Raw genomic sequence first — 288358 nt, forward strand, 5'->3', positions numbered from 1 at the left:
GGGGCTGGCTGCAGCAGTTAGTTCAAACACCTGGAAAAGCAGCTGTAGCTTTCTCATTACACTGTGGCTACACAAACGTGAGTACACTCACCATGGCACTGCACTTCAGGACTTCACCACCAGAGCCACTACCGTCTGCCAGATAACTAATACCAAATTATTCACAGTATCTAGGCCTTATATCCTTTCATTTTATCACAGCCCCAAAGCTCATTTTTAGAAAATGACTCATTTCTTTGTTTTCACCCTGTAAGTAACGATTTTAGGAAAGAGAACATGATGGTGTGTCTCTCCTTAGACATTACACATAGCTGACATGGATTAGGCATCTGGCATTCTCTGGTTTCTCAAATCATCTCATTTTTGTGTGTTGTCACAAAGAAATAGTGTGATTGTGGTACAGGAGAGAGGAGGGCCTCTTTGGGGATACATGAGGGAAAAGAAAGATCCTATAAATACGGAAGGTGTACACCAGAGTAAAGATTAATACTACCTCACTAGATGTCCTAGCCATGCCCTAGTGCTGGGGATTATCACTGGAGTTCTCCAAATTCTAAAGTTCTTCCTATGCTGGATCTTTACTTTTGATTTTACTTTGTGCAACAAAACCATGTTAAGTATTCAATACTAATTGAGGACATTTTCGCCTCACACCCTCTCTCTGGGTTCAGGCGTATAGACATCATATATCTCTATGATCCTCCAAAGGCAGCAGGAAGGTCACGCGACCTACCACAAAGTAGCCACCTCAGAGCAGCCCTGCTAGTAGAGGCTGCCAACATGACTGGAATCCTAGGTGTACTTATTAGGAGTCTCAGAGGAGAAACCAAAAGCTAAGTAGACCGTGCAGACTGGCCCGCCAGGTGCTCTGAGGCACTTTGCTAGGACAGCAGAAAGGAGAGAAGAAAGCAAGAAATCTGTCTTGTTCTAAGCAATGAATGGAGATGTCTTATAAGCTGCCAGCTGAAATTATTTTGGAAACACTAACACTGCAATGTACTTTTTTCTAAAGTCACAAGGGTTTCCTTATTGACAACACTTGAAATGTTTTACTGATTTATCTTTGTGTTTTATAGCTCTGTGAGAACGGTTTATGGCAGCTGGCAAGATACTCAGTCACAGCCTTGCCACTTTTATTAACCTAGTGACCAGATGGACCAAGCAATCCACATTTCTAGGCTCTGCAGGGTTCTGTTGTTGCACTGATACCTGTTGTTCACAACGCCTGTTCACGTCGCCGTTTCAGGCCCACAACTCTTGCTGCCAGGAGAAACACAGCCCCGGTGAGCACTTCTGTGACAAAGGAGATCCAGACTAGTGCCAGCGACCAGCCAAACCTGATGTCGATTTCTACCAGGAGATCCTTACTCCTCAGGAGGCAGACAGCTTCTTCGAAGGCAGCAGCTGAATATGCAATATAGACACTGATCCCAGTAAGTGTAACAAGAGCTGGGAAAGAAAAACATATTCAGCTAGTTAGCATCCACTGCAGAAATTAAAAATAATTAATTTGATATCTCTTGGGGCTTCTTTGCCACTCCTTCCTATCTACCCTGATGGCCAGTCAGCTTCTGTTTACCTTTGAAATCTAGTTGAGGCTGTTTTTTGGGGAAGGGTGAGAGGGAACTAAGGGAGGGTTATTTCTGTCCATTGAGTTTCATGTGTTCTCACGGTTAAATACTGAATCGAAAAGTATGACAGCAAGCCTCCCACAATAAAAACATAGTCATGTCTTTTACAGATATCTAATGCATGTACATCTCTGTTTTCAATACTGTATTATAATGCATCCCGATTTCTCACTGCTGTGCACCACGTACAGTTGTCTACCTCTATGCAAGAAAGCCCATGGAGACAGAGATTCTTGCATTTCATGTCAGTGACCTGAATTTAGGCTGGTTTCTAATTTTGAGTATTGTAAGTTTTGAGTGTTCAATGTAAATGTGTTGGTCTTTACTGTCACCTTCCACCAAGTGTTGTGGAGTCACGGCTATTCATCACTTCCAAATAATTGAGCCAAAGACATCCTTGGAGCAGACTAAAAATAAATTAATAAAGGCACTCAAACAAGAAACCAGATGTTTTCAGAATGAAAGGACAGTACAGAAGCTAGCAAACTTAGGGAAAGGCACATCTAGCACAAGTACATGCTACATCCTGGGCCTGGCATCTATGTGACTCAAAGGATATATACTAACTTATGACTTTCCTGGATCAGTGGCAGGAAAGACACTATAGAAAGGCCCTGGATTAAAGGACTGTAGCCCAGGGAAAGTAGATACTGGAACGCTTGGAGGACAAGATAGTGTCTTATCTGATTCTGAGGGAGAAAAATTTTGGTCTGGCTTTCTGTTAAATCACAGTATGTCTAGATGAGTCTGCATTTTTGCCAGAAAGACAAGTTTGAGTAAGGACAAACCAAGACAGAAGTGTATTGGGTTATGCAAGTCAAAATTCATACTCATATTCCTGATTTTAATCATGCTATGATGCCTGTACCTTATTCTAGTCCTCCGCAAGGGGGGAAAAAAATCACTTTATACCTTTCGTCAGCAGAAATACAAATGACTGTTTTGTTGACATTTTCAACAAGGTATGCTGAGTTCTGTGATCCCCCTTAAATGTGGCCACATTTCAGAAAAAATGGGGAAGCATGTAGGATGTCTGGGATGTGGAACATATCAGTTCTGGTATTTTCAAAAAAACTCAGGTTTCTGGAATTGCATCATAAAATATTTCTTTCTGCTGAGACAGAACTATCAATATCGAACTTTGTGAACTGGAATATCCTATAAAACTGTGCATGCCCATTCCATGTATCAAGCCTCAGTGCAGCTGAAACAGCTGAACGATACTGCCTGAGCGGGAGGAGGGTCTGGTCTCACACCAAAGGCCACCCTGCAGTCTGTTCACACTGTCTGGGAAATAGCACTTGTTGCACCTTCAGAACATACTCAAGGACCCCTCTCCTAATACTGTCTTTGTGTTTCCTTTCCCTCTTTGCAACCCCAAGTGTCTTAGAAAGGCACAGGACTCCACTCCTCAGCAGGATAATCATGCTTTGCACTTCGCAGCCTTTCATCCTTCACTTATTATTTGGAGTAGTTTTCAAATAGCCTAAGCCTTTTTAGTGAATACAGCTTTCTGATGTTCTAAGGAAATAGAAGCTACTTTTTTTTTTTTGCAGAAGAAAAGCGTAATGGGGGATGGTTAGTCTTTGTAAGAGCATTTCAGACTAAAAAGGTCAGTCAAGACTTTGAAACAGCAGCATTTGCTTCCAGCAATCTCTTATCATTCTCTTCTTAGAAACAGGACTGTATGATCAGGTGATGAGGGCCAATACTGAAGATCCCCTTTTCTGTTGGGGAAAATTTCTGTTTCAAGTTACATTGTGAAACAGTACTGAAAATCTATTTGGAGAAGAAAATGGAGATGGATTTAAACCCAGTTTTCCTACTTTGACAGAATGTTTTTAGTTTTAATTCATAAATGACTTTCTAAAACACAGAGGTTTTGGTTACAGCAAAAATAATAAAAAATAAAATGTAAAAGAATGTTACTAGCTTCAAATTGAAATGTTACACTTCAACTAAAATAACTCTTCGGGGTTTCCTTTTGTGATCTGCAGTTTGGGGACACCACTTAGTTCAAAACTAGCAGTGAAGCTAACCCAGGAATGCCTAGCAAGACCTTTTCGGGAACATGCAAATGCCTTTGAAACAAAGTCAGTTTTCTTAATAGTTGTAAGATCTGTGCAAAGTTATCAAACCCTATGCTTTACTAATTCCAAAGTCACTTCTCCGTTACTCCATTACCCTGTCTGTAAAGAATTTGGGCACTGTGCTGAGAAGGTATTAAATCTTTTGTGTTAATGGGCACAGCAAACACATTGTGTTCAAAGTGTGACTCACTCTACAAGGATGTATGGTTGTGTGTGATTATTTGCCTTTCCTGACTCTAAGTGGCAGCTTTCTACTCCAGAATCCTGTCAGGAGCTGAGCAGACACCAAGTGAATCAACACCAGCATTATTCTGAAAGCAAACTCTTGCTTAGTTTTTTTTCCCCTGGAAGACAAAGTGATGTTTCCCAGATAGAATCTCTTATTATTTATAACAGTTAAGCTGGCAGTCTGATACAGTACCTCCAAAAAGAAAAAGCAGTCCCGTCATTAGAAGCAGTAGGTAGGCCCTGGCAACAATACTGATGAATCCAGTCATTCCTCCAAAAATCATCAATATCAGGCTGAGGGGCATCAGTATGACAAATGTTCCATGCATGTCTGAAGAAAAATGAAGAAAGTTAATATTTTAATATTTTATTATGTGCTAATAATTATTGAGTGCAGAGGCCCCGATCAGGATCAAAGCCTTATTCTGTGCTGCACAAACAAGGGTTGGGCAATCTCTTGGTTCTTCAGTTTAAGTCGGCAGGACAAATATATGGTACGGAGAAAAAGGTAACATACAGAGCAAGCCCTTCACAGAATCACAGCCTGTGTTTCAAACAGAGACCACAAATACAAAGGATACGTCTACATGGATATATTTAAGCAATTAAACTGTTCTCAGATATTAAGCCTAGCTGGATAACAAGTGATGCATTGCATATCAGGTAGTCACTGACAACCTTAATGAAAAGTAGTCCTGGTTATCTGAATCGTACAGATCACAGTGAGTGGCATTGTTCTGTTTGGGTGGTGAGATCCAGCAGATGCTTTGGTTAAATATTTTCTTTTCTGTTACATGTCCTCTGCTGAGCTGATTTAGCAAATTGTTGACCTTTTCCTTTGTTGCAACTGACCATCAATTAGAGGTAAATTTTCCCATCCAGCTCTGATTCTGTGTCTGTCATTGTTTTCTACAGCAGCTTCACTAAGGATATTAACCTATCCTGGTTGCTTCCTCCCGTGCAAAATGTTTTATATTAGTCTTTATTGATCCCTGTAATGTTTTAATAGCTGTGTAAACAGAGGGTTGCTATGTATTTTTTCATATCACACTGTTTTTTCCATCATAAACCATCTTTGTGTCATTGTTCCCTCCCATGCAATCTATCCACAACATTCAACGCAAGCTTTTCTAGAATAATAACAAAAAAAAGTAATTCCAGCTTCTAGTATCCATTTATTTCATACCAGAGTGAAGTGCAGAGTTACTGAGATAGGAAAACTTAAAATCCATTTTCTGAAGGGCTCTGGGCTTCAGTGTCTCATTAATTTCACAGAGGAACAACAATACAACATTAGCTGGTTCCCAAGGAAAAGGAGTCAGTTAAGAGATCACAGTTTGTGTGTGATCAGACGATCAATTTTTTTAAGTCACTGTAACTGCCTACTGAAGTGGAGGTACTCCACCTGCCACTGGTTAAAGGATCCAGCTTATCCTCTTCAATGTCATTATAAAGACAAGACACAATTCTGTACGTATCTCTGTTCAGTTCTAGAACCGTGGAAGGTTAGAACAGCCTGCATGGGATCAAGGCAGACACTGTTGCCTTCTTTACTTGAGTGGAATGTGGTTTCAAGGCATAATTATTTGTTTTGTGTAGCACAGAACATGCTCACAAGGAAAAATGCGGCATATGACAAAGTTTTGGGAAGTGACCCTATTGTTCTTCCACTTCGTTTTACTTACGCTGGTTTTATATTCTCATAGTCTCACATATGCCCACATCAGGATCAGGTGATGCTCTGAAAGCACGAATTCAGCATTCTGCATTGAAGGGAGCACTTTCTCTCCTTGCTACTAAATCTGAGGATACTCCATGGGCTCTCCTTCAGCAAAACTGGCCATGGCTGCTGTTGCTGGCTAAGAAACCCAACCTATAGCAATTCTCAGACACTAACGGTCAAATAAATCTTCAGCTTACTGTGTATAAACCAGTATGTCAAAACGGTTTGCAAATCTTAGTTGAACACCAAGAGGAGAAATAACCATGGAACTTCGTGCAGGAGTTTTTTATGGTTAGAAGTGGTTGTCAGGGATGCGACATGATGTGACAGAAGAGAGATTTGGCACACAATTCAGTTCTCGTATTCTCGAGAGGCAGACGGAACAGGCTAGTCTTCCGCCCCGTTTGTGCTTCCTGAGGGTATTAGGTCTCATTTTGATTCCCCACTGGTTTGACATCTATGTGTCCTCTTAGATTTGGTCTTGCATGTAAGAGGTGAAGAGGCCTTGGGGGGGGGATAAAATCTGATCCAATTAACACTTTAAAAGTAAGAATGTAAGAATGGTGCAACTCTGTCCTCAGACCTGGCTTTGCTGGGAGGGAAGAAACACAAACAAGATCATCACTGGGCCTGTGCTTTGTGATTTTCCAGGTGTCCCTCACCAGTCAAAGTTGCTGCTAACAAACTATACGGTAGCACTAACAGTTGCTGTTTCTTTGACTTTCCTTTACATGGTGTGATTTCAGTTACTGCAGCTAGGACTGTAACCTTAGCCAGGACAAGTGCGGGTGAAGAAGATAAGGCTCTGAATGTAACCTTTTCTTCTGAAGCAAAGGGAAAACAAATCCATACCAGAGTATTCTCCTGGGGAGTGTCATAGATTACATTAACGATCCCTGACAGTTGCATGTAACATCAGAATAACTCTGATTTTTATGCCCTCTTCAGTGAAAAGATAGGTTTTAGGGATACCTCAGCTGAAACCCACAAATCCCACTGTGACAGAGCCTTACTTTTCCTACACACAGCTGGGACTGCATTTCTTGTGAATCACCTGCAGCTTTTTTAAAATCAAATATTTAATGGATTGTATTTGGTTGAACAGCACTTTTATGACCTCTAGTGTTCTAGTTCAATACCTAATACCCATTTGTCCTTCTTCTATGAAACTTGCAACTGCCTGGGAAACTTATTTTAAAATGCTGCCATGGAAACCACTCAGGAATCTGAATTCATGCCATCTGGCATAGGATATTATGCCATTATATTCCTTGATTAGAGGGACAGAATTAGTTTATAGAAGGACATGACTCAAAATATCTTTACTATGTTTCTGTCTTCAATAATCATCTGTGAAAGAAGATATAACATTTATTTTGCAGTCATTTGAGTGTTTTTTAGATTGTGTTGAAATACATATTTGTGCATTTTGTATTATACATATAACTGTCTTCATTTTGATGAAATTAATCTAGTATTGAAAAATGAAAAAGTATTTTGCACAAGAAGACGTATGTGCACTTTCCTGTAAAACAGAATTCAGTTTCTCACATCTGTTTCTCAACGCCTGAGTTCCCTGCCAATCCAACACGAAAGATCCAATAGCTTAATCTTGAAAATACTGAAACAAACTGATGAACTTTTAAAAAACACTCCATTTTTTTGTAGCAAAAGATACTTTAATTGCTTGATCTGAATTAATGAAGTTTTACATCAGGTAGCCAAAGCTGTTTTAGTAGAGGTCTGACCAAACACCTGCAAGAATGCCATCTTCAGTGTGTGTCCAGATCTGTGAATTTGGCAGACATTTCTAAACTACCACCCAACACAGTTGTTGATGAGTTGTTTGTAACAGAAATTTGTGGAATGAAAAATTGAACGGGGTCAAACGTAACCAACTGCAGATCTAGCAGTTTGGTTAATCATCTCTTGTTAACATGCTGGATCTTAATTGTTTCAAACTAAACTTTGGATTTCTTTGCACAGCTTATAATACCAAATAGTCTCTAGAAATCTGTAATAGTCACCTCATCAGAAATACTCCAAATGGCAGCAGCTCAGAAGAGCTTAATTAAGGACCTGTTTATCTCCTCCAGCAGTAACTAAATAGCCAGTTAGAAAGAAAAAAGCCTCTAGCTGAAACAGAATGCTGGCAGTAGCTAAAACCAGTGGGGCTGCTCTGGGAAGACTTGGCAAAGCCAGGAAGAAACAGTGCACTGAGAAAGCCTGACTTGCTTGTAAGGAAGGAAGGAAGGAAACAACAAGCAACAGAAAAGAACTGCTGTCTATGGCTAAATGTGAGACTTCTGGGCTTGAACCCCAGGGACATGAAGGCCTGGATTCCGTCCTGTTCAGTAGAGAAAAGATGATGGTGGATGAGAGGTCACAGGGTCAGGATACCCCAGGATAATTCGCTAAGCTCTGGACTCTGTCTTAAAAGTTTTGGCTTTGTGTTCTTCTCATGCAACAAGTCTCTGAGCTAAACTGGAAGACAAATTGCAGACAGTAGAAATAAAATTATGCTAAACTTGGTACAGGTGAGCACTGATGAAAACCTTCAATAATAGGAATAGGTAGAATGATAAACGTAAGCGATGCACAAGTGGTTCACATTCTATTGCTACGATACCAATGAGTTTGTAAATGAGAACGTTCATCAGAAGCTGTCACTCATTAGGTCTCGGCTGCAGCAATGCTAACGTTATCTCAGATATTTGTATATATTTATTGTAATATTTTCTGTAAGTATCTAAGCAAATGTTCACTGGAACCTCTTTGAAGGACCACTGCACTGTTGCTCAGAAACAAAGCAGATCCTACCATATCAATTAAGTTAGAATTTTTATGTACATCATTTGGGTCTTATTTCACTTGGTCTCTGAACTGGCTCTTGCCAGGTATTCCAGCCCTAGTTGTTTCCTTCTGACATCTTAAAACCAAAAGGAAAAATTGTGAAGAACTGTAAATCCCCCAGGAAAAATGTAATGGCAGCCAAAGAATAAGGCATTCTGGGACTAGGAGCAGGAGTATAAACATGTAACACAGTGAAAATGAAGCAGGCCTATAAAGAGTGGGGAGACATGTGAAAGCAGCTGGTTAGTGACTGTTACAGGGTCCACATGCTGTAAGGAAATCTAGTCTAGTTTAACTGTACTATTACTGTTGAGGAAGAAACCAAGGCAACTGTTGCATTAAACAACTGAGGTATTGGTAACTGCCCCTGCTGCAAAGATTGTTTCCCTACAGGAAGCACTAACCTCCCTGCAGGAAGCACTAACTTGTCTGCAGCCTCATGGTTCCAGCTACATTGATGTCTAAAAAAGAAAAAATAAAAATACTCTGGGGAGAATAATTTAAGCATTTGTGCATGGGCAGCTGCACACTCCAGTCTTGGTTTTATAAAAAGAAAAACATTTTCTTCCAGCCATACATAAGTGGAAACCACATCCATTAACTGATCATCTCTGGATAGCTCAGGAATAGAGCAGAGCACTAAAAAGTGACTTGTAACAGGATATCAATCACTGGCCATGATGTTCATGTCACTAACAAAAAATCAGGATTGTCAGAAGCTTAGTCATACCTTGTAGGTACCTAATGCAGCTGGTTTGTGTGTCAGGGGCAAACCAGGCAGCCGTTAAGAAATAACAGTAGTTCCTCCCACGTGATTTTTCAGAACACTAGCCCCAGCTCTGCAGTGTAGATGGGTTTGGGGTGCACCAGTTAATATTCAAGAGAAATGATCTGTTTTGTAATTTTGCAACTGTTTGCATCTTTGGACCAAAATGGCCTTTTACATTTTGGCCAAATAACATGTTATAGATGTTGCTTTGATGTGCCAAAAGAAAAAAAAAAAAAAAAAACTTTGTGGCCATTTGGTTTTAAACTATAAGAGGAGGGGGGGAAGTCACACAAAAAAAATCTCCACATTTTAACAAATTTCACCATGCTTTGAAAAAAACCTTAGCTACAGCTTTCTAGTATAAGCAAATCATATAACATTTAGTTCAGAAGAATGTAGATGGAAGTAATTTTTATGTTACCAAGCAGGGGTCACTATCCAGCCATAACTGAGACACATAGGAACAGGTTACTTGAGTTTCCAAAAAGTCAAGCTCATAGAAGAGTTTTGACAGGATACATGAGTATCCAGCAAACACATTACTTTCTTCTTTTGACAGCTCGTCTGTCCTACAAGAAGTACTTGAACCAAGTCCAGAGTACAAATTGATTTTGATTAGAAATATTTACAAAATTTTTCATTTTGCAGGGATTACACTGGTGCTGTCTTTAGCTAAATCTATAGTAATATTTACTAGTTATTAACAATACAGACATTGGTAAATGACAAATATTTATATCACAAAAACGCCCAAGAGTAACCTTTCCCCAATGTAACTTGTTGGGTTTGGGTTTTTTGTTTGTTTGTTTGTTTGTTTGTTTTTAAAGAAATTATTTTACAAAGCTGCAACTCTTGGGGAAAATTTTTCAGTAGATTAAATACTGTCATTCCTTCTACACACCAACTTCCCTCTCTCTGTATGTGATCACATTAGATATGATTTTGAATGTTATGTTTCCTCTACTGCAAAATGGCAAAGTTGCTCAGAACTCCTGATGCAGCTTCCTTTGAAGTCAGAGTGACATCCTTCTTTTACAATTTAGTGAGAGATGGATTCAGCTCATCATGAAAAAAAGGTGCTCTTTCTGCTTGTCTCCCATAGCTGGCACAGGAGAATGCATGGCAAAACAAGATATCTGGGGTGCCTTTGCTGAGAGATTTCAGTTTTAAAGGTGACTTTCAGAGGAGTATCTTTAATCTTAGTGGTCACCAAGAGACCCTAATAACTGTCTAAATTGTGAAAAGTGACACTTAATGCTATATGGGACAGAGGAAAATGTACATCTCCGGTAAAATGATTTTTTTTTTAAATGCAGAAATTTTAGAAAAGCTAGTGGTAGGTAGTCTAGTCGTATCTTTCTTTAGACAGCGGCTGATTTTTTAAGCAAATATATAACCATGCCATAATGTAATCTGTAGTAGGAAAATATTTTATACATTGTGGGTTTGAGGGGGAGAGAGAGTATATGCCAGATGTTCAGCTGGAGGGAGTGGTAAGAAAAGAAATGGAAGCTTAATGTACAGGAGAAGGCATGGTTATGTCTAATCCATTAGAGAAATTGATAAAGAGTACTCCCGTGATGTGAAAATACATCATACTCTCAGGCTTAACAAGACCTAGGTTGATTGCCTGAGTAATATTGCTGGTAGCACAGAACTTTAGCTTGTATGTCCAATTTTTTTAATGTGCCAGGAGCTCTACTTAAAGCCTAAAAGGAATCTGCTGGGAATGAATAGGAGAGAGATTGGAAATGTGGAGAGAGGGAATGTGAAGGCTTTTCATTCTCTAATGAAGGGTTTGTCTTCTGGCAGTGACCAGCACTTCTGTTTCCACTTAGACCCAGCTCTTTGCACTCAAGTATAGACTTTCTCCCATCTTTTGGGCACTTGTGTCTAGTTAAGTCATGCCAGGAAGAGTATGGGAACTCTGAAGAATGGGGGACAGGATTCCTGACGTGGTACTTAAGTGCCTGCATTAGGAGACAGCCTTTCTAAATTTTTTTAGGAATAATGGGCAAGAAACACATTTGGTGTTGCCAGAGCTACTGAAATTCAGTCTGTCAATCGAACAGTGAGAAATATGGGTGTACAGCTAGATAGAATGAGATTAATTCCATGTGAATGTGCCTCAGATACCTGAACAGGCACACACACAGAAAAAAATAATTTTTTGAAGTAACTGATTAAAGCTATGCAGTTAGCCTGTTTACCCCATATAGCAACACATGAAGAAATTACTGCAACTACACTGGAATCCATGATCCCAGAATTGTCCTCTAAAATTCTAGTTAAAATGTGTTGTAGATGAAGATGAAGATTTGCCCTGATCTGCCTAAATATGATTCAGTGACCACAGTCAGAAAACGTTTAAGAAGTGTAAGGATGAAGTAGAAGGTTGTATCTCAGTACCAAACCTAGATGTCACTTAGAAATATCTATATTTCTTAGAAGTAAGAAGTACTGACATGGTACTTCCTATGTTCAGCTGCTATTGCTGTGGGTCTGTAGCCTCACCACACTGAAACTGCATTGAAGTTGAACATCTAAAATATCAAAAAGTTCACTCTGTAGGGCATTCTAATCAAACCTAGTAGGTTCTTTCAATGAAAGTATCTCTGATTTCTTATCTCATCACTTTTAGGCATTTTAGGCATTTATAAGCATTTAGGCCTGCTTTTAATAAAAAATCTGCAAGTGTCTTTGCAGACCTGAACTCTTGTCCAGGAACCTAAAAGTAGTACTTGATATGGCAGCAAGAGATAAAAAATTTCTCTGAGGCTTGGAAGAGTCTGTAAACATAGTTATGAATCCAATTTTTACTCATATTCACTATTTTCTTACATGACTTCATGACTACCAAAGAGCTGTCCTTTGTTTCCAAGCCAACATCATTTTTGTAACAAAAAGAGCTCTGTATAGTCTCTGCTTTTGTTTTTGCAGAATTCAGCTCTCATTGAAGAGCTGTAATCTAAAATCTCCTCACCTGAGAAAAATGACAGATGTATCTTTTGCAAATATGAACGCAACTTTTTAAACAATAATAATTTTATCCTGAAATTTTAGACTATCCCCAACACAATAGTTGAGGTGCTCACACTTAAAATGTGATCACCAGACAATTAACTTCGAACCCTCAAAGGCGTAAGTGATCCAGCAGATAATCATTTTCACTGATCCTCAGAGTTTTCAGCAACATCAAGCAGCTAAGGCCCTCTGTCTTAAGCAAGGAAGATTAAAGAAATGGCACCTTTCAATTTGAAAGCACAGAGAGACAGTCTGTGCTGTTAGTCTTGAACCTGTCAATATGTTTGTACGGCTGTTTCAGTAGCCTGCTGGGATCTTATTCCTACTTTAACTTTCTAGTTACTGTTGCAACACAGCTGCATTAGCATCTGTACCTCATAGGCTTACTTTGCCGCGTTTGCTGCACGTTTAGCTATATCACGAGATGCTGCTCCAAGAGACTAAGGACACTCTAAGCCTCTGTGAAGGATTGCTCAGGGAAATGGCTGGTTTTGAGGGAACGAATACCATTTTAAGACACAGGACAAATGCATATATTCTGCTTGCAAGGGAAAACAGCCAGAGTCAGAGAGGAGAGGTGATAAAAAATAAAAAAAAAATCAAGTCCATATACAAGCATGTATGAGCAAAGCATTGTGCAGAATGTGATGCAAAGAAGCTAAATCATCTTTTAGGAGAAGCCTGAAAGTATTTAAAAATGTTTAGTTTGGACTTTCTGAAAACATTCCGACATTGACAAATGAATTTAAGAAAAAGAAGTAAATACCAACCAACGCAGTTAGAAATTTAAAGTAACCTTTTTGAACACAATGTTTGCACTCGGGCAAACTCGGGCGAAAAGTCGTGAGAATTTTTAAACTGCTTTTAGTCATTGATTTATTTTCTTAAATTCCCACATACTTAAGATTTTTTTTAGTACAAGGAATCCCACTGAAAGGGTAGATAAGTAGCTGTCTTAAAGATTAGTTTAAATGTGTGCTTAAGCATTTTCAGTGATTAAACTCTTTTGAGGGGATTTTGAACATTTTTGCCTTTTATTTTTAACAATGTGTACCTTCCTGAGCCATTCCAGGCAGAAACATCTTGTTCCCGTGGAAGAAATTTGCTGAACTTGACATCAAATAGATGGTTATTTCAACAGTAATCCCAATTAAAGACCACATGCAGTGACAGATATTGTACTCATAACACTATCTCAAAGAGCTCCCCCTCTGAATCAAAAATGGGACCTTGTAAGTGGACAAGGAGGGAGGGTAGGGTGGATGGAAGTATAGAAATAATACAAAAGTTACTCACACAAAAGCTGTCTGTGTGAATCAGTGATGTTTGCATTCTCATGCCAGAAGGGGTTTATCAAAGGGTAACATTCGCTCCTCACTGATAGAGAAGGGAAAAAACAATGAGAAAAAATTACGCTATAATATCTTATTGCAATATATCTATCCTCTTTTTTTTTGCATGTTCATATAATTCATATAATATTATCTGCTTTAAAAACAGTCATTCCTAGGTAGGGGAGGAAAGGAGAGGATTTTCAGTACCCAGCATTGGCCATGGGGCTCCCATGGGGCCTGACCACTGAACTCAAGAGGGAAACATCTGCTCATTTCAGTGGGGCTCAGGGTGCAGCAAAGGGGAGAATCCCTTTAACCTGCTCCCTGCTCCCCTGCTCCACTGGAAGTAACATCCTTTCTTGCCTATCATGAACATTACTTACTCCTTGTTTTTAGTGGTGGAATCAAGACCAAAAGTAATGTGCCTGGCATACAAATTGAACTAAATGGGGAAAATCCTATAATATCCACACAGGGTTTATGGATCTTTCATTAAAATCCAACACTGTGAAATACCAAGCAAGACCGAACGCTGTACAATTACTTGGTGAACTTGGTGAGTCTTTAGTCACTTGCCTTTAGTTAGTATAGGATTAAGTTAATTTTATTCATATATATATTATAGACACACATTTCAAACGAATAATATTTATATTTATATCATTTATATTAATATTACTACATTACTATATTACTTATGTATATGAATATATTGTTCAGTAGTATTTATATTTATATTCTTTATATTACTACTTATCATTTTAATGGCTTTAACCCAGAACTTTTGCCCCTTAATTCCCCGAGTCAAATGAAAAGACATCTCTCTCCTTCTAAATGGTTAACGTTTATTAAATTAGGTTGAATTAAAAGTTAATGTAAAATTAGGTTACAGCAGCAGAAGATTCGCTATCCCCATGCCTCCTTTGGCAAGTCACGCAAGAGACGTTCGACAAAGAACCGCCGCTGGGTAAGGGCGCCGGCAGGGGAGCGGGCGGCTCTCCTGGACAAGTGAAGCCAAACCCAGAAGCTACCGCAACCGCCTGCCGCGGCCCCCCGCGCAGCAGTTACTGCAACGCGCCGGAGCTGCCCCCCGGCAGCCGGCAGGGCTCAAAGCCCGCTCCCACCCGCCGCTGGCCGACACGCGTGGGACGCGGCGCCCCGCGGCAGGAGGAGCGCTGCCCGCCCCGCGCCACTCACCGCGGCAGGTCCGCCACAGGCCCGAGTGCGAGCTGAGGGCGACCGTGCCGTTGCGGGACGTCTCCAGCTTGGAGGCATCGATGATGTACCAGAAGTCCGTCGCGATGGCCACCACGAGGAAGACGAAGCTTGAAACTCCCACCAGGGCCAGGAAGAGGGAGAGGACGCCCAGGTGAACCCTCATGCTGCTGCCTCGGCGAGACCGCCTGCACAGCGGCCTCGCGGGGCCAGCGGCGCCCGCCGCAGGTAGCCCGCCTCGAGCCCCGCCCCGGCCGCGCGGCGGGAAGGGCTTCTCCCTCCGCTCCTCGCCCGCCGCCGGCCGGAGCGGGCAGCCCCGCGTCCCGCCGCAACACCCCCGCCTCGGCCCCGGCCCCGCAGCGCTCCCCGGGGCGCGACCGGACCCTGCTGCTGGCCCGGCCCGGCCCCGCTCGGTTCGCTTTCCCGCCCTGCCTGTCAGCCGCGACCGCTGGCCTGGCTCTCCCCGCGGAGGTCTGTGGGCGAGTGTCTGTGGGGAGAGGGGCGCTGAGCCCGGGCAGCCCCTGAGGATAAGGCCGCCCTCCTGGAAAGGGATCCCTGTCAGAAACTGCGGGGAGGGGGGTAAACTGATAGCTTAGGCAGCTTTGAACCTCTCGCATGGTCTCACCTCAGGACAAAAGCTTCCTCATTCCAGACACCACTGTCCTTCAGGAGAGGAGGGAGCAGAAGCCAAGGTCTGGGGAGCAGTGCTGGTGTTCTTACAGTCTTTCTGTTGTTGTCTGTTTACAAGAGATTTCCTCTTGTTCTTTGCCTTCCAGGTGCCGACCTCAAAAGGATAGATCTAACCTAATTTGAAAGGTGGTGTGAGAGAAGGCGGTAGCGTGGCAATTGCTCCCTGATGCACTGATGTCTGTACCCTGCTCCGGATCGTTTTCCTGTGAAAGTATCACTGATGGAGGGAAGGACACAAGCAGTATACCCTCCTCCAAAAACTTTGGAAGTATAGTTCTGTAGTTTTCAAGGGCACATGTGTTCATGTGTGAGCCCCTAAGCCACACTTCACCTAGCCTCCTGCTAGCCTAGCCTCCTGCTAGCCTAGCCTCCACCTAGCCTCCTTCAAGCCGCTGAAATCTGTTGGATAACAAGGTAAATTACAGTAACACAACCTTGTTTTTAAATCTGCAGAGCATTTACTATGGAGTTGTACTGCGTCACTTCACTGGCATACAGATGCAGTGCAGGTAGGGTCAACAGGGCATCTTGTTTTCTTACTCGTAATTCACTTCCAGGGAATTGCTAAGTATCTCCTAGTCATTAAAAAAATCATTCTCGTTTATTTTCTGGCATGGACACAGGGCAGAATGTGTGACATCATTACCCATCCATGGCAACAAGCTATTGTGAATCAGTAGGGTTTCAGCAGTAGGATCAGTCAAAAGGAAAATATTCCTTGCGAGAGAGTGTTTATTTAAACACAGTAACCACCAGCACTACAGACCACATTTTGCTCTGCAAAAGTACTGAAAGGTGTATATTGCTGGGATTATAATAGTCTTTCCATTCAGGAATACACTTAAGCAGCTATAGCATTATTTTGAGCTTTTGCCATCTCTTTCTTAACATCTCCAAGTTGTATTTGTAATAGATGAAAGTGCCTGTGTAGTTCTACAAACTAAGCAGCTGTTACCTCGTTGTGATTGTGATGGTTGGCTGATAGAAGCCGTACAAGGTTTATGAAGCAAGGTGAAATGTTTTGTTAGACTAACTGATGCAGTAAGAAAAAATGAACGAGCTTTGGGGCACATGAGTCTTAACTGGGACCCCAAGCTTGTCTGTTTTTTCCAACTATATTTGCAAAGTTACTTGAAAGTTTTACTTAGCCCCACAAACACCATGTATTGAGCAGATGGTTTCTCAGCTCTCTTCTCATAAGTCTAAACCAGAGGCATTCATACAACTAAACCATCATGCCACTGCAATGATCAGCCATTGTCATCTTCCAATTAAAATCAAGGGAAAGCAAAGGGTGTAAAACTGCAGGAACATTTAACCCAGTTGGGTCCAAGCTGTTAATCAGGTATTGTATGTTTAATGATTGAGAGCTAAGTCCAAATGAGATCCTTGAGGTAAAGTTGCTGTGGAAGTACTATACTAATTGTGTTAATACTGCAAAGTGAGTGAAAGCCAGAGAAAGTGATTTGGCACTTTGTGGTCAATCATTCTAAATGGTTTACTGAATATCAGGGCTCAAAGTAGGAAACAGCATGTCATTAATCCTATTACAAATTACAAACACGCTTGCTATCAGCAAAACATCCACTTTCTGTCTGGACTTAACTTCCATCTGGATTTAAAAAAGCGATTCCTCTCATAGGTCCATTGTTTGTCTTTTCAAACTACGTAAACTATCCATGTAAGTTCGGTAAGCACGTATACCTTTTAAGACATTCATCAAAACCTTATTTTTTGAAAAAGACTCTTCTTACAAGATTAATTCCTCCATTTTCCCCAGTGTTTATTTTATTTCATTTCCCCTGCTCTGTTTGTATTTGTGAAAGAGGTGATTAAGTTACTAAAAGTAAACTATATGTAAACTGAGGAAGGGAGGGATTCCTACAATGTTTACCCATACAACTGCAGGGAAGTAAAAGCCACTCAGCATAAATGTACACCAATGACTGTAATTAATTGCTGCCACAGAAACAAGTACTATCAACACACCTGATGTCATTCACAATCTTTTCTGAGGAAATATCACATTTTTTCTCCTGTTCTTTTTTTTCATTGACTGGAGAATTAAATAGAAAACCAGGTTACCATTCAGCATTCCAGTAAAGCTATTTGGATTCTGAAATTTATTGTTATTTTAAGCTATTAAAAGATTACCACAATTACTTCCCCTGTGGTTCAAAAGAGACAAGCAGAAAGGCAACGTACAGTATTACAATTTTCAGATTCGCTACCCTTTGAAATTACTAGCTTTTGGCTGGTTGATTTGAGGTTTGCCCATTACTTCTCAGATTTAATCTTTTCATCATGCAATTGTACACGTCCATTTTTTGAACAGCCACAACCTGCAGTCAGTTTAAAGCAGGACTGACCAGTCACAATTTATCTCTGATGAGAGAATACAAGGCATATATCACAATGTCCTGACTCTTACTCAGTGTTACTTGGTCGGCCAAAGAAACACATGGAGTGTAGATATGTCATATTGAATTAAAAGAGGAATTATAGGAGGGACATGCCTGAAGTACCCAGCACAGATTATCACAGCCAACTATTTTTTTTCAAGTCTTGTTGTAAATTGTTTTGATGGCGAACTAGTTGTTGAGGTTATAGTAGGAGGGATAAGATGGCTAGATTGTATTCTATGACCTTACTGCAACAAATCCTAGCCATTTTATTCTAGCAAACTACAGCAACAAAAAATCTGTAGTAGCATCTATCATTTCGCTTACCATTTACCAGGGAAGAATCTACACAGCACCATCCATTTCTAGATGTAGGTAGAACAATAATATCTCTACAGTGATGCTTGCACGGATAGTAAAGAATCCATGGTTAGTGTTTTCATTTGGATAGTCTATAATCTTTTTCATGATGTTAAGTGTAAATATTTTAATCTCAGGTTTAGTTCCACTGTGATACAGGAGTGGCTTTTCTCCAAGGTCACTCAGGAAGTAAGGACACCTAGGAAGGCTTATTTTAATAAAGTCATCGCTTTTAGATAAAGATTGCTAGAACATGCTGTGGAAAAATGAAGAAATATAATTATTGGGCTTTCTGATACAGAAAAGGAGATGACTATTTGTGGAGTATTAAAAGTAGTATTTTTGAATGGCACAAATCAGGTTTGTGCTTTTATTTACAAAGTTCAGGTTCTAATGCTTAACCATGTGCAGAGAGGGAAAGTGTTGGAAAGTTACATGCCTTGTGCAGTGGCTGCTTGTCCTGTTAGAAATAGACCCCACTACAAGAGGCTTTTCTGCAAGCTGTGTAACCATCAGCCAGTGCTAGCATTTGATACGTATAGGAGCACTGGCGAATTCCTTGGGCAAGTGTTCAACTGAAATATTTAACAAACTAGAATTTAAGTTTGTCTTGTACGTATCTGCTGGACCTATAGCTCCTGTAATCCTCTATACAAGGTCATGCCAGTAAAAGAGGTTGCAGTTCTATTGAAAAATATTAATCTTTAGGCAAAATCTAATATACTGTCAGAAACTAACTTTCCTACTCAATTATATCAAACCTTCCTACTGGAGTCACAAAAACAATAAAAAAGACTACTGTAGGCCATCTGCAGTCATGATCAACTGCTGCCTCAGAATGCAGCTCAAAACCTTCTTCTTTAGTATTATGCCATGTTAGTTTATATCACAGTGGTTTCCCAAAGAAAAAATCCTATTGATGTTACTATGGCATGTACATTGGATATAGACAAACTTCTGGCAGAGCCATTCTGGGCTTTAGGATTATCTGGCAAAACTATGGTGTGTAATAAGTTGCTACTGCTGCATACAATATAGGATTGTATTTTGGTGCAAAAAAGGAAAAATATGCCAGTGAATCCTGTAAACTCCATACTGGATCAGCTAAGAACATTACCAATTTGTGGAGTGCCCCATAGGGTCTCAGGCAGTTGCTTTGACTATGTGTACCAAAACTTAGTATTTTGTTGTCTTGAGAGGGTTTAGTTTTCATACAAGCTAAGCAAAGCATATATGTAAGCAAAGCATATAAGGAAGGTTCAAAACATGCTGAATATGCTCCCTTGGCATTCTTTCTTAACGTATTTTTGTGTTTCTGTATTTTGGCACGATACCTAGGCTTCCTCCTTTGGACTGAGGTGAACTGTAAGTCATAGAATCATAGAATCATAGAATCATTAAGGTTGGAAAAGACCTCTAAGATCATCGAGTCCAACCATCAACCCAATACCACCATGCCCACTAAACCATGTCCCTAAGCGCCTCATCCTCACGTCTTTTAAATACTTCCAGCATTGGTGACTCAACCGCTTCCCTGGGCAGCCTGTTCCAAGGCCTGACCACTCCTTCAGTAAAGAAATTTCTCCTAATGTCCAATCTAAACCTCCCTTGGCGCAACTTAAGGCCACTTCCTCTCGTCCTATTGCTAGTTACTTGGGAGAAGAGACCAACCCCCACCTCGCTACAACCTCATTCCAGGTAGTTGTAGAGCGCGATGAGGTCTCCCCTCAGCCTCCTCTTCTCCAGACTAAACAACCCAGTTCCCTCAGCCGCTCCTTGTCAGACTTGTGCTCCAGGCCCTTCACCAGCTTCGTTGCCCTTCTCTGGACACGCTCCAGCACCTCAATGTCCTTCTTGTAGTGAGGGGCCCAAACCCACAGTATTCGAGGTGCGGCCTCACCAGTGCCGAGTACAGGGGCACGATCACCTCCCTACCCAAGTTTTCCTATTTTCACTATGTGAGAATATAAAGTGTGGGAAAGCTTTGGTTATCCATGCTTATGCTTGGTGATACCATGAACAAAAACTGGACTGAAGAAGGATCTCAAGAGGCTGGTTCACATAAGTTTTGTAGTTAAGATTTTCCAAATACTTTTCTGCTTGAAAGGCAGTACAAAACACTCAATAAAGAGATTAGTCACATCTCATCCTTTGGAAAGTTCTTGTCTAGAGCCCAAAAAAAAAATTATATTTTTTAATCTAGCTTTTCTTTGAATAGGAAGCCGGTAGCTGTAAAGTATGCAAGACAGTTAATCCAGTGCTCTGAACATACAAAGTGTTAGCTCAAGTATGTGAAAGAGAAGCTCCTGGTTTAGGCACTCTACTTCTAATCCTACCTAATGACAGGTGAAAATGGTCTTCTTGTTGTATTGAATATAAGATTTCCTAACATTTTCCTCTGGGCTTGATCTCCTTCACTGTAAAACACCCAAAGATCAATGCTGTTCTTATGTGTCACTTTTCTCAGTTAATAATAAGGCCTCCAAGTCATCCGCTTGGCAATCCCCAGTGATAATGGCGCTGAGTTTCACCGTGGGGCATCCCATCTTAAATATTGTATTTAAACATACCCCCCAAAAAGTGGCCTTAGCCTCACATTCCTCAAATACACAAGAAAGATGCCAGAAAAAAAGAAATGAGTATTGAAAATAAAAAGCAACAGCTGGTCTCATTTCAGTTCTCTTGAAAGTCTGCACTCTGGAAATTGATTTACGAAGCACTGGTTTGAATTCTGACATGGCTACGTACAAAGAACTGCATAAAACTCTGAGAAGCATAATTTGATTTACTGGAAATTGCTGTAGGAAACACAAAGTGAAAAAGGAAGTTTGTGTTACTTAATCTTAGTCAAGCAAGTATTTATGTAGCCTGTCAAGCAAAGGAAGATGTATAGCTAATAAGAGTGTATTGAGCAGGTAAAACAGATGCTGATAAGCTCAAACACTGAAAGTGACAGGCGTGACAGGGACAAATACTGTTCAGGAAGGCTAGGGAAAAAAGGGCACAACACAAAGGCAGTGCAGGAAAAACAGGGAGGAACCAATCCACCCAGAACAGAAAGATTTTTGACTGCTCAAGAAGTATGTGGAAAAAAGAGCTTGAGAGAAATTCCCTCTTAGTCTCTCAGCACTCTGACTTGCAGGATGCATTAACTTTGGTCTCTAAGACCTATCAATAAAAAAAAAAGGAGCAAAGCAGCTTTTAAAATAAAGAAATAATTTTCAAATATGGTACTTCATTTTCCATCTTGCCCACTGAGACTTTCACAGGGTGGGCCTTCTCCTTTTGCCTTGCTATGCAGTCTTGAAGTGGTCTCCTCAATTGAAACACTTTGCACAGCCTTTTCTAAGTCCCCAAGTGTGTCTTCCGACCAGCTCTGACACCCAGTCAGGCTCTGCTCTCCATCCATACCCAGGCAGGAAGTTCCTTATGTGTGTCTTTCAGTTGCCGTTTGTCCAACCTATGTGATTCCCAGCTGAGCACATCCATTTGATCTCTGAAAGGCTGCAGTCTCTTGCTTCTTCCACAGGATCTTGTGGTGCGTATGTAGCAGGGAAAAACAGACAGACACGTAGCAGCACTGAAACTTCCTCCTTGGGTGTTATCCAGACATTAATTATCCAGGCATTTTAAGATAGTAAGGGCCCAAGTGCTTAGTATATGGATGAGAATTATAGGAGTCTTAGAGAATAGCCTGATCTGAATCCTCAAACTGTGAACAAAAGTTGTATTAACGGCCTGCCTCTAAAACAGATCAGGGAAGAAATGAATGAGGTGCATGTGATACAAAACTTTTCATAGTATCAAGGTCAATGGTGATGCTGAAGTGCTCAGTTTAATAAGTGTGTCTCATTTCTATTGCGCAGTTACGATTTGTTACAGAGTAAGTGAAACACTGCCCACTTGAAGCAGATGATAAAGGAGACCTCGTCTGTATGACTTTGCTTCAAAGGGATTACGGGACACTTACAGTCTTAATACCAGTATACAAGATGGTGGATTTTATTAAGCAACAGGAACAGTAGCATTTTTTGGCTAGCCCAGCTAGCTCAAAAGAGGATGTCTGCCACGGTATGTGCAAGCAAATACAGAGGAGACGCAATTAGAGGGAGGTGAGAAGTACAGGATGGCGGGGAGGAGCAGGTCTAATGAGAATCTAAACTGAGATTAAATGACCCCTGGTGATGATGTGAACAGCCTGTAATAAACTGCTGTATTATCTAATTATTACTCTGTCTTGAATAGGCCCAGTTTATCTCTAGCATAGACTTCTTGGGACTCAGTCAATGGATGAAATTGGCTCAATTCATCATTTAAAACAGGCCGTTAAACCTCTGTAAAGCTGTCTGGTATGTGAGGTAAATTACAGTCTTTACCTCCCTCTTTTTCATACACTACAGGTCTAAGGCTGAGAAATGCTTGAGGCTGATTCACTTGTTACCTTGTTAGGCTGACATGCTTGAAAAAGTAATGAAAAGTAGTGCTGAGCAGAATGGATGGATGGAACTTTCTCTTTCTGGAGCATTGATCAATGTAAAAGTCTTTGCTAAAATTTTAAGAGAGCATTTGATATAGAGCACGTAAATATAAAATATTTTTCTGCAGTTCTTCACTGTAATCTAGTGTAGAGATACTGATTTAAAAGACAATTGATGATCCCTGATTGCTGCTGAAGAGTCAGAGTGGCTTTTGTATTTTGTGGATTTGATGTGCTTGGGAGTGAAGGAGGGCTTTTCATTTACCTTAATTTTGCTCCTTTTCCCCTGACTAAAGAGAGATTTTTTGGTGTTTGCAATCATAGTCAGTGGGTTGACATTGTTCTAAGAATCACCTGAGACATTACATACATGCCTCTCAGAAAAATTTCTGTGCAAATCAGCTTGTGTTGGTCGTGAGAAGTCATGATGGGGTGATGTCAAAGGCATGCAAATTACTGTTCTGAAAAAGCCCATGGAGAAAAATGCTATAGTGAATGAGTGTAAATGCAGCTGATAAACAACCACAAAATAGTTAATGAAAAATAAATCACCATGGCTTTTAGCTCTGTGCTGCTAATGTTAGTGCTTTGTAATTCAGTTTTCCTGCTGGTAAGGCAGTATGATTCTTAGCTTCCCCTGGGAAGGACCAATGGATATTCAGGAGATGTGGAGACAAAAAAGCCGATAGCTGCAGCTGCCCTTTTAAATTATTTTTTCAGTTATTCCTCTCATGCACTTTTCAACTTCAGGCAGTTATTTAGAAATTTTCAACCTGGTGACCAACACTGAGGTGCCATGCTTGGAGAGCAGAGCAAAATTCTTCACTGATTTATCATCTAGACCAACAGTCCTTTTATTTGCTGTGTTGCCTGACATTTCTCCGTGCTGCTTGATGGCTTAAGGAACTTGTCTCAAGTACTTTGCATACCAGCAAACAAGGTGAAGTGAAAAGTAGTTCAGCATATGTCCTTTCAGCAGCCCCAGTACAGTAGGGTTAAAATGATGAGGGCTGATACATTTTTTCTTCCTGACATCCTTCAGTTTGCTTTTTGTTTTATTTTTTGTTTTTACTGACCTAATGAAAGCACAGAACGTGCTTCTGTCTGGTAGACATACAATGAAAGACGACAAGCAAAGAGACAGTCCAGTACGTACTGGAAAGATGTCGTGAGCTGTCAGGGACATACTACTGCACGGTACAAGATCAAATATGTGGTGGTATATTAATTCACCTGGTTATTCCTGTCGTCTTAGAATCAGCTCTGTTGTCTTATCTGTTCCTAAGGAGTCAGATTTTCCCTGAGGCACACATTTCTCAGGGTTCGTTTGTTCGGTTTTCTTCTTCCCTGAGCCTCCTGCAGCAGTGCTGGCGCTTTAGAAGCCGCTCCGTGAGGAACCGCCGCGCCCGCGGGCAGCGCCGGCCGCCCGTCCCTCAGCGCGGGCACCGCGGGGGCTGCCGGGGCGCAGGGCGCGGGCGCGGCGTCAGCCGCGCGCCGGAAGGGGCCGTCGCCTCCGAAATGGCGGCGGGAGGCGCTGCGCGGCGGCAGGTGGGGGCACGGGAGAGGCGGGGCCGCTCCGCCGGGGGGACGCGCTCGCCTTGGCGCCTTCGTGCCCGCGCGCTCCGCTCCCGCAGCCCCCCCTTCCTGCGGAGCCGCTCCGCCCGCCCCGCGGCGCGGCCTTCCCGGCCTGGGGGCTGAGGGACTGCGGCCGGCCGGCCCCGGGGAGGAGGAGGGGGCGGCTTCGTTTGGAAGCCCGTCGGCGTTGGCACGGCGGGGGCCTGCCTGCGGCTGCGCTGGCGCTAACCCGAGCGGGAGGCGGTGGCTCCTCGGGAGCAGTGGGCTCTGGCTGCGGGCGCTGCGCCGGGCAGGCCGAAACTCGAGGCTTCGGGCTGTGCCCTGACCGCGAAACGGCGCCCGGCGTTTCCCTCATAGCGCTGCGTTGGCTTGTCTCCTGTCTCCGCAGGTGGTGGAGAAACTGCGTTTTGTTGCTTTGCACCAAGTTTGGAGGTAGCTTGTGCACGGATTTCTGCTGCAAAGGGCAGGTTTGGAGGCTGGATTAGGTTTTGCAAAAGTTAATAGAACTTGGTAACTAAAGTTATGAAGGCTACCTGTATAACTTGAAGCATTTTAAGCCTATATTTTTATGATCTTGCTCAAGCACAAGCAGATAATAGAAGATTCAGCTTAATCTTTCAAGATGTTAATGGCAATGTAGGAGATGGCATCAACAGTTTTTATGTAAGATGTATCAGGGGTGCTCGTAGCTGGTGAGACCTGGGTGTCTTTGTTAACTAAATCATTCACACAATGCTTGGTGGTTTGTGTGTGTGTGTGATCTAAGCTTCTCATCTCAGTTTTTAAAGACATAAATTTTGTTTTCTGTGGTTCATCAGTGTTTCACATACCCTTCACAAGATGTCAAGTCTTGTAGAGCATAGGGAAATAAATGTCCTCTTTATTTTTCTGTTCATAAGAGGTAATTCATTTGTTTGTGCCTTAGGACAGAGAGACAACTCAGCCTTGGACATTAGGTAATGAGGATGATTTCAGGTGTTTATATTTTTTTTTCTGAGGAAGAATAAAGGGCACCAAAGACAGGAGACGTTAACTGCCCAGTTAGTGCAGACGTATAAAAGGAGCTGAATTTTCTCCAGGAAGGGCAGATACTCCTTTTACAAAATTTGGGGGACTAACCTATGATAATACATTCGGTAATTATGTCCATTTCTGAGAAAATTCAGAGATTCCTATGGAGAACAAGATCCCTTAAAATGGTGAAGTTGTGCACACAAGGCCGTATGTTCCTTTGAAGACCTTGATTTAGCATTGTAAGTCTGTGCGTTCACAATAACATCTGTCTTTTTTCGGGGGGGAGGGGGAGGGGATGTGTGTGTTTTTAACACAAGCTAATTAGTAGCTCTTCCTAAAATGTGCGATGTCTCCCAGTGAGCTACTAGCAGTTATGTATTTGATGATTCTCTGGAGCATTGTAAAAGAGAGCATTGGAGCATTGCAGTTTTATTGGACAGTGTAATCTGATTTTTATCTTCTAAAATATTGCTGGAGCAATGTTCAAACAGTATCAGGATGTCACTCAAAGCTGTCTGTGTTTGGTTTTAGGTTGAATATCCCGATGCGCAACTTTCTGGCTTATTGGAGCATGATGGAGCTTGCATGGTCACATCTTGCCTGAGGTCTTCTCAGAAACTATGTCATGAGGTTATTTTGCTGAGCAAAACTGTTACTTGATGCCTGTTAATAGAAGAGTATCGTATCACTTTGTGACAGCACTTCATAGTGGACTATTTGGGTACTGTAATGTTCCTCTCACCAGCACATCATGGTAGATGTAACAGAGAAGGAGATGGATAACCCCACATTTAAAAGTGACACTGTACTTTCTGATGTTCACTTACACTGTCCAAACAAAAGGCACCTTATGGTACGATTGAATGCAGTTGGACAACCAGGTAATGTATGTTTAGATTGACGGAGCTATATTTTAAGTGTATTTGTATCTTTGTAATGTCTGAATCCTTCTTTGAATGGTTGATATTAATTATTACATATTTAATTCCAGTTAGAAGCAGAATCACTTCCTACTCAGTCTTTAGGAAGAAGTCTAGCTGGATTCTCCTTATGAAATTAACTACAGAAATTAAAACTCTTAATGTAGAATTTGTAGGCAGCCTATCTTAAAAAAGAAATCTTAAATGACTTTCTGAGAAGTAACCAAATTAACTTGCTTGCCGGTTTAACTTTATTTATTTATTTGTTCATTTGTCTATAATCTCAATAGAGCACTTTGGGGATCATGTTAAAAAGTTGGGATGTTTCTGGCATGCAGACAAAAGTTGAGAAGCTGGGGGGTTTAAATAGTATAACTTAAGTTTAAAATAAAAATTATCAGTAATTAATTTATGAATTTTTATAAAATCTTTTTGTGATGATTTACGATCTATTCCAGAGGAGCCTAACAGCTTTGTTTGTGTTTTTTTTGTTTTAAAAGAATTGGCAACAATTCAGAATAGCATTGCTCAGAATAGCAATGGTTTTGACTGACTTAGATAATTTGAAGAGTCAAGGCGGTAGTGGAAATGAATTGGCAGATGCCTCTGACTGATTGCCACCTTGTAGGTTTCTGTAAAGTTGTCAAGGAAACTGACCTTGAAGCTGCTGATAAAATGTTCTGTAGAAAAGTACAGTTCCTGCTGTGACAGGAGTGTTAATTGTTTTTTCAAACCCAGTTGTGACATAAAAAGAATAACTTTTGCAGCTGTTCTAGCATATGACAATGTAAAAATGATAGAAGTAGCTTGACAAAGAAGTGGAAAATAATTTTGACCCTGATCAGGTCAAAAACAGGTGATTAATGCTGTGGTGTGTCTTCATGCTGTTCAACATTTGTTTGCTGTGATTTCTTTCTTTGCAAAGAACCTTTCAACAGAATGAAATGACAGCATGTGCCACCTACTCTGAATGTACTTGGTCTGGGAAATTCCTTTATTTATTAAGACAAGAATTGGATTGTAGTATAATAGCTTTTACTCTAATAAATACAACGACAATCTGCCACTGTCACTTTGCTGTTTTTTAGGGAACCTCATGGGGATTTAGTCTCTGCTGCTTTGGGTCAGTTTTACCTTACACCTTTTGAAATGCTATAGAACATGCAGAGGATCAGAATGGACTTGGAGAACAAAAACATTTCATTAATTGATACCATCCTCTAATTTGTTAAATATTCAAATCACTTTAATCTGGTTGTCAGGCAAACAGTAGATGACTTAAAAAATTTCTCATGCTGGGATAGGCAATGAAGATTTTATTAGATCTAGCTGAAAATGGTCTCTCTGGAGAAGGACTTCTCTCAGGTTACAGACCAACTTTGAATATCTTGCTTTCTAAAGAAACTGGGATAGAACTCCATAAACTGAAATTGTTGAAACCAGTGGTGGCAAGCTTTTTATCTCTTCCCCTTTGGTGAGAATGAACATAATTCTAAGACATTCTTCTTAGAATCTTGCTGGTATTGACCTTCTTCACTAGTCGTATTCTTGGCTATCTTTTTCTCAAGTCTCAACACATACTGTGTGATTTTGGAATAATAGTACCCAGCCTAAGATGTCTACAAACACTGATTTCCTACCAGAGTAGGTGAATCGAATTCCATGATTCTGTGTTCCCAGACTGACCCGTTCAGTCAGGCACAGTGCATAAGCACTGCTGTACAGCTGAGATCGACTGTAGATGGAAGGACAAATGTTTGTTCTTCCTCTTGTGTTGTACTCAGACAATACAGATTCCTATAATTAAAATTGCAAGGTCCATGTTTGGATAACTTAAAATTTTTAATAGGTGCTGATGTCACTGGATGGTAGTTGCAAAAGGTTTTTAATTAATTGGTTTATTGAGAACAATGGCCTTACTCATTTAATCTTGTCAAAGATTCAGTTTGAAGACTTTAAAAAAAAAAAAGTGTCAGCATGTCCAACTTTGGCAAGCTGTCTCCTGTGAGCTTATTTCTGCTCTCTCATACTAAGCTGATTTCAAGGCTTGAAGTGCTTGAATTCCTAAAGACTTCTAAAACAATAAAAAAAATTCTACTTGCTTTTTGCTAGAACATGTTTGTTTCTTATAAAGTAGGAATTAAATCTTAACCAAAAGAAACAAATTCCAACTTGTATTAATTCTTTCAGCTTGGTTTGAGCTTGTCTCAACGGAAGATCTTTTGGGTGTAAGAAACCATCCCTTCTGCCAATTGTTAAAATAAGTGTTACTAAGTCAGATGAAGGTGTGCGTTGTGACTGAGTAGATACTGAGTCAGCCAGTAGACTCTTAAAGTGCTTCATTTATTTCCACTGACAGAACTTAATAACAGAAATATTTCTTCGTAGCAAATTTAACTATATTTCAAATTTTCAAGTATGATTTTTTTATCCTCTAGATTTTTAATATGTGAAACGCATACCAAAATTTCATGCATGTGGAAGTTGCACATAATTTCTGTTCTTACCTGGTGTTTAGCTTTTCCCGCTCCTCTGTGTTTTTACAGTATTCTTGTCATGCTTCAAACTTCTTCGGAACACAGAAGATTTGGCATCTGAGAAACATGTGAGAGAAGCTACAACAGAAGGAGAACACCAGTACAGAAGTGGAGATGAACTGTGTGACAAGGACAGGAATACTCTAAAAAATGAAAGAGCATTGAATAGTGAAGGAGTAGAAGCTCTGCTAGATGATGACGGAGATTTGGAAGTGGTCAGAAGACCTCGAAGTGCCTCCGATTTAGAAGCGGAGGATCTTTTGAGGGACAGAGTGTATCCTGTAATTCTGATGAAAGGGAAAGAAGATGCTTTTGAAGATGAAGAACAAGAATGCACTTGCAGTGATGTTGTTAAAATAGGTAAACAGTCAAGGATGTTAAAATAGGCTTACAGTCAAGGAGAAATGGAGTAAATATGTTTGTGTAAAACGAAAAACAGGTTTTCTTTAGAAATGGAACAGCAGTTGTTAAGTGAAAGGAGATAATAACACAAACATAATACTGTGATATTGTAAATATTTTAAAAATTTACCATTTTTCTCCAGAAGTGATTTGGGCAATGGGAAACTCGGTGCTCCTTAGTTAAGAGTGGGGGTCTCGGCATTATCTATTATTATTATATAGAATGAAGAGTGTTTAGTTCTATATTTGAATAGGAAGCATGACTTGATTTTCAAATTTGCCACTATGGAACTTGATTTGAACAACATTTTGAGATAATTATTTCTACTCTACTTTCATTTTCACAGAACATACTATGGCAACCCCCTTAGAAGATGTCGGTAAACAAGTATGTATTCTGCCTTGTAGTATCTTGCTGTTCATGGGTTGTGCTTCAGAATTTACTTACTTTTAACTGCTGCTTTTACACACAGGTCTGGCGTGCAGCCTTTCTTCTTGCTGATTACATTCTGTTTGAACGGGATACATTCAGGTGTTGCTCGGTGCTAGAGCTTGGAGGTGGCACGGGAATGACAAGCATTATCATGGGAACAGTTGCCAAGAGAGTTTATTGCACAGGTAAAGCAGTTATTTTCAGTTAAGTATTTTCATGAAACTTCACGAAGCAGTGCTTTTATCCTGGCATTTTTATACTCATCTCTTCAGTTTTAGTTAATAATTTTTATTAATATGTATAAAGTTGTGTTGTTTATTGAAAAATAACAAGAACTTTCTCAACAGATTGAAAAAGCAGTACTACTTTTAAGCACAGGAGTTTAAAAGCAAGATACATTGCTGTGAACTCAAGATAGTGTGCCTAGATTAAAATGGGAGTATAGGGATCTAACTTCTTTCTTCAAGGGTAGCTCAGAGCTTAGTACTGAAAAACAAAAGCAAGAAGGATATTAGGGAAGCAATCATCAGTGGATAAAGTTGCTCTGGACTTTCCTTAATCTCGTCAGTTTGAGAGAAATTTAAGAGTATTAGTCTGAGAGGTCAGGGGCATGCACAGCCCATGCAAAATATTCTTGTTTTGAATATCATTATCACTTTTTTCCAGATGTTGGTGAAGATCTTCTGGCCATGTGTGAGCAAAATGTTGCATTAAACAAACACCTGATGGAGCCGGGAAGTAAGTGCTATACAGTCAGTGTTTGTGCAACTGTCTATATATGAACTACTTGGGGATTAAACAGCACAGTCATTGACTACCTAGCATATTCACAAGTAAAATTAAATTTTTGTCTTGGTTGAAAGTGACTCATTTAAAGAGAAAGATGTAAGATACCTATATGTGGTCCATAATGGCACAGCTTCCTTTTGAGAAGAACAAAATACTTATTCTTTCTCTGGTCATCATTTAAGACCAGCTGTAGTTCCTAAACAGTCATTGTGCGAGTTTCACTGAGGTAGTTGGGAGGATCACAGATATCCAAGTGCCAAGGGTCACATAAACAGAGTGTAAATGACAGAGGTAGAACTCTGGAAATGAGAAGTATTTTGCAGGTGAGACATGTAAGAGAGAACATAGGTTGTCTTTCTGACCCTTAAGTTCATCCTGTTCTTTTGTGAGTGGGTAGCTGGTTTTGTACAGTAAATGATTTGATGTTCGACTTCACTTGTTTCCTGTGTCCTCATAATAGATCTTCATCACTTGTTTCAGTACAGATTTTGACTCCTTACTTTTGTTTAGGTACTGTCTGAAATGCCATTTGTGATTGATGTGATCTTTCTTCACCCACAGGAGGGGAAATTAAAGTAAAAGAACTGGACTGGCTGAAAGATGAATTCTGCACTGGTAGGTGGTGATAACCTGGGTCCTTTCAGACAGGGTTTGGTGTTTTGTTTTTTTTTCCCTTCAGAGCCATAAAGAAAAGGTTATTCCGTTGTTTATGACGTAAGTCCTCCAGCACATCTGCCTTTGGAAAAATAGTTGAAAGTACACGATTGTCTTTGGGTGAATCATTGCCACGTGAATGAGTAAGGAGGGGTTTACTGATAGGTTGAGAATAGACAAGTGATGGCTGTCCTTTACTTAGGTCAAAATCCAGAGGTGCAAACAAGATGTCTGTTATGTGGTGATAATGGAATCCAGGCACAATGACATGGATTTGAGTTACTGTAATCCAGATTTTGATGTGATGGTATTGTGTTGCTTATGACTGCATAAATATAAAACTATAAAAGGTGGTGGGGAGGGTAGGTGGTGATTGAAGATGCATAAATACTTGTTCCAAATGTAGCGGTGAACGTGTTATATTTTAAATATTTGCCAAGGGAATGTGTTCTGCTGCTTTTAGCACGATAAAGGCAACTACCTTGAGTAACATTTCAAGTGCAATTAATGGTAGTAAAGCAGATCACTAAAACTTTCTAGTGATTGCAAGGTCAACACAAAACTGTAGCACTAGGTTATATGAAGCCTACTTTATAGATTTTTTTTTTTTATATCATCAGTTGGATTTGATGTAATGCTTCTAAAAAATAGAACAACTATTTAAGCAAGTGGAAACAGCCTTTACACATTCAAAAGCCTCTCTTGGACCTCAAAAAATTCTGGTTAATGAAAATATTTGATACTGCCAGTTGAAAAGGCTTTATGTTTTTCAGACTTTCAGAGAAAGTTTCTATATTTTAACAAAGTCTAAATTTAAAAAGCATGATGAAGTAGGAAGCTTAATCAAAACTTATACGAAGATTCATTTGTTTTTTCATTTAAAGGATTATTTATTTTAATATAGTTAAATCTGTGATCTCGCTACAGGGTAGTTAATTGGTTGTAAATTCTAAAGTCAAAGAAAACTTATTCTTGCCAGTCAGCCTTGGAAAGATTGGACGTAACGCAGAGAAAGCAAAGGACTGCAGGGAACTTCAGAGAATGAATAGAGGGAGGTTTTGATTTACCTTCAGTGCGATGCTCCATTTATGGAGTAGCTGATGACCACAGGAGTTAAGAAGTTTCTTTTTTCCAGCTGTCAATCATTTGAGACATTTAATCATATACACCAAAGCCATATTCTTTGTTACAGATCCTGAAGCTCCTTATAGCTGGTCTGAAGGAGAGATTGCTGATTTGCATGACCACTGTACTGTGATAATGGCAGCTGATGGTAGGAAAATATAAACAGTAAGCTTTTAAATCAAACACTTGAGCATTATGAGTAATAATTTAAATATACCTAGTTTGCTTTTAAAACCTAATAGGTCAGATCCTTACCTAATTTGTCAAAGATCTGCCTTAAGTGTTCCTGCCTGTATTTTTTTAAAAACAATTGTATTTACATTCTGAATTAGCAATAGGAGAACAGATGTTGAAAACTATTAGCTTTTTCTTTCCTTTGGTGTGCTAATTATTTGTGACTAAATAAATTACTCAAAGAACATAATCACAAGTAAGTGATGAATTTGACTTTCAGAAGAATTTTGTTGTCCTACCTTTGTCTTGCATCAGATAACCTCTATGCAAATAATGATATATAGGTGGTTAGACTAATATATTCTATAATGTGAAAAACAATTTCAGATGCTGCACTTGCCCATAGAGTCTATGCCTTTGGATATCTCTGTCTTTTTTTTCTGCTCTTTTTCTTGCTAGCAAGTGAAAAACTGAAAAATGACAGGCTAGCTTATCTGTATAGGAAAACCATTGTTTTGATCTATAAATAAAGGAGGATTGTTTTTCGTTATGATATTGAAAGGTGTTGCAAGACTGCTTTCCAAGGGGATATGGTTAAAATGGTTTATTAATTACTGCCTTTTTTGTATTTTTGTAAGAAATTAGGCCCTATATGTTGTAATATTCTGTCTTTTTTAGTTTTGCAGTAAGGTATTTCCAGGCTGAGAGAAATCTTGTTAAAGTTTTGTAAGTTGTCTGACAGAAGTGATTCCCATTGGTACGAGAGAAATCTTAAAGAAAGCCTAACATAAATAGCAGCAGTGGATGCTGTTAAAGGGTCAGTTGTTGCCATTAAAAATATACTTTGGGATTTAGTTAAAATAGTGACTTGTTTGATTAGAATAATCAAACTAAGGCCTGTTGTTGTTTCATACCTGAGACTTAAGTAAATAATACACTTAAACATACGTATTTTATGCTCTTAATCTTTTTTTTGTAGTGTTCTATGATGATGACCTGACAAATGCCTTGTTCAGAACGCTGTATAGAATCACACAAAACTTGAGAAATTCTTGCACGGTTTACCTAGCATTAGAAAAGAGGTGAGTATTACCAAGAACTTAAAATAAAAAGCACTAAAAACTTTACGTGCTTTCTTTATTTGGAAGAGACATCTGATTTGATTGAAGGTTGCCTTCTGATTTTCATTGTATTAGTTGATCACAGGCTGCAGTATATGCTCAGGACAAGCATTTGTTTTTTTGTATGTGCTTAATTTTTATCAGTTCAGAATTTGACTTCCCACAAGTGTTCGGCTTTTCTTGTCCTGCCTTTGTCTCGCATGAGATAACCTCTGTGCAGAAAAGGATAAATAGGTGGCTAGACTGATGTATTCTATAATGGCTGACAACATTTGCTATATATATTTTTGAGGTCATAGAGTGGAATGAAGGGACTTAGAATTAGTATATATGTTTCCCAGCTTGAGTACCTCTATAACAATTTCTCTTGTGTTTTCTTTCAAGGAAGCATTCAATGTTTTTAAGTAGTCATGTGTTGCAGTCCATTCACAAACTAATATATAAATAGGCTTTGCTTAAATCTCTGGAGATATGTAAGCAATAGCTATTCACATTATTTGTTGCCAAGTGTTTGTCCAGGAAGCCAAGCCAGTGATTCTGTTGTGGCAAATGCTTTAAAATCAATGGAAGGATTCATCCAAGAGTTATTGTGTACTGATGCTAACATAGGTCTTGTCCGCTTTTCAGGAATAGCGGGACGGTTACTTTTTTTTGGCTTTCGAAGTTAGTTAATTACACTGAGAAGACAAACATTTTCCATTAGCTGAGGAAAGTTACGTAGTTATTTAAGATGCCAGTATAGGACAGACATTTTAAATGAAATATTCTCTTGCTAGGCTGAACTTCACTTTAAGACATATGGATGTTACATGTGAAGCCTACAGTCATTTTAGAAATACTCTAAATGATTTGGAGAACCTCCAAGATGGAAAAATGAAATATACTGTGGAGCCCATTAAGCTTGATTTCTGCCAGTTTCTCGTTTATGAACGAATTGAGCAGTTGGTAAGTGGCGTTTATTAAAATAAATGTAATGTGTTGGGCTAATCATCTCAAATTTGTTTTCAACTGTTCACTTAACATGAAGTAAGTATAGCAGAATAAACATTACCTTTTCATTTATTTCCATTTAGCTTTTTGTTGTTTTAAAATTATTCTTGCTTGTGCTTACATAATCTATACCAGATTGACATAACATACCCTCTTCTATCACCAGCAGTACAGTGGCTTAGATTGCACTCATTTCCTCAAAGGTTAAGAAACAACCTCCATTACAAAAATACAATTTTTGCGATTGACTAGAAAATGGGACCAATATCTCTTCTCATTAATTTGCTTCTAGAAGAGCTTTCATTTCATAGTTTTAGTAACGCCTTTCCTAGTTCAGGGTTCAGGAAATAATGTTCTAATATCTATGAAGAAGTTGATTAGCTGTGAACTTCTGTATTTCAGAAACATGTCAGATATAATATTTGTAGTTATCTAATTACCTCCCAAGTACTTACGGATCTCTTTCTCTATTTTTTTTTCCAATTGTCTGTTCTTACGAATATTATGCAGGGTAGCTAATAGCTTGCTAGCTTCTAGAATAACACAATTTAACAGATCTTTTTAGAGAACTTGAAAATATTGTACTGGATTGCAAATCCAAGAAATTATGTTCCTATAGTCAACATACTATTGCTGTGTCTTCTGCAGTATGTATGTGTAGTAAGATTACAGGGGCCACAGTTACTTCATGAGATTGAATTATTTTACTTAATGCTGATACCTTCAGGCATAAATCATGCATGCAAAACTTCAAAACAAGTTTTAGAAGTATATAAATGTAACGTGGATTATACCTAAATGTGTGAACTCATTCCTTAGCCTTTTTGCAAAAGGCTACTGGTCTTTGAAATATATGCATTTTTAAAACGCCTAAGTTTTCTATTTATCATGAAGTATACTGCCACAATTCAAGATGTCATGGTGAAGAGTATGTGATAGTCTGCTTAATAATCTTTTGTGTAGCAGACTGATTTATTCTACAGAAATAGTCGTCTGTTTTTCATCTTCAGTGTCCAACAGATTGAGAAGGGGGGGGGTGTTTGTAGAAGACATGCGTTTGTGAGACCTTGATTCCTCAGTAAACTGAGTATTTTTTTCAGTTGTATTTTTACTAGCATTATTGGAAGCGTTTGTCAACACAGGCTAAGAAGAAAAGCAAGATTATCAGTCAAAATACTGCAGAAGGTCATGTAGACCAATGAAATTATTTTAAAACAGATTATTTGAATGATACTAATATTTTATTTTTAAAAATCATGCTACAAGAATGAAGAAATGAATTCTATTGCTCTGTCTCAAAGATAATTTGGTGGTTGTTCTAGGAGATTACATAGATGGATTTAGTATCTCCTCCTCAGATGGAGGTATAGGGTATGTCTTAAAACTTGTCTTCAAGTGGGCATGTTGAACTTTTTCATAATTGCAGCCTCTTGATCTGAGAAAATACTTGTATCTATTTTTTCCACTCCTACAGGAATTGTGGAAGATCATTGCTGAACAGCTAACGTGACAGGGACATGAGAAAATAGAAGATCTTTATCTAAGGATAAAGGCTTTTTTGATGTTTTATTAAGAAAGGATTTTCATCCCAAGAAAAGCACTTTCCTGGTGGAACTGTGTTCTCAGAAAGTATTGCTACGCAGATTTGCTTTACTTCAGTAAGTTTTGGTTTTGGCACTTAGGACATGGTTTCTTTGATGTTTCTTTTACAAAACTGTTTAATGTTGATCTTCAGAGCACGTGCTGGATGCCGAACAGTGGCAGTGACACAGTGACTTGCTGTTTGGGATTGATGACTTAGGGTTTTGAGTCTGTCAAAGAGGTATTTAACCTTTTCCTTGTGGCTGATTTGCATATGTCATGCATTTTCCTTTTTAGTTTTCTAAACATGGACACTGTTCTTGGTCTCGTGCCAATTCCAGATTATTTGTATCTATGGACATTTGTGAAACAGTGTTCTGGGCAGACCTGCTTGTCTTTCATGGACTTTTTTTTAAGCAGTCTGTTTATGAAACTTAGGACAAACTGAAAATTAAGGACTATCTAAATCATTCTAGTTTAGGGCTACTGTCTGAACTGAAAGGAGGCAAGATGAATTTTGTTTGAGTCTCTAAAAATACCCTGCAGAGGTCTTGGAGCTATATTGTCCTGCTGGAATTTTAAGCTATTCTGTCTTTGCCAGGTTGAGGGTGGAAAGGTACCACATGAAGTGATATGCTACCGCTCTTTAAATGTTTGGAATTCTACCTTCAATGTATATGTGTGAGACTGGGGAGAAGGAGGTGGCCAAGAATGTCTTGCCCATTCAAATGGGGCCTTCAGTATCTTAACTTTTGGATTAAAGTACAACATATTGATCAAATCTCTCCTGTGTTATTAATGAAACCAAAAACCTGTTTGTACGTTTTATAAATTTTATGTGTACTATTATGTTTATGTCACTCGCCATATGTACACTGTCATGGAAGTTCTTGCGCCTGCTGGACTCTTAGCGTTATGAGAGTATCGATGATGAAAGCTGTTCCGGCCTGTGACTCGTGGGAGTGTGCATACATTACATTAGAAGCATCTGGCTGACTTCTTGAAAGTCTGTCTTACATTTGGTTTAGTTCAGTAGTTTTAGGTCAGTTACTTCATAACCTGCGTATGTATATGAAGACAATTTTTTTTTGTGTTCTTTAATGAGGTGAAAGGTTATTAGATGATGATGGCCTTTTCCTGTGAGTATAGTCAAAGTAAAAATTACATTATGTTAGCATGTATCTGCCTAGATTAATACAGAACTTCTCTCTCGGAACTCTCATTTGAATTTCAAAGTTACAAAACTGTATTTTAATCCAAAGATTCCCAAACTAGTATTCTTTTTTTTGTTTGTTTGTTTTGTAATGTTATTAACTTTGGTAGAGTAACTGAAAACAACTGGTTTTGAATGCAGCTGCTTATTTAAGTAGTAATTTTTTGAAGGCTGTAGCAAGAAATTAATTTGAACTGATGTGAAATAGTGTGTGCAGTTAGAGAAGATTTTTACTTGCACGGGACTTCTGAAAGTCTTTGGAATGATAAACAGAAACTCGTCCGGGTAGAGTGATACTGTAGATCATTTAAATGTAGAATTCAGCCATTTTACACCAGCTGGTTTAAATTAACATCTGAAAAAGATTTTTATACTTGTATCTTTGGTTGAGTAAATACAAACATCATGGCTGCTTGGGAAGCAAGCTGAAGTAGAATTTCCTCCGAAAGAAACAAAGTTAATCTTCCTGTTGAAGGGAAACAACAGTTTTGGGGGTTCAGTGACTGAGTTCTAAAGGCCAAATTGCAAATTTGGATATGATCCTTATCACTGATGATAAGGAATAGTCAAAAATAGGCAACAATTTTAAGAACACAAGAATCACAAGAGTCTCACAATGCCTTAGCTTTGCAGTGTTAATGAGAGATAATATAGCCCGTATTGCCAGAGAATTGTCCGCTGCTGCTTAAGGATATTAAGTACGGATGCCATTTCTCAGTTTTGACTTTAATCATATTTTAATGTCATACATGGTAGTTCTCAGAACTCATCATGCAAATCTACACCTTCAGCACTTCATTGTTTATTAAGATGATTAAAAGTGGGGAATCGTTTAGTCTTGAGCATACAGCCTATGATTGGGAATCAAGTTAGTGCCTAAAATGATAATGCCTTGAGCACATTATCTGTATTTATGTAACCAAGAAGGATTTTTTCCTAATAAAGCATGAGTTAAAAAATAGTATGCTCCTGTGGTGATGTATAAATTTTGAAAAATTGTAACAGGTAATGTTCTTAGATTTTTTTGGCAGTCCTGTCTTATACCTGGTTTTTTGCTGTGTGTTAGGCACAATATGCCATGATTTTCAGCCAGATGGAAAGGAGAGAAAATATGATTGTGAGGGGGAGAAAATATTAGTATGTGTACAACCGTCCAGTCTAAATTGCACGAGGCTTTCAATTCATACAGCTTACGGAAAAGTCAAGTGATTCAACATCAGGTTAGATGGTCTTGGACTTGTGAGCTACTGGGAAAGAGTTTGCATATTTCATTGTAAAACCCTTAAGAACTCTGCTGGCCTATTCATATACTTCTTTTTGATCACCTCATAGCTAGCAGGGGAAAAAAGGGAGTTAGTGAATGTTTCTAGTCAGTATCGCCCATTCCTGCAAGTCCATTATTTCCGTGAAAGGGGAAGGAAGGGAAGGTAGATGCTTCATCTAAAATTTATTAATGTTTCTACTCTGCTCTGGAGCTGAGGCTGGAAAGATTTCATTTGGAAAACTGACTTTCTCCTCTGCTAAATAAAAGCATTCTGCACTTGGAACACTTCCGAATCTGGTTGGCATAGTCCGCTTGGTCAGCCGGGTGGATCGTTTTGGGGAGAGAGGAACGCAGAGGAGGTGGAGGGGAACCTGTGGAACTCTTGTAGTGCACTTATTTCTGATAAAGGAGAGGAGCGTCACAGTTTTGTTGGGAAGTGTGGTAATGAATGGACACATGATCTTCCAGGAGGAATCTTGTTTGAAACAAATTGATCTTTACTTTTGTCACTGGTGAAATAACACATGTCCTTTCTCAGTCCCCACACTTCAGATGAAGATGGCAGGCATCCCTGTCCTGCTTTTATCTTCTTTTAACAGGAACACAGATAACATAATAGTAGATATTGGTCAAAAGAAGAACTTGAACTTTTATGTGACATTTGAATGAGCACTGCAAGCTGATTACATTATTTCTTTTCAGTCTTTGTTGATGTGAAACTTGGAGAGATGCTTTGTAGTGAACTTCTGTGTGTCATTTTGCAGTAGAAAGAAAAGTTAAGATAATCACTTGATGGGATGCATTATGTATATTTATTATCTGTGTGTGTTCTTATGTGTAGGTGGCTATTCATATACCATACTTGTAGCTCCATCTGCTGTACAACACTTTGAGTCAAAACATTTTACAGTTTGTTAAACACCCTGTTCCTTTCTGTTTTAACAACATTGTATTTTAGAGTAACAGTTTAGGTTGAATACGTAGTTCTGCATTTCTCACCTAGACTTGTAGACGTGTGTATTAGAGATGAAGTTACTGTGGAAATAATCTTGGAAAAAAGTGATGTTTAATTACCTACTTTTTAACAGTAGCTTTAGGAGGCTGCCTCCAGCAGTTCTGGTTTTTCAGGAAACATTCTAGGAAGAAGTGGACGTAACTTTTTGTGTGTGGTAGGGATTTCTCATTCATTAGAAGATCAGGACTTAAATTGGATCTCAAACTTTTATAGCAGATAAATTTCATGAGATTGTCTGTTCATTGACTCAGCTGTTCTCGTGAACTTCTACATATACCACTAGCTCCAGTCCTTTTTCGTTTTCACCAGAGAATTTTAAGGGCTTTGTCCCTGGCGGTTGCATTTCTGGTTTGTTTGTTTTTTTCGTTTTTTCATTCTGGTTGACATCTTCATGAAACTTGAAGAAATTTGTGTATTTGAGATTTCTACTGTCTTTCATGTCAAGATCAATAAGCCAATGGACTTCAGCATCTTTCCTTAAGGAACCAATATAATACTTGCCTATCTCTAGTGGGGTAGCACAATGTGTTTAAAGTAAATTATGAAATTGATTATTTCACAGCAATGAAAGTTACTAGAGTCCATTTTGGAAAGACTTAAATGCACATTAACAATGACCTTGCAGTATTATATGATTTGATGAACGTTCATTACACTTGTTTCTGAAGCACAGACCCACGTCTTGCTAGAGTCTTAAATAGCATAAGGGGAAAAAATAGCAAAGCGGATGATTGTACTTTTCCTGGTGCTATACAAGCAAATCATATTAATTACAAAATAGAAAAGGGAGAGATCCTGGAGAGAAAATAAGATTCCCTGAAACTGGGGGGGAGCGATCCATAGTGGTCCTAGAAAGCAGCACAAGGAATTCCTGGAAACCCAAAGGGATTTGGAGGGGCACGGGGATTCCTACAAAACTTGAGGGAAATCTTAGAAAGTAGTGTTAGGGTTTTCCTGGAAAGCCAGGAACTGTGGGGAGGTGCAGCCCTACGCAGCAGTGTGGGGATTGCCAGGAAGCAGCACAGGAAACTCTTAGAAAGTAATGGGGGGTGGGGGTTAATTCTTAGGAAGTAATTGGGGGCCTCCTGGGAAGCAATAGGGGAAATTCAGGAACTCAAATGTCTAGATGATGCATACAAGTAAGCTTGATCATGAAGTATTTATCATTATTTTTTTTCTTTAATGTCCTTTTATGTAGAGGTACTGGCCTGTCAAAAGATGAAGGTGCAAGTTATAATGCTCATGGAGAAATAAAATTACAGATTCTTGCAGACAGAATGAGGAAGCAAGTCCCCAGTTTTATTCCATCTGTGCAGATGCCCTGTTTCTTCTATTGAGCAAAGTGTTTTCAGAAGCAGCCTTTTATGTGGGCTGAGTTTTGGCTGCCCATCTTTGAAGAGCCCTAAGAGTCTGAGTCAAGTTCATGGGTTACTATGCTGTAGCTGAATCACAGTCTGACCATTTGAACCATGATCACTGAAGCAGATATATGTTTTTCTCCATGTGGGCTACAGGTGAATGGTATCATTTTGTATTATGCTTTATTTTGATACAAGAATAGGTAGCTGCTGTAGAAGCAGTCCTGCTTTCAACCCCCAGTGCTTAGTTAATATTCTAGTTGTGTATTTTGTGTTTTCCCCTTCCGTAGTGTTGGTTATAGCAATTTTGCAATCTGAGTCAGATTTTTTGATTCCAAGAAAATCTAATTGCAAGTGTGTTTCTCCATTGGATCAATGAGATCTAATCCAACAGACTCCCGTGATCCACTATAAGGCCATCAGTAGAGTTTTGTTGCTGGGGTATGAGGAGGGAGCAGACCAACTATTTTGATGGCAATGGATAGTTGGGTCCACTTTGGAGTTATATGAGACTGTACTCGTAACACATGTGGCAGTGTGTGGCATTTTAGCAAGCTGATTTATCCCAGGCACGTGCCTGAGACCACGATTACCTGTAGTCAGATTGCCAGAAGTGTTACGTCCAAATGCTGCTGTTGATTTTAAAAGAGTTGGTGCTGAGTGTTGGGTACGGGAAGCTAAAGGCTGCTTCTACAAAGTGGATGCTGAATTCCTGTGTATCTGCTTGTTGTGAAATGTCAAGAATAGCTGCCTGCCTTGTAAACTTGTAGAGATTTTTAATCTGAAAGTAAATTGAGAATTATTCACTTAATGCTTAGCAATATGTCTTTAAAATGCAATTCATCTCCTGAGTGTGATTATGGTGTTCATAACCTGAAAAATACAATTGGCAGAAAAGAACTTTCCTATAGATTAATCCTAAAGGTTAGGGACTGAAAATTTTGTTAAGATCCATGTGACAAGAAATAGAAAATGTGGAAGGAACAGAGTTAGGGAGTAAGTAATAATTCTCCATTTCTTCCTGCATTCTGAAACTTGTTTTCATTTATTTGAAGACATTGTAAAGAGAGAAACTAATTATCATTAACCAAAAATAATCAGGCTCCAGTCCTGAATGGGATCTGCCACAGCTGCTGGGTAGAAGCTCTTTCTTTTCAGATTCTTCTGTGTCTGTTACAAATCCTGCCCCTTCTTCACTTTCCCCTACCCTCTAAAGAGAAGATTATGCAGTGGTTTTCATAGGACAAAGTATAAATTATTGATTAATGAGCTGACTGTTACTTAGAGAGTTACACCAGACTGAGCGGTAAGCACGGTGTATGTGTGTAGCTAAAACAAAACAATGGAAGGAGACAAAAGAAGTCTTTGGAGGTTCAAGTCAAGTAGTAGGATTTGAAAATGAGCTACTTCTTGCTGCTAGGCTGTCATATGCTTTGGCATGTGACATAGGTCCAAAGGCTTGTGTTTTCTTACAGACTTGATCCTGCTTTTGTTTTGCTCATCCTGACCCTGACTTTCTGTGTGTCCTGCGCGTCTGTGCTGAAGGTTGGTGCATTAACAGGGTAAAGGTTCATCTTGAAAAATGCTGCCTCTTGAGGCTGCCAACAGAGTGCAGTCAGATGTGTTGGTACGGCATGTTGCCTCGGAGTAGGATTTCTTCCAGCAGATGGCATAGGGAGTTTCTTTTAGCAATGCCAGCACCCAAATGAAGTAACATCGTATCTACATACGTGTGTGTGTGTGTTTACAGATTGCTCGCCTAAGCCAGTCCCAGTGGTGTCGGGAAGAGGAGATGCGAAGAAACATCCCTAGCTTCTACAGCAAGGTGAGTGTATTCTCTAAGCTCCTGCTTCCTTTGTATGAGGGATTTTCTTTTGTCATAGGGATAGTGGCAGCAAATTGCACTCTATAAAAATTCTCTTTATTCGATGGATTTTGTTCTCTCCAGTTTATTATAACTAATAATGATTCTGAAAGAACAAGAGTCTTGTTTTATGTTTATACGCCTAGGACTTGAGCTGATCAGGCAATGAAAATAATACTAACACCAATTATAAAGAAAATAAGTTATCTGGAAAATGAAAGAGAAGACAGAGTTTATCATAGGAATATATGATCCAAAAATGTCTTTCCAGTCTTTGAGTGCGGTTTGGTGCTAGTACAAGTGACTGTACCATGCAATCCCTTGGGAACTTGTCAAGTGCACCATCTCTCCATTCCTCAAGAAATGCTATTTTTCCCTTTGAATGCTGGGTATATTTGATAGTGAATGAGATAGTGACAAGTAAGGTGTTAATAATAATTAAAAAGTAACATTAACTCCTGCCTCAAAGATGGAGAAAAACATATACAATGAGTTAGGCAAGAAAGTTAACAGTGAGTTGGACAGAAGATACCATGAGAAAAGTAGAGTTTGCTGCTTTGTAACGGCCCAACTCGATTCCTACTATGGGATATCAGTAGTAGGTTTACATTGCTGATTGATCAGAAGGGACACCAAGAAATTATCTGCTCTATTTTCCTCTCAAAGCAGAATAATGCGCATCTGAGAATCTTGTTGAATGTTTGTCTTCCTTCTTATTAAAGCCTCTCATGATAGAGATCCTGTATTTCTCCCAGTAATCTGTTCTAGTGCTTCATTATTCTTTGCACCACAAAGGTTTTCTTAATGGCTAAACTGCCACTTTTCTTGCAATTTTGGACTATTAAATCTTAGTGTAATAAACTGTGACAGATGTAAGAGTTCTACCCAGGATGAGTGGAAATGAAGAGGCGTAGATGGCCCAGCCTCGAGTGATGCATGCAGGGACAGAAGGTGCTGTGACACCGTCTGCAAATCGGTGGTGTTTGCAGCAAAAAAGAACAGCTTCGGCAGCTCAGAGCCTGCAGGGTTCCTGCCTTGCTTGTGTCGTGTTCAGCTCTCCTGTCTAGTGGCCTCCAGCTGCTTTGCCAGGATATCTGCTCCAGGATACTCCTTGGAGCCTTTGATGGAGGTACCTCAGGGCTGAGCAGGGTCAGACAGTTCCTCTCTCGTGACTAAGTGTGCATCTGTTACGAATCCCAATGCAAGAGTTCTGTAAAGTCATCTGAAAGGGGAGAGGATGCCTGCACGTTGGTCACAGGAGAGGGGAGGGAGGTGTACGTTTCAGAAGCTTCTGTTGGCCTTTTGCTAGCCAGGTCTTAGGTTTTGAAGAAAAACCAAGACCTTGAATGAGACCTAGAATTCTGTGAGATGGGAGTCAAGGCAGGATTCAACATGCTTGCAATAGCTTCTGTGGCGGAGGAGATCCACCCAATAATAAATATTACGATGTGAGTTTCAAGGGTAGTTTTGTGTCTGCAAATACCACGTTGCTGTAGATGAACTAAGGGGTCATTATTGCTTACGGAGAAACTATTGTGAAAGCTTAATGTTGGTGAGCACTCCCACACGATATAGTGGGTTGATTGATTGCTGATGTCTTCAGAGAGGATTGAATCCTGGCTATAAACTTACTGATGCATCAGCGCTGCTACTGACTTAATCTCATCTGAATTCTGGACTGTTTCAGTGGTAGGGACATGCGTGGTGTTGGGTAGGAGGATTCATGTGCTGCCTGCATGTCGCTGCCACGTGCATCGCATCTAGCTGCTTCGATCCACTACTGTCTACAAGAAAAAGGTGTTTGTTCTAGGTCAGACTTAAATATTAGTGAAGACTGGGATTTTAAATTTGGAGTTTGACATCAATACTAGCTTTAATTTGAGTTTCTAATCTGAGTTAAAAGCCCAAATGACTTTCTCTGTTGCTGATGTCCCAAGTGGCTGCAGGTAAATACTAGGAATTAATGAAAGGACAGTAGGTCTTCGTGAAGCTGTAATAGTGCAGACCCAGATTCCCATCACGGTGAGCAAACAGGCTCCCCTGCCCGTCCCTCAGGTGCATCATGGCCTACAGAGCTGAGTGGAGCACAGCAGTCCAAGAGAAGGGCTGGCAGCTCCTTTTTCAAGAGGAAACTAGCTGCTAGTGCCAGCAACAGCATTTCAGTTTCTCTTGTTTTCCCTGCCAGACATGACAGGTAGCCAACGTGGGCAACCTCTGCTCTAACGGCCTGCGCTGCGGCAGCGGTTGCAAGTCGGGTCCGCCTGCAGCGGTGTGTTCCATCCGTCAGCGAGGTTTCGGAAGGGTCTGTCCTTAACAAACCGTCCTCGGCAGACGACAGCCCTTCCTGTCGGCGAGGCCGGTCCCCTTCACAGAGCCTCTTCCTCCTGCCCCCGGCCCCGGGGGGCGGACCGGCGCTGCTGCCCCGCCGCGTCCCCACCTCGAACGGCCGCGGCACCGGCCCGGCCCCGCCCCGCGCCGCCGGGGGCGAGCCCGAGCCGCGCGCCCCCATTGGCCGCGCTGGGCGCGGGGCTGCCGGCGGCGGCGCGGATTGGCTGCGGCGCGCCGAGACGGGCGGAGAGCGGCGGCGGGGTCGCGCAGGCAGCGGGCAGCGAGCGCGGGGCCCTGCGGTGGCGGCTGCCCAGCCCGGCCCGGCCCCACGGAGCGCGGCGGCCGGAGGAGACGCAGCCCCGCACCTCCCGGTGAGCGGCGGAACCGCGCGGCGCCGGCGGTCGGGACGCCGGCCGCTCGGGGTGTGGGGGGCCTGCGTGAGCCCGCTGGCGCTCCTCTCGCGGGGACCCGCTCCTGCCCGGCCAGCGGGACTTGCCATGGGCCCCGCTGGGCTAGGAGCCCGCAGGCTGCCGGAGCGCCCCAGCGGGGCGGCACCCCTCTCTCGCTGCCTCCGTCCCCGCAGGTGGCGGTGCCCCTCCTCGCCGGGGGTGCGGGGCAGCCCCGCGTCGCCCTGCCGGGGCGTGCGGTGGGGAAGGAGCGTAGGCTGCCCTCGCCCGGCCCCTCTCTGATGCCCTTCCCGCGGCGAGAGGTTGCTAGGCGTCCTTCCGTCGCCGTCCCCGCCCCGAGGGCACCCCTACAGTGAGTGGGGCGACGCTGGGGCTTCCTGGGGGATGCGGCCGTGGCCCCTCTCCCCGCGGCTCCGCCGGGCGAGCGCGTACGTGTGGGCTGAGCGGCAGAGGTGGCGTGTGCCGCTGGGGGGGGGGTGTCCGTGCTCCTGTCTGATTTCGGGGGTGTTGGCATCCTTGAGGAGCCCTTTTTTTTTTTTTTTTTTTTTTTTTTTTTTTTTTCTGTCAGAGCGTGGTCCTGGACCCCACAAGTCCAGGCAGCCGTTCCCGATGGATTCGGGGGAGCATCCTGAGCAGGAGGATTTGTTGTTATCCGTGAGTTTCGCTGCATGAGGAGGCGGCGTCTGTAATGCTCTGTGCCCCTCGCAGCTGCGCTGTCTCCGTAGGGCTCATGTCCGACAAGCAGGTGGACCCGACACAGACCTGCACAAAGGAAGGGGGGAAAGAAGGGAATGCGAGGGCACAAAACCCATGAGAAAATATGTGCATACCGTGGGGAAAACACGATTGGCTTTGCATATAGCTCTCCTCTTCTTTATACGTTGCAGCCAGCTGAGTAGAAACCTTCAGTAATGGTGTTTATGGAGGCCTGCTGCTGCAATTCCAGCTGAGATTCACATATTCTTTTCAGTTTCCTGTTCTCCAGCTAAGGCTTGTGATGCAAAACCCAAGCCGCTGCCTCAGGCTTTGCCTTGAGACCTCCCTGGCTTCACTTCCCTTACCTTAATTTGTGCTTTAAAGTAGTGTGTGGCTGTTTAGCCAGAGCTTTGCCTTTGCCTAGCTTGGCTTTTGCCTCTGTGATTCTCCTCTGTTTATAAAATATAGTGAAGGGAATGACATGCAAAGAAACTGAACTATTGTGGGAGATTTCCAAGTAATTTTGTAATCAGTAATGAATGTTCAGGCGTACAAAAATTGGATTTTGCCCTACAGTTCAAAGGCATGGCTCAAGGGTGTGGGCTCTTAAAAGAGTCTTTGCTCCTATAATTTGAGGCAAGGAATTCAGTAAAGGATGAACGCCAACTGGTATAAAAGGAGGATACTAGTAGGGTTACCTTCTGGAAGCTCTACAGTAAGGAAATTACCTATTGAATCCTATTATAGTCTCATTATTGTATTATAAATTGACTTGAGAGCATTTTTTGCAGCTCTTGTTGCATTGTGGGTTTTTTTATTGTAATTGGTCTTTCTTTGTACTTGAGTAGTGCGAGTGTTGGGCAAATTATGCCTGGAGTCAGTTTGTCTTCTGTGATTGGAGTTACATATGCAGACTTGGAGGTCAGTGATTCAAATGCTGGATCATAGCTCACAGTACTAAAGCACAGCATATGCAAAAAAGGATAATATCTGGATGTCATAGTGTTTCTCATCCTTAGTGTTTAAAGCACTTTACAAATGAGATAATCATCACTGGACTGACTGTACAGATGGGGAGATAGATACAGGGAAAGAAAGCTGTTGCTGCAAGTAACCTGCGGGGTAGCCTTTTGGACTCAGGATGGGTGTTCGGGTCTTCTGTGTCTGCAGTCAGCCAGTGTTCTGCCATTACACTGTGTGGTACCTCTTGGGCAATCGGGAGTGCAAAAGACTGTGATGCAGACATGCCCAGATCATGGAGACCTGAGTCTGTAAGTGTACGGTGTTATGAGACAAGCTGACCACTTGTAAAATGCAAGGGAATTGGGGGAAAAAATGCAATAGAATTGCTTTCTCCAAAGCCCAGCCCTTTAGTCTTCTGCGGAATAACAAACTTAGAGGCATGCTGTACAGTGAGGTGCCTTGTGCATTCAGATGCAAAGTAAACTGAAATAAGTGGATAAAATTGGATATTTATGCCCAGGAGGCAGTAAGCAAGCACAGCATGCAAATAAACACCAAGCAAATCAGTAGGTGTCCTGCTGGCAGCTGTGCTGTCTTTGGAAAAGGAAAATGTCCTGATCTGGATTCTTTCAGAAGCAGAGAGGAATTAAGGTGCTCATTAAGATGCCATGTGTATATACATCCAAACCAGTTCTTTCTGCACCTGCCAGCAGCTTAGAGGTCTCTAGGTGGTTGCCCTTGCCCTGTCTGGTTTGTATGGTGCTTAACAGTGACGCTTTAGAACAGTTTGTACAATGCCTTGCATACCCGACAGCTGTATTCGTCAGCGGTCTAGCAATAGCTGCCTGTGTGTTTAGGTACAGCTGCACGGATCTTGGCCCTGCCGGGTGTGCTGACAGGTATGACTCCTGCCCTAGGAGGTGTAACTTCGACTGCAACGTTCCTCCTGCTTTGTGCTCCGATCACTGGGCCTGAATTAAAGCAGCTCAAGTTATCTCGTGACATATACCTCTGCTACTGCTTAACTTCATACTTTCAGTGATTATAACATCAGGGTTCACAGAATTAGGAGGATGTTACAGATGGCCTAAAACAAATTGGATCTGGTTCTTGGCTTCTCAGCTCTGTTTTGTGACTTCTAGGATTGAGAGTCCATTCCAGAAACACTTTTAAAAATTTTTAGCTGTTTCAAGTACAAATTAAGATTCCTTTCCTTTCTTATCCAAATGGAAACAGCTTGTGGAAATGTCTCAGAAAAAAGGGCTGTTTGGCAGCGGTACATGTATGTACTGTATGAACAGTATAGCATTTATTGTTGTATACCAGTTGTATCTTAAAACCTTACTGTATTGGCTGTATACCAGAAACTTTTAATCAAATGGTGACTCTTTCTACTTGGATGAATCTCCTTTGCTCTTGGCTTTGCCTTTGCGAGAGGGAGCAGGGAGAAGAAAGGAATATGTCTTGATGGGGTAATTCTCAGATTTCGTGTAAGACATTTCTCCTTTTTATTGCTTTCAAAGACCATTTGATTCCTTGTTGCAAAAGATGTTGTACATTGCAAATTGTCAATCTGTGTGTACCATTTTTGTTCTAGCAGGCTTTTCCAGTAGTGCTTACTCTTCTTTTACAGTTCTTTATAAAGTATCTTTAGAGTTTTTCAGGCATAATGGTAAGTCTGAATCAAATAGTGAGGTATCTTATCCCATTTGAAAGAGTAATTAATAGAAAAGAGCTGGATTCCATCAGGAGAGCAGCTAGTACTGACGGCTAGGTAAGTAATACAAAATGACACGTCAGGAGCACTGCAGCTTAAAGACCATGAATGATTATCATACACAGATGATTGTCAATGTGGGCCTATTGCCTATGGAAGGATGGATATGCTTTAAAACTTATGTAACAGATTGATCTTTCAGGAGGCTGAAAACACCCTATTCTTGTTCCAAACTGATCTGTTTTCGAATTCCTTTTCTTTACGAACAGAAGAGGTTGCCTTAGGGGTTGGTTAAAGTAGATAACTCTGCCAGCCGCTGCTCTGTGGCTTGAAAGCCATACATCTCTGTCCTCTCTTTGTTTCTGAATTTTGTGATCTGTTTTATCAGATCACAGTCCTGTTTCCTGAAATGATGGCTAAGGGCCAGGAAAAGAGAGAAAATGGTATTTTCTTAGCCATATGTTGTTTGTGCAAAAATAACAGTATTCTGGGGGTTTTCCAAAGCATGCAAAGTGTATAAAAAGAGAATATTGTCCTAAACTGTTTCTGTGGCTTTCAGACTCGTTTCTGATCTGTGAGAGTAGGGTTTTGTACTGTGTCCTTCTATTAGATTGTTTGTCTGTTGCAAAATATTTTACTGTTCATTTCCCATCTCTTAATTAGGCAGATACTAGAAATTCAGCAGAAGAATCAGGTAGGAACCTTGGTTATGTGTTGCAGTTTTTGATTATGTGGAAGAAGAAGGTTGTCTCTCTTTCTGTCCAGTGGAGGTCTATTTGCAGCAGAGAAAACATTTTCAGAGAGTATGATTTTCTTTTGAAAAGAAATCCCACTCTTTGCAGCATGAAGTTTATGTTCTTCTGTCCTAGTTTGTGGATTTGGAGTATTTTTGCATTTTGTGTGTGGCAGCTTCTACGCTTGTAAATTCTGTTGAGGAAATGAATACGTGTTCTAGCTGGGACTGGATAGTCATTTAATTGTTTTACTGCACCAGCTAGCAGCTGATCTCACTAGCTTCCTTTATGAAGGTATATTGCAGCCGCTTCTGAAGCTGTACTTCTGAAAGCTTGACACCTGCGGTGTCAAGGACACAGGTCTGCCCTAGTGATGAACTGACTTTTTAAAAAATGATAAAGCTGCACTGTGCTGATTGATGAGAGAAAGCACTAAAACCACTCAACTAAAAGTACTGCCTTTAGTAAGCAAATGCTGCCAGCTTGAAGAAAAGGGCCAGGAATGTGAACTTAGTTATTCAAACTTAAGTGATTCCCCTTTGTATTTTCTACTGCAATTATTTTAGTGAATTTCTCTCAGTTTTAATGCAGGAAAAAACTGTTTGTGTAGATGAGTGCTTATATTGTACTGTACCGTATTCTTGTTTTGGCGTCTGGCTGAAAGGCAGACGTACTATGTAACTCTTTCTGTGGCAAGGTAAAGGCACTTTAAAGGCAATAAAGCTTAAGATTTGGTGAGTTTCCCATTTAGATTTTATGATTTCACTGAAGTACAACTCGGCATTGGCAGGCAGCAGAGCTCTCTAAGAAGTGTCTATCTTCTTGTGAGTCTTGTGAAACTCAGTTTAAAAATTAAAATCTAATTCTGATGGTGTTTCTGGGGACAGTTTAGAGTAATGCAGCTTGCTAAAGATTTCATGTAGAAAGTCAGTATGTCTCAAGTACACTCCGGGTGACAGGATGAAGTGCCAAACTACTGGTTTAGCTGTACAGCTGTAATTCTGAGAATAAAACAACTTCTAAACGTGTCTCCAGCTTTCCTTATCTGGAACACTTAAAAATATTTCTTATTCCAGATGGAATTTTCCTTGCCATCCCCAAGCAAAGTTTGGTTTTAAATTTACAAGTGAAAATACATTGCTTTGCCACTGTTGTACCCATATATAATTGTATTTTTCATAGCAATTTTTTAGCAATGTCCTCCAAGTGCCTGGAGTTTGAAACCTGGCACAGTTAAAGTACTTCCCCCCCACACCTTTTGGAATACATTTCTAGCTAGATCTGGGGCAGAAAATTGGCTGGATAACAGCGAAGAGACCGAGTAATTACTCTTTGAGCAATTCTTACCTGGCACCTGCTAAAATACACTAGTAGAATCCAATGTAGTCTTGGCCTGTTTGGGGTACGACAACGTACCCTTTCCCAGCCCAGCTTGGCAGGCGCGGGCGGCTGCTGGGAGCCTCTGCAGAAGGGCGGCGGTGCTGGGAGTGCATCACTGCGATGTGGTCTCTGAGCAGAAAGCTGTTCCTTAGCCACAGAGGAGACGGCTGTTGTGGAAGAAACCCGCACATGCTTCCTTTGGTTTATAGTGCATTCGTATTTTCTGCTGACTCCCTTATGATACTTTTTGCTGAGTCAGCTGAGAGATTTGGGTTCAGGTTCCCGTGTCAAAGTCTGCTCTCCATTCCCCACTGACAGGGCCGCTTTCACAGCTGTATCGGCCGTGTTTGTGAGCATGGATCCTGGCATCAGGATCAGTGCGTCTTTCTCGCGTTTCCTTTCATCTCTTCTGCCGTCTGCACGTCACGAGCACCAGATTTTCTTTCCTGAAGCCTTTTAGCCTGCCCGCAGTGTCGGCGTATCGTACTCTCTGTTTCTACTGGTCTTCCCACATAGCTTTCCAGCCCGTGTGTTTACTGTGTCTCAGATCTGTTTTAAGGACTCTTAGCCCTACCTGTCAGCTCTAAAAACAAATGCTTTTGACTAGAAGACCATTATAGCTCTGTAGGAGGTATAGCAGAACATACGCTAGCCTGTTGGATAACAGACCTGCTCGTGGGGAAAGGGAAGCTGGAGGGGTGGACAGGGCAACTGAAAGAAAAAGTGTGGAGAGGTGCTGTCCTCCAGCAGTGTTAGCGGTCGTCTCAGCCTGGAGTACACAGGTTACCTGTGGGTCGGTTGGATGGCTAGAAAGCACTGTGATACATTTATGGGTGTGGAAGAGTGTTACTAAAGCGTGGATTTCCAGCACAAGGTTTAGTTGTTGTTGGGGTTTTTTTTTTGAGGGCTTTTATTTTTCTCCTCCCCTTGTAACCTTGGTTTCATCACTGGTTTCTCACAGAACAAAACAGTGGGTGTTGGGAGAACACATAAATTGGTGATGATGTTTTTATGATGTCCTATTTTTGATGTTTGGCTCAATTTTAAAGTATCCAGCTTCCATCTGTAAGCCTCGTACCAGGCAAAGCACAAGGCAGCAAGCTCTTCATGGAAATCTGTACCCTAGCACTGGATGATTTCATATTAGCTTTCTTGCCTGTAAACTTGGTAATAAATCACCTCTTCCTTTTCCTCCTTCCTACCCAGCAAATGAACAACCCTACAGATTTTTTCACAAGAGATGTCACATCTTGCCCTTCCAGCACTTTTCCTTTCTGAATGAAGTAATGTAAGAATATAGGCTTGCAGAAGCCACTGAAGAAAACAGGAAAAAAATAGTTTGCAGGGAAAGGAGAGAATAATATCCCTCATTTGTATTTGTATAGCATCAGGCTCGGTCTTGATTAAAGACTTTGAACATCACAACAGCATGCCAATTTTGCCTTCCTCTTTTAGCGAAGGATGGAGTGTGCAGAGGTTCTTGGCAGCATCCCTTGACAGTAAACACAACTGAAATCAACTCGTATGTTTTAAATTGGTCTGGCAATAATACAAAAATGTGAATAAGTAACGTAAATGATATAAAAATTAAGTATTTTAAATAAGCTTGGTGTAACTTATTATCAGTCATATTTTTTGTTTGTATTATGTTTCCTCCAAATCTGTCTGTCAGGCTTTCTTCATGTTAGATGCCAAGTAATGGGAACCAGCCATCTTGTTCTTCTCTGTCACCTCTCTTTCCGCATCTGGCATGAATGACACATTTTTTGCCAGGTGCTTGCTTGATACTAGTGTTGCAATGTACACCAAAAAAAATTACGACACTGGGAGTAGGATGGAGGGAGTAAGTTTGTATTGAAGCATTTTTAATAGCTCACTGTATAAATCTGATGATACAAATGATTGCCTCAGTGGGAATCAGAGAATATGGCAGGTTAAAGAGGTGTTTAGAAACCAAAACAAACTGCTCTGGCACGACAGGACAGATTTCAGGCATAATATGCTTCCTGGCACAGTCCACACCGTGCTGTGGACAGGCTAGAGGCCATGGCTTCTGAATCCTTACCAATTTCATCATTCAGGCGAAGCACGCTGCCGAGCATGCTGACAGCGATGGTCCCCAGATGGCAGCCATGAGGGATGTGTTTTACCTCTCTGGACCATACTGCCTCCACCTCAATGTTCTCTCGTCCCGGCTCCAGTATAAAGCAAACCTTGTTTCTGGCTCCACAGCTGTTGCTGCAATGCAGCTTCCTGGAGGGGGAAGTAGGATTACACAATCAGTGTGCTGGAGGTTGGAAGGCAGAGGATGAGCTTGGCTCAGATGCACTCCACGCTCCTTGTTTGCAGTGCAGTTTTAACAGGTAATGGAGTTACGGGGGTGAAAGCCTTCAGTTTGTTCCATGGTTTGGGCAGAGGGTATTGTAAGGGGCTGGCCTAACTGCTGTTACGTGATGCTTCTGCCTTGGCTCCTGTAAAAAGCAGCTGAAGAAAAACATAAAAAGGGCTAGCTTGCGTTATTAAGAGAGGGAGCAGAGGCAAATGGAGACAATGACAAGCAGTGCTAGGGGCTGGATTCGTAAGTTGTGGGGCCTTTGACTGGGAAGAACTTTCATGATCCCAGCAACCATCTGTGCGTTGCAGTAGCTATAGCTAACAAATCTTGTGCTTTTTTTCTTCCAATCATGAAATCCGAAACGCCAGTTCTTTTAGAAGTGCTTTTTAGCAGTAGCAGGAGATCAGTGACTACTTGCTTAATTCTCATCAGTATTTTTCCTTGGCCAAGAAGGTGATTGGAAAATGCCTCTTCTGATGCAACCTGTAAGATTCCTGGTGTTAATTTATTCATAAAAATTGGACCATTACATGATCGTGAATGAGTTCAGAGTTTGTTCTTTTGCTTCTCTCTAGATTTTGGTGTAGTGGGACTTTGTTCGGACAAAATGATAGGACTCATGATGAACGTGGGTTCATGGGTAGGTGATGTTTCAACAGTGAGTCAAGTGTGGTGGCTACTCTGATTAGGCCTCTTGTTCCTCACACTGGTCAGTTGTTTCCTTTCACTGGTGTACCTCGTTTTCTCTGAGCTGAACTTGTGACTACGCTGTGAAGGGTTTGGTGATGTCTCTTCTCCAAACTGGGAATCTCTTTGGTGTGGATGGGAGACTGAGCCATGCAGGTGACAGGAGAGCTAGGTGAAAGTGGAGTTCTTCAGAAAAGAGGCTAAGAAGATGCTACTACCCTTGCAAACCCAAGGTTGGTTGGGTAACACCATACATCATTTCTGGATGCAATACCTGCATAAAATGTATTTTTTTGCAGAAAATACGCAGGGAAAATCATGTTCCAGAGTGATCTGATAAACGATGGAAACAGCTCACGGCTCCAGTTTTATTGTTTTGAACGGAAAAGGCAGGAGAAAGGGACTGTTTGTTACATCTGGTCAAATTCCATATGCAGCCTTGCATAACTGATCCTCTGCTCCGGCTGGTAAGCAAGCTTTGCAGGCTTGCAGCCGCATTCCTCTCATCTGTTGCAAAACTTCAACCTCTGATTACCTCTTTCAGCTATTGTCACTAGTTATCAGCAAAAAGGGAAAAGGGGCAGCTTGAGATAATACTGACATGGTGCTTCTAAAGGGCAACAAAGCACGTGATTTAGTAACTTCTGTGAAGAATTATCTGATTAGTGATAAATCCTGCAGTTGCACCCATTCAGTGAAACACTGATTTTATGAAGAAGAAAAATTTGCCCCTTTTTTTTTTCTTTCCTTTTTCTGAGCTGCTATGACAGTGCTCTCTTGGGGCCTCTTGAGAGGGAGAGGTTAAGTAGCACTGATGGAGGATGGTGGACAGCGCTCTGAAGGGAAAGTGCTCTGCTGTCCAGTTGTGCTAGTGCTGCTTACTTTCATGAGCTATCCTTAGGAAAATAAATATTTCCCTTAACAGATTTTTGTTAAATAAATAAACAAGCTGTTTAACCTAACTACTAGCTCCTTATTGCATACTGACTGTATTCATCCTGGAGTAACTTGGGGAAGCTGCTTAAAATTACGCCGGCAATAGACTTACCTTGGTCTCTTTTTGATACGGCAGACATTCCTAGTGTTTATTAGTGCCTTTGTGGGAATATTGTAGTTACAGAGGCAGGTTTGTCTGACAGTGCAAAAAGGGAGGATAGCTGCTGCCCCAGCATTCATGCAACCTCTGCTTTTTTTAAGCTGAGCATCTGCCCACCAAAAGAAATCCCTGGATGTTAGTGGTATTGATTGCAGTGAATTCCACTCTGTTCATGAGGCTTTTTACTTCTTTCAGTGAAAGATTGTGTAACGAGTCTTTCTTGGAAAACTGCATGTCAGTGCAGATCGTATACTTTTTGAGGGTGGTTGGCAATGTCCTTTCCAATGACAGACTATTCAACTAGGTCTCGTTACCAGCGTTCTCTTGATTAAATCAAATGGAAGTCCATGGCTTTCTTCTTACAATCCACAGTTTTGTGAACTGCACATTTAAATACATCTTAAATAAGTGTTTAGCAGTTACAGTTGCTTCAAATCACTGACATAAACATGATTGGGACTTCTGCCACCTTTGCTCTGCAACAGGATTTACACGAAGCATTGTTATCCTCTTTGTGCATCCAGCCTGCCAGGCAGGGTAATTATGGATATTGAGGGGCTGCGCTGTGAGTGAAGGGACTGAAAGCAGCCATACGAAACAGCAAGAACTTACGTCCTGCCTAGGAAGTGACAGTTCAGTGTCGAGCCATTTGATGCAAGGGTTAAAACAAAAAAAAAATCCATACAAATAAAAGTCCACTACTGAATTACTCTCTTTCTGGAGGATGAGTCTCCAAGCAGTTGGACACAACATGGCTTAGCATGATGGGGTACAATGCTGGCTGGAGTCTCTAGATGATGTTGTCCTACAAATTGTTAGCACCACTTAGTAGCACTTCACAATAAGAAGTACTTTTCATCCAAGAGAATTATGTTTAATGAGTTTAGCCTCACATCATGTAAAGTAGCACTCACAAGAATTTCTTTTTCATACCTCAGTCTCCCCGGAGTGCACCCTGAGGAGCTGTAATCCTGATTATTCACTAAATAAGTGTAGTAATAAATCGCTGATACAAAGCATTGCCTTTGAATCCAAGGTTTTATATGTGGTGAGTGTAAATACCTACAACTTTTCTCAGTCCTTCCTTTTCTACTTTGTGATGTGTCCGTGAGCTAACCATCCGTCTGAATAGGATTATTTCACTTTCTGTGGTAGATCAGCTAGTTAACAAGTTCAGTTTAGAGTCAGCAGTTTGTTTTACTGTCTGGCAACCAGTACAGGCCAGTTTAAATATGTCATTTACAGTCTGTGTATGTAATTAGTAACAGATTTTAAATTATGAAGAAGGTGAGGGATCAGCTTCAGTCTTTAATTTGGATCAAATCAACAGCTTGTTACTTAGGAGTAGTATGGTATCTGTCTTATAAACAATTGCAGCCCGGCCTCCTTTCTTGGCAGCTGCTAGTACTCACAGGGGATCCCAGGCCACAGCCTTATGGCGAAGGAGAAGGGAACTGAAACAGCCATGTCTGATTCCCTTCCTTATTGGTGTTAACGGCGTTTTTATTAGCAGTTTGTCTGGATGGTGATCAATTGTCCATTTTGTGTGGAAGAGCTCTGGAGAGCAACATGGTGACTTTAAAGCATGTACTCCTGCAATGGATATAAATCAGTTGTGTGGATGTTGGCATGGCATCTGTTGGTGTGTAAATTATCTGCGTCAGGGTAATGTTACAATGGAGAGAGACTGCAGAGTGTGTTTGGTCTACCTGAACGACTTTCTGTCCCTTGTTGTCCCTTCGTTAGCACGATAATCATCCCAACATCCCCCCCAACCAAATAAATACTGCTGCTGTCACTGCTCTGAGAGAAGGTGGAAGAAGAAACGTGGTGCTGTAATAGCAGCACAAACTGGAGTCACTAAATTGCCAGGGACCTTATCCGCTTCCTGTAAGCATTGCATCTTCCATCTTTGTTGCTTGCTTCCGATATCTGTCCTTCCCTCTGTCTGTCTTAGACCCTTCCTTGTGCCGCGCTGCGCTTGTGCTGAGCCGAGGCAGCACGAGTCTCGGGTTCGCTCTGCTTCCCCGAGGACCCGGCTGCTCCCTTGTCTCCCTCCTCGCAGCACGTGGGTGCAGGCGCTTCAGTCGCAGCCCCTCAGGCAGGCTTCAAACCCTGCACTTAGGAAAGCATCCTGCCGAAACGTCGCATCCCGGAGCTGGAGCCTACGGGAGATAGGGCGTAAAGCAGGTCCCACAGCTAGGACCTGGCCCCTGGCTCCCTGCTGCAGTGCAGCCCCGCCTGCTGGGGGGTGCGGAGCACCCCCTCCTCTGCTCGAGTCGCTTTAATGCCCTGATTACTGAAGTGGGTAAGTCACCATCTCGCTTGTAATAATTACAGATTTCCGCTGTGATTTTTCACTCGTCGGTTGCCACAGCAACCATGCAGTGGCTCGGCCGAAATGCTGTCACGGGGATTTAAATCTGAAGCAGCTCAGCCTTTTCCTGCACTCTGGCGCATCTTCCCCCTTGCCCCCCGGCACCATGGCAACCTGGCGATGGCACCCGGTGCTGGCTTTCCCTGTGTCCACTGGCCTGAAGGGATGCTGCTGTTACTCTCTGTGCACATCCGCGTCTCTCCCATTCCCCGACTCGAGCAGTGCATGGCGGGAGGCGGTGTTGGGGTGCGTGCTGGCTGTTGTGCTGCATGAAGCACCTGTGACCTGAAGGAACTGAACCAAACCAAGGTTATTTTATGACAGTTGTGTGCCCGGGTGTCACCCTCAGGATGTTTGCAAACCAGAGTAAAATGAAGGGTTTTAAGGACAAAACCTGTTCTTCGGCTTCCACAATTCTTGAGAACTAATGGGCCATTTCAAACGTTAATACAGCCTGGCTCTGCATCTCAGGAATTTGTTTTCAGAAACCTGCCGAGAAGGCATTCAGGTGAACTCGGGGTCCGAGCTGATGGGCTACACCCACACGACAGAGATACTGGCGTAGCAATGGGCAGAGCCAGATCGTCTCAGTTTGAGGCGAGCTGGGTATTACTCTCCACTGGGTTTGGCTGAGCACGGGTATAGCTTGCAGGAGCTGGTTTCATTAACCTTCATTACCTGGGGCATTCCCTCCAGCCGAGCTGCAGGGTCACAGCTCGGGGTTTCCTCTGGGTGATGCCTGTCCTTGCTGCCGGCAGTCGCGAGCGGCTGCTGGAGGGAGCTGACGGCAATGGCGTTTCTCACGCATGCAGCCGGCAGCAGCCTACTCTAAAGTGAAGGAGAGAGCGGCATTTTCAACGGGCAAGCTGGCTGAGGGGAGTTTCCATCCAAGTCGTGTAAGTGCCTTTGCCTTGTGCCTGCGTGCGGTAGGGGTTAGCGCAGACTCCGGCCGAGCCTGCAAGGGCTGCGCTCCCGTGCTTTCTGTTCAGAGGTGAATGCGTGTCTCTGTGTATGTGCAGGCATGTGTGATGTTAAAATGTCCCTGTCATGGATGCGCATGGTTAGCTGTTCCCCAGTTTGTTTGCTGGACACCTTGTAAAAGAAATCTCCCGCATGGGTCTGCTTTTCTGTGTTTTCAGCTGAAATGGGGGTCACCTTGAGAAACCCGAGCACTCGCTCCCATTTAAGACATTTCCCTTGGTTTGGTGCAGACTGCCTCCAAGTGAGCTATTTTATGACTTCAGGAAGGAGAAGAATAAATTGTGCTTTTACAGTACATTTCATTTGATGCTATTTATCTATCTATTTTCATGACCTCTGAGGAGGCAGTGGTAGGATGCTGAGGAATAAAATCTTACAAGGAATATAACTGAATTTCGTTGGAGGAAGCTCCACGTTGAGGGTATTTTGCAATACTTTAATTTTTCCAAAACTACAGAATGCTTGTGGAGCAACTAATCTGAAAAGCGTGGCTGTGTCATAATTTAAGCTGTTTAACCCATTGAAAGCTGGACTGTTTTGATGTGGGAAACGTGGGAAACGTGTGGTTTAGATATGGTGTTGCCATCTGCATTTAAAATAATGGATTCAAAATATGCAGGCTTGAAGAGAGGTTCTTATGGGTAGCTCACTCGTAAAGTTCACTGAAGTATCAAAGTGCAATTTTTTTCAGTGGGAACTATTAAGGAATGACAAACTAAAAAAAATTTAAAATTTTTCAGCTAACATTAGTTGTGCTTGGTTTTTACCAACATTTATGTACAGTTATGCCATTTATTTAGGTATTTTTAGCTGTGGATCTGGAACTTGCCCAATTTCTAACAGGTGCTTTTTAGACCCCATTTTTTCTTTTCCTGAGACAACGTATTTCTTGAGACAACAGGGGAGGTGTAGGCACATCTCATCCCAACTTAGCTGTTCCAATAGTTCTTGAATCAAAAATGAGCTGCTCAGAAGTTTGGTGGGTCACCTGAATCCTACTGTGCCATAATCGCAACATTCTTACCTGTTCTTATTCATTGGATTACAGACCAGGAGTCTTTTCTTCATCCAATATTTGTTGGAGAGAGGGAAAACAAAAAGAGACAAGGGCAAAAAGGTTTAAAAAAAAAAAAAAAAAAAAGAAAAAAAGAAAAAAATATGTATTCATATCCAGCCACCAAACCCTGCTTAGAAGACATCTAAAGAGAAGAACCTGCATATGTGAGTGTAATGACACTTCTGACTGTAGATGAGTTTTAAAACTTGATGGAAGGTCTGAAGGTTTCTGTTCTAGCTTCGCTGCTGGTTCAGCTCTGACCTAATTGTTGGTCTCATTAGGCAGGTCGGCATTGCCATGTCATGATGGATACTGTACAGTACTTTCAAGCTATAGACAGGAAGTTTTTCCTCATGCGTTGCATCTTGCTTTGGTCTTTTGCTGCAGTTTTCAGAACAGACTGACTTGAATGCCAACTGAATGTGGAGTGAGATAAGGTAGCTGTGCAAAAAGCCCGTTTATTAGGGAAGACATACTGTCATGTGCAATATTTACTGTTTTGTCAAGACTTGAAAAACAAAACCAGTCTCCCCATTTCTATTCTTCTGAACAGTAGTGGAAGTGTTTGATCCTGTTGGTGTCAATAAATAAATAAGCAACCATGAATAACAGATACTTGAGCTTTCCTTGTAACTATGACAACTGTGTCCTTGACAACTTAAGTACAATCATAGAGTTTCCAATTACATCCTGTTCTAGACAAAGCCGTTAAGGTTATTAGAGGAATAAACAGCAAAAGCAACTGTCAGCTTGTGAAGCCTTTTCTGGCAAAATCCATTTTGGTGGTAGATACACATTTCCATTTGCAGATAGCTGTCGCGTGTTTTGTTGTCAGTGTTGCTCAGTGGGAAGTGCCTTGATGAGCTGCGCTCCCCAAGGACAAACTCGCCGTTCGTTGGCGAGAGTCACTCTTTGCGCTGACTTTTTTGGCTGCTGCCTGTGAAATTGCGCCAGGTAAGTGTTGATCTTCAGAGTGCTCAGAGGTCTCTTTTCTGATGTGTGGGTTGTCCCGTAGACCCAGCAGACCAGACCTCTTCCGCAGAGTGTCTCAGTCGCTGTAGTGATCCTGATACGTGGCCTTGGTGTTGTGGGGTGCTTGTAACCATCTTTGCTTCTGAAGTACAAGGCTGTGGCCTTTGATTGACCAAGTTGGGTGAGGAGCAGCTTGTTTCTCTTTTCTGTGCTGTCTCATGAAGATGGTGCTAGGTACTATTCTTCCTGAAGTTGAGGATTTCAGGTCTGTTTTGTGGTGGGTTTATATAGATGCTGGATGGAAAATCTAATGCTGGTCTTATATAAACACTAGATGTAAATTTTCTTGCAACTATACCTCTTAACAGGACTTTCCTATTGCCGTGGTGATTTAAGATAGCCTTAGTCTAGCTATCACTAGAATTTCTTGGTGTTACTCTAACAAACTTCTCTTGCAAATGCTGTTGTAGGCTAATTCAAATTTTTTTCAGAACTATACCTTTGAAAAAAAACTTGCTGAAGTAAAAGGACCTGTTGTATTTCATTGTGTGCACTCAGGCTTTCATAACTGCATAGTCTATATTGAACTCTTAACTCTGCTTCAGGGACCAAGTGAATTGCAGTTAAATATATCAACATGCTGGCAGGCTGCTTTATTTATTTACTTGGTTGTTTACTACATTTAAGTGGCTAAAGCAATAAGTCAGGATTTCTAATGTCACCCTGTGCTCTGTCAATAACAACTGGTTAAGTCATTCAGTTTTTTCCTGCTTTGATCTATTGGATGTGGACATTCCCCGTCTCCCCAAGGGAGCGTGGGGCAGTGCTTAATGATTGCAGTGCATTTTCAAACAGCAAGTGCTGTATACATTGTATGTTTTTATGTAGATACCACAATGCCATTAGGTTGCCCCATTCTTCCTCAAATGCAGACTAAGGAAGGACATGATTATGTTTAATGGGTGACAGACTCGACTGTTTTCCACCTCACCCATACTTACATTTCTTTGTGAAATTGCAGGGATATTCCAGGCTCTGGGATCTCCTTGAGCTGTTTTTAGAAGTAAACCACTTGAGCTGCATCACCTAAGTCATGAAAGATGCCTGTTTATGCAAAACAGGAGACTTGCCCACCTTTAAAAATCCAAGGCTGTTTGATATTATTTTTTTAAGACAGGGCCCTTCAACTCTGTTTTGTGGGCCCCAGACACAGAACACTATCTGCCAGAAGTTGGTGAAAACAATAAAAAGTTAGTAACAAGGGATTTTCAGGAGTTTATGGGGTGCAGAATGTAGGACTAGTTAAGATTTTTTTCTTCTAACTTGTCACGCCGTTGCAGACTAAGAGATGACAGGGCTTGGGCAGCATGAATGGGGCTGGAAAGGTTGTCCCTGTTCAGCTCAGAAGCTGCAGTCCCATCCAGCTCTGGTTTTGGCAGCCTTTCTATCTTTTCCCTCTTTCAGAACTGCTTATCTCATCCCTGACTGACCATACGGTAGTCACTGCTTATGTGACGGGGTCTGTGACTCCCTCTTCTTAGTGCCCATGTTCTGGCCCCATTATCCAGACTCTTTCCAGCTTACCTCTGATATATTCCAGTCTGATTCTCTTCCAAAAAAGCTGTGTGAAGAGCCCTGATGTGCAGGTGTGGGAGCATTGTGGAGGTTAGAAAAGGAGAAGAAAGAGCTCATGGAAGATAAACAACACAAAAAACTGGACTAGTAATGCTTTATCACGTTGTGGGTCTTTGTAACAGTAGTTGGACTCACTATCGTGTGAAGCCAAGGAAATTAACTTCTAATTCCAAAGGAAAATCAGCTTTGCAGTGTTTTTCCGCTTTTAGCACAGCTACGTGAGTACTGCCAGGCTTTTCAACGTTGTTCTTTTGTTTTAGTCACAGGAACCATGGCTGACTTGGCCTCTCAATTTGCAGTTTCTCCCACTGTTAAAAAACAGATGCAGAAAATGCAGTGTCAAAGCATGCTGAGCTGTGAACTGAAGAGCCTTCTCACTGCTTTGAGAAACACCCTTCTTACAAACCATCGACACCAGCTCACCTCCAGGATGCCAGGGCAGGCTGGGGTGTGGAAAGGGTGGCTTTGCTTTCGGGCGTGATGCTGGTGCTGCCTGTGGGCTCCCGACGGAGAGGGAAAGCGTCCACCACAGGCGGGGTGGCAGAGCTTCAGGACCTTGGGCTGCTGCCCCTGTGCCCGCCAGCAGACCCTGCGCAGCGCACAAAACAAATAAGCCTTGCGCTGTTTTCACATTGAGATGGATCCAAGCGGACAGGAGTAAAAGATAGTTTGAGATATTTTAAATTTCACAACAATTAGCACGTAGCACGACGATACCCTTGCTGCTGTGTGTCATAGAAAAGTCAAGCGAATAAAAACAGCGAAGGAGGAATTAATTTGCCTTTATCTCCCTGCTCCCCTGCCCCCCAAATACATATGGTGAAGACTTGTGGAGTAATTGCAGTGTGCAGCTTGTGCTGCTGTTTCTAAACCACTTAATTGTTCTGGTTAAATGGGTTTGGAGCCGCTGAGGGACAGATTAATGTGCCCCCATGAATTTAAAACAGGCTTCTGTGTCTTTGGCATGAGTTGCAAGAAAGAGATGCAAATCTGCAGTGCTGACTTCTCATCCATGTCTTGCAGTGTCTCTGTTTCACCTCTTACATTTGCATCTATCCCGAGGATGCTTTCAGAGGCAGGTTTTTGCAAGCTCCAGTCTGAAACGCGGACGTCATGCTGCATTATCTTCTCTGCTAGCAAGCGAGAATGTTATACGCACTCCTAGTTTGTATATTTTCGCTCTTGTATCTGGATCAAGCCCCCCTGAATTTTGAGGTCCCTCTCTAATTTTTTTTATTTTTCCAGGGGTTCCCCCTAAGAAACATAGTCTTGTTAGCTCCCAGAAACAATGCGTCTTTATATGTTCGTAATAGGCTGCTGCTACTGCTGCTGGATGACTGTTGTCGTTCCTAGTAACTAATTTTGCCTGTCAGAAATAATCACTCAGTACAGAATTTTAAGAGCTGCTGTTGAAAAAAATACATCCAATTTCACATTTAAAAAATCCACGTACCCTTGTGTTTCATGTGCTCAATAAACTGTACTGAGCTTCCTGCTTGAAAATAATTTTTCTTACTAAAAGAATGTGACTGTGATTTAAACTGTATTGGTCAATGTACGTGTTTACATAATGCAAAATTACATGCAAAAATATATGCAAATATAGCTGTTTTGTACAGTTATCTGTAACGATGGCTTTTGCCAGCTCAGACAGTTGCCATTAGAGGAAAAATATTTAGAGAAGACTTTTATGAATCTTTTCCTGGAAGAGCCTCACTTCTTTGAGGTCTAAGGTAGCTAGCATTTAATCACAAATCTAATCCAAACATTGTCCTTCACAACCCCTTAACAGTCTGATATCTGAAATTGGTGGATGTATTTTGCCTAGATTTTAAAGAATCTGAAACTACACAGTTGCTCCGAAGCAGCAGTGGTGATGGAGCGTGGCTTTGCTGCGGTTTCGACATGTGCACGAGAACCGCTTTCTGCTGGCTTGCAAACTGCGCTGCGGCTGCTTGCAGTGCTAGAACAAGCTAGGCCTGTGAGAATTGATCAAGAGATGGATTATGGAGGCAAAATTCAATTGGTTATGATGATAACCAAATAACATGTGCTTAGACAAATATACAATCACATCAGCTGATCTCCTGTGAGAATTTGTGTGCGTAATGGGGAAGGAAAAGAAGTTGATTTTTGTTATACTCAAATGTGATATTACATGATTTATTCTGACTCTGGACTAGAAAATGGTAAAACTTTTTATATAACAACTGTCAAGGAAAATTAGGGCTAAGCTGCTTTATTTTTAAACCTCTTGCAATAATTTTTTGCAGTATTTCAGAAAGCCAATACCATTTCCAAATATATTTTTGAGCCTTTTATGAATATTCTATTTTAACCATTGAAGGACTTAAGATAAACAGTAAATACAAGTAAAAGATAAAATAACGTTCTGGAAGCAAAGATGTAGGAGTGGTTCACCTAGGGAAGGAAGAGTAGGTACCACTGCAGGAGAACCTGGACACTGGTGGGTACGACCATGTAGCGTGACTTGAAGGTATGTTTGATTTGTATGTGAAGAGGCATCTCATCATTGTGGGGAAGGTAGATTAGTCAGTTTATAGCAAAACGCCCACGGGAGATGACTGAAGGGGACTAGAACGACGAAGCGAGCCTCGGTGCGTTGTTTTAGCCTTCTGTCATAGGTACGCTTGCACTGCTCCATTTGTTAGTTCCTGCAAAGCTATGTTCACGGTAGCTTTTAACAGGCTACTGCAGACTTTTAAAAAGAAATACTTTGCAGAGCAAACTTAAGGAGGGAATTGTAGATTGCAGAAGTGCAGACCAGGTAAATAGCAGAGGACATCAGTCAAGGTGGTTAATCATTGTGAGAGGTGCTGGGCTGATTCACCCTTTAACAGCTTTTTTTTCCACAGTGGTAGTCTCACTGACTTGGACTTGCATTTGTTTTTTCCTAGAGGATGGTCATGAGGTATGGAATTGATGGTATTGGGATATTTCTTTACGTGTTGATTTTGCAGAAGTTAGCACAACTGAAGAAAGAAGCTGAGAGTGAAAAATTTATGAATTAATTAAATTAATCTTTTCTTACAAGTGAAGTTACTCTTCTGAAAAAAATTAACTAGTTCCCTCTACACTTCTGACCCAAAACCTTACGAAGCTAATCTAGCTTTTTCCAGTGTGCGCACGGATGTTATGCAAGTGTTTGCTCACCTTGGCAGATTTCAAAATACCTTGAATTTTAAATTGAACTCAGAGCAAACTAAGTGAAACCAAGTGCTATGTCGATTATCTGGGAAGGCACAGGGAATTTTCTTTGTATCTGAGTATTAATAGGTTCGTGAATTAATAAATCTCTGTAGGCAACGAGTTTTTTGTTTTCTTTTGCCAATTGTGAAAAAGCTCAAGCATGAAGGAAAGCAAATGGTATCATGGCTACAGACAATACAGAAATTAAATTTCTGATATATTAGTGTTGGGTAAGAGATACTTCTTATCATGGTAGCAATAGATCAACTGCTTCCCTGCATCTAGTCATCAACATCTGTTTGCATATTTTATTGATGGCACAGAAGTGGTGTAAGCAGTAAGTTATGATCTTTTTCTGCTGGAAGATCAGCTTCATTCTCAGAGTGTGTTTGTTAAATAGAGTTCTTCCCAGGAGGTTTACGGGTAATGGTGACATTTCATTTGGACTGCCAGCCTCAGTCCGTTGCTACTAGATGGTCTACAGCCACTGGGCGTGGAGGGACGTCCAGTGAGGTGAAAAATGCCAGCTTGGTCTCTGTACAGGCAAAAAAGGCCTCTAGTGTCCTACATAGAACACAGGGTACCACACTTCTAAGTGTAAAGTTTGAATTTAACCTGTATCTTGGATAATAATTCAATGACTTGTTTTATCTATTTATGACTTCCAGCCAGGCTTTCTGCACAGGTGATCCAGAGTGAAAAAGGAGTCATATTATCATTCGTGCTACTTGACTTTATAAGGTCATTTATATTTAACTAGCTGAGGTAGAATCACAGAACGGTTGAGGTTGGAAGGGACCTCTGGAGGTCATCTGGTCCAACCCCCTACTTAAGCAGCGTCACCTAAAGCGGGCTGCTCAGGACCATGTCCAGTTGGGTTTTGAATATCTCTAAGCATGGTGACTCCACACCCTCTCTGGGTGACCTGTCCAGGGTTTTTCTATGTTTAGATGGAGCTTACTATATTTCAGTTTGTGCCCGTTGCCTCTTACTCAGTCACTGGGCACCACTGGCTCCTTCTTTACTCCCTCCCATCAGGTATTTATTACACATTGATGGGACGCAACCTGAGCCTTCTTCAGGCTCAACAATCCCAGCTCTCACAGTCTCTCTTCACAGAGGTGTGATTAATTGGTAGAAACTTTTTTTGCAGGAGATTGATTTTCTTTTATTTCCTTGTCAGCTTGTCCTGCTGGTTTTTTGTATTAGATGAGATTTTTCTCATAAACTCAGGTCGAATCAAAATAACAGATTGGGTGGAGAGACTGACTGGAAGCAATTTTTTAAAAGTTCAATGTAGTCCACATACATAGAGAAAGTAGAGAAAAAGAGCAAGGGAAAATAGATAATAATCTTTACCCCCTGGCCCTGCTAAAGCTGGGAGATACAGATTTAGCCTAGAATTCATTTGCCTCAACAAGACCTAACATCAGGCCTGGGTCTCAATCCTGAGACTGCTCTGGACATCAGCAGTAATCCATCAAAGCGTGCTTTCAGTTTCTTTGGATTGGAATTAGTGAAAGGGGAAATGGAAATGAATGGCACAGTAATAGGGGCTGCATCCATAGGGACATGAAAAAAGTGTTTGCTTTTCTTTTTTTCAGAACGTCAGCCAGAAAGAAATCTCTCAAGATTGAGTCTTTTTGAGTAAAGAAAAGATAAAATGGCGTCAATGTTGCTTAGTCGACAGCTGACCTGTGGCCTGCAGCAAAACTCCAGGCTGCTTGTATTTGGTAAGTGGTTTTTTTATGTTTTCCTGGTTTGTATTTGATAAGTGTTCACTTTATGCTGGTGGAGAAAATTCCAGTGTGAACATTGCTGGGGGTTTGTCTGGTGGTGTTGAATCTTTCAAAACTTGAAGAATACGATGTTCTGCATCTTAGATAATGATGCAGTTGTAGTCCCAAAGTGGTCCACAAAGGTGCTGTGGCTTTTTTGTTGTGGTGTTGTTTTTTTTTTTTTTATTCTGCAAACAAAAACTCATTCAGCTAATAATTTGCACTGTGAACACGCTAGCTGAAACGAAGCTCTTCAGCCCTTGGAACTCCGCTCTTACAGAGCTACTTTCTGATGCTACGTGGTGCAGAGATGAAACTACCATCCATCCAAATTAGCCTTGTTTTGTCTTTGTGCTATGTGGCGTGACCCTGCCCATCTTCCCTTGTGGGGAGGTTTTGTGTGACTGACGTGAAGAGGTGGCCCTCACTGGGGTTGTGTGTTTCTGCCTGTAGTTAGCTCTAGTGAAATAAAAACGTACCACAGAGCATCAAGCTACTTTCTCCTAAGTGCATAATGACAAGTTCTTGCTTGGCCCCGGCTTGTAATTTAGCATGTGTATGTGTATATTAAGTCTGCAATCTCTGTGAAATAGATATAAAAACTAAATTTCTGTTGGCTTTGTTGGAAAAAGCAGTGTAGAATGTAAGATCTAGCATCCATTTCATGTGCTCTTATACTGAATACAGTATGGCTGAATGGCTGTTTCTGTGACTGAGTAAATATTAATGTTTCTTCTCTCCTCCAGCCCTTCTTCTGCGGTGCCACTGTGCTCCTTCTGCCACTGCCAGGCAAACACAGAACCCTTCCATTTGCTCAGAAACTTAAACACGATTGATTTCCTTTTAAATAATACACTTTGGGGAGCAACTGACCTTCGGTTAAAGAACACAAAGTCTGGTCTTGTAACTATTGGAAAAGTATTAGGTCAGTGTTTCAATACAGGATGCGCTTCTATTTATGGGAGTGACGCACTGATTATCTGCGCTGTGCAAGAGCAGTGATCGTTCGTCGATAGCGGACAATGGAAAGTGCTTGCAGCAACTAGGCCTTCGTTAGTTGTCCGTCCTTTGAGCTAATCTGTCATCTCCGTATCACTTAACGCTCCCTGTCCCTCCCAGTGTCTTGCACACTTCTATGCTGCTTCCCAACCGCACAGACAAATATATTGCAGTTGTGCAAGGTACTTGAGGTCACTGGAGGGCAGATGGGCTAACTCGCTCTTCCTTCCTCACCATTGCAATGAGGGGGTGTAGATCTTCAATAAGAAAGGAGGGCAACTCCAGGCTCCGTTAATCCATCCTTGCTTTCAGGAAACTTTTAAGTGTGAAAGCCTGCTAAAATATTGAAAAAATAGAGGGCCTTGGCTGCAGGTTGTATAACAGACCTGTGGCCTTTGGGACTGAATGCTTTGTGTGTGTGTCCAGAGATTAGAATAGATGGAGCAAGAGGAGAACCCCTCACCAGAAGGAACTGTATCCTGGCAGTTTTTTAGCCTGCAACATTCCCGGCTGACAGAATAGTCAGGAGGCTCTGACGCTTATAGCAAAAACCGGAGCTTCAGGCCATTTTCCAAAGTCTCTGCTGGCTTTTAGGGAAATGCTGAGGGCCACGTCCAGGAGCTCTCTGCTCCGGAGTGCTCTCCTCTACGTTCTTTTTGAGCACTCAAGTTCAGAGCTTTACAAACTAAATAAGAGACTTGTACATTACTCCCACAAAAATCCTGCAGTGCAATTTGGTCTGCTAATTTTTTTTCTGTGGATACTGAAATGACAGGGTTTGCAAAGGGGGGATGGAGGTGGAGAGGAGGAGAGAATAGATTGCCTCTTGGTAGAAGTCTCTACGTCTGTGGGCTGTCATGTTTCAGTTGTGTGTGTGCATTAAGCGCAATAATCCTGTTCAGCTTGAATCTATGATAAATTTATTTACAGAAAGAGATTTTTTCATCCTTGGTTACCTCTGATTTTTAAAGCAAACGTGGGAGTCAGCATTGTTCTGACCCTGGGCATGAAATAAACTGGTTACTGACAAAAAAGGGGCATGTGAAAAGGAAGGGTGTTTGAAAGTTTGCATTCACTGCAGCAAAGAATTACATGCACATTCGCTGTTGTAAAATATGTGGGAACAAAGATAACTAAGCTTTATATTAATCAAAATATTTTTAGAAACCTTTTCTCTAGTTGTTTAATTCTAATTAAGATGGATTTCAAGCCCTCAATCTTTTAAGGAACATGGGACAAGAGGTAAGCATCTGGTTGGAGAATCTTTTTTATTTAACCATTGCTTGTAGTGTTTCTCATTACTAACACAGTGCTAGCCCATGGCAAGCTAACTAGACAGGGAAAATGAAGATGATCAAAATTTAAGTTGATCAAAATGCAAAAGCTAAGCAAAACATGTGAAAGTAATATGTAACTTAAATCTTTTCAAAAAATGTGAAGCCTGTAAGGATTTGGAGTCCTTACGCCTTCCTTAAAAATAAGCCTTAATCAGGTATGTTTTTATTTTCCTTATGTATTCAATCTACTTGATAGTTTAGCCTCGAAGATAAAGTTCACTAGAATTTGAAGGATGGCAGAAGAACAACAATAGACTGAGTAGCTAGCCTAATCTTTTTTTACAGAGACTTCTGCATAGTGCTGTCAGTACGGTAACAGCCAGGCGAATCCAGGAGAGGCGGATGATGTTGGAGAAATGACGACATACCTCCACGTTACGTCTTAACCTGAATTGAGTTCTATTGCTACTGTCAGCCCATGTGCTGCGAGGTGATCACAACTGATAGTCTGAATGTAAATACTTATTCCACTTTGTGCCAGCTCTGGTTTTATCGGCTGTGCCACTGTAGTAGGAAAGCTGTTCCTTTTCCATGCTTTGGAGACAGATGAAGATGCAGTCCGTTGTTAGCTGGTAGGGTAGTACCATAATTACAAGGACAGTCTGGGACTCCAGAGATCTAGGTTCGGTTTCCTACTGATTTACCCCAAGGGGTTGCATTCATCTTTGAATCTTGAACTGGGAAGCATGCCAAAAGGTCAGTCTTCTGCCTTAAAGTTAACATCAGTTTGCATTAATGCATGCCTGTGCCCTTCTAGGATGCTGACCTGTTCTTAAAGGTCCCCAGCAGTGCAGCTGCTGCAGCCTCGGCAGGCAATCTGCTGTATTGCTGAACTGACTTTACCTTTAAAACTTTTTTCTCATATTTAACCTAAGTTTCAAAACAGGAAGAAAATCAAATCCTTACTATTTGTTCTGCCCTCAAAGGACCTGGAAGCTGGAACGTTTATTTTTTCTTTGCAGCAGCCTTTTACGTATTTGAAATCTATTACCTCCCTGAAGACCCATACTTTTTTCTCAACTGGGCTAAATACTGTTTCAGTCTCTCCTTGTAGGTCCAGTTTTATTCCTTCAGATTCTCTGCACTTTTATTGCAGTGCCCTAAATGGACTAACTCTGGTGGAGGCTGTACCTCACCTATCTCAGTCTGTTTCCTATCTCTCTGCAGAGGATAGTAATGTTTTATCTCACAGGTGTGCTGCAGTAAAGTCTGAGAGATGTTCATAACTTGTTCCCATCACAGTTACCGGAAAGAGGTTGGAAAGCCATGAGAAAGATTTACTCTCAGTCCTACTTTTCTCTCCAGTATTAATCCTTGCTGAGACTTTTTACTTTTTTGTTCAGTTTGTACATTAGGAGCTTCCCTAGGAAATCAGAGAGAACAACCTGGATATGTGGGATGTGTGGGAGAAGCAAGGATCAGTTCCCTTCACTGGATTGTAGAGAACACAGACTTGAGGTCAGCTTCAGCTGGCCATTGATGACTCTGGAGGGCAACCTCTCCCACTGGACTGAAGAAGCTTTACTTTTCTGTCTGATCAAAAGTTCTCACAAAAAGCTGAGATATAAAAATGTTCATATGAAAATCTGTTGGTGGAAGGAGGCTCTGCTGCAAGGCTAAGTTTGGACTTCACTTCTCAGTTCCTTGAGTTAATGTAAGGCCTTTGATGTTCCTATCTAATTTTCTTGTTCTTCCTGTGCCACAAAGCGTGGCTGTGGCAGTGCTGGCTGTGTTTTCCCACCTGGGCGTTCCTTGTGGCTGTCCATCTGTAGAGGTGTCCTGAAGAGCTCTCATAGCTGTTACTCTCGCCTGTGCTGCAAACGAGGAAGGATGTTATGACTGATTCAGATCACAAGATCTACAAGAAGACAGCAGTTGGATGCTCCTGTAACTGCTGAAGAGTTGATTTGGGACTATGCTGTGATGGGGAGGGGGAACTGTTCTTACTCTTTCTTATGGGAGCTTCCACTTCTGTACGGCCTGTTTGGTATTGGATTTTTTCTTCGTCTTTGGAGAATCCTGTTCCAATAAGATCTCCAGTGTGTATGTGGGTGTACTGAAACACAGACAATCTCATGTGGAACAGCGTCTGATCTTACAGCGTAAGCACTCTGTGAATAGCAATCTCAGTTTTCACAATATTATGCAATAGCGATGTTCGTTTTCCAAACATCTCTAGCTAGCCTGGCCTTTTGCCATTCCGTTTCAAGCAGATTAGTAACAGATTCTACTTGCAACACCTAAAACAGGACTTGGAGGAAATCACAGTCCTCCTACTTTTGGCTGTCAGGGCCTCCACGCTCTAAAAATTCCGCCTGGAAGGTGGTTTGATAGACACCGGGGAGTGGAAGTTAGAGGCGTGCATGGGAGATTGCCTTTCTGCACTTGCACAGGGCAGCAGTGCAGTGACACATGTAACGTGCCTCCTTGGGGACTGGGGAGCTTTCCCTTTACACTCTTCCACAGCAAAACACTTGCATTTGAGAGATCTGGTATGCCAGCATTTATTTTCACCTATCTGTTTTTTCCTTGGGGTAGTTCTCCTGTTAATTACACTGATGTAATTTCAGTGCCTCCACTGGAGTTTCTCCCAGATACTATCCAGTTGTTGTACACTCAGGAACTGTGATTATGTGAGTGTTACTTGTGGTCGAACATATCAGAGGTTTAAGCGCTTTCTTTCTAGGCCTGTGTTGAACCTAGCTCTTGTTAGCAGAGATCACTACTTAGCACAGAGACCTGCTAACAGTAGTGCTCTTTGTGACTACATCACAAAATGTTAGAAGGATGTACTTATATTAATTATGTTGCTATAGCAATGTGGTACTTTGTTAAAAATTGCTGAGTGAGGTACCTGGTGAGTGATGAGGGCAGCATAGAAAAGAGAAGTTTGAAAATGAGCTTTTCTGTCTGCTAGCAAATGATGACATCCTGTTAGATGACAAGGAAGGATGTGATAATTTGCTGATGTTACTCAAGTGTTTAGAAAGACAATGTGTTGCACAGAGCTTTGAGAACTCTGCAAAAAGCAAGAAAAGTAGAATTTAACTTATTGTACCCACTCTCTTTAAATGGGTTGGGTAGAAAATTCTCTGCAAATTGTTCAGCGAATGTGCTCTCTGATAATTAGGTTCATTAATAGTACATACGTTTGTTTTTTGACTTTTGCCATCATGTGAAGAGGGAAAAGAGGGTGCTGTTCTCAGTCCTATTAGCTAAATGTAATTTAAGAGCTTTCCTAATGCTTTTTCAGAGATGGACACTCTGCTGTAGCCCATTACATCTACACACTTTTAAGATGAGAGCCGAGATCATGTTATTTGGTCCTGTTCTTAAGTTAAGCTAACATAACACAAGAAACCCTTTTTCTATGGCAGTTTGATCATAGACCTCAACAGAAAGTCAGTGGAGTGACTTGGTCCGTTGGCTCAAGAGCGTAACTTTAATTAAACATCTAGGTACTGATTTACATACAAGTTATAGTGTAATATGAATTTAAGAATATTAACGTAAAATTTTTTTTTTTTTTTTTAAATCTGTGAGGATGTTTAGGCCAATAATATATTTTTGTGAAGCTTTCACCTTTTATTTTGAAGAAATTTTAAAATAAAAAAGCCATACAGCCATCAGGCTGTCTGTGAGGAGGAATTAGAGCAGTACAGGTACATCAGTATCAACAGTGACAGGTTATCATGTGCATATGCTGTCGGTCCCATCAGTGACAAAATCATAATAAACACACACTGTGGAGATTTGTTGGAGAGTTTCAGCTCTCCCATTTGGGGAAATAGGGGTCTCACTTGACCTTTGTGGCATTTTCTGTATTCTAGATCTTTTATTACAAAGGTAATGCTGTTAGTTCACTGAAGGACCAGCCACCAGGGATTCTTAATACTTGAAAATACCTTACTTGGACGTAGTAAGAATCTCAGTTTTTATCTGCCCCATCTCTGCTGTCTTTTGGAGAGGCAAGTGCAGTGTTCAAAACCAAGACCTGACGTGCAAACGTCTAAACTCATCAGCATCAAATTGGAGTAACCTGAGTTACAGGGTGACTTGATATTAAAAAGTTGAACAGGAATAATTTGTGCGAAGTTGTAAAGTACATTCAGTACCTTCAAGACAGAAATGCCAGCTGAGCAGAGCACGCTGAGTTTGCTAGGGGATGAAACACTACAGTGAGTGATCTGATTTACTTGCATTTACTTGCATCGTTAGGAGAATGCAATACTGATACTTGGTGTGGGGGGAAGCAAGAGAGAGAGAGCATGACCTCTGGGCTGAAATCCTCCTCATGGCAAAACAAAGCGGGTATTGATGCGGCTGTCCGTCACACAGTATCCAAGTGCTTGGAAAAGCCTTTGCAGGAGAGCGAGCCGCCTCCCGGAGCCGTGCTCTGTGTGCAGGGCCTCAGGCGCCTGGAAGCAAGAGGCAGAACCCGTGCCCTGCGGTTATTCGGGACCCGGAGGGCAGAGTCTTGCGCAGTATCCAGAGCGAGGGGTGCCAAAAAGCTGGTGAGTCTTCATGCAGGGGGTGGCCAGACCGTCTTTCACCACGGATCTGATGTCCGTGCCTTTTGAGAGTGGCCTGAGCTCCAAGTTTTGCCTGTGCAATAAGGGCAGCCTGTGAGACTGCAATGAAACGGCCGTCTGAAGGGGAGCAGTGCTGTGGCAATACCTCTCTGTCCGTTAAACTGCAGCGTTAAGCTGAGTAAAAACTGCTGTGCTTCCTTTCATTTCATTTTCACGAGCATTTGGACAGGTCCCTGAGCGCTGATGTCGCATTAGTCTTCGCAGTCTTCAGCCGTGTGGCAGTAAGACTTTGTTTTCTTGCTGTTAAGATGCTCTTAGATGAGGAGAGCTCTTTACGTGTGAGTGCAGTGACTTGCACAACCTGCGTGTGCCAGTACAAGTCACGCAGAGACTGAGCTCTTTGCAGGAGCCGGCTATTTAGATTATCATTAAAATTTCTCATCAGAGTCCCAATTTACTTGAATAAGAATAGGGGAAGAAAAAAAAGAGTTAAAAGAGGGAAAGCAGGGGAACCATGTTTTTGTGTTCTTAAAATTTGTGTTGTTTTGTTTATTTTTAAGTAACCCTGTGAACAAGTATGTATATCTGATGAGTAGTGAGTGAAGTGGGCTATTTGCAATAAATCTGTTGACCTTGCTAGAAATTGTGTGAGTTTGTGCCAATCATTTATGTTATACTCTCAAAGGGAGAAGAGCCTCATTAAAAAATAAAAAGTTTAAGGATTAACTCCACTTTGGTTTTAGCTTTTGCTATCAAAGGCTTTGTTAGTATGTTGAGGTTTTCGGTTTTTGAGGGTTTTGTTCTAGCCTGTATTCTTCACCCTCTACCTAAGGGGAAGAAAAAAAAAGTACTTTTCAAAATCCATTGATCTGGTAACACAGGCCATTTTCATTTTATTCATGGCAAGCTGTTCCTTCAAATTCAAACCATAGCGTTTGCCTGAGCCAGGAGGTGAAACGACTCTTTGGCAAGTATAAGGACCAATGAATCAGTGTAGCTGCCATTATACTGGTGTTAATAAAATGAGATACTCTGTGGGCTCCTGAAAACAAAGATATGAAATTAAATTTGTATCAGTGAATCAGCCTAGAAATCACTTGCTTGTAGAGCCTGATGACGTGTAGCATGCTTTAGGAGATAACAAGCAAATGAAGGGAAACCTGTCAACTTGTGTTGCTCATTTTTTAGATGGCTCTGGTTCGCTGACTTACTGATAATGATTGTGGTTTGGATAAACTGCTCCTGAAGCTTGTTTAAAAATGTTTAAAAATGTTTAAAAAAATAATGTCTCACAAGTTGACCAACATTACTAATGTGATAAAAATGATCTTTAAAGCAACTCTTCTTCTGGGAAGACCTGTATGTTTTAGTTTCACTTGACCAATCTTTGCTGTATATGAAAATATGTCTATTGATAGACACGAGCTGTGCCAGCGTGAATTAGTGCAGCACTGCATGGCTAAGTACTGTTTGTTTTTAATCGCTCATATGTGCCCTTAGCAAATATCTGGTTCAACATACCTATGCAAAAGAGGCTGTGGCATAAACAGTAGCAAAAAGACGATGATGATCTACGAAGCAGGCTGACCAGTTTTGGTCTTTCTTCGTTACACAGCCTGGCTGATGGAAGCAACCTCCTCTTGACTAGGTGTTTACCACCTAACACCTGACTTGATGTTAAACAAGTTAGGACAACAGTAAAATATTCTCCAAATGAATTCCCTGTTGTACAGCTCTGTAAATATGTGTGTTTTCGTAGGGGAGACTGTGCCCTTTGCAATATCCACAACAGAACTTTCTTAGAGAAGTAATTAAATTTGTGTTTGATTTAGAATCCTCATCTGTTACAATATTTCAGAGATTGTCCTTTAGGGAAGTGGAAGAGGGAAACGTTATCCACACCTCACAGGTGATGGCCAGGAAATCTTTGACTGTTGGTCTCTGTTTCAGAGCCTGGTGGTCAGGCATCTTGCATGTTTGCAGGAGTGGCTTAGTTGTCAACAGAAGAGGAACTCTTTAGTCACTGTCCAACAAGTGCATTTTGATGAGAACTCAGTTAAAAAGGCTACGGAAGGCAGTGTGCCTGCATGAGCTGCTGCTCGGGATGGGAGGACCCTGGGAGCTGGACGGAGGGGACGCGGCAGCGCAGGGTCTCTGGCGGCAGAGCTCCAGGCAGGGCTGGGGGGGAGGAGGACCCTGCGTGCGGGTTGCAGTTCACCTGTCTTAAATTCGCAGCTGTATCAAACGATTCCAAGTATGCTGCTGGGTTTCCATCTCTTTCCTGTTACTGTCCTGTGTATTCTGTGCCTCTCTTGGTGCTTTCCCCCTTTTCATACCAAGTAGCACCCAGAGCCTGGGGGGAGGGAGGGAAGAGGACACAGGAGAAGGAGAAATGTTTGTCACTGGTTTGCTGCGATCTCCACTGGGGAAAGAGCAGGGTGCACAAAAGGGTTAGTTTCGTCTCTTTTCCCCTTTTAGACCTCATAGCATGTCTACTAAATCTGCAGCTTTATTGGCTATGAATTGTGTAGCTTTTGATCTTTTATATGCAGTAGCTTTTTTTTTTCCAGTGGAGCAGTTGTCATGCAGTCCCCAATTTACATGAACGCTAAACAGAATGACACAAAGATGAAGTGGCGTTGCTGTAACGAAACCTATTAATAGCTTTGCGGAGAGGCACTGACGCATCTCAGATGTAACACTTGGAATTAAAGCTGAAGAGAATAATTGGCTTTGCAGACTAAGGTTTCTCAAAATGAATAGTGAATTTAAGTGCTCAGTTAGAGGTGGTTTCAAAGGGCTGTGATTTTTCAGATGAAGTTTCTCAAAATCAGGCTTGCCCAAGACATCTCAACTTGGGCTGACGCAAACTGAGGCAAACGTCTCTAACCAATGTTGGAAATGTTGGCCAAATGGCTGTATTCAAAACACTACCGAGCAGTATCGTAGTATACCTTCTATTTTCCTTGATAAATATGTGTTTTATTTGACAACTCTCGTTTCCAAACAAAAGCCGTTTGTAGCACGTTTCTGAAGCGAAGCTCTGGCAGTGAGGGGTGGCTGTGGGTGGAAGCGCAGGGGGGTGGGTGCTGCCTGGGGTGCCCGGTGGCACTGCTGCACCCCCGTGCTTTCTGCGTGCGTGGGTGCTGGCCTGCCTCCCGCGCGTCTCCCTTTCCGGAGCTCGGGCGGGCTGGGGTGCGTTGTGTCGAGTAACGCGGGGCAGTGCTGCCCTGGCGCGATGCTGGGGAGGGGTAGTTTCGAACTTGCTGCTGCGCTGCTCCGAACCCAGGCGGGAGCTGGGATCCTGGCTTCCAGTGGTGAGCGAGGCACTATGAACTGCACCTCGGCTTTCCACTGATGAGAAGGGGAGCTAAGGATATTCATTTTGGGTTTTCCAAATTGCACCAACTTAAAATGCCTATCACAGACTGAAACAAGTTATGCGCTCACCTTTTGGATGTTGATCTGGTACAAGTGTGATACCCCTAAGTTAAGCTTATTAAGATTAATTTGTTGATGATAGCATGCTGGTTAAAGGCTTGCAGGTGCTTCATGATAAAAACATAATTGTTAAGAACATTAGTTTAGTTCAAGCCTTAGCCACAGTGTACAGAGCAAGCTCGTGTTGGTCACCTTGGTAGAGCTCTTGAGTCTGTACTTCCTTTGTTGCAAATGGACAATTCCCATTTTATCCTGTAATCCCCTTAATGGAATATATACATATTTGGAACTCTCTGTCGTATCAACTATGCCTAAACCCTGTATTTTGAAACAGTTACCTCAGAAATGGGAGCAGAGCCTGTTACTGGTGAAGCACAGAAGATTTTTGCCTTTTGGTTTCATTAAGATGTCAAGTTTATTATGATTCCTCAATTACACACACGGATAAAGAGCAACAAGGTCAGAGGCAGGATCAGAGGAAAGACTGTCACTATTTTTGACCCAGATTTCAGAGTTGCAGTGCAAGATGCTAGATTCCTGTGAAATTTTGAATTTATTTTAAACACAGCCTCTTACCTTTGAGACACAAATCTTTCCCAAACAGTGTTCTTTGAGCTATTGCAGAAAACAGCACAATGTTTTTTACCTGTGGACTTCATCAGGCTTTTCAGTTATTACTGATAGCGAACGCAACCAGCTCTGCATAGGAGTGGGGAATTCACAGCAAAGGACAGACTCAACTACAGAGATGGACACAGATGTGCCCTTAGTCCTCCTGTCCTTTACAGTAGAATTTGCCTCTGTTTCTCTAGGGTTGCCTTGTCATTTCATTTTAATTTTTTTTTAAAGCCACCTCCCTAGTATTAGTTTTATTTTAACACTGGTCAAAGATGAGATACTTAGTTCACTTCAGACAGTACAATGTAATTGGTCTCATCTGTCAGGTAAGGTATGGATATTTATTCTGAGAGGAGAGCACAGAAAATATGGTCTGTACTCAGGTTTTCATTATTTCTTGCAGGACACAGATATATCAGTCAAGCTGCGGCTAAAATTGACGTGGATTTTGATTATGATGGACCTCTAATGAAGACAGAAGTTCCTGGACCACGCTCTAGAGTAAGTTCCCTAAGTATAATGGCTTGTATTTTTTTTTTCTTTAGCTGTGTTTAACTTGCTAGAAAACAAATTCCATTCCAAACTTTAAATCTGATATGAATAAACATCATTTCACAACAGTCTAGGCCCACTTTTATCAAGATGCTGAGAATGAAAAGCTCATAAATTAAATGCCCCTCTCTGAGAAAGAGATCTGAATCTCAACTGCCAGCTTCCCGTATGAAGTAATTGAAAGCAAAAGAGCATCAGTTTGATGAAACATCTCATCAGGCTTGGTTACTTGTGCTCCTGCTGAAACAGAAACTTAGTTGGCTTTTTATGATGTGAAATAACGCTTTGGTTTTGGAATGAAACACGAGTTTCAATTTGCCGGACATTATTTTAGTCTGGCAGAGTCAGTATTTGTGTGTGTGGTGATTTTTTTTTTTTTTTTTAAAAAAAAAAAGGAGCGGTCTTTCTAGAACCAACGTGCCAGTATCCCTTCTGTGTGTCTCTGGCCTCTCTTATTTTCTGATTTCTCTCTTGTTTTCTCAGCTCAGTTGATCAATATAGAAGAGTATATAGAAGAGGTAGCTTTCCCTTTTTGGAGATTTACAATTAAACTGTGTAGGCAGCCCATGTAACTGTGCATGCCACAATTAGTAGTTTTGACTGTCATATTTGCAAGATGCACTATGAAAGTTCATGTGGCAAGTAGAGTTGCCCTGTAAGCACATAGGACTGAAAGTTTTGCATCTGATTTATGTAATCATAAAAAAGAAACATACATTCTTCTTCAGTATTTGGTAATTACATACCTGAGACTCTTTGATGATTGTTTTTCTACAGGAATTAATGAAGCAGCTGAATGGAATTCAGGTAATTTGTCAAGTTTTCTGAGTTTGGGGAGTGTTAATACTGTGATTTCAGAACTTGTTTTAAAATCTGGTTCTGTGTGTTTAATTCCATACCAAAAAAAAGATGAAACGCTGACTCTGGGTTTGCGTGCTGAGTATATTATGTATGGTATATATGTGCATTTGAATAAAATCTTTTTTACTATATTTTGAATACTGCGGAATTGTTTTGCTAGGATCAGTGATTTTTTTTTTTAAACACCATATGTACTTTTTGAATTGTTATGAAGTGGCCGGTGAAAACATAGGTATATTTGAGCTTACAAGCATGTCAACCTACGTACACATTGCCTACCCAAGAAGAGCAGTTCCTCAAAGTCTGTGCTTCATTTCTATAGAAAAAGTGCATACTTGCCCTTTTAACAGTCCCTCTTTATAAAAATAGCTCTACTGTTAATTCCCATGAATGAATATAATCATAGAATCATAGAATAGTCTGGGTTGGAAGGGACCTTTAGAGCTCATCTAGTCCAACCCCCCTGCCATGGACAGGGATGTCTTCAACCAGATCAGGTTGCTCAGAGCCCCGTCCAACCTGACCTGGAATGTTCCCAGGGATGGGGCATCGACCACCTCTCTGGGCAATGTGTCTTTGTATCTTATCATTAGATACTTTTATCAGCTTTTGCTGTATAACCATTAGTTGCACCTTCCTACACACTGCTACTTTTTAATGTATTAATTACTTGTTTTTTTCCTTAAGAATGCAGAAGCTGTACACTTTTTTTGCAATTACGAAGAGAGCCGAGGGAACTATCTAGTAGATGTAGATGGCAATCGCATGCTGGATCTCTACTCTCAGATTTCATCTATCCCAATAGGTAGGAGACAGTTGTACCAAAACTTTTTGCTTTGTCCTCAAGCTGTCGTTTTATATCTCAGCCACTACCAGAGAAGTTGGTTGATTAACTAAAAAAACCAAAGCTGACATAATGTATGCCTTGTATGCGATCAGGGTACATCTCACTGCTGTGTATTATGTAGTGGTGTTTTTGAATAGCTGAAAAAACTACAAATTCAATATTTACTTGAAGCACATAGTGGTACCTGGAAGAAGCTCTAGTATTAATCTTAATTTGAATATACAAGTTCCACAATTTGTTTGCTTGGATTTGTGTACTTTGTGATTCTGTGACAGTATATTACTGTTTTAAACATTAACAAACATAACTTAAACATATTAACATTAAATTATGTGCTTTAGTTAACATTTCTATCTCAAAAGAACTGAAAAAAGGAGTTGGCCATGTGGACTTCAGTGGGATGAAACAAGACCAAACACTGAACTGTGGTGCTGAGCGAAAGCAAAGGTGGCAGGTCAATTGGGCTGAAGGACCAAACGATGGACTGTCAAGGGCTTGGGAAAGTCAGTTGATTTTTTTTGTGAAGCATTTCAAGAAGGAAAAGAAGCAAGGCAGGGATGTAGGCCCCAACTGTAAGGAATATAGGTTTCAGTAGGTGTTCAGTTAGTTTGTTCCTCGTCCATGGTTCCTCTCAGTTGCTTAAAAATACATTTCTGCAGAAGCAAAAAGAGCAGAAGTGCTGGGGTAATTAAAAAGGTAGATGTTGTGCTATGTACAGAAACAGTGAAGACTCAAAATCATCCCTACAGGCCTCTTTTATTGGGAAACAGAATTTAGTGATGTTCAGGTTGTTACCAAATTTTTGGCATCTAAGACTTTGTGAATGCAATGGGTTTTCAGTTATCCCAATCTTCTTTGCAGACAGTTGATATTTCTACTCTCGTGTAGCACCTCAATAAATGTGTAATTATTGCAGAACTCTTCAATGTTTGTAGCTTATTTTCATCAACACAAGTTCTAGATATTTTTTATCTTTTAGAGGCTGCACTGAGATGACTTTGTCACCGCTAATGTGGAAATAGGGGTGAGACAAAGAAGAACAATGCTTGTATGCCAATGCCCATCTAACTTAAATGGGATTGGATTTTATGTTTCTGGGAAAGGAAGTGCATTTAGCGTTCAAGACTTCCCATTCTTCACAGAAGAAATGCTGATTTGGAGAAACTAGTGTGTGATCACGTATTCGAAAGTCAGTGCATACTCCAAAAGAATGAAATTAAGGTTGTACAGACAGTGCAGACTTTCTGACCTTCTTGTGCTTGATGGTGCAAGAATATCTCTTTTAATACAGTTTTTGTGTATAAAATATTTAAGTATTAGAGGGGAAATATTTTCTTAATGGGCAGAAATTCTTAAAAAATATGCTCAGCTATTTAACAGCTGAACGACTTCAGTGTTTATGCATCCAAAATGCCATATAGCTTTTTCTGACCTTTTTTAGCATAATGATAAGCTAAAGGAGCTGATGGCTAAGCTTGTGGGGTTTTTTCCCCATTTTTCTCCTGTTGTCTAAATGACAGTTAACATATACTGCAGTTGTTTGTTAACAGGATCTGTGTTATGGCCAGAATCAGAGTAAGACACCGACTCTTGGACAGCCACCTCTGTTTCATTTGGCCTTTCTCATTTCTTCTCTAGCTCCTGTTGACTGCCACCCTTGTGCCAAAGGTTTGCTATTCTTTCATAGGTTCTGTGACAGCATCTCCTGTTGGGGTTTGGACATATTTGTGTCACCTTTCTGGGAACTCCTCCACCATTATTTTGGCTCTGGTAGCAACCATGAAATGATTTATTTCTGTTGTATCTTTCTAATGATGGAAAACACGTGTAAAAGGAGGTTGACTGAATGGATGCCAGCCACAAATATGAACTGTAGCCAACTCTTCCTAACAGTCTTGTTTGGCAAAAGGAATAAGATTTCATGATCTATTCATTCAAACCAAGAGGTGAAGCTGCTTGATACATTTGCTCTAACATCCTATCACATATTAAGGCATGGGGCAGTGGTGAGTTTCAGGGTTTGAAAGGAGTGGAAAAGGAAGTAAACAAAGTTCATGTCTTTGGAATAATTTTCCAGGCTATTTAGCTAGTTGAGTGAATTTATTTTTCTTAAACCCTGTGATTTAAAATAGGATTTTGACAGTTCTCTTTTAGCTCAATTCCTTCTCTCCCAATGATAGCTAAACTTCTATCAAAGCAAATATTCAAGAAATAAAATGCAATCTGGAGTGGGAAAGCTACTTGAAACACATTCTGGATGCTGACAGGTAGAAAGGGAAATTCTCAGGAATGCAATATGCAGTCGTCTTGTCAGCTGCTGCTGATAATATAATGTAACTTAAAAGTGAATTAAGCATTGGAGAAAAGATGCTTTATGCTAGATGTTGAGAGACTTGCAACCTCTGCTTACAGCATAAGTGCAGCATAGGCAGCAAAATTGCAATTCCTGCTAACATTTGCTTCAGCTGTGAATCAGAGAGGGGCTGAATTTCTACTGTCTGCATACATTCATTCCCAGACAGCTCTTCCCAAGCCATGGAAATGAGTGTGCAGCTCTTAGCTTATAATGCTGAATTCGGTGGGAGTGAATTTCAAAAGCATATGAATATATTGCCTGCAAGATAGTTAACATAACCCTAAACATTTAAGTTGAACCTGCAATCAATTCCAGTTGGTCTAAGAGATCACTTAGTTTCTTGGAACCATCTGTAATAATGTCTGATTTGGTTAAAATTGTCTAAAAAACCTGATTGTTCATATCTGTGGCACTATTAGATGTGCTCATAATGTCATATGTGACCATAACTGAACTGAGATCTATTAACTCTCTTGAGATACCTATATACTAGTTATGGGATATAATAGCAGGGGCTTCTGCAGTTTACTTTCTCCGGTTGATTGAAACTCTGGTGGCATAAATATAAGACTCCAGTACCTATAACTGATCCTCAGCTAAGCCATGTGTTCCTCCTTCATGAGTGGCAATACATTCTTGAGGATAAGCTGGATTTTTTTTGTCCTAGAGGACATGTTCCTCAGTCACAAAGGAGCTGTAGTACAGTGCTTCATACAGCTTCTCAGATAAATCGAAATCTAACTGAACACAGAGCATTAATTTATTTTTTTTAAGTTGTACTGAATGACAAGACTGACTATCTGAAGCTGCAGAGGTTGCTAATAATGTCCCTCTTGGTGGGAGAGTTAGGTTCTAGACTGGGATGCCAAAACAAGATCTCAAGGTGCTTGCTAGTCATCTGTGCTTATCTCTCTGCAAGTAAATCCAATAAAACCTTTTATGAATCTGTCAGGACTCCCCAAGATTTAATAATGATCTGCTACACTAGAATATATTTATCAGCAGTGGTTGAGAGGTAATAAGTGCCTGTGTGGAGAGATAAGAATTAAAGTATAAAAAACCTCTAGGTGAAGATGTTCTGGGCTGCTTCTTGCTGAAAAACAAAAATTAAACCAGTTTTTTACCACATGGTTTTTGGGAAGGTGTAGCACAACATACTCCTTTAAACCTGTATCTAATCTGTCTAATAGACTTAGAAACCCCATGGAGCCAAATGCAAGAGGGGATTCTATCGATGTGTTTGCTAGCAAACATCCTGGAATAGCAGGAGGAACAATCTGTTTTTCAGTGCTGGGAAGGTCTGTTTTTGTTTGGGGAGATGCAGAGAGGTGTAATTTGGTATTATTGGCAGCAGCCTGCTGCTCAGTTCGAATGGATTCTTTCGGCTTTCTCCATCTCATTATTTTAGCAGCCTCCAGTTTTTCTCCTTTTGCAGACAGGCACATTCATAAGCCTGGAGGACATGTACTCTCCTGTCGCATTGATCCAGACACACAGCAAGAGTGATGAAGCCCGTGCCCTTCTCTGAAGAGCCAGCTCTGTCACTTCGACGGGGGTGTGTTTGAGGGTGGATTCGTAAAGCTACAAACCCTTGCATCGGTCATGGCAATGAAACGAGTTACTGTCCGTTTGCCGTCTCAGCCTAGAGCTTTTTGATTTTGTCTACCACAGTTATTTAACCATTTAGTTCTTCCTGGTGTTCGTTTTATGACTGTGAACCCACGTACCAGTTCAGCCTCTTTCTACACGCAGACCTACTCTTTCAGAAAGAGTCGGGCTTTAAGGATTCTTTCTTATTTCACTGGGGCCTGTTTGAGGATGCACCAGCGGAATAGGGAGTGTTGGGAGGAAGACCGGGCCACTCGGCCCGAAGAGAAGAGAGTGGGAGAGACATCTTGTGTGGGTGGGAAGGGATAAGTTATGGGTAACAGAAGCCTTGAATTTGTGATACATAGGAGAAGATGCAAAGATCTGTGTGTTCTTCATGCATCTTAACACCAGCAACAGAATTACACGTTTTTACAACCAATACCATAGTTAATGGTTAAACTTCCTAAGCGATGGTAGCTATTTACAAAAAACTTCTGTAAGGTTTAGTTTGGAGACGTCCAAAACATTATATATACTCTCAAAGGTGCTCTCAGCAGTAGCCACAGCTACAGCTCTCAGTGACACAGTTGAAAGCTGTGTCATTCCCTCTAGCCTAACAACAATTCTTCCCATGACAGCAGATGCAATGCAGATTTAGTTGTCTGTCTCCCAAATAACCTCTTGTATTATCGTCATAATAATTTTAACAGATTCTTTGCAGCATGACATGCAGTTAAAACAATCTGGATATTTCCTTGTTTTGAACTAAAATATTCAAAATGGAATTTATAACTGATTTGTTAACACAGTAGCCTAATGCTCCATTGCTCAGACAGGATAATCAGGGCTATTGTCATTCAACTAGAATGAGGATTTCAGAGGCATGATAAGCTTTTGTAATAAAATTAGAGCGGTCTAACTTCTTGAGCAGTAGGGAAGATGAGGTTTCCAACTGTTTCTACAAGGGAATATAAAAGATGATATTAAACTTTGGCTTCGGCGTTTCATACATCAGAAATCAGGCTTAAAATGAAATTTTCTGGACTCCTTTGGTGAAGATTTTTTTTTTTTACATCAGATACGGTGGTTTACCTGTAAGCAAGGAAGTTATCCCATAGAACATCAGTGGATATAAATTAAGCACCTTTATTATGTTAAACCTGAAGCATCCTTAGTATCTTGATATTTCTGGGTAAAAAAGACAAATTGTTGCATCTTTTTCCAACTAAAAGTTTGTCAAAGTAAGGAAAATGGGAAGGAAAAAAAAAACTGGTCATGAGAGAAAGTAAAAAGTGCAGAATCTCCTTCTTTAATACGAGATAGCAATTTATCAAACGGGTTTTTTATGGTGATGCACAGCTGAGGTATGTAAATCTATGACTGAGAAGGAAAGATTTCCAGACAGATGTCTTGGAATAACTAATGGGTTGTGGCGGGTTTGAGATTTGGGTGCTTCTTAGTCCACGAGTTTGAAGTGTATGGCTGTCTGCGTAGAGAGCCCCTTCCTTCTGGTAGGATCGTTAATGATCACGCATGAACATCTGCAGTATGTAGGGGTAGAATATGCATCTTCATGCGTGCAAATGAATGTGAGTGCGTATGTATAAGCGAAAGCCTAGATCATGTGGAGGCCAGTACCTGCACGTCTCGAAACAAGTTTGGCAGCGTCTTGCAGAGAGAGAGAGTTTAGATAGCACTGTAGAGGATAGCGGCAATGAATGCCATCCAACTGTGACAGATGTCAAGGATCGCTGTCAAGCCATTGGCAAAATTCTGCTGGAGTCCCAGGGCTCATCCCTGCTGGGTCTGCCATACCATGTGCTCATCGCATGCGTCAGCGATGAAAAACCACTCTGAGAACAGCACTGCTGTGCTAGTCAGGTTACCCTGCACCATCCGGCTGTATCTGCTGAGGTACAAAAAGCCCTTGCTGATATTTTGTTAGTACATTATAATGCACTGAAATTACAATTGATAAATGAGCTTTCTTTGGGAAATCTTTGGGAAATCGGTAAATACGTGGATTTTTGCTTGTCTATTTCTTATGGTCAGCTGCCAAAGACTGGGCAACTGCATGGAAGAAAAGCATAAAGGGGGGAATATATGTTTCTAAGTTGATTTTACAATGAGGAAAAATCCAATCAGTTAAAAAGCACGGGGGAAAAAAGCTGTTACTGTGCTAGGAATAATCAGTCTGATACTCAAGGAGGGTAAAAATTGCTATGAGACTGGAAGTGTAGCCCCAGCTACTGAAAATGGACACAGCTGCATGGGGAGCTTCCCTCTGTGGTCCAGACTGCCAGAAGCCGTTTCTCAAATGCGTGTTGGGTGGTGCGTGCCCAGCGAGAGCCACGCAAGTCAAGCAGCTCAGGGTTACGGTGGGGGAGGACGGTAAGCAGCCTGCTTCATGCAGGAGAAACTGGAGATGCGTCTATACCACAGCTAAATGGTGACTAACAGAAACAACGGCTTGTGGGCTGCATCGGCAGTGATTTCTGCTCTTAATTGAGGGAGAGGTTCACACCTTGTACTGCAGAGAAACCGAATATACGTGGGAAACCTAGAAAGGAGAGCGAGCAAGCATTTAATAATGTTGGTCCTGCCGTACTTGGTAGAAACTATGATGTTTCAATCAGGCCTTATCATCAAAAGATCCATGTCGTGTTCATTTATTTTTGTGTTCAATTTTTAACTTTCAGTACTAAAATATGTTTTGCTATTCCCTGACACAAAATTTGTACCAAAGTTCCAGATAATATATTTTGTAAAAGAAGAGAGGTTTGTCCTACTCTGAAGGAAGTTCTGTTATTAATAGTTAAAACATACACAAGTTACACAGAAACAGTTAAGCATTAAGTTAAGGTAATTCTCTAGGTTATGCTTTGCATTGGTTTATTGAAACCAGATAGAAATAACTGTTTTCTTTCTTTGTTCTTTTTAATTAGGTTATAGCCATCCCTCTCTGATAAAGCTTTTACAGCAGCCACAGAACTTGGTAAGTGAATTAAAACATTAAGTAGTTGAAATTAAAACATTAAGTAGACCTCCTTGTGGCGGTCTTTCTTATTTTTTATTAAACTAATAATGAATGCTTAATGACTCAATTTAAAGTATGGTAGGATCTGCTTTCTTTATTTCTCACTAGATGAAAAGAGCTTGGTAGTGTTTAAGACGACACCAAAACCTCTCTGAAGCTTTACAAGAAGTAAACATTTGAGTGATGCAAGCACTTGATATGTTTGCAGCCAGTTTTAAATCATAGTTCAAGCATAGTGTTTCCAATTAATCATTTTAGCAATGTTCTTGAGTAAAGATTTTTGAGCCTGAAAGCAAGCACAAGTCCTTGAGAGAGAATACCGTATTTTGAATATGAAAATGGTGCCCTAAATCTGGAATGCTGTGGGTGGTTGTTTGGGGTTTTTTTTGGGGGGGTGGGGGGTAGTGGCTGGTTCCCATCTCCTAAGCACGAAGTTGCCTAAACCACTGACATGTCCTTGAAAAATTAAAATCATTAGACTAGAGCAACAGGATTATTTCAAAACAAAGTTACTGCTTCTTAAATAAAGTATCTTCCTGTTTTCCCTAAGAGTATACTGATAGTGATTGGAAATAACCTGGATTAGATTACAGAAGCTGTTGAAATGAATTTACATTCTATTTCAAGCTTCATTTTTTCACTGCTTGTACAGAAGTTTGGGATTCTATAATTTTGTGCAGTTTTTTAAATTGTAACTTTTTTTGGCACAGTAGCTTATGTATATAGTACGTGGATAAACTGAGCTCACTGGCTTTTGACTGCACATCGGTAGATCCTTGTTGCTTGTACTGACTTTAGTGATTGAGCCCCTGGTTCTGCAAACCACCAACGAGTGTCCACGCTGCCTGCAAGGGCATAGCTCAAGTGTGGGCCAGTTCCCTCTCATACCTGCATTTCCCTTCCTAAAAAGCCTGCTGGCTCACTCCAGCAGAGTGTAAATCCTGAGCCAGCATGTCAAAGAAGTGCAGACATTTGAGTTCCCTAGGCTGATTGGCTTTATGGAGTTCTCGTTTCTTCAGGATGAGAAGTTCTGCCTTCCCCAGAACTAAAATACGTCGAGTTTTTAAAAAAAACACTGGAGCTAGAAATGCTGGAGTTATCAAAGGTAGATCCAGATATCACAGAAGCACGAGTATTTCTAAATACTTATATTAACTTGTAAAAATTATTTCTGAGGAGATAACAATACCTTCATTATAATGCAGCAGTAGGCAAAGTCAGATTTTAAAAACAAACCAAAAAACAAAACCCCCAAGAAACCCCAAAGCCAACAAAAAACCAAAACCAAAAAAACCTATTGTCTGGTGGCAGTTGCTAATTCGTCCACTGGAAAAGGGAGGTTGAGAGGCTGCCAGCTAGAAGCCTGCAGTAAAAGGAACTGCCTCCGAAGTCCAAAACGAATGGTGCAGCCAGGCCCCCCCTCTCCCACATATGAGCATCAAAGATGTTATTGGTACCCTGTTCCGATTTCTGAAACCTGCACTAATTCAGCGGAGAGGTGGCACTAAAGCCGTTAGTCTGCGCCTGACGGCACTTGGGATTTCTGGCAGGCTTAGCCTGGGCACGGTGCAGGCGGATGTCAGTTCTGCAGTGCCAAGGCCAGAGAGCTGTGAAGAGCCAGAACTTGTGCGAGCCTCGCTGCAGGCAGGAGCGTGTGCTGGGTCTGACGGCGGACAAAGTGCCAGCTTTAGAGTGAAAGTAGTTTTTCGAGTAACGCACACTGAGGTAGGGCCCTTGTTTAATGTCAGTGATGGGATCGGCGTTTTCCTGTAGGGATTTTTGGTTTGGTTTGTTTGTAATGCTCCATGTACCCTCTTTATAGCCAGCTATAAGGAACAGAATATGTATCCGTTCATTTGAGACCGTAGCAGCTTGATGTCGATGTTCTGTTTTTCTCAGTGCTGAGTATCTCATTAACAACAAAAGAAAAATACACTTTTCTGCTTAATGGCAAATGTTGTCAATAGACTGTGACAGCCCATTATCAAATCCACAACAAATTTATGGTCTCGTGTCTCCAACTTCATACGAAAATGTACGTCTAAACTGAGATAAAAAGTCAAGTAAGATTTCTCATATGTACTAAACAAAAACTTTGTGTTAATCTGTCAGTAACACCCTTGCTTAGTGGTTTTTTTTTTTTAAGCTTGAGTCTATTGAAACAAACTTTGTTTTGGAAGTACCACACTTGTACAAGTTACAAAGTCCTAGCTTATACTCTGTTACAGCTTGTGTGATACTTGGTTTTTCCTAAGAATTCTGATGAAGTGTTCTCACACGTACAGTGTGACCACTCACACCTCTTGCTGTGGTCCACGCGTCTGAATAAATGAGTACTTGTATCGAGGGAAAAGATTGAAGGATGCTGATAAATGTGCAAGCTTGGGTTGCACTGAAAATACAAACGTTTTGAGGGAGGCAGTCTGTCCTCTCTGGAGACCCATAAAAACTTAAGTCATCGAAGCTCAGCCTTTAATTTCTACAATGACTTGTTACAACAACAAAAAAAACAACAAACAAACAAAAAAAAAGGGCAAATAATGCTGCTTTGCAGTTGGCAGATTTATTGAGCTTGTCCTTTTCTCAGCAAATTTAATTTAAAATAAAAAGTAGCACATTGTGAATCAAATAAGATTACCTACAAAGACTAAGAGCAATGATGACTCAATTTTAATCCGTGACACTTAATTTAAATTGATTGCATAAACATGACAAATTCATCTCCATTAGTGGACTGGGGAGACTGAGGGGGTTTTTCCAGAGCCGCTCTTCAGAAACGCCTGCGTGGGCAGCAGGCTCGGCTTTCCCAGCTGCTGTTCCCTGACACGAAATTACCTTTCTCAAAGGTGCGAGTCCCGGTGTGGCCAGCTCGTAGGACCAAAGGGACAATTCAAGCTGGAAGGGACCTCAGGCGGTCTTTTGCCCGACCTCCTGCTCAGAGGGTCGGCTGTGAGATCAGACCGATCTCAGGGCTTTATTTGGGGTCTTGAAAGCCTCCAAGGAGGGAGACTGCACAGCCTCTTTGGGCAGTCTTTTCCACTGCTTCACTCTTCTCTTGGTGAAAAACCTTTTCCTGATACCCACATCCGTACCTCTCGTGTTTTGATTTATGCCCATTGCTTCTCATCTTCCCATTGAAGAGCCTGGAGCCTGGCTCCATCTTCTCAGTAACCTCCACATAGGCAGGGGAAGGCTGCGTTCCTGTCGTCACTCCTGTGATTACCGCGGCTCTTGCAGCAGCACAGATTCAGTTCTGCTGGCAGACAGGGAGAGGGAATGGTTAAGAGAAAAGGATTCTGGGAAGCAGACGTGAGTTCAACCAGGTGGTTTCCCGGTAGGCTATGGAATACCACTGTTAGGAGAGATTGCATCCATGAAGGCTATTTCAGCATAAGTGTCTCCTGGTCCATGTCAGACCTCCATCAGGAAATGGAAAGGAGAAAACTGGGAAGCTGGAAATCTGCTGTTGTAATGCACAATAAAGAACGTACCTGTAATTCAGGCTGAGGCACTGAGGAGGGTGACTGTGCAAACTGAAGGCTCTAGAACAGGGAATATTTACCTGCAAATCAGGAACATTCATGAAAACAGTACACGGTTGGAAAGGAATTTCACCAACATGCCTGGATATACCAGGTCAGTGTTCTTGAGCTTGATAAAACGCGTGTTGCTGCGTAGTGAGGTAATAACATGCAGGGTAGCTTCTCACCGATCCCCTCACTGCCCTGCGCGTTACTGGACAGGTCAGAGGAGTCTAGAAGGGAGACAGCATGCCTGTGTGCACAAGTTTTTTGTCAGGAATCTATTTTACTGGAGCGTTGCGTTGCTGATCCTTGCATGTGTGTTACCGTTCTCAGATGTAGCCCCTCTCCTTTAAGTTTACCTTTGTCTTGTTCCCCCAAATCCCATTGTAATAGCATCTGGAGGATGTGTATAACCACAGTGTTGTGAAATGGTCTGTCTTGAAGCTCAGTAAGGAAGAAGGTGCTGCTATCCTAATTGAATTTAGATTTAGCTACTCAAACTGAAGGCAAGTAATTAAGATTTTAAAGTGTATTTCCTGTGTATAAGGAAAATTGAGATGGAGCAACTAAAACGGCAATATTGAAGAGGAAATGTCAGTATCGGTTAGCATGCACCTTTTCTAAGGTGTCCTGCAAGAATAAAGTATTAAGGATTAGACAGAAAAACGTATCCTAAGACATGAATATCATTCCCTGGTTTTAAAACTCCTTGTGCCATGGCTACAAATTTCTGGCTGGTATTTGTAATTAGAATAAAATGTAACTGCCTTGATACCAACACGGTATTTTTCATGTGATAGTGAAACCTAACAATTTATCTTCCTTTGTCTTTGTAGAGCACTTTTATCAACAGACCTGCCCTAGGGATTTTACCTCCAGAGAACTTTGCAGAAAGACTGAAGGAATCTTTGTTATCAGTAAGTTTGAGATAGCAGTGATGAGTTACCATGTTCTGTGTTTAGGGACACGGGCATACCAAGGGATGTTATGGATTTTAATAAGGAACATGACAGGTTAGCTGTTTGTACCTGCCTTCCCACTGCAAGTAATGAGATCGAACCTTTTTCCCTGACTCGACAGCTGAATGTGAGAGGGTGACATGTCTGCTCTGCACAGATACTGCCTCTTTCATTCTGGATTCAAGAACTGATGAGGAAACACATTTTCACTAACTTCTGTTCACTGTGCTTTCGTAAGAGACAGTGGAATAAGTGGCTTCTGTTTGTCTTGATTTAAATTTTACGATCCTTGGGACTGAAACTGAGTTGAGCCCTCTCAGCTGCAGTTGAAATTGGCTTTCCTCATCCTAGGCACGGTTGGTCTCCCATTATACTGAAGCTCATGATGTTAAGGACTGATCATTATTATCATCACTTTGCACTATACTCGTGCTTAATATTTTGGAGTAATTTTCTGTCTTCATTGACAGGTGGCTCCTAAGGGCCTGCCACAGGTGATCACCATGTCTTGCGGATCCTGCTCTAATGAAAATGCCTTTAAAGCAATATTTATGTGGTACAGAGTGAGTAAAATATTAAGATGGTTTTTGTAGGTTTAGATGTAGAAATGAGTATTTACTGATCAGAACTGTTACTGTAAAACAAAGTAAGGCTTGGAGGTTGTCTTGATGATGATCATCTTGTTCATGATGATACTTATATTCAACCTAGTATAAAATCTTTATTAAAAAGTCTTCATCTAAGCTTTCACTTTATATTGACACAACTTTAGAAATTGTAAAGAAAAGGAAATACAGAAAATGCGGATTGCAGTCAGTATGTAAGAGCCACAGTCAGTGTCTTCATTGGCTCTAATTTGGAATACCAGCATTACTAATTTGTGGTTCAGCCATAAATGCATTGGTTACAACTATGGGAAAACTATCTGTTGGGTTGATTTGTTTGGGTTTTTTTTTTTTTCAGAACAAGGAGAGGGGCCATAATAATGTCACAAAAGAGGAACTGGAATCTTGCATGATTAACCAGGTAACATTCGTTCTTTACCACCCCTACAGATGTACCATTGGCTTGGGTTTATACGGGAAGATTGGGAGGAAAAATTGGGTTTACTATCTCTGAAGTGGAATCCTGGTTTTGTAAATTTACGAAGTGGTGAAATACAAACTGCTCCCAACAAATATGACGACCTCCTGCTTGTATTCTTTTGCATCCTTCCCAGTTGTGAATCTTGGGAAGATCTCCCTTTTTTCATGACACATCATTTGCTAGAGGGGGGCCCACGTGATGGATGGGTCCACAGAGATCATTAATACATGGAAAAGTTTACAAATAATAACAACTGACCTTCTAATTTTTTTCAGAAGTTGTGATTTTATAGCTTAAAACCCATGAAGGGGTTGGTTAAAATTTGACTGACTAAATGTTAACAACAGGCAGGATGAGGAAATTGAGATGCAGCTGATAAACCTCTGAAGCCCTATTCACCTTCAACCGAGGTGGTCTTGCTCTTGCCAGTCACAAATCTTGACATGCAACGATAGCAAAAAACAGAGTATTTAATCTCTTCTTCGAGATAAACATGTTAGAAATGAATAACCTGCTGGTCCCAACCTGATCTTTAGCACTTCTGTAGTGACAAGCATTCAGTTAATTCACAGGGGATTAGGGAACTCATTTGGCTTTAAAATGAGGAGGGTTCTTATAGGAGGTTTTTGTTCTGTTTTGTTTGTCTTCAGAATTATTTTTTAAGTTCTCTGATGTTGCTTACAGCACGGTCAGAGAGATGGCTGTGCCGATACAAGTAAGAGGATGGCACATCATGACCTGAAGGAGCAGGAATTTTATAAGATGACCAAAGACTTGTAAAACTAATGATCGCTTTTTGTCCAAGTTCAGCTATCAAAACATTAGGATTCCTCTTTGAGCTAATTGTCTGAGTTCTCTTTACAGTTGGGGGAGGGGATAGATTTGAGAGGGCAACTCCACCCTCCCTTTTGGGGGTGATCCTCCAGAATCCAGTTACAAATATTGGAGCCCTGACCCTGTAACTGAGCGTGGGGTACAAGACTAAAGATGTAAACGGAGTGTGTAAGTGGCGACAGTCCTCTCGCTTGCAGGGTAAGAGAGAGGCACAAAGAAAGATAATTTGTATTTTTAGAAGGGGTGGGGGGGTTAGCCCAAGTATATCCTTTTATTAAATTCCAGATAGTATACAGTTTGCATGTCTTTTGTCATGGCTCCTTCTCATTCTTGGTACAGCGAGTCACCAGGAAGGCACGGGGCGGCCGGCCCGGGGCAGCCCTGGCCTCTCCTCGCGGAGCCCCCACAGCCCCTGAGGCCACACCTGGGCTTGGCCCCCCCAGACACACATGCTCGTAGTTTGTACAAAAAGGGGCTTTTTTGTTCAGCCTTTGCGTGAGGTCGTGTGTGAAGTGATATTATGATAACAGTATAAATTGCCAAGTATTCGTTAGTATTAATGATGTATTTTTGGAGGTCAGTACAGGTCCCCGTACATTTTAGGGGACGACAAACGTGTTTGTTTAAATGGGTAAATATCACAATTTGCGGTGCCTGGTGGTTGAAGAGGAAACGGCGCAGCATGCTGTGAGAGGCAGCAGCTTGGACCCAGCCATCCCACCGTGCTCTGGCCGTGGGCTCCTGTCTGGGTTGCGTCAGGCGCCCGCAGCTGCGCGGCGGCAGGGCCCCCTGCCCGCAGCACCGCACGCTGACCGCCCGCCTGTCTGCTCTGCTTGCAGCCCCCCGGCTGCCCCGACTACGCCATGCTCTCCTTCATGGGCGGCTTCCACGGAAGGACCCTGGGTAAGCAGAGCCCTGCTGGCAACACCTCCCTTTCCCTTCCTCCTCCCAGCCGCTGCAGTAAGCTGTCATCTCACCGTAGTTTCTGAAAAGTGTTTTCCTCCTTAGACAAAGAGTACCAGTGGAGAAGCTGTACGTTTATTGAAGGTTTGCCTTGGAAGCCCCACCAGTACTGAAACAGAATATTTGAGTGAGAGTGGGAGTTAATTTTATATTTTTTGAAAATTTATTTTCAGAAGCTCTCTTACTTTCATTCTGAATCCAAGGTTTCCTGTCTATACTAGTAAAAGTCTAACTCCTGGGGTAAAATCAGCAAACATACAAACAAGATGTCACTCATTTTTACCATTTTATATCGGCTCAATCCCTGTTCTAAACATGTTACCCAAGAGTGCTGTAATTCTGAGCTTTGCGAGCAGTTGTCTTTGGACGGGTGAAACCCATCTCGTCTGAGCAACCTGTTCAGATTGACAGAGGTTCTCCTGTTCTTCTGGAACAGTGCCTGTGGAAACTGATGCTTAAAAGCTAGAGCAATCCACTTAAGCTTGACTAAATCCAATTACCCAGTATTTCAGAAAATAAAGCAGAAAGATAGAGCAGTTAAAGAGAATTCTACAGTCCTGGTGTCAGGCAATTTTTCACCTCTTGGTAACTTTTTTCCTGTATTGTTCCTAGACAGGTGTTATTTTAATTTTTGCTTTTCTGAATTTAGGTTGCTTAGCTACAACTCACTCTAAAGCAATTCACAAATTGGACATTCCATCCCTGGACTGGCCTATTGCTCCATTTCCAAGGCTAAAGTATCCTCTGGAAGACTTTGTGAAAGAGAATCAACAGGAAGAAGCCCGTTGTTTAGAGGAGGTAAAAAATTCAATTTGTTTTGAAATAATGAATAGTGTTAGTAGGATTAGCTGCTTTTCACGAAAAGAATGTTTTCAGGGATTGGAACAGCATGTGGTTAAAACAGCATTCACTGTTGTTTACGGTCAGAAGTTTGTCCCTGCCTTTCCGAAGAACAGCCAGCTTACTGTGAATTAGAGGTCTACATGAACCACAGTGAAATTTCACATGCAGGAGAAATTTGTTATATCACAGTGAACTTGTCTGCCAGATCTTGCAAAGGGACATGGACTAAGAGAGCACAGCTGTATAATCCTCTGCAAAGAGGTTTTTCAGCTTTTCTGCGCTAGCCTTCTGGCATAAAGCTCTGATCCTACCTGTGGCTGCAGGGAGCGAGGGGGCAGGGACTCTGTGCCTTCCCTAGCCCAGGAGAAAGAAAAGGTGGCCAGAACAGAGTCTAAGGGAGGCAAACCGTCTCCAGGCACCAGAACCATGGGGTTCCCTGTTGGGCTGACTGGGATCTGTCACTTGCCAGGCTCAGTCCCGAGAGCCGGGGGGGGGAGCAAGGCGTAGCGTGCCCTGCGACTGGAACCGAAATAGTGCGCGATCTGGAGCATCGTAACCACCCACAGAGGAGGGGGCCCCGGGGTGCTGAAGGGGCACAGCAGCCTCTGGATGGCTCTGCAGAGCTGGATCGAAGAGGCTTTATTCAAACCTGCCTAACTTCAGAGAAAGCAGAAAGCATAGCAAATTGCTTCCCTGTGTTTGCTCCACAACAGCTTAGGGGGGTGGTGCAAAAAATCAATCCACAGACTTGAATCTGTTATTTTAAAAAAACAAAATAAAAAGCCAAACACTTTCAAAGAAAGTCTGCGATTTGGCTTACTGGCACCCTTTGGAAACCATTGCTTTATACACCCTACAGAGGTTGTGGGCCCTGAAAGCCATAAGTGGTATTTCAAGTACAAATGACTCTACTAATTGCAGCAACTAGCACTACAAGGTTAATTAAAACTTCTTTGTAAGCCCCTTATCAGCAACAGGATTTCTGCACTATTTCATCTGATTAATTTTAAAGTATCTGAAGTGGGTGACTAGAAGAAGCAAAATTACCATATTACCTTCTTTAATACATTAGTCGAGTTTTGTTTTCTGATGCAAAATCTCTTTTCTTCTATATTGCTTAGGTGGAATGACAGCAATGGCATAGCAAGCTGCAGTGGTTTCCACCATGCTTTCAGCTGAAATTTGCTAGAGCTTTCACACCATTGTAGATGAACGTGTGACCAGTTACAATGTGTTTAGGATATGATTTAAACTTAAGCATTATTCACGAACAAGAGGGCAGTGTTAAATCCTGCAGGAATTACTTGTTAATTCCTTGCACCTCCTGACATCTTTATAGCCAGGAATGTCTATGAAAAGTTGAAGTTCTGTTGCTGAGATTTAATCTTTCTGGGAGGAAATGTGTGAATGTCCTGAAAGGAGAATGTACTATAAATATTTGATTTACAGGTGGAAGACCTGATTGTAAAGTACAGGAAAAAGAAGAAGATTGTGGCTGGGATCATTATAGAACCAATACAGTCAGAGGGTGGGGACAATCATGCTTCAGATGACTTCTTCAGAAAGCTACGAGATATTGCCAGAAAGGTAATCAAATATTTTGCTGTTCACTCGGCGGTAGCTAAACATGCAAATCCTTGTTGGTGTCTCCAGAGGCCTTCCCCCCGCCCCAGGCACTCTGAGAGCTCCACAGGCTCAGCAGCAGCTGGGGTAGTTACGTACCTGTGTTCAGACACCAGCAACCCCTTGTCAGCACGGTATTTTCTCTTCCATAATGCACATCTGGTGGTTCCCTCAGTCCAATAAATTTTCTTCTAATGTCTAAGTGAGAGAGAAATTACTCTGATTCATTAACTATGGATTTCGCAGTGGTGTTCTTTAAATGATAATGCCCATTTGTTGAGGGGGTTCAAGCAATTTCAGAAGAGGCAGGTTTGGAAAAGGGTAACTTTTTGTTGACATACTTGTTTTTAATTGCAAAAAAAGGTGAAACAAATTGAGTCCAACCATAAGTGCTGATGTTCCAATAAAACAATGAAAAGGACGTGTCTTGATACTTGGAATGTGAAGTTACCTGTTTGGAAGTGATGACTCCCAGTAAGACCTACTCCATGCTTTTTTCACCCTCAAAACATTTGTGTGCTTACAGAGAGGAGCATAGGTGACATTTGGAAAATTCTGTTCTGCCACGAGAAAAAGCAGCTTTTCCCACTGTTAACAGCTGCTCATGCCGGGGTGATATAGTAAATAATGAAATGAAAAGGTTTGCCTTGTCTAAACGAGATGCTGCCAAAAGTACTTACCAATTGTTTTTAACTACAGTATCAGGATACAGCTGTCCCAAAGTTTCAACAAAATAGTCCTTTGCATAAAAAAAACATGTTGCCAGCTAAAATGAGTAGCTCTTTCAACAGACTCATCTGAAAAGGCAGCTCGTCCAGGATCATTTTAGGCCCTTAGACTGCACAGATCATGCTGCTGGTATTGCCTTTGTGCCACAAATGCCTGACTCACATTGGAGGCAGAGACTTTTTATTTAAAACAAACAAAACTCCTAGAAATGACGTTCTGCTTCCCTCAGAGGCTTTGAAAATGCCACCCAGACTCCTCCCAGATGTTTTCAGGTATCCTCTAGAAATGTTCAAGACCATATAAAATTTACATGTGCTTTGTTTGTGAATTTAGGTAGAATATATGTTTCTAGTGCCTTTCTGAAAAAAATAGCTGAATTTTTAACTGTGAAATCTACTGCACAGTGAGTGGCATTGGTATGGGGGGGATGTTGCATGTAATCGGCTGTTCACTAAGGGAGGTATTTTTGTTTTGCAAATGCGGACTCACATTCCCTGCTCTTTCCATCTGTCTCTGCAGCACGGCTGTGCGTTCTTGGTGGACGAGGTGCAGACGGGAGGTGGCTGCACAGGAAAATTTTGGGCACATGAACATTGGGGCCTGGATGACCCAGCCGATGTGGTAACATTCAGTAAGAAGATGATGACAGGAGGATTTTTCCACAAAGAGGAGTTCAGGCCAAATGCTGTAAGATTTTCAATGGTGGCCCATTCATGAGTAACTGTCCGTGGAAGAGACAAGCTTTCCTTCAGTAACGCAGGTTCAGCTAGATGGAGCTGCTATTTCATAGATACTTGCTTTGTGCTTACACTAAAGTTGTTGTCACTTCACTTTTATTCCAGTTGCTGTCAGTCATGGTGGGAAGGAGGTGGGGAACTGGGTTTAGCCTAATGAACTAACCTTCAGTACAAAATCCAACCACAAACCAACACCTTTTTCCATAGGGCAACTTGGTGTCTTCAGAGCTTGTAGGTCAGCATTACGAATTCTGTCAGCAAGATTTCTTCTTTGAATTAATGACGTTAGATGTAATAAATGAAAAAAAAACAATTAAGAGGGAGAACATGAATGTAAAACCCGAATAGATGATGCTGATTTCTGTGTCATCTATAGCCATGTTTCAATGAGATGTCAGAGCAGCAAGACAATGCACTAAATTTGTAGCATGAAGTAGTTGCCCTTTGTTTCTGTTCAGCAGGGCAGCTGTATTTTGCTCTTAAAACAAAAAAAAGGGGGTTGGTGAGATTACTGCATGCTTTTTCATACTCCAGATGTTTGCATTACCAGTTTGATGGCTTGCTTTTCTTTATTATAGTGATTTGCCTGTTAACATGTTCCACAACTCTCTTTCCACCCTTCCCCAAGCCCTATCGGATTTTTAATACCTGGCTTGGAGATCCATCCAAGAACCTTATGCTTGCTGAAGTCATTAAGGTTATTAAAAGAGAAGACCTTCTAAACAATGCAACCCACGCCGGGAAAGCACTACTGACTGGGCTGCTGGATTTACAGGTAAACATCTGGAAGGATTATAGATAAGAAGGAGAAATTTGCTGATCAGGTGGATCAGACCTAATCCAGTTTAAACACTTGGACTGAGGAACTCCAGCTGAGGACTAGACCATAATCGTAACTTGCTGGTTTAGGTACTTCAATGCAATGAATAACTGTGTCCCATTTTGAACGGAAGTAAACTTTCTTTTACTGACTTAAGGATGCTGGTTTTATATAGCTTAATCCAAAATAGAGGGTGACCCCCAAAATATCTGAAGGTATGAATTGCAGCTAGTTAAATTATTTTGCTAGAAGTCTCTGTTATCACAAGCAGCTAGTATTTCATTGTCCCAAAAGTTCTTTTTAAAGGAAAGTGCTTTTTGTTACAATTCTGTTGGGCTGTTGAAACAAGGAAATTGTAGCTTTCCCTCACTTGACTAAGAGAAATTCATTCACAGCTTCAACTATGGAGCCCCACATGAGAAGGAAAATCAGCCAGGCATTCAAGGGCAGGCTTGCAGATGCTCACCTCTCAAAAGGCACTTTGTGCACCGGTAGTGCAGGGTAAGCCTAAACAGAGCCTCTGCTCTCTCCACAACTTCAAGGCATAGCAGGCAGGAGAACACAAACAATTATAATCTTCCTACTTTGGAGGGCCAGAATACAACTAGTACTATCCAAAAAAGGTTACTCTTATAAAAGATGAGGATTGTAACTGATAGTACGTGAAGCAGATAATACTAGCAAGTGCAGCATAAGAATGAGCTGGTTTCTAGCCCCATTCCAGATTCTTTATGCTCAGGTTTTCCTGTAGTGTGTTTTAGATGCAAGGTGCTTTACACTCGCTTCAGGAGGCTCCAAGTAAGATTTTGCTTGGCCCAGCTCAGGGGTGCAAACTCATTCTCACTTCCTGCTCAGATGTTTCTCTGCTTTGTGAGGAGGGAGCCTGCCTGCTGTTGGGCTCTGCGCGCAACGGCTATTCAGGCCATCGTCAGAAAGGGGTGAACAGGACACGCGGTCATGTCAGAAATCCAGACTGTGCAATGGACACGAGGTTATCGGAGAAATCCAGCCCGTGCACTGGCTCCGCTCCACCAGAACGGAGGCAGGCAGCAGGGTTTCCCTGTGGCAGAATGCGTGGCAGAGCAGAGCTTGCCACCAGGTGCCCTCTGTTGCAGCAGCTCATGCATACTTCCTCACCTCTCCTTGCAGGCTCGTTACCCACATCTTATCAGCAGAGTGAGAGGAAGAGGAACGTTCTGTTCATTTGACACTCCAAATGATGCAACTAGAAACAAGTTAATTACAATAGCCAGAAACAAAGGTAAGAAAGTTTGTGTGTGGATTAGCTCCAAATGACAAACAGTAGCATACGTAATGTTTTAAATTTTCCTTATTCATATGGTCTATGTGTACTACAAAATCAGAGGACAGAAGTGAAATTATGAACAAAGCCGTATTTAGACCTTTCTGGAAATACTTGTATTTTCAGAAATGTCAGACCAGTCCATTGCATAGTGTGTACATTTACCTTCCTCTATAGGTTCGATGTTAGAAATCTTACTGGAAGAGAGCTATGTAGGGCATGAGGTTTTGTGACATCACACTCATATTCCTCTGTGGTGACCTTAGGTGCACCTAGGCACGGCTTACTTCTAGAAACAGATCAGGAAAATTAGAAGAAAGTTTATGCAACTGTCACTCGGGAAAACACAGGGAGAAAAACTATTAATTTTATGGAATACCTAATAATGAAATATGATGAGTTGCCTAAAATAGGCACAGATCTACAACTACGTCCCTCTTTTACTACAGAACTGTTACCCAGCTGTAGACAAGCCCAGGTATCGGGAGGGGAACCTCGTGATCTGAAGCCTGACGTTCTCTTTGAATTTAACTGTGTGGGGGCCCTGCGTTTGCTGCTGTCAGTTTTTGCTGTTACTCATCTCTCTTGAAAGCAGCAGGCATGATGCATCTAAACTATTGTGAAACCAAAATTTTAGAGCGTAAAAGACACTGATTTTTTTTGTTCTTGGAAACTAAGCCAGCAGGGAGAGAAGGCAAGCGGTTTGTTTCATGGTAAACCAAGGCTATGCTTAGAGGCAAGGTAAGCTCAGCTCAATGGTAGAGATTTTCATTGCCCACAAACATTTCAAATAATTAATTGATTTGGGGGTAAAAAAAACCCCATGCATTTAAAGTACTGCAGGAAGAAGTTTGCCAGCACTGAGATATTTTAACTTTTTGTAATTAAAAACGAAGTAATTGCAAAGAAACCTACTGTGTCTTGTTCTGGCGTTGAGGTACTTAACCAGTAGAGTATTGCAGCTTTGAAGTCTCAGATGCTGTCCGAGCTCTGCACTGGATGGAGTCTTTCCACTGATGTTGGGATTAGTCCCAACAGTCCGAGTGTTTTACAGAACAGCTGCAGGACCCACAGTGTTCTTCTGAGTTGCTGTGACGCTTGAGGCCCCTTGCACCACTCTACCTGCTGTATCATTGTGTGGTTAGCAGTGATTTGGGGAGCTTCTGTTGACCCTCCACAGTGAGGTGAACCTCGTTCGGAGACCTGCATTTTCTGGGTGTTTGGCAAAGATGGAAGTGACTAGAGGACCTCTTCTATTCTCGTTTTAGGCGTTGTGCTGGGAGGCTGTGGCGACAGATCGATTCGTTTTCGTCCGACGCTGATCTTCAAGGATCATCATGCGCACCTCTTTCTGAACATTTTTAGTGACATCTTAGCAAACTTCAAGTAAAAAGCAGTTCCCTCGTGCTGAACAGCTGATTATGAAATTAGTTGGCATTAATTCATCTCTTCTGTACTTACAAGATAAGTGTGAAGTCATAAACTAAGGTTTGTGTTCTGTCTGTAATCCCGCCCAAGGCAAGCTGGTCCATGCAAACTCGACCCAGGCAGAGCATTGGTACTGGTCACCAGCAGGTACGTGCAGCTGCCCCACACTGTGCATTTGTAGAGGCTGTGGCCCTCCATCTTCTGGCTTGGGTCATAGTAATTGCAGAGTCCTCTCTACATTCATGGCCCTGACTATTTGACAGTCTGAGTACGACCTGGTACAGTCCGTTTTCACGGGTAATCCCAGAAGCAGCAACAAGTGTGGCGTAACACTTAAAGCCACATGCCTGCCATACAGAAAGTGCCATTCTCTAATGGTAGCTGGAATAAAATAGGTGTTTTAAGGAAAGCTCTGCTTTCCACCACTGCCAAGTACAGTATTTTACAGAATGATTTCCAGCTGTATTCCCCTGAATACAGACATTTGCCACACCAACTGGATCAGGATGCCATCAGCTACTCTATGCCCAGCCTGCACGTGCTGCTTCCGAGGCACCAATGCACTCAGCCACGTGTGCAGCGCTGTAAGGGGAACCGAAGTACTTGTACTTCTTTTTTCCTCATCCTGGATTTTAAAACTTTTGACTTCTCTTCCAATCAGACTTGTACAGAGAAAACTATACCTTGAAGTATGTAATTTGACAATGCTTAGGGAATCATGTGAAGCACATTATTTCCACCTCTGTCAGCAATCTAGAATCACTGAGATTATTTTACCATTTGCCCAGAACACACAATAGCCATTAATTTCTCTGTTACAAGTTCTACAAGAATACTTGAGGTATTTTGTAATACTACAGCAGAACTGCTTGACCTTAGCCATTACCTGACATCAGAGCCACTTCAGTGAAGGCCTAGTCCTAACTGCACACTTACAATGCAAAGTAACTCTATTTTTGTTCTAATAGTTAATTCTAAGTCATTGATACTTCAGAGATCTTCTAGAAAGCCACAGCATCAAAAAGTGTCAACAGTTCATTAATTTCTTTCTCTTTTGGACGTCTCTTTACTATGTACTCTTTGCTGTTTGCTTAAGGCTGACTTGAACTAGGTCTGGTGCCTTTTTTTTTTCTTTTTCTTGGCTAGCATTTGGATTTTGCTTACTAAGTTTAACTTTCTGTTGTGCACCAAAACCCAGGGACCACAGTGGACTTTACAGTTGCCCTATCAGGATCTGACCACAATTTTTAAGTACGTAATAAGCGACAGAGCAGTTAAAAAACTTACAGGTTTAATACAGCTACCAAAATGTGAAAGGTTTCTTACCTGCTTTGAGAAGTGTTAATCATGGTTTTCCCATTTTATTTTTTGAGTGCTGATATTGGGAAACTCAAGTACGCTCATTTCTGCTAGCTTAAAAATAATGGGATTTCTGTAAACCTCTCTGCAGAAACCAGAATTCTGGTACCAGCTGGTCAGAACCTGAGCAGGTTTTTGAACAGAGGTTGTAGAAATCTGGAGGAAGGACTGGTGAATTGGTGTTCAACAAAACCTCATCATCATCGCTGTCCTCGTAAGCGTATTATCAGCAAGAGGGAAGTCTAAACCAAGAACTGTATTTGACAGCATTTGGGGAATTCGTTTGTTCAACATATCAGTGCAGTAGTTTTAGTAGATGTGTCTAGCAAGTCTTGTACTTTTACAGAAGCAAAGGTCCAGTAATTTGAAGTCTTACCACATCTTCACTTTTATTATGAATACTCTAGGTGTTTTTATAATTTTTACTGACACTCAGTAACTGTATAATTGTGTACAACATGTTGATGACATCATGTTAGAGAATACATAGAAAGCACTGCAGCTGAAGCATATAAAGTTAATATTGTTTACAGCATACTGTGGACAGTGCCAAATAAATGTTTAAACAAATACTTAATTACACTTCATGGTGTAACTAGTAACTGAACACAGATTCATAAAAAATGGCATCTCATGTGTAATCAATATTCTTAAATAAAATATTTATAATTGAACTTCTCCAGGACTTTTTATTTTACACCTAGTACATACCTAAACTGAATCATTAGTGCATATTAAGTATATTCTTATGAAGATAAGCCTCCAGAAAACATGCTGTATGCATATAGTCCACTGTATTTTGCTACCATGGTGTTTAAGCCAAGGAACACTTTTCTTTTCCTTTTGATACTGCTGTACCACACAGTATCAGCCAAAATTTAAAATAATGGAGCCCCCATTAGGAAAAGTTCAACATGAATAAATAGTAAATCAGGGTTACCCCATGCACTTAAATGGCAATTTTACTCACCTGCATCTGCCGATCCACCAAGAGACAGAGGTTTCAATGTGCACTGAGGAAGAAACGGGGAAAAGAACACTCCAACTGTCTCTATTGGTGAGGGTCCGTTTATCTGCCAGTATTTCAAATGAAACAACAGCCAGAAGAGCAGTGTAAGGAGTTAACTTGCTTCTGACAATTCAAAAAAAGTTTTACATGTTGCAGGTGATCAGGTTTGATTCTTTCTCAGGTTTAAATCCTGCTCCTCATTCCTAATGAGGTTTTGGGTTTGGAAAAGGAGGAACTAAAAGGAGGAACATACTAACACCACGGAGTAAGACCACTGTCCTTCACAGACACAGGTGCTGAGGTGATCAACCCTGCAAGTTCAACAGAATACAAAATACACATATTTTTCAGCCTTAATTCAACGTAGCTTTTAGGTGTCTTACCTTTTTTCTTTTCATTTTAGGTAAACCCACACTGGGGGAGTAGGGAGTGGAAAGGGTATTTGGCACCAGAACTGATGGTAAAATATGCCCAAATCAGTAAGCACATTAAGGGATACAGATGACTTGTTTCCCAGGCTATATGGTAATCTTCACAGAAGACTGCTTAATTCATATAGTCTAAGATAATTTTGGTAACATTTACTGAAGGTTTTGTAACTCAAGTGTTACACAAACATGAATATATGCAAAGAAGGACAAGTAGTTCCAAATTTTCACATGATCATTAGGATCCAAACTGAACAAGGGATCGCAGACTGTCCCTGTAATTCACAGCATCATAGCTTAGGTTGTTCTTCCTTTATTCCAATGGGAAAGCAATTTCTACCAGAGAAACACTGAAACACTGTCTCAGTCTTTACCTTACCCTTACAGCTGAACTGTCACTGTGTCTTGGAACATGCACCCCTGTTTTGCCCCGTTATGTTCACATCCTGGAAGACCTTGCTGAGAGACCCCTCACACCTTACACAGCGTTATATACCGCTGCTTCCAGTTACCTCCATTTCAGTAATGCATGGCCGTGTATCTCTGACATCCAGCATTATTTATCACGGGTGAGACACGTTTTAATTCCAAGAGGCTTCCCAGTCAACCTAAAATTTGCTAAAAGAAACAATGAATTTAAAGTGAGGGTGCTCTGGCAGAGGTACTGCATTTCACTTCAGGAGTTTTTCCTGTTTAAAAGCAATCTAAGAGGCCAGCTGAAACAGTCAGGGTCAGCATCAGTAATTTGGCTCCCACTGCATGTTCCAGGTAGGACAGTTTAGACTTAGAACTGCTGGTGACAGCGCACCATGCACATCGCTGTATCCAACACAGAAGAGACGCTGCTCACACCTTAAACAAGCTGCAAAGACATTTAATCCCGAGGATTGTTCTTTACCATTTCTACTTTTTACACTGAGTGCACTTACTAGCAGGCTTTGCACAGGAAAATCACAGAAGTATGTCAGCTCAGTAAACTAATTAAACTTCACAGAAGAATAAGCACAATGAACATGCAACAAGGAAAAATCGCAGGAAATTAGCTGCTGTATCACTCAAGTTCTCCAAATATTTGAATAAACTTCTGTCTGTCTACAATCTGGCCAAACTTAATCGTAAAATATAAAACATCTGTAGTATTATACCGTTTGAACTGGAGAAGTAGCTCCCCCTTGCTATCTCCAGCTTCATCCAAAGTTACCACTGTCTCTATGGGACAGTAAATGTCATTCCGTCTTCCCCAAAACGTCAAGTGGGCCACTCTGACAGTACAGCCAGTTTCATTTAAGTAGATTAATCCAATAATTCGTCTGAAAAAGTAACTCATACCATACAACATTGCACCAGCAAAGAACGCAATGCCAGTTGTATACAAGAGGATATTCTGAGAAACCTGGTCTTGCAGATAGAGGTAGCAGACGGGAGGCAGCACGACCATGGTGGTGGCAGTCTGTAACAGCTTCAGTCTGGACAGTACCCTGCAGTACTTAATCCCCGGAAACCTGTAGACCAGTTTGAACTCTTCTGTTTTCTCATCCACAGCCTTTTCTCGGACCATAGCAGCAGGGGCCGAACGGCACAGACACACAGATGGCACTTGCTGTCTCCCAAGATAATTATTAACACCATTAACGCGCCAGTTTTGTGATTGCAAACACCCCCACGTACCAAAAAAACAGGGTGGGCGAGCATCTTCCTTTTTCCATGACCTTGTCCAGAGCTCATCTTGTAGACACTTGCCAGAAGATGGTGCCATGCAGACTTTAGTCCTAATTCTGCAGAGCCTAGCCTACAAGGAAATATTCCCACAGGTCATCATTTGAGTCTTCTTTATAACCAAATGACATTTAGCTCAGCACCTGTTCCTCAGGCACATGAAGACAGTAAGCGTAAGCCTCCCTGCCCCAGCTCACTATAACCTTATACTTAAAACTAGTGTTGTGTTAGGAAACTGGTATTAGTGCTTGCACCCCTCCCTGCAGATGAAGAGGGAAAATACTTTTGATTATTAGCTTATGAAGTTAGCTTATGAACGTAACCTTACGGCATTCCCTGCCTCTCTTTTTTCGAGCAATATCAAAGTGAAAACACCAGCACTACGGGTTGCTTCTAAGCAAAGAGGGTAAGAGAAGCTGGGGCTGCTAGCCAGTGAAATCAGTGAAACGTTAAACAACCACTTAAATAACAATGTTAGGGAAACAGGAAAGGTGGACTAAGCAGCATAAAGGGGAGGAGCGCATGAGCAACACTGAAAGGGGGACTAGACATTGGGAACGCGCAGACAACAGAAGACAAAAGGAAGAAAGGGAACTTCTCTGCTGCCCTCACGCTGCAACACTTGCTGGCGTTCGTGCCTGGACAAGGACGCGTAATTAGGCGGGCAGCAACGGTCAGCCTCGGGCCAAGGGACGCCATCACCGGAGCACCTGCCTCCGGGGGTGGCCAACGGCAGTGGCCGCGGGCAGATTAACGCGGCGAGCGAAGACGCTGCTTCCCCCGGCGTCCTCCCAGCCCCCGGCCCTCGCAGCGGCGCCTCCTCCGCGCCCGGCCCTCCTCCGCCAGCGCTGGCCTCGGCGCCAGCACGGCGCTCCCGCGGGGGCGGCCTGCCCCGCCGCCGGGCCGCCGCCCGGCCCTCAGGCGCCGCGTGGGGCCCTTCCCCCGGGGCCGCCGCCCGGCCCTCAGGCGCCGCGTGGGGCCCTTCCCCCGGGGCCGCCGCCCGGCCCTCAGGCGCCGCGTGGGGCCCTTCCCCCGGGGCCGCCGCCCGGCCCTCAGGCGCCGCGTGGGGCCCTTCCCCCGGGGCCGCCGCCCGGCCCTCAGGCGCCGCGTGGGGCCCTTCCCCCGGGGCCGCCGCCCGGCCCTCAGGCGCCGCGCGCGGACGCCTCCCGCTCCCCACTGAGGCGGCCGCAGCCGCTCGCGGCCCAGACGTGCTGCCGGCGCCTCACGCGCGGCACCGCTCACCCCGCGCCCGGCCCGGAGAAGGGGAGGAAGGGGAGGAAGGGGGGCCCAACCCCCGGCGGCAGGCCCCCGCGGAGCCGCGGCCCGCCCCGCTCACCATCGCCATGCCGCCGCCGTCCGCCAGCGCGGCTGCGCCGCAACGCCCAACCGCCGCGTGGCACGGCGGGAGGGGGCGGCCCCCGCCGCTTCCCGGCGTCCCCCGCGGCGGGAGCGCGCGGCTCCGGTGCCGCTGCCCGGGCGGGCGCCATGGCGCCGCCGCAGCCCGCCGCGCTCTGCCTCTTCGACGTGGACGGCACCCTCACCGCCCCGCGCCAGGCGAGTCCCGGGGCCGGGGCCGCCCGCCCGGCTTTGCCCTTCCTGGGCGCCGTGCCCTGGCCGGGGGCTGTGGAGGCGCCGAGGCACGGCTCGCCGCGGGCTGGGCTCCCAGCCCGGAGGGGCTTGTTCGTGCGGTCAGGCCGGGCTTTGGCGCGGAGCGCGTTTGGGCTCCGAACGGACACGGGCTTTTATTTAAGGGCCGTTAGCCCTTAGGGGACAGAATGCAGAGGCACATCGGGGTCTGCGCCCGTTTCCCTGGTGCTTGATGTGCGGACTTGCTTTGCCCTTTAAGGCAAAAAAAAAATCCTTCCTTTTTCTTAAAGCCCTGCACAGTATTGCTGGTTTTTAATAATTGTTGCGAAATAGAGATGCTGGTCTCGTAAGAATACTGACAAATCTAATTCTTTTATTTTGGAACCTAGAAAATCACAGCAGAGATGGCCGCGTTTCTGCAGAAGCTGCGGCAGAAGGTGAAAGTGGGAGTCGTGGGCGGTTCCGATTTTGAAAAGATTAAGGAGCAGCTTGGCGATGACGGTAAGGATGGCGGCTGATGCAATCCCTTGCACTGAACTGCTTACAAGGAAGTTGTGGAGGTTAAATGTAGGTTAAACCTTTTCATTCTCCTCCTTCCTTGCTCTAAACTTTTTTCTGTTGTGTTGCACTCAATCTATGAAAAGCTATTTACAGGCATTTAGAAACTGCAACCTGTGTTTGCGTTTTACAGATATCTCGGTGCCTTATTAAGGGATAGTTACTAACAGTGGAATCCTGACTTTGTGACAGTACCTTATGAACGTAGGGCATTTTAGGAGGAGGGCATTTTAACGTTGTCGTTTTAAAATGGAATTACGTACCCAGCGTATACGTGTGCAGGCTGCTCAGATGTCCCGCTCATCCCTGAAGGATCTGATTTTGTTAACTGTGGGGTTAGGATGCAGAGATGGACTCCTGCTTTAGTCCTTTGAGAGGCATTTCCTTCTCTGTACCGAAGACCGTCTTTAATGGTCTTTACTTAATTGATGCCACTGATAGCCTTCTGTAGTGCCCAAATAACTCGGAATTTGTTTGGCTTACAGGTGGTCTCCAGTAAGTCATATCATCTCGCATTGTAGTAAGATTCTCACAACTCTTGGACATCTACTGTAGAATAGTAACGTTGAGAAAACAAACCTAAAATAGAAGTATTCAATTTGCTCTCTAGCCAGGCTGTGTGCCAGGTTTTGTAATATTTGAGGTGTTCAGTCACTTCCTTACATTTAATGGAAAGAGACATATTTGCAGGAGAGGAAGAGCCTTTAAGCAAAAATACAGGTAACTGAAAGACTTCATGTGATTGGAGGTGTGTGTTAACCTTGGAGAGAAATGAGAGTGGTTTTGATCTTGTGCTCGATGTTATGCTGCTGAATCTTTCACGCTTTGTGATCTAATGTTTGCTGTATTTTAACCTCTTTAATGTGTAAGACAATTCTGCATTAAACATACAGGGGGAATTATACGTTACTGTCCTTTTGTTTGGTTGTAGTGGTTGAAAAATTTGACTACGTTTTTCCGGAAAACGGTCTTGTAGCATACAAAGATGGGAAATTCCTGAGCAAGCAGGTAAGTGTGAAATTTCCAGTAACGTGACAGAGAAATTTTCTAAACATAATTTTGCTTTGTTGCTACAGTGCAGTCCTCGTTATTCACCCTTCTAACTGAGGCCAAATTGCTGCTATTTTCTTGTGTTACTTCTATAACAGATCATTCATTTGGCGCTCTGATTCATGTAATGACAATCTGCACCTTAAACTTTGTTCTTTGGGGATTCCCAAAACCAAAAGCTATTGGAGTCTGGAGTGTCTGATCGAGTAGAACAGTGAAAATCCTGGAACAGCCTTTCCCTTAGCTTATCCATAGGAAATGTGGCCAAGCCGTCTGCTCCTGGAGGTCCTATGGAATATGGCATTTCATAGCTGATACCTGTTGGGCCTTAGGGTTCAGAAAGTTTCTTGTAGATCTCTTGTAGCTGCTTTGTAGTATTCATTCTGAGTGCACATTCTGATATGTTGCATAAGCTAGAAGGCAAATACTCTAAATTAATATAAATGTACATCTGATTCTAGATACCCTAATCACCTTCATCGGTTCAACCTAAGTAATGCTGATTAAAAATTTAAGAGATCCCGGCTGAAATTGCTGACTTGAGCAATGGTTTCTGGTTTACTGCAGTAACGATCTCCATTTCTTCACGCTTGGCTACAGTAGATGTTAACTGCAACTTTTTGTTTAGGTCTGCCGTCTTTGGCCCACACTGTATCCTTCCAAAGCAAGTACTGGTAGGGAGCATATTAAATAAGCATTTGGTGCTACGGTTTAAAAAAACCAAAGCAAACAAGAAGAAAAATGAGAGCCTTTAGTTGGTACCGTGTGTGCCTCAACTGAGAGTTAGTTATTGAAGGCATGTTTCTTTGTGGTATTAACCATGCCTGATTATCCAATGTCTGTGTTTTCCATGTGACCTGTTTTTAGAATCTCAAATTCTGGACCCTTGCTTGAATGGTATTTATTTTGTTAGAACATTCAGGGTCACCTGGGCGAGGACATACTTCAAGACCTAATCAACTACTGCCTGAGTTATATTGCGAAGATTAAACTGCCAAAGAAAAGGTATGCATACGCACATCTCAGTGTCACCATATTCTCCATGTTACAGTGTTGAGCATCGATATGTAAAGCAGGCTGCTCAGCAAAAAATGAATAATTTGTGTTTTAGGAACACTGAATACATAAAACAGAGCTCAATCCATGCATACTAAGACAAGCTCCCAACTGGAGCACAGGATTTGAAATACTGATTGAGCATTTCTATTTGAGAGAGAAGGAAGTTCAATTTGGAAGTGGGAGTATTTCCTTGACATGTTTGGAATTCAGCAGCAGAATGTTTTCCAGAGATTAGAAGCGTGCAGTAAGATCAGCTCTATGTGACGTGAGGGTGCAGCTGCTCAAGACATTAATACATACCATATGTGAGGCTAGCTAGAAACACTGCCAAGATTGCTCTAAATTCTGCCGCTTCACCCAAAGCTGACAATTCTCAGGCCTGCAGGGTCTGAGAATTGGGTTGACAGGATGCTCCAGTCATACTTTTAAAACCAAATCATACTTTCAAAGTCAAGTAAGGATGATGTTGAGGTGGACAGATTCAAATAAAAGGCCAAAAGACTCCTTGATGCCAGAGGTATCGGTCCCTACACATTGTTTTTTATGCATACAATGAGAGGCTGAAGGAGATACCCGATTCCCATTGTCTTCAGAATTAAACGAAAGTTCTTGTGATACTCAGTATTTTGAGCAGTTTTTCATCTATTTTCTGTATCATCAATCAATTCTTTTTCAGGGGCACTTTTATTGAGTTCCGAAACGGCATGTTAAATGTGTCCCCCATTGGAAGAAGCTGCAGCCAGGAAGAACGAGTTGAGTTCTATGAACTTGATAAAGTGAGTTACAACTCTTGAAAAATAGCCAGTTCTTCTGGAAGAGGCACTTATGGCCAGGTTATGATTTTTAAAAAGCTTTTAAACTTTGTGCAATTTTTTTTATTTTAATCCGTTCCATGTGGTTTAACTAACTTCTTAGTTCAGACTTCAGGAAACATACAATAGTTTTTTTGTTGCAATAGTTAAGAACGATTACTTGCAGAAGGGGTGGGTTTGGCTCATGTTTCTTTTAACCCTATATCCAGAGTACCGAACATCCTGAAAAATGCTGTTGTAGATAAAACCATACTTATCTGGGGTGCTCCTTAATATACCAGCCTATATCCATTCAAATTAATAAAACTCTTACTTTTCTTGTCAACTCTTTAAAGCTTTTCAAAGCAGAATTTAAAAGTTGAGGTCAAACTATTCACCATTTATTTTCCTTTGTACACAGCTAAATGTGCGAGGCTGAAATGAATCTGAGCATGATAGCAGAGTTCTGTTCCCTGCTACAGCATAACAACTGTTTCTGACCTGATACAAAACCTGAAATCTATTTCCTCAAAAGCAATCTTTGCCTGTGACTCAGTTAATGGATGTTGAAAGATATCTAAGCCCAAGGCATTCTGAAAATACCCTTTTTGGATTATATGGCATCAGAAGATTAGTACCAGTTTTGAGACTCTTCCTATGCCTCGGTCTCCCCATTTGTAAAACTGAATTTTACCGGGAGTTGAAGCATACTTCCTTAGTATTCTAAGACCATCAGATAGAAGAGCAAATATCACAGCATGTATGTGAGGTTTTGCTCTCATTTTTTACAAGTTGGTACAGATTAAAGCGGAAATACTCTCAGCATGCTTTCAGTAATAATAAAATATAGCTATATCACAGTCCTGGTATACTCAGAGCTTTAGACATTTTTGAAGTGTTTTTTTGAGTTATCTTTTTATTGATGAATTAACACAGCATGTAACTGATGTTTGGTTTTGGTTTGGTTTTTTTAAACAGAAGGAACATATAAGAGAGAAATTTGTAGCTGATTTACGAAGAGAATTTGCAGGAAAAGGCCTCACATTTTCTATAGGTATCACATTTAAAAGAATTTCATTTAAAACATCATTTAATTTAAATTTCACTTAAATCATATCCTCTTAGGATATGACATATCCTATCTCATTTGTGTGACAGTTATCTCTCTGGGGGTGGTTGCAGGCATTGCATGCAAGACTAAGCCTCTTTTTCCGCTTAGGCTTTCATTTGGTACATTTTAATTGAAATCCATCAACAAAGAGAACTTCGTTGCTTGTCATCAGTTCGTTGTCTTTTAATGTCAGTTGTGTAACTGATTCTGCTCATTTTGAAACATATTACATGCTTCTGAAGAGTCAGAGTTGTTTCTGCGAATCAATTTTCATCAGAAATACTACATCAGTACTGTTCCAGTAGCCCGTGGTTCTTCAGTTCTGTAGCTGCATTGTGTGGGAGGAAGGAGAGGAAAGAGAATCCAAAAGCAAGTGCAAGCTTAAAGAGAAAAGTGATAATAAGGGGGAATTAATTTTCCATGCATTTTTTCCTTTTTTCCCTCTCCGCCAATATATTACCAATATATTATTTTTCAGAATTTTAAAAAAGTATGGTTGCCATTAGAGCTGTGGTATTGAAACACTAAGGCAGAGACGAACTGCCAATACAGCTCTCCTAAAGCATGTTGTAAATACCTTTTTGACGCCCACTTTGACTGGGAATCATGCTTTTATGTATTGGTAAAGACCAAGGATTTGGAACTGGAACAGCTGTTGTCCTGTTAGGCTGTGTTAAAAAGGCTGATTTCCTCCTTTTTCTATTCTCAAAGCTTTAGAAAGTCTTTTGCATAAGACTTTATGGCTGTACATACACCATTAGCTGTATTCGTTCATGTAGTTTCTTTCTAGAAGTAAAAAGATTAAATGTAATTTTTTAAAAAAGGTTGGTTGTTTGAGAGCAGTCAGTGTTTGGGAAGACTTTCATATTTGTTTAATGGGCAAGTAATAATCTGTAAATCACAACTGTAATAACTGATACTCTATAAAACACTTTCTGTACTGGTAAGACTTAACTCCAGGGTCTCGTAACATTTCTGTGGCTTCTGTAAAGCTCCCTCTACCAAAAATCTTACCCAGTTTAGGTTTTCCTCACTTACTCTCCCCTCAGAAATGTGTTCTTATAATAAAACGAAGTTTGCTTGATTCACGTCTATCCTAGGAGGCCAGATAAGCTTCGATGTGTTCCCAGATGGCTGGGATAAGAGGTACTGCTTAGGAATCATTGCCGATGATGGATACAAGACTATTTATTTCTTTGGAGATAAGACTATGCCAGTGAGTATATTGTTTTGTATATACATTTCAGAGCTTCTAATTTAAACCACAAGCACTGTAGTTTCTAACCAGTTGCCTTATGCCTGACAAGAATTGAAGTCAGGATATAAATGTGAACACGAGTCCATGTTGAACTGGCTGTGCATTACTGGTCAGCGTAACGCTGGGAGATAGCCGTGAGCACGGGTTTTTCTTCTGTTTCCTGGAGTGAACGCAGTGTTCTTGACAGATTTGATACTGCAGTATGTTTTTACATTGAACTTCTGTAATTATGTTAAAAACTTAGATGACATGGCTATATAGAACTCATTATCCTGTTTGGTTATTGTAGATAGCTGCTTCTTGTTGGCTAGTGATTATCAAACATATTTCTTTTCCATTGAATTTAATACTGTTCCTTTGCTAACCACTCTGTCTGCACATTGAGGAACTGAAATGATACGTAATCCCTGTCCCTGGTCATTGGAGAGAGCTAAACAACTCTGCAGGGTGATTCAGAGGTTCTGAAAATGCTGAGCAGAGACCTGACTGGAGCGAGCGAGGGCAACGGCAAGCACAAGGACTTGGATGAAGTTAAGGCCGTCTGAACATGGCCAAGGGACAGTGTCAGGCTAAGCTTTGTAAGAAAAGACTTAGGTTTAGAAGAACTTACAGTTTCATAAGTTACAAAGAACTTTATAGTTTTATAAACTTGAAAAGGCCAAGTTTTATAAGAAAAAGACAAGCTTTAAATGAAAGGGGTTTCTTTCCCCCTTGACACCAGCTGCAAAAGTAATCACCTGTCCCTCTGGCATAGAGTTTATGGCCAGATTTTAAACCCTGTAATTGGCAGTGCAGCATTTTCAGAGTTTTGAAGTAGCAGGAGTTGCTGCTGGCTTACTGGCAAGCAGCGTGGCAAACAACATACAAAAATGAGGTACTGCTTCCCGGAGTGCACGAAGCTGCGGCTTTCAGGGATCTCTGCTCATGCAGGTGGCAGTGCCTTTGCTCCCTGAGCCAGCTGTGAAAGGATCTTTTCATTGCTCTCCTGTGATTAGAAACGAGTTACAAATGTCACATCAGACCAGTAGCTAGCAAGGCCGAAACACTACTGCAATAGCAAAGGATCAACAGTCTTAATGATTTAACTATAAAGAAAGAAAACAGAGTTGGAAGGAAGAGGATAAGGCAAATAAGTTACAAATACCATGTGCTGGTATAGTGTTCTGTAACAAGCTTCACACCGTAATATTAACAAGTAAACAATTTTAAAAAGTCAATACTGGCTTGCTATACCACACTAAAAACATGGCTAAACTCACACTGAGAGTTCTACTCTTCCATTACCAATGCTCACGTGCAGGTCAGGAAGCTCTCACACAAGTGTTTGTGGTGTTCAGCAGCAGTTTCAGCACAGGTGTGCTATAAACATATCATGCAAAATCTCAAAACGGTGGTTTGCAGTTTTTAAGCTTTCTGGAAGACATCTCAGACATGAATGTCCCTTCTTTCCATAATTTCCTTTATGTGTCCCTTTTCCACCCCAAGGCTGTGGCTATATGTTAAGTTAAATAAAATTAAATCCTCTTCTGCTTTTTTCCTCGTCTGTTTTCAGGGTGGGAATGACTATGAAATTTTCACAGACTCCAGAACAGAAGGCCACAGTGTCACATCCCCACAGGATACAAGAAGAATCTGTGAAGAGCTATTTTTTAAATAAAAGACTTTTAGAATTCACACTTACAAAACGGTTAAGACAGCTTAATAACTCAAAATATCTTCCTTCATTCTGTATTGTTTTTTGTAATTGGTCATGAATAGCAAGTGCTTTGCGGGTCAGTCATTACTGAAGGGAAATGTTTTAATTGAAGAGAACCTTGCTGACTGGTGGAATACAGCAGAGCTCATCTAGCACCATCCTTTCACTGCCTCCATTCACACAAGTACTTTGTTTTCTTTTCGGTTGGTTGTGGGGTTTGGGTTGGGGTTTTTTTGTTGTTTTTGCTGTTGTTTTTTAAGTCATCAATAAACTTCCTTAGCTAATTAATTACATGGGGGGGCAGGGGGGAAGGAAATAATCTGCCTATAGTTGATTTATGATCTCAAAAGGCTTTATCCCTAGTTTTTATTTTGAAACTGCTATTTAAAAGATGGAACGTTTTAGAGGTTTTTTTTTTTTAAATACTACCTTGTGGTATAAAGACATGAATTGTAAGACAGTTGGGATTTTGCTGTTTAAAACTGGAAGATAAGTAAAAGAGACAGGTTTTATTTCTTTCTGGGGGTGGGAAGGTAGAACTGAGCCAGAAGTCCCTGATCCCATGGTCAGAGGGAGCATCGACTCTACCACCACTGGAAGGGCTGTTCAGCTGGTGCTAAAGTTACCTCCTCGGTACAGTCGCGGTGCCAACGCACAGTACAGTTCATGGTACCTATGCTTTCTGCAGACTGTTTTTAAATCTAAAAAATAAAAAAATATATCAAACTTAATTAAAACAACTTGAGCATAGTAGCAAAATATATTTCTGTCACTTATTACATTTCTGATTTTCCTGGTAAGACATTAAGCGTAGATGAGATTTTCATACTAAGAAAAATGACTTAAACTATGTTTCTATTAAAATTCAAGTTGAAGCATGACAATCAGTGTAACTTAATATTACTTTTCTCATCGGGCATTAGAAAAGTAATCTTGTGTATTAGTTTAATTTAGTAAAGCAGAATAAAATCTTATTTTATCATGAAAAATTACTATTTCAATTTGTCATTTTGGCAAATAAAGTATGTAAAGCAGACCTGTTGTATGCTGCTTGTCTATACAAAGGAACAGTTGACTTGAATCTCCAATTCCAAGTTTATGTGATACTTACACAGTAAAAAAGGGGAGAATACAATCTTCGTGTACAAACCAAAATCCCCAAAAGGGCTTACAAAAGAAGGAGGGGGAGCTGCGATGCCCCCATGCATCAGAACTATCCAGTCTTCGAACACCCTTCTCCTGTGCCTACTCCACAGGGTAATTCAGCCTCCACCATTTTAATGGGTGCAGACTTTGGACCAGAACCATCTGTAGTGCAGAAGGCTCTTTAAAGACGGCCAGATTTTAATAGCTGCTGCTTCGTGCGTACACATATGCGATGTATCTGATTATTTGGTTACTTAATGCATGGTTGTTTCCTACCTTGGCAGAAAGTTACCTATGCAAAACACCCTGTGCAGGACCAAAACCAGGTTTGTTTTCAGCCTCAAATACAATCATCTGTGTGCACATACCTGCACATGTTCAAATCTGAAAAGTGAGCCTGCTAGTCAGCCTTGCGCAGCCGCTGCCAACAGCTAAGGCAACAGATGAGAAGCAGTCAGTGTGTCTCTGGGGGGAGAAGAAACAGAAAACAAAACAAAGCAACCCACAGTGCCGAGTGCCTTGTTCCCACCTTACTTCCTCTAGTGCGAGTTTAAACAAGCAGGGCAGGCACAACCCTTCCTGCCTTGGGCACCTCCCGCTGGGGTCCCAGCCCCTGAAGCCTGACTAAAGCTTTGCTCCAACATTTTGGAATACCGGCTGCTCTGTCTTGGGAGCCCCTTCTGAAATGTTCTGGTTGATGACTGTTTCAGATGAAATCACCAGGCTATGCTATCCCTCCCTGTTACCCCTACTATACGTTAATATAAATAATAGCCAATATTAAATATTATATAAGGAAAATAGATGTATTTACAGAAGTAGCAGTATGTATTATACACGAACCTATTAAGCAGCTAGAAAACTTGCTAAATTACCCCTTAATTGTTCTAGTAGTGACAGTCAGTTGATATTACAACGCTTTTTAAAAAAGTTTTAAATATCATCATACAGGTGTGTATATGCAGGCACCTGCATCCTCCTCTGTCTTTAATGCTAATCATCTTCAACACCACCTACACAGAAAGCAACGAAGACATATTAAAGCATTACAATGGTCGCATTTATTGTAAAGGAAGCAGTGTGTGATATTCCAACAAGCTGGATAGTGTTAAAACCAGAACTACTAAGACTCACGGTTAATAAAAGTCCCAAACAAAACCCCGCTACAGGCTGGTCGTTATCGTACACTACAGTGTAATACAGGTACAGCTGAGGTAAAACAAGCCGTCACAGCAGCTACTAACCTCCACACGTCTGTGCTCTCCCCAGGTCAGACCTCGGAACAGATCATCTGCTGTGAAAGTCTTAAGACATTTCATGACAGCAAGTTCCTACTGTTAAAACTGTAAATAGGCAACTGACGTTATACTCTTTCACACAACTAACAGAAGAGTATCATGCCATCTTTTTTATTTTTTTTTATTTGCAAAGTCAATAAAAATCCACTGTTAGGAACATAATAGAGAAAAATGCTTCATTTGAAAAAAAGATGTGCAAGCCAAGTAGGAACAGAACTAATTTAGTTGCACTACAACTACATGAAATCTCGCAGGCAGAGAAGAGTCAGGGCAAGGGTGACCATACCACATCCTACCAAGCACGTTTTCCAGGGAAACAGCTGCAGAATCTACTTCTCCGAGACAGCCAGGCCTATTAAGTAACTTGCACAGTGTTTTATACGCAGTCATCTGAACAGCATATAACTTGCTTTTCAGAAGTACAGTTATTCCGCCTGCCCAGTGAAATACCATGGCAGACATTCAACTATATGCAATCAAGAAGGTAATCTTCAGCTTTGTCTAAATTCAGACACAGTCAGAGGCTACGAAGTATCCACTACTCTACGGCATTCTACCACTTACCTTGAAGCAAATTTTTTAAATTTTGGTTTGGTTTTTTTGTGTGTCTTTTTTTTTTTTTTTAATACTGGCCTATAAAATCTGTTGCTAATCAACCATCAAGGCACCTAAGTAAATTCACAAACAACCCGGGCTTTAAAACCACAATATTCCACACACATGCAGACATGCCGTTTGCAAACGGTGCACCTGAAGGGCACCCAGCCATGGCCATCAGAGCGTAACCACCAGATGGAGATTTTCCACCTGCGGCAGCTGTTCTGTTTGCGAGCTTCCTTCCATGAGGAAAACAAATCGCAGCAATGAACACCTCTCTCCCCCTCTCAAGCCAAGGCATTCAGGCACTGTTACCAGCAATAAGTACTCCAGCCCTTACAGAAGAGCAGCACAGGGAACACAGTGCTCACGCACCTCCGGGGCCTCGGAGTCGTGCCTCTGCTACGGCCGCCTGCCCTGGAAGAGCTCTCCTGCAAACCTCTCCCCGCTTCCCCTGAGCATTTACTGGAATCAGTTCACAAGATAAAAGAAAAACCAACCCTCCCCCCTCCACCAAGCACACAAACTAGGTCTCTCTAAAATATGTTTTCTGTAAACACATTACGATAGATTTTTTTTATTAGCATCTGAATTGCCTTTTTTTTTTTTTTTTGAGGCCGGCTATAAAAATGGTAATTTTGGCCTACTTCTGCTTTATTGACAATGCAGTATTTCCTCCCACACAATACGTAGAATATTCTTAGGACAGGTCCCCTGCAGCCAGTTGTTGAGCAGTGACCACGCAGGCAGCGGCCGCGTTCTGTCCGGGACACCTCAGGAGCTGATGACGTGCCCCGACCAGGTCTCGTGCTTGGTTCCAGGAGCTAGATGGGTAATCACCACCTCCACCGCCTGAAGCTTCTCGTTCTTCGGTGGGATGGTGCACATCTTGTAGGTGACCTCGTCGCCTGCCACGGGAACATACTCGCCTTCAATACTGTGGAGGGGAAGCTTCAGTTAATCATGAATCACATAAACACTCTTACTCTTTTGCAGCCTGTTTAAATTTTTATCATAATGATTATCTTAGGTGCTCAAGATACTTCAGGTTTTTTTATAGAGCCCATCATCCACTAAAGCTTGAGGTTTATTTTGGTTGTCTTGCAGCAAAGTCCTATGAAAACACTATAAACACCACCAACCCCCCTAAAAAAAACAACCAACAACAAACACAAAAAACCCACACTCTAATATGCCTTAAAAAATAATGAGCTGAGCGTGGCCGGGACAACATTGCTATGAACCATGCAACAACCTCTTACTCGCTGGCAGCACTAGAGGGCAGGGCTGACACTGTTTGGCACTTCATTTGGGGTTTGGTTTTTTAAACTATAGGAAGCTGATCTTTTTTTTTTTTTCTCCTCTCATGCTTCTGAAACTTCCCCCCCTCTTTTTCCTTTTTATAAGAAGGGTTGTACCACCTCAGTCATTGATTTTACCTTTAGGTTACTCCACCATAACATAGTTCATCTGAGGTATGGGGGGAAAAAAAAAAAAAGAGCCTAAGTAAGACACACTGTGGCATACTTCAAAATTGCTTGCTGTGAAAAAAGAGAGTTCTGTGACCCTGAGATGTTACACCTCAGAAACTCTCCTCCAGCATCCAGCGCGGAGGAAGATTTCCAAGAGTCACGCACCCCTACCTGGCCTCTACCAGGGATGATGTGGGGTGCTGGAGGACTCGCACTGTGCATCTGTTACTGCATGCGAGTCCTGGCCTGGAAACAGTGGGAATGGCAAAAGGGCTGTCACCTTCTGTCCACAACTACGTACCAATGAAACAGAGAACTGCACAGCGTAACAGCCTTCCTCGCTTCTACCGCTGCGTTCGAGATGAGAGCTTTTTAATAAAAATCCCAGCATGCGCCAATGAAGACAGGCAGAGATGCCTTCCAACCTGCATCGCCATGATTCTCTGACAGCAGAAAGGATGCTACTTTGCCATTCTTTAAATATACCTACACGATCCCATGCTCAGGTTCCCCTCCTCTGACAACCTAGGCTCTAGATTTCTTGTTGTTTGAGGGTTTTTTCAGTGTTTCTCAGCAGCATTTGTATTTGTGAACAGATAAACGCCGCTGAGTTTGTTATTTGCCTTCACTGAGAGCATACTGGGAGCATACTCGCACCACCCAGGAATTTCACCCCACAAATGTTTCTGTTATTGCAGGGACCTAAGATTTTAGCAGTGCCCTTCGTATCCACTCTCATCTTGTGACCCATTATTGTTATGGCTTTTCTATCGCAGGAAAGACTGGCAGGACTGATAGGAGGTCAATATGCTGTCACTTACTGCCAGTTGTAACTTCACATCAGATTTCGCCTCTCCTCCCAATTCTGCAAAACTGCTTCAGCTTCGTCTCCTGCACTGCCTCTCCCCTGCCCTTCCCCTTTAAGGGCTGCCTCAGCTTCTGCTCCCCTCTGACTTGTGCATGGCGACTGCTGCTCAGGGAGCTGGGGCACCGGGCTGTGGCTGAGCAGAAGCAGCCTGTACTCAGGGATGAGACGGGGTAAGCAGGCATGTTCAGGGGAAGCTAAAACTAACCCATAAATTATAACTTCTCCCATGGGAAATTCAGCACAAGTCATTGGTTGCTCACTGATTGTATCAACATGATATTGAAAATGCTCCTGTATCTAAATATGGATCTAAAACCTGCTATGAGGAGTCAAAGGCATTCCCAAGGCCTGTGGCTCAAAACACATGTCCTTCAGACTTTATTTCCCTGGGCTAAACCCCTACTCCAGAGCTGCCTGTGACTGCGGGAATCAGACCCAAGAGGGCATGTCCTAAGCTGAACTCTCCAGAGCAGTGCCTGGGAAAATGGCAGTATACTGAAGGCAGAAACAATATTTACAGAAAAGTCAAGAGAAAGCCTCCTTCATCAGACCTGACAGCCCTTTCCTCCCCACGCAGGCTGATCCGACTGACCTTCATTTACTTCCAAAGTCTCGCGGCCAACCTGTCAGCCCAGCCCCGTATCACCCTGGACACGTTCAAGCTCCCACATCTAGACCCTTGTTGTGGCTGTCCTCTTCAGTTACTGCCTTCATTTATACCCCACCTCCCCCATTTCTAACAGGTTTAAGACTTCTTCAGGTGTGAAGGGGTTGCATACCCAACACTTAATGTCCTTTCAGGAGCAGAGTTTAGTTTACCTGTTCTACCACCAAATTTGCCACCACATTCTCTGCAGCTTACCCTGTTTTTGAAGCAGAGGATTTCAAGCAAGGACGAGAAGATGCTACTTGTACTGTCTCAGAGCCTGACAAGTGGACACGAAGTCCCAAGAAGAGACACAAGAGAGGGTCAAACCACAAATGAAAATAGAAATGCCATGTAAAAAAATGACATCATCTTTCCCACTTGAATCTCTTGAATGATCCCTTGTTGCCAAAAAAATTGTTGCTATTGAGCTAAAACCACATTGCCACGAGCAGTAACTCACAACACATCCCATGCAGGATGTCAGTCCCACCTGAGGAAGGTGGCATCTCTCAGTGGAAGGCAATACAGCACAGACATTTTACCCGTACAGAGGAACACGGGACTAGCAAAACACAGTGAGCAGAAACATTTCCCAGCTCAGATGTAATGAACATAGACAATACGAGCCGAAGCGGAAAGTCTACACTGGCTCAAGTACAGCTGAGCCACTGGAACAAGTCGTAATGAAACACGTTTCTTCATGTGGCCTCGAGCACCGGGACCAGCTGCAGACAGTGTTTCAGGGAGCGCAGGCAGAGCGGTTACGTGGGGCTGCAACTAAAGCAGCATCTCCTCCTGACAGTACGGCCGCCCACTCCACAGCCCCAGGCATTGCCTTTGATTCCTGCACAGAGGATGAACACGCACAGCGAGCGGGGAGCTCAGAGTCACCACTTCGCAGGCATCAAATGAAACGGATGCCCTGCCCAGGAAGGGATCTCATGTTTGGCTGAAAGGTTTTTTTAACAAACAGGAACCTTACATGTTCTTTAAAAGCTCCTGTAAAACAGGATGAGATGCAGTTAGTGAAATAAACATTTGAAATCTGCAAAAGATACCAGTAGGTATGGTTAATGTAGGAGGAAAGTGGATTCACACCATCTCCTGAAGCACTGTATTAAAATCATTAGTGCCAAAACACAAAGGCAGTGTTTTAAGCTCCTGAAAAACAGAGATACATTAGTTATCACTTGAATCTTCAAATTCAAGTGAGGAAGAAGTACAGCTTGAGTGTTAAAAAAGATGGGGGTTTTGCTGGCGTGAGTTTGGTTTAAAATTGAAATATGAATATATACCAGGATGGGTTCTGACACCCTTTGGGGTGTACTGGTAACCAAAGTGGTCCTGTTTTTTCAAGAAACTAAGAACAAGTGCATCAGTACACACAGAGAAACAGTATGCCTAACGTACGTCGGGCTGCAGTCAGGGAGAGGAGAAGCAAAGGGGCTGACCAGACTGGGGGAGACGCTCTCAGCTGTGACTGAGAGCCACTGCATCCCTCAGCACTTGTTAGCACTTTCGAGTACTGTCCAAAACCAAAACAAACAAAACCATTTGCTGACCCAAATTTCTTACGCTTGAATCATGAGGTTAATTACTGCTGTTCCTTCTTCTAAACAGATCACATTAGCCCCAAAATCTGCACAGCCCTAAGCATTACCCAGAAAAATATACTTTTCTCCACTAGAAAGCACTTCTTACAGGACCGAATGCTATGCTGACAGCACCAGATCCTTTCTTGGTTTCTTTCCTTATCCAAACTGACACTACAAGAGACTGAAGCTTGTGATAAAACCTCATTCAACCCCAGCATGGCTTCTTCTCGCCCCCTAGTTTGTCTCATTTCTTTCCTTGCTTGTTGAGGTGACCTCACCTCAAGGCCAGGCCTGTCCTTTGCACAGCTGTCTAGAAAGGTTGTGGCCACACAAACAGCTCAAATTTCATTTTCTGCTTCTGGCCTTTAAACTTGTCTCCCACAGATCAGATACTCTTTTCTTTCCTGCAGCTTTCTGATTACCAGTTACTCTTGGTGCCTACCGAATATGAGATTATTAACTCGTTGCCCCCAGTGCACGTGAAAAGCGAGAGAACAAAGGTCTTCGTTTGCAGCCTGAGCAAACCTGTTTGTGAACAGTGTTCCCAGCACAGCATTTGCCCACCAAATGCTGCTTCTGGGACAGATGCAGACTTACTCCAGCATTGTTATCTCTACGTGATGTTTAGAAGCAGGAACAAACAACATCCAGATTGTGCAGTGCTTCTGGTGGTGTCAAGAAAGAACAATACGATGGCACTTGAAAGGTGATGAGATGGTATGGCACGGGAGGCATAGCCCTACACAAAGCTGCGGGAAGATCCTCCATCAGGAAGTAATTGCCTTAAGCGCTGGGAGGGAAATTAACTGGAAAAGATCAGAGAACGTAAACAGAGATCTTGGAACAGATTCAGTCTACAACAGCCACTCTATACTGTCTAAGTTACCTGGGTAAATTGGTAGAGGAAGTTAAACATGGACTTTTTTGATGTTATATATTGATTGAATATTTTTAGATCTGTATTTTTTACTTTTACCCTAACTATATATTAAATGTTGATCTAGAGGAAGGTGGAGATTTTCACTGCTATTTAAGAGATTGGTATGCATGTTCTATTCAAAATAATGGATATCTATGTATCCAGGAACTTTAAGACACTTCAACAAATTAAGCTAAAAATAGGAAATGCTTTCCTGCTGTTAGTGGCAGAGTGAGACACAATAGAGTGAGCTTTAGATTATCCAGCAACGCCCATTTCCCAACACTGGTACGGTGGAGCATTTTATCCTGCACTATTTTTAGAGAACTGGGAGGGTATTAGGAAATTACCTAAATAAGGAATGTTCTAGTTCTTCCTTCTCACAGCTGCTATTCATATTCCAGGGCTCTAGTTAAACCTCTTGGGACAAAGACTAAGTCACATGGAAACATTTTTGAACAAGAGTTTTCAGTGAATTCAGAGCCTCGCTGGTCAACCAGCCTGCCATGGATCACACCACGTAGCTGCGTCCCGTGGATCAATGGGCTGTATTATCTTGTGGGCTTCTTAAGGCTCATGGAACACCTCAACACACCTCCCAGGAAACCCGTATTTTTATTAAACAGCAGGACATGGCAGAACAATGAACTACTATGAGTTACTAATCCCGAGTGCCCTCCCATGCGGTCCTGGGGTAAGCCGACAGCTCCAGCATTCATCAGCAAAGCCAGCAATGACCTTATCTAGCCGGCTGGCAGGCAACGCAGAAGCAGGGCTGCCTCTCACCCACCAGCCACACTCGTAACTGGGACCGGCAAGTGTGAAAGAGGTCCAAACACTGAAGAATCCCAGCTGTTAATATCCTAGGTCTCTGCTACAGGATTGCCCTGGTCTCTGTGCCATAGCAGAGAGATCTTCCCAGGAGCTGCCTTGTCCAGGAGAGAAGCTCCACTTCCCTGCCAGTACAGCGGATGCATCATCCTCTTGCCCAGTTCTCCACTGAGATCTCTAGTCGCGGTTTTTGAATCCACGTTCAGGGATAGTTATGGCTCTGTATCTACTTTCAGCAGCTAGTTCAACAGCAGGCAGCACACCACGCACCATGAGGAAGAAACTGGTGATCGCAAGAGGCAGGGCTTTCCAAGGATGCCCACGTGGACTCAGTCACAGGGACCAAAGATGCCTGTTCCTGCAAGCATCCAGCTTGGATCCTGTCACAATAATACCTACCGTCTGCATCTGGAAACCAAAGCCCAGGGCAGTTATGTTCTGTGCTCACTAACCACAAAGAACCTCCATCCTCTGGTGGCCACAGTTGTCTTCAATGCCCACTGCCTGGCTTGCAGGTAGAGTATAAGTCTTCGCTTTGACCTATTACAGTTTGTATCATTTAGGTGGAGATTCTGGGAAGGTTTTGCTACAATCACGACCACAGCAAGCTGGCTCTCCTGCATGCCCCTGTGCAAGAAGTGAGTTTTCTGAATCAGCTGGGGGTGTGTGGGGAACCCTTAGGAAAAGACTAGCCATGTTCTACTCATTTCTAAATCCCTCTTCAAGTAAGATCCAGTATTCTGCTGCCTCTCCTCCCTGCCCCAGGTAATCTACTTATTTCAGACGCTTCAACAGATGCAGCAAGGCACCAGAAAGGGAGCACGTCAGGAAGGAAGTGTGCAGCCCAAAGCAGGTATGTCATCAAGTGCTTTAAGTATTTCGAAGGAAATCAGAAAGCTCAGATTTGCCTTCCCGGCAGCCCCAGAGCAGTCGGTGGCAGCCAACAGAAACTGTTTTGCTGCTAGTTCACAGAAAAGCAGAGAGGCCGGAAAGGTTCATTCACTCAGCTCAGATCCAGCTCTCAGCTTGTTTACAATTATCAGTTAATTTCCAAGCCATATTGTTACACTCCACCAGAAGAACAGCATCACAGAAGAGCCAGAAGAAGAGATGTGGCATTAATGCTTTGCATTAAACATAGTGATCTGGCAGAAAATCAGAGGAAAGAAAGGAGTGTAAAGATGATCTCTCCACGGACATGAAAAGCTCAAAGCCAGCTCCCCAACGCAGCAGAATAGCAGCAAGGACACAGCTGGGTTCCTCCCTGCAGGAAGATGCGGCTGATAGCACATCTCCAGCATAGCCAGAAACTGAGCTGCAACAGCAGGATGGGACGTATCCCCACCTGGGAGCCCACTGAGAGACCACTCCTCGTCTGTTCAGTACTCCTGAGCAACAGGCACTATAGGCATGATCTCCTGAGATCGCACTGCACGCACAAGCAAAGCACAGCAAACTCAGGATCTCTCCAGGGACTCAAGGGTGCTGTGTGTCGACGTCCCAGGGGAAGTATAGCATCAATTCTCCAAAGCCGTCATCAAGTATGGGGTCAGGAATCCAGCCTGAAAGACAGCTTGAAGGCCTTCTGCAATGCAGCATCTTCCCCTTCAGAGCCAAGTACTAGCAAACTGCAGAAAACCCACAAGCACTGCAAGTGTTTTTTCTGTTCCGTTAAATCAGCTGCTTTTGCAAAATAAAATCTTTAAAAAAACCAAGAGTGCGGTCATTCGTTCGTCACTGCTCTCAGGTGAACTACCTCCTTGCCTTGCCCTTGCAGCTACACAGGCTTCAGGCCAAATCCCAATCAAATGCAAAAGCCCGGAGAGTAAACGAGTATCCATCACGTGCCCGCTCCCAAACACACTGGGAAAGCAGAAGAGTGGGACTCTTACGCAGCGCTCTAAAGCACACGATTCGACCTGCCGCTGCAGGCACCCACACCCCACCTCCCCCCAGGACCCCCTTTGGAAGGCGAGCTGATAGGAACCTGCCTGTACAGGCAGCCGCACCTCAACAGCCAGCACCGCAGGATTCCCGTCTGCGCCCCGGAAACACGCCACGTCTGCAGGAGTGGCACGAGAGCGAAACTGAAGCCACCAGAGCTGTTATACTTCAGTAACAACCAAACCAGCTCCTTTTGTGAGAGCTGACTTACTCCCGCTGTGAAACAACAGCAGAGGAGGTAAGATGTCGAGGAGGATGCAGTTCTCAGCACCGATGCTACAACAGCACCATCAATTTGGTGACCGTGGATCATCATAAAGGCTGGTGGAAATGAAAGCATTAACAGAACACGTCGCTATTAAAAATGTAATTAAGGGCTTTTTTAAAAATTTCACTCCAGGCAAATGAATTTGCCTTTGCTTCCAGCTGTCCAGAGACATTATCTGGAATTACCACCTCAGCACCTCCTCCATCCCCATGCTTGCCAGCTAGGGTTTTACACTCACTACTCGCAAGCACATTTTGTCTTTTGTTCCGGAGAAGGGCGAAGTATTAAACGGAGAAAAACAAAATCTCACCACATTCAACGAGCCATAACATTTTCCTAGTGCAACTGTTTATACCAACTTGAGAAGCGTTTCCAACAAACGCAAGGAAGCGGGACTCGCTGTGCGTGCAGCGCAGAAGGCGGCAGTGAGCCTGTGGCTGGCACCTTTGGCTGGCTGGCAGGCAGGCACGGCCGCTCAGGTCGGCGTGCATGAGCTGGCTCTATCTGTCCATCTCAAGCATCATCGGTGTTGCAGTTGTGGAACAGGGCTTCAGCCGCAGATGCTTTACCCGCAGACGGGCCCAAGAAGGTGCCGTGAGTGCTGCCAGGAAGCTGCCACCACCTGCGGTGACCGTCACCAGAGCTGCCACCATGCCTCTACCTGCCACACGAGGAAGCTCAAAAGGAAACGCTACCACCTACCAGTGTCAGCATTTCCAGAGAACTCCAGGCTGCCCTGGTTAATTGTACAGTTTTGCACATTTGTACCTAATCAGTTAAAAAGGAGAACTGGCTCCAAGTGTTATCAAAACCCAAATCACATCTTCTCTGCAGTCTTCAGAGCCACTTGTTAAAACAGACAAAGCCACACAGACAAAAAACACCTTTAAAACCTGCATTTCAAGCTGGCATTTCTTATACTGTAGATCTACCCACACCTGACAAGTCCAACTTCACAGTAACGCAGCTTTGCTGCAAGTTCCACTCATAAAACATGTCCACATGCCCACATTCACCTTAAACTCTCACACAGATACTGAAATTTAAAATTTTGCAGATGCCAAGTGAAGAAGCTTTTGAATGCCACATATAGTTGACCTTATTTTTAGGCTAACGCTCACATGGAAATGGAAATGCCATGCTAAGTGTTATTATCTTACAAAAATAAATGGAAAGCTATGGGAAACAGACATCCCATTTCACGGAAGACATTTTCATTGAAGTGTAACCTTACAGCTCCCCAAAGCTTAGGGAAGAAAAAAAAAATAATTCCTCAAATTAAATTTTTATGTTTAAAATCATATTAATCTGCAAGATAGGCAGCTGGTCCCAGTGCTCAAAACCTTCACTAATCATCACAGCTTAGTGATAAACACAGAGGAACACTCTATCTTGCAGAATCCAAACTGGCATACAATTTTATCCACATTCCTGAAATCCTAGCTTTCAGGCAGAACTGATTCAGGAGAAACAATCCTCTTTCATTTCACAAGTAGATGCCTATACCGCACTGAGGCAGTGAACAGATTGATGTCTCTCTCACATGCAGCTCTAGCTGAGTAAAATAGGTAGAAAAGAATCGCATGATAAACACAAGCAGCATCTCAAAACTCACGCTACACAAACCAGAGTCATTGGAGTCCCCTGAGCCACAGTGATGGTTACAGAATGCTGCTGCGATAAGCAACTCCCATTAATAAAGAGCAATGTTTCTAATTCACTGTGAAATAAACAGAAATGAAAGGCATTATTAATTCATCTCGCCAGTGCTGCGTTGCATCAGAATTAAGACAGTGATACCATCACCCTCTAGCACTAAAAGCTGTTTCCAACCATTCAAATACACTCAGAGTAATTAAAGAACACAATGTGCTGAAACCTTCAGTACTTCAATAATAGCACTTTTTACTAACAGGTCGAGGCAGAAACATCAGCTACTTTTGAATTTAAGGTCTGAGACAGTACCTACATAAGAAACATTTAAAACAGCGGCCCAGTCCTGGTTCAATAGACAAAAAATCCCGTTGGCTTCAAAGGAACAGAATTGACCCTAGAAAAGCTGCACAAAGCACATCCTTCAGTTCTACAAAATTCACGTGAACTAACCTTGCTAAAACGTGTCTGAAGGAGCAAGGAAAACAGTCTTTGAACACATAAATGATGGGCTTAAAGAGCAAAGGCATCATTTATCTGCTGTGGAGATGGAAGGAGGAGTGAAGGGCCATATCGAAAGCAAGGGAGATGTCAGTTAAATATCAGAAACAATTAAGAGCCAGGTCTGTTAATTACCGGAGGAGATCACCCAGGGAGGCAGTGGATCCCCAGCACTCGGATTGTTGAGTGCGTTGGGTAAAGCATCTGCCAGAAAGGCACGGGCGCCTTCCGGCAGCAGACAGGAGAGGAGGTCCCCTCCAGCTCCTCACCTACAGTAACCTTCAGAGAGCTGCCGCACTGGGGAAGGACGGCAGCGTTCTGCAGCATGGCACACGCAGACAGCTCCCCACCCGCATGAGCATTAGGTGGAAATGAAGTAACCAAAAATGAAGAGAAGCAGCCTGGCCCAGCAGGTAGGGCACTAAGTGGAGACCTGGGAAGCCGGAGCTCAGGCTGAAGGCTGTACCCGAGCGGGCCAGAGCCCCTCACCCCCTGCCCACACAGCAGCTCTCCCCCCCCCATCCTTTATCTGCTCCAGCCTTCCCGTGCAGGGCGGCCCGAGGGCACGGCTGGGCGAGGGCGAGAGCACGCAGAGAAGTGGACATGTGTCAGCAAAATAAACATGCTGAAAATACATCAAGAAGCGTGGTTGCCCATGAGCTTTCACAACCTTGGTGTCTCGTTCAATAGTGTTTTTAGGACAGATCGAGTGGGTGGAAGAAAGGGGAGGGTGGCACGCCACATTCAGGGCACAATTACTCAAATACAGCTTATTGATGGCTCGCAGTCAAAGCATTTTGAAAGCATACGGGGTCGATACGCCAACTAGCACAGCCCACGAGAGGGGACTCCTGTGAGAGGGGGCCTCTCGCACAGGCCACCAAAATCACAGCAGACAAAAAGTGTTTTTCATAATGTCATGAAGGATTTCAGTATAGGAGACATACGGGAGTCTTGAATAGCCAAGCAGAAAAACATCACTGAAGTTTCTAAGAGTTATAGCTGATTGGAGGGAGATTGAGGGTAGGAGCAGTTAGTGTACCCAGAATCAAGAACTGGGGTTTGGACCCAGAGAGAAAGATGTGTTGGGCTGTAGGATAGGAATTGGGGAACACCTGAAAGATCAGTTCACGTTTTGTGTAGACAAACAAAGGGCAGCCCCAATCAAGGGGGTTTTAAAAGGGTTAATTTCACATAACTGAAGAAAATTTTCCCGAACTAATTGGAAGAGAAAATGTAGAGGAAAAAAGACAGTTCTTTAAAAAGAATTCATTAGAGGGCTGAGAATTCAGTTTGTGTGAGAGGGCTGTTTTAACTAACACCTTGCTGATCAGTAACTGTATAGGTCAGACTAGATGTTCACAGTAAAATTTTTAAACTGTGATATAAAAAATGTTATTTTTAAGTTATTCAGAAAATAAGGAGAAATCGTGCATTTGTATTAGACGAAAGAAAAAGAAGGTATTAAATAACATTTCCTTGGGTTGAACATGTAAGTCAGACCACTCAGCCCATTTGCACCCACGAGTCCTAAAAATCCTTGGCTTGCCAACACCCATCATGCAGTAACGTTTCAGAAAACTGGAAGAAGGCCAACGTGCTCCTTCTCCAAGGACACGTGCTACACACACAAGCAGGAAAGATAGCCGGGGCAATGTGAGCAACTTTGGTAAGGCTTTTGTTGACTTATCACTGGATAACCACTCCAACGAACAAATAAGGATTATACAGCTTCAGCACTGTAACAATATGTAGACTAAAAACTGGTGATAGATCTAAAAGAGGTTATTGGAGAATAAACACTGAGTAATCTTAATACACCCCCTCGGAGACCAGTTTCAGCCCCCATGCTGGTCCACACTCAATCTAGAAACAAATATAAAATTGTCTATTTAACCTTGCAGACTAGCCAAGCAATAAATAAGACAGTGCATGACGGAGCGCGACCTGGACCCCTTGGCAGGGCCTATTCAAGTAGGAGGTGCTGTGGTGCAACCAAGTACGAAGCCATACATCTCGGAACAAGGAACGCAAACGCTGCTGTCGGGGATGCCAGACTGTATCTGGGACCGCACCAAACTCTGACGCCGCAAAGGATGCTGAGGTCAGAGCAGATAAGCAACTCGGCAAAAGACCAGGGACAAGAGGGCTAATGTGATTATGGGATGTGCAGAAAGAGAAACAGAGCAGGAGTCTGGAGGAGATTTTATCTCCATACACTGAAAGTATGCATACAGTGTATTGTTTTAAAATCATATTTAAATTCTACAGCACGCTTAGAAAAGAGACTGGAAAGACTCTTTCAGGCTGGAGAAAAAATTCTCAGTGAGGGACTTGAAAAGCTTAATCTGTTTAGTTTATCAAAAGGTAGATTCAGAGGTGATGGTTCTCAGTGTGTTCAAGGCAAAAAAGTGGAGGTACTAATGAACCCTTTAACAGAGAAAGCTTTAGCTATAACTGCTCAAAACTGAAGCTAGATAAATTCAAGGAAGTAATAAAGTATAACTTTTCTTAAAGTAAAGGTAATTAACCTGTAGTTTAATAATGGTACAAGCAGTGCAAAATAAAAGTAGTGAATTTTCAGTGTTATAAATCTTTAAAACTGGATACCGCACAGATGATTTGCTTCAGGTAAACACCAAGTTTCTGGGTCTGGGTGAAACTGCACAGCTTATTCTAAGAGATTTGACAGGATCATCTTCTAGTTTTTAACTCAACAGATTTATAGTAATACAGGAAAAGAACAGCATCATCTATCACTGCCAGTAACATCTGCGTAACTCCTCTTTGCTGAGGTAAGGCTGACAGATTATAAACTATTCTTGTACCCGAAACGTCATTCATTAAGGCAAACCAAAGCTCCAGCCTTCCTCGGCCACCCAGACGACTTACTCAGAGATGTGTACGAAGATGTCGGGCCCTCCATCTGCAGGGGTAATGAAGCCATGGCCTTTGGAGCGACAGAAGCATTTACAGACGCCTTTGTAGATGGGACCCTCCGACGCTCTCACAGTTCTGCAAAAGGAAGCAGAGAGAGAGCGGTTCACTGCGGGGCGCGGGTGCGACAGCTTCCAGGAGTGTCAGCCAGAGCACTCTAAGCAAAGGGCACGATGGTCCGAATACTCACGCCCAGGGAATACACTCCTCTGCAGCGGCTCTTAATAGCCAGTTTCATACACTGCACACGTTTTGCCTGTAGCCTTTTTAAGGGAGAATGTTGTTTGCTAGCGTTATAGTCCATCAGTTGCCATCTTGAATCCATCTGCTTTATCACCCTGCCAAATTTTCTTTTGGACACTATACTAAATGTAAGCATCTTATACCTTTCATGAGCTCGGGAGTACCAATGTGCACCCAGGTGTTGTATGCGCTTTCACAAAAACAGTAAGTGTGTGCACGTAGTATCGAGAGAATGCAGTGCATAAAGACATGTATAAATGTGTACACACGTATGGATACACATATACACACACCCCTTCTGCATGCATGTCTATCATTACCCTGCCAGACTAGGATCCAGTGAGGTCAGTATTTCACCTCCAAATGACTCCAGCAGGCTACGAAGCCTAACTGGTGTGCATAACACCAAGACTCAGGACTGATCTCCTCCTCCGCTGTCATGGGACCTGTATTTTAAAACAAGACAGATTTGAAGACAAACCTTTAGGATGACTTACTACCACCAAGAAAAGACCTGCGTGAACTATGACCCATCCTGAAAGCTGCCTGATTAAATCCTTTTCCCTGTCAAATATCCTGAGTTTAATCTCCAGGGACCCAAACTCACTCAAATACTTTAATTAATGAAGCCAACTGTTTTAGACATCTTAATGAGGTTTACACAGAGGCATTACTAGATCAGGACCTTCTCACGCCGTGACTATCCAGTAGGTTGCTTCCGCGTTAGAAGAGGATTTCGGTGCGATTCTTCCAACTCAGTAAGTGATTGTGTTGCCATTTGGTTACATGCATCATGGCAATTTTGACATCACTTTCCCAAATGTTTAAAGTTTACTGAAGTCTAAATAAAATCACTAAAAAAATGTGGTAACAGCTCTGCTCCTTAAGTCAAACTAACACTAAAGAAATAGTTGAAAGTGTTAAAGAAAAAAGAAATCTCATTAAATCACTTCATTTCCAGCTCTATAAAGCTGTCGACATACCTGATCCCACAAGTGCTTGTTACACAGAAAAGCACTCACTGCCCTAAATAAGCCATTAAAGTTCAACTGCATTTTTCAAGGAGATAAAGCACTGTGGGGGATAAGGCCCCACACTTGCCACGAACCAAAATTAAATAATCCCAGTGAATAATAAGCCACTGCCTGTCACATTTGTCTTTTCCATACAACTGTGGGGCCAGAGCTCACCTAGAGCTCCTCTTGTTTAAAGAGGACACTAAAAAAAAAAATAAAATTTAAAGCTACTTTGATTTTCAGGGCAAACAAATACAGCAAGATTCCTACACTAATTAATGATTAAAGAACTGTGGAAGCCAAATAAATTCTTTAGTCTTGTAAGAACCAGACTAGGATTAACAGCTGAGAAGAATTACAAAGAGTTCATTATTAACACAGCACTGAGGCGAGCTAGCTTGGAACTGCTTTTCAAGGGCAATCCCAATTACCAAGTCAATTATGTTCCTTTTAGCAATCTACTTCCATTACAAAGTTTAGGGCATTTGAAGGCTTTGGGAACTGACAACATATAAATTTTTCTTCTGCTGCTGCTGTTCTTTTTCGCCTCATTTTGAATACAGAAGTAATAATACGAAGCATCACTGAGGCTGATGCTACTTAAATCCGCATGGATAACTCTTGAAGAAAAGAGCTGGGTAACACTGCAAGAAGCAAAAAGGAAAAAGCACGCAAACTAGATTAAGCAGCACAAAATAGGCTAGCTGCGGGTTTGAGACCTTACTTCCAGTGTTTCACTTGGCGTTGCCAGACCTCCCTTACACAGAAGTAATTGCAAGACTGTGGCAGAAGTGCAATGGATTGACCGCAGCTTCCCGTTACACCCTCAGACCCTGATTCAAAGGCCACTGAGACTAACAAAGAAGCCCACATTGCCTTCTGCAGGGCAGCACCTCACTGGGAGACCCACCACAGGCAATGGGAACTTTTTTTGCAACGGCCAAACCTTGCAATACCATCCTCTGCTGCTGCGCTGCAGAGGAGTCCCCTTCGGGCGGGGGGCTCCCAGGAGCCTGCACGGCACCACGGGGCCACAGGAAAGCTCAGGGAAAGCCAGCTCTGCTGTAGGATCACTACCTCAAATAACTACAAATAGCAACAACCCTCACCTCATTTTATGGAAAACCTCACATAACCTTAGAGAATCAAAGAGATCAGGGTTCATACCTTGAAAACCAACGTATTCTTTTACAGGTCTATTTGAGCAACCTTAAGATGGAGATATGAAAGCTGAATCGGAAAAGGAAACAAGCCCTCTGAAAAGTGACAGGGTCATGGACCATCCCTAAAATGTAACCGGGCTGATGAGCACAGGTGTCAGGAGTGAAAGAACTAAAACCTCCAGTGAGATCTGGTCCAGTGCTTCAGGGGCAGTGAGAAGAGAGGTTGTGCCAGAGGAGGAGGTGGAGCTGATGAAGAAACATGAACAGGAACTGGTCAGGAGACACAACCCAGCATTCTGAAGTGAAGCAAAGCTTCAGACAAGAAACTGTTTTGAAAAATCTCAGTGCATTTTCCCCTTCCTGTAAAACTCTGGTCTTAAAGAGCGGAAAAGACTTTGAACATCCTTTATGCAAACAGAGCATTAAAAACCTACAGGCAATTTGGACTAAAAGTCTAGTGGCCTCAGAGTTTATGGGAGAAGAGATGGCAGTAAAATACCAAAGCATCTTCCAGATACAACCGTCCCTCCCCACTCCCTTCGCCTCGGCAGGGTCCGGTCATTCTGCCCAAAGGTTGTGTCTATGAAATGCAGGTTTCCCAGTACTCACGCTGAAAACGTCCTGGTCCGTCGGGTGGGCAGCGGGCTGGGGATGAGGTACCCTCTCATGGGCGATGGGGAGCGATCTCTCGCCCTGCGGTTTTCAGGCAGATGGAGAGAACTGGGTGAGGGTGGACAGGTGGGGGACTGCTGCGAGGTGGATGAAGTGGGCTCAGAAGACATTCCTGATGCCTGAGAAAAACCTAGAGAGAGGAAGAGATCTGAGTTAGCCCAAAACAGGAATTGTCATAAAAGTCACAAATTCTTCAGCTGATGATTTTGTAAGAATACGACTCACTTCCTGCAGACGTACACACGGACACAGTTGCACCAAGCGCTCCTGCTCTGCGTCAATGAGTTCATTTTATTTATTTTTAAATCTCACAGCTTTTGTAAGCTCTACGATGAAGCTCCACTGAAAACAGATTACTCCACAACTAACACGTATCTGCTTACTCCTGCCTCACTCACAGGCGATGGCTCCTGAAGCAGAGCTCAGCCCCAACACTAGGTATCAGTGTGCCCATGTGGCTCCCAGGCAGATGGGTTTGACCACTGACAACACAGAGGAGCCTCCTGCATCTGCACACTAACACACGTTACAAGAAAAAAACACTAGAAGAAATGCTGAAATAAAGGCTGCACCTCTGCTGCTGGAGGTTAGTTTTGCTGTGCAATCACCAATGCTAACTTCGTTGCTGTTGCTCAGCTATTAGCACAGCCCTGTCAGAGCTCGTAACACCTTCAGCTTGACTGCAAGAAGAAAATCATACGAGTGCTCCTTAATTCACTTCAGACAGAGTCAGACAGTTAATTTTCTCTGCCAAGGACAGGAACACAGACAAAGCCGGGAGGCAGTGGCTGACTGCGAGGAGGTGACCCCTCCAGCCTGCAGAGATCTGGCAGTCCCCTTTGGTAGGTCTGAGTCTGTCACAATCTTCCAGCAACTAGGAAGCCAATAGTCCACACTTGCATTCAGACCCCCAGCAGCCCACGTCAGATTTGCTCTTATTCACATCCTACAGGAGAGGAGGGACAAGGTCCCTTTCTCAGCACACCAACAGCAATACGCATCTCGCCACACAACAACCAAAACTCACAGAATCCATGGAAAGAGAAGGACTGATAAGAAACAGCAGCACTTCTACATACACGAATGCATGGCTTACAGGTGCAGCAGTGACAGAAAGAAGAGAACTGCTCTGGTATTACTGTGCAAGTCCCCATCCGCACTGGAAAGGGAATAAGCTGTACGAAAACAACCAATAACCGACCACACTCTTACTTAAGAAAATCTCAAAATATCTGGATATCTGGATGAGTTAGCAAAAAGTGTAGCGATCTGGGTCAAGAAAATATCATGAAGGCAAGAAAAGCTGCCTTTAAGACCAATAGTTTCATTGAACTGAAATCTCTCACATCCATTACGCACCCTCCTTTTGACACCTACACTCCCTAGCCCATGAATTATGGAGTGGATCCTTCATATGACATTTGACAGATGCAGCCTTCTTGTCAATGACAAATTCTCATTATTTCTTCCCGAAACTAAGGACTAAAATTAAAAAGGCCTCTTAAGAATGAAGTCACCAGGGAACAAAGGCTTTTGTGTTTAATTGCTCAGGGTGCTGAGAAGGTAGAAGTGGATAGTCATGCTCCCTCGTGTACCAGCTTGAGCTTTCCACGCTGTTCTCGAGAGCAACAACTCAGCTGAAAACAAAACCACAGCTTTACGGATGGCGTTTCAAATACGGATGGCGTTTGCCACCCACGAGCTAATGCCCTGCCCAGCGTCACGGCACAGCGTTCAGCTGAGACCGAGATGACAACACCAAAGGATCGGGATTTTCCAAACTTCCTCTCCCTCCAAAGACACCTGCCGTGCTGGCTGGTACTGAGGAAGACTCCCAGATTTCGAAAGACCTCGCCTTTGGGGGTGCCTTGCTTTCCACGAATGCATGTTTGACATAGCAGGACTATAATAAGTCACAGGACAAATAAGAGGAAACAATTAAAACCTCACTCTGATAAGTCAGCACACATGGTCTGGCCTTTGCACAAGTGAAAATGCAGCTTTCAGAATCGCACGCTTTCTCTCCTAATCTAAATATAAAACAGCTTGTCAGGTGACAAGCAAAATGCAGAGCTATTCATCCATCCACAGCAATACAGTAGAGCCAACCACAAAGTACTGCCTGTCCCCTTCCTCAAACAAGGGTAGAGAGGCAGGAGAATTTTCCCTCCTTTCTTTAAAACACAGATGAACCACAAAAGTATTTACAAACGAAGAAGGCTAAATGGAGTTAGAAGTGTGCTAACATACGTTATTGTTCCCATTTATGTTATTTTTGTGCCCTCTGCTCTGTAAACATAAAATAAAACAGTGATGTAGGACATTCAGTGCCATTTCACTGTACAAATACCCTTTTTGTTCTCTGCCCACGGCCAAAGTAGATGAATGGCCTCAACTCTCATAATTTCTATTACACAAGTCCTAAATCGTGATCCGAGCTTGGTGAGAGCTGATACACAAATGCACGCAGCTGGAGGCAGCCAGGAGCAGCTACGCTCGACTTCACACCCGCTGCAGCGAGCGAGTACAGCTCAGAAGAGGAGGGGATGCAAACGAGCAACCATGGGAAGCCTGTGGCTACGCTACAGCTCAGCAACATTCTATATGGGCACGTATGCTGCACCACTGCATGTGCAAGTGCACTAGCACATCCATTTGATTCTTGAGCTTCTCCGACAACCGTAAAAACCAGACGCAATGAAAAGGACTGGACACTGAATTACCAAGTTTTACCGTGTGCACTGCATACAGTGGGATGACAGCAGCTCCTGCCTCCTGCGAACCTCCGCTCAGCTTGCTCGGTGCAGAAGGTCACTTCAGCTGAACCTTTTCGAAGACAAAGGTGGAGTTTAGCTATTTCAGTTTGTTCTGGTGTGGCCACTGTCTTGACGTTGTTCGTACAGGGATTAACTCATTTCCACTGGCAGTGCTCTTGAAGGAGCAGAAGCGCTATCCCCACTCGCAGCGCAGCTGGAGGCACTCGGAGGCTGGGCAGTGCTTACGCAGGAAGCCTACAGCAAACACCCAAACCGAAACCCCACGCCCCCAGCCCTCCCAGCCTTCCCCTTCACCCAAGTTTTGCCTTCCAAATGCAGTTACTGGTAGCCGTCAAAGATGCTTTCCAGATGTCACCCTGGGTTCTGAACCGACCCTCTGCAAATGAAGAGTCACCCCTGGGACTCAGACAGCTGCCTACCGGCCCTTCCTCAGCAGCCGCAAATACCTTCCTCTCTTCCTGACCAGCTGAACAAACCTACCTTCTTACGTCTCTCACCAGCCCCCCACCTCCCACCCTGTTTCCATCAGTCCTCCTCTGTCTCTCCAGCCCAGCCACCACTCTCCACTTCCCCATGGGGAGGAGGACGCCACAGGCAGCCCAGACAGCGCCGACGGAGCATCCCGCCTGCTGCGCCTTGGGGAGGCAGCCAGCGCTTCAGAGCAGCAAATCACAGCTACAGAAAGCCCAGCTAGGGCAGAGGTGAGGGACAATGCAGACAGTATCCCTCCTCTGCTTGCGCCAGCAAAACATTTGCCTTCGGGTATTTACATGACGCAAGGCGGTGATATTTCAGGCTCTTTAGGAAACTCCAACCACGTGCCACCTTGCCCTTAAATCTGCCCATATTTCAACATGCATCATTTATCATTTCACCAATATGATTTTTTAGTTTCTTTTTTAGACTGTAGGTATGCACCGAACTAAAATGTAAATAAAATAAATCACAGAAGCATCATGGAAACAATAGACAAATTTAACATTTCAAAGAAAAAATACTATTTTTTTTCAGAACAATTGGCCAATGTGTATACAAAGAGACCCCAAAATGTAACCGGTGACCTCCAAAGCACAGAGTGCAATACATGCTGGAGAAATTTCTGAAATTCTCCACAAAATACTACCAAAAAATCTATTGAAGTAATTAAGGTTGGAAGTATGTAAGTGCCACCATCATTTCTCTCGCTCTCTCTCTCTCTATATACATTTTTTTCTATTCTTCTTTAAGTCTACTCCATACCTCTGAAAATACCCTAAAAATAGGAGGTTTGGGGAAGTTATCCATTCTGACCAGCACAAGCTACCACGGAAATCTAGTCTCACTTTTAATTAAAGGAAATGCCTGGAAAAAAGTCCAAACGGATAGGGCAGGGTGACAGACTCGAGGAAATCTCTCCGTCTGTGAACGTTTTTTTTTTTCACACAACAGACATCGCCACACCTCCAGCAGGCACAGAGCTCACCCCCAGCAAGCATGGCTCTGCGGGCTTCTGCGCTCCAGCAGAGGGAAAAAGCTCCTTCTAGCCTCCCTCGCCTGGAAACCACACTGTCTGCAGGAGCTGCTTTCAGAAGGTACCGCGGTGGTCTATGAACAGGACAGCACTGGCCACACATGCCTGGAAAACCAGGCCTTTCCTCAAAGAGAGAGCGAGGTTTCCGTACCCCAAGAGCAGCCGCCTTCAGCTGGGTTTTGCTGGAAGTTAGCTCTTTCATTTCAACCTCTGAAAGGAATGTGGACATCTGAAAATTTGTTTGTTTTCTGGGCTTTCCTTGGATCTAGAAACAACATCAAGAACTCTTTTTAAGTGACTCACTTTTAATGTCCTGGTTTCCAAATTCATTCTACACAGCTGTATTTCTTTCCTTCTCTAAGGAAGCCGTGCGGATAAACCTCTTCCGCTGACAGCTACAAGCTCTTCTCAGCAAGAGAAAAAACACGGCTCGATGGCACACGGTGAGCGCTACAGAGAGTGATTCTGCTCCAAAGTGCCCTTTCCCGACAGTAGGTCCCTTGCTCTCACCCAGTGAAAGAGTGATGGCACCGGGACCCTCTGCTCCCCGCATTACCTTGCCCTGATGAAGGAGAGGAACTGGGGGTGCTTGGCTCCCAAGGGTGCCCCCAGTTCTTCTAAAGCAGCTCCCAGCTCCCCCGCACCTCTCCGAGGCACCTGAGCACCCACTCACCCTCAGCACCAGGCCACAGCACTGCTCCCACCTGCAGTTTCTGTCCAAAGCACCTTCTGGCACTCGGACCCCAGCGTACGCAAGGATCCCAGCGCCACAGAGCATCACAGCACTCCTCCCGCGTCACAAGTCATGCACTTGCAAAACACACACAATTACAAAACAGCTGGTTCAAAAAGCTTCCCCTTCCAGCTTTGTTTGCATGACTAACTTTCCACAATTAATACTGGTATTTCAATTAACGCTGAAACTCAGAGGAGTTGCGACATGCATGTGACGTGTCAACACAAAGGATTACGGTATAAACATTACGCTCTTAGAGGCTGCAGAGGAGTGCCCGCATGCTGTAGTGATTTGGCAGTCAATGGAGACCAGGACATTGCCCAACCGTCCCCATGTCCAGTAAAAGCCTAATTATAAGGTAAGCAAAATACAACAAGGAAAATTCCTATTGCTTGTCTGTGCATACACGTTAATTTGGATTAAAACAGGATTGAGTTTAAGCAGCAACAGCTATTTCCAGGCAGTCCAGCAGTGAACACCTTTTCCCCAAACACTGTGGCTGCCCTTCTGCTCCTCCAGCGAGCAGTTTGCTGCGCCTAAAAGCAACGCTGCCCGCGCAGCACAAACTCACCCCGCACAGCAGAGACCACAGAAAGGGGTGGGAGGGGAACTAAGTCATCGGCAGCCTATAACATATATTGATAAAGGTGAGGAATTCTTACAGTCCAGTATTTTCCACTGTTCATGTAAGCTGCCAGATGCACTTAAAAAATGCATTTAGATTAAGGAACGGAGTGGATAGTAAGACTAGGTACATGTTTCAACTGGTTTATGGTTATACTGAAGGATATATGGTGATACCCTGTGGCTTATCCTATCAAAAATACAGAGGAATCAAGATCCTCTCTCACTAGAAATCCAGTATTTGCCGTGATTGATGCTGCATAAACTTCTCGCTCCCAACTACCCAGAACAGAGAGAGCCAGGGTCCTTCGCTTGTAAGCAAACCCAGGAGGCCGTAACCAGCTGCAGTGTGTCGGCTGCCGCAGGCGGTAGCGCTCGCTAGGATTCGCCTAAAGGGAGAGCGTGCACAGTAACAAGGAGGACCGTATTTCATCCCACATCTTGTCAAAAGGTATTTCAGTGGGAGCAGAACACAACAGCACCCAGCAGTAAGGCAACTTCCTCGGGACAACGCTGGGCAGCAGTCGCCGCGCTGGGAAGGGCACAGAGCTGCCCTGAGACCAGCCACCTCCCCTCGCCCTCCCACAGCACAAGTCCAAGACTTCAGCCTGCTTACAAAATCCCACTTATCTAACTCTTTTTGTTTAAATAGCAGATTAAAAGAGATGGAAAACTCTCCCCAGCTCATGGCAAGCCTGGACAAGCCATGACAGGGCCCAGGCAAGCATCCTCCTCTGGGAGCTCTTCCCAAGCAAGGATGAAGATGGTGGTTGAAGATGATGGGGATAATTAGTGCATGCTAATCAGGCACAAGTGTTGCCCAGTGACTTAAGTTCCTGCACACATATATTATTGGCTAATGTCATCAAGTATTTAAATGACTGTCACCTGTAATGCTGTTCACTTTGCTTTGGTTATCGCTAGTACAAACCAAAAAGTCCACAACAAGGCAGGGACAGCAGGAAGAGGGGGGATTCTCATGAGCACCCGCCATGCCCACGCTATCATGGCTGCAGGGACAAGGCCATGAGAACAATATGAGAAGGGCATGGAAACAGCAAGAGAAAAGCGCTGTGGCAGCGGCTCTGGGAAACCCTGCCTTATCAGCAGGGGGAAAAGTCTGCGGCGCTGCAAAGAGCGGGCCCACAGCATGGCCAAGGCTGAGGCTGGAACAGGCTGAGCTGTGCTCTGCACCGGAGCTGCTGTCCGCACGGCGTTAGCCTGTCCTCTGCACTGAAACCCACTCCCATGCGGTCAGCGCGGACATCTCCAGCATCAAGCCACGTCGTGGAGATGTAACCTTACCTGAAATGTTAGCCCACGGCAAGTCTGAAGATTGTGCGTACAGCTTCATTTCCTGGCTCACGCCAGTCTGCAGGTTACAGAGCACCACACCTGAAGTAAGTCCAGGAGACAGACCTGCACATCAGCCCTTGCAGTGCCTGCACCTGAGCAGGACACAGCAGCCTCTCACCACCCAAATAGGGTGGGACCAGGTGGGAGCCACCACAGTGGGGACGAGCTGTTACACCAGTCCACGTGCTGCTGGGGCAGCTAACGGCCCAGACCCCAGCCAGTCCAAGGCTCGGCTGCCAGCAGATCGTGAATCATCACTCCTGCACTAGCAAGATCACGATGCTGAGCCAGCACAAGCCTGAGGGGTGATGCATCTTGCCTTGCTTTCAGTCTGCCAGCTGCTTTCTACATGAACTGCTAGTCTACAAACCCGGTTGTTTCTGTAGCAGCACAGTGACACTGTGTTGTAAAAATCACTGCCGGCAACACCCGCGCTGCCAGAGCCAGGAGCAGAAGCAGGTACATCAACCCCCAAAGCCTGCTCCAAGCACTCTCTCCCTGGAGCCAAGTACACAACATGCCACCTCCAGTAGCAAAGGTTGGTTTCCCCAGATATAGGTTAGTCTTCACATGTCCCATACGGGCTGTAATAAAGGGACAGAGAAGTGTGAAGGGAGACGACAAAAGGACTTTTGCAGTGAAATGGGGGAACATCAGGATGACTGTACTCAGTCTGATGCGGGTAGCCAGGTGTGGCTGCCTAGGTCAGAGTTAAGTATAAGGTGAGTACACAGTGGTGCTTACCCTCAACATCTTTACAGCATCCTGGACGTACAGTTAAAATAAATGCCAAACTAAAGGTTGCATAGTGGTATTTAATAACCTCCTATGAGTTTTTTCAGGCTCTTCCTGAGCTCATATAATCTTTTGGCACCCACAGTATCCTGTGGCAAGGAGTCCCACAGCTTAACTGTCATGAAAAAAAAAAATCTCCTTTTAGTGGACAGTGAGGAGTAGCCCTTTTTACAGAGAAATTAAGAAAGGACAGTGAGATCAAAAGACAGACCATAGCGAATTAGGTAAGAAAAGGAAAGGGAAGGGCATAATATGCAAGGGACTGAATGGGAAAGAAGCATTAGCTCAGAGGAGCACATAGGGAAGGGTGCAGGCTTATTTGTAAATCAAACCTTAAATTTTCCACCAGAAGTGACATAAATGGGATAGAGAGCAAGAGGAGCTACAAGCTGCTTCTGGTGTTTACCCACCCCACCCCCCTTTTAAATTTGTACGTACAAAAGAAAAACCTTATGCCTTTTTAAAACACATCTTAGCACTTATAAATCACTCCCCTGATTTGTCACTTGAATGGCTGCCATTACTCTTTATTAGACGATAAACCCTACTAGTATTGAATATTTCTAAATATTTAGCTTGTCAACAAGTTAGCTGGTTTTGGCCAGGAACCAGATATTATCTATTCAATGTTTTATGGTTTCCAGAACCATTGGTACAGAACCATTGTACTGATCACTCCAGACTCCTGCTCCCTTCATCACGCCTCCGTTAGCCATGGCTGGGAACTCTGTTCTTGGATAGCAGAGGCAACGTTTAATACATCTCATCCTATTCTTGCTAAACAGACTCAATCACAGTAAGCTTACATATTTCCCAGATGAAGTACAATATATGGCTGAACAGGGAACAAGGTGTCCCTTCCAGCGCCTGCTCTCGAGCTCCGCAACTCAGCTCTTCCTTCAGTGCTTTCGCAAGTCTGAAGCTCCCCCTCTGCCATTACTGCCGTGCTGTGAATTTATTCCAGGATTTATTTGATTTTGGCAGAAAATATTTATACCAAAACATGAGAAATATCTCACATATCTTGTGTCTAAGCGTCTCAGGGATCATCTACAAGGCAAATGGGCTTATACAGTGTCATACTATTATAAAGAATAGTTATACATATGTAAATCCCTAGGCACTTTTGAGAAGTTCTCCCTTTTTCAGCCTCCTCTCACATCACAAAACTTCAGTCACGATTATGGGTGAGTTTGTTCATGCGCAACTTTGAGCCTTTTAAGGCTACTGAAATCCCCTGAAATATTTATGTGGCTCAAGTGTTACTCGGAACAATTAGTTCACTGTATTTCCTCCCTAATCAACATTTTCAATAGGGAAAAGCAGTTCACATTACCAAGATCTATAACCATGGAAATTTATGAGGCATACAAGTATTGGCAAAGGAAAAAATAATCCTCTGAGGATATTTCATCTGCCAGCATTGCAGCAAAAGGCAGATGGCAGGGAGCAGAGTCAGAAACCGCTCACAAATAACTTGGATCACCACACCAGTACTGTGAGGCTCCCACAGACCCCAGACTCCTTTTTGCCAGGCCTGGCTCTATTTTCTGGCTGTCCCAATGCAAAGGCCATCTCCCAGTCTCACTGCCTGACACCTCCCATGCATATTTTAAAGCATCTTAGTCTAATAACCTGAGTATATTTCAATTAGATATCTCGGAAATCAATTAAACAATTAATCAACTTGTGATTGAGATGTCATTAGGAACCTGCATCAATATCAATTAATGACCAACAGATAGACAATTTACTGAAAGACTTTAGGAAACAGAAAATCTTCTGTATCTGACACAAGAGCGATTTCTGTTGAGCAACAAAGAAATGCTCTTGATTTCCATTAAAGCCTCCTCCTGTCCTATCCTGTCCCACAGTTTCCTACCTGCATCCTACTTCCCAGGCTCCAGCGGCACAACTGCTCCCTACACAAGGGGCTGCACCCACAATAGGTTCTCCTACCACACAAAGTTTTAAAACTACATTCCACCTGCATTAAAGGTTAGCAACTGGCTTCATCACTCCAGCAAAGACGGCTTGATGAAACGCATATTCAGCCTATGCTAATTGACTGAGCACTCAGGGGTGTAGAAACGCACATTCCATTAAAATCAAACAAAAGGAAACATTTTTACACACGCACACACTTAAGACAGGAGACGGGATGACAGACCTAAATTTTAGTGGAGAAAGTTCATATATATATGCTTATAGACCACTGGCCCATTTAACAATTGCATTTCTGTTTTTCTCCTCCCCTCCACCATATTTCTCAACCCAATTCACAGCGTATCTCACCATGCTGTACTCAAGCTTGTGCTTGTGACCCTGAGACCCCCCTCAGTGTCCTCATCTCCTCAGCTCTAAAGCGGAGGTAACAACCTCCTTCGCAGCAGCATGGTGAGGACCAGCCGTGTCCGCACCTTTGGATTCAAAACCCTGACCGAGCCGCAGAGGTCCATCAGGCTGACGACAGCCAGCCTTGGTTCCCTGCTCAAATCCAGAGTCAGTCTCTCTCCAGGCTGGATCATACCGCTGGAGGGGAACTGAAAACAGACTTCTTGCAAACCAGCTGAATAGAGGGGGGTGATGCTCCCTCGCCTTCCTCTGCCAGCGGGCAACTGTGCTGCGCCTCCTCAGCCTGCGTCTCGACTGTGCAAGGCTCCGTTACTGCTGAGCCCTGCCCAGCACCTGCCCCTCCTGCGGCCGTCGTCTCTGCCCCGCAGCAGCAAGCGGAATGCAGCACACCCACTGCCAAGGTGCCTGTCCCAAGACCAAAAATCCTCCCCGCGAGAAGTTCCATTCCGCTTTTGGTGAAAAGGAGACTGAGGCAGTGGATCTTCATGCTCTGCATTCCTGAGCGCCGCTCACAAGCAAAAGTCATACTCATGCTCCAACGGCAGGGCAAGTGCTTCATCAACACTGTAAAATTAATGCTCACTTCTTGACTCTCAAGCTGAAATTTGTGTCTTAATGTAACTAAAATCTATAGGATAAGCACTACGTAAATATATACATTGCACAGATCTGTTTTTTCTTACATAACCAAACTACTCGCAAAACAGAAAATGTTGCATTTTACCTTACGTCTCGTTAGACCTCTCCTCAGCTCAGCCTTGGCTGAGCACAACTATCCCCACTGCGAGCTGCTGCTTTAGGTAGATCTGTGTGGTCTGCTGCACTGACAAACAGGTAGTCCCTATATGGTGTAATCGAATCTGTGATTGCGTGAGTAGTAATGCAGCCAAAGCACACACCCACAGCTCACAGCCTCCAGAACTGCTTCAGGGACAGCAGCCACTTCAATAAACACCCCGAACCCTTTGGAAAGTACACGTTATACAAATCTTCCATCACATCCCCTTGGCCTGTTTTCCAGTTTGGAAAACATCACTGGAAATACACCTTAGAATTCTAGGAAAAAAATTCTTTTTAGTCTCAAGAATGGCTTACAATACCAATACTCCAGCAAGTCTACTGTAGGCAGTGCATCGTTCTTAGCCGACTAATGTGAAAATGGACCTACAGGGAGTTTGATTGCTTTCCCCGATTACCATGTGTGCACAAACTTGTCTTTCTTGCTCAGCACATCCACTCTCTGCGTTCAGAGCCAGTAAAATGGCAAAAGGAGTCGTATTGTGTTTTACTGCCTGCAAAACCGCAGCGCCAGCACAGGCACGTGTGTGAGGCTTGATTTCGTGCCTACTTACACATCAACAAAACTATTTACCACGCTGTGATTTTGAGAGCCGTGGCTCCAGTGATGTGCTGGAAGTGTACGGAACAGGGCAGAGCTGTCCAGAATCACAGATGCTGTCACTATTATTTATGTCTACTGTGTTAATGCTCAAAAGCCAACACAGACCAAAGCAAGGGAACAGGCAACATAAGCTCTTCAGGGAAGGTGAAAATCAACTGTTATAGTTGGAAAAAAGCAGACGAATCTTGAGGTATGTATGTTCTTCAGGTATAAAACTAAAAATCAATAGAGAAGCACATGTTTAACAGAAAATCGTACTAAGCATTGTATTAGAGCAGCCACTACCCCAAAGAGCTGTATCTACTTCAACTGCAAACACAGAGCAGGACACACAAGCAGAGCAAACACTGCACACAGCGATGGCAGTAGTGCCTTTACGAAAGATTATTTTGATTCAATTTACCTGTTTGGTCATGTGCTAATAGTTACATGACCTTAAGAAGTTAACATTTTCCAGACTTGCTCGCTAGGAGCTGATAGCAGCCTCCCACGTGCACGTAGCCGCGCACCAGCAGCACAACTAGACCAGACCTACTAGCTAGTGCCAGGGCTCCTGCACCAAGCCTGGTGGAAGGAGCCAAGAAACTGGCCAAACCTAGAAAACCACACGTACTGAGGACAGGGTGCAGCAAGCAGGGGGGCACTGGCAGCCAGCTGGCGGTCTTGACAGGGACGGATGAAACCCAAAAGCAAGTTGGGCTTCTGCCTGCCACCCACACCCAGAGCGCAGGGCGAGCAGCCCAGCTGGGAACAAGCCCCGCGCACACACCACGGGACACGTCAAGGGTGGAGATGCTTCTTCAACGCAGCCTCTCACACGGGGCTCTCTGGGAAGTGTTTTCATACATCCAAGATACGCATCCAACACCCTACCCTGCGAGCTGGGACCCACAGCCTCTCCGGCCAGAAGCAGGCAGGAATCACACTTGCAGCCAGGAGGAAGGGGCTGCTGGGGTGATCCTTCCTACAGCAGCCCCAGCACACAGCACTGGGGTGCAGTCCTTCCCACCAGGGTTTAACACAACGCACAATGTACAGGAGTGACACGAAGCTGAAACAGACCCACAACCAAGAGAGATTCGAGATCAGCGAGAAAACGAAGGCAGGGAAATGTGTAACAGTGCCTTCGTTATTTTTATGTAGACCAATGTTTTGCATGAAACCTGGTCTTACACATGCAAGAAACCTCAGGTAAGCTCGCACATCCGCCTGCCTTAGGAGCAAGCCGTAAGTCCAGAACAAGTCATGTCATGGCACTGGGAAACCAGGTACAGGCACGTCTGGTGGGTTCACCCTGGTCTTGGTGGCCAGGAGATCCCAGGCTGCACAGCTCCACATTGGTGGGGTACCAGAGGGAGAGTGCATCCCGGGATCTGTGCCAGGGAAGAGGCAGTACTGCAGCCCAGCCACACTAAAATGTTTAAGAACAAATTCAATTGGGATCCCAGACCTCAATTATACCAGTCTAGCAAGTGTCCAGCAAAAACACTTTTCTCCCCACAGGGCTGTGATAAATGCCAAGACAGCTCCGCACTACCTTTGTTTCTCATTTTATTCCTCTGGAAGGATTTTCAGGAGAGGTTTGTCTACATGAAAAGCCTGAGGGATGGAAGGGTGGGAAAGGTCAGCATGTGAAAAACTGACAGCGCAGGCAGCAGTATGATGACACTGCGACCCTGGGATGCTGCCGGCAGCTCTGGCAGATTCAGCCTGGCCTGGCTCCAGCAGCGAGTTTCTTTCCTGAAGTCCCTGCTACTGTGGGTAAAAGACACTGCAGTGTATTTCTTGTCCCCAGGGAGAGACACCTTTCTTGCCTAAACCTGGTACTGGGGAAAAGTAAAAATAAAATTTTAAAACACAATATATCAGAAGACAGTAGAGCTGTACAGATACATATAAGGATAGATTTTTCTCCTCTAGAAATCTGTGTTCTAAACATTGATGAGAATAATTTTTAGGACTCTGCCAGAGTTTCTGGGATAGGGAAAAACAGCCTTTCTGCATGGAAACAAAGTGCATGTTTATTCAGAAACTGAGTCCTGTGTAAGATCACTTTTCAGACACACTTTCTGTAACACCATAAAGCAGAAAGTGAATACAAATATTCACTCTATTTACTCTCTCCCCTACCAGCAAAATGAAAACCCACCATGTGAAATACTTTGAAATATTTTAAGAAATCCTCCTACCAGTCTCCATCACAAAAAGGCTCTATGAAAAGGCTATCACCATGTTTCATAATCCCCATTGCTAGATTTTCTCCAAGTGTTGGAGGAAATAGAGTCACATTCTACACAGCCGAGTAAATTCTGCCTTTCCTGGCTGCTGTCGACAGAGCTCCTGGTCTGGACATGCCACTGCACAGACAGGCACTGCCTTGCTGAGCTGGGTGAAAAAATCCAAATCATTTATTTACACCTCAGTAACAGGTGTAAACTTTGTAAACAGGAAATTCTTTTACATTGCTTTTTGGCAGTTTCATTTACCCTTTTAAGTAATTGTCAAGAAGTTGCAATCATGACCATGGTTTACTTTAATCAAGTAACTGACATCATAACTGAAAACAAGCAAATGCCTTTGACCAGCCTTCTGAAATCATATCACGCAGAGAAAGCCACCAAACAATAATCACTGAGAAGGCAGGAGCTCATAGTCCATATCGCTAGAGTGCCTTGGTCAACCTGACTGGCTGCGCAATGTAAACAAACCAAATGTTAAACAAGTACTAACATAAAAAGAAAATTCCTCCCCAACTAAACAGGCAAGATTAAATGCTGATTTCTTGGACACAGACTACTTTTTGTCTGCACAGTCTCTTAAATAGCAAGTGGCAAAGAATTTGAAAGCTTGGGAAAAGCAGCGCTCCTGGAAAAGTTTTAAGATGCAGAGTTGTGCCTGAAGGAAAGCAGCGCGACTCCCCATGGCAGAGCTGCCGTGACAGAATACACCATCCCTCCCATCCTGCCCAAAACCTGCGCTGGGAGGGCAAGGTGAATGTCAGATGCTGGGTTGGCCACAAACCTCCCTACTCCTTATCCCAAACAGTCAACTGCATAAACAGTCTTTTGGAAGCAGCGGTTCACACTCGGATTCTCAGAAGTTTTTGTTTGTTTGTTTGTTTTGTTTTTTGGGTTTGTTTTTTTTTACTGTTAGTCATCAAAAAGCTGCAATTGCAGCAGGCAGCTGTGTCTCCACACCAACTGGCAGTCTGTCCTCCACCACGGGACACATACACCACTGCTGATGTGACATGCAGCACGCTACACGCGGCTGAGCAAGACAGAGACCCATTGCTACAGGCTCCTGCAGCGCAGCGCGGGAGCGCTCATCACGCTGGCCACGCTCCGCTGGTGTCTCATGGCTGCAGCACCATCAACGCTCGACCCAGCTTGGCTTCCCACCCCAGCTTCGCAGCTCATAAGCTCCTACTCAAAGTAGCACCAACACGGGATCAGCCTTAGCTCTTAATGCTCTGCTACTTCCGAAGTCATACGCTGCTCATGAGGCATGGCAAAGGACCAGCATGGTTTAATATTCAAGAGAAACTACCAGGTCAAGGTTCTCCGTTTTCCTTCGTCCCACACAAAGCGGTCTGTGATCAGATCAGGCACAGAGCCATCGGGGTAAGGAACACGGCCATGCAACGTGGCACCCACAGGCTTACTTGCTTTTTCCAGAAAACTGAAATAGAGCCCTTCCCTGCAGCGCTGCTCTCGGTGGAAAACCACCCAGGGATTTCTGCAGGTTATTTTGTTCTCTCTGTGCCTTTATCCCTCCACTACCTGATCACCTTTCAAAGGGAGGCTGCAGCTCAACCCCAAGTTTACCTTCCCAGGCCCCGTTGCTAGGCGAAACGTGTGGTCACAGGGCACCAAAGAGAATTATTACCCGACCAGCCCAGCGAGAACCCAAAGGCCAAATTCACATTTGCTGTCCTTGAAACACCCTAGTATTTAAACATCTGTCGAGACCTTCACCCTGTCTCCAGCTCCTCCTTCGAGAAATGCAGAATTCAAGGCGCGTGCTAGATTAGCCTGTGAAGCCTAACACTCACACCATGGATAAAGGGTCAAAAATTTAACGTTCATTTCTTTTAGACAACTATTCAGTTTCCAAATTGCATTAATAATGCAGCAACCTCTTAATGCAAGTGTCATTACCCCCAAGATACTCAATCATTATTTAAAAAGAATTTCTTAGGTTACCTCATTATTTATACATATTTTAAATTGACCCAATGAAAAAAGCAGGTGTGCAACAGCCTCAAATGAACGGCAAATAACCAGCAAACCTCTGAAATCAGTCAGTAAGACTATAGCATCGGAAGAACCACTCAAAAGAAACCTGATTTAATGGTTAAAAGCGGGAGCGGGTTTTCCAGGCTGTTGAAGCCCTGTCCATTAGCGCAAGGTCAGGCTCCCAGGGCAGAACCCACGCCCCATTTACCCGTAAGCCCTACGGCCAAGCCTGAGAAGATACGACTTGACTTGCACGGTATTTTACAGCTTCCCTGGGGGAGATCAAACAACAGAAGCACCACTTTAATGTACTCGCCCCAAAAATGACAGAAACGGAAGCTAAGTGTCTGTCTGCCCCACGCAGAGACAAAGAAAGCGTCAGTTCGGTTCGTCTCCCAGATGCACCTCAGAGCTGCCACCAAGGCGGGGATGGGGCTCTGAGGTGCCACCTCACGACAGAGTGGTTCCCACCTCTGCATCTTCTGTTCCTTAATGTCTTTTTTTTGTAGTAACTAGCTGAGGGGAAAAAAGCAAAGTCTTCCTCCAAAGTGATCTTGCTCGTGCCTGTTTACAAAAGCTAAGAGGCAGCTGTTTACTCACAGAAAGGGGAAACTGTGCAAGAAGCAATGCTGCAACAGGGCGAGTTCAACGCCGTGTATGCAGCACTGTCTTTGTTAGCTGCACCGACACCATTCATTGCCTCGTTCAGCGCTCCTCCAGAAAACGTGGGTTATATCACACAAGCTATATCCACACACATGTCATGAAAAAGGAGAACAGGCTCAAAGAAAGGCTGAAACAGCCGCCTAGCTAGCAGAGGTCGGCTCAGAGGAACCAAATTACAGAACTGAAAGAGCAGCGAGCAGCACAAGGCTACGGCTGCTTCACCCGGGCTCCGAATTACCCGCTGCAGCCCCCAGAGACCATCCGGACAGGCAGCGGTGAACGGAAATGAGCAGAGATCAGTGCGGGAGGCAGAGGAAATGAAGATTACTGATCTGTCCGCGGGCTGCCTCGGACATGAGGAAAAGACAATATTAGGCTGAGATAGAAGGAGGCAAAACAACTGTCTCTACCCTGCCCGGAGAGAAAAGAGAAAGCGGTTAGTCAGATGAATGCTTTCTATTTTTCATTTTATCTGAACTGTGCTGGGGAGAGATGCATCGTGCAAACCCAAATCACCACTCTGCATCGCTCGTTTCTCTACGCAGTGTTTCAGCTGTTTCTTTTTGTTTGGTTCTCTGTATCAACCTGTTGCAAAAAGCAGAATTTGCGTTTTGTTTTTTTAAAACTGTTATGCAGAAAAAACCCCAAACATACCGTTTCATTCCTTTTTTCCTCCTTAAAGACTGCCGCCCCTCTGCTGTGCAGAGTGCTCTTCCCAGCCCCGCTGCCCGCTGGCCCCCAGGAGAAGGCAGCTCCCAGCCCCAGGGGAGGGATGTGATCCCCGCGCACCGACTCGCTCCCCTCCCCTGCTCCAAGGCGGATGTTGATGGGTTTTGCACTTTTCAAACTCAATGCCTCTCCTTAGTCTCTGTCAGAAACCTTGAGGGGCAGATTAACCATCAACTTTTGCCACCAACATCCAGAATATTTCTCAACATAGACCTGAATAGTTACAATCTCATTAAATTTTGCTAATGATGATAATCAACAGTCTTCTCCCAAGTTTCAAGCAGTTACTATCAATCCCTGTTGAGTCTACTCCATAGGCAGTGATCCAAAAATGATTGCTGATAGAAACTTCAGACAAAAATAGATGAAAAGGTGAAATCAGTAACAGCTGTCACCCTGAAGCCACCCTAGCCACAACCAGCAGGCCCCACCTGCTTCTGCACCCCACAGCCCACTCACGGTGACATGGAAGCAGGGGAAGGATTTCTTTACTTCTGCCACTGCCAAGAACAACCTTGGCCATTGCCTGCTGGCCCCATCACCTAGAAATAACCCCCCACACCACATTTCATCCAAAGAACCACATTTCATGTAGTGTAATACCAACACGGCCTGGCCGTCTGCTGTAAAGGAGCTTCACTAGCAGTAGATACACTCATATTCATGGTGTGTTTAATTCTTCCAGTGTATATGAAGACTGGATTCACCAAAAGTACACCACTACCCAAAAAGCAACAGTCATAAGAGGAGACAGAAGCGGCATTACCTGACCTTATCTGGCTACTTTCGAATTACTTGCATGCAAATATTTCCGTACCTACATGCATGCAAGTAAAGGAAGGATGATGCTGGTCAAAATATTTACAACCAAGGGCAAACCACAGGGACAGAAGCTCAGTGTAGTTGTAGCCAGAAGCAGGCGCACAGGACACAGGGGGACAGAGAGGCAGCACAACCACGCGGTTGGTCGTGTCACACATGGGTGTCACGACGCACACAGGGCTGTGAGATGAGCTCCAGCCTCCGCTCTGCCCCTGCAAAGGGCCACTCACAAGAAACATGTTTTCTCTCCTTTTACGCCCCCATGTAGCATGTGAAGATATACCCATTGCCAGAGAACAGTCACATCTTTCTTATGTTTTCTTTGAAGCACACAATTTTTTTCTGTAAACACACGAACTCTTCATATAAGCATACTTTAAAAAAAAAAAAAAATCCTTACTACATGTTAGTTAAGCCTCTATAGATTTAACAAGATACTAAGTTGCATTGTGAAAATGCAAGCCCTCTGCAGCTACCTTCACGGGACTTGCTATCTTGCATTATTAATAATCAAGGGAAGGAAACAAAGTATGTTTGCCAAACATAATATAATAATCAGAAGATGAAGGTTAAGAACAGCAGTCAAAAAAACCCCTTCGCAACCTCACAAAAAATATCGATCAGGATGATCATGTCAAAGCAGCCTAAAAGTTTTCTCAGACACTCCAAGAAATCAAATCCGGCACCACAGAAGGTTTTGCAAACATTTCTCAGAAGTAGCCCTACAGTTCCAGCAAAAACAGTGTCAGAAAAGAACTTCAAATCCCCTCCCTAAAAGCCAAATTCAGAGGCATAGATCCAAAAATTAAGCTCAGAGGCTTCTCTACAGGGGCAAGAAGTGACACGCATACACATGCAACATGCAAAGAGAAAACGAAAGAAGGGTTGTTTTCCCCAGTTTTAATGAATAAAGGTGCTGACTGTAAGAGCCAACCGTTCATGCCACAGCAACAGACTCTCTAGCAAGACTGCAAGAAGTTCTGAAGTATCTCTCTAAGCAACCAGAGCTGTTAGACCTTTTTCTTCGTAGTGAGAGAAAGCTCTTATTTAGCATGCTTTGCCTTTGTCGTGATTTATCAAATAAGCAATTCTGAGTGTAACAATGACACCTCGCCAGTTCCTAAGTGGGGGGGGAGGGGGGGGAAGCAAGCAAACTAGCTCTAATATCTTGAGTGAAGTAAATCCACTGAGACGGAGGAAGCGAGAGCAGAGCACGACGCACCTCCCAGCAGGCACGCCCGACCCGGTTTCCCTCCCCTGCGCGGTGCTTCAGCCCCGAGGAGGGCTGCCCGAGCCGGCCACGCCGCACTCCCGGCACCGAGCGAAAGGACCTTCCCGGCCTGGCCCCGGCTCCGCTCTCGACTCGGGAAAAAACACGAACAGCACCGAAAGCGGCCCGGCCCGGCCCGACCCAACCCGTCCCGTCCCGACCCCCCCCGCTGGCAGGCGGCCCCGGCCGAGCCCCGCTCACCTCGGGCAGGCAGGGCTCGGCGGCGCGGCGCCCGCGGCGGGCCGGGCTGGCGGGCGGCGCTCCCGCTGCCACCGCGCGCCCCGCGCTATAAGGCGGGTGGGCCGGACCGCCCGCCCCGCCCCGCCCCGCCCCGCGCCTTCCCGGGCGGCCCCGCCCCGCCCCGCCCCGCCCCGCGCCGGGGAGCGCGCCCCGCGGCCCGGGGAGCGGGGGCTGCTCGGGGACGCTGTCTCGGGAAACAAAGCCGCAAGCTGGCGTCTTCAGATGCGTTTTACTAACCTGAGAGCTTTGCTTTCTTATGTTTAATTTAATTTAATTTTATTGCCCCTCCGCATGCAGTTCCCAGGGCGGAGGGCTCACACACAGTGCCCCTCACCGCACACCCGGGCTCTTCGCCTGCTAACAGCCACGGAGACCACCACGCTGGGCTCCGAGCTCGGCTGTCAAAAAATGGAATTACAACAGTGAAGTGAAAATGGTGTTAAAGATGGGATGGTGTGGCCAGAGAGCTCGGTAAGACCAGCTGAAGTTACAGAAGAATGACCCTTGTAAATTTTCCCGAATTTTGCAATGAGGAAGGATGAGGAACTGAGCTGTGGTGCAAGCTGACGAGAAAGCCCACGCCTGTGCTCCGTAGTAGCATCATTTGCATGTGTTTGGCGTCTCCTGCATGAACCAGAGCTGCCACAACAGGGCCTGAAGCGGAAGCTGCAGCAGGACAACCCATGAGACAGTACAGGACACACTCTCAGTTAATTGTCACGGACTTTACCAGGAACACAAGAATCACTGAAAGATGTTAGGGCAGAGAGAGCTGTCTTCACCCAGTATCCGGCCACCGGAGTTTTAGCAATGCTTTCATTTGTGCACAATTTTCCTAGCTGATAATAAACCACAGTATTTTAGAACACTGTTTTAAAAAGAGAGCCAGTTCTTTTCCAGTTATAGGTACCAGACAAAGCATGTCCTCGTATCATTACAAAGGTAAGATTTTTAGCCAACCTTTAGCCACTCTTTTAGCCAACCATAATCACATAAGGAACAGCAGTGTGCAACTTCTGGTAAAACTGCCACAAACAGATTTTAGCAGGGCTTTTTTTCACGAGGAAAAATAAACAGAAGTCCTATAACATACAGTGTTTGATCTGAGATGAGGGATCTAGAAAAGGTTGCACAATATGAAGTAACCACCTTCCTACGTCAACCACATGGTCGTCTTCCAAAGCGTCTCACCTCTCTGTCCACTCCTGTTCCACACAAGATCTTACCCCTTTGTAAGACACATAGTAATGGGACTGATGACTTCTCTTGCTTAAAGCACTAATTTTATTCCTGGAAATGTTTTCTCTTTTGCTTTGTGTGGCAAAACTGACTGATTTTTTCGAGGTGGAGGAGGATGAAGGGAAAGCACTACATAAGTTCAGACCAATCTCCCCAGTCACACGATCTGGGATTACAGCTGTGCTTTCCTCAAAAGTTCAGCACTCATGAGTCATCCCTCTTCCTCTCCCCTCTCTCCCTCCCCTTCCCAAACAGAAATGCACGGCCTATGGGAAATACGTGACAACGTATGTCCACAGTCATGAGGTTGGCTTTCAATACTAGATCGTGGGTTTGGAGGACCCTCCATGTGAGCATGTGTGTGTGTCCCCAGCTATCACAGTTAGGAAATGTGATTTTGCCTGCTGCTTTTTTCACCAGCTGCTGGAGACAAGGGAGGTTCCAGCTTCCCCCTAAACTCCAGGTTGTCTCCCTCCCCTTCCCCTTTCCCTCAGTACAATTACTAACGACCAGTTAATCACCTTCAGCACACGTGCCTACCTTGCTCTCTCTGTCCCTGGCGTGGAGTGGCTGGCCATAGGGCGGCATCAGCTCCTTCCTGGGATGCAGGCAGGGCTGGGAACCCTCCCCAAGGCCACTGCTGTTGGGTTGGACCAGCAAGGGGCACCTCACGGTCAGAAGGAGCGCAGGAGGTGGTCCAGAGCCGCAGGGCTCTCCTGCCTCTCTCCTTTCCCGCTGGCTGGTCCCCTGCTTACTCAGACACAGCTCTGGGCTGTTGCAGGGACTGAGCACTCAGCAGTCCTGACAGGGAAAAACCAGAAGGATTTCTTGATAGCATAGCATCATTATACCACTTCTCATTCATTTAAAGTATTCAAAGTGCAATTACTTACACAATTTGAGTCAAGGAAATGAGTGTGTAGGGGGGAAATGTATCAGCTAATGTGATTCATTAGTAAAGGTGGGTGATATACGTCCCTGCGCAGCAGCAAGGATGAGGTGGCTTGAACAGCTCTTAAATAATTAGATGGGTGCTGGTGCTCAACATAGAGGTGGACAGCATTCACCCTATTAGAAAGGCATGAATTAGTCTAGCACAGCTCCACACATCGCAAAGGCAATCCTGATTTCCAATTCCTGCTTCTGGACTGATTTTTGGAACTACTTAATCTAAAAGATATGGTTGGCACAAGCACAAAGAGCGTAGGCTTGACATGAATGAACTGTGCCTGGAAATTAGAAGCAGGCTCTTAACGATTAGAGCAATCAGATTGTAGCAGAGAATAATAGGAGGAAAAATACCCTTAATTCCTTGAATATGTGGCATATTAAGTATGCTTCAGTCCAGAGAGCTCCATTGCACTTTATGTTGCCATGTCCAGTCACAATGCCGACAGGAAATTGAGCAATGCAACACCAATGTGCCACAGCGAAAGCATGTGATCCACCTTTCACTTAAAGCTATTTACTATACAACAGGATACAGTCATTCTATTTTATAAGATCAATTTTTTCATGCCAGGTATCTGACAAGTTATTGTGTGCTCTCACTATCTTAATCATCTGTAATTTTGAATCATGCTTCAGATGACTTCTGTTCAGTTTGCAAAGCGTAGGAATTGAGGACATCTTTGCTGTTCTCAGATAAATCATAGCAGCAAGACCAGAGGAAAAAATGGTTGTAAAGAAACAAATCTCCCTCTGTGGTTAGGGTTTAGAATTCAGTTAATGCTAATTGCAGACGCAAATAACCTTGCAAATACTTTAGAGATTTGAAATAATGAAAACAAAGTCCCAAATCGCCATATAGTAATCAATAACACAGTGTAGTAAAAGTAGCACTAATACAACCTTCCTGACAAGAACTTAGTCAAACATCTTTCCACCTCAGGGGAAGAGGTGGAAAGAGGCCCCCAAACTTAGTTATCAAATCCAGAGCACTCTTAACATCAGGGTGAGAAACAAGTTCCAAACTCTCACAGTCAAACTTGGAGCACTATGTCATGGACAAGCTCCAGGTTGTAATCACCTCCCATTTTGTACTCCTGGAAGGTGCACCAAAACCCTACCGAACAGGTATGGCTTAACTCTTAATTTGGCCAGTTGGCTATTTCACTTGGCTGGTGAAATAGTGAGAGCTGGCATGAGCTGGCCTTTAGCAAGCTTATCTTACGTTCATTCTTCCTTTTCTTATACTAAAACAGTTCCAGGCTCTTCATCCCACGATTTGCATGAGGGTGAAATTTAGTTGTCTTTATTAGGAAGCAAGGGACTTCATACCAGTGCAGGAGTCATCAGTGAACAGTTTGGTAGGAGGCATAATCCATCTAGTCACTGCAGATCATTTTTTCTCTTGGCTAGCATGTCTTCAGGTTCCGCTCCTTCTAAAGAAAGATCAAGTTTATCATGAGCAGAGGAATCTTTTTTTTAACGCATGAAATCAGACAGAAGCTACACAGCTACCAAATATTTTAGGGTCAGTCAGGTTGTCTGTCTGTTGGTCCTGAGGCAGTCACCTAATATTCAGCTCTCAAACCTGTTCTTTCAGATCGCTTGTCTTCACAGTCAAAAGGATACAGTTTTTTACTTCAGAAAAATAATGTATATGGATTGTGCTGAAGTAGAAACACAGAAAAGCTGAGCTTTTCAGCAAGGTAAGCTCCAGGGAAATTGTGGTGGTTTAAGACCAATATGTCTTGTCTTCCCTGTGTTTTTACTTTACATGCAATAGGCATCCTTAAAGTAACACAAACCCCATTCTAGTAGCAAAACAAGGCCTCAAAGACGAACTGTTTACTCTGCCATTTGCTTCTTATTTTCTAAATACTGACTACCTGTCAGAAATAAAATATTCTCCCCTGCTCCTTCTTCAGTTAGCATCTTCTATCCCTTACTCCTGTTGTTTATATTTACTCTCGATCATTATCACAAGTTGCCTCACTGGCCACTCTGCTTGCCCAGCTGCTCTGTGGAGACTCACATCTTCAAGCCGCCTCAGCCTCTGCCCTCCCTGAAAGCTTCACCTATATTTCCAGTTGATGCCCTAGCAGACTCAGCATTTCATTCACGACCAGGCCTGTTTGCTATGGACTTGCCATAAGAAGTCAAGAAGCCAGCTTGATTTCCATTCTCTACAGGGATCCACACGTGAGCTTGTGCCAAGTTTTGCATTATGCATGCTGGAAGGTCAGGCCAGGAACTGATAGGCAAAGAGCATTAACATTTGAAGACAAGATGCAGCGTCCCAGCTGAAGTTTCCTTCCTAAGGTACAGCGCTTTAAGGAGAAATTAATCTACAAGAGCGATGCAGGGCACAAAGCAATCACTACGCACTGGACAGTGGTTATCCTTCTGAGTATACAAACTACAGCATGTCACTAGAGACACTAACGTACTACGCCTCACTAGTATACAGCATTGAAGTAGGAAACTACTTCTTGGAATATAAAATATAAAAGCTCAACAAACATATTGCTATGGCCTTTATACAGATTTCCAATTTTAAACTGGAACAGAGGTCAAACTGACTCATATTTTACTAGTTCTGACAGATGTCATGATCAAAAGATGACTGCTAGTTAACCAGTCAGACCACTAAGCCAGTAGCCTATATATCACGTTGTGTTATCTGTAGTTATTTAAATACATTTGTTTTACCACACACTGGATGATAATATTCATAATTCACAATGATGAATAATGATGATAATGATCACATAATTCATAATGATGACATGCTGATAGTTAATTATAGCCAAAAAAAAACCCAAAATGGAAGCTATACTCTGTCCAAATGAACACATAGCAAAATCTTTATCGGGAAAACAAGCCTACAAAACAATCCTATCACACAAGTGGGTTGGGTTGTTTTCATGACCTGCCTCGATAGATGGCAACTGCCTGGAGGAAAACCACAAACACCACGTGTATAGATAGCAGCATCACTTGAATGTATGACAGCTGCAGCTGCTAGGAACTGAAATACAAAGGCTGGCAATTTTCATCAACAGCTTATGGTAAGATGTTTCTTATTCCCTCACTATCTGGCCATCTTCAGAATATGCACCATTGTCTTCTTTTCCCAGCTCGTCTATTCTATATAGATCCCAAACTGCACACAGAGGTCATGTCTGTGCTTAAACTTTACATCCTGCAAAGAGCTCTGTTCATTATCAGTTGATTCTTTGTGATAGCTTAATTAAACTGATATAAATATCTTTACATCCCTAGCGCCGAGATTACTATTTCTTTTGAAAAAGACTGGCTCTTACTAGCAGTATGACTTGACTGGGCAGATAGATTCTTCCAAAATGCTTGTAAATGCAACAGCAAGAAAAAACTGTCAACAACTGGAATTTTGTTCCTGAAAAAACAAGATTAGATAAAAATTCCCATGGTGCTAGAACTATCAAGTGAAAGAAAACAGAGATGGCAAAGAATAAGATGGAGAAAGATCAGTACAAGACTCCAATGTCCTAGCATCTAGAGGATTCTCTGTACTTCTGTATCCAGAAGTTTATAGCAGAAACTGCATTCACAGTCCATGTAACAAGATACTATTTCCTGTGTTTGTGATCAATGTGATATATGGGTTAGAATATTTGTGTTTGTTTCATTTTGGGCACTGATCCCATCAGCATTTTCACTCCCACACCAGGAAGAGAAACGCATTTTCCCAGCTGCATTTCTTAATGTATGATTATTTGTTCCAATCTACAAGACATGACTAAAGGCACACTCCTTGTTTGCATCTCTGTCCTCCTTTTCTCTGAAAATCCACTGGATACAAAATTTCATGTACACATTACCTCAAGTCTTCTGAAAACTAACAATGGCAAGTTAGATCTGGCAAAACAAGTGTGTTTTCACAGGCTAGCAAGCCTGCCACTCTTGAAAGCCTGCCAGATTTAAATATTTAACGATCAGACATGGCATTCATCCTCCTAATCAATTCTTTTTTTAGATACAAGTCTGAAAAGTCTCAGAAAGTGCAATCAGGCAGTGCTGGAGACCTGCAGAGGCTTCTCACACCAAACAGTAAATAGCTACACTTGCGAGGAAATGAGTAGGGGAGGCAGAATTATCTGCCCTGTTCCATTAGAGGCACATTGAACCCATAAAAGGGGTAGATTGCCTTGAAATAAACTGCCTTTTATAAAGCCTTTTCTTTAGATCCTTCATGTCAGTGGCATTTTTTACTTAGAATTAAATGAAATAGAAACTTTTACAAAGTTGAAATAGGCAAAATTCTTTCTTGGAAGGCAGTGGACAGGTATAAGTTCCACACATGCAGAAGAACATCTAAGAGATGTCTGCTTACAGACCTGGCACGTGCGAACCATGCAGTGGGTGCATGCAGAAGTAGGCATGGGTTTTGGGTTTGGTCAGGGAGTAGGTTACACCATTTGTTTTAGAACCAACATGGAGGATGAATGGGCTGATGTAATATACGAAATGTAAGTGACAGAAAGTCAGAAGTGCATCTTAAGTCACCCTTTGAAAAGAACTTAGGTACTTTCAGGCAAAGGCTCCTCCTCCTCTGATTGGGATTCCTAACCTTCCCTCCCTTCAGAAGCCAAATATTTGTCCCATTCCTTTTTGCAGAACAATAGCCAGAGGAGAGTTGGTGCTTTTCCCCTTATTTGGTAGCTGAAGGGACAGGACAGTCAAGCTGAATGTGAGAACCTCTAACTAAGGCGATTCCCAGGGGAGACAAGACTGTTCTTCAGTGTCTCTCTCAACTGGTCTCTGTTGGCCCAAATAGGCTGTACAAGTCATCTGAACAGGGTCTTGAGTACTGGACTCTCCTCATCCAGAAGATTCCCTTCACCAATAGATGATACTGTAATTCCTTCAGAACTAGATTAATAAAAATTGAATTATTCTTAGCAAAAGGAACTGCATCAACAGAGCTCCAAGACCAAAGACCACATAGATCCACAAGAGATATACATGCCAGATGTAGGCTCAAATCCATTCAGACAGAAGAATGGACTAAACCCCACTTCTCCCACATCTTTGGTGAAGTGTTGAGTTTTATGATGTCTTTTATTGCAGAGAATAGTTCCTAGGAAATTATTTTGCTCTAACTGAAGCCAATAATAAGATTTCTATTGTCTTCCAATGTGATCCGAGCAAGTCAGAGAAAAAATTTGTGAAGATGGCAATGTTAACAGATAATAGTGCTCTCTACCCTTGCATTTCTCTGATGGGCCCCCTGGATATAAGTTTAACGGTGATAGTTCATTAGCACAGCTTTCCTTTGGGCCCAGAGTTTTATACTCTGCATTTGACACTTAGATCATGATGCAAATACTCACGTCTAAACAACAGAAGGGATTTATTATGTGATGACTCAAAGGGCATCAAAAATTGGTTTGAAAGAGATTCAGCGAGAATGCTGGTTTGCAGAAAGAGGGGAATGATGTATAGAAGGATAAAAACCTCTCCTTACAGAGCAACAGGATTGATCTGACTTATTATACCCACCCAATAAACAGTGGTGCTGTTGTTTTTTTCACTGCAGCTTGTCCTTATGAAAGAAGCTTCTTCATCCTTTCCACAATGCTTACAGGTTTTTATGGCACTTCATATCTCTCTACTGCACAACAGAATAGAGACTAGGAAAAAAAATGTAGCTGTGCTTTATTTCAAAGTGCTGTACAATAAAGACTATTGTACAGTCGTTGGGTGAAGTCCAGGATAGTGACAACTGATGTCATCTTCCTGCAAGGAGATAAATAGGATGAGCTGATAAAGGTGAACATGCTTAAATATGTTTGTACAGTTGCCAGAGAGGGCTTTTATAGATCAGATGCCTGATAAGAAAGTAGATATTAGCTTATTGGGGTGGAAAAAGCATGGGGACATTAGCAGTCATGTTCTTCTATAACTGCATACTTCTCCCTTTAAACTGCTGCTGCATCCACCTTGCAGGAACCCTTCCGATCATCGTATAAAGGGGGTCCCAATGCAACAAACCATTTGAGCTTGTAAGTCAATATTTAGTTGAACGCATGGGAGCACTGCACTGCAGAGGTACTGCACTGAGTGGGTACACATGTACTCACTTTCTGTATTTTATATCAGCAGAAACATTCACATAAGGTACAGGAAAATGTAAAGAATCCTTGATGCAAAGAATTCAATGTACTTTCTGCAAGTCTGTGTACAAGATAAGACCAAATGCTGACAAAGAACTTGACAGTTTGAAAACTGAATAAAAAGCATTCATCTGATTTTTATCTTCATCAGGAGATCAAATATTGGAAAAACTAACTAAAAAATGTTGGGGGTGGGGGTGCCAAGGACAAGTCAAAATCTCCTGTACAAATTTGAAGGAGAAAGGGAGTAAATGTTGCATTAAGTAAACAAGCAAATGAGATGTAAAATTTTCAGGCAGTGCCATCTCCGTTAGATGAATGTGTGTTGAGACTGCCCCATAGCCATTACTGGGGGAAGGATCCAGAACAACTGTGAGGGTGCTATAGCTCGTCCAGGAAACTAATCAGTTACTTGAATTGGTGCCTGCCAAGGTCAGTACTTACTAAGTTTCACTGTGTTAGCGTGACCTTGTTTCTGCAGAAGCTATTATAGCGCCAATGAGCTACTAGAATATTTTGCAGCAGAGTGGGCTGGTTACAGTTACTCTCGGCCCTGATTAGCCAGAAAGGCCCTTGTGATGATGTTAAACATACCACATTTCCCAACAATGACCGTGATCTCATCATCAAGAGGAAATACTTACCAACCCTTTTGTTTTGAACAGATAAAGCAAACAGGAAATACTCAGCTACCTTGCTCCCAGTCTTTTGCCATCCATTTCATTACTTCCTGCCTATGTCTATTTTGGGAGAGAACTCTTTAAGAAAATTGCTTCTTTAAAAGTTCAGGTTTCGCTTACGCAGGCAGATTGAGCCTTCAGTATCTCACTGGCTTCTCCCTCCTCCTACCCTCATGGTGGGGGAAAGGGCAGGAGCAAAAGGAGGATTAAAACAGGACTGTTCACAACATCTGTTTTTAGTTATCGCCTTTCCTTCCTTTTAACTAAGGGCTACTTTTCATAGCACAGAGAAATGGTTCACGAATATTCTCTCTGCAGTGACAGTCTGGGATCCTTTGACAGTGGGAACTGGGCATGCAGGAGCAGGCATCACAGTATTTTTTTTACTCTTTAAACTGACAATTCCAGGTGTCTGATTCCATTAGTTATTCAAGGAGAGTTAACCCCTGGCTCTGCGTTTTTGAAAAAAAATCAAAGAATTTCACACAGTCCAACAATTTTCCTGTGGTTTTCACAAAATTTGGAGGTATTAATGCAACATTAAAAAAAAAAAAAAAGAGGAATTCCTGTTTGTATGATAAATGTAAGGATAGAAGGATTTTGTATTTGTATCACAGCATATGAAACAGGAAAAGAAAAGAATGGGAGCATAAGAAAGATCTTTGCACAGAAATGGTGGCCTAAAAATGGTTGTGATTTCTGCTTACGATGAGCTTCAGGGAGCTATAAACTGTGGTGCAGAAATGTCACATCTTTGTTGTTTTCTTAGGGAATATTGCATTTTTTTTTTTACGCCAACATCATGGCAGCTCACAAGGAAAAGGCCAAGATAAGGGTGCTCTGATCAGGGAATTTTCTATACTTACTCTCCTTCAACCAGTCATATTTCCTCAGGGGGAAAAAAAAATCAGCGGGAAAGTATAAGAAATTCCCAGATACATTGTTTGAATTAAATTATATTTTTAAAAGGAAATCAGTCGAACACTTCCTAGTAGTTCATCAGGTCAGTTTCCACCTCATCCCTCTCTCTCTCTCATTTTACAGCCACAGAGCTGTCTTCAGGTGTTTAATTTCTTTCCATTAATCTCTAAATATCTGTTGACACTGAAAAAGATTTCACAGGAAGTCTATAGATAGCCACTCCTGTACGATAATGTTCAAGAACAATAATGCCATAGGCATACATACTCAGTTTTATATGTATTAATGACAAAGACAGCTTTGAGAGATGTTTTACATCCTTAAGCCTCTTGAAAACAGAGAAAACACGTATGAAGCAGAAACACCAGTTCTGATTTTTTCAGAATGACGTTGTATTCAGTTCAATTATAGATTAAGATGATCCCAGGACTTACTCCAGTTTCAGCTGAAGTAAACAGGAGTGTTCTCAGCAGGGGAATCAACATCACACATAACAAGCACCAAAATAAGAAGAGGGCTCCTGTTCTTCTCTAAGGTTTCTCTGTGTATCAGAGGCGTATCCAGGTGACTACGGTAATGCAGTACTTCTCTTTGCCTCTTTTTAAAATTTTCTCCTGTTAAGGACAGTAGCCTTATGTTTTTCCATTAATTTTCCACCTGCAGCCTCAAATTCCAGACTGACAGACTAGAATTTGCTGTATGAAGGATGCTTTTATTAATCATATAAATCTTTGTATGTGGTGCAATACTTAGCCCAGATACATAAATGTTTCAGTGGGCATGAGAGAAATAAAATCTTAAGGCTGACACAGAAAGAAGTGCTCACTGAAAGCATTACAGTGAGCAGTGAGGTGATTCCCCACTCTGATGTTAAATCTGCTGCAATTCCACCAATGGTATCATTCAACAGCCTCTGGCAATACCACCTCAGTAATAGGTTTAGACAGCTTAGTTTAATTATTAGTTTGTGAATGTCTTAAATTCTGCGTCATGGCACCGATGCTTTATGCCAGATACAATGTTCCATTTGGTGCAATCCGTATTTTTCAATTCAGTTCATGTTTTGTTTTGGGCTGATTCAAATTGAAATTGCTTTCCATTTTTCACTTTGGCCATGCAACTGAAAAAACAGTTCTTCAGCCTTACCGCTCTGTTGCCAGGTACCAAATTGTTCAGTGATGCCTTACAGGGTCAGTTATTCTTTTGAAGAAATTGGCCAGTCTCAGATCTCACTCTTGTTTGAAGTTATTCACAATCTATTCATGTCAAAAATAAAAAAAAATAATCAGATATTAATTACATTTTCAAGTTCACAATTATTTACTCAGGTGCTTTTGTAACAAAGGAAAATGTGCTGACAAAACTGACTTGCAAATAAAGACATTTAAACTTGGCAGTATAACATAAGATATTAAACTTAAAGAACAGCAAAACCTGTACTTTAAAACTAGGAATCAACAGAAATATTGCATGGTCATAGGTTGCAGCATTCACTCTCCTAATTTTCCTTAATTTGGTAAAGATATTCAGTCTGTATGCCAGACCATCATGTGGGAGAACTCGGAAGGAAGATCCTTCAGCTTCAATAGCAGAAGGGTTTGAATCGGCCAGCTCACAGCTCATTATCTGAGGAACAGCCATGCTGAACATACAAGACGACTCCCTCTCCTCATGTCCCAGGCCACAGACTGATGCAGTTTTTCCGTCTTCTCAAACTGCACACATTTCTCTGCTTTTTAAGTACTGCGCTGTCTCTCGAGCAGATCTGGGGGCAGCCAGTTGTCTGGCACAGAGAGTAAAAGAATCAGTGTGTTTTCCGTGGAGCAAAAGGAGAGTGAGAGTGAGCACAGGAGTAATACCCCTTTGACAAGGCAGCTTCACAGCTTTGATCTTTCCCCTCTCTCCTTGTCTCTTTCTAATTAACTACATGGCTACTCTTCCCACAGAGCCTGAAAAATGCTCTTGTGCTAGAGCAACCTTGGTATTATTTTTGGGCTTCTCATGTTGCTATGTAAGTCTAGTCTATAACAGTGTTCTTCAGTCTGTGGCCTGCAGAGATACTATAGACTACTTCTTAATTTGGGGTATTGGAATATGGAGTATTTGGGATACTATGGACTATTTCTTAAGGTAACACAGAAAATTAAGATATTGTCAGTTAGTGCAAATTCACTATCCCAGGGCCAAGAGCTCAGCGATCTCCCAGTCGCAAGAACTGGGAAGCTGCCAGGCCGGGATGTCTCCATTTCTGCCGATGCTGTGCCCTGTTGTCAGGCCTTTTCAGTCAGCATCACCGTAACAGGTAAACATTTACTCTGCAACTATCACACACCATGTTCCTGCCTTCTAAAAGATTTAAAAGCTCACTAGCAGACAGTGAATTTTGTTTAAACAACATGCCTATCTTGTGGTTCCATTCTTGACTGAGAAACTGCTTATATTGGTTTTCGCTCAAGGGCTCCACTTACAGTAAACACAATTAAGGCTAAACACATAATGCACTGTATATCATCATTAGAAACTGCCTTTTGCTTTTAGCTTTGTCTTTGGGTGTAGCCTGTTCTAGACACAAGCCATTCCTCAGTGATTAGGATGCTGCACCTCTGCAGCTTAAAATCCTTTTTAAGTTTAAGCAGTGGACAGGATTAGATGCTGCAGACTCTAAATCACAGTACAATAACATTACTCAAAAAATACTCCAAAAGATTTTCAATCCTGTTCCAAATTCAAGCGGGAAAGGCTGTACTACTTCTAGCTGGCACACCAAGCTGGCTCAGAAGGGGGACAAGGTGGTGGTACAGGGTTCCCAGAAATGTAGAAACCCATCTTTGCATTTTCCTTCTGCATGAGCCTTGTTTTTATGGCCATGGTGAGTGACTTTGTCAGGAGTACATGTAAAAGGCCTAAGTCAACATTTCCTGGCTTTGTCCTGAAAGTGACTTTTGCTCTCAGAGAATGCCAGCAGGACAGGGTACTGATAAACTATCCTTCCAGATTAACTGGGAAGGATATAGTTTTTCACACTCGTGTGTGTGTTTGAGTATGTGCTGGGTTAGTTTCACTACTTCCTCTGCAAAAGGCGTGTTGCAGAGACAGACATATGCTACGAACACGCCTCCTTCCAACAGATCTCGTTACAGTCTCTGCTTATGAGAGAACGAGAGGGAGGATCCAAATCCGAACTCTCCAACTCTGGATCGCGCGGGTGTCTCCTCCCTCACAGAACTATTGAAATACCCAGAAGTACCTTCCCAAGCCGTAAAAAGGGAGATCTGACAGTAGGTTGTTTGGATCTGTAAAGCTACTCTTCATTTCCTCAGTCTCTCTTTCTCTCCTCCTGCCCTCCACACTCCGCTTTACCCTAGCAAAGCCCCGCGCTGTGCCCCAGTGCAAGAACACTGCTTCAGGGCAGAGCAGCGAGCTGACCGGATCAGGCAGAATGTGGCTGATGAGCCCATGCAAAAGCACTGATGAGGTAACATCTGGGTCCTTCTCTGCTGTCAGTCGTGTAATTTGGTTTTTGTCAATTCTGCTGATTAATGCTGTTACAACAATCCAGAGACAGGCTGCAAGGGCAGATGGGAAAGTGTCACAGCTGACAGATGGGAAAAAAAAAAAAAGAAAAACAAAGTAGTATTTCTGAGCTTCTCAACGCATTGGCCTGTCTGCTACAGGAAACCATTAGCTATTTTACCATAAGCCATTGAGAGCAGCACTCAAACAACAGCAGGGCAAGAGAAATACTTTTATTTGCTCTGCAGAAAAAGCTATGTATTTCACAACAATGCCACTGGCTGATCTATTAATCATTCATTTGACAGTTTCCTGAGAAATAAAATTAATTGGATGCCAGGGAAAAATGGGTCAGGGAAAAAGACTAAGTTCAGCAACAAAAGGTTTTATTATCTTTTAATTTCTTGCATAAATGTCTTTATGTCTAATTGATAGAGGCACCAGGAAACAGATGCGTTATAATGTATTGCTCTGACCAGTATTTTTGCAAGAGTTAATGAGAGACAGAGCAGTACAAAGCATTTCCAGAGGTACATAATCTAACTTACTCTTGTTTAATTATTATTTTTTGAGAGGAAACACTCCCCCTCCACGCAGGGCTGCTTGAGAGAAGCACGCTGTGTTCAAATTAACCTGCTCTCTGATCTGTCATTTGCATGAATTCCTTATGCTCTGAAAGTGAAACCACTTGGTTAGGAGCACCAGTGTGTCGTCTGATCCTTCACTGGGCGTCTTGTCTGTCAGAAGTATCGGAGAAGCAAATAGAACAACTCATGTACGGCAGTGAAATCCTCCTAAAAACAGTGCCTAGTAAAAGACAGGAAAGATCTGGGAATGAATGAGGCTGACTCTGCTCTGGTAATAATGATGTGCTTGGTGCCACAGTGTCACAGTAATAGCACTGAGACTGAGTGCTCGTGATTTCAGTCCTCGAAGGAAGGACTGCTCATGTCAGTAGCATGTTGTCTTTGATCAAAGGCAAACAAATGACAAACCTCTTTTACCAGGGACAGATTTTGCCACTTCTCTCTGCTCACAATCCTTATTTGCCCACACATGCAAGGCAGGCAGCAGAGACATTCTTGATTAAATTTCTGCATAGGAAACACTGCTCTCTGGAATGATCTTTAAGTAAAAATATATTGAAGTGATGATTTAGTACCTACTTCCCAGTTAAAAGAGGAGGCAGGTGTATGTATACTGGGACCATCACATAAGCAAGTCCTTTTTGCCTGAAGAGGGATCAGAAGAGGACTGAACACAGGTGTTGGGAGTGGGACTGGGCTGCTCAGCGGTGACTCAAAGCCAAGGAGCCCTTCTCAGGACTCTGCTTCAACTCAAATCGCTCCTAACTGAGTAACAGCTTCAACCTCCAGCATAGCACAACTTGCTGCAGCTGACTCATGTCAGAGTTTCATGCTGAAGCAGTTCCCCGATTCTTCTTTTTTCAGCCTAACATAACTCAAAAATACTTAAAAAGGGCATTACAGAGCTTCAGAGACTTCAAAACTAAGCTAAACTGCATAACTGGAATACTCAGCTTGTGTTCGAGATACCTTACGCTGGCCCAAAGATAATCTTCATCTCTCTGATACTGCCTCCTAACAACACTCATGCAAACCAATTAGTTTTGGTTGTGCTCTGCTGGCGTTATCTCCATCTGCTGGGGTCAACATCTGAAGGACCTTCCAGGAAAAAGCCACGGAGTTTAGAGCACAATGACTCTTTCTTTGGCTTATTTTTTGCCTTCTCTTTTTCTTTCTATACAAATGCACACATTCACACAGACAGCCAGGACAATTCCCAGTTCCTGCACTTATTGGACTAACTAGCCTGGTCAATTTTTAAGGGTGTATAATTTATCATCTTTGGGTGGTGGTTTTCAATTATTTTACCAAACAAAGGGATGTCTAATGGCTCTCTTAGAAAGGCAGAACAGTTTACTGTCCAAGTGAATGACATGGTAGCCCAGCCAGCTAGGTACCAACGATGGTACACTGTGCACAGGCAGCATACTTGTCTCTTCATGCCAAAAAAGAAAGTGGATCAGTCTTGTTTTCACTTGACCATAGTGATCACAACTAGCAACCTCTCCAGGGTATGTGCCTGCTTTTTCATGTCACAGTGCCTGCAGAATAAGGACGGCATTAAAAAGGGTAGAATTTCAGCAGTTAAATAGGATTGAAACCTGAAATAGCAGAAAATTTCTTTAAACTACTCCACCAAGCACAAATGACTCGTAAATTCAGAAGGGACATACACCAACGTAAGGATAGTGTTTTCACAGCCTGACAGGAGAGCGTTAAGCAAGTTCTACAGCACAGTAAGTACCTTAACAACCATCCTACTTACAGCTGATTTCAAGATAATTCCCTCTTTGATCTCCTGTACTACTTTTGTACACCTTTAACTCTCTGCAAGTCCCTCTTGGCCTAGTTCCAGATACAGACTGATGAACATTTGAACACTGCTGGACAACAGTTTCAGGGAATTGTTTCAGGCAGAGGACTCTAACTTCCTCTACAGTGACCTATCGTGTTCTTTTGTTTCCATCAAGAAAAGCACTGCATATAAAGTAGATGGGGTCATTTTTATTGGGAAGGACTTGATACCTCAGCTGCTGCTCAAGACTCAACAATAGGGTCATTCAGATGTGAGAGAGCTCTGGGATCAAGCCCAAAAATAACTTTAAAGGTACCTAAATTATAAGGAACAGGATTATGGAGGACTGTAGGTTCTGGCCCCAATTTCAGCTACAGAAAATAAAACCCTCATCCTGTCCCTACACAGATCTTTGAATGGCCTATTTTGAACTCAGCGATGGAAAGGATTCATAGCTTTTAAATGGTAGTCTTCATGTAACACATAGCGAGACAAGATACTGGATTAAAGACTATTTGTGAGTGACCATTAATAGGCAATACTGTTACTTCTTATATTTTTGATGGAATGGATGGTAAAAGATCTAAATAGATGGCTTTTGTGGGTTTTCTGAAGTTTTGTTTGTTTTTGTAATTCTGTAATTTTGTTAATTATTCTGTAAAATCACTTAGAAGCAGATATTTCAGGACAGCAAGTATAAATACATTTAAACCTGAGGCTTCTAAAAGTGAGAAAGAGACCTGACAGATCTCTGTTCGTTTTGTCAGTGACTGAATCAGAGATCTGGACCAATGCAGACTGCAGGTGGCAGCATCCAGTAACCCAGCGCAGGGTGAGTTCACCCAGATGAAAGTCAGTACAGGGTTTTGCTGGGTTTGAATCCATGTCCTATAGTGCAAGTGCTTTGGTATCTGTACAATTTCAGTCTGACTTTTCCATTTTATTACAATATTGATTCTACTAATTAATGTATCATTAATCTGTGTTTCAGTTTTTGACCTTTATGACTGCTTTCTACTCATTATTGTCAGATTCTCATATAACTGTAGTTGCATACTTCACGGGTAACTTGCATAAGTTACTCTTTGACCATCGCCATCTTCATCAACGCACCAGCCACACAGAAAAGCTGTTTCATCCTTCCTGCCAAGGTACAGGGGGTACAGGGAATGCTGTTCTCCCTAAGTGGAACCTCTTTTCTGGCAGATTTTTGTTAAGTGCTCAATCTTAAGCTCAATCAAGGGAAAGGGCTAAAAAAAGATGCGATCATCTACTGTAAAAAGGGAATATATGTTCTCTTATACAATGTCATTCTCTACTTACCGAGCAGTTGAAGTAATCTTCCAAGAAAGTCTCAGCATAGGAATTTCAAGAATGCTTAGCATTTCCACGAGTTAACTGATTGGGATTTGTATCTTTGATTATGTTAGTAGTTCAGCCATAAACCAACCACGACTAATAGCAGATGTGCTGAGCTCTCTCCATCTTTTCTCTCTCAGATATGATGCTCTAACATATTGCTTCTTTCAAGTGAAGAAATTGAAGGAAGATCCAGGAGTTCAAGATTTTCAAGATTTAAAGTTATATTCTTCTCTTGGAAAGAAAAAAAAAAAGAATCAGTTTCAGATCATTTTGTTCGCTTCCAGAAGCTGAAACCATTGTATCATAGAATATCTCGAGTTGGAAGGGACCCTTAAGGATCATCGAATCCAACTCCCTGCTCCTCACAGCACTATCTGCATTTGTCAGTGCTGCGCCCCACACTGGGACTAAGGTTAATTACTGTCCCAGTTAATTAGAATCATAGAATCATAGAATCATACAGGTTGGAAAAGACCTCTAAGATCATCGTGTCCAACCGTCAACCCAACACCACCATGCCCACTAAAGCATGTCCCTAAGGGCCTCATCTACAAGTCTTTTAAATACCTCCAGGGATGGTGACTCCACCACTTCCCTGGGCAGCCTGTTCCAAGGCCTGACCACTCTTTCAGTAAAGAAATTTTTCCTAATGTTCAATCTAAACCTCCCCTTAGGGGACTCAAGAGCCTCTGGGAAACTCCTCCAGGCAGGCACTGGACTCTGCAGCACCTCCCTTACCCTCAGACTCCTCCTGGCTGCAGGGACCTGAAGCCCCTCTTCATGAGAGGTAGCAGGCAATGGGATTCTGCGTATCTGTGCCTTTCATGTCCTTTTCCCTTGTGGTACCAGATAGGTGTGCATTGACCTTTTTGTGTATGGCAGGGTCCCCTGGGGGGAAGCAACCTCTGAAATATTTTGATTGCACTCGCAACTAGTCTTTGCAAAGCCTGTGCAAAGTCAGCACAGTCTTTGCAATGGAACAGATATTTTTGGCCTATTTAAACTATGTTCAATCTCCTTTCCACATGGTCCACTTTTATAATTAAAACAAAGTAGAGTTCTAGGGACAACTCAAATACTGAGATACTACTTCTCCTGACTGCACCGAACTTAGTAATTAGACAATAATTCAGTCATCTGACCACATACTCTTTCTTACACCAGAAACACCTCTGGCTTGCAAGCCAGCTCTAGCGATTAGCTCTTTCCAGCATCTCAGCCCTTACCATTGAAGTTAATTACTTGGCTGTGGATAACGAACTTGACAAAATGACCCTGAGGGCTAATGGTCCAGTCCTCTTCCTTCTGAGATCAGTATGATGAGGTGGTTTTGTCATACACATCACGTAGATGGAAATCTTGTTGTTTCCCGTTGTCTAGAAAAGTCAGAAAGCCCACTAATTCAAGCAGAAAATTTTACAACTCTCGGATATGACAAACACAGCCCAACTGTATAATCACTGGTGTCAGCACCACGGTCATGCCAGCAGAATGGGCTTTGTCCTCTCTGCATGAAATTTCTCAATTCTGTATTTCTTCCAGTCTGTGAGTCCACTCCTTCACGGTTCTGGCTCTAGCAGTTGTTAAGGTGTGATAATAACCAGTAGATGCAATTTCATTCTTGTAGCAGGATTCCTCTGTTGTAGTGTTTCATGCCGTGGTCCATTACTCCAAAGCACGAAGAGCTCAGTAGCAATCTCGCAGCTCCCAGCTGACCTGGAGCTTTGCCTGCCTCGTCCAAGCCAAACTGTGTGGTGCCAGGTTGGAAGCACAAATATTACCAGGGATATATTAGCATGCAAGTAGAATTTGTTGTGAATGTGAGGACTTGACTCCTCAGCTAACAGGGCAGAGTCTTTCCTTGAAAACCATTAACAGCCAAGCTGGTCAAAGAGAGCAAAAATTAACAACATACTTTAAATAACTTCTCCATCAATTTTGAAACACTCTCACTGACTTTTTCCATGTACTGTTTCAAAAATATGATTTTCAAATACCAAGTTAGGATTGTGGATATTTTTCAACATCCAAAATAAAAAAGAAAATAATGAAACATTTTTCATAAAGGTATTCCTTGCAAACCAAGGCAAATGTTCATTAATTTTCCTATGATTCAATGATTAACTTTGAATTAGACTGTTAAGCTTTTTCTGCCTCACATCATCAATGAGTAAGACTGCATGAATGCTACAACGATCTTTCTGACACCAGGCTCAGAGCTTTTAGAACTGTTACATTAAAAGGAAAAAAAAAAAAAAAGAAAGGAAAATCATGACTTTTGTGCTACTAACAAAACTAAATAATGGTCCCCACTGTGGCTAGGCACACAATCCAGCTATAGCAGGCTGGGGTTTCAGATCAGATTAGTTGCAGAGCGTACAGTGATTTTTCAGATTCCTGCATGGCATGTGGCTTGTTCTCTTTTCTACATCTTATTTTAATAGGAAAATTACGAGAAAAAGCTTATGTATAATTTTTCATATTGGAGATATTTTTCATTTGGAAACCATTGCGTATAAGTGGTTTCTGCTTTGTTTTGAGCTATGTGCCACGTGTCACTCAAATATTTACTTTGCACATTAAAGCAACTCATCTCTAGATCTTATCTGAAAAGAATGATGTTTCATATTTGAGTCACTCTTATCCTTCTTGTGTAATCAGTGTTCTAAGAAGTATGTTGCATTCAGATACCAAACAGGACAGGCAAGTTCCCAGTCAATAGGATGTATGCTCAGCAACAGTGAACTGGCATTTTAATTGGGAGAGGAATTTTATTTCTAAAAAAAAATTTTTTTTTATATATGGCACTATATTTATGGTAGACAATAGCAGGGATATTCACAGACATTGCGATTTCTTGAATTACAAAACACTTCCAGCTCCAGATACCACTGACTGCAAACAAATACCTGCTGGTGTAAACAGGAGGGGAATTGTGCGCACAAGGTCTCTGGTTTTTATAACTGGAAAGATGGTTCAGATTTTTCTCCAAGCTTTATTAGGAAAGGACCTTTATTCATTCAGGACCTTTATTCAGTAGCAGAGAAGCTATATCAAAATATGGGTTATCTTTAATAAGATCTCAATTCAACTTTATTTTTGTCATGCTTTAACAAAGGTTTCAGTCAACTGGGCTAGACCCTGAACACAAAAACAGCAAGAAAGAGACAATCGTGCTTCAAAGAACGTACAAACTATTTAAAAGGGAGCAAAGGGAGGAACACATCTCGCAATTTCATCCACCTGCAAGTTAAGAGGACAGCGTGAGCCAATTGTCTGAGGCCCCCCTAAAGTCGACGGAGAGATACAGAAAACTGCACTGTGCTCCGTTCCACCCTCGTACGTGGCGTGAACAAGGCCTGGCCAAGGAGCAGAGCTGCCCTGCCCTAGCAGGGGCTCGCTGCGCTGCTGTGTGCATCCTCGGGATGCTCTTAGTCCTGGGTCAGGCTCAAAACCTCCCAGAGCTTTCACTGGGGCAGCTTTCCCATGCCACTGCCTTATATATGGGGCTGTGTAGGGCTCGATATCCAGAAGTGCTCTGGCTCCACCAGCAGATATGCAGGAATCCCCAGGTGAGGTTTTACAGCCTGTATCATACACAACGATCCTTCTGATCTTAATTCCATGGTTACAACATCCACAGTCAGAACTAGGGCAATCAACTACACACAATAAAAAAAAATCTTGAATCCAGTTGTCCCATCATATGAGATGATAGGAGAGAAGCCCCTAAATAATTGTCAATGTAGCTCCTACATGCAACAAGAGGCTATCTTTTGTGACGATAGGAAAAGCAATCAGCTCTGATAGACTCATTTATAATGATTATTACACCCTTGTTTGTCTCTGATAGCATAGAAGATATTCAGGGGATTTATATAATTATTCAAGGGAACTGATACAATCTTTCTCTTTGCTAAGTATCACACTGTTCCTCTTAGAGCAAACAGCGTAATTAAGATTGCAAAAGAAAGCCAGTGATACACATGTAAACAGAAGTTTAAAATCACTCACTTCCCCCACAGGCTGAAGAATCACGGTGAGGTTGGTGGGTGACCACAGCAGGCAGGGAAGCGTGTATGGCAGAGACAAGAGGACCTCTGCATCCTCTCATCTCACCTATAATAAAGGCTGAAGATGTGAGAACATGTGCATGCCCTGCGCCACGTGGAACAGGCGCAACAGATCTGGCTCAAGTGAATGCCTGCCTCATGTACGCCCGTAAACAGCCCTAAGAGCTTAAACAGCTTCAGGTTCTTTCATGAGCATCAATTGGCAGTATGTTAAGCATATTAAAGCTGTTCTAAATATTTAAGCACTTAAGCCACACTACACCACAGAAATAATTTCTTGTGCATGAGCACTTTTGGATGCACTCATGGTTTCATCACTTTTTTTCCTCTACCCTTCAAGGAAAAAAAAGATGCCCCTCCCCAAAGAAATGGGCCCTTTCTCCCCCAGATTCATTTTCTGCTTAATGGTAGTATCTCTGATTGCAACGTTACAGTCACTGAAAAGCAAGGAGTGAAAGATTTCAGGGCTAATGATTACCATCTTCACAACAAAACCAAGAAGAATACACATAATTACTAAATCAACATTTTTATATGTCAATATAGAAGAGGGGAACCATGGCTGAGTCTAAACTCTGTGCCCTCCAGAACACCCCATATATGTTCAGAGAAAAAATACTTCATAAAAAATATATAGTCTCACAATATCCTGCCACAAAGAAATATTAATTATTTGATATGCAACCACGGCCATCCTAAAATCTATCTTTAACCTACCGTATCAAATGTTTCCATGAACAAAAGAAAATCCAGCCTGTGCCAAGTACCCACCTGGTTCCCCTCGGAGCTGGGCAGGAGCAGGAAGGGGAGGGAGGCAGGCAGCAGCTGCGCAGACAGCCCCTGCAGCACACATCTTGGCAGCCATTCCTCTTCCCCAGTCTCGCACGCGATGGACACTTAACTTGAAAACAGAGAGAAACATGAACTTTTTGGTATCCGTGGCTTTTTTCCCCCCGTACACACATAAATGCTCACAAACCTATTGCTGAGATTGCAGGGGACCATCTCACAAGTATCGTTTCCAGATATTTAGCTACCATATATATAAATAAATAATGGAAATACAAAGGGACTATCCTTGATGCCGTTTTGTTCTACAGGTGTTGCTGTTCTGTCACTTCTCTCTTGTCATTCTTCAATACAGAGTGTTTTCACTAGACCCTAAAACACCTCGTCAAGGAATGGTATGTTGCAGCATGAACATGCAACGACTAAACCTGATCCAGCCTCTGTCTATACTGACAGGTAAGTTCTACTGTGGAACCCCTAAAAAGCTAAGAGCACATTATGTGCAGGACATTTACCAGCACAGATAAGAATACCCAGAGGTGTATTCTGACATATATTCTCTACGTTCTGTAATGTTCTGTGGTTTCCTTCGAGTTCCAGATTCATTCACAGTACGTCAGAGTCTCAGAAGGCTCACTACCCTTTCCATTTTCATTCGTTCTATTATTCTGTTCATCAACATTACTTCATTCTTGATTTTCACCAGGGCAAAGCGTATCATGAATGAACACAGATAAGATGTTTCCAAGAAAAACTTAAAAACATCTCTAATGTGCTAACAGAGGGTCAGATTTTTATGGATGGATTTGTTGTTGAAGAATTTGAGGCAATTGTTGACTGAAAAAACTTAGGCTGATGTTTGTATCTCACAGGAACCATGAGTTGTTAATGACTGCATCTGCAAGGAACAGAATGAGCAGACACACACAGAGCGAGAGTTTGTGGTGGGTGCATTAACCTTTGCTAAAAGCCAAACTCCCACCCAGCCACTCGCTCACTGTGGGATGGGGAGAGAAAATAGGAGTAACAGGAATGAGAAAGCTCACGGGTCAAGATAAAGACAGGAGGATCACTTACCAATTACTATTACGGGCAAAACAGACTCAACATGGGAAAAATTAACTTAATTTATTGCCAATTAAAATAAACAATTTCAGGTAGTGGGAAACAAAAAGACAAACATTAAAACAACACCTTTCCTCCCTGCTTTCCCAGGCTTTGCTTCACTCCTGACTTGTCTACACACCCCGAGCAGCGCAGGAGGAGGAGGGGGCTACGGTCAGTACACAGCGGTTCCTCTCTGCCGCTCCTTCCTCCTCACAATTTTCCCCTTCTCCACCGTGGTCTCCCCCAATACAGTCTCATTCCTTTTACTTATCCTAAATTTCAGCCTCTTCAACACCCCCTTACTACCTGTTGTATTTATACATTATAGCTATACCTCTTGACTTTTAACCTTATCTATGTCTTCACATTAAATCTAAATATCCTCTGTCCCCTACCATATTTAGCCACACACATGGGAGTGATCTTCTTTCTCCCTCATCAGAAGTGACCAGTGAACCCTGAGAAGTAAAACCTTTCCTAAGAAATGTTGTCAATATAATATATCTCCCCAACGCATTTCAGTTTAAATAAAGCAGCATTTTAACATCTCTGTTAAAATTGTGTAGTAATATCACGATGGGTCTCTTATCCCCTTTACACAGAGAGGACGTGAATAACTTGCCCAATATCACACAGGAAATCTGTGAAAGAGCAAAGACTTGAAATGAAAAAAAAATAGGATCAGCCACCGTTACTGTCTGCCATCCTTTCATATTTTTAGTTTAGCCTAGAGATGTGGCTCTTGTCAGGGGAGTCTGCAACTATTTTAAGGGTGGTAGAACGTAAATGATAGTATGTATGTAGTGTACAAAGTGCTGAACCTTAATTCTTGCCAGTGAGGCAAATTTGAGCATGTGCTCTGTACCTGGTCCTTCAAGTCCGGATGAGAGAGGCAGGTGATGTGCTTTCACCATTAACACCATCCATTAAAAACAAATCATCTATTAACAACAAAAATCTCAGCTTCCAAGACTTTCCAAGTTATGGTGACAAAAGGAGCATGAAAACTTGGAGTGCTCGACTGTTCACTCTCCTCTTTCTTTACCCATTCGCAGTTTCTCAGCCATACCTTAGTCCAAAAACTATTTTGCTAATTGCTGTGCAGTCCTGACCACTCAAGGTCAGGGCCTTCCTGCACTGCTGCAGCTATTTCTTGGGTAAGACTTTATTTGCGCAGGAGCTGAGCAAACAGCATGTTTTGGACCGGCAATGCGAGCCCCCCAGGCAAACCCAATGCATGATGCTCTCTCCTTGTCGGGAGCACTGCGGGTGGGCTCCTGTTGTCGAGAACAGTCTTTGCACAAAACGGTTTTGCAGCGGGTTTGGATGAAGTGAGAACGATCCTTACTAAGAAGTTCACGTGGCCACCGTTATACTCAGAGATGCCAAATCTGTGGTATCTGGGGGAGGTGTTTTAGTTTTTGTCTTTGTTTCTCACCATCCAAATATATTTTAATTGGCAATAAATTCAACTAGTTTTCCCCAAGTTAAGTCTATTTTGCCTGTGATGGTAATTGGTAAGTGATCTCCCTGACTTTATCTCGACCAAAGAATACTTCCATCTTATTTTCACCCTGTGTCCTGTTGAGGAGGAGAGTAAGAGCGTCTGGGTGGGCGACTGGCAGCTGGCCAAGGTCAACCCACCAGAGACAAAGCATCTATTTAACAAAAAGTCCAGTTCAGCCACAAACCTAGTTACCAAGAAGATCCCAGCTATGATGTCAATGGTTACCATCCTGCATAGATATCTTTGCTGATCTAAGCACAAACATTTAATTGGTCAGAAAGTTAAAGTGATCATTGACTTCAATAATAAAATATCAGAGCCCCGTATACAACTGTACCTATGGCTTTTCATCATTCTCTGTGATGGTTTGTATAGAAGCACAGTGGGTTAGGAGATACACTTTTCTCTCCGTTATCCTCAAGTTATTCTTGTGCTGCTTCTAATTGTCTTCATCTAGCTTTCAGGTTAGCACAAAGTAAAATTTCTGGGATATTAGAAAACTATCCGTGAAAAAACCCTGGTGCAAGCCTGTCACACAACATTCCTTTTGCTGCAGAGCAGGTGTGAGCAGTAGGCTGGGACTGTGGGCGAACTGGGGTAATTATACACTGTCTACCAACCTGACTCGCTTGCATCTTCAACTGGATACGCTACTGAGGATGACGGCAGGTCATGTCACTGGTCATGTGTGCTGCTTTCTTTCCTAGACACAGCTGCATTGCAAAGACATGGATGAAGTGATCAACTTTTGAAGCATTTTTGCTCCCCAGATTTGCCAGAGCTACCTAAAGGTAAGAGCTTTCAAATTACTTGGGATCAATACTATGTTACTCCTTAGGAAATAAGGAAAGGGAGGTGGCAAGGACTAAAACAGTGAGCTCCAGGAGTGTCACAGCTGTGGCTCTCGGTTGTAAATGTTAACTCTTTATGATTAAATTGTCAAGCTTTCAAAATCTGCAAGCTCTCTCTCATGTTCCTAAAATCTGGAGGCAAAGATTTTTCTCAGGATATTTTAACTTTCTCCTAGAACAGATCAGAGATGGAAAATAGGAAAACTAGCTTTCTGATAAGGTGAAGATGAGAACAGTAGTAAGAATGGAAAGTCAAACTAATGCACCATAGGAAAGGGCTTAGCTCACACATAAAAGCAGGGCACACACCTGCTTTCTTCAAATGAATGTTTATTCATAATAACTTTTTAAGAGTTGCTAAACCAGGTCCAGATGCTACATGACACGTTACTTAAGCTGTTCTATCAGTTTTCAATTGAAGGACAAGTTATGGACATTATTTTTACATGGGTATAAATGAAATGCTGGCTACCTACGATTCAGTGCTGTTGGTAAGGGAATGTTAATCCATAAAAGAATTAAATGAAAAGATGGCAAACATCAAATTTTAAGGTAATGATGAAGTACTGGAAACAATTGTGCAAGGCTGCCCTCAATTCTGAGAGCTAGAAGGGAACATGAAAGACAAAATTGTGTCAATAAAGGACAGAGGCTGAATCTAAACTTGGCATTTCCTATCTTCTGTTGTTTGCTCAAGTTTTAAGACAAGGCATAACCACGTCACTGCAGAATGGCCGCAGTGTCTCCCCAATACAATGTTTCCGTATACAACAGAGCTGAACAAAACCAAGACTAATTAATTTGCTCATCGTCACTGTTGCAGAACAGGAACTGACCCCATCTTCCCCCTCCCCCCCCAGTCCAGGTTAATGCACAAACCACTGGCCAATACTTGCTTTTAGTGGTCAGTACTCTATTTTTGGAATGGTAATTAGGGAGGAACAAGTTCCAATGCAATCCCAGGGCCCAGCTGTGCTCATCCTTCAGAATAAGGGCCCTTTAAATGTGAGTGAAGTTGGTCATCTGAAGGAAGCAAGGGATTATACATCAAACAGTAAATTAAGGAACAACATTTAAGAGATGTATCTGGTTTGCATCAAAGGTTAATGTGGAAATCAGTGATGGAGCTTATTCAGTATTTTAATTAATAACCTTGACAGAAATATAGGAGCAGCTAATAAAATGTATGAATGAAGAAACAAATTATGGAAACAGAAAATCTATTACACAGAATGAGAAAATCTAGAGAACTGCTGTGACAGAATTCGTATGTATTATAACGCTACAAAGCAGTGCATTTAGAAAATTGTATCAGGAATTTCAGCTACAAGCTGGGAGTTCATTAGTACAAAATGACATTGGAGAAGAAAGACTTACTGCTGGTTAATGACAGCATAAATACAAACCATCAGCACTATTTGGCTGTGGAAAAGGAAAAAGTGCTACTGGATTGTTCTAAAGACAGCATTTCCATTAAATATAAGATGACATTCATACCATTATACAGGCTGAGGACAGAGCTCATTGGCCACTCATGGCCAAGAAGGATGAATTCACTGTGCAGAAATGAGAAGGACTCAGCAAGCTTGCTTGGCCCTGTGAAGGAAAGGCTGCAAAGAGACAGGAATGTTCTCTGGCCTGTCTCGAGGAGGGAAGGTTTTTCTATAAAAGCATGATGCTGGCACAATAACAAACAGGGATAAACTACCATGAATAATTTTAGACTAGAAGGTTTGTGAAAGTTTACAGTATTTTGAACTGCTTCAGAAGTGAGAGCAACAGGAGCGGTAAATGTACTAAATTATAGACCGGAGCTCCCTTCATGAAGGAATAACCTAACATAAACGTCTGACCCGGGACAGGACTGGAAAATCCAGGGAGTCCCTGCCTATCCAGCAGCCTCGTGAGTCCATGTAGGCAGGGCCAGGCTGCCGATCTGCATGCACAAGTGCTGCAGCTGCCTCCGCAAGCCCAGTAACCGGGCGACCAGCCCTCCGGGCGCACATCACCGCAAACGAACACGGGGTTGCACTTTTAAAAACAAAACAAAAACAAACCCCAAGACCTTCCAAATCAGTTTGCATCTGTGTCACCGTTTACAAAACCATGAAAGAGAAAAGGTTCTCTCCAAAATGGAAAAAGCAAAGAGCTCTTTCTTTCTCAGCAGAGCTCAGTTCACCAACATTTCAATCTCCAGTGTATGCTTCCTCCTGATTTTGTGAACAATGGTTATGCTCATTTTACTCTAAACTTCCATGTAAGCCACGGGGACGTGGATTACACATAAATACCTCCCTTTCCACACAAGAGAAGGGGAAGCAGTACCTACACAGTGACTTTCTGGGTTCTGCCCAGCTCCCTAGCTCAATGACAAAAACATCCTGATGACTTCAACAGATGAACAACCAACTTCTTCCACTGACCACTTCAAGCAGCAACCTTACATATTGGCTAGTGAGCCAATGCAGTCAACAGATAAGCCAATGGAACCAGGTGAAGAGTTTGCGACAAGAAATATGGTTCATATCCAGTTGAATCCCCCATAGCTACATCCTCTCCATTTGAGAAAAGAAGCCGGTAGCCTGATACAAGCTTAAAAGCCAGAATAACTGTAGGATTAAAAATGAAATTCAGGAGTAAGAATGGGGAATTGGCAGAGCATCCTTCATCTCATTGAAAAGGTTGTCTACTTCAGACATTCTGAATACTTTTTAATGTCCAACTTTTAATTTGCTGCCGGCAGTCATCTCTTTTAGCTTCTATTTTAAGAGTAAGAATAAACAAATACCCGAATGCTGCCCCCAACTCTTTGTTTATCTGTATTAGAGCTGGAACTATTCCTTCCTGAACATCTGAAAAGCCTCAGCACATTGTGAATGTTACCATAAATGACCAACTCAGGGCTAAAGGGAAAAGATCTCTCCACTGAGGAATTCAGTGTTTCATTGCTAGCCGAAAACTAGAATTAACTGCTTCAATAAAGTAAAACAGAGGCACTCAATATTGTTCAAGCCACAGATGCAATTGCATGCCAGCAATGGCATTTTATAGTCACTCTTTAAAATAGCAGAAATTGAAATTGTCTCAAACGCAGCTGGGAGGGCTAAATTCCCAAGAAAACATTAAACTAGTGATGACAGGAGAACAAGAACACGTTACAGCAAACTGAAAGCCTTTGGACTAGTATCCTACAAGCCAACAGATCGCTGGTGAAAACTGCTATACCTCCACATGTCCAGGAAATCTGAAGATCGCTTACTATAATGTTTTAACATTAATCTTCCAAAAAACAAAACTTTTGAATGTATTATCCTATCTTCTTCAAATACCTGGATCACTTAATGTTTCTTCCCAAATTCCATGCTCCCTTTTTTCCATCTCTGAACCCACTCTCGCTGAAGTCAATGGCAAATCCCACACTGACATCAGCCGGAGCCAAGATGGCGATTAAACACTTTTCTTATAAAGTCACTGCTTCCTGCCCTGCCTAAGATTCTGGAGGCTATCCTGGTACGTGATGTGATAGCCAAATATGATAACCTCCTGCCAGATGACATGATACTGATCCAGCCTTTATTGCCAGCTGTAGTACAGACAGGGCACAGAGACAGCCCTTTGCAACTTTAGTCCCTGTCACACATATCCAAGTTGTCCCTACATTTTCCCCTCCGCTCCCAGAAGTGCTAGGTATTTTGTGCTGTTACATCCATGTCTGGGTCTTGGGAGCACCTCCACTGCTTCAACTGGAATAGAGATGCCAAGCACTTCTGAAAACTTTTCAGAAACTTCATTTGGAGTCTGCAGTATGAGACCAACAATTAACCTTCTTGCTAAAAAAAGCCTCAGTTAAGTAAAAAAAAAAGATTAGTAAATCTTGATAAGCTTTCACAGAAGTACCACATCATTTTTTAACTAGGTCAATCTACTTCTGAGGAAGAAGTACAACAGAACAGAATACCGAGGTAAGGGAAATGTTACCTGGACTCTGATACACACGCACCTGCCAAATCCCACCTGCCTCCTCTCCTTTTCAGAATATAATTTCTGAATCTGAATGGAGAAGAATTAGTACTGCAGTGAACTTCAATTTTCAAATTAAATACTTCAATACTTTCAAAGTAAATACTTCATTGGCACAGGCTCATAAGACTAAAACAAAGATGCATCAGCACTCAAGTAATGAGATTTTTGAAATGACTGGCAGGTAGCTCCCAGTTTGTGTTCTGCTGAGCTATACCGAGGTCAAAACAGACAGGAATCCTGTGGGACTCTCCAGGCTCATGAATGCTTCCATTTCAAATACCACAAGGTCACCTTTGAAGAAGTGTTTGTGGGAAAAGCATATTTCCAATGAACTTGAAATCAAACTGGAAAAAATATTTCTGAAAGGTGAAAAATGATTTGCACAGACGGGACTGTCCTCTGCCCACCACTGCAAACATGCAGCACCCAAAAAACCTTTCTGAAAAATACCACAGAGAGGGAAGGAAAGTCATCGTTCTCTTTGCAACTATTTAAACCACACATGGGAGGCCAAATGACAACTCTGTCAGGACGCCTGAGAAGATTGTCCTCCGTGTGTCTCGGTTTCCCCTTTACAAAGCACAAGTGACAGTGCCTGTGCCTCTTTGCAGGCACACGTTGAACTATTCTCTTCTGTGGGATTATTTAGCTGTCAGGGACATTCGGGAGAGAACGTGCAGAGGTGTGGGTGAGAGCCAGAGAGCAGGGCCCTGCTGTGGAGTTCCGCAGTTCAGCAGCTTTGCTTGGCTGCATGACGATTGCTCTTCACACCAGAACAGAAGTGCCTGGAGCAAATCCAGAGGAATATGATGGAAACTGCCGTTGCCCGTTCTCCCCTAGGAGGAATATGATGGAAACTGCTGTTGCCCGTTCTCCCCTAGGATATGTCCTTCCTGGAACATAAAGGCTTTGTCCTTTCCACCTTCCTTTCCCTGAATTGGCTCTTTGTGTATATGCCTCAGGGTGTGATTTGCTTTTTTTTTTTTTTTAAAAAAAACCACTAATTTCCATAGGACTTAAAGTGAGCTTTATTTTCCAGCGCAAACCGATTATACCCATATGTAGAAGAGACCGAGACTTCAGAGGAGAGAAGGCACAGACTTGTTTCGGTGTCCCTGGGACCATATGTTTCTGCCTGCAAATCAAGCGGTTCGCAGTTGCTTGAGTCAATCCTGAGCGCTCCAGATAAACCAAGCCCTCACTTCAGGAGCACACAAGGGTCTGCTCTGCCCTCGCAGAGAGCTCCGTTTGCTCAGTGCGACTGCAGAGAAGACAACTTACATCACCTCCCTAGCTATTAAGTGTGGGCCTCCTAGATGTTACTGGTTTCTGGAGGGGAGTTTATATGACATTTTCCTAGTCTTCAGGAACTGCTGCCTGATATTCCTCCTTACGACTTTTTCCTACAGGGCTCCTAACACTGTCTGTTCTCTCCCGTACTCTCCTCTCCAGCAGATTATCGTGTCTGAGAGAGGAGAGGAAAGTCTCCAGCTCTAATCTATGGCAATAACACTTACAGGTTTGGGGGTCACAGTCCCAAAGAACTCTTAGGCATCACAGGCATGGTTGCAACCAAGAACTGAGAGTAACCACTTATAGGCCAAATGAAAGGGTCTATTGAGTTGCATAAAACGCCCTAGAGAATGCTTTTCCTGGACCTCCGGACTTGCAGCACTCAGGCCCAGAGGGTATCTAACTCCCTGGTACTTTCTCCCAGGTAGACTGAAGCAGCTCCTGCAGAAGCTGAGGCCCAGGTGCCCACCCAGTTGGCCCAGCTCATCTGCTCTGGGGCAGGTCCTCCATCACAAGACACAGAGGTACTGGCAGCACCATTAGAAGCGCATAACAAGACACTGAAAGTGAGCAAATTCAGGGCACCAACTTTATCAACAGCCTACGGCCCACAGCTTCTGTGCTTGACGGCTCTAATAGATCAAACACAAACCTGGCATCCAGTGGGACCCCCACGCTATTCCTGGTTCTGCTGCTGATTCACTTCTGCATCTCTTGTCCTATACATTTAACTGGTGATATTATACTAATACCTCACTGGGTGGAGCAAGGATTAGTCAGAGTTCGCTTGCATTCAGCTGTTAAACTTGCAATGCTCTCACTATGTTAACCATTATTATTCCCTCCTACTCTGTGCCTCATGACAGGCCTTTTGCCTGGGCCTACAGTCACTGGATGAAATTCAAAAGCCCTTTCCTCTTTTTCCTGTTTCACAGTGAGTGAGATGAATTCAGCAGAAATGTCACCCGAACCGACACCACCCAGTATTTAGCGTATGGTGTTTAAGTATCGAGATAGCAATAAGCCAAAAACTTGAAGAGACTCCCTATAATTTTGCCCACTGATCCTTGTCCCAGGGAAACAGCCCTTGGTCAACACCAGCTAATGCAATATTGTCTATCATCACACTCGTGAACCCACAGTTACCACTGACACACTGTCTGTCTTCTCTGCAGATCATTACTCTCCCTTGGCTCTCATAGCTTCATCTTACCCAAGTTCTCTTGATTCTCAGCTTTCCTTTTTTCTTCTCAGTGGGATCCTCATAAAGCTTCAACAATGGCCTATTAATACCTCTGACATTCCCAATCACCCGTTTTAGCTTCTTTATAACAAGTATACTGAGATGCACCTTTCCCCATCCCACCTTCTCCAATCCATACATTACCAATTTTCTCCAGCATCTTTGGCCTTAACATGGCCAATGCTGTATTTCTGATTTTTTCTCCACACCATCCTACCTATTCTCTTTATTATTCATTCTGCCACCACTTTCCATATCACCTTCCATTCATCCCGATCCGTGAAAATTACATCACTTCTTCCCTAGTGATATTTTCAAATTCCTCCTTTTCTTCCTCCCTAAAAGGACTGATGCTTTACCTCAGCAGTACTAATCCCCCCTCTTTTGGCCTCCCCCATACACACTGCCCTCCAACACACCTTGAAAACAGCCTGGTGAGGCCATCTTGCCTTGTTCAGCAATTTCTATCCTACTCCAGTTTGACCTCACATATTCGGGCAGCTTGTGCTGACTTGCCGAATGTTACATTTCCCAGTCTCTATTTGTGTATCCAAGTGTCTCTTAACAACATAACCCCTCACTTTTGCATGACTAGCAAGTAGGCGAGATGGGCACAGTCCTGATCCGAACAGGGAAGGCGTCTGCACAGCGACATAGGACATTTAGCTGCAAGGAGCTATGTGGAGTTACCTGAGCAGCCAGTAAACCTGCGCCAGACTCATTTAGCAGCTCCTCACAAACATCTTCGCTCCTTTTCCCCCAAAACTGCCCTTCCTTGCTGACCTGCACGAAAGGCTGTAACTTTCTCTGCAAAGGACTCCTACGGTTAACGTTAGTAGGAAATCAACCAGTTAATACTGGTTCAAGGGACAGCTAGGAATAATTAACACCATTCCATTTACAGTAATACAAACACACATCTCCAGCTGTGTCCTCTTCCTCCCACTCTCCTTTATTGCGAGGAACAGTTCCTGCTAACACCTCCAAACACACATATTTTGTGGCCTGATCTTGTTCAGAGCCTCAGGCAGCACAGTCATATTTAATAATGATCTTGCCCAACAAAAGCCTGTCACACTAGCGATGAGACAATAGTTTCACAGCACAAAATTGGTCACAGTAATGATGATGATCAGGTTGCACAATAACCAGACGAAAGACAGATCCGAATTGCCACTGGTTGCACTGTTGCAGGCTCTGACTTAATGACACATGAAGGTTTTTCACAGGTGCTCCAATGCGTGCTATTCTCCTCCTGGATTATTTTGACAATCCACAGAAAAAGATTAGGTTAACTTTTCTGCAAAGGTAACACTTTCAGTCACGAGTTTATACACTTTGAATAGTGTGTTTTCTGGGGGAACATTTTTAGCTTTCCAGCACAAAGAAATATGTAAAGATGGTATTTTGTGCTCTCCCTTCCCATCTTCCTCATCGTGAAGTGTAACAGGAACTGACTGCACTTAGGTCTATAAAAAAGCCAGAATATGAGAACTGCTAATTTTCCTCTAAGTGAAATCTGAGTGTGAGAACTAGGAATTACAGAAGCAGGCATTGACAAATACAGGGCACTAAAAGTCACTTACAGTAGATTTTATTTTGCACTACTTTTGGCAGGTGAACTGCAGAGATGCCTAGTGAGAAGGGACGTGTGGAAATTCCTATGATTATGTACGAACCGCACCGTGAATCCTACATGCAAGAACCCTCTGCACCGGAGTACTGCAGCCAAGAGGGTAAGCAGGCTTCACCGGGGGGCTGGAAAGAGGACCCTCTCGGTGGCTGTGAGGCAAACGCTGATAGCTGGTTTCCAGAGCGTAACTGAGCCAGCTCATAAGGGGCCCAGCTTTGCCAGGGCATGATGGGTTTAGAAAGCGTCTGTGCCAGCATATAAAACCCAGGGTTGGGGTAGGCAAGCTGGTAGGATCTCCTAACAGAAACATCACTTAAAATGGCAAAAAATATTTTTGTTGGTATAGTTAATTTTTCAAACAACACATGCTTTATTGGAAAAGGAATTGCAGTTGTATCTCTATAATAATTTCATATTCCTAAGGAGCAAATGTTCAGCCAGCAAACTTTGTACATGGACGTGCTATGTCTTGCTTAAATTGTAATCTAGTTTTCCAGATGACTGGCCTTTTCCCAAACGCTCCTGCTGCCCAGAGCTGCCCTCCCTAGATGAGTCAGTTCTGCAGCCAGGTTCTATAGGGACGAACAACTCCTCCCCATTGCCGTCTCATGGGGAAACACCATGACTGAAGTGCTGACAATTCAGCGCAACGACTGCAGGCGAGCACTGACAGCTGCTGCTCTGTGGGTTGGCTTTTCCCTCTGAAACCAGGCATTGCTCTCACACCTACACAAACATCTCACAACACTCCTTTGTCTTCTACCTGTTCGAGCCCACACTCATTGAAAGACACACTGAGATATCAGTGATTTTACCTTTGTTACCTTCCTGCTATTGAGGAAATTGCCATTCACCAGGCAATACTGGAGAAAAAAACCAGAATGGGAGGTCAGAAGGTGACTAATAAGGCTAGATGTGTCAGTACTGGGCCTCTAAACTTGACTCATTTTCAGAGCATTTTACTCTGATCAGCTCTCTCTGTAAGTATTTTTCTCTTCAAAGACCTCTCTGGCCCCATTTAAACTCAGAAGAGCTTGCAAGAGGTTGGGGAGAAAAAGTCTCACTTGTAAGCTACTCAACCAAGGGACAGGCACTCAACACATTAACACTCAGCTGCAGCGTCTTGTCCTTGCGCAGGAAGCAGGTCCTTCACAAAAACACATCGAGTGATAACTCACTTGTACTAAGCACATTCCTCTTCTAGATGAGAAGGAAATTCTTTACTTCTTAATTTCTTACAAATTTGTTTTTCCACAAATAACCCCCCCTCCAAAAACCTCCCCCCCCAAAACCTAAACACCCCACCACCACCATTAAACCCAAACGCCATTGCAAATCTCACTTCTGGCAAGCCATTCAAGGAAACACTGCTAACATTTTTTCAACTTTGCCATTGTATTTTGTCTCACTCTGGGAAATTCCAGTTTTGTATCCCATTTTGTATACCTGTGGGCTTATTCCCTGGTTGGACTCACATTGTTTCCGAAAGGCTCGAGGGCGCAGGCGGGACTCCCACATCAGGGCTGCTCTGCTTGGGGGTGAGGGCTTCTCTGACACTGTGCGGCTTGACCAAATAAGACTTCTCGTAGGGACTGTCTCCTGCTGCATACCAGTCTGGTAGTTTGATACCACATCCATGCTAGCTGTAAAGTTTTATATATTAATTTATTTTGAATGTATTTTTGAATGTATTTTTTTATACATTCATTTATTTCACACTCAGGTAGGCTGACTGCATTCTTAATTTGAAAGATTAGTAAAAGAACTAAAAAAGCATGAGGTGTCTTAGTCACCAGCTTCCCTTCTCCCTTATTCACAACAAAAGGAAAAAGATCTTTAACTTTTTTCTAGAACAAAGGGTATGATGAAATTACTTGGCTGGAAGCTGAGGGCAGATAAAATTCAAACTAGAAAAAAGGCTGTAAATACTAATAGTAGGGGTAGTAATCACTGAAACTAGTTAGAGGTACTTAAATGGAGTTCTTGAATTAAGACCAAATATCATTCCAATGTTATGCTGGAATAGATGCAGTTACTGCCTTTGTGTTGAAAAAACAATTTGGTTTCTCGGCTTATATTATATAGAAAGTGAGACTAGCTAGTCACCGCGGGCTCTTCCGGCTTTAAAAATCCATTAATCAATTCAGTAGCATTTTTTCCCTGTCCTGTACTTCACTGAGCCACGTCAGGCCTCTCCTGCGAGGCACCTCCCCACGCAGCTTCTCGTCAGACTCCAAACGGGGCTTTCGGGAGGCATAAGCTGTATGCGTTTTTACGTTTTGCCCTGTTTTTCTTTGCATAGCAGGTTATGAGTATCCTTCTCCCCCACCTTACAGCTGTCGAGAAACAGCCACCCTTGAGCCACCAGGTAAGTGCCAGGGGACTGTGTTTCTGACAATGTTCGTGTTCTACATGCTAACGAAAGTGAAACGTTTTTAGTTTTAAAATCAACATAGAAGATGGAGTTTTCTGACCCAATCACAAACTAAGAGGCTGGAAAACTTCCCTAGAAATGTTGGAAGATAAACTCACATGAGAGACTCAGGCTCGTTTTTCCAGCATTAGCCAATCTACAGAAGCACCCATTTTTTTAAAACCAGCTAGGAGCTAGGACTTTCAGAACAAATCATTTTAAGTCCAGTGTATTTTGTTATTCCTGTTCTAGTCGCTTTTACAGAAGTGGAGAAGCTCAAAGGAGACAGTGAGGAAAGGCTTCAAAGAACAGTCAAATGACGTCTCTTACAGGAGGGAAGGAGACACATACATTTTTAAAAATCCCCAAGACCAGAAGGCAATTAAACACAGATATGCTATATCCTATCTATCTAACAGACAGTACCTTCCCACTCCTGAAGTTTTGCTTCAGGCTACAGTGTGAATGTACCCTAAACATGTTTTATAATACTTAAATGGTATTTTTCACTGAAAACATTTCTGAAAAAATACCCTTCATGTACCTACAAGGGGCATGCCCCTCAAGGAGGATGACAGAGTCAGGTCCAGACTGAAAAAATATGAGGGAAGCCACAGACTTTACTAACTGGGGACAGCACCAGCATCTGACTGATGACATCTGCATGTTAGAATAACTGCTTTGATTGATTTCTTGTAACTATGGAAAAGTTGATCCAGAAAGCTCCTCTATATCCTTCCAATCTCTTCTTCAGGGAGAACATGCATTCTCATATTATTTTAAACACCAGAAGATAAATTCTCGATGTCAGAGCATATCTGCCAATGGGTGGTGGAGACTGCCTGACTATAGGGATTATCCCACAGGCAATTCCCTGTATATGTCCCTATCCAAATAAATACAGGCTGCTGGTAGGAGAAACATACTGGGATACACAGAACAAGCAGTACAGCAGTTCTTATGAATGTACTTGAAATCAATAATAGTAACATAGGTGCCTCTAGATCAGCCATGTTAAGAACCTATATTCTCCAGTTAAGACTTTCTAACTTGTAAAAGATTTCCTGTGCTTCTAATTTTGCTTCTTCTCATTTCCTCTTGAACCCAGTTTACTTGGTGTCTCAGCCTCCGATCATCGTAGCAGGAATCTTCTCGAGCAAACCAACATCCACAATATGCCCTTCCTGCCGCCAGCACATCACCACACAGGTCACCTACAGACTGGGCAGACTGTCTTACCTTCTGTGCACCAGCTTGTGTATGGTTGGGTAAGCTTTCATGTATACTTTGAACATTCTTCATAGCAGAAGGTTAAAAAAGAGTCATTAAAAAATAAAAGTTCTAGCTAGTGCTTATATAGACAGTTTGCCCTTCTCTACTTGATAAGAAGTCATTCTGTCCATTCTAGAGACAGTCATCGTGACTACAGGGGATGCAAACTTGCTAAATTTAACCAAGTATGTTATTACTTTTCATAAGACAAGCAAAAATTAGTACATCATTGTCTACTTCCCTACTGTAATTTACAATCAGGCTCAGAATCAGACTAATGCATAAGATGTTAGCAGTGAAGATGATTAACTTTTTGGAAGATACTTTAAACATTAAGAGACTTGGGAAAGAAGCGGGTTCATCCAGTGAAGGCAGACAGAATAAGGCAGAGAAAAAGCACAGATGGAGCCAGCAGAAAGAAAAGTCAGTAAACCATTCCATGCATGTCCATCTCCTCTTTGGCTGTAGGTGCTGTTTTGGATGCTGCTTCGTACCTTTCTTCGTGAGGATCTTCAAGGACGCAGACCATTACTGCCCATGCTGCCAATTTCATATTTATAGATACAAAAGACTATAGAAACAAAGTTTATGCAATCAGATCATGTGAAGTCTCTGTTTCCTAATGGCATAAGATTTTACACATAAAACTACTGCTAGGAAATGTATAGGAGTAAGCTTAGGTTCTGCAGCTCCCTTGCTGGTGAATCCATCTGGAGTTTACCATCACATGGACTGACTTTAAAACAAAAAGCGTTGAAGACTAATTCACAAGCGTTACTTGAATTTATGCTCCATTTGAATTGTTGTCCTGAGCTGTGAAGCGCCCAGCCAGTGAGCACTTCCAAGTACGCTCCTCCTCCTCCTCCTCCTCCTCTCAAATCTCCAACCCAGCTGGGACACAGACTCTTCTGGACTTTTCAACCCACCAGTAACCGAGAGGTTTGGACATGCACATTTTAGAGAAGCACTTACCTTCTATGCACTGGAACTGACTGGTCGGGATTTCATTTCTCTCTGCTCTCTTCGTATGGGACCTACCCCTGCAGGGCTGTGGGTGGTACAGTGTAGCTGATTATTTATTAATGAAACACTAAGTTATGAGACTGTCTTTACTGTTACATATGAGGTAAGAAAATAAACCTGTTATTGTTAACAATACTGGCAAAACATCTCCTGCCTGCGTTGCTTCCATGACCTGTTGCATCCAGAGCAGAGACGCAGGTCAGACTGGGGCACCCTGTTTACATTAACAAACCAAGAACCAAAAGGCAAACATATAAAAGAAGAAAAATCAGCAAGCACAGCTTGAAAAAAGTTACCAAAACCACAACACAAGGGCCTCATTTCACCTCTCTGCCTTCCCACTGCAGTGCATCATCTCTCAGACAAGGACTTACTAGGCTTTACACTTCACAGAGACCTTTTACAGTTCTCACCCAAAGTCACTTATCTTGTAAAATCAAATCTCCGTAATTACTTGCCCAGAAGGTGCCTTGACCCTGCTCAACACTGACAGCAGCAGCAGCTGCTGCTGCTTATTGCTGGCTGGAAAGATAAACAGAATAGAAGAAAACCCTGTATTTCAATGCTTTAACATATAAACACTTTTGTGTTAGTACCGTAATTATTGTGGGCAAGGGGGATGCGTGGCACGCAGCACCGGGGCGGCTCCCCTACCACTGCACTTCATGATGACCCAGGCACCTGCCCATGCTCTGAAGGATCTGTAGGTACCACCTGGCTAAAAGAACTTTAAAACTTCCCGCTTAGCCCGACATTAAGTTTGATCAAACTCTTTGTTTTAGCTATTTGCTCAATTTAAGCCATAGAAAGAAGAGTGTCTCCCAAAACAGCCGCTTAGCAACAGCGACTCCAGAATCCCGAAGCCCCTCCTGAGGCAGGACTTGCCGCAGCAGAGGGTTGCCGGTTCCGCGCACCCCGTGGCTGCTGCCGCAGGTACGCACAGGGCCCTTCCGCACCCAACGCTTCGGGGAGACACCGGGGAACCGGCCAGCTTCCGCCGCGCCCCGCCCGAGCCGGCGCTGCCGCAGGCCGCAGGCGGTGGGGCCGTCCGTGCTGGCGGATCCGGCCCCGGCTGCTCGGGGAAGGGAGGACCGCAGCGGGAGCGCTCCGCCAGAGCCGTTACCCGCTGTTCCTCTGGAGGAACGCGCCGTTCACCTGTGCCCTTTCCTGCAGTTTTTACAGAGAACGATGACCAGCCGAAACGTCCAGCAGCGACACAGGCCGGACCCCTCCCGCCGCCGTACCGTCCCCTCAGCGCGGCCGGGGGCGCGCCGGGCCGCGCGGCTGAGGGAGGCAGGCGGCCCGCCGCCCTTCCCGCCCTTCCCGCCCCTCCGGCGGGGCGCGGCCCGCGCTCCCGCCCGCCCCCTGTGCGAACCGGGAGGGGCGCGGGCGGCCCCCGCCCCGCGGTGGCGGGCGGCACTGCCAGCGGGCAGACCGCGGCTCTGGCAGGGGACGGGGACGGGACGCCGCGGCTTGAAGGCGGCAGCAGAAAGGAGTTCCAGCGTGGCGTTCCCCACGGCCCGGCATCTCGGGCTACCTGGAGCTCGCCGGCGTTACAAAGCGCGCCTACTGAGCTAGCAGCGCATTTTAAACCGGCTTAGCCGAACTAGGGGGCACGCGTGCGCGGCGTTTTGCTGCAAGAAGTACGAGAACTGCAGTCTCTAAACCATGGAAGCTCCAGTCTTTATAGACGTGAAAAAAGTACACTTGGGTCAATGCAAGTAGAAACTGTTAAGCAACCATTTTCCAGGCAAATCAAACCAACCCGTAGAGCTAGCTCTCCTTTGTGCTAGAGCAGCAGGCCGACCTTTCAGCCTGGCACACCGCAAACTGAAAAAGACAGATTGCCCTAGGAAGAAGATGAGAACAGCAACACCAAGAGATACTGCTGCAGAAAACTGCTGCTAGTAGCCAAGCAGAAACTGTTTTTAGAGCAAGCACAGCGTGATGCAGCGTTCCACACCTCTTCAGCTCTAAGGCCCAACCTGAGGCCGATCAGCATCACCGAGCCTGAAACGGGACTCGGTGCCAGAAGGATCCCACGTAACAAACCCTCCCACCGGCCTTCCTCAGGACCGTGCACAGCGGGTGGTCAAATTCAGCCACTTGGAAACAAACTGTTCATTATCTGTGTTTGAATTACTTCTATATTTTACGCATATAGAAACTCACAACCTCTAAGAGGAGTACAGGCTTGGTAGTGCAATTTCTCGAGTGAGGTATTTCTACAAAGGAGCTTTTACGATGACTCCGTGGCCCTGCACGAAGCCCAGGCCAACACCTCCCAGCCTTCTCAACCCAGTGGTGCAACGAAGGCAATTCCAAGAGCAGCTGCCCCGGCTTCCACCCAGTACCAAGGTCAGTAACTCTCCATCGTCTGGCAACCCAACCTACTTTGACCTAACGGGAAATAATACCACAACAACTAAATCCACAAGCAGCCACGTACACGTCAGCCCAGCAGGTTTTGTACCGTTTCACATGGTTTTTTTAAAATGCTAAGATTTTTCGCCATTTTAAGATCTGGCTGTGAAACAGCAAGCTTTGCTGTTAAGCAGTGGCAAATAACGCATCAAGCCGGTAACATTTAGGAGGAAAGGTAAAAAAAAAAACCCACCACAAAAAAAAACCCACCAACAACATGAATATATACATAACAAAGAAATTATCATATGATTTAAGATGTGCAGGAGACATTTAACAGTAGTTAGAACATTTTTACACCAATATTTGGAGGCACAATAGTTTATACAAGTATTTCATGAAAAATAAAGGCTTCCAGCTGCAGCCTGGTGGTTAGCAAATTTAATTTCCTGCCGTGCTTGGTACACAGCTAACTTCAACATCACCTGGGACAGAAATTAAGTTGAGCACAGATTTGAACCCATATTCAGGCATATCACACGTGAACATTTTCCCCTTTTTCTGACCCTAAAGACCAGGCTGGTTTAAAAGCCAACAATAAATGACACCACACCGCTCAAACACCAAACACCGACACACTCCGCCTCAATATCCAAATGCTTGTTTAGTTCCTCTGAGAAAAAACAAGAAGAGTTCAAAACCTGGAAATTGCCACAGAAGTCAGCGTTTACCTTCTGGCCAGCTCTCCCTACACTATGAATGTCATTCTTGATACACAATTTGGCTGAATTTTGCAAAATTTATCTCTCCGATCTAACCAAAATCACCCTAACTTCTGAGTGAGCCATTAGCTTTTGTTCCCAATCTTTTCTAAAATGAACGGACAAGACACCAATCCAGTGTTTATCCTAGTCTATTTTATTTACAATATATACAGTTCCTACAGAAAACGATTTCTCACAAAGGATATTAAACAGCAAAAACACGGCGTGGCTTAGGTGTGGGCACTGACGCCTGCAGCCAGCACAGAGCCCGCAGGACAGGCTGGTCCAAGCCCCAGCGGGAGGCCGGGGCGGGATGCTGGCGTGCCAGCTCCGGAGGGGCAGCAGCTGAGGTAGATCCAGTACGCGGGAGGCACTGCACGCTCTGCACGTCCTGCGGTACGACATCGGCCCGATCCCTCCGACGCGTCTTGCGGCAGCACAGATCTGTCCTGGTGTTGCTAAGCAAGCCTTCTTGTATACAGGGTGTTTTTGTTGGCTGTCACTCTCTAGTCGGCAATTATGTCACTGGTGTGATTTGCTTAGATTTCACAGAATGCTTTGGACTCCTTTAGGATAAAAGGCACTATGTAAATCTACAGGAACAACGCTTGCTATTTTCGCGGGGAAAATTCAGATGGGCCATTAACATCATGTTGCTCTGATGCTGTGTACCATGAAATTACATCCTTATTGCTTAACACTTATATTATCATTAACTTAATTTAATGCATTCACTGTCTATTATCCAGATAATTCCAAAATCTGAATAAGAAATGGAAAGCATGGTAATTTTGAAGATTGTATTCTTGTAAATTTTTTAGAATGAACTAAACAAACATACTGCACCTGAGAAAACCTCCTGTCTTCCTCTTCTCTTCATAGGTGTGTGTTTCCACATTTGAATAACAAGTTACTTGTGCTCCAAAAAAAAAAAAATTCATAAAAAACCTTCAGTTATTGAAAACTGCATACGGAATGCCTTAATGTATCGTCTGTTCAAAACTAGTGTGGGAATAGCACAAATACTGAAGCACGTAAAAACTAGTCATCTAAAAATCAAAAGGCACCAAAATTCACTTTGTTAGCAATATTTTCTTCTGGAATAGGAAGTATTGTGATTTCTTAAGATATTCCCTAAAAGCTGCCAACATCCCATAAATTAATGTGAAAAAACTTAGTGACATTCAGATACAAGCTCAATTTTATATCAGTCTACCATAACATTAAATTCACAAAATATAATTAGGGCTTACTACTGCTGACCACAGTCTCTGTTTACAGAAATATTTTGAATACAAATCCTGACATTTACTGAAAGCCTGTAGAGACAATCCAAGTACTAGTAAAAACACCACTTGGATGGTGGTGTAATTCTCACCAGTTCGATGCAAATACAAACCAACGGAAAACTTTATCCACTTAAGGCATGCAATTCAAGCACTTCCCTCTACCTGTAACCTACGCGCTCAGATGACAAAAAAAAAAAAGTAAACAACTAGTTTGCCTTGATTGGAAATAAGAGACAGTTAAAAGCACTGCAAGACATAAATTAAGAAGAAATCCAAACATACCTAAACCTTGAGCAATTAATTAATTCATTTTAGAGCTAAAAGAATAAAATAGATCTTAAAATTTAATTTAAAAACACTTGCTGGTGTTTTCAGTAATCACCAGAATCCATCTCAGAAAAAAGTATAAAGGCCATCACATGTACACAACCCCTACTAAATGTTTACTGATAGGTCTGAGAAAGGGAAGCATCTAAGCACTTTCTGTTTTGGTTATGAATACAGGGAAGACATTACGGTGGGAATCTATTACTCTATTAAGAGAGCTTACCTTTAGAGACTCCAGATTTCACTTTACACCATTTATAATATTGACTTGAGAATCTGGACCACAAAATTTTGTACAGGCAGGCAGAGTCAAGTCTACCACAAAGACTCTACTACAAGCTTTACAAACAAACTAGTAAAATAATTTTTCCATTTGTCTTATTTGTACATGGCTCCTTCCTGGAAAACCTTTTATTTGTTAAGCTCAAGTGTCACTAGTTAGGAGGTAAAAAACCAAAAACCAAAAGAAACCTCCAAAACCCAAAACAGAAAAACCCACAAATTTTTCCCAAAACAACCAATAAGAGGGTTATACAATTGTCAACACTTAAGAAAAAAACCACAACTTTAGCAAAACCTCACAAATGAAAACATTTCCCAAAACTCTATTTCCAAGGAGAGGAGAAATCTTCTTCAACGTCCATGTCATCACTCACCGAAGAAAAATTTTATAGAAAATTTTATTCAACATACAACATTTTCCAGCAAAAAAAGGCAATATACAGGAAGAGTTGTTGTACACTGCGGCTACAGAAACAAAATAAAATACTGGAAAAGAATGTAAAATTAAGTGTGAATTGCTGATTCTATCTTTACTGCACTCAAAACTAGACACGCGGCTGGCATTAGCTCCAAAATAAAAGGAAGCAGTCTGGGGACTGAAATAAAACTACACACAATGAATATCAACATCAGTGAAATTCACTTGCAGACTCACCCAACAAAATTAACCTCCAAGTGTTAAATTGTACATGTTCATTCATTAAATATACAATTTCTTTTTTTCTTTTTTTTTCTTTTTTTTTCCTCCTTTTTTATACAAAGTCAACAGCTTACTAAACACTAGTGAGCATGCCCTCTGTGCTAAAAGGCTATTTCTTGTGTTTTCCCCATCTCTTCCCATGTTAACTAAATTAATGATATTTATAATCCTTTCACTTGCTTTTGCCAACTTTTGAGTGTCATTCTATTTGCCAGAAGATGGCATAATAAATCGCAACGGTATTTATCAATGGTTGAAAATTTAATAAAAAGACCCAAATATCTCTTTTTAGGACTCAGGGCATCCACTTGGCAAAATGGGATGCAAAGTAGTGACTAAATTAAAGGAAAACTAGTTTATTAAAAAAGATTCTATGCAGCTGGAGGAGACAAAAATCCCGAATAAGTGCCAACAATGTACACAATGAAGTAGAGATTGCTATTTATTGATGATGTGAGTTTTTTGCATTTACAAATGCACAAAAATGTCATTTAAAGTATAACTGAAGGAAATAAATCTGATGTGAGTCTAAACATAAGACTTACTAGCTGCAGTGATGGTGAACACCATACCGGGAAGGGCAGCCAGCCAGCTTATGCCATCTATAAACGTACTACAGACAAATATTTTGCCAATGTCAACTGTTCTACTAAACTCTTCCCTCATTATGCTGACAATTGCCTTGCATTACGTTTACCATAAAATAACTCTCATTGGCATCCAAGCTTTATAAAAACACCTTCATTTTGCTCAAAAAGGGCAGTCAATAGATACAGAGAAGCCAAACTGAACAGCCTCAACAAAATAAAATTAACATCAGCAGCAAATCCTCTTGCTGAAGACTTCAGATATAGTGCACGTGTACCAAAGTTCTACAGTTGTTAAAAAGGTGCACACACACACTTATTTTTGTCCCTTGCCTTGACAATCTGGTTAAGTAAGTCAGTTATGGATTTTAATAGCTTTTTCAAGGTAAGTGTAGCGACTTCTCTTTGGGGCTTTATTGAAATGGTCAAGCCCTAGCCATGGCCTTGGATGAGACATGTTGCCTAGAAAAGAAAAGAGAAAAAAAATAATGAAGTTTTAAGACTAAATTGGAAAGTTTCCTTTACACAAACTACTCCTGTGTCCCCTGTTCACAGTTTGCTAGGAATCACAGGGTATGGAAGAGGACTGCAGAACAGTCCTACAGTCCATAGCCAACAGGGCGGCTTTCCTGACTGCTGCTTTCCTTCCAATAATACATTTCACAGCTGTTTCTGGATCAGGTAGCTGGTTTTTCTCCTCCTCAGTCACTTATAGGAGTTTACAGCAGTGAAGTGTGTGCTAAAGCAAGAAAACTACTGTTACAATTTATGGCCGCAGGCACATCAAAGTACGAGTTTTCACCAAAGTGCTGAGCCTGATTGAAACAGGAAGGCATCCATCATCTAAATATGACAACCTAGAGTATTTGCCATATTATAAGTTATCTCTGCTGTATTAAATTATTCTTATCACCTGGTTTAAGTGGGAATATTTGTTAAATTCACATAAAATGCAAATAATCAGTTAATTAAGAAATCATGTAACTGACCTCTTTATTTTCTGAGAAAAAAGTTTAGTCATATTTAGATTGTAAAGAAAACATACAAATTTTTTCACTTGTTCAATCCAATATGGTTTTATCTATTACTAGTTTTCATGAAAAACCACAGTCCACATACTTCTTGCAAATGGGAGAAATTCTCTTTTAAGATGTCCTCAATGCAGAGCATCAAATGTTCTTTGAAGTGAAATGATAAAGGCAGAAACTAAATAGCCCCCCAGCAAGAAAAGCACACTCCTACATTCAAAGCCATCAATTGCAACCACTAAAGCATAAAACACTTGACCTTTTTTGTTGCCTGCATCCGCATTTTTGGATATATTTTCTTCAATCAAAATTATTTGTCTTTTTATTTGACATAATGGTCAATGTCAAATATAAAAGAGAACTGCCAATCTTGCTGAGATCACCTGAATGTCTTTTAAAGAAAGAAAAGAAGTCCTACACCATTAGCGCCAGCACAATCATTGCTAGAGTGCATCTTTGTAAAAGCAGAGGGACACTATTGACATCAGCTACGTCAACCAAATTAGAGAATGCCAAACTTTTGGTTCAATCAGTCCAGCATGTGTTAAAATTTGGTATTTGTAGAAATGCGAGAGCCCCACGCCTTGAAATACTACTTAGATAAGAAGGCATTAGAGCATATATTATCACCCCATAGGAGAATTTGGGGGGGGGGGGGGAATTAATTCTATCAAAGTGTATTATGTCAAAGGGGCAACTTCCCGTGAACTCTCAAATTAAAACCCTTTAACCTCATATTCCCTACAACTCCTACAAACAGTTCAAGTTCTCCCTTTTCCAATTTCTGCCATGTTCTGTACGTTTGACCGAGTTACCTGGTTAGTCTTTTGCATTGTTTTGGCAATACTGGCTCTGCTCTGCTCAGAAAGTCCGACAGATCGTTTTAGACTATTGCCTTCCCCTTCCCACCCCCAGAAAGATGACTCACAGAATAAAATCAGGACTCTGCCCGCTCTGAGCACACAAGAGAGAGTTTATCTGTCCATGGAGAAATGTCCACCTCCGAGTTCGTCATGCAGAGACCCCTCACAACTAGTGCAGAAAAAGAGGTCCCTCCAGTGACACTCTTCTCTGCTCACAGACGACTTGTGCAGATGCAGGCATTCAAAGTTTTGGCAAGTCCCCTCATATTCACAGCCATGAGCCATAAACCTGGCTGTGTAACATACCACAACGAGAGGACTTTTTGCTAGGTTCCTGCAAAGTACTCAATAATAGTATAGGTCTAACTCTCTGTGGGTTTTGAAATAAATGGACAGTTACAGGATTTCTTTACAACTGTTACATAAATCCAGAACACAGCTTGGGGAAAAAAAAAAAAAAACCAACAGAGAAAGTTTGGCCCTAGCAAAACCTAACAAAAAACAGAGCTCATAATTGTCAGAAAAATAGAACTGCAGAGAGCAAATTGTCCTCAATCTCGTTTCTACCAGACAGAGCAGCTCACAAAAACGAACACTCAGCTAAACTAGGGGAAAAAAAAAACGGATTAATTCAAAGCTTTCAACAGAGCTCTGACTGCAGATCCAAAGGTGCCATTCCCAACTGAAACTCTCAAAAGATGACTGTGTGGAACTCCTGAAGGATTAACCTGGTTTCTCCTATGTGTAAATTCCTCAGAGAATAGAGCTTTAAGTATCAGCCAAGTAAATAAGATGGTAGACCATCCACAGACAAATTCAGAACACAGCTCCATTTGTAGCTTGGTGAATCACCTCTTAGAAAAAGAAAATCTAAACAGCATCCTATTCACATATGTAAAACTCTTGTTAGATTCTTCAGATTCATTGAAGATATCAAGAACGAAACAAGAAGCATCTTCAATGAACAGGAGAATTCAAATACCTCTCTGCAGCACACTTGAAATAAGAATCTTATGAGAATGCACCTTAAGATTTTTTAGGAATAACACGAGCACACACTCCAATAACAATGTGAGAATCAAACATACAAAGGAGCAGATCGTCAATACAGGTAAGGTGCAACTGACGTAACTCTCTTCTGTGAAGTATGTTATACTGATATTTGACCCATATGGTCACTCAAATGCAAACCTTCAACTCACAAGGAAACAGATTATTAGTTATTTATGTGCCTATAAAATACATACTCTCCAAATAACATATACACTTAACACTGTTAAGTGTGCACACAAGCATATATAAATACTTGCTTAGTTACTACATATAATGTATTTCATGTACAAAGAACAATCTCTTTCTGCATCCTGAGTTAAGCATAATCACATTATAACAACTGGCAGAGCAACTTCAGGAGGTCAAAAGAATAGTCAGGTTGTCTAACAACTCACCAGGTTGGGGCTCAAAATCTTTCAAGTTCACTTCATACTCATCTTCATTGAGATATTGGTGTCGGCCCATCATTACAATTGCAAATTTAAACTATGAAAAGGAAAGGAAAAAACCTGGTAAGATACCACATTAAAATAAAGCCTTCAAGTCTAATTTCATAGTCTAACTCGCAGCTGGTTATGAATGGTATTCTTCAGGGGTTGATAAAGGCCAGTCCTGTTTAAATCTTCATCAACAACCTCGACAATGGTATAAAATGAATGCTCAGGAAATCATGAGACTGCATCTGGAATACTATGTCCAGGTTCCGGCCCTCCAGGGAAAAAGAGATTGCAACAAACTGCAGCAAGGCTAGCCATAGTCCAGTAAGACAGTTAGGGGACTGGAGTCCATGGCATAGAAGAGGCTAGGGGAAATGGGTTTGTTTAGCCCAGAGAAGAAAAAGCTAACAGGGGCATCTAGTCTTCCACGACTGAAGATTGTTATACAGAAGCAGACTCTTCTTAAGAGCTGCACAGCAGAAGGACAAGAGGCAACCACCACCAGCTGCAAAATGAAAAATTCTGATTACATGTAAGGAAAACAAGTGTCTTCACAATGATAGCCGTGATGCTCTAAAATACCGTGTCCAGAACGTGGCAGAATTCCCACCCTTGGGAGTTTTCAAATTGCAACTAGGTAAAGCCCTGAGCAACCTGACTCAAGTTAGTTCTGCTCTGAGCAGGAACCTGAAGTGGGTGGCCTCTATAGGTCCTGCACCATCTAAACTTTTCTAGGTTACTTTAATGTTTTGCCAAGTATCTCTTTTGATGCAGGACAGAAATACTATTCCTACACACCCTACCTAATTATTCTCAGAAAAAAACATTATTGAAGTCAAGCAACTGTTCTATTGACCAAAATCTACACTTATCCCAAATCTATGGTGTTCCAACTTCTTAAAATAAACTCATTTAGGGTCTACAAGCAGCAATAAAAACTCTCCCAACTTGCCATTACCTTTTCAAATTCTTTTTCTTGTATGTCCAGCATTGTCTGAATCCGCTTCATAACCTCTCTGAAGTGTTCACCCTAATAATTATAACAAGATTTTTAATGTCAAAAAAATCTAGGAAGAAAAGGGATGCTGTTAATATTTCCTGCTTCAAGCTTCATTGAAATACATTGCCTTAATCTCTCAGTTATTTACAAAATTACACAAGTGTCAACATCATCGACTACAATACAGAATAAGAACAAACAACTTGCTATAAATTCAGGAACTGTAAGTCTTATTGATTCATCATTATGCAAACTGTCCCATAAATTGACCAAGCACTGCTAGTGATATGTGCAAGTCAGGTTAAAGTTAAGAAAGTAAGTTAGAAAATTAGCAGCAAAATAGGAATTTGGAAAAAAAAAATTACATATCCTTCTTAAGCATATTACTTTTTAAAACCTCTACACCTGTAATGCTCCCCCTCAATTAGTAGTTTTTTGTAGTATGTTTCTGCCTGCTGTGTATGTAAACTGCCAAAAAAAAGTGATGGATACCAGCCACTTAAAAGATCAGTAATATCTATCAACTGTCATAGACAGGGAAATGCAGTGCAAATGGTTTCCACCAGAAATCAACACACAGGTTTTACTCTACATTGATCAAAAATATGGAAATATAGTAAAATTCTATAGGATGCAGAGATGTGAACATACTTCTCATTCCAAAACTTTTAGAAAAGTAGGTAATTTTCATACAAAATAACATACATGAACCAGAAAAAGTTTAGAAGCAAATTGCTAACTGTCCCCAGAAATACACTTTGATATTAAAAGAATTAGTGTGACATTCAATTGGAAAGCACCACATAAAAACTTAAGAATTTAAATTAAGCTTTCAAAATTAGCTTTCACTCTCATATTAACTTCCAGCGCTAGAAAATAAAGCACATCAAATTACAGAAGTTATGAAATGCAAAGTCATCTTAGAAAATGTTCAAGAAAGCAAACTCATTTTTCATAATCACGTGTCTCAGCAAGAAGCCAAGTAACCACGGCCTAGCCACTTTTGCCAACAAGTTTGCATTGCAATTACTTAAGTGGTATTAGAAATAGGATTCTAGGTTTGTTGAGGGGGATTCTGCGGGGGGGCTAGTATTGCTTTGATAGTATTTCAAGTCCCTGGCTGATGCTGAATGCCTACTTTCTAAATATTGCACAGGCTCACTGAAACACTAAACAATCTGTATATGCAAAAGAGAACTGAGATGGTAAATGATTTAACTGTGAAAAGGCATATATGGGGCAGTACCTTTTATACAGGAGCAATATTTTCTCATACACTTTTTATACTAATCAATTTCTTCGGCAGTACTTTAAGAAAACATCATCAATATAATCCCATGGGAAGAAAAAGGGAGGCATGCTGTACCTGGTGTATCCTCAGCAAGAATGGAATTCCAAATGTCCCAAAAACCTCTTTGTGGAAATGTGCCACTGTGATTAGCATCTCGTTTTCTTTATCTATATCTACCTGGTCCAGAGGAATTTCCTAGATCCAGACATAAAATTATGACTGCAATCAGCTAAAACTCCCCCAAAAAGTAACTTATTAGGTAACTAAAAGCATAATTGATGTACTGTTACTGATATAAAACAAGTCTATTTAAAAACAATTGAAAGAACCATGCCGTTTGACGGAGTCTTTTTACAAGAGTCATTCATCCCTGGCATGACAGCATTTCAGCTTCCCCTGCTCAGTAAATACTCTCCTGGCTTCCCCGAATGGCTTTTTTGACATGAGATCTTCTACAAGCTGTAGTAGTAGCTGATAGGAGTATCACAGACCTCTTGTCGTCTCCTCATTACAGTTTACGTTGGAAGCTTTTTTTTTTTAAAATTTCTGATCTTTGAGGCAAGTTAACAGATTTGCATGATGAAATGTTTAGAAAAATCACATGATAAGTATCAAAATTTGGCTCAAGAAGCTCGAACTTAACAGAAGAGGAAAAAAAGTCTTCCAGAATACTTAAGTTTAGAGTATGAAAGTGAGTTCTAAGCATAACCATTTATATCATGAGTCCTCAAACAAACCTTAGAATTATTGCTAAGGCAACAAATGTCCTATGGACAAGCCCTTGAGAAGTCTTCCTGTATTGTTGTAATAAACATACATAAAAATTTACAGAATAAAATTATTATGGGGAAGGAGATGGAACAAAGGAAAATTTTTAGAAGGATTATCTTTAAAAATACATATATATATTATCAGTAATATATATATATATAGCAGCTTGCTGCAAGTATCACAGTATTTGAAAATCAGAATCCAGAAAAAGTGAGAAAAGAAACTCAAGTGGTAACTCTAAGTAAAGTTTTAAAGTTTCTTTAAGAAAGTAATATTTACCTCTATTCGAAACGTTCGACTTGTTGCAGGTGACAAACACTCTAACAGCTCATCTTCCTGATGGACACCAATTATTTTGTAACTTACAATTTCTAGCAGCCTTAAAAATAAACAAACAGGAAAAGCATTTAAAAAAAAAAAAACAATGCAACATTACTTTCTCAAACCTTGAGAAGGATTAGTGTAGTCAGGATGTAAACAGATACTACTACTGTATTTGTAAAACTTAAAATTCAGTCTTTAGTAAAAATTAAGCTGTAAAGTTACAAGAGGTTAAATTACTTCTAGCTTACAGCAAAAAAAGCCAGTACATGCAATTACAAGACAAAGATTTTTAATTTAAATTATTTTTTTCAACTCTCTTTAAATGACCTCACTCTTAATTCCTCAGAGGTGAACACCATGAATTGCTTGAATTGGAAACAATTATTAAATTGTGAGTTAACAAATGCAACTGATGAAACTTATGCATCTCAAGGATGAAACTTCATGAAATACAAAATAAATAATTACATAAAATTTATATTCGTAGTTAATAAGAAACTCAACAATGTGAAACTGGAAGCTTTTTATTTTTAACATAGTAGCAGACTTCATTTGATAATAATGGTTCCCACAGTATTTTAAATTCTACAGATACTTTTCTGCATAAAATCTACATGATCACATAAAAGAAAACAAAATCTTCCAGCTTTACCTTAATTTCCCTGAACCTTTTTCAGAGAGTTCTACAACTTTTTTACATTCTTCTAACAGGTCCCGCACACACCCATGCTTATCTGGATATACTGTTATCTCCTACAGAATTTGAAACAGAAAAATAATTAGAAAACCTGAAAATGTAAACAACCATATTAAAGCACAGAATACATTGGATTCTTCATCAAAAATTCATCTTTAAAAGATAACAATTACTAAAGTGAACAACTATGTTATCGTCAAAGTTTTTGTTAAGAACTGGCACAATTTTTCTAAATTTATTTTTTGGGTTTTTTTTGGTGTTTGGGGGTTGGTTTTTCTGTTTGTTTGGTTGGTTTTTTACATAAGGTACAACTTTGTTCTAATTTTGTGTTCTTCAGGGACAACAGTGTGTGAACTGCACATAATCACAGCCATACCAGCTTTGACACAGAAACGATAGCAAGTGTGTAACAGCCAGCCTCACTCACCTCTTCCCTAAACTGGCTATTTAGCCATATGCATTTAAAACTTCTTCTGTTTTCAAAATCAGTTATTTTCATTTTGAGCTTAAGGAAGAAAAGAAAAACACTTTAGGCATACTTTGTATAGGGCAGAATTTTTTTTTTTTTAATTTATACCAATAAAAACAGAAGACTCTTACCTGTTGATAGTAAAGTTTTTTAGGTTGCCTAGGCTTGAAGAACTGCAGAAGATCTCTTAAAGTACCTTCATAATTATGTCTAAGAGGATTACCAGGGCCATCCCTATAACTAAAGAAGGAAAAAGAAAAGCAAAAATATCTCTTTACAATCCACCACTGCTCAGTAAATCGAAGTACCAAGTACATTTTTATTCCTGGCTTCCAGTTTCATATAATTGCTAGCACAGCCTCAGCAGCATTATATTCAGTGCTTTAGTGATTTTTAAAAACAGGTGAGCGTATGGGAACAGAAATACCATTCACTGTGCGTGTTAACTCTCTTGGATGTTTACAAGCTTGCCTTTAATGCTGCAGGGTGGCAGACCTACATTCCTCTGAAACTACTAGTATAGCAGCACATGCTTTAGATTGTGAAAGGTTAATTTGTGGAGCCATATGACACAGCAAATTCCAGAGTGACCACAGCACTGTAAACTATAAAGAGCTACTCAAATTACGACAGGCTCATTGATGAAGGGAGATACCTACAGGTTAATAAAGAGCAATCTATATTTACATGAATACAAAAAGATGATGTAATTTTTGTGTGTGCATTATTCCTGCAGCATATACATGTAACTACTAATATGCTGGTTTCTGCTATAGTTTTATACAGATTCAAATCAAGTTTACACAACTGTGCCTGAGAACACCACTTTAACCAGAAATGCCCCTTTTAGCAGCTGTGAACTTGTTACATCATCGTCATCTTCATAAAACCTCATTTGCAGACTTTGGGGGAGGAGGGGGAAAATCAGTGCAGTAAGTCCTGCATTTAAACCTGTAAAATCAGCAAAAATCCTGCTTTTATGTGCACTTGTTTCTGCTTTCCTCCATTCTAGAAATCTGCATTTCACTGAAACAGCACTTGCATTAGCTTAATAATTTGTCCCATACGGTAAGGCTATGAAGTAATTAATGATTTTAGAAATCTAAACAGTGATCCTTTAAAATGCATCTTTTTTCAGTAACATTCACTACAACTCTTCTAAAGAAACATGCAATTCTTTGAGGTTCTAGAGCCAGCCATTGCAATACTTAAAACTTTCTGTGCAACTTGCTGTGCATGCCAGAATGCTAACATTTTACTGGTAAAGAGTTAGTTTACAACCTGGAAAAAGCTACAAAGTAATTGCTACCTATCTGTATTTGGGCCAAGTATTTTAAAGAATAGTTTAGACACAGAACACTAAGGAAATTCATCTTACCCTTGGGACTTGAAAAACTGTAATAGCATTGGATCTGTATTAAGTCTTTGCGCAACTGTCTTTGCAACCTGCAAATAAATTTTTTTATAAGTTCTGAATTATTTCAGATAGTTATGACATTGCTCTACAATCACAGAGTCATTCATTACACATCAAGAACATTATAGTACTGAAATTCTGAGAGAGACCCACTATATCTGCTTCCCCAAGGCAAAATAAATTAGTATCTATAGCTTCTGAACAGTTGACACAGAATAAGATACACTAGGAAAAAAAAAATGAGGAAGCTGTCAGTTTTATTACAATAAATCACTATCACCACCACAATAGCTCTACTCCTCTTTTGGTTTTGTTTGTTTGTTTGTTGGTTTTAAATTATAATATTATTGGGGAAATAAGTAAGATGTGCTCTTTGAAAATTCCCACTGGTCTTTAATTCACTCCAAGGAAGTTAGCTCGCTGGGTAGTACCACCACATTATTCCAATCAGTACATTTCATGTCACTGCCTCACAAAAAGCCTGGGGATCCTCTGTCTATTTTTCCCTTATCAAAATAAGCTATATAGAACTTACACTTCAAGTAAAAATGAAATAAGCGAAAGCAAGTTGCTGAAAAGCAGACAATGAGCACAGTCATCCCTGACTTCCCCTATAAGCACTTCCACTGACTTCCACTATAGGCAGGTGCTCAAAGTTCCTGCCTTTGGTGACATAAAATAAACTTGTCTGTTTTTAAGTGATCTTTCTGAGACTGACAAAAGCAACTGCAGGAGAACTGTAGGGAGCCAAATCTACTCAGGCTCTTAATAGATCAGACCAACTTTATTTTAATTTTTTTTTTGAAGTTTCATTGTCCACTTTTCCTCTTCTAAACACCCCCTGGTCACCCTTTACGAATACCACAGGTTTGACCTGTTAGTGCCACTGAGCATTGAACAGCATTGTGTGAAGAAAGCAATAGAGTTTGGTCTACAAAATGAATATTGTTGGTGATGTTACAAGCAGAAAATAGGTATCACTAGATTCCCAAGGTATTTTTCTTTTAACAGCTAAATAAGTTGAGCAAGTTTTACATGTCACTTCGAAAGCAAACGCATAATTCATTAGAATATCATTTCCCTGACAGAGCAGAATGGCATATCAAGAAAGAATCCTATTGTCAAATAACTCATTATTAATAAAACTGGGGTTTTTTAGAGTATTTTCTTCTTGCAAGCATTAGTGGCTTCCTTAAATTTTTCATTACTACAATGCAAAAAATGTACAAGAACAGATCTACTCTTTTCGTAAAATACATATAATGTGCTTGAGAAGTAATGCAAAAGTTACTTTCAGAACAAGGAAACAAAAGCAGAGAAACAAATAGGACACGTGCCTGAAAGTAATTCATTCTGTTGGATAAAGTAACAACAAAGCCTGGGTCATTAGGGATGGTTTTATCACAGAAAATGACATCCACGCGATGATAGAGGTCTCGAAAGTATTCTTTAGCTGTTGGTAGTTCACTGCTATCATTTTCTGGGTCATCCCTATAAGAGCAAATAAATGATAATACCATTACATATCACATTGTTACACATATAAGCAGTTAGGGCTTTTGAAAACATGTTCTACAGTAAGTCAGCGACAGTTGAGAGATACAGAAATAAAGTTTAGAAACCTTTTTAAAGAGCCACCACTCGTACACAGTAGAACTAATACAGTCAGTAGTGACCCACACCCCCGAGTATTTCTGTGCGGTGCAAGGGCAAACGCACTCACACACCGTGCTCGCTCATTTGGCAATCTGGCAATACTCCGATTCCAGTCGTTTCACAGCGGCATTCTAGCAGTAGTCCTCCCTCCCTCCCACCCTGGCACATCACTGCGTGTCTGCCACAGCTTTCCATAGACTCCTGCATTAACTGCTTTGCACAGAGGCCAGATGTACCATAGCACTCCTTGAACCACAGAAACAAAACAGTCGGCACAGACGCTGGTTTGGGTCACTACTGACTGGTACCCCTATCTTCTCAGCGGAGAAATAGCACCAGGGTACAAGCTGTGCACTTACCCAGGAGTCAGCAGCCAGCCAAAGGTGCATAACACCAACTGGGTCAACAGGGAATGCGAGTTCCAAGGCATGACATGAGAAATACATTCATCTCACATAATCTGGGGTAAGAGTGCTGAAGATAGACTAGCTGGCTTCCACCCACTGTCAGCCCATGGAGAGAAACAGAGCAACACAGTTGGGTGTGACCATGAGGAGTGAGAGCATAGAAATGCTGATTTATAGCCCTGACAAGCTTATGAAAGATCCCTTTAACGGATACAAGATGCAGGAGTTCTCCTTTTGCCTTGGAGAAAACTCCAGTTGAAGCACCAGTACACCTACGAGTCGCATATGCTCAGGCAAATCGGGAGCATCTCATCACTGTGGACCAATATGGAACTCATTGTGAGCATGAGTAAAAGGAAAAAAAGGGAAAGCAGTTTAGTTTAGTTCTAGGCTGAAAGGAGCTCCAAGCCAACAGCCTTGTACAGTGGCAATGGTACAGAGCCCGAGATCTGGAATGCTGGTAGGCTCTTCAGAGTCTGAATTACAGTGGCTCCGAGTAAAAAGCTGCAGAACTGGGACGCATTGCTGAACCACACTCTTTGGTAATATTAAGACCTATTTTAGGTTATTAGTTTTCTAAACTAGGATGAAACCTTCTTTTCCTTAAATAATGTGGCGTGTGATAATTAAAGTACTACCAATATTTTTTCATTTCCCCTTTGAATAAACAAATTGGAACTGCTGAGAATATGTCTATTGTTGGAAAATTACACTTTGCTCTTGTTAAAAATGCTAAGTTAAAGGAAGTTCTGCTTTCAAAGTGAACCAGGTGATTTAATTGCAATGATAAGCTGGCCCTTTAAAATACATACTTCTGAAACACTATGATGTCGCCATCCATGAGTTCATCAAGAGCTTTATCAAGAGATACATCATAGTCTTGAATCCTTTCTGTTAAATTGGGTTTAACTTCCTGCAATAAAGAACAAAAATTGTTGACCACAGAATAAACAAAAGACAAAAATACAGGTCACAATAGTAAATAAATCATCAGTTAAGGTAACTTGTATCTTTTTTCAACTGAAACAAATGGATAGATATATATATGTAAATTAAATGTAATCTTAGCTACGGTCCAGATACATCTAATTGCTATTGATAAAGCTGGCTGCTCATTTTTACCTTTGGAGTCTCACTCAAGTTATCTTAATTTTCAAAAGTATTTTATCATTCAGCATTATCTTGTTAGCACTGAAAAGTTTCCAGAATTCAGAGACTAATTTTCTACTGATGCAGGCCAGGAAGCCTGGAGAACACTGATTATGCTCACTGATTTTAATAGTGCAGAACTTTTGTACAACAATTCACTTGTCTTTTTAAAAAAAAAAAAAAACAACAACAAAGCCATATTAAAAATGTGTATATTATAAAATATCTATATGCATATTACTTATTTATACTTGTAGGTTGACCTCTTGGGATAAAAGCACCTGTCTAAACAAACTGGAATCAAACTGCAACCCTGACCCGCACAGAGCAGAAGTACCTGACAGTTCTGCTTTTTAGCATGGAAGTGTGCATGCTCCCCTGGAACCACCAGAGAGAGCAGCATGACTGCTAACAAAAATCACCATTAAAAAAACAACTCCATGTTCTTACTATAGCAAGGACTTTGCCTTGGCAAGATCTGCATCTTCAGCACTCAATAAATACAGCCATTATGAAGATATGCTATTTCTGTATTTGGGCACAAACATGTTAGCAGACTAAGTATTTTGTTTGCTGACTTTTAACTTAGGGAAGGAAGGAGAAGATGCAACATTTTCTCAACTCCACTGTCTAAGGGGGGCACTGAAAATACAATGGCCAATAATGTTAGCAGCATTAGTTCCTCTAATACTGCAACTCCGAGGATGTGCACAGATTTAGCACAGCAAAGCTGCTCATGTAGGACTTCATGTAGAAGTTTTTTGCTTTTAAAGCCTCACACTTCTAGTTGTTTAATTTTAAATCTGTTTTGAAGTTAACTATCTCCTGATACTTCTTCTGCAGCACTGTAGACTTCAAAGCTACAGGTTACAGAGTGCTTACGATTTACAAATTATCAGTTATAAGCAACCTTTTTTTAACCAATAAGGCTTCTTTTTCTCTAGTTATAGCATGTAAAAGACAAAAAGGTTACAAAAAGTCTATCAATCCAAACCTCATAGAGGATAAGGTTAGTTTCTTGTGGAAATCCTGCTCTCTCACACATAACTGGAAGCAAGTCACCTATTGGAAAAGAAAAGGAATGTGAAATGCGTTGCACTTTCACTGCTAGCAGAGGTCTCTGCAAAAAGAAGAGAACCTATTTTTCTACCCTGGATAAATAGTTTTAAAATGCCTAAGAAAGATAGCCTTCCGAGTTAAAGCTTCCCTTATTGACAATTGAACCCAGAGATAGACTATAAGGTTTCCTTCCACTTCATCTGAACAACAACAAAAAAAACATGTGCAAGGCCATCCAAGATCAAAGAGATGAAATAACACCTTTCCTTCCCCAGAGAAAATTTTCAATTTCTTTAAAAAAAAAAGAAAATTAAGACAACCAAAATACAAAATTACAAAGCATGTACAAGTCAACAAAATGAGACATTCAAAATGACAAATCAAAGTATTTTTACTCAGTGGATGTTTGCTGAATTCTTTAAATGGACCCATATGAAAACCAAGGCTCACACCCAATTCAGTCTGAGCAGCTGCTCTCAGGCTACCATAGTGAAAAGTGGTACAAGAGTTATTTTAAAAGCTATTGCAGAAGTACATTCCACAAAAAAAACTTGACACAGAAGGAAAAAAAAACAAACTGGGGAGCAATATCAAATCACAAAACTTTACAGCAAGTCTGAAACAGCTGATTATGTTCAGCAACACCTGGTGAATACAGCAAACCTGTAACAAAAATTTAACTGACAGCCAAAGGGGTATTAAGGCAACACACTCAGCCTTGCAGAAAGTTTCACTGACACAACATGGGGAAGAAAACTATCAGATGTTGGGAGAAATCAGAATTTCTTTCTGTGGCCTGCTTTTGTTTTCAGTGATAAAACTAACATTAAAAGAAAAAAAGATATGCAATCTATTGTCTTTAAAAAATTTCAATTATAACAATGAAAATGAATTTTACAACTCACGTATTTTACAGGATATAGGTGTGTAGATATGTCCACAATAATTCAAACTCCGAGTCTTCGGATCGTACATCTTCAGAAACAACATTACATCATCTACAAATTAAGAAACAAGATTTAATTTTAAGTAAGGCTTATTTGAGTATGTTGGGGTGGGGTGGGTGGGGGGTGGAATTACCTAGATGTTTTTCTTTAAACAGTAACAAAGATGTGTCTTTGATTTATTGATTAATGCCCTTAAAATATTCTTAAATACTGAATTTTTATAAATCAACTTCATATATATATATATATATAAAAAAACTTATTCAGTGATTCTAAAAACATGTGAAACGTCTTACACTTGAAGATAAATGAGGGAAAAACTGCATGAGAAAAACTAATTTCAGCACTGTAGTTTGATCAGTACATCAATGTCATCACTGAAAAAAGGAGCGCACAATGTTTTCTGAGATATACCCAAAATAAAAGTATTTTGCATTTACTCAAGTTTTAGCATATATGCTTACGATCTTTATCAAACTTGGGCAATGTTGCTCCAGTAGCAGCCATCTCTGGATCTACTGTTTCCAAAAATATTGTCCATGGATTTTCATTGTCACTGAGCTCGATCATCTACGTAGAAAGATATGGAAGAAGAAAAAAGTCTCTGGAGAACATAATATAACCTGATATCTGCATTTTCATCAGATATAAGAATTTATGACATTCTATGAGTGGGAGAATTATTTTTTTGTAGTTGCGTTAATGACAGGAAGTTTATGAAGTTTATTAAGAGAAACAATGGCAGATATAACACCACCAAAAATGTTTTAATGAAGCACACATGATAGGTTTTATTTAAAATGGACCTATTTCTTTTTCATTTAAAAAATATACCTACAGCTATCTTTATTACAGCAAGAAAATTACTTCACTTTAGAAGTAACAGGACAGTGAAACCAATCACTATTTTTTGCAGTATTTAGACACAATGTTTTTACATTTTAAGAACACATTTCATTAAATTCAGAGTTTTTGCCCAAATAATGGAGGACTCAAAGACACATCTGTTTGAAATCTAACATAAAAATCATGATCATGCCTTTTTTTCATGGAAGAAAAATCATGCACCACACTCCTCCCTCCTGTCCAAATCAATCCACTAAATCTCAAGTCTTCTCATGTATCAAACTTTACCGGATACAGGTTAAATTAAAACCCTGAAAAATCCAAGGTCCCAAACTTACAGATTCTTAAAGAGAACTAAAAATCATGGGTGAAATACAGAAATAATGTCCTCTATCAATGATTATTTACCGTTTTATTGCCATCTGCTTCATTATCTAACATTGCAGGTCTTTTTGTTCCATTACTTCTAGCTTGCATTGGCCATAATCTGATTTGATCCTGGGGAAATCCCTAAAATAAATAAAAATTGTGACAGGAAAAAACAAAACAAAACAAAACAAAAAACCAAAAAAGGCTAAGGTACTTTTACTAAACCCAAACAGATCTTCTGTTTTAAAAGGTCTAAATTATGACTGCTGCCAATACCTGGAAAAGATAAAGACTATGAAGCAACCATAATGTAATAAAATAAATACATACAGATACTCAGCTACAGAAAACTTACCATCGTTTGAGAGAGATTTTGAACAAATTCTGTAAGCGTGGAGTTTTTTAATACTTTGAAAACAGTGTATTTCACTTTTTCTTCATCATACATATCATTGCCTTGGTGACCACAGAACTGATCCTCTGCCACTATCTGAAAAATTACATTTAAAGGTTACTATTCATATTAACTCAGCTGCACAATGTAATACCTTCTTATGATGCTTTACTATGCAATGTCACTGGCTCTCTGGATAGTGGCACACTGCTAACACTATTCATGTTCTCATGAAGAAAATTTGCAAGTATATAGATTATAATGAAATTAAAAAATTGTGATTGATAGTCAAATCAGTGTAAGTAAGTAAAATACACTAATTCTTACAAATCTCGAACAATTAAAAACCAGTTGCGCTTAGATCCCAATCTTGGAAACAGGTGCTCTAACAATCTTGGCACTTAAAAAAAGACTACATAATTATTTTACTGGTGTAATGCAAGGAGGCTGGCCTAAAATGTTTCCTATATCTCCCACAGCTCCCATGCATTCTTTGTTAACAGAAAGACAAACAGTGCAACTCTGCCAGTCTCTCCACTTAAAACAGCTCTAGTGTAAATGCAGTGTAAACCAAGCTGAACTTCACCGATATCTCTACTTATGAACACCAGAAAAAAGATGCAAGGAAACATGGAGGCAAATGGAAAATGGGTTCTATTTTCTTCTGCCAGATGGGCTCTGGAAAGAGCCATAAACAGGGTTCCTTAAGGCAATTCATAACAATCTAGTCCATCTGGCTTTTCCAAAAAGATAATTGGAAATATAAGCACTCTCTCCTTCTGCTTCTACTTGATGAGCTCAGTTTGGCAGTAGTCCAGGCTTGCAGCCTATGGCTAGATACATTCTAATTTTAGAAAATAATTCCTGAAGGAGATAAAAGTGCAGTGGCAGGGCAGCCATTTAAAATAACCTGGTCCTTTTCCTTTCACCTGAATTTACTATTTTTACTTGCAAGCACATAACTTCTACAGAAAACAAAAATGTCTATAACATACAGTACTATTTGTTTCATTAGGATTCATTGCATGTGTCAATATACTTACAAGCACTAAAATTGTAATTTCACTTCAAACGCTACTTCCGAACAAATTCAAAAAAATGAAAATCAAGGTTTGTCTCAGGTGGCTCAACATTCTGAATTGTAATGGTAAAGTAGTTGCAACTTGATCTGTTTCAAAAGCTGACCTGCACTTGCATATAGAGGTGAGCTTCCTGCCTCTCCTTCCTCTTCTGAGCTTCTATCCTTTTCTCTTCTTGTAGCCTTTCTACAAGTTGTTGAGGAATGTCATGGTCCGTGACAGGCTGCAAAACTTCACCTACAAAGCAGATTCTGTGATGTCATTTCAAGGTTTACATCAAACAGGGTTTTCTTCATACACACTTGACTTTCCTGTGATTTGAAGTCAAAACCAGCTTTTTTCATCTTTTAATTAAAAACATGATTTGATATCATCACGTTTTGGCAAAAGAAGCGTTTTCTATCCCGAGCCAAAATGCACTACTTGCATGAAATATGTATCAGACTTCTGAATTAAATATTCATTTTCGGGATAAAAAAATATTTACCACCACTCAATTTTTTAGTATACATATATCTACATATTTAGAATCAATTGGATCTAGTTTCCATTACTGAAGTTAGTTCACTAATTTTTCCATCCTATAAAACAATCAAGACTAAAGCACTCTGCAGATACAGTCTTGCCTTACTGTGCTAAGACAAGACTACACTAGATTAGCACATACTTTCCAAAAGTGACAGAAAGGCTGGTTGATCCTACAGAATCTATAAATTCCAACTACAACTAACAAAGCCCCTTTGTATAGGAAGACTGTCAACAATTCAGAAGTAAAATATAGCTGTAAATCCCTGTACATACATCTAACTTGGAACACATGCAGAGTATACATACTTAATTTTGATTCCCTGATGTAAACCAACATGTACGCATTCGTACAGTGCCGTACAGATAAGTCATCGTCATGACCTCCATAGTTGTGTTCAATTGCTTCTTCCTTTGTACATCTTGATACAACATCATCATCAAATTTACACCACTAGAAAGAAAATTTTATATAAATATAATTGTACACATAAAAACATGTTCTTGAATGTTAAATTAATTCTATTTCTGGCATGTCTTTCAGCTCTTTGAAGTAACTAAAATTCCTCTTCAAGCAGCATGAGTTTTTAAAAAAAAAAATCTAGTTCAGTATAATTTGTGCTACCTGCTACTTGGGCTCAGCATAAGGAATGCCGTAAATACCAAACCTTTACTGAAATACTTTAACATTTTACACGGAATATCAAAAGCCCAATAATTATTCAAAGAACTTTTTTTTAAGACTGTATTCAAATATCTAACATTTCCATATGAATTTCAGAAAATGGACCTTATTTGTTGTAAAATAAAATTAAAAGCATTGATGCACAAGATATCTAGTAATTATTTGTGCATTTAAAGTAATCTACAGCAAATTTTAGGTTAAAACAATAAGGCCAATTAAGAATGAAAGACAAATAGCAACAAATTCACAGTGAAATCCGACTTCTACGTTTACTGTGAATAGTCATGTACACACAAAACCAGTCAATTCAAGGGAAGAGGCACCTGACCTATAAACATCCAATCCAATCAAGTCACCTAAACCTGTAACAGTGGGACATGCAAAGATATTGAACTTCTGAGTCACTGAAACATTTGAAACATTCGTATTTGCTTCAGCATAAAGTCAGCCTAAAAAAATGCTGGATAAAATTTGATTGCATTAGAACTTCAACACATATACACACACAACTGACGGGATTCCCTTAGTTAAAAGTCTTTTGCCAAAAGCCAATAGCAAAGATGAAGCTGCTCCTCTTTAGAAGGCACGTGATTCTTTAATGGCTCTTTTTGTAAATACAAAGTAAGTTTCCCAAATACATTAGAACAGGCGTCAAATGAAAAAGTATCAAGCTCAGAACTACATGGAGAAGTGCCAGCACGCTCTTCTGTTATGGAACAAAAATTCCAAAAGATTCGCTCATTATGAAAACTGCAAATATATATTTGCAAAACACAAATATGTTTAGGTGCTTTTCAATACTCACTTTGCCGTCCCCCTTTGGATTTAAGTAAACAACATAATGTCCGCCATGGTTATCTCCACTGTGTACTAGAACTGCATGAAGAATGTAATTGGCAGGATCTTTAGGATCTGTTTTTTGCAAAAATTCATCTAGTGGCAACTGTTCAGGAAATTCAAACCTAGTTTTGAAAAAAATTAAGACAGTTGCATTTGTAGTCAAGACAGACACATGCTATTATGCAGGACCTTACTATTAAGCAAGTTACAAGAATTGAACAAGTTATTGTTACAGTGTCAGGATATATTACATACAGCGGCAGATTTTATACTGTTTTAATATGGAATAAAAACAATCTTCATAAGCACCTGAGAAAAAACATGCCCTCAGTAACAAGGGTAAGAGCACTTTACTGAAATAGTCCTGCTTTGGATTCACTATGTCAAGGGAAAAGCTCAAGACCTATTATTTTCCAGTACACACAGCTTTTCTAGCACAGGTACCACTGGATTGGAACATTATTTTGAAATGTCTTTCAGCTGCTGCAGTCTCACCTTCTTGGTGAGACTGAAATCGCTGCAATACAGATTTCTCCTTGAGAAATTACCAGCCTCTGCTTTCAGTGAGTGAGCATGGGAATAGATGGAAGGAAAGCAGAGGACTACCTATTCATCCTACTCACTCTTGTGGCAGCCTATGGGAATGTACCAACTTTCCACACATGGCACAAAGAATGTTCCACAAAGCGTTAGAAGGCACATTCACTTATTTCATATTCAAAACGACAGCTACAAATGACTATTTAAGCATTCAATTTGTCATTCAGATCCTTAATATTTAATCAGTCCACCTTTTGGGGACCTGTAACATGTGCCAGTGCACACACCTTCCTCTTGGAGTCGATTCAAAAATAGGATTTTGGCAAATTATTTTTGATAAAATACATTAACAGGTCCAAATTCTACAATGAAAAAAAAAACCTTACCTATCATTTATCTTGATGTTTTGGTCAGTTTGAGGATCATACATAAATCTCATGAGCTGTAGGTGTAATACTGGTGGCAATGTTAGGAACTTCACACCTTTCTCTGCCTCCTAGACATTTTAAAGGAAATAGAGGGTTGAAATTGCAAGATTTTTAGCAACTCAAAATACTTGTTTGCTGCAGACACTCTTCCTATGGATTTTTATTTCATAGGCTTGACAACACAATGCACACCAAAGAATGTCCAGAACTGGGGTGGAAGTTAACTATCTTAATGCTGCACCAACCTTCCCATGAGCTACTCCAATAACACTTACAAGAACTCAGATCATTTAAATTTAGGCCATTCATATAAGCACATGTGAACATCTCACTGCATTAAGAGCAAGTTACCTGTAGAAATAAAATTAAAAGAGAATACGGAAGAGAAAACTCACTTTTGATCAATTAAGAATTTCATGCTCATTGTATTCTGCCAACAAATATTCGCCTACCATGCTGTACCCTCCTAGGAACAGCTAAAGAATATATAGAACATTACTCACAAAAACTGCTATATGGAAGCTGCAAAAATAAGCTTTAGTAAAACAAGGGTTTCTAAAAAGGACTTCAGCTTCCTTCAGTGGGTGCAGCAAAGTGCAGCTGGAAAGCTCAGAAACATGTGCACACACATAAATGTTTAAAATTCCACGAGTTCGTTTGGCGTACTTGTTGATGATACAAAAATGATCTCTCTAAAGTTACTTTTAGAGCTATGCCGCTTTTTTACTAGACACATAGAAGAATAGACTACTCTTAGAGGAAGAACTTCTCCGTCTTGAGATTAGTAGAGAAGTTAACCATTCTAGTCACTAAAACACAGGTATAAAAGCAAAACTCAGTGCTGATTAGACTGTTTTAAAATCCAAGCTCCATTTTAAGAAACCTAACAGCAATTAAGAGGAGCTATATAAAAACTTGTCTAAGGAAAAAATCACCAAAATGAGTTGATACAACCTAGAATGTGTTTTGCAACATTTTTTGGCTACCGTAGCTTTGTTAAGTTATTTTATCAAGGACAGAGAAATAAAATTTAAAACCAAATTAGAAAAAGAAAAATACCTGCAAGCCATGTTCTCCTGCATCGTACTTGTTATCACCATCCAACTGTTCCACTGCAACGTAGTCAATGAAGGACTCAAAAACTAAATGAAAAAAAAATTCGGGAATTGTAGGGAAGGAGAAAGAAAAATGTAAGTTTACTCTAGTCTGGGGGCTTAACAATGTATTAATCAAATAACATGTTAAGACATAAGAGCTTGTGTTTGAATATTTCTGTCTTTATTAAAAAAAAAAGTTTTATATTGCTTAAGAATGTCAAGAAATGCACCAAATTGTAGGGGCATACATAAGAATATAAACAGATTTTAAAATCACATAGTTAAAACTGTCTGCCAAATCTCCTATTCTCACTTTGCAACTGTTAAGTACCAAGCTAGATGATTCTGTTTGCTGGACTCTTAGATGTCCTTTTTTGTGTCTTGTATGCCAAGTACTTGGTAAAGCGATGATAGGGAACCAATGTTATACTGTCCGATTAGTTCATTCTTTTTACTTGCTTATTACTATGGTCAGGTCTAAATAAGAATCTCTTCCCTCCAAGTTCATCTTCATATATAAATTATAATCTACTGTGACAACGCCACTATTATCACCATGGCACAGTACGCACTTTTACAACACCAGGAAAACTCCTAAAATTCATGCAGTTTTATGAAAAGATATCCGTAAGATAACTAGGGAGGAAGGAGCACAGAAGGGAAATGGGAGAAGGGAAAAAAGGTAACATAAGCAAAAACATTTTCTGCAGAAGATGTTTTCGATGAGGTGTCAAAGACTCTCTCCTCTAAAGTTAAAGGAAGGGTATTTCAAAGTCCTGAGCACCACAAATCCATTTGAAATCAACAGGCAGTAAAGATGTCCAACACATTGAAGTATTTGATTGGTGCATATCACAATGTATCACTTACTATTTTTCTTTCCCTTTATACTTAGCTGGATGTCATAATAATCTTCTATTCGTTCAGATCGATAGTCTACGTGTTTGCATTGGATATAAGACTGCAAACAAAAACCAAAAAACACAGAATTTCAATGTATACAAGTAACAGTTAATTTAAATTTAAAAAAAAAAAAAAAAGATTAAATACATACCACCATCTTCCCTCTGAACAATTTAGGAATAGTGCCTTCTACACATGTGCCTTTCATTTTATTTTCCACATTATCAAGCAGCTGAAAGAAAAATTAGTTTTTACATAGGATAAATAAATTCAAAAACTGCAAGTTTATCACACACAGATGACTACTTCACTGATTAAACTCTAAGTCACTTACATAAAAATGAAATGTTAGTCTATTCATACTGGCACCTCCTTTCTAGTTCTTTAAATCCTCCTCTTCCTCCTAAAAATTGCACTGAGGACTACCCCAGCTACATTCCTTTGAGTTTGGAAAACCTCACAAATGTAACGATGCATTTGCATCTTCAAAACTGTGTTTCTCTCCATGGCTATACAAGGACCACTCGTGTACGTTCCATTTATTTCAACCTTCCCTATCCTTTACAAATTCCTCACCCACAATCAATCCCATTCTTAAAAAAGAGAAAAAAACCAAGGCAAAAACTCTATGCCTTAAATTAAACAGTGCCACTATTACTAGAAGTGTTACTAAATTATATTATATATATACAATATCAAAAGACAATATTATGCATCACAGATCACTAAGAAATAGTAAAAACATACCACTCGACATAATTCCTGGACATCATGTTGCATGAAGCTGTCTAAAGTTTCCCACCTTTGTAAGGCAAATTAATACAAAATTACTGTATTATGAAGAAAACTTACAGCTCAAAAGACATTTTTGTGACTTTTTTGCAGATCAAGAATTTAGTACATAGCAAGATGTAAAGACTCTGAGATTTAGTACTCGCTGATGCACAGGTTTTTTTAGTTCTGTAGAATTTACTTGGCAGTAAGAATGGGCAGTGAACTTGTGGGACATTTTGGCAGCCATTCTGCGCCCACCTGCCTTCTCTCTCTGTGGATCTGGGGACAGGGATGGCAGCCACAGCCAGGCACAGAGGCTAGAGCCAGGCTGTTGCTAGCAGAAGAATTCTTCCAGTCTACAACCTAGTCTCAGTTCACATCAAAAATACTCTTGAGAAAAGGCCTGGGAGCAATTCAATGCTGTCAGAATAGTTTCCGCAGCATGCTTCTAGCTGCCTCTCTTCTGAGGGCCCTTCAGGTGCAGTCAGGTAGCGTTCAGGGATTATTTCGGCACGTGAAAGGAAGTAAATGGATTTATAGGAAATACTGGCCCCTTTGTGCTCATCTAAACAGTTAATCCTGGACACACAGTAATTCCAAGGATGCAAGGGGGCATCCAGCTTCCCGAACTGTCCGTGGGCAAACACACTCATGTGAAAGGAGGGGTGAGAGCAACAGTCTCTAGACGCCTCGTACCCAAGATGGCACATTGCAACAAGGGTATTCAGCACTACTGCCTTAAATAAAAAAGAAGCATAAAGTGTTTTCAGTTTCAGCATGAAATACTTTCTCCTATGAACTCTTTAACTTAAACTCAAGAATGCTCTTTAAATTTTAAGTCTCTGACAACTCTTTTTGCAACAGTCATCACTCCCAACATCAAATAAGCTATGTTTACTGTAGGCTTTAGCTTCAGCATGAGGTTCAACCCCAGCCCTTGAAGCCACAAGCACAGGAGCAATACTAACTTTACCTTCCCCTCCCACTCTCTTATCAGTGACTCACCGCCACTGTCACACAGCAGCACACTACTCCCAAAAGTGTGCCAAAACAACTCGGGGGGGTGGGGGGGGGGCACACTTAATTCAGCTTGTTTGAGTGACCTGTTGGATAATTAAGAATAGAAAATAACCTCCTGTCTACGTAGGCTTTAAACACTAGCCAGCTTAAAGGACAAAATCAAAGAAAAAGGTTACATACTAATATTAGGATAAAAAAGGGCTCCTTCAGACAATGGCATCACTTTCTACTGAAAGAAGCCAAACTTAGAAACTCACATTACCCAGTAAAAACTTACGCTCTACACAGCATATAGGTAGGTCTCACAAGGTGAGAAACCCCACTCTGATTTAATGCGTGTGTGGGAAAGACCAAATCTTCAAACATATTCAAAAATTCCTTCCCAAGAATAAAGGCAGGCATGAACACATTTTTAAAACCTTGCTCTCAGATACAAAATTAAGCATCTGCAACACCCTCAGGAAAGATCTCTTCATGCTACTAAAGATGACACAGTTGGGATCTTAACTCAAGATGAAATATTTACGATATCAGCAAGTCTTTCCAGTGTAACAGGACAGCAGCAGTGTTGATAAACTAAATCTACAGCATACTAGTAGGAAGAGGATACAACCAGATGAACGCACAACACTGAGGTTACCGATCTCATTTTAAAATTTCCCCAAAAGGTGAAAAAGAAAGGTTACAAAGATGCAAGGTTACAAAGAGTCTTGTCAGGACTGAGCGCTACTAGAAGCTTTAGCAGAAGATGTGGGATCAGAGACCTCACAAATGTGATGGACACTAGGACAGCTATGTGAAAAAGATTATACAAACTTCCTAACCTGTTTTTAAATAAAAAATGCTTGTCAGTATTACTACTAAAGACTAGTCTACAAATACAGTGTGACGAAGTAATGCAGAATAGAATCTTTTAGAACAATTTTTGATAAAATCCTACTCCATGCTTACAGGCCACGCAAAGAGAAGGCTTGTAAAGGTTACGCTAATCTTAATCTTCTGTCATAACTTGTGCTCATCTGAAACATCAAGCTAGTAAAAAAAAATTTTTAAAAATTAAAAAAAAAATCAACACCCTCAATGCATCTATATTGTATAATTCTATGTCTAGATACTCCAGATTTAAAATTATACTCTGTAACACTATGTCACAAGAAGTACCACCAGACTGGAAAAAATACCAGGCAGTGAACTGGATACTGGGCAAAAATGAAAATAAAAAGCAAGTCTTTTTGTAGATGTTTTATGGAGGAAAAGAAGGTACTAGAATGAGGAAAATGCAAAGAATTACTTTGTGTGTGTGCTCCGACACCTTTACTTCCTGCAACAGATACTCCTCTTAAGCTTTAAATCACGAAACAGAATACAGCATTAAATCCTTCTAAATTGTGCATAGGCAAAAATTTGTGCATCTTTGATATGTCATAAGAAAATGTTACAACAGTCATCAATGCAGAACTAACAATATGGAAATTAAATTACTGCTATTTCTCTATATTTAAAACAGATTTAAATTTTTGAAAAAGACATTAACAATACATGAACTGCAATGTTTCAACAACACATTTTGTCATTAATTTTACTTAAGTAACATCACACAATTTTCAGGTAACAGGTAAATTATAACCTTGCTGCTAACAGTTGTGTTTGATTGTGTGCCGCACCCCTCTCCAAAAAATCTGACTTTTGGATCAGCTGTCTTTAGTACTGACTATAAATAAAAACCTATCCAAGTAAACTAAGAAAAGTTAGCAATTAACATAATGCTATATTAACACTTCTCTGCACCTCTCTAAAAATAGCCTGATTTAAATAAAACATTTTTGAAGAAAAGCTTTACAAAGTCTCTAATAGCCCAATAAATAGTCCAAATTTCTGAAACTTACCCAAAAGATTTTGTTAACTTTTTAGTTCCAACTGGTTTGTCACTATGTTGCAGCTCATAAAACACTCTTTGCAATGCTAAAGGAACACTTTTGGATGAATCATCTCCTTCTGTGGGCATCATGTACACAGCCTGAAAAAGCATTTAATTCAATTAGTATCTAAGAAAAGTTTATTACAGATATTCTTTAATGCATTCTTTCCTCTTCAGTGACTTCCTTTGTATAACTCCATTTAATCATCACTCCAAAAGAGTCTGAAGAAAAATCTCGTACTGTAGTGTAAAACATTAATTGTCTGGAATCGCTCTTCTTAGAGCATAGTGGTTAGAAAGATGTGAACAACAGATTCCATTCACGGTTATTTTATCTAAATAGTTCCCTTATTCCACCCTAGAAAAGTAAATGCACTAAAGCATTCAACACCTTCAAACAACTTATCACGCCTGGTACGTCTACGCAATCATCACAGTAGGACCAGATATACTGATCAATACTACAGGCTTTTGAAAATAACTTCAGTTTTGTGCTATAGCTTGGCTATCTGTGAATATTGTCACCTACCCCCCTTGTCACAGTGGGGAAAGAAAAAAAAACAAACCACAAAACAACAAAAAAATACCCAACCACGTGAAACCATAAAAGGGCAGCAAGTGAACAAAACCAGAAATGGTCCACATGGAGGAGAAGGATGTCAGAGGAAGCTTTGAGATTCCCTGATACATTCATTCCTACTGAATGTCATCGCTGTCCAGCAAATAAACAGCTTAACAATTCAATTCACTGATTATACTGATCTGGGAAGGATTGAGAACAAAGAAATTACACAAAGAGATCACACAGGGATTAGGAGAGTTCAATAGGCATTGAAATGAGATTTACTTTTAAAAGGGTGTATGCCAATATAGGGAAAAGTAACAGCAAAGAAAAGGTATTTACAGGGAGATGCTCATTTAGAAAGCATGAGCATGTAAAGCAAACATAGACAACTCTGGAAGGAGGTTAGGTAATAACACATGAGAAAATAAAGACTCCAATATTAAGTAGCATATGAGAAAATAACCTGTTAAGAAACAGAAAAATTGCCAGCTGAATTTTCGCCTGTGAAACAACAGGGAATGATACGTCTCTGCAAGTGAAGCACTGAACTGGATCTCGGTAGTTCTCACTCAGTTTCTGCATCAGCCTAGATTTCAGAGGTGTCCAGCACCTCCAGCTTATCATGTACTTCAGTTCCCTATATACAGAGCAAGGTTAGTACTTCTACTACGCAGCTGAATTGTTGGGGAAACACTTTCATCATTATATGAATGCTCAATACAGATGAGATGGACATTAGATACAGACAAGGTTGATAGAAAAAGAATAGAAGTGAATGTCAAAAAAGAAAGGAAGAAAGAAAAAAGGCGGAAAAAAGTTCTTAAGAAGTTGGCAGTTTCCTATTCCAATTTTGAATATCCACAAAATGATTTTTCAAAAGTACAGAAACATAAACACTTAGAAGAATAATATAATAAGAAACTATCAGCAGAATAGCTACAGTAGTAAGATGAAATAAAAGAAACGGTTTTACTGAAATATTGAACAGTTTCATAAAGACAGCAAATCCCTTATATTCAGACAGAAAAAAACAGGTTAATTATGTAACTGTAAAGCAATATGATAGCTCACATGACTTATCTTTTAACTTCTAAATTTAATTTCCAAAATTTAAACAGAGATGATATAAAGCAGAATCATGATTGAACACTAGTAGCCTCCAAATTTTATGTTCCTACTTAGTTGTGAGCTACATCATTCATAGCAGTATTTACGCACATAAAAGGGAAAACATGAATAGAAGTTAGCTGAAATTTATCATCAAATTTTTGTTGAAGGACAGCCAGCAGAACACTTACTATGTTAGCATAATTTTAAGAACAGCCCAGCCCCACCCTAATGGCAACAAAAAATGCTTCCTTTGCTCTGCTTTATTTTCAAAATTTGCTTAAACTGCTTCTTCAAATTTCATAAATTGAAGAAAATAGCATCTTCAATTTTATCATTGGCAACAAGTTTTAACTGTTCAAACTCAGTAAACCTTCATGCCATTATTTTTGCCAATCCATTAGGCTAACTACCTGGGCTAACCTGGAAAAATTAAGAGAATAAAAAATAGTATTTTCTCACGCAGTTTCATCAGCAACTTTTTTAATGAGCTAAGCTCTGCTTTAAGAGTTTAGAGTGTATAGTGATATAGTCTGGAAGAGAACTCGGTAGGTTCTGAACTCTGGTCCTGCTCATAGAGGTGCCAAGTTCAAAGTTGGGTCCAGTTGCTCAGGGTCATATCCAGTTGAGTTCTGAGCATCTCCAGGAATGGAGATCCCACAAGCTCTCCACATATCCCGTTGTAAAGCTGGACCACCCTGACTGTGAAAATTTCTTTCCTAAGATCAGAACATACAATTTCAAAACAATTCTAATAAGCTAATAAAGAAAATTATTTTCAATTGCTTCTCTATTTTTAGTATCCAAATGCAGAGTTACAGTTAACCACGCTGATCTGGGCAAACTCCAATTTAAATACGAATAGCTAAAATTATACCTTTGATTTTACAAGCAAAAGTTATTTTTTGTTTTAAAATATGAACATGAAAATGAGTCAGCATCTTGCAGAGTCAACTTAACCTCTTCCTGCCTCTGGTTTATGAACCCTTTTATGAGCTGGTCTTCACTGGCTAAAGGTAGAAACAGGAAATATTTGAATGGCCAAGTCTCAAGTCTTCCAAATCTTTATAATCAGCCCCTATTCATTGCTTTTAACATCTTGTAAATGTTTTTTAAAAACCAAAAATATAGTAAGTTACTTGCTATGTTTACACAAATAGAAATAAGATATGAAAATTCAAGTAATGAAAAAAATTCAATTATAGTCAGCGCTGATACATTTTCATGTAACATTTTTGTATAGACTTGTAAATAATAAATATTCCAATGCTAAATATTCTTCATAAGAAACCAAGATGATATTACAACAGGCTAGAAGTCAACCTAGTGGTTTTCGTTACAGCCACCTCTTGAAAAGGTATAAATGGGAGTTCAGAATACCTTGATAATTAATCAAAACCAGATCCTTCGCATTTAGTTCCTATTTGGTTTCCTCATATGCCATCTGGACAATCAATTCCTTGCCTGTATCTCTCAAGTAACATTAAAATAATCATTTACCATTTTTTTATAATGACTACATTCCAGCTGCCATTGAATAAAAACACCAGTTTTATTTCTTTTGAAATTCTAAATGTGTTACTACAAACTAAACATTTAACACATAGCCTTTCTCCTTCCTCCTTCTGTTTGTGTATATAAGTATGATTGAAGCCCATTTCTCAAAGCTTAAATGTTTCTCCAAGCTAAAACAAACCACTTTTCAAATACGATCCTCTACAGACCTTTATTTTTATGCCTTACCCTTCCAAATCCTGAAAGCTTGACCTCAAGATCAAAGAGTGAGGCATTTTGATCCATTTGAAAGAAGCAGAATCTCTAAGTTAACACCTGAGAAGTTCCCTCAGGAAATGAACACGAAAGAATGACAGGGACATGTATAGGCAATGGCTATAAGCAACAGACACAAGAGATATGAGAAAAATTTTAGATATTTACATGGTAAAAGAATGCTACAGATAAGCTTGAACACCCTGCTTGAAGTCAAGACAGTTACTTGAAGAAGGGAAGAAAATACTGTGTATGAAATTCCAAGGTAAGGTAAAATATATTAGATAAATAGAGGAGAGCCAGATCAGGGAGAAATGTGCTGGATCAGTATTTACGATTTTAGCATAGTTATATAAACATTCTGCAGTGTTCTTATGAATTGTAGGGAATTTTTCAGGGGAAGCGGCAAAGAGTTTTAAAATGGATTGGATGCAGCTGCAAGTACTGACTGGCTGGAGGCACTGATGATAGACACAGGCTACATGTGATGTAGCCCAAGATCAAACCTGGACCTATTTGGGAAGTTACCACCATCCCTTGCCTGGGTGGACTATATTTAGGCATGCATTTATCACGAACAGACAAATAAGATACGCTCTGAAGAGAAAGTTCCTTTGCTTTATTCCCTACCACTGAAGCCACCTATTTGCTAATAAAGGGAGGTCTCATTTCAAATACCCAAGAACCTCCCATCTGTTGTCTGGAAACAGAGCAAAGAAAGGATCTCTCCATCAATCCTCACCCACGCTTCACCAGAGTCTGACTTTCCATAGGTATGTCCTTGCCTTTACCATTGTTCATTGCTTTCCCAGCTCTACTCTTGACAGCAACTTCTCTGTTAACAAAGCTCTAAATAACAGCAATAGAAATCATTATTTCTTCTAAGTAAGGAGGATTACAGAAATAATGGAATTGGTGATAAGCAAACTGAGGATACTAGAAATTTTATTTTACTCGGTTTTAAGAGGAACAAGTTTGCTCAAAGTGAAAACAAAAATGTTGTAGAAATTCATTTTTTCAGACAACTACTGATTCTTCCTTATCTGTAATAATTAATTTATTAATTTAATTATAATTCTTTATTAATTTAAATGTATTAAAACTGTATAAAACTACCACTGTAGTCTGTTCTGTTCATAGGAGCTCTGAAAACCTCAAGAATGAGCACAGAATTGGGCATTTCAGCTGATGTCCAGTAACATTGCCATAAAAGAAGCTGCAGTTACCAGCTAGTAAATAAAGCTTTCTCATATGGTCACTATCCAGATATTAACACTCCCCAAGAGCTGATATTTATTTAGGTGCTGGGGGAGAAGTGCAGGGGAATGCCTGGAAAGATTAGTTCAGTTGAAAAAAATCTGTATCACCAAAAGAATTTCTTCTTCACGAAACAAGATTACTTCATGGCACATATTGATTTACTGACTACAAGACAGTCTTGAAAGGAACTACTCAATTGGATTAGATGTAACTATTATAAAAACACATTTTTCTTTCAAGAGCAACGTGAAGTTGTCCAAAAAAATAAAATGCACAAACATTAGGAGTGCTGAGCAAAAAGAACAGGCATTATAATGAATGATAAACTCAATTATACCTCTTGCAAAAAAGGAACAGGTGCATCATGTAAAAGAAGTCAAGTATTTATTTCTTGTACATGTCATTGGTAAGATCTCAGTTACAGTCTACTGGAGTTAGATGTGCTATTTTTTGCAACACTTCAGAGTAAGCAGCACATTGCAAAAGAGAGAAAAGAAATCCCAACTGGGACACTTACAGGCCTCAGTGATATAAATAATGATAAGATGGTGGAAATCTAAGACAGTGAAAAGTGGGTACAGCAAAAAGGGAAATTTTGGAGAAAAGAAAGCTTAATGGAAATGTAACAACTAATACACAGAAGATAAAGCAGAAGTCAGAACAGTTCATTTTCACTAAGAGATATACAGTAAGCACAGGAATGTGCTGAAGGGTGAATTAGGATCAATAGGACACTCCAATAAACTAAACGGTGCCAGGTTACATTTTTTCCCCAAGTATATCCCCTCTTCCAGCCACCTCCAATATCAAGTCAGCATTTATGTTTTCATCCCATTAAAGCTATTGCACTATTTTAAAACGATACATTATCTAGTATTATCTAGAATATTTCATCTTGGGTTTGGATGAGAGATTTATTAAGCTGATACTTAAAGCAGTTTTTCCTTCCAGCAACAAAATAACATCTACAGTAAATAAAAAACACATGAATGAAGCAAATATAAAACTAAGTTGTTTAAACTACTGAAATTATAACGCTTTCCATCACTACAGAGATACTAACCATAATAACAGAAAATTCAACTGCATAATATAAATTAAAAGACAAAACAAATTAACAAAGGTCATACCTGTTTTTACACTGTTTATGAGCTGGGAAGTCACAATTGACTTCTCTATTTTAACTATTTCAAGAAAGGAAAATTACTTCTGTCTCTCATCATTTTTTTTAATTCTAACAATTCATAGCAACATTAACACATAAGACAGTCTAAGAAACACCCCTTAAGCTCAGATCAAAAACCAAGAGCCTATGTTCAACAAACTATAAAAGGAAGCTTCCTGCACTGAGCCTCAAGTAAGATGTCCATCACCATGTAAGTCATAGCTTCTCTAAGAGGACAAAGGAGACAAAAGGAAAGGACAGCTCTGTTTTGAAGCATTTATAAATATAACATACTGGATATTTCAACTAGCAATCTCATTTTCTTTCATATATTAATTACCTTTCGTAGTTGATTTGTGAAAAATAAAGTCTGTAACAAACTGTTCATGTAACAAGTTGCTCCCTGGTTCTTTAAGCCAACATATCCCGTGTGCTTCTTTGAATCCCACCTAGAAAATAGTTAGTAGTTAAAAATAAGACAGTTTTGTATTAACTATAATAAAGAGTATTTGTTCTAAGGTAGCACTGCTGGTAGATATCAGCTACTCTTCTTTATTAAGGTTCAAACAACAAGCCGCACTTCACCACTGCCTGCCAGTAACAACAGTCTTTGCAATTAAATGCTTTGTGATTTTGTTAGGGTTTGGGTTTTTTTTTTTTTACCAAAAGATATTCTATATGGCAGAAAAATTATTTACTATGAATATGTACTGGAACCCAGAACTGTACTTTTAAGGGCAAGTCTGCATTTCAGTACAACCAGTTTGTTTAAAAGTGACAAAGTAGAACGACTCAGATGAGGCAGTTCTAAAACAACTGTAAACCAAGGCAAGTTAGATAGCAGAGCCACCTGACAGTGTCTGAAACCCTTATCAGCTGTAAGATCAAAAATGTTGAGGCTAGATTTGCAGAGGTGTTAAATCACAAATCAATTCATACAGAAGTTAAAGTTCCACGACATTATGCTGACTAATGCAAATGGAAATTTAACCTATACAAAAATCTCTATGTAACTAATGAAAAATATGGCCACATGAGAATTCATCAATTAAAGGTGACAAAGTGAGAACGTCTAATGAGAGCTACAAATATTAGTAACACAAAATACTTAACAATCTCAAGCAATATAAAAATATTAGAATTAAGAGTTTTATTTTTAAACAAAGATACTTACGCCACTCCATGTGGAGCATCTGCTTGAACATAGACTTCGAAGGTAACTTTGTCTTCTTCTATAAAGCCTTTTTCAGGATCAGTAACTTCCTGTAAAACAGGAATGACACACGAACATGAAAACTGGGTCTTGCAACGTGACTGTATCCAGTTAGACATCACTTAATTTCCAAGCCTGAGCTAGCAGTAATAATAAACTGAAGAAGAAAAATTGAAGAACACCAACAAAGCTGTCTTTCAGCTTAACACACTTTAATTCCTTTTTTAATGTCTCAATACAGGAAACTTGTTCCTGGCTTTTAAGATTTTGCAGTACTATTTCAATTTTCTCAATTGACTTTTTCTCAATTACTGACTCAATAAGAATCATTAATCAAAGGCTCTGCTTCTTCTAGACAATATTCCATGCAGACAAAAAATTAAGGGCCCAACCTTTGAAAATGCTTAAAAAGCTGTCTCAATCCAAGATAAGTCTTAGTAGTATGATTGGGGCATTAAATATCTGTATACATGTACAAAGAACACATGAAAATGCAATAAAATCTATGTTGCTTCAGAATGACATTGACTATCACATAGTGAAAACAAAAAACGAGCATTCAGATATGCAGAAAATAGTAATGAGGGAATATTTAAATCACAACATAAGTAAAAGCAATCTACAATAATTAAGTGCAGGAATTTATAAGAAATTGAAAAAGAATCTTCAGCAACGACAGAAAAAAATAACAGTTTGCGGGGGGGAACCCAAACCTTTTCTATAGGTATCTCAGTACTCAGGAGTGCAAGTTCAAAACTGTTCCCAGCTAGTAATAGATTAATACACGCCCAATTACTTACACTCCAGGCCATGAAGTTGGAGAAGCCCCAGTCATTTTCCTTATGAAAGAACAAGTGACTAATACGACGACTGAATGATTTTTCATCATCCTTGTAGTTTATTATCTTGAGAACTGCTTGTGCATGACAAGACCATGACCTATAAATACAGAAGAAACATTTGAAACTCATTCAAAACCACGCTTTTTATACTCATTAAAGTAATTGTTTTGTTAGGGATTTTTGGTACATTACTTTCACATACAGATTTTTTTTTTCTTATTACATGTTAAGATTTGGCTAATTGTTATTGAGGGCGTGAATCCCTGGGGCTTTCTGAAGCCACATGATGAATGTGAAGCTGGAATGGAGATTTTCTTAGTGTTGCTAAGAAAGTACTATGGGGCAATCGCAGGTAACAGTGGTTTAAGAAGCTAACTGCTCTCTAAGGTGAGCTATTTCTAATCTACTTGAGTGCAGATGAGTAGGCCAACTCAAAGCAGTCTTGGTGTCTCGACAGTGTGATAACTCACCCTTTGGCTAAGGAAAGGAGGCGGTGGCTCTACCCTCCCTCCCACAAGATAAACTCCCCAATACTCTTAATTTTCTCAGCAGCACTTCTTTATGACCATTCCTGTTCAGATTCATCCCACTTGTGCAAGATGATCAGACTTCAGAAAAGGTCTTGACACTCTCTCATGCAGTGGCATTACTGCTTGCTTAGCTCCATCAGCTGCACCTTGGTTGATACTTGTGAAGATCACGTTATCCTTTTTCTGTGACTACCTGTGTGTGAACCACTTCTCCTGTGACTAGTTAATACACTTACAACTTTCTTCTTTACCTTCTGCACTGAGCACTCACCTTTTAGATTAAAAAATGACGGAAAAAGCAATTTATTATTCAAAGTGAACTATAAGTTGTGTCAGATTTGGTGCAAGAATAGAGTTACCCTACTGGAAAAGATACCTATGATGGGTCTGCACTCTAGCTGGATAAGCTGCAGTAATGCCCCAGAAGTTTTTATTTATCTTTTTAAATCTCCCTATTGTTTACAAAAGTGGTCAAACGTAATCAATTTTGATTTGCATGCAGGACTCCAGGAACACGTACATGTTCGTATCTCGCTTGATGAGCGATGAACTCCATGAAGGAGATGGCTATCTCATACACCGCTCTGCCTCAGTGACTAGCAGTTACTTGCTCACACGCTTTACAGGGCAGGATTTATAGCTCAGCAGGGTTAGAGAAGCTCTAGTAGCACTTCAATTTGAAATAAACCCAGAACTTTTCCCATGCCAAGAAAACCGTTAGTCAAAGACCTCTCCCTGGCAATCAAACAGAAATGTATCTAAATTCTACCACAAACTTGTAGCTACACAAGCTACTTTTAGCTCCTCCTAAAGAGAGGATTACTCTTATGCTTTGGGATTTAGAAAAGTGGGGGAAAAAGGGGACTCAAACCCTTGCAAGACTTTTTTCCTCTCGCAGAAAGCTAGGTAAAATAATTTTTTAAGATGTTTGTATTTTTTGCAATACAGATTAACTAGTATCAAATGAGGACTTGTATAATTATTAACAGATCTTACGTGGAATCAGATTCAGCATTGCATTGGAGGAAGAATCCTACGCTTTTTTGGTGTGGTCTGTCCGGGTAGAGTCGTGGCATAACCATGATCTTCCATGGCAAATTCCGTACAAAGCAGGGAGGACTGAGAACTGACTCGCTCAATCTGTTGAAGCGTTCGACTGTAAACTGAAATGTTGCTTCTGATCGCCAACTTGTATCTGTAACAAACACAAAATTATTTGAAAAAACTGATGCTCTTCACTCCAAAACGTCATTTTCAAAAATCATGCAGTGTGAGCATGTTTGATGTAGAGGGATATTGGAAGTGACTGAAAAAAACCCCAAATCCTGAGAGGCACCGAACTCCTTAGCAACTGAAGTTGCAATTTTTTCATTTTGAAAAACACTGCAACACCATTCAGGAAAACAGAGCACTGAAAGACGCATTCCTTTTGTAGACTATTTTCTTAAATAATTCTTTAGCACTAGAATTTGCTACCACTCAAGCTTCTTCTAAAGCAGCGAGTACAGCAAGACACAGACATCAAATGCTTTACAACATAAATCACAGCCCACTAACTCTTCTAGGTTGTGTAGTATCTTCACAGCCCCATTTAAGTTAGCTGCTTGCATGAACCAAGATGTGCAAAGGATTTTCACGATCTGTTCAACTGCCCTATCGATATCAAGTCACCACTTAGTTGTTTTCTGCTTGTAACAGTGTCTTTTCAAAACAGATGAACTCCATGGTTGGTTGGTGGGCTTTTTTAAAATCTCATACCAGTTTGCTGAAGAATAGCTCAGGGTCCTGTGAAAATTTTAGCGATTTTTAGTGGTCTAAAACAAAGTTAAACAAGACACTGGGGTTTTTTTAATAGCTTATTTTGACACACACAATTAAACTAATTTTGCCTTCTTCCCACATCCCAGTTCTTCATATACCACAATCTGTTCTGCTTCTGTTGTACACAGCTATAACAGGGTGCTGGAGACTGCGACAGCTTCAGGAAGGCAGAAAACTGGGCTCTCTATTGTGACATACCTCATATTGCATACAGGGAGGAAAAACCTGCAACTTATCCCAACAATTTTACAGGGCAGGGACAAAGTACAGAGCATGCACAAGACACTCCCCTCCTCTTCTGTGGTTCCAACTTAACACCTGTGTAACATGGAAAGATTTGCTACTGCGCCTGAGGAGGTCTGAGCAGCGCACAAGGCGGCAGACAGCACGCACGGTCAGACCGCTATGCTCGCACCACCCATGGGTGATACAGAACTGTCGTACGTGCAGTGACACCCAAAACGAAAAGCACTGAGGTACGACGACACCAAGCCAGAAATCAGATCATGAACTTATGTGACAAGGTACACAGTATACAACAAATGTATTATTTCTGTATATGCAAAGTAGTAGTTCACTCAGAAAGCTTTGCATGGCACCAGAGGCAGTTTTGAATAATTTTTTTAGAAACCAGGTGAGCCCTGGTTGCTACCTTACTTAAAAAATTAAACTCTCTTAATTACAACATGCAACATTGTAAAGATTATACACTTCAATACAGAAAATCAACAAGTTTTGTACTGCTGGGGAGCTTTGACAGATTTCATTCTTTTCCCTTGCAAAATGGTTTTCTTTTCAAGCAGTTGTCCTACTTCTGATACTGATCTTGGCAACATAGTTGATCTTATTTGTGTATGGTCTGACAGCCCTAAGCATTCCCAATTATCTCTTGAAAGTAATAGTACTACAGCAGGAACCAGCTTCCTCTCTCCTCTACACCCGCACTGACCTTCGCATTACCCTGTGCTTCCTCAGCAACGGAAGAGTTCAACGGATTATTTTCTCCTCTTTTTCCCTACATGTAAGTGTAGCTAACCAGTCATCTATCACCTCCTTAAAAACCATTCCCTACCCATTTTACCCACTCACTGCCTGATAACAGAGTAGAGAGCTGGTCTTCTACGACCAAGAGCCAGACAGGCTGCAGCCAAAGGAGCTGTACGCTCTCAAACTTGATTCACAGGCAGAATCAAAAAAATCCGTAATACGGTTAACAATTTAAAAATCAGTCTTGCATCATGTGTATCTCAAACCAGCTCAAGATCGCCTCCTTATTCATCAAGATCAGTACTTCTGGGCTTAGTCTAAGCTTCCGAAAAATGAGCCGACCACGTTTGCTTTCTGCCTCCTTTGATGCAGCTTTCAGAGCACTCTAGCACAAGGATGCAGCAGTGCTGCTACGGCGTCAGCTAAAAAAGGCAGCCCGCACAGCATCTGCAGATGCTTCAGAGAAAGTTTGCCTGTATTTCTTGATTTCTTTTCAGGAAAGCCTGTGCATGAGAGCTCGCCAGGGAAGGGTACTGTTCTCAGTAAAATATTTGAGCAATCACTAGTAACTACTCCACAAAAATGCAGCCTCATAACAAAGGTCAACACTAAAATAGAAGTTTCTTTAAAAATACAAAACACAACACCCCAAAATAACAACCTTCCTTTCCTTCCAGAAAGCCCATATTTTTAGCAAGTGTAATTGATTAAAACATGAATTATATTTAAAAATGAAGTTTAAATAGTAAGTGTGATGAGTATTCTGAGCACATAAATAAATAAAACCTTTTTCACCATCACAAACATGTCCACCCGTTTCCAATAAAAGACTGCAATTGGCAGCAGGATAATTTAGTAGCGACTGGCAAGTAAGACTATAAATCCCTGAACTACAAATATGACACATGATCCTGAACACAAGGTAAAAAGAACAGACCCAGCTGACAATGCTTGGTGAAATTACATGCAACGGATTATATTTGCTATGTGGAAAAGATTTTTTTCACTGATGAGATAAATGTCACATTTAGCATCTTGATTTGACACAGATCCTTCAAATCAGAGATCCAAATACAGAACACGATCCATTTCAAGACTGAAGTGTATATTTAAGTGTTTATACCTTTGAGAAAAGCAGATTTCTTTATTCTCTTAGTAAATGTTGCTACCTTTAAAGTACATTGAGGTTATTAAAATATTCTGAACCTGAATTATTAATGAAGAAACTAGCTGAATATTCTATGAATATTTTAATAATGATCCAAATACACTACTAGCATATGGCTAAGACTGATGCTTCTGAAAGCCTCCTAGCCTCTGCCATTCTTCACAGAAACAAGACTTCAGTAGGTAATTGCAAAGCTGTGAGTTTGTGTTTAGCTAGGGACCTTCTGTCTGAACTTTAACTTCTAAGGGAATTTATTCTATGTGCTGTTTCGAATACTGATGCACTTGCGAACAAAATTTGATCAGAACCTTGTTTTTATTATTTCTTATTTTATTTGCAGAAGCTGCTATTCCAGCTTACAAAGCTTGCTTCATGGAGTCATTCTCCATACAAAGTGGAGCACATTCCTTCAGCTGGTTCTTTTTAATTGCTAAGACGTCATACATAGCAACAGCAGGTTGGGAGAACGCAGCCTTGTCTGAAAGTCCTGTTGGTGGTCCACTGCTGCCCCCATTTCATGTTCTTCACAATGTCTGTGGTTAGTTGCCTAGCAAAGGGGATGAGAGCTGCACTTTTTTCCCATCTTATCAGTCATTTCTTTTTGTGCTAAGCAGGAAGAACAAAATCACCTTGAAAGTTTCCTGAACCCAGAAATTCACCAGAAAGCTGGTTTCTATGATCCAGCTGGAAGCATCAACCTTTTATCCTGCTCTTCACCTCTTTTGCAGGAACCATTAAACTCATTAAGATTTTCACTGAAGAGGTATCTAAATTCTCTTCATGCATTCTTTATCAGCTCAGATTGATCCCACTTGCTATGAGTAACAGCAATGGAAAACAGAACATGTTTATCAAAGAGGCCAATGCTTCCCTCCATTTTTTCCTATCTTGTGATCTCCAAGCTGTCCATTATACATGTACATCATGCTGCAAACCAGGATAGCAAGAGAACAAACAGCAAGAGAGCAATTGCACTGATGTGTAAATAATGCAACAGCAAGCAACTAATCTGATTTACAAGACTTGGAAAAGAGGCACCATCCACTTACGTGATGGAAGTCTTCAGGAATGTTTTTGCAATCATAACATTTTGCAATAACACTATTTTCTATCTGTGTCAATGCAGAGCTATAACAGCACCAAGATGTAACCAGACACTCCTTATTCAAATATGATAATGAGGAACTATTAAGAGTATTGCTTAATAATCACATTTTAACCCTGAAAGATGTACCACAGCAGAGTGGACCAAAGCTCCTGACCATACTGAAAGCCCACAAAGACATGAGTGCTACCATAAACACAGAAGCTTTCACAAGCTTTTTGCCAAATACCTTCAGATACTTCTCCCTACCGTGGCACCTTCATATCCAGTTCTCTGACACGAGTTGAATATTTGGTAAATGACAGAAACAGTTTTACAGCAGCTTTTTGGTTAAAAAGTCAATGTTATTCTGAACGAAGAGGTGTACATCTGATTACTTGCCATCCTCGATGTGGCCTGGGTTTCATCAGCTGCTTCTGCAGCTTAAGCCCTTTTTGCTTAATTTATGCAAGTACATACAGACCAACTTCTGGACAAATTTTTTACTAATTGACCAATGTGTTATCCGCTGGCTGTATTGATAGCAAACCCTATCAGGCTTTGTACCTATAAACATCATTACTGAGAACAGGAGTCCAACAGATCTGTCCTTGCCAGTTGGTGTCAACCCACGTGATCTTCTCTTGCCACCCTCCAGATACCATGGCCTGACAAAGACATTTAACATCTTTGTAACAGGTAATTTGATTTTGATAAAAACAGAATTCCCTATTGCAGTCTCAGCTAGTTACTCTGAGCAAGATATTAAAGTCCCCTGAATGAGATCAGGCAATCAGACAAAAAACATTCATAGACTAAGCAAACCTCATTTTTACTTTATTGAGAGAATCTGATCATAGGAAACTTTACCTTTGCCGATGATACAGACGCAATTCAATGATGAGATGCTTTTGTCCTGAATTTAAACCATATTCTCGTCATGGAACATTACTATTTTCTATCAGTATTCTATTATATGTTCCTTGAATACATGAAAGTAAGCACTTTTTTTACTTTTAACCTCAAACTCTGACTTTTCTCAAACAAAAATCACTCGACATTTTGCACAAATCTAAATAAATGTTTAAGCCTAGTCCTAAATGTAGTTTCACAAGACAGCATGAAATAAGGAATCAGAGGGGAACAAATCCCACTCATATTTTGTCTGCCTTCTCCCAATTCAATTTTATTTAGTTCTTCAAATCCTCTCCTAAGAAAAGAAATATCATTGTACATTTTCCTCACTAAACATAATAACAGACTTAAGTGAATTACAAACTCATTATCTTTCTTTAAATAAGCCCAGACACATCTACTTACAAATCGTTTGATCTTCTGTAATAGCAAAAACTGTACACCCTTATTTTCATTTAACAGACCAACAAAAAGATTTTAAAAACACATGTCCCCTTTTATTAACAGGGCATCAATACATACTTCTCCCTTTGCATTTGCAAGTAAAAGGGCATCAGAGTTAGGGGAAAAAAATGTTCCTCAACAGAGTAGTTACCACTGACTTACCATACAAAGACAAAAACTAATCACAGCTGCCACCTGACAACAGAGAAGGACAGATAAGGATTCTAAACATCCTGAAGGAATTGCATAACTGACAAAATTACTATTCAGCAAAGCACCAGCTGCAGTACGTTTAAAGGGACGTATCACAAAATATAACAATGGACAGTATCACTTTCATCAATTTTTAAATGAGTACCTAGAAAGAGTAAGAGAAAAAATTCCCAAGCCCTCAGTTGCCTAATCCTATTGTATAGCTATGTTAAAAGGATGCCTATACAGAAAACCAGCAGTCATAACTATAGAGGGTTTCATTTTTTTAACGAGCTGCAGTTCAGAAGACACAGGTAAGACATGGGCCATTTTGTCCTCAAAAATCATAAAACTAAAGACACCAACAAACTACATGTTTTTATGAAATATTTACTTACCATCTTCCATGTCTTCTTCAGTGTTGTTGTGTCCGTCAGCCATTGCTACATTCCCATTAATGACAGGATTTTGAGTAATTCTTGGAGGATCATCTGTATCTCCAGCTAACAGAAAAAAAATAGAAAAATTTATCAGTTATATTAACATTTCTGCCTCAGGTAGTGCTTATGAGACACAGATGGCACATTTTTGCGCGAAACAGTATCTACTTAAATTATAGGACAACAATTGTACTGATATGTGTCTAACTGTAAAACTCCTCAAATAGATGAATATTTATGGATGAAGCGAAAAGTCCGCATTAATGCGGAATACAAATACGAAGAACATAAATTGATTCTTAAGTTTCCAAATGGCCTTACAGTAAGTATCTCATAATCAAGTCTCATTAAGTAAAAACGAACTTTAAAATTACTTTTTCTGGCATTCCACATTTTCATACAGATACAAGTTTCTAATAGCAGACTTTCTAAATTAACAATTTACTTTAAGACTTCTTCAGTGTTACTGCCTTTAAAAAAAAACCCTAAACATTTAATCAAATGTAACAGTAAGATTTAAATCTTACTTGGGAAAAATTGGAAAGGAAATCCTTTACCATCTCAGGAACATTTAGAGGTAACATTTTCCAGTTTCTAGCCATCACTGCTATTAAGCTTTGCTACAGTAATTGTTTAAAACATAAGTAAACACCACTAAAACAAGAGACATGAAACAACTCCATGAACTAAAACCCCACTATTTTAAAGATGCATTGCTTTGATTGAACAAGCATCTTCCGATTTATCCAACAACTGAACAACGTCTCCTTCCATTGCTTGCGCATCAAAAGCTGATGGATCCTTTCAGCATGATTACAAGGAAGCGGATATATTCTTGAATAAACTGGTTTTTATCATCGAACTGTAAAACCTATAACCCCTTGCAACCATCTCAAGGACAAGCACTACTTAAAAGACACTCTTTGAAGCATCTGATAAGCTTCTCTTTGATATAACAGTCCTGCTATTAACTTGTATATTCCACTACACCACAAAACCCAAAAGTCACTGATTTCTGTAACTAAGGACAGTTTTGTACCCAAAAGCTACACCCAAGTTACCGACTGTGCGCGTATACCCACCAGGGATGCAGGTAGCTAGGGATGCGGGCAGCCTGTCCTACAGGATGGAAACCGCTCCCGCGGGGAGCACCACGAGCTCAGCCCCGACGCTCCGCGGCGGCGCCCGGCCCGCCCGGTCAGCACCCTGGACAGGGCCGCCCGCGCCGGGGCTCAGCCGAACTCCCCACCCGCGCTCCTGGGGGTGCCCGCGGATGGGGGTGCCCGGCTGTTTGCAGGAACGGCTGAGTGGAACCAACTAGCCTGACGCTCGTCTCCTATCCGAATGCCGCTGCATTTCCCCTATACGAGGTGGACAAACACATGCGACAAGAAGTAGAACGAGCTATGGCAACCACTGCGTGACAGTCACCGGAGTCTCTTAAACGCCAGGGAACTAAGGCCGAAGCTGCGGTAAGCCACGGGAGAAGTGAAGCAGGCTCAGTCACCAGTTGCTTCGCAGTCCTCCTCTCCTCCCAGCCACCAAAATGCTTCTGCAGCCTCATCCCAGTTCACAGCACACAAGAAGAGATACTTTCACAACCGGCATTCCTACTCTGATTATTTACTCTCCTAGTAAATCCACGGAACTAATAACCTCTGCCCTTAGCATGAACAGAAACAGATCAGGTTAGAGACTTACTTCTGGATTACAGCTACAAAAGATCATAAACTTCATGCTCAGACACAGCTTTCGGAAGCTTACTAGGATGCAGCAAATCTCACTGAGGCATGAGTGAAATGTATATGCTGAAACATACTGTACGCTGCACCCACAATAAAGTGTGCACCTTTCTCATTATTGGTACGAAAGCAAAATCAAGTACGATTTAAAGTTTTGATTTTATTAGAAAAAGGTTTGCAGAAGATTGGTTCCTGAGCGATACAGCTGCAGAAGCCCCCACTAGCAGCTATCAGGACTGGCAACGCTGCAGCGTGGCAGAACAGCAAGTTAAAATAAACAGATTTAATTACAACAAAATTAAGCGGGGCGAACAGGTTTGAACTGCTGCAGCTCAAGAACAGGAAAAGTGACAAAAAGAAGAGTAAGAAGGAAAGATCACTAAGTTTATTTCCACAGCTTGCCTTTTTTTTTTTTTCTTCTTTTTAATCTTTTAACAGCATGGTGATAGTCTAACAAGGAAGCTGTCCTCTGGGTCACTTCTACCTGGAAGCATACAGCATGCCTACAGCAATGCAACAATTGCTTACACTAAATTAATACCAGGATTTTTTATTACTTTTATTTTTGAAGTTATCATCAAGGCAACTTAGTATCTAGAAACAAACTGAAGCAAAAACCTGAGGAATAGTCAGTTTTCCACTAAAAGCTCATCCAAAATATTCTTTTAACAGAGGATTTAAATGTTGATACTGTATTTTATGGGGAGAAAACTGTCCTTAACTAAGAAAATAAAGAGCGTTCTATGAGATACCGCTCTACATTCCTCAAAAGTATGAATGGTTAGCAGGGAGGAGGGAGAAAATGCAGAAGAGATCATAGCGAAAGCAATCAACTTAGAAGATAAACAGAGGCAGCTTCTGAGAGATACTATTTAGTGATAAGATAAACTGAATCATGATGTATGGCACTGCTGCTTTTTCTGACATATATTGACATGTATTTTGTAACTCAGCTTTCAGATGTGGAGCCCAGATAACACTAGTGAATGTTTTTGGCTTCTGTGAATAAAGGAAATTTTTCACTTCTAATAAAATTCAACAATTATAGTAAATACTTCACACAAACAAAGCAGTCCTTTTTCAACAGATTTACTAGCAAGCAGTATGACAAAATTTGTTTTCAACTATAGCATTGAAAACCGGTAATTTATGTTTTCCTCTGCTGTCCTTAAGAGCTCATAGGAAAGAATTGTCAAATCATACCAAGATTTAATTAAGAAACACGCTTTCCTTCGCCTCAAGCAGAACGATGCCAAGGACTTACTCAAATTGTACAATACAGGATTAAGAGAAAGAAAAAATACCTGTCCACACTGGCCAGGAAAACCTTCCTACCAATCATACTACTTAATACACTGCTGTCTTTAATGCAGCTTAAACCACAGTGTGTCAACACCACCGCAGTCATGTCATCTGTCAGTTCCTAGACCAGAATACCCAGTTTTAATCGTATCCCTGGAATAAATTAAAGATGCAGACTATTAATCAACCAAAAGTTAACATAAACCACATAAATTAAGAAAGTATTACAACAAAGCCTGAAGTGACCTTACAAATAAAGAATGTTTTTAACTCTTTAAATACAGTACTGCAAAATATTAAATAAACATAGCTTTCAATACCAGAATTTTAGACACTGTCAGACTGTTTGGTGAAGAACACTTAAGCTGTTTTCTGCCTCCCCAAAACACAACACATACAACTTTGTAGCTATTCTTTCATTACAAAAAGGAATGCAAAACAACATGAAGAATAGTGATGACCATTTCCTCTGAAACATTGAACATTTAAGGTTATATACAGTTTTCTATCTACCCATGCCACTGCATTACAAACAAACAAACAATATAGCTTGAAGGGTTTAAAGGCGGTCTCTGCGGTTTGGAGGTTAAGACACCTTCCAAGAAGAGGCATTTCAGATATTAGTGAGTTTGAGCAAAACAAGAGTTTTCACTTATTTACTGAAAGGTCATGAATGCTGAAATGAAATCAAGTCTAAAAACTGATGTATGCAACTGGAAGGAACCTGGAGCATGACAATATAGTTTGGGAAGTTAGTAAGAATTGTTAGTCACCTTACACAGACAAATTACTGGATCATATATAAATGACTCTGCAGGTGCACACTTCTCATCACTCATTAACTAAGTCAGTCACTGAAGTGTTGAGATGAAAGCCTGAAAGCAAAACGGTTATTGCAATTGATGCTAAGGGAAAAAAAAAAAAGAAAAGAAAAGACTAAATTCTCTGAAACGGCAATCTTGCCATGGGATGCCAGAGCTTACAGAAAGTATTAAAAAAAAAAAAATCTCCTTGTTATGGACTATGACCTCAACATTATCATACTCAAATACTCGCACTGTTAAGTAATCAGAACAAAAATAGCACCAATGATTAAAAAAAGACTGTACTCAAAAAAAGCTGTTCAGATGGATTCAGCTGGTTTAGTAAGATGAACTCAATGTCACTGAAAGATATATGGCTCTATTGTTCTGCTGTTCACAATAATTCAAATCTACAGGGACGGAATCTCAAAGTTTGCTGTATTTTTTTCCTATTAATGAGAAAGCAGAAAAGATTTTGTCAAGATCATGTGGCTTTTGGCACAACGTAAGTCTTGTTATAAGACAGGAATACCGCAGAATTTCATCTCTCTCCAAGATGTAGGATACGTTGCTCAGCAGTAAACACGTGCTTGCAGTCACATGTGGACAAAAGCTACAGAATGACTCCACTATCGCAGCAATTAAATTACAGCAGAATACTGCTACTACTTTAACAATGATGACAGCAAGCTACTAACTTCATAGGTTTCAGTCATGACTCATATCACACCAAGTATTCAAATTTTGAAAGATTATCTATAATGTTTGTCATTTGCTTTTGGATCTGGCAGCCACAGGAGAAACTGAAGCAGTCTCCCTAGCAGGTTATGAAACATTTCTGTTTCCTTTTGAGGTTAAAGAGACCACAACGGAGGAGTAATAGCGATACTAAAAACTTGCTTACAACTATCACGTACAACCGCCTCACGATGGAAATCACTAGTACTGAGGACTTTTACATGTCACTACAGACGGTTTGCATAGACCTCCATGCAGAACTGCCACAGCTATCCCAGAAACGACGAGGGAGTTGCACTAACGGTAGTGTTAGCAGGCCAAAGTCAGTCAGTCATTCACTGCTGGCAGCAGCTTGAAGACTTTGACACTCCAAACTTCATATCCAGGGCTCTGCCTTTAGGGGCGGGGGGAGAAGCTGAAAACACAAGACTTTCTCCCCTGCTGCTAGACTAAATGGACACTCCAGAATCAAAGCCTTCATCAAAGTTTTTAAAAGGTCTTTTAATACTTTTGTTTTTTAAATATAAATAGAATTGTATGTAGAGATGATAAATTGGGGGTGGGTGGGGGGTGAATTCCAATGGATGAGTGAATCTGCAGTAAACACTAAGGCAAGGGACTTACTGAACAAAAATATAAGGTGGTAAGAGATAACAATAAAGTCAGGCAATGTAAATCTCACTGAAAAATGAGCAAAGTCAGTCTTGTAGCAGTCAGATTACATCAGCATCAAAGGATATCAATTGCATGCTGAACACGCAGTCCAAGTCCAGCTTTGCCCCTCAGTGTCAGAACTCACTGGACCGCCTGAAAGCGGAGGAAGCTGTTACGACCCCCTGGGGCAGCCCCGCTGAGCCGCTGGTCCTCAGCGCTCTGCATAACTCCTCTTCAATTGTGGAACATACCAAAAGCTCTTTTTAAGAGTTTTAAAAATAAATATTTTAAAATGTATCAGGCAGTATTTCAACTAAACCTCTGTAAAAGTTGTCTTCTTCAATGCATAATGCAGAATGCCAGTTTTGCATGGATAATACCACACAAGTTTAAATAAAAAATAATCACCATTGCTGGAAATTATCATGAAGAAACATTCAGTGATTTCAGGGGCTACATTAAATATCACCTCTTTTACCACCAAATTGACCTTTGCTATTGTAACTATTGGGCAGCATATCAAAATACATAATTGCAAAATTCCTAAAGCAAGCAGTAAGTACAGTGCTTTCTGAAGCAGTTACTAAACATGTGATGGTGAAGGAGGACACTGATGAGACTCATTCAGAAAACCTTAAAGCAAGAATATTACCTCTTGAAAGCCAACAGGAAACTTAGAACAATGTGAAGAAGATGAAGAATAAATACCTGCCTTTAGCGGGAAAAACGATGTGACCAGGTTACTTCACAACTCTCTGTAGCAAAGACTCCCCAAACCATGGCTGTAAGCAATCTTCAGGTAGTCTATTGAACCAGTGGAACTGTTTTTTATGTGACTGTACTAACAGTTCACAAGAAAACCTGTGGGGTCCAGTGACTTGCTATGAAAGTAGGCGTTATTCCCAGGAGGCAGGGTTTTAAAAAAAAAAAAAAAAAAAAAAAAAACACAACACAAAAACCCCCAAAAACCAAACAAACAAAACCCAAAAAACCCAACACACACCAAAATTAGCCAAACAAGTTCCCAACTCTATGATCTGAATGAAATTAACTTACAATAGTCTGAATTAAATTAATTTACAATAGTCAATCTTTAAACAACTAGAAGTGTTCAATGCACAAACTCCCCCTCACTTGCTCTGGAAGAACCCAGCCTTCCAAAAGTAAGAGAAACTATTTGGCCTCTAATCCCTACCTACAGTTAGAATACAAACCCCACTTACTGCACAAAGGGACTCAGGAGAAAAGAAATTAAATTAAAAATGTTCTACACAGTTTCATTTTTTCAAGACAGTCCTAGGTTGCTGTAATGAAAATCTGAAGAGGTATCAACCAATTTCCGTAGTGTGGCTGCCTTTCAAAAGGCATCCGAAAACAAAGCAATCGACCTAAAACGTTTTTAAAGGATGAAACAGTAACAGAGACGGAGATTAATTTGGCCAGTCCAATGGGAGGAGGGGAAATGGAAGCACATAAATCTCTAAGATCCTACGATCTGATGTCAAGGTGTAAATAACTGCTGCCACAGACGTTTCCATGACTTGTAAAAATCATGTAATTTGCATTTACAGCTAAAAGTTGATTCTCACATTAGCAAAATGGTGGGTAATTTCCTTTTGTTTCATGTATTCTTTTCTCCCTTCATGGTTCATTACTTCTTCATTACTTGATCCAGTGTCAAAAGGTATATCTAGCAATGTAAACCTCTAAACAAGAAAGCTATGAAGGACAATGACTAAGTGTTAAGGGAAAAGGCTTCTAGAGAAGTACCAGGAGGCAAGAGGCAAGCTTACAGATTAAGAGAGAAAGGTGTTATGAGCATAGGAAGTGAGATGACTTGTAGCTAGGGAGACAAGGTTTAAAGGTCTTCAATGCTTTCAAAATTTGCCTTACCAAATTTAGAAAGAAAGAAAGAAAGGAAGAAAGAAAGAAAAAAGAAAGGACATTTATTTCTAAAGAGCAAGTAGCTACATCAGAACTTAAAAAAAATAGAAACAGTATTATACAGAAGTCTCTTGCCCTCTAATTGTCATCTGAAACAAATAATTATTGCATTATTGACTGTGAGTTGCAAATCCCCCACAGAAGGAGATGATGCTACATAAGACAGTAAACGAAGAAGAAAGCATTACTGGGATGGGACAACTTCCTGGAAACAGACTCATCAGCTCTGCCATGCCTACGAAACATTTAGCAATGGCTAGACAGACAGTAACGCCGCAGCCACCACTTATTACACTGATCAATCGTTATATTGCTGTTGCCTTGTATTCCTACCATTATGTCTGCCTGTCCAAAGAGAACATTTTGACAAAACATAGGATGGCAAGACTGGTTTTAAATTGTGCCAATGTACCTAATGAATAATAATTTTTAAAAAATGGTCATATTAATAGGTTACATGACTATTCTATTATTAGATAAAACAAAGAAGTTATTACTCTAAGAAACTCCTGAACACTAAACAACATGCATGAAAGATACCAGCCTGTAACGTAAATAGTATCTCAAACTTCATCCTACTGAGAAAGTTATCTTTATTTGAAAATAAAAGGGAGGTACAACTTAACTTTGTGGATAGAAAAAAAGCTGAGAACAAATAACCTACACAGAACCTGCTCTATAAATTAGGCAATTTGCTGCAGCAACTCATTATCTGCTTATCTTTGAAGAGAGAAGCAGTCTGATGGCACGTTACAAAACAAAAATTTAAGTCTTAAAAATGTGATTAACTTCTTATAGACACGTATTATCAATGCAACTACTCAGTGGACCAAAAGCTGCCATTTAAGAAGTCACCCTGAAAAATTCACTAAAACAAACAGTGACTAAATTACTGCCTGCTTTCAGCAGTTTAACTCATTGCTTTATGAATAATTCAGTGTTAAATGAAAGACTGCATGAACCAGAGTTCAGTCTGGACACTAACAACACACCTATAATTATTCAACATACTTACAACTTTATACTCTTGCTGAAGGAGTTTGTATAGACAGCCTTCTCATTTTAAGAAATTTTTCATACACTTTTTAAGCTCCAGATGTTTAATAACTTGGGGTAGACAGCAGCACCAGCATGAGTTTTTCTTCAGTACAGAAAGATACCAACCTGCCTATCTCACTAACATGGCCTTACCCATTCTGCAGTGCCACAACCCCTTGGCAGTCATCAGGGCAAGAGAAGGTCTGCTGGAAAATTTTCATAACTCCTTTTCTTAGTCTGATGAGCTTTGTTAACTTAGGCTACACTTCTAGAAAACTATCAGATCAGGATGAAAGGAAGGAAGACTGCTTCTGGCTCCCATGTAATACTCAAAAAACAGTAACTAGAGCAGTTGACAAGACAAATTATTTTCTTCCACGATAAGGAAAGGCTGAAACATCAGAAGTGTCATGACCTATTATGGCAACACCAACTGGACTTGCACTACCTTCTCTTGCTGTATCTAGAGCAGCAAGGCTATAGAAGCAACTATGCTAACGCGTCACGTCTTGTCTCTGCACATTCCAGAGATGGTAGAATGATTACATCTTTGCTGAAGACAAGGCACTTGGTCCCAACCTACTGAACACACCCTAAACAATGTGTTTTTCCAGTATCACACCCCTCTTTATGTTTTATTGCTTTACTGAGTAATGGACTTATCTCTTGCAACAACAAACACTAAGCTCTTCGGCAATCATCACTAGAAAGGCTGAAAAACTACTCAAAGAAAAATGAACTTCTGACACAGGGAAGAAAAGGATACACTCTCAACTGGAGCCAGGGCAGTCCAAGCATCACAAAGCATTTATGTTTATACATGACATGACACCCAGCACGCTACAGCACTGTGATCGCACTCTTGGTGTTTTAAAAAAGACAATTAAATAGCAATTAAAATGAGTTTATTTGGATAATAATATAAGCACGTTATGGGATTGGTGATTATGCTCCCATTAGCACCTCCTTCTTTTCTTGTGAAAGTATAGAAAAGCATACACCTTCACCACCTGGACCAGCACAATTTTTAGCAGTCAGTCACCTACATATATTTTCAGAACCCACTTCTGTATCATTTTGGATGAGTACAGTCCACAGTTTCAGAAGGTTTGGGGGTATATCTATTAAAGTAAATACTATGACTGAATGCTTGCTATATACTTAAGGAGCAAAAAGGTTTTGCATGTTTAACAGTAGTACAAAATGTTCTTTCTGAAAAATGGGTTAGTATGATTACATACACCACTTGCCCAAACTAGCTCTGAAGGTAGACTGATTCTGCATAGTCACTTTGTTACAAAGTAAAAACATTATTCGCCATTATTTCAGATTCTGAAATTCTGTTTGAGAACGGATTCATACCTACAGCAAATGCTAATTGCACTGCTCACGCCTGAACTCAGTCTTGAAGTATGCTGAGCTTTGCTCACACTAGCAGCAGCATGGGAAGGTAGCATGAATATATTAAGTCTTTTTTTCCTAATACTAACATGTTTTTTTAAACTGTTGAGACACTGTTCATCTGTCCATGTTAGAGTTTAAATGCAAAAATAATTTCCTACCAAAGAACAACAATGGATAATAAAACTGATTTTGCACTGCAATTAATTTTTTCTGCATTGCAAAAAAAAAAATTAACTTTTAGCCTCATACCTTAATTTACCTTTAAACAGGACAGATCACTCTGAGCTAGAGAAACTGTGCAATGTGCACATCAGAGACCTCATACCTAGGATCTAACACCTTCAGCATTTCTTCCTGTTACATTCAGTAATGCTTTTAAAGGTCTTCATTAATCACTGGATTTGCTAGTGTTCATCTTGTTTTACCTCTTCTTTCTCATGCTTTCTGCTGTGCAGAGAAATGGATAGATATGTAAAGTAGGTTCACAGGACTCTGACAGTGGTTACAGGTAGCTTAGCAGTTCTGAGACGAGGCTTTTGTGAGAAGAGGGGAAGGCAAACAAATCAAGATTCAGGAGAATAACTTTAAAAACTGTGATACAATTGTGAAAAAGAGAGCAGAGTTAATGGTATTTCCTTCTCATTTGACAACACAAACAAGCTTAAATCCAGGCTTTTTTGCTGAATAGTAAAGGAATCTAAATCAAATACATTCACAAGAAATTACTCCTTTTAGGCTAACTACGCAACTACTAAGCCTGTTTTAAAGGTGGCAAAGCAACATGAAATCACAAGCCAAATCATCTACAAACTTGATCTGGTAGTCCTATGGCGAACCTAGAAAAATGCAAGAACGTTCTTGGGTACACAGTGGTGATCTATGCCATGCCACATGATGTATACACTGCTCAGTGGGGATGCACAACTGAAAGATCTTGGGACCTCCTCAGCACAGTATCTGACTATATTGTTCTTGAAGCGGAGCTTCTATAAAGAACTACTATGGGCTTTAAATAGCACAGTGCACTGAATACTAAAACAATCTGAATTATAATATGGAAGATACTGTTTATATGGAAGAACTGTAAATAAAGCCTGCCATGTGTGCTGGTTTGACTTCATATAACACATTAATAGGTTAAGAATGAGGACAGAGAAAACAGACGAGATTAGTCACCTTTCCTCTGAAGTTAATATAAGGGGGGGTACGGGATATGCCAGACAAATATTGTGAATAGCATGGAGGTGTGTGTGGGGGGAAACCACAAACAAACCAATCACCAGAGAACAATTATTTTCTACTACTTACACTACAAGGGCCTTTACATGAAATTACCTGAATGTGAGTTTAAAGGAAACAAATAAAATCCTTTTTCATGCCGCATGAAAGCTATGAATAGCTTCTGAAAGCTATGAAACATTTTGTCAGAAGATGCTGTGGAGGCCAAGACACCTTCCCAGCTCCCTCTGGTTCAAAGGCAGTGGCACTAATGCAAAAGAGGAGGTCCACAAAGCACAGTACGCAGGTTCGACACCAGCCAACAAAGGAAGCCATGGCAGGCTGAAGGGAACAGGAATGGGGAGGGACGCTGCTGTAGGGCACCCCCCAAGTCCCCATCTCATGGCTCTGGGATTTCCTGATCTGTGGATGGTGCCTCTGCATTTCAAAATGCACTATGACCATGTGTCCCAACTTTGCAAACCAGTAGACATGACTAGTATTTACAACATCCCAGCAAGCAGTGCCACAGTTTAACTGTGTTATACAAAATAACTCTGTCTTTTTGTTTTCACCCTGCCCTCTGATGTTACACTGGATGTTCTCCGGGTCTCAGATTGCTTCTGTTTCACCTTCTCCTGCCACTTGTGCTTTCCAGACTTCTCACACATCTGTGCTCAGTTACTCACAACACTAGGGCCAGACGGACACTTCCTGGTCTACTTAGTCATTTCTGCTACAGCAGCCATTTGATACCTTTTACAATCTTTATTTTCCTCATTGTAACTTCTTTACTTCTCCCATAGCTTTTTAAGATTGAGGAGGAAAGCAAGGTTGTTAACCAGGCTGCACTCAGTGTTCAAGATGCAGAAGCACAGTGAACTTATACAAAGCATATATTATTCCCCATTCACATTCCGAAAGCAATGAATGGAAGAAGACTCCATCAGGAGCGGTGAAAAGGCACGGAGGCAGCCTGGCCAGGCTCAGACACCCTCGGGGTGAGCACAGTGGGGAAGGGAACTCGCCATACCTCCCCTGCCCTAACATTTAACATAAGCATCTGCTACTGACAGCCCTCAAGACACAAGACACCAGGTTAAACACAATTTTTGCTCAATCCAAGGTGGCTAATCTTATGTAGATATGCAGGGTTTCTGTAAGAAGCTTTGGAATATTCATGCTGAAAAACCCATTACCAGCCTAAAGTTCACAGTGTGTAAAAACGGGGCAAAATAAATGGCGTTTTAAAAAAAAAAAAAAAATTTCCAAGATTCCTGACTCGGAACACAGTTTTGCACTTGCCTATAAACTTTATTGTAGGGGAAAAAATGGCTATCACAGAAGCATTTAGCACTCTGCATTCAAAATTAGAGCGGACCCAAGCCATGCTTCTCTTCCACTTCAAGAAAAACAATCCCAGTTGCCAAGAAGCATCCACGCGGCGTGGGGCAGGGAGCAGATCAGCCCCGGGCTCCCCACCCAGCCTTACGCCCACGGACGATGGCTTCGCCTCCCAGCCCAGCATCGGTGCTTCTGACGGTTTCCTCCTCATTTGAGCGTGCCGCAAGAGGAACTGCATCGCAGGTTAGCGGCCGCAGTAGTAAAGCACAGAGCTGAACCAATTAGCGTGGGTCTGCCCATACTGATAAACTCTAACCTCACGTCAGGGTCGCTTTTACAAGTCTAGATTAACCGTGGGGAAAACGACAACAACAATTAAACCATTCAAGGTTGTTTTTTGGTTTTGTTTTATTTTTCTGTTAAGTCCTTTACGCGAACTGATACACATGCACATGTGCACATCCTGGTAGCAGAGGAATATTTACTGTTTCCTCCCAGCGATATAAGGAGCACTGCTGGCAAAATCGTTATTTTCTACTAAAATTCAGTTTTTGCTAGTTTAAGTTTATTAACACATGCGTTTCAAGCATAATGGTAAACTATGATTTTAAGAGATTCCTATTACCAAAAAAAAAAACCACACCACCCTACACTTTGGGTTAATTTTACCATTGGTTTTCACTGTAATTAACAAGATGTAATTATGCTCTCATCTAAAATTAACAACTGCGGAATGAGCAAAACAAAAAACATGCCTTTTTCAAATGGGGTGCTTTACAATGAGCTGGACAAGAAACTGCTTTTTTGTTCTCTAAGACACAGATTGCAGAGTTTTCTATTCTCCACCAGTTTCCCAAATTCCTGAAAGACATAGGTCCCAGGAGTTTTTGAGGTTGTTACTTAATAAGCTCAATTTTCCAACCTCATCTGTTAGCATTGTTCCATGTTCTACAAAAACTTCACTGAGCCAAAGAGGACAAGCAGAGAATGACTGTACCGGGGAGGAGTGCCCAGCTGAGATGGGACTTGCTGATGTCCCTGCCTTTGAACAGGCAAGAGGCGCAGGGCTGGTGCCCCGAGGAGCAGCGGCTGTGGGCTGCTTTACCCCATCCCGCTCCCATTTGGCACGGAAATCCCCTTCCCTACATCAAAAGTGTCCCCATTTTGACCGGAGTCTCCACAAAGATTTTGGGGTCTGGACACTCCCAAGAAACCACTGCCATTAAATTTCTGGCCAGCCTTAATGTACTGATCATCTGCCCCGTGGCTACTCTGCATTCTCCTACTTTGTATCACAAACACTATCAATCATTAAAATAATTTAAAAAGCCTTAACAGAGGACTGAACCAAGAGTCTTCCTCAGTCTTGACAACAGTCCCAAAGCAGTTTAGGTTTTCCTCAGCATTCACTTTTAAATAAGATTTAACCTTTATTTTCCCTTTCCATTCTGACAGCAACCTTTCCACCCCCAAGTGTTAATGCTCTGAGAAGAGCTAATAATTGTTGTAAAATGTTCTGAAGATCAGCTTCTCTTTACTGCTTTGAAGATGAAAGTTATTGTACTGAAAACATCCAAATGTTAGCAGACACCAAAACTAGTACTAAACTGTGTTAATTATTTAATACTGTCCACTTTCAAAAGAAACAACTTTCTTCAAACAAATAACACAGCTAAAAAACTTTTTTATATAGAAAACATATGGAATCTTGGGTGTTAGCTTCCATTATTTACCAAGGAATTCTTAAAAGAATGCAGAACAGGAATTTTATAATCCTCAGTTAAGCACTCCATTGACAATTTTGTCACTTTTTTGGTCAGCAAAATTAAGTAACTTTTTTTTTTTAAATAAAAACAAAAGAAAACTTTTAAGAAGTGACAGAAAAGGCTTTTCCTATTTAACTATTCAAGTGTTAAATAGCCAACCAGTTGTTCTGGTGCCAAAAAGGCTGCCATGGGACCACGTAGCCAAGTCCACGTATTAGTCAAGCAAACACAATCAGAAAAGAAGTTATACTTTGTATTCTAGAGAAAACAATATACATACAAAAAAAAGCACAACTGTACACACCTTTTGAGGCTAGTTTTCTCTTTCAAAACCTGACACAAATGCACTGAAATGAATGAGGCAAAGAAACTAGTGTACTCATCCATACCTGCATTAGCTGAGAACAGCTAAATTCAGGTCTGCAAAATTAAGCTATTTGGAATACAAACAAGAATAATAATAATTAAAAAAATCTACTGATAAACACTGGAACACATGTAAAGAAGTAATCATTTTTAAAACAATTCTTTATCACAGACAGGGCTTTTTGAACCATGTACATCATACAGTAACATTTGCAGCTGCGAACTTCAAAACTATGTGGTTTATGCAAATCATGCAAACAACTATTTTAGAAACAGAAATTTGAGAGACACATTCAAGAAATGAGACCTTGCACCCATGTAATTTAGATTTCATCTTGCAGTGCAACCAAGTGGATGAAGGGTGGAGGGATGATGCTTCGGATGGAGTTCATTTTATATGCTGGGGCTCTTGCATATTTCAGCACTCTCATTAATGCCCTGATGTGTCACCACCCCAAATAACTACCCAAATTAGTTTTTCCCTGAAAAGGGAGACAAACCAAGTTGGTCAAAATTCTTCTCCTTTTTCTTTGGAAAGCCAGTCACCTCACATGTGGCAGCAGTTATAACTAGCACAATTCTGAGCAAAAATACATTCTGAAGAGGAAGTTGTACTTCACTGCTCACATGTTTGTTGTGTATTTACTTTCTTATTTATTACACATTACTTTTTGTTTGTTTGTTTCATGAGCCAAATCCTCAGACAGTATTTCAATAGCTTTCTGGTCAACTATTCTTAGAGCATAAAGGCAACAAAACAGCCTTGAAAATGTGTTTTAGAACAGCTGACTACTGCCTGTCACCCAGTGAATTACATCTTTCTTATGCTCTGCAAAACACCCTAATTCCACAAATACACTCCCAATCTCAATACTCTATTCTTTCTGGCAAATCTTCTATTTTTGCTCCATTGCTAGCACCACTCATCTGAAGCAAATTTTGAGGACTTCCAAAAATTAATTACTGCCTTCCTGCTTTGCCTCTGGCTAGAGGCTGGTATAAACATCACCACCGAATTAAGCTGTATCTCAAATTCTTTATTCTATTGATGATGAATGATTCTTCCTTTGTCTCAGGAAAACTGTAAGTCCCTTAAGTTTTCTCCCCACCCTTTATTTTTCTCTCTAATAATGTAGCATTTGTGGCCTGTGTCATCATCAGCCACTAAAAACTCACACACAGCTGGGACAGAAACCCTCACTACTCATGCTGCTTTTGCTCTAGCTAGTCCATTTATATTTCCTGCTATAACTTTTATTCCACAAATGCTCTCAGTGTTTTGAGTATACCCCTGGAGCACGCAAAAGCAGATATTTGTCAGTCCTCCCCACTACTGGATCCTCATCTCATTTCCTCTCTTTTTCCCAGACTACTTTTCCGTGACTTTAGAACTGCTAAGTTTTCCTTGGAGGGAGGGGAGCATGGGACAGTGCGTGGCAGTGGATCACAGGGAAGGAGAGAGAAATAAATCCAAACATAGAGGTACACCACAAACTGTCTAGTATGTAATTCCTGGCACTTCCTCAGCTCCAGACCTTTTTCACCAAAAAAAAAAAAAAAATCAATTATGAATCCATAAGAATGTTTCTCCTTTCAGAAGCAGAGAGAACACAATTTAAGAGATCTTGCTTAAGAAATAAAAGTACATGCAAAAAAAAGTATCTGCAACTAGTGTGCATTATTTGAAGGTTTCTCATCTAAAAGTCACTATTTTTTTAATACCTCGAACTGACAGAATTGAAGCAGAGAGGTCCAATTTAAATGTCATTATAGTCAGGTCTGACCCAAACCTGAAACGAGCTCCAGATGTTACTGGTCAAAGTCAGAATAAGAGCAGAATTTAAGTATTACTAGGGATGGTAATAATTTAACTGCAACTGTTATCCATACAGGAATACCTTTCGCTTTCTGAAAGGAGAAACTTCCTTTCAGAAAAAAAAAGGGAGAGACATGCTATGCCATGTCTTTGCAATAAAGAATAAGAAGAGATAGACAACAAAAGCAAAGACAAAATGGACTGGGACAGAAAAGGGAATGGTTATTTTGCTGGAGGTTATCAGGGAGGAGAAGCTGCACTTTGGGACATGGCACTCAACCAGCAAAAGAACCAAACCGACCCTTTGGTACAATATTCAGTTATTTCACCTACAAAAAACAGGTGCCTACAAGTAAGTGGCAACGTGTTGTGTTTATCAGGGTGGTAACACAACACTGGCATACTTTTAACAGCTAAGCTACACAAAAGGAAATTTATCTGTGCACATGTAACAGGAGAGTCTTTACCTGTTTAAGCTTGTTCACAAACCCCATCAGACACAATACATTGTCTAGATTTTTACCTAGCAGATACACTTCCCCTCCCATTACATCCTTTGACCATAAAAATGTTAAAATAAGAAATAAACATACACATGTTTTGATTTGCTCTAATTCATATGGCCAAATGCAGGTATTTTAATGTCCCTGTGGATGTTTTACTATTGATGCATTTTCAGCACACTTTTTAAGATCAAAGAAATTCCACAAGACCAAAAAGAGACACAGACAAGGGATAGGGTAAGTAGATGTCTGTCTCATTTTGGCTTGGACAGTCTGGGTAAACAAGACTTCACCAAACATCCAGATGATAATCTGTGGGATGCTAGAGAGATCTGGGATTTTGTTAGAGAACTTCTATCAAGCTGTAGGATCTCCCCATATTCACCTTCTTAAAGCAAGGCCCTGGGACTTAACCCATGTGCAGCTGTATGGCAGGAGAGAGGAAGTCCATCGCAAGGACCAGGCTGTACGCACAGGGGAAATATCACACCCACTACAGTTGGGTTGCGCAATCCAAGACAAAAAAAGCGCTCCTTCATTGTACAAACCACTGCAAATGCCACCCTCTCTTCTTTGAAAATTAAAATATTTGCTTTAAAGTGTTGACACAGAATAAAAGACCCCAGAACAAAGAGAAACACCTTTCAATATATCTTACAGGCACCTGGTTTTAGCTTTTACTATTGCTTCTGCCATCATACGTGCCTAATAGATGCGGTGTTCACAGCCAAACCTGTTTTTAAAGTTTCGGGTGCGGGGGGAAGTATTTTCTTTTATTTTCTGCAAATGCTACTAGCAACCAACTCCATGAATTTCACAAGCAAACAGAAAGGCTATAAACATAATAATTTCAACGCCAACAGTGCTTATTCCCTATCACTTAATACAATCCAGCATTCTTGAAGTCCAAGCACGCTTCAAATCCCTGCAACCTTCCTTCTCAGGCACAGTGATTCTGAACTCACCCTGCTGAGCCGTACAGGGAACATCCACTTCAATGTTAAGCTCCAACTACTGGGGAAAAAGAAAGGTTGTTCCAGATCCACCACTAGATGCACCCCCCATCCACTTGCACACATGCAAACTAAAACTCAACACACTGGTGCCCAAAGCACTCTGGCAGAATTATGGCATCCCTCTATAGTTGAAGTTAAGAACCTGCATTAAGTGACAAATTCCTGTTACATGACAGCATTGCCTGTGCCGCATTGACTGCATGTTACGACGACTGTTCTAGGGATAGTTTTATACCTTATTTTTCCATTTAATTTTTTTAATGTACAAATATGAAATATTTTTTAGAGGAATGGCATTTTAAGCATAAAAAAGCCTGCTGGACATGCACACTTTCCACGTGGTTTCTGTTATCAATTTTAACAAGTATGCAAATAGGCAAAAGATTGGATCAAACAAGATACAGCCTTCTACTTTCTGTTCTACAAATGAGAGATAAAACCAGAAACAACAGTATTGGTGTTATTCACAGTATTCAGTATTATTTTACTATTACCGATACTATTATTGTAATAGTCTATTTACATGAACACTTTATCTGGGATGAAAGAAATGACCCCTACACTTTAATTCATATACTAGTGTACTTGTTTTGGTCAGATCTCAGACCGAGATCTACCTAGCAGCAATCCAAGTGCCAGCAATACAGTTTCTCAACACCCAACAATCAGAATCTCTGCTTATGCAGGTTCATAACCCTTGTGATGCTTTACCTTAAGGTGGAAACAGAAAAGAAAAACAGTAGACAAAAAGCATGAGTTCTAGGTCATTAAGGATTTTCAGGACTAGATTGCATTTTTGAGTTTCGTTTAGAAATACAGAGAGGGTCAGTGGAAACCATGGCATGTAGACGATGTACACAGAAGAGCTGTTATTGCCAGTGGTGTGTACTGCCATCTGCACTAGTGCTTTTTAAACTTTTTACAATGGTAACATGCTCCAACAACTTAACTCTAATCCTTATATTTGATTATCGTTGCTTGAAAAACACATCTGAAAGAACTGGTAGAGCTCTGTGGAAAGGACAAGGTATTTCTCACCACTACAAGTGGCATAGCTACAGCAATTTGTATTTTCTCCTAAATCTTCCAACACAGCAAGTAGTTAAACAATCTGGGTAGGCCATAAACCAAATTATTCAGGTGTGTTCAGGTACTGAACTACCATTAAAGTATCATCTTAAAATAGCTTTTGCTGCTGATGAAAATCACAGGGACAATCCAAATTTATCTGCAGATCCAGGAGGCAGCTGCATACATTCAACCACGACACATGACTTACAGATCTCAGTGAGTGAATTTACAGAGGAGACAAATATGGTAGGTTGAGGAAAGTGTTCCAGCTCCCAGAAAATTCATGCCCACCTCAATATAACCAAGTATACAGTTATCTTTTGAATATAAGCTGAACTTCTGAACGTAACATATACCACTAGAAATTCTGTGTTACCCATCTGAGCGCTGGTGCCACTCCTTGCCTGGCAGGCAGTTAACATACCATCTTCTCAGTGGCGGCAGGGGAAAAGGAGCAGATACCCCTCCAGCGTCTCCTCTGCTCAGGTCCAAAGAGCATCTGAACCAGGCTGCAACCAAGAACAAGGCACTCTTCTCAGCTGCCCACTTCTCCAGGTGCTCTTCTGAACTGGACCAGTAGGTAGGGCAAAATTATTCTTTTGGAAGTAGTCACCTATTTTCAAAGCTTGTTCTCCCAAGGCACCCCTTCCTTTACTTTTGGTGCACCCTCACGTAGGAAACACAAAGGCATAAAACAGGTTTCTGCCGGCCCCGCAAGAAGTCACCCAGCTGGGAGATCGCTCCCAAGGAAAGAGTGCTGCCAGTAACAGGACAGTGGCCAGATAACCGGCCTGGCGCACCACGTGGCTATGGGCATGCGATGCATCGCCACGGAGAAGCAAGTTACCAAATTAACAACCCCTCCCCAAGTTTCTGAGCACGATGTGGAAATCAAAAGTGCAGCAGTACCACCAAGAATGGGTTTATAACACCAAGAGTTTAACTAGCTTTTCACAGTACACAACTGTCCATATGTAGGGTAGAAATGACCCATAAATTACTCAACAATTCCACTTACTTAAAAAAATTCCTTACTTCAGAAAACACAAATATCTCTCTATTTATAAAGTTGTATCCTGCCAAAATTTCAAATACTTTTACTGTACACCTATCCTTTGATTTAATAAAGCATGCATCTGAGGTGGTTAACATGCATTTCAAGGTATATTAAAAATAAGAGATCAAAAATTAACATTAGCACAGTTAATCTCTGCCAATATTTTGCTCCAGCTATGCTAACTAGACCCTGTCTAGCATTAAGCCAGTCAGTATTAAGGCAGTTTTATATTCTTAAATCTAACCTGTGAACATGATGCTAACAGCAATACTTTAAGTTGAATTTAAAATGACCAACATGTCACATATCATCTCCTGTAAACTTTCCAGATTAGGAAGCAGGTTAACTCTGAAATTTCTTTTAACAGACCTGCTAAAAACTTGTATGATCCAACCACATTCCAGAAACCAGTGGCTCCTGTTTAAATTAGGATCATTACACTGGCCAGTGAGCTTGGCTGATAGAACAGCTGCAGTAAGCACCAACTCCAGGTCTGAATGGGACCTGGAAATTTTTATCACTGTGCTGAAAATACCAGAAGAAAAGCTAATTTGAGCAGGAGACCCCCACAAATACACTTAGATTATGATTTGAGGTAACTGTTTGAGATTTTAATAGGTACTTAAATCAGAAAATAGTAACCCACTTAGTATAGGTGAGAAAGCTGAAGATCCTTCAGATCTATCTTCAAGCTGGAAAACACAAGAGACTATTTTTAACTACAAGGAATACCCTTGTGCAAAAAAAAAAAAAAACCAACAGAAGTGAAGACATTCAGAAGTAGACCTGAAATGGGAACAATTTCATCCCCAGAAGTGGTTTGCATCTGAACAACATTCAATTTTTATAATGGTGAAACCATGTGTCTGCACTAAGAGCTCTAAAAGCTTGCATTTGATACTAACCCTTGGAACTTTACTACAGCTCTGTCCCCTAATGCATTTCTTGGGGGAGACAGGCCTGGGTTTTAAATAACAGGACTTGGAAAAGGTTAAAAACAAAAAGTTATAGAAGTTACTAACGCATTAAGAGTTTTCTCTCCTTCCTGTTTCCTCAGTCAAGCTGATCCACTCGTTGTGGGGTCAAACAATAAAGCAGACGAGTGAACTGAGCTAGGTTAAAAATACACCCCAAATAAGGAAGTTATTTTAAATTCAGATCTCTTCATTCATCTCGTTTACCATGTGCTCCCACACAGCTGTGTCAGTGCAAATGAGGAGGCAAAAGGGAGGCACAGAGGTCAAAAAAACCTGCTCTAGAAGATACCTCTTCTTTGTAGCAGTGTTAGAGTGAACTAGACACAAACTCTTCTGGCGCCCAGTAGCATATAAAAGTCATCTGATATAATCAAGTCTGGTGACCAGACCAAAATCCAGGACCTTCCCTGCAGCCTGTGCTCAATTTTGGGTTAGACTCCTCTTTCTTGCAGGCACTATTCTCAGCTGGGCTGCTGCACAGCACAGCCACCTGACACTGTATCAGTTAAGAGACACTGCTTGGATGTGGGAGATGTTTGATGCCTCTGACTCCAGAGAGGTCTAGCATGCACACCTGCTAACTGCGAGTGGGCTTCCACTACATTAATTTAAGCAAAAGCTAGGTAACAGTAATAATATTCTTGAACAAAATGAGCCTTGAAGATGTGCTCTGTGTTGAATTCAGTGGTACTAGTATAACTTTACTAGCAAAAGCATGCGTTTACACATTTGGACACATAAGGCATTAGGAAGGTTCCAATGGCTCACGTTCAGACCTTGACTATGCTGTACTTCAAGCAACCAAGTACTTTTCTTGGATTAGACTTCAGTTTTGTTCTTCAAAGGAGCCACAAAGTATCTAAATTTTGATTCATCTTCATTAGTAGTTTGCAATATGGATTTATACAAACGCTTCTGGGGCACGCACAATTTCTAAGACAACCAACAGTTAAACATACTGAAAAGAACCACTTGAGGCACAGTCTCTCACTGCATTAATGTTAACACCTCTCAGTTCATTATACTGAAGGCTGCTGAAAGGTCTTAAAGAATTAGTTAGAATATTTTCTTAATCCAGAAGAGAGGTCACTGACCAATAAAGCTGAAGTGTTTTTATCCCAAGTTTATTAGTCCGAAGACAGATGCTGTGGTTCCACACACATTTCTTCAGTGGCAATACCAACGCGCCCAGTCCCCAGGCTCATTCACACCTCTACACACTGCTCTTTGCCAGAGCCAGCTCAGCTCTCAGTTCAGCTGCAGGGGCTGGAGAACCCACCAGTTTCACTACGTATCTCCAGCAAAACAGAGAGGACAGAACAAAGTCACGGCTGAACGGGGCTGCTTATGAACGGGCAACGGATACAGGTGAAACGAGATCCATTTTTGTGCAACTTTCTAATTATTTTTTCCCTTAATCTGTGCTATTATCAAGATCAAGAGAGGGTTTCCCCAGCAGAGCTCCACTGGTAAGCAAAGGAGCTGCGCAGCTTTCCCTCTTCAGAGGGAAACCCCAAGAATCCTTTCCAGTAAGGACCCTATCCCTCCCACACCAACCCTTCTCCTACTTTGGACAATACACTTCAGGGCACAGATTGTAAGCCAAGGCATGAGCCTGATGAACAAAACAGGTTAAAAAACCAAGACAAATCTGCTGAGAACAAGAAAATACCTTTAAATCAATATGGAACTGAAGCAATACATTTGAAGAAACAAACAATTATTATCAAATCCTGTGGTTAAACTTTTAGAATAAACTACTTTAAAAAAATTATTAGTTAGTTTCGATTTCTGGCAGATTTTGGTTTGATTTTACTGCTGCTTATTTTTGTTTCCTCAACTGTAAGGACACTTTAAGAAGGAAAAAAAAAAACAAAACCACCCAAAACTTATGCTTATGGTTACTACCTTCATGGCATGATGGAAATACTGCAAAGCATTATACTAGTTTTTAAGGGGACTGTTTTTCTGGCATGGGGTTGAAGTCCAAGAAGTATCTGAAACAGTCAGACTGAAACAGAGGAGATAAAAATCACACAGGAAGAATAAGAAGAGGGAAAGGAAAGCAGAAGAAAATTGTGAAACATCACTACTGTAATTACTACTAGCAAAGAGGGTTTTGCATGTGGCTTGTGACCCACTGTTTAATTCATGTAATTTACAGACACATTAGAGTTATCTCTGTGTTCAAACTTCTAATAGTATCTACTGTTCTCCAGAAATTAGGTTCACCCCTTGATATTATTAAGCAACTAACACTTAACCAGGTGAAAAATTCTTTAGAAAAGGTCAGTTCCTTGCTACTCCCAATGAAGAAGGAAATCTAACTAAGCTTGACTTAATGAACAATAAAAGAGGGTTCACACGGCCTCTGCTTAAGCAGATTTCCTTTAAAAAAAAAAAGTACATCTCACATTGTCTTAGGACTTGAAGCCTGTAAACCCATACAACAGCATTTGAGTGTCGAGTCAGCTCTGTAATAGAAGCAAACCAACCATTTATCTACATGGAATAGTTAAGACATGCTGTGAAGGCAAACTTGTGTCTAAAAATTGTTACTTAATTATGGTTACCAGAAATAGTCTGGTGATACGTATTTCACGACTACTGAACAGCAACAGCAAAGAGTCGGCTGCACCAGGAGAGCTGCCTGGCTTTATAAGCAGGAAGGGAGAATGTAAGTTCTTCCCCATCTCCAAATGAAGTGATCTCTGTCCTTGGAAAAAACCAAAGATGATGCAGAAACCACCATGCCCCAGGTACTAGGACTGCCAACTCCGCCTTGACTGCCTAAAACAAAATATATTTTTAGATGGCTGGCGGGGAAGGAAAAAAAAAAAAAAAGAAAAAGAAAAAAAAAAGAAACAGATCACTCCCCAAACGCTTTTTAATCTCTTCATTCTTTTCCAGTAATGACAGACTACCAAGACAAAAAAATGCAACAGGTTACTGTCCAAAAACTGTATAGTGCTAAATAAGTGCAATTCAACACAGACACTCCTCTAGTCATACAGGGGCTGGGGCAGCCCAGTAGGACCAGACCAGCAATGGTCCCTGTCACAGCTGATGGATAAAATAGTGATCCCAGACACAGGGTGGCCAACCTTTCTGATCGTAAAACCTGCAAACCAGAATGTTCATATCACTACAAGCCACAACCCCCCCACCGCTGCCACCACCATGTCCAGCGCAGCGAGAGAACTGCAGAACATGTGCAAGTTTAAAAAGTCTACCTGAAAGTCCTCATCCTGTACCGAGAGATGAGGGCTAAACTGCACAGGTGAGCAACAAGAGGCAGTGGCATGCTTGCCCCAGCGCCCGTGCAGGGCAGCTTCCTCCTCAGCTGGGAGGTCAGATTTTCCCCCAGCCCGCAGAGCATCCCTGAGCCACTGCCGGATCCCGAGGGACTGCGGGCATGGGCAACTGCACGCGAGATGCTCGAGAGTGCAGACAGAGCACCGCATGGCCTGGACTTGAAAGTGTAGCCCACAATTTATCCAGTACTTTCATGGTTCAGAAGCAAGCTTTACTTGCAAAATAGCAAAAATTTCCTATCTAGTCACAGAATAACACATTGATCTTATACTGGGAAGTCGGTTTCTTCTCTTAAAAATATAATTTCCCTTCTCTTTATATGCATCAACTCATTTACTGATACATTTACTACAGATTTAAAGTCTACATTTTTAATTCACGAATTAGCCATTTCATGAAACCAATTCACACCACTGATCCCTGATCTATTTAACAGTAAGAATATTAACCCATTAAGATGGATTTGGAATTTAAAACCTTTGCCAAGTTTTAATAGGCATTTGCACCCTCATACTTTTATCAAAATCTCCATCAAAGTTCTGCTGAACAATATCAGTGATGTTAGAAAATAACTCTCTGAAACATATGGGAAGGAAAATCTCTGTTGTGGAAACACACAACCATTCCATTCTTTAAACACAGCTCAACAGAAATTCATCTAATTGTTGTATTAGTATAACATCACATTTACAGCCCTAAAATAAAATTTTCCTTAGATCTTCAAAAAAAACCACACACGGACAGCTGGAGATGCTGTATTTTTTAAGAACATCCTTACAGCTGCACCTTGTGAAATCACCAGATGATCAAGGTTAGAGCTACGGTGAACACCAATGATACTCCTACACATCCTTTCCTATTTACACTAGGAAAAGGGCAATTATGAAAAATGACCTTAAGAATTTTCAGAGATTTCTGCCTTTAAAGCAAGTTCTACTGTAGTGCATTCAATCCCTTAACATACAAAATATAAAGCTCCAAATTCTGTTTTCCAGCACTTTTATGATGTTTCATGTCAAAGAGGTGTGACTGTATTAAAAAAAATTCATCACCTTTCCTAGGTTGCAAAACACTGCCGTACTGCTAAAAAACAAACAAACAAAACCAAACCAAAACAAAAACAACCAAAATCCCTATTTTGAACTTTCTTCTCATAGGACATTCCAGCTCACTATCCACATCATCTTCCTCTGGCTTGCAATATGCTTTGGAGCGCAAGCCGAGGTGCTGGTTTCAATGCAGAAAACCCCAAGATGCTCAGGACGCCTGGACAACTGTCTATCGCCACATACCAACATACATGCAAGAGTAAGCTGAGGTACTAGCGTTTTCTCTTCCCCGATTTAAATAGGATGCTCCTGGCACATCTTCTCTGAGTGGCATCGCTCCGGAGCTTGCTTTACACCTGCAGTCAGGGAGAACTCCAGATTTGCAGACACTGAACGTCCTGTTCTCCTAAGATGTTTCATTCTACAGAGCATGATGGTTTTGTTTAGATCTTCACTATTAAATGGGTAATGTTTAAAACAGCTGCCAAACAGCAATTAGAAACACAAACTGAGATGGGCTATACTGATTACATCATGGAATTTCAGTTTTATCAAAATTTGCCATTTAATCTCCATATTTTTAAGAGATTTTGCTTAACAAATATGCACATGCTGTTACGCTGAACAATCAAGTTGTGTTATTCTAGGAACATATTAAGTCCAATATAAAACAGTCTTCAAATGTGTTTTTATATATTCTGAAGAGAATCCCAAAGATTCCTAGGCACTATGGTAGAAGACTAACACTGTCCTCCCCAAACTGCAAATATTCAGTACAGTTTCAGTATTTTCAAAATCCGTCTACTAATTTCCAGAAGCTTAATTATTTCTAGTTAAGAAAAATCTCAGCCTTCTAGGAAATCTAGGCAAATACAAGTCAGAATAAAACATTATTTCCAAGTTGACCATTCTTCATTTTGCTGGCAAGTCATTCAAACTCCATTCAGTGTGTCTAAACTTAGAGCTTGTTTTACTACAATCAGTAAGCCAAGCTGAAAAAAAAAATGGTTTAGCGGAAATACTAAAATGTGTTAAGTCTAAGCCTGCACAATATGCAGAGATACATTATGCTACAGCCGTTGCCACTGATCAGATGTACTTTTACTCTTTTTGCTAATGTATCTAGTGCATCAAATTAAAATGCTAAAACCATCGGACCAAAATACATTATCTTAAGTGACCAATAAAAAAAAGTTTCAGGAAACAACACTGCAGATTTAGTAACCTGACAAATAAGATAACCAGTCTCCAGCCCCCATTCTACTTGCCAAGACACTTTATAATAACTGTTAATCCTGTTGCCAGTAATGTCAAACTAGCACATAGCAGATTTTATATATATTAATATACATATATATTTAAGGGGAAAAAAGCACACTTACTATGGATTACTAATGCCTTGTATTGCAAGCCACCCAATATTTTACTCCTTCACAATCGAGGTTTTACAGCCACAAGATACAAAGTTAAATTAAAGCAACTGATCTGAGACACCTCCAAAGCACAAACTAAAGCAAATAATGCCCTATTTTAAATTTATTACCATTTAAGAAAAATTGGATGCTTCACAAGCTCTAAACCAGTTCATTTTCACCCTTACCCCAAATATCGAATGATGTCATGCAAGCTGTACTGGCTAAACTGGTTTAACTGCTGCAGGCTGGATGCACTGTTTAGATTTTGTTGTGATAAATTATTCTGCAGCAATGAAACTGATTCAGTTGGTCTCAAACAACTATCTCCATCTGCCTTTTTAAAGTTTGGGCTTATATTTTACACACACAACTTGCTACTTTACTTAGTATATGACAGGGAACAGATTTTACTTCTCTTCTGAATTCAGTCAATAGCATGGAACAACTGGAGTGGAGTAAGGAAGGCTGATATATATAGTTCATCTTGAATGGCGTGCTATCTACACTTCCCTCTGAATTTTGCACACATTTTCCACTATCCACTATTTCCACTTCTCCTTCACAGAAAGTTTACCAAATCTGATGACCTATTGAGCACCCAGTTCATGAAGAATGCACAGAAGAAACTCTAGACATAGTTAGCACTCTTCAAAAGTCACCTATGCCGCTTTCTCGGTTGGCATGAAGCGGCTATCTGAGAACCATGCAATGCACATCTTTTCCCAAGGCCAAGCATGCTCTTTCCAGAGGTACTAAACATTATCATTGCTGGGAATAAGAGGCCAGGCCTGGTTCTTCGCTCTAGGTATAACCTCAGAATTAACTTAATTTTGCTTGTTGTCTGCTGCATCAGCATTTTTATCTCCCCTCACTTGAGCATCATCTATTTCATGGAAAAATGTCAAGGCTGAAGAGGGGAAGGGGCAGGAAGAACATATAAACAAGCAGACACCCACGGCCATATGATGAATTTAGTCTGCATATTCTCCTCTCAAATATACAGCCTGACTTTATCACCACTTGGCTAGAAGCAATATAGAAGACAGCAAGGGAGCTCAGGGAAAAAGAGGGATACAGGCCTTCATGAGAAAGGCATGGAAGCAGGCAAAAAAAGAAACGAACACTGTGTTATGTATGCAAATGATATTAAATTGCCAGGAATTGAGAATACTAATGAGGGCAAAATATGAGAAGGAAGTAAGCTTTCAGAAGATAGGCAAAAAAAAAAAAGTTACGTATTTGAGACCAGTATCACAAAGTGGGTCAGAAATCCAGTGAATTCTGTCAGTAGTGAGCAAAACAGGAATGAACAGCAAGCAACACAAAATTTCAATTGCATGGAAACTGCAGGAAAGTGCAATTTTAAACTTTTCACATACATAGACACACAGGGACATGTCAAATTTTTTTTTCTTGTTCTTTGTAAATACCTTACATCATTTCACCTGGAATTCAAATCTCAACTTTAAATTGCCCTAACTAGGGAAAAACTTAAAAAACAGCGTTGCCTGAGAGGCTGCAGAGCTGACACAAGGAAAACACAAGTGTGCAACCTGAACTACCAGTCACTGTGTGTTCACGGACTGTGACACTGTCTTGATAAGCTTTTGTCCTGGCTATTTCAGAAAAGAAACTTCCATAACGCGAAACACACGTACGTACGTAACTATGGGCAGGGGCTGAACCTACAAAAAAGCAGATTCAAACTATAAACAAGGGAAACTTACAGTTACTAAGCTGCAAATGAGACTTTCCATGAAAGAACTTTATGAAATATGTAACTGTAGATTTGTATTAAGCCAGTTCTTTGAAGTTCAGACACATTTGTGAAAAGATGTTACAGAGGAAGCATATATAAAGTATCGGGACTTGGATTCAATTACACTTTATAGAGCAACTCACTAGCAACTAAACAGCTGTAATTCTTCGCATGATAAAGCAACCTATGTACCCTACTTACAGTACAGAAAAACTATTTTTTTTCCCACTAAATTTATTTAGCATACAAATAAACTCTTCAGAATTTCTACAAGATAATTTACTAATCACCACCCCAAACTGTTTATTTATCTAAAACTCAGGCACCAACGGCTCATCTGCACACTCCCCCTGTTTCGGCCCAAAGGCAGCCACGGCAGCCAGAATCACACGCTTTTACGCAGCAATGGATGACGGGTGTGCGCAAAATCCATGACTAGTGACAGAATTTGGCCGGATAACTGCCAGCATCCGTGCCACCTCAAGCTGCCCTTCTTGTTCCTTCCCGCCCCAATGCCAAACCTTCACCATATTCATACAATACTAAATGGGGCTGCAGGGTGAACCAAATTAAAAACCTAAACTACATTTTAAAACACCACTTTTTGGTTTTAATTTTGAGCACTTCATAGTCACAGGCAGGTGCACGAGCCCAACCGCTGGCGTTGGCACATGAGATGAAAACAAGCGGCAGCAAACTCTCTGTACCCTCAGCTAAGGAAGCGGCTGCCTTCAGCCGAAGGGATGCAACCTCTTCTGACCCTTATCATAAATTTAAAGTTTCTCTGTCCAGGTATCACTACTGCCAAGCTTCAGTAAGGCTAAAGCTGATTACAGACAACATCCATAGGTAACAGACGACTAAATACACAAAGAGGTGATTTGTAACACCACAGCATTCTAGCTAAGTATTGCAAGCAGGTGAGCCGGCATCACACCCGGTCCCGCTGAGCAGGTACCTGCCCCTTACCAAGGCTGTCATTGCTTCTTTCCTTCATGATGCAGAGATTAATTTTTCTTTCTAAAGGGAATGTCTTCCTCCCTCCTGAAGTTCGATAGCCCTGTCTAGTGCTACTTTCATTTACACAGAGTGTCCATAAGGTCATCAGGGAAGAGTAAATTAGTCATAAGGGAAAGGGAAGGGAGGAAAAACAGGGAGATGAGAGCAGATACTCAAAATACCATATCTGATTTAATCCTAAAGAGTTTAATTCCACACTTTTATTACTACATTATTTCACTCATCAAAAATTGTTCATCTAGTATAGCTGTACACAGAATAAGCAAACCTTCACATAATTCAAAATCAAGATGTGCAATTTTCCACTGCGCATTCTTCACATACCTCCTAAATCTAACATGATCACTCACTGAAGAATGGCATCCAACACTGTTCTGTGCATGTTAAAATTAAGCTAACTACATGTTATTAAGTATTTTCCCCACTGCTTGAAAGCATCTCTCTCAAGAAAGTACAAACACCCATACATTAAGATGATGAACATTGTTTTACAGACTAAATGTATACCCATGACGTCAACTTTTATTAAAAGTTAGCAATAAACTGATCTCTGCAATCTTGTAAACTTAACATATTTCTCAAAAAAAATGAAGTATTGCAAAAAAACCTCCAAAGGCTAAACTTTTTTGGTTTTGTTTTTGCATAAATGGACAGTTCTGTAAACTCTCACAAATTAGCAAGTTCGTAATATCACCCGGAATTAGCTGTGTGCGGCCTAATAGATCCCAAATAGATTTCCAAGATAACGCCATATTCGCAGGGTCGCTATGTTGAGATACGCAGACACTCTTTCCTCACCCCTCCAATGGAAGTGGCCACCAACGTAAGATTTCCACAACCATCAAAGGGACTTCCGCATGTATTTTGGACTCCTGTATCCCCACTGACAGAGGGGATGCAATCCAGAGAAGCTCAGGACACCTTTAAACTGCATAAAGATGTTCAGCATTTCACAGTGTACCCAGCATGCTAGAGCATCAAGCCCATAAAAATAAAAATAAAATCATTAAATACAGTCAATATTCTAAAGGACTTGAAAAGGATATTGAGAAAAAGCAGATTGCTAAAGGCTATCAAACAATCTGCTGGAAAAATATAACCCACAAGATGTTAATATTTGTATGCATACAAACAAATATGAGGTATATTTTAAATCACCTCCTTTTACGTATTTGTCACACAGTATATAAACACCAGTTTGGAGATTTTTCTAAAACAAAACCAAAACCAGTCGCTCCGATAGTAAATAAGTTTTAGCTATCATTTTATGAAATAGAGATTTATGTTTAAGAAAGCAAGGCTTTATGTAATGACCTTCTAATCTTGAAATGTAATCTCACAGTCACTGTGACAAACTTCCACTGAAACACCTTTGCTCCTCCTGATTTCAATGGCTATTATTTAGCAGAAAGGTACATTTGCTAAGTCAATTGTCATGTTTCCAAGCAAAATATCTTGTGTTGGTGAATATTTATGTCACTGTTGATTAAAACGGTCATAACAGAATTGGCATCTTCACAGCCAGGCATTCTAAATGATATTTAGGTAGTTGGTGGTTTTGACCTCCAAGTCAAATACCACCCGTACGAGCAGTGGCTGCCCTTCCTTAGGGAAAATCCCACCGTACATTTGCCCAAAATAATTTAACATCGTTGAATTCAGACGGACGGTGTTGTTCAAAGGGGGGAGGGTGTGTAAAGATAACAACACAATGCAAAAAAATGCTAAAGGCACCACTGGAGACTACACCGGACGGGAGCGGGGAACAAGCCTGAAAATGTAGTGCCTCCTTTATGAAACCAGCGCAACTGCATGACGGTGCAGGATCCGGGCCGAGGGCTGTGCAGGCGCTACACATGGTCAGCGCAGCCCGCCGACCCCGCGCTAGGCCCGGCCGGCAGCGGTTTCTGTAAATAACCCTCAGAGGAGGGTTAATTAAAAATGGCGAGCAGCGTGGCTGCCTGCATACAATGAGCGGCCGGGCCGAGCCGCCGCGCCGCCCCGCACGGCCCCGGGCAGGGCAGGGCAGGGCTGAAGCCCACCGCCCACCCCGCCGGCGGGAGCGGGGGACGCCGGCGGCGGGCCGGGCCGGGCTAGGCCCCGCTGCCCACCGTTCACCGCCCGGCAGCCGCGGGGGCCGGGCAGCCCTCGGGACAGCCGCGTCCCCTTCCCCGCGGAAGGCAAAGCCCTCCCCCCAAATCACAACTACTTTGAGGCGGACCCCCGCCCCCCCAGGCCGGACGGGCCCCCCTCGGGGCGCGGCTGCGCGCCCCCGCCGCCTCTCCTCCCGAGAGGCTCCCGGTCCCCGCCAGGCCGAAGGTCCGGGCTCACGGCCGCACGCCTCGCCCCGGGGGAGCGGGTCCCCTTTTGTAGCAGCGCTTCCCCCGCACCCTCCCCCTCCCGCCATGCAAATTCCTGCAGAGCCCCCCCGGGCCGCCTCCCCCGGCCCCGCACCGCTCCGCACCGCCGCAACTTTCCCCGGCGTCCCCCCGCTCCCGCCGAAGCGCCGCCGGGCAGAGCTCCCCGCGCCCGGGGAGGGGCGACCCCGGCTGCCGGGGCTGGCCGCGGCCGGGCACGGGACGGCGAGCTGCGGCCGCCCCTGCTCGCAGGGGAGAAAAGGGCCGGGCGCGTTCACCGCGGAGGGAGGACGGGAGCTCCCCGAAGGGGACGCGGCGCCGGGGGAGCCCCGGGAGCCGGCAGCAAGGCAGGGGGCGAGGGGGGGGAACTCTCCTCAGAGTTGAGGGCGCGGGGCCCTGCCCGGCCCCGGCTTTACCTTCCATCTCCATGTCCTCGGGCTCGCTCAGCTGCTGCTCCCCGGGCTTCTGGTGCTGCTGCTGCTGCTGATGGTGGTTCATGTCGGGCTGGGGCTGGGGCTCGGGCTCGGCGGCGGCCTGGGCCTTTCCCGCTGGGGGCTGCAGGCCTGTGTCGGGAGGGGAAGGGGCGGAGGAGCGGCGGGGCCTGGGCAGCGGCCGGGACTGGGCACCCGCCTCGGGGGGCTGCGGCTGGGCTCCGGCGGGCAGGGAGCGGGCAGCCGGCGGAGGCAGCGAGACGCGCACGTATTTGCTCGCTATTCGCCCAATCTCGGCGGCGGCACCCGGTCGGGGGAAAGGGGTGGGGAGGAGGGACCGGCCGGGGGTGGCGGCTTCCCCGGGGGCCGGAGGGGAGGGGACCGGGAGGAGGGGAGGGGGGGACGGGAGACCAGGAGTCAGGGCCCGGCGGCGGCGCCCGGCGCTTCCCCCTCCCCCGGCGAGGTGTCCCCGGCGCTGCGAAGTCGGGGAGGCGCCGCGGGGCCCCTCCTCTGCCCTCCCGCCCCCCCCAGCGCCCCAGCACAGCCGCTGGCCGACGCCCGGCTCGCTGCTCCCGGCCCGCGGGCCGCCCCCGTTGCCTGTGCCCCGGCGCGCTGGTGCCGCTCCGCCGCCGCCAGCGCTCTCTGTCTCAAAATGGCGGCTGCGGTAAACGCCGTGAAATGTCACATCCGCATGAGGGGCAGCCCAGCCAGCCGGGGAGGGGGAGGCAGCGCCGCGGCCGCCCCGGGAACAGCAGCCGCTGCCGCCGCCGCCGCCACAGGAGGCCGGAGGGGCGGGGCCAGAGGGGCCGGGCCCGGGCGCCGGCGCCGCCGCGGCCTCCCCGCAGGCCGCCGCCACCTGCGCGCAGCGCGGGGAGCGCCGCGGCCGCAGCCGGGGGTCCCCGCGCGGGCGCTGCTGCCCACTGGCCGCAGTGCCGGGCCCTTCCCGGCCGCGACGGCAGAGACCCGCAGCTCCCGCTGGCCCGGCGCGGAGGCTCCGGCGGCTCCACCTGACGGAGGCCCGGGGCCGCGCCCTCCGCTCGCCTTGCGGCAGCCCGGGCCCGCCCGCGCCTCCGCGGGGAGCGCCTCACCGCGCAGCCCGGCGCTGGCCGGGCCGCCCGACGCCCCCCGCGCCCCGCCGCCGCCGCGCGCCCCCTCGCGGCCGAGGGCGGCGCCCCCGCAGCGGGGCCGGGCCGGGCAGGGGCCTGCCGAGGGGCTGCGGGCCGGGGCCGCACCTCGGGCCCCGCGGCGGCCCCGCTGGGCTCAGTCTGGGCCCCGCGGGCTTCCGTGCCTACCGCGGGCACGTTTCCCCCCTTGCGCCCAGGCCCGGTGTGTGTGGCTGGCTGCGGGGCTCATGGCGGGCTCGGGGCCTGGCGGGCCCTTCCCAGCGCGGTGCTGCGGCCTTGGAGCCGGGGCAGGGCCGGCCGGGGGGCACTCGCACCGGCCGTGTCTGAGGCCCTGCTCGGGGCTCGCCCCGTCCCCTGACAGGGCACCCCTGGGCTGCCGCACTTGTAGGGCACGGGCAGGCGGGTAAAGGACATATTTGTATGAAGGAAGAAAGAGAGAAATCTGCTGTAAACAGACTGCTCCTCGCCTGGATGCCACTGTTTTTCATGAGCCTTGCATGGAGGATGTAGTCCCTCCCAGGGAAGAGACCTATCTGTTTTCCTCTGATGGAAGGAGAAGGCAGGGGTGCGGATGAATGAATAAGACCTGGTTGGTCCAGTTTGGGGTTATAGCAACGAAGGAAGCAACTTCACTTAGGGATGAAAGAGTAGTTGGAAGGCTGTGGAGAGTTGCGTTAAACGGCACAGTATTTACTTCATGATCCTGGGAAACCCAGGCAGCAGGGTAGTCTCTGAAGGGAAGGGCTGAGAATGTGACAAATTGGGCCTCCTGAAGGGACTGAAAATGTACCTGAGCAGACAGTGCTGGTCTGACTGCAAGTGGATAAGTTTGTTTATTTTTCTAGTTTATAAAATGAGCAAATCAAAACCAATGTGGGGAACAAGTCCAGCCTGTCTGGGCTCCAGCTGGGCCCTTCTCAGCAACACGGGAGTCTGCAGGGGTGGGCAGGAGAGGAACACAATTTCCAAGTCTGAAGTGCTGCCTTAAGTAGTAAAACTCCAGGGCTTGAATAAGGGAAATAAGGGGAAAATAAGGAGAGTTGGGGATATTAGTGGGAAGATCAGGTTTTAAAAACAATTAATTTGATAGTTTGCCTTCCAAAAAGTACATTCTGACTTTCCCTGTTGTTCCTCTCAATTCTCAAAAGCTGTTTAAAGAAAAATGATTGACAAACCTGGAGAAGGTTTGTTGCTATTGACCCAGGCAAAGCCATGACAGATCTGCTAAATCTGGGTTTACAACATCTCAGCAAAAGAGGGGGATTAGGACAGAGGTTTGGACAGAGATTGATGCACGTATCTTTAGTTTCTTAATGTCCTAAACTTTGAGTTCCCCACCGCCAGTCTTTCCCTATAATTACCTCCCGGAACAATTGCTCTTTCCTAATGACTTCCATTCCAACCTCCTAAATCATACACAGGTTTAAACTCATCCCTCCGACCTCCCTCCACAAGTGATCCCCAATACAGGACGAACCAGTATGTCACAAGAAGAAGGTGGCTACGGGTTATTACCTGATTCTTCAGCCACGGACACTGGGTTTGTGGGCAAGGATCAACTGAGGAAAGCAATTTCACTACTGCAAACAACGAGTCCCTAAAGCTCACCATAAGCTGATGTTATCATAAGCGTTAAAAACATTCTTTTGTATACAAAAACTTCTCTGAGCTTCAGCTCATTTTAAGGTAGCTAATTTTCCAAAATTGTTGAATTCTCCTACTGTTTTAGAGGAGCAGAAGTCGTGCAAAATACATCTGTACAAATCCTTTGCTGTGGAAAGGGCAGTACGGAAGAGAGAGGCAGGAATTTTCCTGTTGGTAACTGGATGCAGGAACAATGTATCACCGGCTTGTGAAGACGGCATATCGCAATCAAGCACCCCCCTTTCTGTATATTCCTAATTTAAGTGAATCTTTTCAGAGTCCAGCTACAACACGAACTGAAGCACGGTTCTTTTGAAAAAACATGAAAATGTGTCATTTATATTGTGTGAAAATAGTTGTTAAAAAAAAAACACTATTGAAAATTGATTCAGGTACTTATATTTAAGAGGGAATAAATTTTAAGTATGTGTATATAATCATCTCAAATGCATTTCTGAAATAATTAAATAGTAGGCATTTTATACCATCAGGCAGTGATTGTAGCACTGCGATTTGGTTGTTTCTAGACAGGAAACAGAAATGTTATTAATTGCCAAGCCTAAGGTGAAGTCCAGGTCTCAACATATGCTAACATTTTATCCCAACTACATGAAGAATACTTCTGCTGAATATTTCTGGCCCATTGCCACTCCCTCCTGAAACTTTCTGCCATTCACCTTTCTCCCGTACAAGACACAAAAGCTCTGTCCTTTGAAGGAAAGGACGGTCACCTTTTCTATAACCACTTGGCCGTATCATTGCTGCCGGCATTTCACCCAGCCTCTACTCCAGCACTGATATCCAATCATTTATTTATCCGGCTGTTCCATAAATGCCTTCTATTTTCTTAATAAATCCATTTCTGCACTGCGCACCCCATCCTCGACAGCCATATCGCTCTGCAAGTGATTCCTGTCGACTGTAGTTCTGATGGCAAATTCCTTGTGCAGAAGAGTTGGGCAAACCCCCGACAAGGGTTACTGATACTTAAAAAAAATAAAGATCACAAGCGGGAGCATGATGAATACAGTCTATGTATCCTTCCTATCACTTTTATTCTTGTCCTTCCTTTTCCACTCCTTCCTTTCATTTCCTGCACCCACTTACTGAATCTTGTCTAAATTTAGGCCTCTATCCTGTCAACTAATCCAGCCCCTCTTGGCCCTTGTGCCCACACAAAGCACTGGGGAATCTGGTGAAGCTGCACCTGAGCAAAGGGTTTCATCCTCCAGGTCTCAGTCGTGGATTAGTAGGCAGAGGAGATCCCGTACTGTGAGCTCTCGGGGTGAACAGGGCTGTCGGACTGCCTGCAGCCTCCCGGCATTCTCTCCACATTAGTCATCGTAATGAGAGATGAAGTTAAAGAGGTGCTATCATCTTTAAAATGCCATTGAAGAAATGGGCTTCGTTTTGTGAGGCTGATCTGCTCCCGAGCCTCCCTGAAATTTAAAAATAAATCCAACCCAGGCTGTTTATTTTTAAAACGCTCGCAAGCCAGCGTTCATCTGCCTGTGTGCCAGGCTGAGCCTTTAGGAACCAGAGCGAGCCCCCTGCCTCCACTGCGTTTCTGCACTCCGGGTGAGAGATCCTGCCCGTGGCGGGGCCGGGGGGGCTCACCCTGCCCTGCCGCTGCCCCGCTGCTCCCAGAGGCCACTGCGCTGGGATACCCCCGTCTTCAGCAGGGCCACCCCAGGGAAAACTGTAGGAGGAACCACAGAAAACTGGGCTGAAGGAAAGGAGGAGGATGCTTAGCCCCATGGCAGAATCAGCTAGACCAGGAGCGTTTCTGCCCGTCTGCTTATTTCCTCCCTGCTCCTCAGCTGCTTCAGGAAATCTTGCTTCCCACTTGGCTCCATTTGCTGCCCTGGCTTCAGCACAGATGTCCTCTCCTGGCCAGTCTCTACACTTACTTCCAGCACCACTTACAGTGCTCCACAATGCGTACAGGTGGCCGTGTCTATAATTAAGATAATTTATAGCCATGTAATGACAGAAGGGCAATTACACCAGCACACACCCTTAATACAGATGCACTAAACCAGCAAAACTGGGGTTGCCACTTGTGCAGCTTACTCTATGTTTGTAGATGAATATACATTCATGCAAACGTGCCTCTGTGCCAGTACCATGCCTCCTCAAGACGTTGAGTTTGCACTTGTGGGACCATACCCACAGTTATATCAGGCTGCCTTCCCCACTCAGGCAGCCTCTTCTGGTCTCTCACAGTTTTGCTTCTTCATCCCATAACCATGATCAGAGATGCTTGGTACTACAGTGGTAAGGGGGAGTTAAAATATTCTCGTTGCCAGAAGCTCTCTTCTTGTTCATGACCCTTGTTCATGGTCCTTCTGATGCTTGGCCACATTGCTAGTGCTGCCTGGCTTGCTTTGTACCTAGAGAGTGAAAGGTGGATCCCAGGAGACCTTATTTAGGGAGCCAAAAAATCAAACCCAATGTCCTGGGCGCTCTAGATTAATGCAGAGACCTTCCAGTTGAATCAGGCGATCAGCTGCTCTTGTGACCACCTTCAAGCTGAGTGCAGGGAATAAAATAATCAGGAGCCTCCTGCAGCACATGAGACAGGAAGGCAACAGGCAAAAGGCAGAAAATGTTGTTAAAGGCACAAAATTAGATGGGAAAACTAGATAATTTGTTTGGCTGCAATGTATGTATTTAGCTATAACAACTTGTTGCACAAGTAGTGGGATGGATGGAGTTTAACGTCCTATAAATGTATTTTCCACGTTTTCTAACCCTCAAAATCCTGCAATAACCCCAGACTTCCATGGCTTTTCTTTCCACAAAATGACAAGTAGCTCCAAATAACCTCAGTCTTTCTCTGAGCAGGGGCTGGACCCAATGACCTCTGAAAGTCTCTCCCAGCTGAAATAATTCTAAGGTTCTTTAATTAGCCGGCGATTTCCGCAAAGTTTGCAGGTATTTATTAGTTCAGTCTTCTACCCCTTTATCATTTTTTGTTGAGAGTGACAGACAGGCAGACAGTGCAATAACTTAAGCTCTGTTTCCTCGGGAAACTAGGATGAAATACATAATTACAAAATTTTCAGGGATTTTTTCAATTCAGGGATCTTTGGTTTGATGATTTCTCTTTAATTGAACAAACATTATTTTTAAGGAGAGATATAAATAATTATTCCTTAATAATAAGAGGTGGTAAATCTATTATAACTGAATGCATCCCATAGTTCAAAGCTTTACATGATTTAAAGTATATTTTTGAGAAGTTTTCCAAAGCCATATCTTTCATATGACTTTCACAGAGAGTCAAGACATCTAATTTCATAGATATAAAAAAAAAATGATGAAGTTTAATTTTCACAATAAAACCAAGCCTGTTTTGCTAAAAAGTTGTATGTTTACATCTGAGCTGCTAGGTGGTGACTCAGGCTCTGTTTACCATCTTTGAAAACTCCAATGATTCCTTTTTCTCATCAAATTTTGTTGGACACAGTAAACTATGAAGTCAAGTGTTACAGTGATATACTGTAAAAAGGGAATGGAAGGTACTTTACTGGTCGATCTTTTTCTTTTCAACTGTAATTAATCAACAAAAGTGGTGTCTTACTCTGAGTAGAAGACGGCAGGTGAAGCTGAAAAGTATCTATGCAATTAGGTATACTTGCAACAGCACTTTTTAAAATGAATGTATTATTAGTGGAAGATAGGGATTGCCTGTAAGAAAACTGATGCCTCTGGTGCAGCGTGCATTGCTCTGTCAAAGCGCCTCAACCTACAGAGGTTCTCAAAATGCTTGTAATGTGGTGTTGGAATAATCTAGACATCTCCTCCTCTGCACAGGAGGTGAGGTGTTGGAGATCACCATATTTACAAACGGGCAGCAAAAGGTGAAGTGACCTGTCGTGCACCACAGGTCATACAGCAGCTAAGTCGCTGTCAGCACAGAATGTGAGCTGTGTGTATATTAAAGAGGTGAGTTATGTGGTCTTTTTTGGAAAAAATGATGGTTTGTATGTTCTGGCCATCCCTATATCACACATCCAAGGAAAGGTGGCACAGAGTAGTGGGATGAAAATGAGGTGAATTCTTCAGGCATGGAATAGCAATTGCTCACCCTGCTGCAAATTTTCTATTGTTTAAGTCTCTTGACTTTTCACATCAAAAGCAAGTGTTACCTGAAATGGTACTTGGCTACTTGTCTATCCAACTGTGGAGGATACCAAAGAATTTCTGTGTCCTTTGCCCACAGAGTTCTTGAAGACAACAAGAACAGAAACTTTCCAGTTAAGTTACCAGGCTGAGACTTAGGAGATGGGGCTTCAGTTCTTGGCTTTGTCACAGACAAACTACAAATGTAGTTCTCTGCTTGTCTGGTCACAGGAAAGGGGCACAGAGATGGGCACGTACTGTCTCTGCTGAATTTTTTCCTGGTGTTGACTAGGTCTGCCAGGTGTTAGTGCTGCTAAGCAAACAAACAATTATATTCAAGTGAAAATAAATATAGAATATAACATGAAAAATCTGAGTACTTCAAAATTTGAGCTGTTTTTCCTCCCTAAGATCACCTCCCTTTGCCTGGCCGCACATCAAATCCCCACCTGGATGCTGAGTTTAGCTTTTGTACCATGAAGCTGATGGTAGCCCAGGCATCTGCCTGAGACCTACAGTGCCATCTGTCCACTGCCATTTCCTTATCTCCGTCCTCTACCTTCTTCGTCAGAAGAAAAACCTGCCTCTACAAATCCTTTCCTTCTTTCAAGAGTCCACATTAATGATTACCTCCTCTCTGCCACGGATTCTTCTTCGCCCTGGTCTTCACTTTATCCTGACAGTTTAACAAACTGTGAAAACAGGACAGGGGCAGCATAAGCATAGGTGATGCTATGGCTACCTCGAATCTTTATCTATCGTATTAGAATAATCTGTCGTATATTAAGGGGTAGATTTGATTTCTTTTCAATGTGTTATTTATAATCTGGCAGAGTTCAGTACAAATGTAGGAACTGATCCTGCAATGTGATCAGCCCAGGTAAACCCAATGAAGTCAGTGGAGTCTGCACGGATGGATCGAATTCAAGTATTGAAGATTATTCTTGTAAACTGTTTAACAAGCAAACCTCACAAAATCTGTAGTCACAAAATGACTGAATAAAACAAAGCAACTGAGTCTGCAGTTGGCATTTTTACTTCAAATGAACCTTACACCATTGGCTGAATTAATCCATTTGTTTTAAGAGGCAGAGAAAAGACACTAGAGAGGAAATAAATTAAAAGAAGTGAAACTAATAACAGAAAGAAACTTCTTAAAGATCAGTTTGGGAAGATACACTTTTGCTTTGAAATGAATAAAACTAGAAGACATGACTCTCTTTGTACCACTTTCAAATGAGAGCCCTGATCCTGCAGGGAGCTCTGTGCAGAGAGATCCAAGAACCAATGCAGTGTCCTTCGGTGTCCTGAGTTTTGATTTCAGGTCAGAAATTCCCAATAAAATGAACAAAAATATTTTTCTTTTTTTGTCTGTGTGTGTATGTGAAAGGAGTATCAGAATTATGATGCTTCATTGTTCCTACAAGAAACTGCTGAAGTGAAAGCCCTTTGGCGTTTGATAAAGATGTGACTGCTCAATTTTTCCCAGAGTAAGTTGTCTCCTAAGTATTATTAGGAATTTGAGTTCAGTAGGAGGAAGAAGAAGTTTGATTAGAAACCCCTGCCCTCTGATTGTTCAGATGTCAGCCCCATTGTCATTGTCATCCTCCTGGTTTTCCTATGCTATCTGCCAGCTAGCAAAGCTGGAGAGGTCAAAGTGCAAGCAAGCCAAAAACCCTGGACAGAACAAAAACGGTATCTTCAGCCTTTCTGCATAAAAGCTGTAAGAAACAAATGCGATGCTTTTTTTTCCCTCCTCTTTAAGATACTTTTCAGAGGCATATGTGAACAGGAATGATTGCTACAGATATTTGAGTAGAGACTGAGAATTAATTGCTAGAAAACTGCTCCTGTATGTAGGGTCTGAGGAGGAGGAGTTTCTCACCACGGCAATGCCAGAATTGTGCTGTGTTGCAGAGGAAGATACCAATTAGAGTAATAGAAAGAGCAGGGCTGGGAGCACAGAGATAAACATCTAGAAGGCTCCCTTGGGCAATTGCATTTGAAGACTTAAAAATAGGAAGGATGAATTTAACTGGGATCCTGAAATGGAACTGAAACTGGTAGAGTTGTTTGCTGGTGGAATTACATAATTACACTTCTTCCTATTATCAGCGGTGGTTTACATTTGGGAGAGTTTAGGAAGCTGGACTTTTAAAGAACATAGAAGGAAAACTGACAATAGAGCGTGGGAGGCAAGATGAGAGCATGAATTAACATTTCCACAGTGGTGAAGTCAAAGCCAAGTGTGGCATCTGACTACCTTTATTTGTTCTCAATATTTAGCAATGAATATTAATTATATTTAATACAAACTGTTTTGTTATTTGAATATGAACATTAAACATTCAGTTGGTGCTAACATCACAGCTTAAAGCAGGCTGTCATTATTTCAGCATGCTTTGATTTCTAGGCAACCCCTCCTATGTCCACTGTAGTGGAAGTGAAGTGGCCTTTCACTCAGGGTACATTTTGGCTGAGCTCGTTTTTTACCAAGAATAAACCATTAAATTTGTTTGAGAAAATTGGGGGAAAAAAGATCTTTTGGGCAGTTTTAGGTATATTGTGTTTGAAATACTTCTAACGCATGGTGTGGTCAGTAGTAGTAGGGCATAGGGAGGAAAGAAATTATCAGTTTAATTTTTCAGATATACTATGCATGAAAAACCCCTGAATTAATAATTTTTAAAGATAGCTTCTGGTCAGAATTCACTTCTTGGTTTGGGATCCTTAGGATAAGATAATTTTCAATAACTTTTTGGTTTGATCCTTGATGTCTGCAGTTGCTGCATTAAGCAAAAAGCAGGATTCCTATGGTCATCACTTACCCTTTCCGCCAAGCATATGTATATGTATATGTATATTTAATATCCCCCATCATTTCTTCTGACTGTATCTGGCAAAGGAAGTCCTTGCAGAATCATACTGCTTTGCCAATGTTGAAGGCTGTTGCCTGGAGTGATACGATGCATGTAGGAATCTGCTTTGACGCTTGATTTCCCTGGCTTCTCTGGAGGCTACTTCAGTGTTTTGGCAGACTGCTGTTGTTGGTACTCATTAGGCTTCTTGCCTCAATGCTCAAGGTGCCTTGATACTTTCAAGAAGTTTTTCTTTAATAGCTTTAAATGCAGTATCTTTTACAAAAGTGTTAATTTGGTGCTTCTACATGCTCAATGGGATGGCTTTTTCATACTTCCATCCATAGGCCCAATAGACTATCACCATTAAACCGGAGGATTCTGCCAAGGGTTAGCTCATGGACTCATCTGAATGCTTCTGTCACAGCAGGGAAGAGGGATTCTTCTTTTTCAATAGGATTTCATGCTTCTGAATAGCTTCAAGGAGTCAGTCACAGAGGTCCTCCACAGCAGAAGCTGAAGGAGCAAAAGCCATCTTTCAACACAGACCAAGCATTAAGAGATTGGAATATTTAAAGATCTTGTCAGGAGCTTTCTAACAAAGGCAAATCTTATACCTCTGGCCTCAGATCAGAACAAGCAGAAGATTTTGAGTGATGTTCATCTGGGTTTCAAATCTGAGAAGCCCTACAGCTGCAAGAGAAGAAGGACTTTTATTTGATGATTCTTTGGCGATTTGGTCCGTCAGAACCCAAGGCTTAAAGCACTGACCTTCCCCAATACACATGGGAAGCAGTACATCCAAGTAGTCAGGGTCCTTGATGTAAAAATGCCATCAAGCTTTACCTAAACTGAATTACTCCAAGGTACACTCTTAAGACTTTGTTACGAGTTCATATGGCAATGGGTATTTTCGAAACCTCCTACAAAAAGCTCTGTTCTAGGGTCTTTATGGGGTCTGCCATTGCTGACTTCCTTGGAACCACTCATTGTCTGGTTTCTTAAACACCTTCTTGGTGACATCAAGTGAGTTTCATGCATCAGTCACTTACTTATCGTCTCTCAGATTTTACATCGTAGAGTGTGCAGAGAACTCATCTGAGAATCACTGCAAAGAGGACACTTGAGTTACTTTGCCATTTTCACCCTGCATCTTATAATGAAGCCCTGTTCTAAATTTTTTATAGAAACCAGTTGTAAAGTGCTACTCAAGCAAACTAATTCCCGTGGAGGTCCATCTAACTTACTGTCTCACTTGGTATGCACACAACAGGCAACTCTGTTACTGATACCTTGTCTAACAGCTAAGCTACGCCAGTACATTTTGGCTTTATAACCTATCTGGCCTGAAGTTTTAAATTATTGTTTTTAAACCTATCTGAAGTTTTAAAATATGTCAAACTGCATTTGATCTGAACAAAGCAGCCTCCACTATTTGTCTCAGGGATATTTGCATCAAAGTCAACTGCAAGCTAGCTATGTGGACTTTCTCCGTGCATTTACAAAACCACTATGATTTAGATTTGGTCTACAGCAAGAAATCCTATTTTAGTCATCCTGTGCTGTGGAAATTGTTTCCAATATTATAGGAATCAAGCTGTTCAACCCAGCAGAAACTTCATCTGTTGCAGGATAACATTACTTAGCTCTGAGTTTCTTCTGCTGTAGTCTTGCATGCATCTTTCAGAGTAAGTAATGCCATGCTGGAGATTGCTCTGAGTTGCCTTACCTTTTGTTTTAAATACAACTTTGCTTTTATATCCATCCCTTTCTCCTACCAATTCCATCCTTACATGGCTTTTATAATTGTTGAAGCCTTTTTTGTCACCTCCTGAAACTCCAGGAGTAAAAACACAGACGACAGACCTCTGGAGAGGGCCAGCCACTCACTAGAATTGACTTCTCTGAAGAGACTGTTCACCTCTGTCCTATTGTTGGAGAGTCTGTGATAAGATATTAGTTTTGTAACCTCTGTATTGTTCTGTCAGACTTTCTTCCCATTCCCATCCTCTTTTCTTTTCTGCCCTCCTTGGCTGATTTATTTCTCTGGTAAAACATTAACTCCTGCTCAAACTGGGAGCTGCATGGAGCAGCTGATCCAGTTGTGGAGACCACCAGTTTGTGCTTGGAACTACTGCCATGCCACCGCTGTACGGACCCAGGGTTATAAAGGCTTGGGTTTATCTCATTCTGAGTAGTCAAGAAGTAGGACTGAGAATCTTCATGAAATGAGAATCTGAATGTTCTCTTCAAACGCGAAAATTATAGGTCAGTAACTTTCTTTTTTTAGGCAGTTGATATTTCACAATCAATACTGTTTGGGATCTTCCTAGTATAGTACAAGATCTCATTAGGCATTCACAGCATTAAAGCTTAACCAAAACTAGAGAACAAACTAACACTAGGCAAAGCCATGCATACATTAATGCAGCAATGGATTATTCTATGAAATATTTTGGATTTACACAGGTACAAAGAAAAAAGAGCCATTTTCATTCTGGGAATTTGAGTAAAAGTAGAGAGGAGAGAGAATATTTTTCAAAAACTTCAGGCTAAGTATGTGAAAAATGTCTTATTAGTGCTACTTACTAAATCATGGACGTATCTTTCAAGGAAAAAGGTGGAAGCCTGTCCCTTAAGGGGTTTAAAATAGTAGGAAGCAATCCTGCATTAGCAGATAGGATGGACTGAAGTACTAGTTACACAGACGTTTGGGATTTGAGGAAGACAATAACTGCCTTGGCCAGCACAGCTACAGCTGAAAGAGGATGAGTCATGAAACCCTCAGGCTCACACACGGGTTTTCAGTGTGGATATTCCTATGCATAACTTTACACATACACATTTGCAGACCTGCAAATCTAATGCAATTGAGTTTTTCCTCTCTGTATCCTGTAATTTGAGAGCTGAAAATTATTTATAGTAGAGGGAGTGTTGTTTAAACATGAGGGTAACTTGATGTTTAAATAGATTGGTTTTTAAGGATACTTCCAGCGTGATCATCTCTCAATACAACAGCTAGGCACTAGTTTCAAGGAAGTAGGAAACTTTTTCTAGTCCAGTGTCCTCATTTCCTATGTTCCTGAACAATAATTTATAGCTATGTCACACAGTCCCAGAAATACTATGTTGCAAAGGTCAGTATGCTTGAAGATGTCACTACTGTTAGTCACCTTTCCTATCCTCTTGCCGGGTGTCACTGCCTTCAAAAGCACGGACAACTTTTTGTGAATTAGCCCTGGGACTGTGGTAGTTCTGTATTAAGGCCAACATTTTCCTTCAGTGTATTGGGCTGGCGAGAGCGGGACTCTAGGACCCCAGAGGATCAGATGTCTCTGCTTTGGAGAGGAGTAGGGCTGAGGGCAGCGTAACCTCAGACTGCTGATTTTAATCTACACTCCCAAGTGTGCTGGAGCTTGGTTAATCATCAGATAATGGCAGTGATGGAGAGGTGCTGGGCTGCCTGACGGGTACTACAGGCCAGGTAGATTGTTGGTCTCATTTTGCTGGCTGTGGAGAGCTTGGACATACTCTTAAGCTATTTTTGAACCCTGCCAGGCAAAAGCTTGAGGACCGGCTATCTAGAAATTCATGGGACATCCTCAATCCTCTTCTGCCCCAACGGAGGAGAAAGAAAAGTGAAGTAGTTATCTTATACACACAGCAGCAGGACAGCAGGGAAACATGTGGAGGAGTCACAGCTGGAAGGACCCAACTTGACTTTTAAGGGGTTGCAAGAACAGCCACTGATTTTGGGAACGGGCGGCTGAGCGGAGGGAGCTACAGCTGCGTGTGGTGGTGGGAGGAGGCAGGAGTGGAAGCCCAGGCTTACCCACTGCCTGAAGGGAAGGGCATTTCCAAGGGTAGGTAGAAGTCCTGGCAGGCAGGGGTGCAAGAGCACAGATGGGGGCTCCTGAGAGCGGGGAGGCCCCGGCGTCTACCCGGATCCTCTGACAGGGTGCAGCTCCGAAGAGGGAAACCGTCGTTTGACATGTACGTCACTTTGCAGCACGACAGCGCGTACCTCGCCGAGGGGTTTCTGCCTGGTAGCCGGCGTGGTCTGAAGCACCGCAAGGAAGCTGCTGTTTCACAGAGACATGTGCAAACACATGCTCCTTGTGCAACGCTTACGCTCCCACGCTCACCGTCTCTTCTTTCTCTGTCACATGCAACCCAGGTTCATTAGTTTTCCTTCCCCGTTATTTTGGAAAAAAATCACTGTTTGGGGGAAAAAAAACCCCACAAAACCCATTTTATAATCGTCAGGGAGGCCAGAACTTTTCAAAGCTTAATTCTTCAGAGCACTTTGAAAATTCCCACCAGAAAACGTCGTATGAGGAAACTGGAGGGAGCCGAGGCTGGTTCAGGAGTCATTTCTGGGGATATGAGACTTCGAGGAAGACAAAATAGCAATAACCTGCATGAAGGAGAAAGGCCTATTGGTCCTCACGTTGTTGTTCTTCCTGTTCTTCTGGCTCCATCAGCTCGCTGCTGGTTCCTGCCCAGAGGAGCTTCCTCATTCTTTCCCTGTTATGTTTGCATCCACCTCTCCCCATTTCCAAAAGACAGAACGTGAAGCGGATCAATCAATGAAATAGCAAATCTGGTGTTTCCTAACGCCCAGCAATCACTGGCAGTCGGCAGGAGGGAGGATCGCTGCGGGAACACCCGCCTGCACCAGCGGGGAGCAGGAGACCAGTCCCAGCAGCAGCAAGGCTGACACTGCGCTCTCTCTTTTCTTGAGGCTAAGGGAATTAAGTCTTTTTACAAGTCGTTATGTAGAAAATCTTATTTTCGTTTGTTTTCCTAGATTGATGGTGTGCGATTCTTCTTGCTTTATTTATGGAGAGATTATTTGGCCGCATGATTAACTAACACAACAACCAATTACACACATATTGTAGTAATTGGGAGTCTGTGTACAGAAAAATTACCATAGAAATTATATGAAATAGGCTCATCTCAGTGAAACAGAGGGAGACAGAGGAAGACCGGCTATTAGAGCAGGAAGAGTATAGACCATGTCTTCCCATAGAGTTCTGTTATCTTGCTTTGCATTAGCAGATGCAGAGATTCTTTTTCAAAAAATACATTTGGTGACATTTTTAAAAAATCTGTAGTTCCCTAGATGCTCGCGTATGGCATTTCTTGTATCAAAC

General features: G+C 41.8%; 8 protein-coding genes and 1 long non-coding RNA gene across 22 annotated transcripts in view; 4 read left to right on the forward strand and 5 right to left on the reverse strand.

Moving 5' to 3' along the window:
• TMEM114 (transmembrane protein 114) overlaps positions 1-15091 on the reverse strand; it is a 16310-nt gene extending 1219 nt beyond the window's left edge. Inside the window, exons 1-4 of one of the 2 annotated variants that reach the window (XM_075164860.1) lie at positions 14850-15091; positions 13615-13695; positions 4143-4280; positions 1-1449 (exon numbers count right to left, since the gene is read on the reverse strand). The exon at positions 1-1449 is cut by the window's left edge and continues 1219 nt beyond it. In XM_075164860.1, coding sequence (XP_075020961.1) covers positions 1217-1449; positions 4143-4280; positions 13615-13695; positions 14850-15033 — 636 coding nt within the window. In that variant the 5' untranslated portion in view covers positions 15034-15091 and the 3' untranslated portion in view covers positions 1-1216. The remainder of the gene's footprint in view (positions 1450-4142; positions 4281-13614; positions 13696-14849) is intronic. The other variant, XM_075164861.1, reaches the window with a different exon arrangement.
• A 9178-nt stretch (positions 15092-24269) lies between these two features.
• On the forward strand, positions 24270-36087 carry METTL22 (methyltransferase 22, Kin17 lysine). 3 transcript variants are annotated; one of them, XM_075164924.1, is made up of 12 exons: positions 24270-24344; positions 25538-25624; positions 25917-26266; positions 28852-29202; positions 29592-29632; positions 29718-29862; positions 30344-30415; positions 31028-31081; positions 32313-32393; positions 33399-33501; positions 34317-34485; positions 36005-36087. In XM_075164924.1, the coding sequence occupies exons 3-12, from the start codon at positions 26137-26139 to the stop codon at positions 36038-36040; spliced, it is 1182 nt and encodes a 393-aa protein (XP_075021025.1). In that variant the 5' UTR covers positions 24270-24344; positions 25538-25624; positions 25917-26136; the 3' UTR covers positions 36041-36087. The 3 variants fall into 3 exon arrangements, with proteins under 3 accessions (XP_075021025.1, XP_075021026.1, XP_075021024.1); XM_075164925.1 differs by lacking the exon at positions 25538-25624 and having other exon boundaries at positions 24281-24344; XM_075164923.1 differs by lacking the exon at positions 24270-24344 and having other exon boundaries at positions 24501-25624.
• A 23-nt stretch (positions 36088-36110) lies between these two features.
• Positions 36111-104230, forward strand: ABAT (4-aminobutyrate aminotransferase). 3 transcript variants are annotated; one of them, XM_075164919.1, is made up of 17 exons: positions 36111-36188; positions 42712-42786; positions 67005-67133; positions 78509-78606; positions 79435-79464; positions 80206-80323; positions 87257-87306; positions 91709-91789; positions 92302-92394; positions 92795-92857; positions 94591-94654; positions 95364-95512; positions 97007-97144; positions 98429-98596; positions 99275-99421; positions 100616-100727; positions 102038-104230. In XM_075164919.1, the coding sequence occupies exons 3-17, from the start codon at positions 67064-67066 to the stop codon at positions 102157-102159; spliced, it is 1503 nt and encodes a 500-aa protein (XP_075021020.1). In that variant the 5' UTR covers positions 36111-36188; positions 42712-42786; positions 67005-67063; the 3' UTR covers positions 102160-104230. The 3 variants fall into 3 exon arrangements, with proteins under 3 accessions (XP_075021020.1, XP_075021022.1, XP_075021021.1); XM_075164921.1 differs by lacking the exons at positions 36111-36188; positions 42712-42786; positions 67005-67133 and adding an exon at positions 45424-45524; XM_075164920.1 differs by lacking the exons at positions 36111-36188; positions 42712-42786; positions 67005-67133 and adding an exon at positions 73884-74028.
• TMEM186 (transmembrane protein 186) lies at positions 89890-108080 on the reverse strand. Of its 3 annotated transcripts, XM_075164928.1 has the most exons (7): positions 108046-108080; positions 105506-106782; positions 101685-104876; positions 98399-98915; positions 97280-97378; positions 90840-91122; positions 89890-90601 (listed from the first exon to the last, which is right to left on the reverse strand). In XM_075164928.1, exons 1-2 carry the CDS (start codon positions 108052-108054, stop codon positions 106045-106047), a joined length of 747 nt encoding a protein of 248 aa, XP_075021029.1. In that variant the 5' UTR covers positions 108055-108080; the 3' UTR covers positions 89890-90601; positions 90840-91122; positions 97280-97378; positions 98399-98915; positions 101685-104876; positions 105506-106044. The 3 variants fall into 3 exon arrangements, with proteins under 3 accessions (XP_075021029.1, XP_075021028.1, XP_075021030.1); XM_075164927.1 differs by lacking the exons at positions 90840-91122; positions 98399-98915 and having other exon boundaries at positions 104527-104876; XM_075164929.1 differs by lacking the exons at positions 90840-91122; positions 97280-97378; positions 98399-98915.
• A 67-nt stretch (positions 108081-108147) lies between these two features.
• PMM2 (phosphomannomutase 2) lies at positions 108148-116855 on the forward strand. The gene is made up of 8 exons (XM_075164926.1): positions 108148-108263; positions 108686-108797; positions 109786-109862; positions 110818-110909; positions 111640-111739; positions 112733-112808; positions 113966-114081; positions 115676-116855. Exons 1-8 carry the CDS (start codon positions 108195-108197, stop codon positions 115778-115780), a joined length of 747 nt encoding a protein of 248 aa, XP_075021027.1. The 5' UTR covers positions 108148-108194; the 3' UTR covers positions 115781-116855.
• Positions 116856-116928: 73 nt separating this feature from the next.
• Positions 116929-158715, reverse strand: CARHSP1 (calcium regulated heat stable protein 1). 4 transcript variants are annotated; one of them, XM_075164934.1, is made up of 5 exons: positions 155073-155123; positions 138325-138417; positions 135529-135721; positions 132453-132575; positions 116929-119797 (listed from the first exon to the last, which is right to left on the reverse strand). In XM_075164934.1, the coding sequence occupies exons 3-5, from the start codon at positions 135699-135701 to the stop codon at positions 119635-119637; spliced, it is 459 nt and encodes a 152-aa protein (XP_075021035.1). In that variant the 5' UTR covers positions 135702-135721; positions 138325-138417; positions 155073-155123; the 3' UTR covers positions 116929-119634. The 4 variants fall into 4 exon arrangements, with proteins under 4 accessions (XP_075021035.1, XP_075021031.1, XP_075021034.1 ...); XM_075164930.1 differs by lacking the exons at positions 138325-138417; positions 155073-155123 and adding an exon at positions 158631-158715; XM_075164933.1 differs by lacking the exon at positions 138325-138417 and having other exon boundaries at positions 155073-155129.
• A 4320-nt stretch (positions 158716-163035) lies between these two features.
• Positions 163036-177273, reverse strand: LOC142088985 (uncharacterized). 2 transcript variants are annotated; one of them, XR_012676074.1, is made up of 6 exons: positions 177156-177273; positions 173773-174194; positions 173538-173687; positions 172273-172542; positions 165420-166310; positions 163036-163076 (listed from the first exon to the last, which is right to left on the reverse strand). It is a non-coding gene; the product is annotated as an uncharacterized LOC142088985 (long non-coding RNA). The 2 variants fall into 2 exon arrangements; XR_012676073.1 differs by having other exon boundaries at positions 173538-174194.
• Positions 177274-188827: 11554 nt separating this feature from the next.
• Positions 188828-193283, forward strand: LITAFD (LITAF domain containing). The gene is made up of 4 exons (XM_075164935.1): positions 188828-188933; positions 191133-191198; positions 192352-192511; positions 192984-193283. Exons 1-4 carry the CDS (start codon positions 188828-188830, stop codon positions 193090-193092), a joined length of 441 nt encoding a protein of 146 aa, XP_075021036.1. The 3' UTR covers positions 193093-193283.
• A 5660-nt stretch (positions 193284-198943) lies between these two features.
• USP7 (ubiquitin specific peptidase 7) lies at positions 198944-274099 on the reverse strand. 3 transcript variants are annotated; one of them, XM_075164936.1, is made up of 31 exons: positions 273431-274097; positions 241299-241403; positions 235286-235484; positions 233718-233856; positions 232879-232967; positions 232045-232153; positions 225806-225936; positions 222873-222927; positions 222277-222357; positions 222093-222183; positions 221185-221267; positions 220084-220193; positions 219123-219279; positions 217942-218086; positions 217214-217344; positions 215990-216124; positions 215674-215775; positions 214884-214989; positions 214378-214470; positions 213408-213475; positions 212077-212177; positions 210539-210692; positions 209163-209230; positions 207916-208024; positions 207743-207820; positions 207271-207371; positions 206574-206673; positions 205599-205718; positions 204191-204262; positions 203191-203281; positions 198944-200313 (listed from the first exon to the last, which is right to left on the reverse strand). In XM_075164936.1, exons 1-31 carry the CDS (start codon positions 273510-273512, stop codon positions 200207-200209), a joined length of 3312 nt encoding a protein of 1103 aa, XP_075021037.1. In that variant the 5' UTR covers positions 273513-274097; the 3' UTR covers positions 198944-200206. The 3 variants fall into 3 exon arrangements, with proteins under 3 accessions (XP_075021037.1, XP_075021039.1, XP_075021038.1); XM_075164938.1 differs by lacking the exon at positions 205599-205718 and having other exon boundaries at positions 199689-200313; positions 273431-274099; XM_075164937.1 differs by lacking the exon at positions 207743-207820 and having other exon boundaries at positions 199689-200313.
• Between the last annotated feature and the right edge of the window lie 14259 nt (positions 274100-288358).

Source organism: Calonectris borealis, chromosome 16 (genome assembly GCF_964195595.1).
Source record: "Calonectris borealis chromosome 16, bCalBor7.hap1.2, whole genome shotgun sequence".
Lineage (NCBI taxonomy): Eukaryota > Metazoa > Chordata > Aves > Procellariiformes > Procellariidae > Calonectris > Calonectris borealis.

What these genes read in the sequence shown, in the direction of transcription:
- USP7 (XM_075164936.1), bottom strand. Translation starts at nt 273,512, where the DNA reads ATGAACCACCATCAGCAGCAGCAGCAGCACCAGAAGCCCGGGGAGCAG. An exon ending in TGAAGAAGACATGGAAGATG is followed by an intron (nt 235,485 to 241,298) that starts GTAAGTAAATAT and finishes TGTTTGTTACAG; the next exon opens with ATACAAGTTGGCGATCAGAA. An exon ending in GTCGAACGTTTCGAATAGAG is followed by an intron (nt 205,719 to 206,573) that starts GTAAATATTACT and finishes GTCTGGATCTAG; the next exon opens with GAAATTCCTCTGGACCAGGT.
- ABAT (XM_075164919.1), top strand. Translation starts at nt 67,064, where the DNA reads ATGGCGTCAATGTTGCTTAGTCGACAGCTGACCTGTGGCCTGCAGCAA. An exon ending in CTCCAGGCTGCTTGTATTTG is followed by an intron (nt 67,134 to 78,508) that starts GTAAGTGGTTTT and finishes TATTTCTTGCAG; the next exon opens with GACACAGATATATCAGTCAA. An exon ending in AAGCCCGTTGTTTAGAGGAG is followed by an intron (nt 95,513 to 97,006) that starts GTAAAAAATTCA and finishes TTTGATTTACAG; the next exon opens with GTGGAAGACCTGATTGTAAA.
- CARHSP1 (XM_075164930.1), bottom strand. Translation starts at nt 158,670, where the DNA reads ATGCCTCCTACCAAACTGTTCACTGATGACTCCTGCACTG. An exon ending in CACTGATGACTCCTGCACTG is followed by an intron (nt 135,722 to 158,630) that starts GTATGAAGTCCC and finishes TCCTCTCTCTAG; the next exon opens with GTTTTTCTCAGGCATCAGGA. An exon ending in CGGACCAGGACGTTTTCAGC is followed by an intron (nt 132,576 to 135,528) that starts GTGAGTACTGGG and finishes TTCCTTTTGCAG; the next exon opens with AACTGTGAGAGCGTCGGAGG.
- METTL22 (XM_075164924.1), top strand. Translation starts at nt 26,137, where the DNA reads ATGGTAGATGTAACAGAGAAGGAGATGGATAACCCCACATTTAAAAGT. An exon ending in GAATGCAGTTGGACAACCAG is followed by an intron (nt 26,267 to 28,851) that starts GTAATGTATGTT and finishes GTGTTTTTACAG; the next exon opens with TATTCTTGTCATGCTTCAAA. An exon ending in CAGTGATGTTGTTAAAATAG is followed by an intron (nt 29,203 to 29,591) that starts GTAAACAGTCAA and finishes TCATTTTCACAG; the next exon opens with AACATACTATGGCAACCCCC.
- LITAFD (XM_075164935.1), top strand. Translation starts at nt 188,828, where the DNA reads ATGCCTAGTGAGAAGGGACGTGTGGAAATTCCTATGATTATGTACGAA. An exon ending in GGAGTACTGCAGCCAAGAGG is followed by an intron (nt 188,934 to 191,132) that starts GTAAGCAGGCTT and finishes TTCTTTGCATAG; the next exon opens with CAGGTTATGAGTATCCTTCT. An exon ending in ACCAGCTTGTGTATGGTTGG is followed by an intron (nt 192,512 to 192,983) that starts GTAAGCTTTCAT and finishes CTTTGGCTGTAG; the next exon opens with GTGCTGTTTTGGATGCTGCT.
- PMM2 (XM_075164926.1), top strand. Translation starts at nt 108,195, where the DNA reads ATGGCGCCGCCGCAGCCCGCCGCGCTCTGCCTCTTCGACGTGGACGGC. An exon ending in GGAAATTCCTGAGCAAGCAG is followed by an intron (nt 109,863 to 110,817) that starts GTAAGTGTGAAA and finishes TTATTTTGTTAG; the next exon opens with AACATTCAGGGTCACCTGGG. An exon ending in AGGCCTCACATTTTCTATAG is followed by an intron (nt 112,809 to 113,965) that starts GTATCACATTTA and finishes CGTCTATCCTAG; the next exon opens with GAGGCCAGATAAGCTTCGAT.